Consider the following 277443-nt stretch of genomic DNA (forward strand, 5'->3'; position numbering starts at 1 on the left):
TTACGACCGATTTCTTGCTATCAATTTACAGTAGTAATAATTATCTCTGACTACATTGGACATTAAGACACTTCAGAGCTTTTTTACTGTCTGCATTATCTTTACATTACTTTTATTTTGAGGACACGAAATGTGTAGAAATTTTGTAGGGTCCCCCTTCCCCCAACAGCTGCATGAAAGTTAGAATTAGTTGTATTGAGCAGTGCATAATATCCATATTTTAAACTGAACTTAGTAGAAAGCACTTGAATTTATTTATTTTCTGTTTAAATTTACAATATGACAAAGGACATTAATAAACATCTACCATTTAGTAATTGAATATTTGTTTCCCATAGGAAACATCTCCCCCAACCACACTCACTTCTTTAAAGTAGTAGGATCTAGGAAGCACGATTATAATTTGATTTGAAGTGTGAGTTCTGAGTTGGTCTTTCACATATGCTTGTTTAAATAAATAACTGGAAATAAACTTGAGTAAGCATTTAGATTTTTATTAGGACATTAAGATGCTGAAAATAATACACATTAACAACAAAAGAACATTAAACTATTTTCTTGAAGTATACATGATATTACAAACAAAATGAATGTATTTTCTTCAAGTTTTATAATTAGTAAGTATCTCAAGTGGATGCAGAGAGTGATGACTTAAACTGTTCACTAACAGTACACAGTATTTTGCATACATTGACTTTATTTAAAGTTTTATTTCCAAAGCTAATGTTAAATGCTTGGTGCATACACTGTTAGCAAGCAATTACTCTCATTGTCTTCGCATATATTTTGCTAAATATAAATCTACAAGTATTGCAAATGCATATATTTTCAGGAGTGGTCAGGAACACGGGAGGATGCTGGAATGTTTGAATTCTCTCAAATCTTTATTCAAAACAGGAGGTTTTCATCTATGTCTTCTGTAAAAAACAAAAACAAAACAAAACACACTTTCAGAAAAATAGCCAGAGTAGTAATATAAACAAATAATGTCAGAGCTAGGGGATTAGAGAAACCATCTAATAAGACTGTAGGATGGTTCTTGACCCTGGTAGGGTGAAGCTTTTAAAAAGATACCATATGGGGACGCCTGGGTGGCTCAGTTGGTTAAGCAGCTGCCTTCGGCTCAGGTCATGATCCCAGCGTCCTGGGATCGAGTCCCACATCGGGCTCCTTGCTCATCAGGGAGCCTGCTTCTCCCTCTGCCTCTGCCTGCCATTCTGTCTGCCTGTGCTTGCTCTCTCTCCCTCTCTCTCTCTGACAAATAAATAAATAAAATCTTTAAAAAAAAAAAAGATACCATATGGTTTCAGTTGTATGTGGAATCTAAAAAACAAAACAAGTGACAAAACAAAAGGCAGAAATAGAGAACGAACTGATGGCTGCCAGAGGGGAGGGGTGGGGAGATGGGCAAAATGGGTGAAGGGGAGTGGGAGGTACAGGCCTCCAGTTACAGAAGTCACAGGGATAAAATAAAATAAGTCACAAGGATAAAAGGTACAGTGTAAGGAATACAGTCAATGGTACGGTAATAGCTTTGTATGAGGACAGAGGGTAGCTACACCTGCAGTGAGCATAATGGTAACATATAGACTTGTTGAATCCCTATACTGCACACCTGAAATTAATGTAACATGATGTGTCAACTCTACCTCAATTAAAAAAAAAAAAGATACACCCCCAAGCTGTTAGGGTACGGAGTCGACCACCCCTCAATTAGACAGAGAACACTCTCGATAACGCAAGTCGCACAGCGAGGTTTATTTCCAGCTCGCTGGGGTCCAAGTATCCGCCCGGCGCAGCGGGTTTCAACAAGGACCCTGAGCTCTCAAAGCCAAGGGTTTATATAGCATTTTCAAGGCACTTTTCCACAGCTACATACATATCTTGCGCCCCACTTGGACAGTTTAACTTTGTTTAACCTTTTGCCACCCCGGCGTCACCCTGGAGCCGTCCTGGCGGTTCAGTGAGATTTAGGTATAGAAGAAATTTAGCTTTATTTACGTTTCCTTCTGCCTCATCCTTCCTCAGTTTTATGGTGGGGAGGGCGACCTTAGGCCTCGAGGTACTGAGCCATTTGTCTCTGGAAATTGGGCCATTGAAAAGATGGCCTTTTTGTTGTAAATCACCAGGACATTTGCAAACCAAGGAAGACTCCTGTCTTGCAGGATTGTGATCTCTGCAAGTTAACTCTTTGTTTTCTTTAACATTTGGTCCCTGTGGCGCCACCACCTAACCGCCCTGGTGGTATATGATTAAGTTGTTTTTGCAGGTTTTAGCTACTTTCTCTAATCTCAAGTTCCGTGTGCTCTGTGGGCTGGTTAGGGACGCTCAGTAAAATGGCTTCCCGGCCCTCAGGTGGCCATTCTTCTGCTAACCCACTCCTATAGAGCAAGGTGCCGGCTTTTGCTTTGCCAAGATGGCTGTACTTATGTCAGGGCTAGACTCGAGGTGGGTACAGCCTTGTTTTTCTTGGCCTCCACACTTGAAGCTGGTTTCCAGGACTTGTTTTTAAGCAGGGACAGTAAAATAGGTCCTTACAAAGCCTTATCCCTGGCCTCCTGAATCAGAACTTCCAGGGATGGACCAATGGCATGTATACATTTAAAAAGCTCCATTGGTAGTTCTAATGTAGGGTTGGGAAGCATTGATAGAGGCCCAGCCAAGAAAGAGCTGAGTATACTAACCTCCAAGGATTGTTAAAACATAATAGGAATAAGTAGAAGTATAGCGCCAATTAAATCCAATTTCCAACCAAGTAATTACTACTTTTTGTGCATGCACGAGAGCGAGTTAGAGAAAGAATGCATGCACCAGAGTTGCGCCTGGGGCGGGGGCAGAGGAAGAGTGAGAGAGAATCTTAAGCAGCCCTCACAGCCAGTGTAGAGCCCAACACAGGGCTCGATCTCACAACCCTGAGGTCATGAACTGAGCTGAAATTGATAGTCAAATGCTTAATGGACTGAGCCACCCAGGTGCCCCTCCAACCAGGTAATTATAAAAGAACTTGTTGCCACACCTATGGAAGAAGACAGCATCCCTTAGGGGTTATGAGACCACTCCTACCTACGTGGCCCACCCTCACTCAATAATTGTTGAACAAATACTTAAGCAGATGATCTTGGAGTATATTAAACTAATACCCTGTCTGGAACACCAGGTAATTTTCCTGCCCAATACAAGTCTGTGCCTAAGAATAGGAAACATTACAAACTTTGGCATATTTCTTTTGAACAGTGGCTTCATTTTGTAAAATGGACATTTTAGGCTCACTACTTGTAAATTTACTTACTGTTGTGCTCATACTTCTTGTCTTCTTTCTGTTGTTTGGATGAGAGATATCCTTCCTGCTGACTTTAGGCTAATTCTCTGCCTGTGCCCAGGATCTCTTCTGACCTCTGAAATTCTCCCGTAATTTTCCTCTTTTGCTTCTTTTTCTTATATCTTCTACCTTTCCTTCCTCCCTGGGCCCTTCCTATTAGCATTTAAATATGCTGCATATCCAGCCTTGAGAACAGCACCTGGCTCCATGTGGACCATCAGGAAACATCTGTTGAATGAATGAATGGGCCAGTACTCAAGCTTATTTTATTCCCTGAAGTGCTTCTCTCAACTTTATATCCCTCTTTAGCTCTATCCTGCCTTCACACAGCCACTCTTTACCATTTCTCATCTATTCTTTCTCAGTCTGTAGAACCTGGCTTCCATCTCTACCATTCCTCCAAAATCGCTCATACTAGGGCCACCCAGGATATCCTTAGGTCTGTGTAAAAGGAATATTCTTCTTAGTCTTTTATCTTGACATCTCAGCAGAATCTGGCACTGTGATCTCTTCCTCCTCTTCAAAAACCTCCTTTGACAAGGCTCTATCCTGTTTTCTTTCTTCCTTTCAGGAGACTTTTCATTCTCTTTCATGAGCTCCTTCTTTCTCCTCTATCTATCATCCAGATGTTGTTCCTTGGTGTTCAACCCTAGAGCCTTCTCCATGTAACTCAACACATTTTTCTTGGGAAAGCAATTCCCTTCTATGGTGCTAATTACTTTCTGTATGCTCATAATCCTCAAATATGTACTTAAGTTCCAAAATCCCATCTTGAAAAGCTGACTCATGTATTTATCTATCAACTGTACATTGTCTCCCACGTACTTAAAAGTTCAACATGTCATAAATGGAAGTTATCTTCCCCAAATCTGCTTCTGTTCTTGTGTTTTCTATCTCTGTGTCTCTGTTTACCTGCCTGGCCTGAGCAGGGAACCTGAGTGTCATACTTCTCTTCCTCTCAATTTCTCTACTGTCTGCTCCCTGCCCCCAAATATTTCCTAGCAAACATTGTCTTAGATATATAGATATAGATATAAAAATATCTACAGATATAGATACAGAAATATCTATACATCTTGAATATGTTTATATTCTTGAATATACCTGGAATATGTTTATATTTTTAGATACATCTTGAATAGGTTTCCTTCTTTCCCCCCCACTGTAACTGCCCTAGTTCAAGTTCTCATCAACTGTGCCTGAACTTACCAAAAGTCCTATCAACTCTTCTTGGGCTTCTCCACAATGTAACCAAAAGAATTTTTCTTAAATACAGATCTAGTGAAATCACTCCCTTGTTTAAACACTTTCATGATCCTCCAGTACTCTTAGGATAATGTCTTTAACTGGTTTAGTTGGACCTGCATGATCTGACTCGTTTGCTCTGTTGGTCTCACTTGGAAGGTTCTTCTGAAGATTAAAGTGGATATATGGTATGTCATGGGCACTAAATAAGTAAGACTCCTTCACCTTTTAATTAAACCTCATTTTTACACATAAGGAAAATGAGACTTGCTGAGGTTAAGCGGTATGCCTTAATTCACATAGCTAGTGAATGACAGAGCAGGAATATTTGAGCACATCTAGCTCAGATAAAAGTCAGTTAAAATTCAGGAAAACACTGGCTAAAATTTATCTCGTCCTTCTGTGGATTTCTCAGCCATGAGGGAAGGAAGGACGTGCTTAGAAATATTTAGTTTTGTTTTCCCTAGCTACTTCCCAAAGCAGTAACTTGTTTACTTATTCTGACTGAGTATTAAATATCTGCTTTATTGGTTGACTATGTGATAATTCTTTCCCTTCTTCAAAATAATGTAATCATGGCCAAACCACAGTGAACAAACAAGATCATTAGGAGCTTTTCAAGTCACTGAAGTCTAAGTCCTTCCGGCTCCTCCCAGACAACCACCCTGCACAGAGCCTGAGTGAGACTACATGCTGAAGAGGTGCCAGAAGTTTCCGAACAGCGAAGCACAACTGGTTTCCTTAAATAAATGGCCTCTGTTGCAGTTCGATTATTCCGCTAAAATCAAGTGCAATATTAAAGGGCATACACAAATATGTCCTGTCCCAGCTAAGTTTTCCCCCTCTTGATAATGGTGGAGTAGAGGGAGTAGGGTGGGGTGGCTCTACTTGGGTATATTTTGTCCTTTTTTAAAAATTTAAACTCAATTAGCCAGCATATAGTACCTCATTAGTTTCAGATGTAGTGTTCAATAATTCATCAGTTGCGTATAACACCCAGTGTTCATCACTTCATGTGCCCTCCTTAATGCCCATCACCCAGTTACCCCATCCCCCACCTACCTCCCCTTCAGCAACCCTCAGTTTGTTTCCTAGAGTTAAGAGTCTCTCATGGTTCCTCTCCCTCTGATTTCTTCCCATTCAGTTTTCCCTCCCTTCCCCTATGATCCTCTGCACTATTTCTTATATTCCACATATGAGTGAAACCATATGATAATTGTCTTTCTCTGATTGACTTATTCCCCTCAGCATCATATCCTCCAGTTCTATCCACGTTGATGTAAATGGTAAGATTTCATCCTTTCGGATCGGTGAGTAATAATATTCTATTATATATATATACCGCATCTTCTTTGTCCATCCATTTGTCAATGGACATCTGGGCTCTTTCCACAGTTTGGCTATTGTGGACATTGCTGCTCTACACATTCAGGTGCAGGTGCCCCTTTGGATCACTACGTTTGTGTCTTTGGGGTAAATACCCAGTAGTGCAAATGTTAGGTCATAGGGTACCTCGATTTTTAACTTCTTGATGAACTACCATACTGTTTTCCAGAGTGGCTGTATGAAAAGCCCACAGCGAATACCATTCTCAATGGGAAAAAACTGAGAGTTTTTCCCTAAGGTCAGGAACACACCAGGGATGCCCACTGTCAGTAGCTGTTAACATAATACTAGAATTCCTAGCCTCAGCGATCAGACAACAAAAAGAAATAAAAGTGCTTGTGATGTCACATCCATATTGGCAAAGTGGAAGTCAAACTCTTGCTCTTCGCAGAAGACATGATACTTTATGTGGAAAACCCAAAGACTCCATCCCCAAATGGCTAGATTTCAAATTCTGTCCTTTTTAACATAGCAATTAGAAAAGGCAGTTTCAGCCATTTTTAGGAATATATTTGAATTTATAAGTACTGTGCTTATAGATGTTAGAAAGGAGTTGGTATTATTTATGCAGGTCTCAGTCTTACTAGCTTGTTAATTTCCTATCAGTGTTAACAGGATATAAACAGTATGTCATGGCCCACCTCCAAGAGCTCCTCCCGTATTATAGCAGGGTTGTCTGTCTGACCAACAGAATATAGAAGAAGTAATGTATGTTACTCATGCAGTTAGGTTATAAAAGACATTATAGCTTCAGTCTCTGTTTTCTCTCTGATCACCCCCTCTGGAGGAAACCAGATGTGGTGCTGTTAGCAATCCCATGGAGAAGACCACATGGTGAGGAAATGAAGCCTCCCAACATAGTGGCCTTGTGGGTGAGCTTAGAGCAGATCCCAAGCCAGAACTATCCAGGTAAACTAATCTTAGATTCCCGATCTTGGAAAGTGTGAGATTTTAAGCTTCTAAGTTTTAGAGTAATTGATTTTGCAGCAATAGGCAACCAATACACAACAGTTGGTGCTCACAGAAATACACATTCTTTGCTCATTACAGTTGTGTTTATTTCACAGAACAAAATTGCAGAGGAAAAGAGCTAAGCTTTTCTGCTTACCTATTTATCAATAAGTAAATTCTCCTACTCTCAGCTCTTTTCTTTAATATCAAGGCATTCTACATACCATGAAGAATATTTTTAAAGTGAAGGTCACAAAAGTTACCTCTTTTTGGGAAATTCTGACCTTTGATGAACTTACTTTTCTTTATTGATTGGCTGGACATTCATCTTACTCGTATGTTGTGAACATATGGATAAAAACCCTTGCTTTAGAGATTTGATGTTTACTGTTGATTTACATTGTGCAAGCGGTTCTGATTTTTCATTTTTTGAACATCTTTCAAATCTTGGTCATTAAAAACATGCTTGCTCATAAAAATCAGCCTTAACTTAGGAAAATAAAAGGAAATACATTAAGACATAACCTAGCAAAACGAATGTCTAAAATAAGTTCCTCCATCACAGGAGTAAAGAAAGAACCCTTTGATGATGATGATGATGATGATGATGATGATGATGATGATTTTATTATCATCATTTATATTATTATTATTACAACTACTATTATTTTTGTCATTGAAGATGCAGTCATGGATTAAAGGCATAATATCTGGACACATCCTGTTGTGATAGGAGGCCCAATCTTTAGTGTATCCATAATGAATTCTAAGATTTTTCTGACATCTCCCACTGGCAGAATCAGACTTGTTGTTTTACTCTTTACCTACGATTTTTAGAAGTTTGGACCAATACTCTGGCTAAGAAAGGATATAAAATCCTCCCTCCTTTCTCAGATGGGTGGCCTTCTGATATTTGGCACAGCTCTCGGGATTGATGTCATTTTCTTTGGTTTAGCCAACTGCTAAGACTTCGATGTATCATAAAAAGAGTATTGTAACGGAATAGGCAAGAACCTTGCCATGACAGTGTGTGCACTGAAGGAGTCCTACCTGTGGTGCTGCCACCTTTCTGTCTGGAGGTTTCCATCTGAGGATGCTGCAGGACCTCTCTAGGAGGGCTGCAGGGCTTAGGGCTCTGCTGGAGAAAAGGACACCCCTTCCCCCAGGCTGATGATGAATTTACCTTCTTTAATTCCAAAACAGTGGCCCCACTCCATCAGGGTGATGTGCTTATCCTTGTTGGGGTCACACTCCTCAAAGAAGCGAGTTATGCAGTGTTCCATGGGCACCAGAGATGCTCGCAAAGGAGCAAGCTCAGAATGAGTCAAGACTCTGCAATAAAGTGAATGACACTATGTTAAAGAGTAGCTTATATATTAAAGTTAATTTTTAGTATAACCAAGGCGTTTTTCTTCCACAAGGTTGATAAGCATGCCAAATAAATAGTATACTCATGAAAAACTGCAAATGAAATAAACTATTTAGGGGTAAGATAGACAGGGTTTGGGAGGTCACAAGGTTTCCTTCCTCACTGGGAAGTATCCTCCCACCATCTTAAATTTATAGGGATGCCCCCACCACATGTTTTTACAACCTGGCTCTTACCCACTGACCACAACTGATTGTTCTAGGTGTAGGCATTTGACCCAAGTTGGGCCAATCAGCTTATCTTGGGAATTTAGAATCAAGAATGAGAAAGAATTGAAGGAGTTTCTGTTGCAGGCTAGGTCTTAACACCTAAACTTGGGAACCGTGGTGTGGCCATATTCTGTTCTTTTCAAAACAGTTTTGTGTTTAGACACCTAACCACATATTTTTGGGATTGCAGTGTTCTAAATCAGAGCTGGGAAACTTCTAAATTTGTTTAGAATTATCTTTGTACAGATAACTAAGACATTATGTCAGGGCAATGACCTAGTAATGGAAAGGTAAAGAGTTTTTACCTGTCCATAGGATGTTGGTCGAGTTCACCAAACTGCCAGTGCACAGGATATACATACATGTGGTAGTTTTTCTTAAAGTCTCTTAAGAGAAGGTCAATGGAATGGTCCCCAGCCAAGAGCCTCTTTTCATCCAGGTAAATTTTCTTGACCTGGTATTGGAAGGGAGAAAATCATCAGGGAATCAGACAAGTGTAACTGAATTACCATTTGCTAAACTTTACTTAAAGAGTAATAGTGACACGACAGAGGAAAATAAGCCCAGACCATCATATGAGACCAAATAAAATACTTTTTCTTTTTTTTTTTTTTTAAAGATTTTATTTATTTATTCAACAGAGAGAGAGAGATCACAAGTAGGCAGAGAGGCAGGCAGAGAGAGAGAGAGAGAGGAGGGGAAGCAGGCTTCCTGCTGAGCAGAGAGCCCGATGTGGGGCTTGATCCCAGGACCCTGCGATCATGACCTGAGCCGAAGGCAGAGGCTTAACCCACTGAGCCACCCAGGCGCCCCTAAAATACTTTCTAATCAACACTATCGATTTTCTTAGTTCTACAGAGAATAACAGCTAACATTAAAAAAAAAAAAAAACCCAAAAACCCACAACCTGTGGTTTTCAGAAGAGATTTAAGTATTTTTTGATTTTTCTTTTAACCAGATACTATTCATCACAGTAGGAAAAGGTTTTAATGAAAGGGGCTGAACTGACTCACGCAAAAGCACTGGTTAGTAAAAAGTCTTCTTTTTCCCCTGGTGGCACACTCCATTCTTAGTTCTCTGTGTATTTTTGTCCAGTGTGTGCTTACAACCAGTCTAGCTGTTGTGTGACACCACTTAGCCATTCTCATTAGAATTTCTCTGTTTTGTATCTAATGCTCTCAAGGTTTTCATGGTGATATATTAAAGAGAGAGGACAGACATTATTTCCAGGCAATTCATGTAAAACTCTCAACTTGTGATGTTACTCATGAACTAACTGGAAGCAATTTGAATAGAACTACTTATTCCCAGGGCCTTCTCCACCAACCTCCCTCCTTGTTATCATGGATGAACTTCCTGTGCTCTGACTATAAGCTCGACCTTTCACAGGTGCTCAGGAGCCTGCCTACCCCTTTTCACCTCTTCAAGAACACTCAGTGGCAGCTGGGCAACTTTTCTACCCCTCATTAGTTTTTCCTTCTTCACTGGATTACTGGAGAGGCATACAAACGTTCTCTACCATCTCCCACTGGTAGATGGGACTCATATTCCCTTCCATCTGCCCCCCCATTTCACTTTTCACATTTATAGCAAATGCTGTGAAAATATTGTCTGTATTTGCTGCTTCCACATCTTTTCTCCTATTCTCTTTTGAACCCTGACCACTCAGGCTTTTCTCCTTTCCATTCTGCAAAAACAGCTTCTGTCAAGGTCAACTCTGGGACCACCACATGCCAAATCAGTGGCCCTCAGTCCTCATCTTAGAGCCTGTAAACAGCATTTGACACAGTTAATTCACAGCTTCCTTTTTGCTTAATTTTTTCTTCAGAGCATGTTTTATACCATCTGATTTTTCTTACACATATGTTTGCATATTTCTTTACATGTTTATATATGTGCATGTATGTTCATATTTGCAATATGTATATACATACATACATCTACACACACACACACACACTTATTTGTTCAGAGTCTCTTTGTCTAGAGTGTAAGGTCATGAAGGCAGAGATTTTGTTTGGTTTATTGCTGTATCTCCAGTACATAAATGAATTCCAGCTACCTAAGATGCACTCAATAGCTATTTGATGAAAGAATTTTCTCTGAGAACTTCTGGAATAAATATTCTAAACTTTAAAAACTTGCTATATTACTGACTTTGCAAGTAATATAGCATAGTAAGGAATTTCTCTTATACCATAAATCTGTATGGCCTAGGAAGGCAGAAAATATGTTTAAATTTAAATACTATGCCTGGCCCTGAATATAGAAATCCTGAATTGAAGTTTACTTTGCTCAACCAGGGCTTGCTCTGGGCGTGAGTTAAAGAGTCCTTGCTTGGGCCACCGCCCTTTGAGTAGGAATGAGGTGGTTTGGCCATGTCTCAAGCCTTGTGGCATGAATGGTGACCCCCTACTATTCTGTTAGTATGAATGAACTTACCAGGTGCAGGGGGAGGCAAAGTGGGCTCTTGCTGATATGCAGAGGATGGTAGGTCCCTCTTCCCCCCACCCATACATCTTTTTTCCTCAGGCCCTATAGGTAGACACTTAGGGATCTGACCCCCGGATGACTTTGGATAACTTACTTTATTTCTCTGCTTCTCGTTTAGATATCCAGTATGTTCAGGGTTTGCCTCATAGAGCTGCATGAGGATATTCTTGAGCCAGTCTCTCATCCTTAGGGGAAACTGAGTCACTTCAAAGTCTGTACAAATAGGAATGGCTGTTCCAAGAGGAAAGAAAAGGGATTTTTTTTAAAAAAGACTATTTATTTATTTGATAGAGAGACAGCGAGAGAGGGAACACAAGTAGGCGGAGTCAGAGAGGGGGAAGCAGGCTTCCCACCAAGCAGGGAGCCCGATGCAGGGCTCGATCCCAGGACCCTGGGACCATGACCTGAGCCGAAGGCAGACGCTTAACGACTGAGCCACCCAGGAGCCCCAAGAAAAGGGATTTTAACCTTTAGGTCCTACTCCTATCTTAAGGCAAGTCGTCACAACAGGAAGTCTAACAACATCCGGTGGCCGAGCACTCCCTCACTGTCTTACCACCACAACAGTGTGCTTAACCATGGCGGCCCAGCAGGACTGCCTAGCGTGCTTTATAAACACCTCAGACACGGCTTCCATTCAAGGAAATTCTGATGTGATTGCTTCGGAGTGGAGCTTGGGCATCAGGATGTTTTAAAAGATCCAAAGAACATTTTGATACACAGGCAAGGCTGAGAACCACTGTTCTAGAATCAGAAAGTGGGCATGTAGAGGTAGAGGACACAAGAACTCTTCATTAGTAGAAAAAAGACAAAAGTGGAACTTAGATTATTCTGTGGTAACAAATAATGTTCAATCTCAGTGGCTTAAAAGAACAAAGGGTTTGGTTCTTTTTCTTAGTTTTATTGAGATGTAAGTGAGTAAGTTCAAGCTTACTGTGTAAGTTCAAGGTGTACAGCCTAATGCCTGACATCCATATTTTGTGCTAGGTCTACTACAATAAGTTTAGTTAACTGTTATCATCTCATCCAATCACAAAAATTTTCACTTTTCCTTGCACGAGAACTCTCAGGATCTACTCTCTGAGCAACTTTCAGATGTACTACTTAGCAGTGTTAACTACCATCACTGTTTTGGACGTTTGAGTCCAATACAAGTTGGCAAGAGGGCTCTGCTCATGGCAGTCTCTCTGGGGCTCAGGATCATGAGGACACTACCATCTCCAGACAAGGTTGGGGCAACATAGACAACCACACACCAGCTCTTAAATACATCTGCCCAGAACTCACATGGAGGCTTTTGACTGAAATTTCATTGAGCAGCTCATATGGCCACATTTAACATCCAGAGGGCTGGGAAGTTTAATACTCCTGTGCATCAGGAAGGAGAAGAGAACTGGAAATATTAGTGAGCATGGTTAATGTGGAGAATTACTTAGTGATAAGGAGATCCAAACACACTTGAGAGTATCTTGGGGGAAGGAAGACAATTAAGAAAACTTCTGAAAGGATATATTGTTATAAAACTTCTTGGCGGAGACTTAGCATACATTGGAAAGAGGACAAGTAATTTAGCAAAATTCCAATGACTTGTCTCAGTTATTAAGTGGTAACATTACCATAGTGGTTCTGAACCCTGGCTGCACGTTAGAATTGTCTAGGTTACTTTAAAAACAAATGAAAAAACAATGCCAAAGCCCCAACCCCGTCCAACTCTATCAGTCTTATAATTAAAGCCTGGACATTTTTCTTTTTCTTTTCTTCTTTTTTTTTTTTTTAGATATTTTTTAAAATTTATTTTGACAGAGATCACAAGTAGGCAGAGAGGCAGGCAGAGAGAGAGGAGGAAGCAGGCTCCCCGCCAAGCAGAGAGCCCGATGTGGGGCTCGATCCCAGGACCCTGGGATCATGACCCGAGCTGAAGGCAGAAGCTTTAACCCAGTGAGCCACCCAGGAGCCCCTGGGCATTTTTCTTTCTCTTTTTCTTTTTTAAAGTCTCTCTAGTAGATTTTAGTGAGCATCCTAGGTTCAGAGCTACATTATTAGCCTTTTTCCGTTTGCATGTATGAGTATGTGTATATATTATTCAGATATGCAGAGATTCATCCCAATCCTCTCAGCAATGGTGGTTGGCAGAATAGTGATGGAATCTTACATTTGCAGGCTCCAAAATAATCCAGCTGTAGTTGGTGCCCTTTTTTGGTCCCTTCCAGTTTACATTTAGTAGCAAACAGATGACAGGAGCTAGGATAGGTCTGGTTGTCAGTGCCACAAACCTAGGACAGACAAGTGTGAGAAAAAGCTCATGTTTCTGAATGTACACTGGGGAAAGACCCTGCTCCTTAATGTTTATAGACTGACTGATCAACTGTGCCAACAATGTGGTCAGGTAAGTGAAGTTATTAGGATGATAACTGTCCCATTTGGTAAAAAAAAAAAAAAAAAAAGAAAAAGAAAAGAAAAGAAAAGAAAAATCAACTAAATTATACCAGGTGAAGAATTTAGTTTTAGATAAGCTCAGCAGAATGCAAACTGCAGATGTTCCGAGGATACAATGAATTTTAAAATGAGTTCTAAAGATCAATGCCATTATTACTTTTTTTTTTAAGATTTTTTTATTTGTTTATTGGACAGAGAGAGATCACAAGTAGGCAGAGAGGCAGGCAGAGAGAGAGAGAGGAGGAAGCAGGCTCCCCACCAAGGAAAGAGCCCGATGTGGGGCTCGATCCCAGGACCTGGGATCATGACCTGAGCCGAAGGCAGAGGCTTTAACCTAACCCTCTGAGCCACCCAGGCGCCCCTCCATTATTACTTTTTAGGGCACTGTAGAAACTCTTGGTTTTGCTGGTATTTGTTCCTGTTCAACATTATTTCAAGTATTAGATGATAAGCAGGACATCTGCCTTTTTTTTTTTTTTTTGCCAAATATTTCAATTGCAAACCACTTTCATTCAAATTGCTATTTGGGACCCTTTAGAGACCCTTTTGTAGAATACTTACCTGGTCAAGGAGTTTTGTAGGAGGACAAGTCACTGAATCTTGGCAAACACAGTGGGGATTTCCCTGTTGGTCAGCCTTACAGATGTGTCCTCTTTTACACTGGAAGTTCATGCAAGAATCTAACAGAAAATTTTGGACAAGAAGCATGAGCAAAGCTGAACTGAGTATGCAATCTCAAATTCATCCAGATGATTAGCTCTGTTTGCATTAAGGAGAAAAAATTTGAGAAAATATTAGAAGCCATTTTAATGGACATGTTAATGTCAAGATAGGGCCCTCTGGCATTAGACTGTTTTACACAATAGTTAAGATTTTCTGTGCAGTTTGAATTGGGAATTTAAAAACAACAACAACAACAAAACCAAACAAACAAAAATTAAAAAGAACAAACAGCTCTTCTTGGCCTGCCTACAATGGCCATAGTCTGGAGTCTATAATTCAAGGCTGTCCAAGTTGGTCAGAAGTTAAATAAGTCATGAAATTTTTATCATGTTGAAATTAAAAATGTTTGTGATTGGGGTATACAATTGGGAATTAGGTCTGAATTAAATAAGGTGTCTAAATTCACTAATAAGTTATGGATTTGAGATTAAATAAGGTAGAATTCATTCTTCTCAGAAGCAAAAGGATTTTGGAAAAATCAAGAATCTAGCTTTCATACTAGTATTACAATAAGACTTCCAGTTTGTAAACACATTTGCCCATAGTTGTATATCAGATGTGTGCAAGCGAATGTCAATAACTTATGAGAACATTTCCTTGGGGAGGATTTGGGAGAGGAAATTTCTGTGAAGCAGTGACAAATGATGGAATGGGGACAGCCTAAGTAACCATTCCATTTCTTCCTTGATACTGCCACAAGCTGCCTGCTTAGCCCGTACTCACCCCTACCATGCACCATTCTGTTGTCTTCATATGAACTTTCATCTTCTTTCGGTGAGCTCTCTGCTTTCTTGGCCTTTATAATAACAAGAGCAGAAGCTGAAGTCGATTTAGGGGAAAGCCATCATAATTTGTATTCCCACTGCATACCTTCACAAAGCTTTTCATACCCAAATCATTTCAGATCTCAAAAAGGTACCAGCTGTAATTGTGAAAATAGCAACACTTGGAGAACAGGAGCCATTTGTGTCTTCAATTGGATTCAGTGCTATATCTCTGGGGATGACTCAATCAAAGTTGGAACTAACATCTGGAGCAAAGTTGGAACCTTCCCTTTGGATTTGGGAAAACAGTAGAAATGTAGTATTATCGTGTGATTCCATAGTTAAGACACATTTACATTAGTAATCCCTATGAAGCTGTTGATAAAGTTTTCTTATCAGATTCCCTTTTTTTATTTTTTCAAGATTTACTTTTTTATTTTAAAGAGGGAGCGACCAAGTGGGAGGAGGAGGAGCAGGGGGAGAAGGAGAGAGAAACTCAAGCATGTTCCATGCTAAGCGTGGAGCCCTACATGGGGCTCAATCTCACGATCTTGAGATCAGGACCTGAATTGAAACCAAGAGTCGGATGCTTAACCAACGGAGCCACCCAGGGGCCCCAGGGTTCTGAAGGGTAATAAAACTCTTACCATAAAATGGCAGCAGAGGGCTCAGAAAGCAAGGTTACTGTTGACTTTGGCCACCAAAAGCTATGTCAAGTCCTACTGGGTGGCTGCTAGTGTTTTGCATGAAAGTTCGGAATGATTAAAACCCAGTAACAATATGGTTCTCCCCAACTCCCACTCTGCTGAGGTTTGCTTAATAAAGTTATAGCTGAAATCTTTATTCTTAATCCTTATCATTAAATCAACAGACATTCCTGGATCTCTTACTATGTTAGAGGCATTTTGCTAGACATTGGTGATTCAACTTGAATATTACATTGCATCTACTCTCAAGACATTGGAGCAATAGTTGTCAGTGTCTCCCAACCCTCAGATCTGTCAGAGTTTACCATTCTAGTTCACTCCAGCCACTTTCAATTGCCTGTATCTGTGCCTCTGTGCCCAAAATATCATGGCAATCTATCTGGCCTGCTCAAAGGAGAGACCAAAAGTGCTGGGGAATTAATACCTCTCCTAGCAATTCTCAGTCTGCATAAAGCCCTAGCTCCCTCGCTCTCCAGATGGGGTAATTCAGAGAAATGTGCTTTAATTATGTACCTTTGATTAGCTTCCTTTCCTTCCCTGTATCATGTTCCACTCCTATTTGTTCCCTGAACTTGTCAAACTGTACTAAAATCCAGGATCTGCTTCTAGGGGAACCCAAACAAAACAGGCACTTTCAGCCTAGTGATAAAGACACAGAGGGAAATAAGTAATCTTGATGTATTTTCATAATGTGCCGATAGAGATAGGCAAAGGAGACTGTGAGAGCACAGAGAAAGGTCATGGCTATGTCTTGATAAAGCTAACTTCTCTATCGGAAAAGCATTATTGTAAAGAGTCTCACCTCTTGGTATTCTCCAGGCTCACTGGCATCTACGTTCCCATTCTCATGTGCTCTCTCTCTCTCTTTTTCTTCTTCATATTTGAGGTTATAGGCAATGGATTGAGATCTTTCAGCCTCTACGAAGGTCTCACTTGGGATGAATTCGTAGTCATCACCTGCATCGTGTCTGGGGTCATCATCACCATCAGCATTAGCTCCGTGATTTCTGGGCATGATGTTACCAGCTTCAGTAGGCTCCACAGGCAGAGCTTCAGAAACAGACTTCTTATCTATCTCCTCATGGTTGCTGATAACATCAGGTTTTTCTTCTTGGCTCTGCCATTCAGCATCTTGATTGTGCTTGTTAATTTTTGATGCAGTTTCATCTTCCATTTCTGCATTGGAACTATCCTCTTCTTGTTCTTGGTTACCCTGATCAAATTCATCTTTCTGTATCTTGCTTACTTGAGTTGGCTGACTGGACTCTTCCAAAACATCATCAGATTGGGTACTGTCTTCTTCCTCCTTGCTGTTAGAATGCTCCTTGGGAAGTTCTCTCCCCCTTTCTTGGTTATCGTTGTGGGTACCAACTTCTCTGGGTTCTTCTTCCCCTTCCTCTTCTCCATTGGGAATATTTGGATCCTGCTCTTGGTTTCCTTGATCACTTACATCTTGGCTATCTTTGTTGCTCCTATTCAGCTGAGGATGTAAATCGTTTATTGGTTGTTCCTGTTCTTTTTCTGTTTTTGTAATGCTTTCTTGTTGGTTAGGATCTATAGTGGAACTAATATTAGGAGCAAGGGAATCAATGTTCTCTGGGACTTTTTTCTTTTGAGGCTCACCCCCATCTTCTTGTAGGTCCAATGTACCTTCAGACGGTATATACTCCAAATTCTCACTTAAGTCACTTTCACTTTCCTCTTCATCCTGTAATCTGAGCTCTGGACTGTAACTCTGGTCCTGATCTGCTGACTGGTCATGATTTTCCTCCTTTGACTTTAGTACTGAAGATTTTTCAGCCTTAAAAGAAAAGAAGTTTACTCTTGAAACAAATGATAATGGAATATCTATATTTTATTTATAATTCATAAGCCAACACTTAATATTATTACTCTTTATCATCGCATAATATCAAGTAAACTCATATATGATGTTCTCCACATTCTATAGCCAAGAGTTTAACTTGAATTCAAATTTTGTGATACGACATGATTATATATATATATTATATTGGCCGAAGGTATAAAACTTATTCTCACAGTTCTTCTGGTGATTGGAGACAGTTGATGTGATCACTGTCTTTTAAAAATTAAACTGAGATTAGTGAGAATGAGGTAATATCCTTGACTACGCTTTGAAATTGAGACCTTTGGAAAATTTTAAAATTGTAACAGTGTAACCATGTTACTTTTACCTTATGGTTTGGATGATCTACAGACACTGTAATTTCCTTTTCATTTTCTGCATCTTCAACCCTTAACATGGGGATTGCAGTGTTGTTAGGTGTTACTAGTATTTTAGTCTGTTGGATGGAACTCAAGGAATCAGCAGTTGGTTTGGAATGATCAGACAGGAACCTTGCACTTGTCTGAAAAAATTAGAAATTAGCTCATGTTATTCATGTCTAGATGTTAACATTTAAAATTTCCAGTTACTCTTTTATTGTCATCATTATTAGTAGCAATATGCTTCATACATAATAACACTTAAAAGATACTCTCGGGGCACCTGGGTGGCTCAGTGGGTTAAGCCTCTGGCTTCGGCTCAGGTCATGATCCCAGGGTCCTGGGATCGAGTCCCAAATCGGGCTCTCTGCTCAGCGGGGAACCTGCTTCCTCCTCTTTCTCTGCCTGCCTCTCTGCCTACTTGTGATCTCTCTCTATCAAATAAATAAATAAAATCTTAAAAAAAAGAGACTCTAGAATTTTTAAGAATATAAGCAAATGTCCATATTATAATGTTAAATGAAAACAGAATCACAAATATATTTAAGAAAATGTTATATATGCAGAGACTAGGTGAAAATGGAGCAAAAATTATTTCAATAACAGTCATCTTTGAGTTTTGCAAGTATTTTCTGTGCTTTTCAAACTTTTAAAAAAATATAATATTCATACTTTATAATTTTGAGAACTGTTGTTTAGCAGAAAGTCCAAGTGAAACTAAATTAACCAAAGGATGTAACACTACATTTCCTTAAGTTAACTTTTTTTTTCTTAAGTTAACTTTTAAGTAACTGCTGCTAGTTAGCAGAAAAGATATAAACTTTTTATTCAATATTTATTTTCTTAACACTATCAGCCTTATATCCAAAAAGAAATCTTACAGTAAAAAATAATTTAATGTGGAACTAATTCAAAAGTTGTGTGAAACAGTACTCTTCTTTCTAGTCAAGAAGAGGTATGGAGTATTATTTCAACTAGGGGGATGGTTCTATTTCTAGCAAGACTAAAGGCCTAGATGAAGAGCGGGCAGTGATTCAATGGAGAAGTTTAACAATGGACTTAGAAGAGATCTCCCTTCAAGTCTTGACTCTGTTATTAAGAATCTGTCACTTGACAAACTGTAAATCTCTACTCTGTCATCTATCAAGTTGAAATAAGCAGAAATATCAAGATAACTTTACACATATATTAAAGTCTGGAAATTGAAAAAAACTACCCAAGTGAAAAAATGACTGTTGTTAGCAGTGGTATGATACAGTGGTAACATTGTTAACTGTCTGATACTGTAAGCAGGCATTCACCACAAATCTTTATCGGAGAGATACTACGGATGCTCAGATGTCAGCAGATCTAGGTGTAAGTACAGAACTCAGATCCTATTTTCACTGACTTGTCTTTATGATTACATTCTGTTGTACTGATTATATAAGGAAAGACATGGCATACAAGATTCATTTTAGATGCTGTTTGCTCTCTTGCTTTCTTATCACCTTCTCAACTAAAAGGAGTAATGATATTTGAAAAAATTTCCAAAGAAGCCATTTATAAGAGAGAAAGGAGAAAGAACGGTGGCCAGTCTGGCAGATTGCCAGCAGAGACATCATGGAAGGCAATGGAAGGAGGAGATTTTAGCTTATTAGTGGGGAACCGCGCCCCACTCTCTGCACCCTTCTTCCTCTGCTCTGCCTCCTTAGGCTGGAAGAAATGCAAAAAAAGCACAGCAGCTTTTCTTCTTTCAGAAATTTTCTGAAATCAAATTCTATTTTATTATTATTCCCACAGCTATAACAACATAACATCTGGAAATTTGTGTGGAATCTCCTAACCACATAGAATCCACTTACTTGTGTAGAATTCAGGCAGGTGAGGAAAATGATACAAGATTTTTAATGGGTAAACCGTATGAGAAGATATTTAGCTTTTTAGCATCTGACTGGATCTGCACAAGGAACTGTCCTAAAGAAAAAACATCTAAAATGTGTCTACATGTAGATGTGTTATTCAAACATTTGGTTGAGAGACACTTTTGATGTCTGTTTACATAGTGGCAACAGCTGCAAGGGCAAAACACATTTTTAGGAGAAAACAATGGGTCTGTGGAAGCTTCTTTCTGTGCTGAACATAATTTATCCCACTTTTGTAATTTCAGAGGACAATGTATAATTTCAGCTGGAGTAGCTCCAGTTACTTAAGCATAAGCCCTAGCAGTGTTGTCATACACTCTGTTTTCTAAGAACTGCCTGGTCTGGGCGGCATGATGTTTGTCTTTGCTGACACATCTGTCAACCAAATGTTAGCCACCAGCTATCCAAAAACCAAGGACAGAAGCCTAGACAGAGTAGAGAATGAGGAAGAGAAGGGATGAGAGAAATTACTTTGTTTCTTTAGAGGAGACTGATTCCTCCATTTGGTGAAAAAGAAAAAAATGGCACAAATCCTTTGGTTTGATTATAGATTAAGTGGATGATGATCATCCAAGCCATGGTTCTGCTAACAACAGCAACAACAAACACTTTCAGGTAATTTTAAGGGGGCTGACATGGTCTCAAATGATTCTGATTTGTGTGTAGACAATTTATTGCTGTGTGAATGGTGGGGCCAGTGTATCTGAGCATGAAGAAAAAAAAAATGCTCTAGTTCTATTTTCAACAACATCCACACCACCCCCCACCTCCAAGGATGTGTTAGGAGCTGATTTATGATCACGATTCCACTTCCTGCCCCTAACCCATCGGTTCCTGTTTTATTACAGACTCAGAATTGATCAGCCAGTATATATTTGAACTCGAAGGAAATGCTGCTAAAGGGTATGGGTATGCACTCCCAAGACTTCTCATACTAATTTCTTGGGCTTCTCATGCTAAGTGATGAATTTTCGTAAGACAATTTATTTCTTCCCGTTCTCATTGGCATTTATGCCCTGGCATATCCCCTTTCTAAAAACTGATAATCGACATTTTCAGCTTTTGATTTATTCTATCTTGTGGAATCTGGTAGTTCTGAAAGAAGTATTCTTTTAGAAAGTATTTTATCTCAATTTTTCTAGTTGTTTGTTCCCTGCTTGGGAAAAAAATAACATTAAAATTAAAAAGAGAATTTCAAACCACTATATGCACACATTTTCTTTTTAAATGGAGGATGTCTAAATTAAATGTCAGGAAGGAGAGATGTAACAACAGAAAAAAAGGATATTTACCGGGATTGCAGCTGCAGTTCCCAAAATGTATAGGAAAAAAAGCACAGTCTTCATGTTTTCTAGGCCTGTGAACCAAGAAGATAATTAGCAGGGGTGGGTAAAATTTCCTTGTGAAAGATTAAAAGATAATCTCAGCAAATATTGAGCTTGATATTGATCCTTACATTTAAAGGTGATTATTGTCTTTGTGTACACTAACATATCTGGAAAAATGGATTAACGGGTTTTTACCCAATCGTGTCTCTGTGAGAATGACTCCTTGATTTTCTGGCCCAGCTGTGTTTGGCAGAACTTACCTCTCTTTATGCTTGTGTTTTCTTGAATAGAGGCGCTATGCAGATTTGGGTCTTAAGATTTGTGAGTGTTCACAGTGAAGATAAAAGGGACAAAGTGAAATAGTATAGTATGTCAGGTTGGGATAAAACAACCCGCCTCTTCGGTGGTGAAGAAACACATAAATTCAATGCAGAGTTTTAGGAATGAGACATTGTGCTGCCTAAAGCAGTCATCAGTGTTCCTCTAATTCAGAGGTCTCACACTGGCAGTCTGTGTGGATGGGTGGGGGCCTGCAGATGGGTTTGGTTTGGTAGGCACTGGGTATTTAAAACAGCATTTTAAAGTCCAAAGGTTTCAGGTAAAAACCCAGATCTGAACAACAATAACAAAAAAAAAAAAAAAACAAAAAAAAAACAAAAACTCCACCCTCCCCCACCCCCCACAACCCCCCAGATCTGCAGTTTCTCCTGAACCACTGGGCCTCTTAGCAACCACTGGTCTTCCTGGCAACAGGCAGCTGGATCTGAGCAGAGGCTCTCCTCCAAAAGAAGAGCTGGCATTTGCCCCTGGTCTGTTTCAGTTCTGCTATTTGTTTTGAATTGGAGTTTGTTCTAAATGAACTTTTTCAGTTGAGAGATGAGGCAAGAGAAGCTCAAAGAGGCGAAGTAAATTGGCCTCCAGGGGAATTGTCTTAAAAGGAGTGGGTGATGTACATTTCCCTGTGGAGTATTTCTAAACCTGGCAATCCAACTCCATCTGGGATTAGGAACAGAGTTTCTAGTCTTTAAAAGATATTCTCTGGGTCTCCTAGAAATAGTAGGTGACTCTTTTAAATTATTTTTGCAATCTTTTATACATAAATGTATCCATAGAGCTTTAAATAATATTTTGAGGTTTATAAAGAATGTAAACAGTTTCTTCTGCTGGTTACCTCAGTATTTCAAAACAGATGCTTAAATAGACATTTAAAATAAATACATATTTAAAAACATATTAATGTTAAAAATTATTCTATTGATTTAATACTATAATAGCTATCGCTTAACACACATGCCATATGCATGCACACACATGCACAAACATACTCTTCTCCTTCCCCATTTCTCTTCCTAAACTAATGACATCACAATTCTTACTTAAATCACTATATAACATTTACGAATAATGTGTATATTCCTTGCAGCTGAGCCAAGTAGTAATTTCCTGTGTTGAACCACACTTACATTTATTTCTTGAACAATATTTTGTTTTGTCTGGCCCTAGAAATTGCCTTCTCTTTTTTTTCTTTTTAAGATTTTATTTATTTATTTGACAGAGAGAGATCACAAGTAGGCAGAGAGGCAGGCAGAGTGAGAGAGAGAAACAGGCTCCTGGCCGAGCGGAGAGCCTGATTCGGGGCTCGATCCCAGGACCCTGAGATCATGATCTGAGCCGAAGGCAGAGTTTTTTTTTTTTTTTTTTTTAAAGATTTTTTATTTATTTATTTGACAGAGAGAGATCACAAGGAGGCAGAGAGGCAGGCAGAGAGAGAGAGGAGGAAGCAGGCTCCCTGCTGAGCAGAGATCCCTATGCGGGGCTTGATCCCAGGACCCTGAGATCATGACCCGAGCCGAAGGCAGAGGCTTTAACCCACTGAGCCACCCAGGCACCCCCGAAGGCAGAGTCTTAACCCACTGAGCCACCCAGGTGCCCTGAAATTGCCTCCTCTTTTAATATACTTTTCCATGTATACTTATTTTTTTTTAAAAGATTTTATTTATTTATTTGACAGAGATCACAAGTAGGCAGAGAGGCAGGCAGAGAGAGAGAGAGAGGAGGAAGCAGGCTCCCTGCAGAGCAGAGAGCCCGATGTGGGGCTCAATCCCAGTACCCTGGGATCATGACCTGAGCCGAAGGCAGAGGCTTAACTCACTGAGCCACCCAGGCGCCCCCATGTATACTTATTCTTCCCCAATTTTCCAACAACATTTAAAAACTCCTTTTAATATGGTAACAATGGCAACACTAGAACAACAACAAACCCCTAAGAAAATCCCCAAGGCTTATTTTCCCCTTGGAGTTGTGTCTCCCAGGTGTTGGCTGTCTTGCTCCACATGACTGACGCACCCCAGGCAGCCGGCCTGCTTTCCTCCTGGCGGGCTATTCACCACCTCCCTGGGAATCCCCTTTCCTTTGCTCTTTTCCTGGGTTTCAGTTTTTGCTTCCTGGGTCTCATATGTTTTTCTTTTTTTGGTGTTTTCCTTCATTTCATGGAGCATATCCTCCAGAAGCTTCCAAAAGAAACAATTTATACGGGACAGAAGTTTTGAGACTTCGCATATTAAGAAAACATGAGTATTTTATCCTTCCCTTGATACAGAATTTTAGATCAGAACATTGCTTTTCTCAGAATTTTAAAACATATTCCATTTTCTTTTAGTTTCCTGTATTGCTAGTGTAAGGACCTATTTAGCCAGAGCGACTCCATCTTGGTTAAAAGCCATTTTGTCGTTTGTGCAGTAAAACTTAAATTGACCCTGCCTCCCTCCCTGCAGAGAAACTTACTTAGAAGCAAGTCTGGGAAACCAGTAAAATATGGTCAGCCAGTTCCTAATAACAGAGCCCAGAATACAAGGCCAGGTCGGCCAGTTCTTGATAACAGAGCCCAGAATACAAGGACGAGTCGGGCCAGGTGGAGACATCCAATCAGTAAGAAACACACATACTTTTTCCCTAACCACCAAAGAATGTAAACCCCGACGTTTGGGCGCCAACCTTGAACACCAGTTCTGACCAGAGTAATAGGTTAGGTCAAACAGCTACTATAGGGTAAATTGTAATTCAATTGGCCACCTGCGTGTGACCTAGCATGACTACAATCTCATTGGCCACCTATGTGTGGCCAGACTTTTGCTCTATAAAAGGTAGTCTGTAAGATGGGGAGGGGTCGGCCTCCACAGAAGCGGCCCTGACCGGTCAGTCAGTCAATTCTTGAGCCTGTAAGCTGGGGGTGGTCGCTCTCTTCGGAGACAGCCCTGGCCGGTTAGTCTGACTTCTAATACTTAGCATAGAATAGAGCTTTGCATAACTTTCACCTTGTCTCAGTCTTGTTCCCCTGGCCGATCAGTCTAACTTCTAATACTTATCATAAAATAGAGCTTTAAATAACTTTCACCTTGTCTCAGTCTCGTTTCGTTTAATAACGTACCTAACACTAGTAAGAATACCATGTTGTTTTTCCTCCAGTTTTTTTTTTTAAATGAGAATTGGTTTTTTTCTTTCTTTATGTAAGCTTTTAAGTTTTTCCCCCAAGCTTCAATATTTGTTCTTAGTATCTTAGGGTATTACAATCTCTGCCTTAGTTTGGATCCTTTAAAAAAAAAAAAAAAACCTATTTTTTTTTTTTTTTAAGATTTTATTTATTTATTTGACAGACTGAGATCACAAGTAGACAGAGACACAGGCGGGGCTGGGAGGGGAGCAGGCTCCCCACTGAGCAGAGAGCCTGATGTGGGGCTCAATCCCAGGACCCCAAGATCATGACCTGAGCCAAAAGCAGAGGTTTAACCCACTGAGCCACCCAGGCACCCCTATTTTTTATTTTTGTAATCTCTACACCCAATGCAGGGCTCAAACTCATGACCCGAGATTAAAAGTTGCATACTAAGTCAGCCAGACACTCCAGTTTGGATCCTTTTTAATTTACGTTAGGCTCTCATTAGGCCTGTTTCATTTGGAAATTCATATATTTCAGTTCTGAGAAATTTTTAAAAAATATTTTATTTATTTATTTGACAGAGGGAGAGATCACAAGTAGACAGAGAGGCAGGCAGAGAGAGAGGGGGGAAGCAGGCTTCCCGCTGAGCAGAGAGCCCCATGTGGGGCTCGATCCCAGGACCCTGCGATCATGACCTGAGCCGAAGGCAGTGACTTAACCCACTGAGCCACCCAGGTGCCCCCTGAGAAATTTTCACATGTTAATTCTTTGATAATTTTTATTACTCTATTTTTTTGGTATTTTCTTTCTGGAATTCATAATAGTTAAATGTCAGAATTTTGGGGTTGGTTCTCTAATTTACTTACAATTTTTGCTCCTTTTTTCCATCTTGTTTATATTATTCTGGGAAACTGCCTCACTTTTATCTTTTTTCTCTACTATTAATTTTTTAAGTGTTTTGCTCACACACTTTAAATTTATTTCCTGATGTTCCCCCTTTTAGATGTTATCATCTTTTTTCTTTAGTGTGATATATACTCTTGTTTTTGAAGAAATTAATTCAATATTTAAAAAATTTTCTCTGAACCCTGTATTTTCTGTTTCCATATTATCCCTGTTTTTCTGGTTTACTTTGGTCTTTGATTTTTATGTCGAAAGCTTTTCTCGAATGTGTAATGTCTTGCTTGTATGGTAATATTTAGTAGCAAGTCACTAAAAAGCCAATTCGACATTTCACAGGCAGGGCTTGTCACTTTGGAGAGCTACCACGGAGGGGCTCAGACAGTAACCTAACACTTTTGACACGATGCCCTCGATGTCATTGTCAGGTTTTTTTCCTTGGGGAGTTCCCCCTGCCCCCCCAGGGAAGATCTTCATACTTCCTACCCCATAGGGCGGGGTAAAAGCCTGGTTGCTCCATGCTGTGAGATGGAGTGAAGGGACTGGAAATCTCTCAGGGCATACACAGACTCTCACTTAGTCCCCAGATTTCTGTATGGCATCATATCCCACCCTCCATGGTGCCTTTCTAAAACCCAGGGCCAGAGAATAACCTTCTCTTTCCTGTTTAGGGTGAAATGGAGAGTCCTCTGTCAATGCCAGCATGAGCAAGAATCTGGTATCAGTTTATCTGAGAGGCTTTCAACCAATCCCCCTGATTTCAGCCTCTACCCTTGCCTCAACTTCCAAATGACTTGGTACCCCCCAATTTTGAAACTTTTTTGAGTTCTGCAGTGGGAATTGGCTTCTTTGTTTATGGCACCCTTCTCTGAACATCCTTAGATTTAAGCTTTCCCTGTTCTTCCAATTGCTTGCTACGTTCCAAAAATTTGCCGTTATCTTTTATCTTGTCACCCTCTCTTTTTTCTTTTCATTGTGAGTTTATATTATTATTTTTCCTTTCCTATCATTATACTGGAATTTTAGCAGAGTTGCAATATATGCATATGTTTCATCTATACTATCTAATGAACAGATGATTTCTATTTCTTTATCTGATTTATATCTGTGTTACTACCACTGCTGCTGCTGCTGCTACTACTATTTCTAGGACAATAGGAATTACTAAGGTCTTGGTTCTAACTTCATTAGCAAATAAAGTTTTTATTAAAGAAAAGGAGCCTACAGGTGGTAGGACAGACTTCCTTATCATGTTAGAAAAAATAAGAACACACTTCTCACCTATCCCATTATTCTGACTAGGGGATAGTGTGTTGGAAGAATGGAGATTAAAGATTGAGTGTGGGGGAAAACATAAATCACTTGTAACCTTGTATCACCTCAAATAAACTAATCTGTTCCATTTTTAATAAGAATAACATGTATGTATTCAGCTTGGAGACTTAAATTCAATTCCTCTAAAGGACCCCTCTGAAAATGACTGTCCATAACTTCAGGAATTCAGAGTACTAACAGAGGAATGTGTGTTCTGTTTATATCCTTAAATAAACATTATTTAGAACTAGTAATGGTGTATAACAAATACTGAAAGTTTATATTATCAAAGTGCTCTGGGTTTACCAAACAGATCTACAGATGGGATAGTATCTTCTTCAACCTTTGCAATAACCTCATGATGTGGGAGATGACGAATGGGGCTAGAAAGGCTATGACAGGACATGCTGGAGGCCAGAGAGCTGTTAAGAAAGAAAACTGGCCTTGAACCCAGCTTTCCTGGCTCCTGTGCTGGTGCATTCCCAGCTCCTTTGCAAATCAAGATCTCCATTTACCTCTAATACAAAGATGCATGGAAGGAGGAAAAAAACCCTAAGCCAGTATGGGACCAAGTTGAGAATTCACTCTAAATTTTTAAATAAAGAGTTCCGATATTGTAAGGTTCAAGAGTTTGCATACACAGCAAATATATTTTTCTATGTTGAGGAAAAAGTCTTATCATAGAATGTTGGTTGGGTTATTTGATATCAAAAATCCCTTTCAATAATGCTTTTTATTGTCTAAACAAGGCAAAAACATAGAAATTCAATTTCCTTTGGATGAAGTACAATGTTTAAATGAAAATATGCAGCAACACCCCACACCCCAAATTCTAACACTTCAGAGATATTGAAAAAATACCTTGGAATGAAAAAAGCATGTAACTGTCAGGAGAGCTGAATTCTGGTTCCAACAATGTCCTTCACTGGCCAAGAGACCTTGGGTAACTCACTTACCCTTTCCTAGATACAATTTTCTTAAGTGATGAACAATGAAGCAGGTGACCTTGATGATCCTTCAGCTCTAATATTTTATACTGCTAAAACATGATAATTCTATGAATCTCATGAACCACAAACTGCTGTTATCTCTTTTCCTTAAACTACTAATACCATTGAAAATATACTGTATGATTTTATAGTATCAAAATGAAACATTTTATATTGTGGTATTTAATGCTTCAAGCACATAAGTGGTATCTATTTCCTATTTCTATTATTGATGATAATTTAAAATATTTTATGCTCTTAGTGAATGCTAATGTAAAAAGTCATTGAAAAATGCAGTTTCCTTCCCCTATATTCAAAATTTAACATTCATTCATTCATTCCTTTAGCCAGTATTTATTAGATTTATGGAACTACAGTCATTTATATTTTAGATCAGCATATTACTATTCTACTAGCAGTAGGAAATGGTAAAAATACAAAATAGTATAATTTAGTGCCAGCTTTCTTTATCTTGGCACTATGAACATTTCTGGGTGGGTGATTCTTTGTAGTATGTAGAATGTTTAGCATTCTTCTGTGTGTAGGATGTTTAGCAGCAACTGTGAGACTTCTACCCATTAGATTTCATAGCAAGTCCCTCATCCCCCACCAGTTATGACACCAAAAATGTCTCCAGATATTGCCAGGTATCCCCTGGAGGATAAAATTGCCCTGATGGAGAACTACCAGTTTAGTACAAGGAGAATGGTGCTTTGGGGTTAGAAGTATTAGTATTTGGGGGTGCCTGGGTGGCTCAGTGGGTTAAAGCCTCTGCCTTCGGCTCAGGTCATGATCTCAGAGTCCTGGGATCGAGCCCCACGTGGGGCTCTCTGGTCAGCAGGGAGCCTGCTTCCTCCTCTCTCTCTGCCTGCCTCTCTGCCTACTTGTAATCTCTGTCTGTCAAATAAATAAATAAAATCTTAAAAAGAAAAATTAAAAAAAAAAAAAAGAAAGATGTGTATTTGAATTTGGTCCCGCAGCTGCCATCTATGTCATCTTTAGCAAATTACTTAACCCTCTGAGCCTCAGAGTCCCTATCTAAAATGGGGATAACATGTGTGATGGTTAATTTTAGGTAACAGCTTAACAGGGCTGCAGGATGCAGGACTCTTGCCTACATTCATCACAAATAACAATGAAATGAGGCTAAGAGGCTGTTACCACATTTTCTTATAAATGGTAGCAACATAAAGAGCAAGGAAGAATCATCACAAGTATTGTGGGTTTCAAGACTAATTTCCCTTGATTTTAGTTCTTACAGCAATGTGTATAGCTCATTAAATTTGAGAAAAACAATTCCCTTTAACTTGATCATAGGATCTTACACAATTCCCTTTGTTTTCTTAAATGGAGCGCAGCTGAATGGATCAAGAAGAAACGTATCATGTTGGCCAGGGAGTACATCACTCTTTCACTCTTTTATCCATTTATTAAGTGCTTACTAGACACTACCTAAGCACAGGGCTATGGTTCCTGTCTGAAGAATGGAAAAGGAGGAGGTCAAGTAAATCAATGATTTGACTTAATATAATGTGATGTATACATAATGCAACAGAAATAGGGATAAATGGCATTTGAAATCAGATAATGCTACCCAACAACCCCAGTAGCCCCAAACCATCCTGTCCAAAGCTGATTGTTAAACATTTACCACTGGAGAGTTCTGAGAACTATTTAAAGTCAGAACATAGAAGAGTTAATGACCAATTGGATACTGTTGGAAGAAGAAAAGGAAGAGTCTTGGGTTATCACATTTCTAATTTGGGCAGCTGGGTAAATGGTGGCATTTATCACCAAGATAAGGGATTATAACAGGAAGATATGATTTTAGAAGAAAGATGATAAATTAGTTTTAAATTCATTGCATTTGAGTAGTGACATACTTGGATAAACAGGTCTAGGGATAAGCACAGAGTTCGGGGTTAAAGATAGTTTTGAATGCTATTAGCATGGGAAGCTATATAGTGAGTAGGGCAGAGAGCAGGAGCTACAACCCTGGTGAATGAAGACCATTTAATGACATTAGAGGATGAGAAAAGCTAAAGATACAAAGGATCAGAGAAAGGAGTCACATAAGAAAGTGTTAAATGTTACAGAAAGGTCAGAGTAAACGAGGCCAGTGAATTATCCACTGCCTTTGGAAATACAGAGGTTATTGGAGAATTGAAGGAGAGTAGGTTTGGTGAAATGGTGTTGGTGTGGGCCAGTCTGCAGTGACTGGGGAGTAGAAGAAGGAATGAAGACAATGAAAGTAGACCACTCACTTAAGGTAGTTGACTATGAAAGGAATGTAAGATGGTAGCTAAACGGGAATGTGTGGTCACTGGAAATTTTTATTTGTATTAAAATGTGGTCATTAAAGTATCTATGCTGAAGGGACAGCGTAAGTAATGAATGAGAAGATAAACAGGGAGGAGATGTGATAAACAAGGATAACCCTAGTGAACGACAACTTTTGGGCCTTATTCCCTGTGACTTTGGCCTTGGTCTTATGACTTGTTTTGGCTAATGGGACAATATCAGGCATGATGCCAGCAGAAGCTTAGTAGGCACTTACATATTGGGATTTGTCTTCCTATGAAAGCCATTCACCATGTTGTAAAAAAATTGGGCTAGAGACTAGCTGGGACCTCTGAATCAGGTGTGATTTTGTCACAGTCACTGATTTCTTTATCTACAAAACAGACAAAAATATAGTACCTCTCCTATTTATCTTCTAGGGTTATTTTGAGACTCAAATGTGATCATATAGTCATTTGGTGATTTCACCTCTACAAATGAAATGAAGGATATCATTTCTTTGAAACATTCATAAAGCAAAAATGGCTTAATAAGTTCAATCACTGGCCACATAGAAGTCTGGGAAATGAAAGACGATCTTGGATGGTTCAGCTTCAGCTGAGCTCCCAGCTTGCTGGAGCCACATGAGTGACTTTAGACAAAAATCACCAGAAGAACTACCCAGGTGAGTCCTGTTCAAATTGCAGAATCTAGTGCAAATAAGGGGGTTGGTTTTAAGCCATTTAATTTTGGGGTGGATTGTTATGCATCACTGTTATGCAACCACCCTAAATTTGGGGTAGATTTCAGTTATGCATAGATAACTGAAACAGGTGGAAGACAGAAGTGGCCTGAGTCATTGTGAAGGCAATATTGCATCCACAGTGATTAAAGACAAAGGCTCTGATTCAGAGCTCTACTACTTAATTTGCACAATCTTGGATAAAATATTTAGCTTTTTGATGCTCATTGTTTATCTGTACAATGATGATGAAGATGAAGGAAGATGATAGAATTTGTTAAATATTTGCTGGTCTATTATTAAAGCACAGGTGTTAGGTTTAACTCTGAAGAGAAGAGGAATTCTTTGTTCTTTCAGACAAAAGGAAAGAAAGCTTAACAATAAGGACATGTTGAGGCAAGGCCCCAGGAATTCATTAAGTTGCACTTAGCTATACCTCTTTTTACATTTATATAACATTTCACAGTTATAAAAAACTTTCTCGTATATGGTCTCATTTGATCCAATAAGGAAAGGAAGCAGACAACATTTGACTATAAAGATGGAAGCCTGAAGAATCTAAATTACTTGACTAAATGCGCAAGGCTAAGAAGTGAGCAAGGATTAGAATGCAGTACTTTCGACTCAGAATCCAACATTCTTCCATGGCTTCAGAACAAGCTGAAGACTAGAAATCAGAGATTCTGGCTTTGGGCCCTGGCTCTGTCAAGTACTAAATATTACCTTGAGCAAATTACTTCATCTCTCTAAACTTCATGTACAGAATGCGAATAACAATTCCTTGCATTGTCAGAGGGAGCCGCTGAGGTGGAGAAGCTCTTTGCGAACTCTGAAGTAACGTATACATGTAACTGATTGTTATTTCCATCATTCTGCCTGGTGCATCTCATCAATATTATCGTTGTAGTCATTTATGTCTTGTATAATAGTTGTGTTATAAAGAAAATGAATCTTTAATGTTCCTTTACTTTTTTCCCTCCATCCTTCCAGGTCTTCCTCCCCTTGGTGATCTTAAGCTTCCCGGGTGTCTTGGTTTTGGAACATTTCTACTTTTAGTTCACTCTTTAAAAATAAACTCAAACAGGGGCGCCTGGGTGGCTCAGTGGGTTAAAGCCACTGCCTTCAGCTCAGGAGTATGCCACCAGGGGAAAAAGAAGACTTTTTACTAACCAGTGCTTTTGCGTGAGTCAGTTCAGCCCCTTTCATTAAAACCTTTTCCTACTGTGATGAATAGTATCTGGTTAAAAGAAAAATCAAAAAATACTTAAATCTCTTCTGAAAACCACAGGTTGTGGGTTTTTGGGTTTTTTGTTGTTTTTTTTTTTAAAGATTTTATTTATTTATTTGACAGATCACAAGTAGACAGAGAGGCAGGCAGAGGGAGAGAGAGAGAGAGAGAGAGGGAAGCAGGCTCCCTGCTGAGCAGAGAGCCCGATGCGGGACTCGATCCCAGGACCCTGGGATCATGACCTGAGCTGAAGGCAGCGGCTTAACCCACTGAGCCACCCAGGCGCCCGGTTTTTTTTTTTTTTTTTTTTTTAATGTTAGCTGTTATTCTCTGTAGAACTAAGAAAATCGATAGTGTTGATTAGAAAGTATTTTAGGGGCGCCTGGGTGGCTCAGTGGGTTAAGCCTCTGCCTTCGGCTCAGGTCATGATCCCAGGGTCCTGGGATCGAGCCCCGCATCGGGTTCTCTGCTCAGCAGGGCGCCTGCCTCCTTTCCTCTCTCTCTCTGCCTGCCTCTCTGCCTACTTGTGATCTCTGTCTGTCAAATAAATAAAATCTTAAAAATTAAAAATAAAATAAAATAAACTCAAACAGACATGTCCTCTATTCCACACATTTAAATTCTAGTTTTCTACATGCATCTAATCCATACTTAGGAGATAAGGATATTCCTGAATTAATGTCTTTCTGGTCTCAGGTAAGAGGTATTTTCTCATTGTTCTTAGCCCAAAGGAGCTACTACAATGCTGAGAATCTTTGCATAGCTGTGGGAAGACGTACTAAGACATGAAATAAGTACAGGGTTTGTCACATGACCTATGGTGACTAGTCGTGCAGGCTTTTGGACAGTCAACCCAATATTTCCTATATGGTCCCTGATTATTTACTGTGTCTAGAATGGAACTATTTTTTAGTTCCATTTTTTAGTTCTATTTTTTAGTTCTCATGTTTATTTTCATCCTGAAATAAAAGACAAAATTTAAAGACAGAATATGACTGTGTCATTTAGAATGACCCTAGTAGGAAACCACCTCAAATTTTCACTTATAAAGCAGATGACTGTGTTATACTTTTAAAGACTAGACCTCGTGGAACAATCTAGTGTTCAGAATGTAGAAGGCCTTGAGTTCTTGTGCTTGTGTTCCATTTTGTCCTTCAGATCAGTCACTGGGCATTTTTCCTTACTGAGCTAATTGTATTTGCCACACACTGATCAAAGTAATTTCACAGCCTTTAGCTTATTTTAAGAACTGAACAAATGTGCTGATTTGTATAAAGAAGACAGAGTGGAGAACTTTCCTGGGAAATGAGAGATATTTTGAAAACAACTGTCATACTGAAGATGACAGGGAGGCTTAATTAGCTGATGCTTGCAAAGTACTTTGAAAATGAAACCATGATGTCCTTGCTAAGCATGACGAATACCATTTAATCTTGGATCAGTAAAAAGTCATATATTTTGAGACATTCAAATTTGGTGTGTGTGCTCTACGAAATGCAAATTGTTCTTTTTTGTAAAAAGAACAAATACAACTCTGGGTGAAAAGTGCAGTAATAAGACAAATTTTTGAATACAAAGTTATTAACCTAGGGACTTAAATATGGAGAGTTGACGTGAAATTAGATAATGTTATTTCGCCCAAATTTGTGTGTCTATTTAGAGGAATTGGCATAGCTGAGAGAACACTTGGTACTGAGTTGGAAGATCTGAGCTCCAGAACTGAGCTGCCTTTGCCAGCCAAGAGATTTTTTGTCAAGTCACTGATTTCTTTATCTACAAAACAGACAAAAATATCATACCTCTCTTATTTATCTTCTAGGGTTGTTTTGAGACTCAAATGTGATCATATAGTCATTTGGTGATTTCACCTCTACAAATGAAATGAAGGATATCATTTCTTTGAAACATTCATAAAGCAAAAATGGTTTAATAAGTCCAATCAATACTTTGCAGAGACTTTAATTCATCCCTTTTGAGTTCTTTCCTTTGTACCACTCTTTCTTTTTGTGGGTCTAGAGAGGTTAGGGATGAGAGATGGTGGAGAACTTTGAGGAGAATCTTTTCCTTCTGTTAGAAACAGAGTGTCTCATTATCAAACTTTCATGAGAACCTCATCTGGAATTTTAAAAGATGACAGCTAGACTGAATTTTATAGGAGTGGCCTTTTGGGGGAAACCTAGGATTTGAAATTTCAAATGCCTGAAATTCTTCTACTGGACAGCCCATGTTGCCTCAAAACAAACATCTAGATGAAATATTTGGTATGACAGAAACAGGTCTCCCCTTTAAGAACCAAACATCCACGAATGTCAACTCTATTCTAACTTGCACGGGTAGCTGTCTTGAGACAACTTCTAACATTTCTTATTTCGCACACATAAACATTACAGGACGGTAAAGATAGCTGTCAGTTGTCTGCTGTCCCTCCTATTGAGAGGTCTAATTCTCTGCCACTCGAATTGGACTGGCTGTAGTTACTTCACCAAATGACTGAGGTAGAAGTGATGTTCTAGGACTCTGAGTTTAGCTCATAAGAAGCTTTGGGATTTTGACTTATTCATCTAACTATAGCTTTATTGAAAATGTAGGTTTTTGTCATTAACTATTATACATAATAGGTAATATAATGTCCTGTATTTTTTGAGATTTTACTATATGCCAGCAACTATGCTAAGCACTTCACCTGTGAACCGTCTGTTATTCCTGTCACTTCACCTCCACTTCATAAAGAGTACCCATCCAGTGAGAGGTTCTGGAGTTCTGTGCCACTGTGCCCAGTCATGAATGACAAACATGCAAGATTTCAAGAGGAATTGTTTCTCAGGGACATTCTCAAAGATTTCTCTCTCTCTCTCTCTCCAGCTTGGAAGAAATTAGTACATTCTTCCTCTTCTACAACAAATAATTAAAGGGTTACTTTAATTATATTTAGAGGATCCCACAGGCTTATCTTAGGCAAGACTGTGCGACAGCTATGTTTCCACACCTCTTCATCATTCCTCCCAGAGCTCCTCATCTGATCATACCACTCGCCACTCACTAATCTCACTGGGTCTCATTTCACAACTATACATGATGGACCCATGAAGGCAGTTCTCTGTTCTAGCCCTCAGGCATTTGCCAGCCCTTCTGAAAGTTTCTACTGTGGCCTATGTTAAAAATGATTCCAGGGGCGCCTGGGTGGCTCAGTAGGTTAAAGCTTCTGCCTTTGGCTCAGGTCATGATCCCAGGGTCCTGGGATCAAGCCCCGAATTGGGCTCTCTGCTCAGCGGGGAGCCTGCTTCTCCCTCTCCCTCTGCCTGCCTCTCTGCCTACTTGTGATCTCTCTGTCAAATAAATAAATAAAATCCTTTAAAAAAATGATTCCAATGGGCTAAGAGAGCATGAAGACCTGAGCAAACATGGTATCTTTATTTATTTATTTAAAAAATTTTTATTTTTAGGTTACCCCTGCACCCAATGTGGGGCTCTAACTCACAACGCCGAGATCAAGAGTCACATGCTCCATTGCGTGAGCTAGCCAGGCACCCTGCAAACATGGTGTCTTAAAACCAGTTACAGGTTTTCACTGACATATAGACAAGGTCAATTCTTCTGACTTTTGTAAAATTCAGGCTGTGATACCACCGGCTCCTATAATATTAGATAGATGATTCTGTAACTGAAGTTGAATCAAGTATAGTAAAAATGCTTTGCCTTGGGAGCTATTTGAGAGTGGTGTACTGTGAAAAATTATTTTGGCCATATTTATTTTTATTTGCTGAATCATATTACGATATCTGGCCTTTTATTTCCTTTTTCTCTGTGCATGCAGGGCTTTCTCATATTTACATTTATTTTTTCCTCCCTCCATTTTTCACATATACTTAAGCTTAAGCTTTAAAGTTCCCCACTTGAATGTGCTCCTTACAAAGCCTCGTACCTAATTTTGATTTTTCTATTTTAAAAAAGAAGACCCAATACATACAGTAAACTTCTGGTTCACAAATTCTGAATCTACTCCCGAGTATGGCACCCCTGAAGGCCTGTGGCATTTGTCATGTTGCAGGACTTAATAATACCTGAATGATTTGCTCCATGTTGTTACTGGCATGACAATTCACCTTTGAAGCCTAGCCCATGATATGATCAGATATATTACTCCTATTCTTTCTTTGCCTTTAGCTCTTTTCTCTACAACCCACGCCCCTAACCCCAGCCCCATTTATTTCATTCCCTACTTCCCTGAAATTTCTTTCCCCTGAATGTCAGGTTCTTAGCTTTCTGCTCTATTCTTATTTGACTTTCCCTTATTAGTTAAACTCAACAAGCACAATAGAAAACCTCTTTGGATTCAATGGAAATTGTCTCCCTTTTGTTAATAGAGTAAATCGGTTGTTAAGCTCTGCTAGTTGGGAGAGGAATTTCAAGTGCTTTCAGCTCTGTGAATGCACCAAGAACTATTCACTGGGGTAGTTCTCTTCCAGGATTAAGAAAAACAGCAAATCATACCTAAGAACAGTTCCAAGTAGCCTCATTCTCATGGTGTTGGGATCTGCTGGGGAACAATGGTGGGCTTTGATGAGTAGTGTTTGTGAGAACTACTAATGAAAGGACTCACTCCAAGCAGAAGTCCCTCCAGGATTCAGCACATGGTTGAAGTCTCTCATGTGCCTTGGTGAGGGCCAACACATTAAACAGGGAGAACAATGGCTTTTCCCAGTGGTGCACCGCTACACACTGCCTTCTCTGAAAGAAGCAGATACAACAACCTTAATGAATCTTATGGCTGAGGTTTGAGAAGTTCTTTGAAAATAGGATGAAAAACCTGGGCACATTCATGCCTTCCAAAGGGAAGCTCCAGAAGATTCATTCTAGCAAGGAGAGGACACAGCTGGTCTACAGCTGTTAATTCTACCTCTCCCATCCTGGGAAAAGATTTTCCCCCAACTAAATATCTAGAAACCTTCCATCTGCTCCTCCAAATCCACTCTACATTCACTCTCTAAGCCTTCTCCAACCTGAGCTTTCCCAGAGCCTGTGTGAATTACATCTTCAGGTTCTCTTGCCTGATGGCTTCTGTTGGGTTCAGCAGGTGGGGTGCACTGCAGGAGAAATGTGAGGGAAGGAGGAGTGCAAAATCAGGGTATGCATTTTCTCAGCTCCCTCTCTTGTGACTATGTCCCTCTTTTGAAGGTCACAGCTCCCCTCAGTTACCCTCTCTATGCAGCATTTTCTGTCTGAGTTTAGAAAATGCTCCCTCCCCTGGCATGTACAAACTTAGTTCTTATTTGCCTGTTCTCAGAACCCCCGTGGCTTCTCTATACCCTGCTCACACTGATGAGGGCACAGAAGGTGGGTTGAGGACAAAGCAAAAGCTGACACCCTCCAACCTCCCCCACCCCCACTCCTAGGTGGGACATCTGTGACATTCTTAAGGAATCTTGCCACCCATCTTAATGTTAATACCTTGCTAGAGGGCAAAATGACCTTGGCAATGGCAAGCCCTCTGGTATCCCATATCTTGTAGGTCTTCTTTAGCATATGAAAGTTCTGTTGAAATCTCCCTTTTCCTTACTTCCCCCAGCCCCAGGGTAAATAACCTGCCACCCCTCATAACCCCGGGGCAGCAGCTCTTCCTGCCCACGGGTCCTGTTCCTGAGCTTTAAGAAACCACCATTTTGCACCAAAGATGTCTCAAGAATTCTTTCTTGGTCATTGGCTCTGGACCTCACCCCACCGAACTTCACGTATATTCTAGAACTTCATCAACACCTGATAAATAGTCCCTTAATACATTCTCTCAAATCCCCAAATCAATTTTTCTGCCTGGATCTATCATGTCCTTGCTGGAACCTTGACCAAACAACACTTGATTCAAAATTTAGGATTCACGGGTTTGAATATTTTCAGATCCTCTGCCAATGAAGCTGCCTCCTGCTCCCCCGTGCTGCCCTGTTTCAAGTCTGTCTAGTAGTTGCTGTGGGGACCCACTTGGAACCCTTGAGCTGGTATGAAGATTATTTTAAGTTGAGGGCATTTGAGATTCAACAGATGCAGAAAGAAGCCTTCTTGGAGCTTCCTTTATCTGACTAAAAGCAGAACCTTATGAGAAATGAGAAATGCCATAAATTCCTTCTTCAGGGTAGCTTCTACTCCTGGGAGAGAGACCAAGAGTAAACCTACCATAAATTCCTCTCCAGGAGAGTTTTATGGCTCTGAAGAAGAAAAACCACTTACATAATAAAACATTTTCACAAACTCTCTTATCTCCAGTTTGTTCTACAAACCATTTGTCTTTCCTAAAGAAATTTTTTGTCCTTTCATAGAAGCTGTTTCTTCCCTCACTCATTCCTTTCTCCTACTAAATAAGTATAAGCCTATACAAGCCTTAAACTTTAACTGTTTAAGGAGCCAGCTCCTGGTTGCATACGAATAAATCTTTTTCTCCTGTTAACCTGTCTTTTGTCAGTTTAATTTGCAGGCCCCAAACACTGAACATAAGAGGGTAGAGGAGAACATTTCTCCTCCTCTGTAGTGCCTTACCTGGGGGCACATTCTTCTTCTTCTTTTTTTTTTTAAAGATTTTATTTATTTATTTGACAGAGAGAGATCACAAGCAGGCAGAGAGGCAGTCAGAGAGAGAGGAGGAAGCAGGCTCCCTGCTGAGCAGAGAGCCCGATGCGGGGCTCGATCCCAGGACCCTGAGATCATGACCTGAGCCAAAGGCAGCGGCTTAACCCACTGAGCCACCCAGGCGCCCCGCACATTCTTCTTTTTAAATGGAACATAGCAGTCCTCATCTTTGGAAAGAATCTAAAGCTACAAGGTATTCAAATGTGATTAGCACTCAATAATGATGGTTCTGCTGATATAATCATAAGATTTGAAAGGTGGATTGAAGAGTTTTAGAAAGAAACATGTGCCGGTAGCTCTGGGAGTATTTTGTATTGGAACATGACCTTTTTTTCCACTTTAAAGTACTCTCCCATTTTGCTTTTCATGCAATCTCCAGAATGTTAGGACACCAGGATTAAACTGGAACCTTAGGAAGTAAATTAGTCTCTCTGTTCTTTCCTCCTCTATTTTGTAGTCCTTTCCTATACCAAAGGAAATCCAATTCATTAACTGAGGCTGACTAAACATTGTAAACATCTGTTCTAAAACCACTGTTTTGGGGTAGTTAGTCCAAACATGTAGAGAATTGCCTAATCGAGAGTAGTCTAGGGGCACCTGGGTGGCTCAGTGGGTTAAGCCTCTGCCTTCAGCTCAGGTCATGGTCTCAGGGTCCTGGGATCGAGCCCTGCCTGCATCAGGCTCTCTGCTTAGCGGGGAGCCTGCTTCCCTCCCTCTCTGCCTGCTTCTCTGCCTACTTGTGATATTCCTCTCTGTCAAATAAATAAATAAAATTTTAAAAAAAGGAGTAGTCTAATTAGCCACATTGAAACAAAGTTGTATTTTGGATGAATAACACTGTATAAGGGAATCTGCTGTTAATTCTTTTTGGACAATGACTATTTTCAATAGCTTCATGGCACTAAAATGTACATACTACATCAATAACTATGCTATGGATCTTTAGAGATGTTAGCCCTGTTATCAAGATGCTGGAAAGTGTGAGGTGACTCAGCCACCTCCAGCCAGGATTACAACCTCAGGCCTTATTTGGCCACCATCCAAATACCGAGGATTTGGGAAAGATAAAACAAAGAACCAAACGTAAAATAAGCATGGGCTAGATTTTTGTCTGTCACCTTGTGGGAAAAGAAAAGAAGTTAATCATATCCAGAGCTCAGACTATAGTAAACTTCTGCTCTCCTATCCACAGTATTTTCCAACCAAAAGAAACCATTTGCTTTTTTTAAAAAATCATTTATTTTTTTTAAAGATTTTATTAATTTGACAGAGATCACAAGTAGGCAGAGAGGCAGGCAGAGAGAGAGAGAGAGAGGAGGAAGTAGGCTCCCTGCCGAGCAGAGAGCCTGATGTAGGGCTCGATCCCAGGACCCTGGAATCATGACCCAAGCCGAAGGCGAGGCTTTAACCGACTGAGCCACCCAGGCGCCCCAAGAAACCATTTGCTTTTGAAATCAATCACTTTCAATTGCTTTCAGATTACAAGGAGGCACCAAGCAGCTGTTTTTATCAGTAAGCTAAAACCATACTCCTCCCTTGCCCCCATAGGTATCTAAGGAGCTATTAAACGCAAAATCATTGGGAGTTTAAATCAAAAGTTTTCCCAGTTTATGGGGTGCCCAGGTGGCTCAGTGGGTTAAAGCCTCTGCCTTCTGCTCAGGTCATGGTCCCAGGGTCCTGGGATCGAGCCCGCTTCCCCCTCTCTCTCTGCCTGCCTCTCTGCCTGCTTGTGATCTCTGTCAAATAAATAATAAAATCTTTAAAAAAAACAAACAAACAGTTTTCCCAGTTTAAAACAAAAGCTTCTAATAGCTACCTCTACTTATATTTTAGGAAGTTGCTGAAAAGTTTCCTGGGAAAAGCTTAACCTGCACTCCACTATGAGGTCCTCAAAGGTTACTCTTATGTGCTGACATTGGGGATCAGGGAAAGAAGAGAGGGAAAGAAGAGGGAAAGAAGAGGGTTCAGCATTCGTGTTTTGAGTCTACTGAACTCCAACAGAATGCTGCATGGATTTAGAGTTAGCTCCAAGTTGTTTGGTTCCCAATAACGCATTGAGGGGACCCTCTGAACTAATGGCTTGAGAGTTAAAAATGATTCCAGTGAGCTAAGAGAACATGAAGGTCTGAGCAAACATGGTGTCTTAAAACTAGTTACAGGTTTTCATTGACCTACAATCACCATCAATTATTCTGACTTTTGTAAACCTCAGTCATCCTTGCTACTGGCTCCCTATCATCTTATTTAGAGGATTAGGTAATTGAAGTTGAGTCAACTATAGTAAAAATGTTTTCCTGGGGGCACCTGGGTGGCTCAGTGGGTTAAGCCACTGCCTTCGGCTCAGGTCATGATCTCAGGGTACTGGGATTGAGCCCCACATCGGGTTCTCCACTCAGCAGGGAGCCTACTTCCCCCTCTCTCTCTGCCTGCCTCTCTGTCTACTTGTGATCTCTCTCTCTGTGTCAAATAAATAAATAAAACCTTTAAAAAAAATCTTTTCCTGTTGGAGGTATTTGAGAGTCATTAAATGGTGAATCTTATCTTTGTTTATATATTTATATTAACTTTACATATGTGGCACTTTTATGTGCGCCTATGGTAATTTTATCTTATTAAAAAAAAACCCATTGCTCCACTCATATCTAATTAAAAACCTAATAGATAACTGGATGCTCCTTCTAAAAATTTTGCCCATTTTTTGGGGTAAACTGCAAATCACTATGACTACAGTGATTTGTAGTAGTGATAGATACTTGATTAGAACGTGGTTAAAATTTTTATTGTTTCAGCAATTATAGACTTATGCCAGCCAGGTACTTGGAAAATATGTATTCCCACAAATGACTATTTTGAGAACCGTCTCTGTTTATCTTATTTAGGGTTCAGAATTTGGGATGACCCTTCTTCCAGCAGCACTGCAGTTTCTCATTATCCACAAGTGAACAGGTACCTGAAAGGGCAGCACAGGACACTGAAGATATCAGGAACAGATTATAGGAGGATACTGGGTTTAATAACTCACTTTTTTTCTTGCTTAACATATTCCAAATTCAATTAAAAAAGTCATCTTGCTGAATCAAAAATGTGTGTGTGCAGAGTGGCTCACAATTTGCTTTGCCCAACTTATGGATGCTTGAGAAAATCCTGAGAAACTCCAGCATCAGATATAAAAATATTTTTCCTTTTTATGAGGATGGGAGTCGTGATAGATTATGGCCACCATTCCTACTCAAGGCAAAAGAAGGTCACTGCAACCTTTCTGCATAGTTGCCTAAGAGAAGGCAGAACACAGGCACACCCCCAGCTTGAAGCCTCTTTGTTTGGCTTCCTCTTGTATCAAAAGGATTGGCTTTCACCCTGGGAGAGGTTGTAATTGGATTTTAGCATGAAAGGAGGTTGTAATTAGATTTCTCAGCAGGTCTACAAGCTCTGTCGCTGGAAAAACAAGGAAAAGGCCCTGGGTATCCTTTCCTCTGGCTGGGAAGGTAGCCCAGCTGAGCCCAAAGGGACTGGACTGAAAGGCACAGCAAAACAGGCCATGGGTGTGTCAGCCACCCCAGATTGATGGAGCTATGTCAGCTCTGGCCTCTACGACCAATGCCTGGTCCTTTAGATGGAGGGTGGAAAACTGTGCATGTGATAGCTAAATATGGCTTGGAATGCTGCTTTGTTAGGAAATACTTCTGAATGGAACTCTCCGACTCTTGGTCTCTCTAGCTCCTGATATCCAGAAATTTCTGTCTCTTAGAGAAGGGAAGGTAGCCCAAAGTTTGATACTCCCTAGAATGTCACTCTCCATCTAGATTTAGGAGTGAATTTACACAAACCAACAGAATATATTCTGGGTCCTCTGATTCATTTTGGGTTCTTATTTGTGACTGGTTGCATTTCAGTTTCTAGGATATTTTCTAGAGGTTTAAATTAGAATAAGATTGGGTCAGAGTAGATTTTTGTATTTCAGTTTCAGTTTCTATAGTTTGGTAGGACATTCGTTCCATTGATTCATTTGATAAACTAATTTAAATTAAAAGTTAAAAAGATAAATTGTATTTTTGAAGTTCTGCATGTTCTCTCTTGGCTTAAATCTACCTGTTTGAACCATCTCTCTCTACTGGGTACTCCTTGTGTCACTAGATACCTCTTCTCTCTCTTTATCTCCTTTCTCTTTTCTTTTCTCTTAAGCAGTAACAAGCTGTCTGACCACTGCACTAGGAAGGGGTACATAGCTATCCATTCCTCTAAGGGAGGAACAGGGTTGGAATCTATTCTTTTCTATCTCTTCTGTTGGCCATGTAAATTAACTCCTTGGAAATTTTAGTGCTGGTAGTTACTGTTTGAAGTGAATTTCCCTCATGTTCCCTGGAAGTCCCCAGGCAGCTGAGCTGCCCCCTCTCCCCCAGGATGTTGGTTCCTTCACAGGCAGCTTCAGCCAAACTTACAGTTCCTTCCCCTTACTTCTAGGCCAAGGAAACGAAAAAACCTTCCTTCAACATTTTTGGTTTTCAAGGCAGATTATGACTATTGATCTGTTCACCTTACCTTGTCTAAAGTCCAACAAACTGAGAAAGACACACCATATATACCCTAGAAAGAAAAGAGGTTTGCTTCGACTGTTTTCTCTATTTTGTTTTTCTTCTTACGCTTGGCATGTTGTTTCTTAGACCATGTACATCCACGCTTCTAGATAAGACCAGGTAGATCTTCTGCTGAATTCACTTATGTCAGAGGAAGACTGCAGGCTGCTATTTTTAGTAATTATTAAAACTATGGAAGGGGTGCCTGGGTGGCTCGGTGGGTTAAAGCCTCTGCCTTTGGCTTGGGTCATGATCCCAGAGTCCTGGGATCGAGCCCCGCGTCGGGCTCTCTGCTCCACAGGGAGCCTGCTTCCTCCCCTCTCTCTCTCTCTCTCTGCCTACTTTTGATCTCTCTCTCTGTGTCAAATAAATAAAAAAAAAAAAAACTATGTAAGAATTTCCTTTCAGGGAAACGTAGTAAACAAAATGATTATCCTAGGTATTTCATAATCAAACTTTTCCTTCACTCTGTCTTTATAAGATAGCCAAAGGCTTTGTTATTAGAGAGGAAACACTTCAGTCACCCTTCAGTTACCCTTCAGTTACCCTTCAGTCATTTTGGCTGACATGTGCATATGGTTACCTGATCCAGAGTTAACACTGATGTTTCAGGGCTTTTAAGGTATTAATGAGTCTCTTGGGAGAGCTCTGTAGCTTGACGTTACAGTTATCTGAAGGATTAAAAAAAAAGATTCTCTTCTATTTTGAGTTCTCTGCTGAGTCACCATCTACATCAAGGTGTCCCAGCTGTGAATGATACAGATTTTCTGGAGCTCTGACTTTCAACTGGCTGTCATTCTTCCTAACCCAACCTATACCCTGTGGGGCCAAGTGAGGGTTAAACATGGTTAATGCCAGTTGGGGCACTGAGTCTAACCAGAATTTGACAGAGATGGTAAAGATACACATTAAACATGAATCAAGCAGGGGGAAAACATTTAGTGCTCAGGGAAGAGGGCATCATGAGGAGAGTTGCTTAGGATTTGCATTTCCCATCGTTCTGCTCTTTGCTCTCACAGGAGCTGGCCTTCTCTCTTTTCCTCAAATAGCCCATGATCCTCCTTGCTACAGGGTCTTTGTCCAAGGTATCACAGAATTCTCTTGCCAGCTCCCACTCATCACAACACCACCACCCAACACACACACACACACACACACACACACAGGGGCATAAAAGCACACACAGGGACACCAGAGAGTAACACCCATTTAGCTTTAGATCAGGGAAAGCCATCACTGACCTTCCGCAGGGGTCAGGCTGCTTACATACTTTCTTAGAACAAAGGTGTTTTGTCCTCTTAACACTTATTTCAGCACATAATTTTTTTTTAAAAGATTTTATTTATTTATTTGACACAGAGAGAGAACACAAGTAGGCAAGAGGCAGGCAGAGAGAGAGAGGGGGAAGCAGGCTCCCTGCTGAGCAGAGAGCCCCATGTGGGGCTCTATCCCAGGACTCCAGGATCATGACCTGAGCCAAATGCAGAGGCTTAACCCACTGAGCCACTCAGGTGCCCCAGCATATAATTATATATAATACATATTCAAATATACTGTGAATTTTTCACCCCCAGAATTATGTTATGAAAAGGAGGGATTTGCCTTATATTCTAATGCTTCTGAGATCTCTCACATTAAAGACCACTGTCTCAATGACTTCATTTTGAACAGCAAAGTACCATTTCAGGAAAACAGCCTGAAATGATCTCAAGCAATGCTTATTTTTGTCATGTTTAAGGCGGTCATCTTCACAATAAAAAAAGGAGATAAAGGTATTTCAAGCAGATGTGGTAATTATTCTTGAGGTATGATTTCATTATTGCAAGTGTTAGAACTGCAGTTTTAGAAAACCACACCTTACAGACTCAAGTGGTTTCAAATAAGTCCTTCTGATGTGGGAAACAAAGGCAAAAGAGAAATTAAATTTCTTTACTTCTTACAGCCCATTGACAAGTCCTTGAAACAGGCAGAGTGACATTGCTGTAGGAACTCAGCTGCCTCAATGTAACACTTTGCTAAGGACAAAAGGCTATCTTAGCCTGACCGTCGCCCCCAGGATCCTGTAAGTCTACTTTAACATATAAAAATTCCTTTGGAAACTTCCTTTACCTCTCCTCCCCAAGATACATGTTGGCAATCATACCCAAAGCATATGGACCCACTGATATGCATCTGAAGGGTCTCATAACTGAGACTTTGTTTTTACTAAACAGTAATAAATGACCTTTTCCTAACAATAGCTGGCCCCCTCAAGGTCCTGGAAACCTTGTTTTCAAAATACCTTGGAGGCTTGTGTTATCCCTAAGCCCCTCCCAACCTGAAAGTATATAATAATCATCTACTAGTCATGAACCCAGTGCAGCTCTTTCTGCCTAAGGTCCTGTCCCCGTGCTTTAATAAAACCAGCTTTTTGCACTGAAGATGTCTCAAGAATTCTTTCTTGGCCCTTGGTTTTGAACCCTAAGATCTTTCCCACATCACTTGAAAGAGGACTGGGAAAAGCAATAAAGTGATTAATACATAGAGATCATTACCATAGAAAGAATTCATGCTTGGGGATCCAATTTGCAGCATTGGCAGATTTTTGAGAAGTGTGTTATAAACAACTTGCAGAGGACTGATGATGCACTAGTCTGTATTAGAAAATTACAGAGTGGGTTCAGTGAGTACATCTTAGGCATCTTAAGTATACATTACAACATACTCTCCATTTGTGCATTTAGATCCTTCGTGCATTTAGGCCTTTGGCTGAGGATCTTTTCATTAGAAAAATAAAGATGGCTTTGTATTTGAGGTCACTTTGTGCACAAGCACTTGGGCATAAACACTTTTTATTAATGTGATGATTTGTTGAATGACAGTCTCCCTACCTACACAGTTAAGAGCCACCAGAGCACAGCCCCTCTCTATATTCACTCCTGTAGCACCTCTGGCATTTCTCATGGTACAGAACATTGAATACATGAATTGTTTGAGACAAAAGATTACTTGTTTACATAATCGCATGGCATGGACAACACCGTAGAAACTAAAACAGAAATTTTAATATAAAGCATCTTAATAAAAGCTAAGATATTTTAATAACCTTTTATTCTACTGTTAATCAAAATGAGAATTTTCTTTATTCTTTATAAATGTAAGAACCCTTCTTTCTTTTTTTTCCTCTTCGGGCATTCAGTGGTTCACATTTATATGATGATAATTCTGAGGCCTGCGTTCATTACAGTTACTCATTGGGAAATTCCGAGTTGAAAGAAAGCTATTGCTATCAGAGTTAGACACAATGATGAAAAGTATTAAAAGAACTACGAGTTACTGAGCACTTACACCTATAAGGACCTATTTAGAAACTGTCCCTGCTCCCCTTCCCCCAGGGGATTTACTTGGAGACAAGTCCCAGAAACCAGCTTCAGGTAACAAAGCCCAGATACAAAGGTGGGTCAGGCCAGGTGGAGGCATCCGATCAGTGGGGGGGATGCATACTGTCTCCCTGGTTACCAAGGAGTATGGGCCCCGCCCTTTGGAAGCCTTTTGGGCGCCAATCCTAAACAAGGTGTGATAGGCTAAATCCAATGTCTACTAGGGTAAATTGTAACTCAATTGGTCACCTAGCATCACTGTGGAGTTACCCTGTGTGTGTTACAATCTCATTGGCCACCTGTGCGTGGCCAGGCCCGACCGCATGGCCTTTGCCCTTAAAAGATAGTCTGGGAAACAGAGAGGGGTCGCCCTCTCTTGTAAGAGGTGCGGCCCCAAATGTTCGGTTAGATTCTTGATGCTTGGCGTGAAATAAAGCTTTGCTTGACCTTCACTTCATATCGGTCTCGCTCCTTTAATCACGGACCCATTATTGGGGCATAACACACCCATTCTTTCAGTTAATCCTACAACAGTCTTATGAATTATTGTTACACTCATTTAACAAACAGGGGAAATTGAAGCCTGGAAGCTTAATAGTCAACCTTGACCACTGGTCAGACCCTGGAATAAGAGCCTTACACGCACAACCTCATTCGATTCCCACAACAGTTTTATGACTATTATTAGCTCTGTTTTACAGATGAGAAGACAGAGGCAAGGAGACAGAAGATGAGAGAGTGCCAGGCTGTGAGCCCAGGCAGGCTGCCCCAGGATTCTCCTGGATAACCATTCTGCTGTGGTGTGTCGTGAAGATGGGAGGAGCCAGTGGGAACTAGGAAAATGGATTTATTCTGGCTGTGCAGTGTGTGCTATGAAGGGAGATTATTTCTTTCTTCCTTTGCCTTCCCAGTTGTTTTTTCCCCTGCACTCCAGAGGAAACTGGTCACTGTTTCAGTAGCTTTCTTGTTCATTTTCTTAGCATTGATTCATTGACTCTCTAAAGGAAACATTTAGCTCCTGCAATTGGTGTACATAAGTGGGTTACATAATAGGAAGGAAACAAGCCAGGACTGGAGACTTCTTTTCTAAAGAAGGATTTTAGAGCCGACTAAGAGTTATTTCACAGAGTGGGTCATGAAACTCGAGTCTCTCTATACCCTTTCATTGCTATGACGACAGGCTGCTCCTGCTACATGTAGCCAGAAAAAGCAGCTGACATTTCAATGTGAGGAGCATAGGGGAGAGGTTTACAAAAACAAAAAACAAAACCCAAACCCTTTCGTTTGAATTTCAGTTAGAAAGGGGAAAAAATACCCCCAGAACAAGCCTAACCCCCTATTCTCGCCTTTAGAAAAGATAAGAAAGGAGAAATATTGGGGGCCTTCTCCCCTGTCCAACTAGGCCAACGAAACAGAATTGACTGCAAAGCAGCATTTCGTCTCTCTCTCTCTTAATGGCACTCTGAAACAGAAAACTCCCTTTGGTTTCGTTTGACTGGCCATTAAGAAGCAACTAATTGATGAAGGAGTAAAAGACGGTAATGAATACTTCGCATTGAGCCCCTCCACCCCAGGGGAGTACAACAGAGTCAGATTTATTTTTGAATTTCTTTGGGTAAAAAAAGACAATTCAAAGAATATTTCCTTCCTGATCCCCAATTTTGTTAGCAGAAAAATCACTTCAAGGGCATAACTGAACACTTTCTCCTGGCATGCCCTTCTGTCAAGTGCTGTACTTAGTATTTAAAAAATACCTCATTTAATTCCCACAACAACCACATTTGTGGGTATTATTATTACTACTTGCTTAATAGATGAGTAAATAAAAGACCTTGAGAGAAAACCTACAGTAAATTCCCTTCTTACAGAGTTCTCTTCGGGACTTATAGATAGGGTAGTGTGTTCATATTAGCTATGACTGACTGATTACTTCATATGCACCAGGCATAGCTATTTTTCTTGACTTAATGTCACCACACATCTCTGAGGTGGCAACTAATTTTATGACCCTCATTTCCACAAATGAGAAGCCTGAGGCTCAAAGATTCATTTGCCCGAAGTCACAGAGCCTAGCAAGACCCAGATGGAAACCAGGTCTGTATGTTTCCAGAGCCCAGATCTGACTCACTTTATTAAACCATGTCCCTACAATCAATCAAGACCACACACTCTGTTTCCCAGATTTCTGTCCATCTTTTGGTGCCCAAGACAAAAACCGGGCTGGCCCCAGCTGGTACTACCACTGCAAGCTGAGCCTTTGGTGGAAGATGCCCGGTGGGCCTGTATGAACCAGACACCCCAGCTTCACCAGGCATCTCTTGGACTGGCAGGCCAACTGCAGAAGTTCCTCTCATTTTAAGGGGCCCCTTTCTCCTTCACTGAAGGTTGTTCCAGAAGGATATGTGGAGGGAAAACTGTAGTCGTTTTTGTTCTTTTTGGTGGAAACTGATTCCTAACACATTCTGGACATTGTGCTAAACTTGAATAGCAATGCTTGTGTACTGTTACAAATTAATGGAATAAAAATGACAAGCTGTCAAGAGGAAACGAAATGAATAATGTTCGGGCATTGTCTAGAAACATCGCCCTTCATTTCTATCATCACTGTTTTTTTACGTAGTTGATAAGTGGAGCTGCACGTGAGAAAGACTGGGAACTGAATCCCAACAGACCTGGAAAAGAAGCCTCAGTAACTGCTGAATGGCTGTACAGAAATTCCATAAAAGAAAAAAAAAGGGCAAGATTCATTAATAACACGTACATATTCTTTTGGTTGACTGGATGATAAGTGACTGCTCTGCTTTGCTAGATCTTGTTGAATGAACAGAAATATAAACTTAAGTCTTTCCTAAGGAGAGTGTCTTTTTTTTTTAAATAGTCAAAGTTAACAGTAGTCATTACCATCAAAGTTTAGGTGAATAAGCTCTGAACTGAAAAAAAGTTGGCATCCAAGAGAAAGGGGAGATTAAAAAAAAAAAAAGATTTCTGCTGAGTTGGACTGAGTGAACATTTCTATTCCGTGTACTTAGGCTGTGGGCCAGAAGAAAGCTCAGATACAATGCCAAGGTGACATACTTAACCTCTTTGCAGATTAAAGGCAGTGCAAAAGAGATACTCTTTCCGCAGTACCTCTTGGTTAGAGTATCAGCAGCATCAATCTGCAGTTGAAAGCATGGTTTTCTCCTGCAGGGGGACTCTAATACCTGGGAGAATGAGTGAGCGTGACTTGCATTATTGCTTTTCATTTCAACAGAGCCAGAAATAACAGTACCTCACGCTAGAGGAGTTACCAGAATCTCCTTAGCTCTTCGGCTCCCCTCTCTCCCCTTTCCCTCCCCAAATAAGACATCATTACGAATTAGAAAAATTTTATGTGTGTGCATCTTAAAAACATGGTAGAAGAAGACAAGACATAATTAGTCGTAAAAGTATAAAAGGGAGTTAGGAAATGAATAATAGTCCTAATAATTAAAAAATAATCAAAGATCATAGTAGGATAGGAATTTTCCTACCTTTTGGAAAAGCAAAATGTTCCATTTCTACATTGCTGTTAGGTACAGACTAAGACAACGATGGTGATGAAATAATTCCAGGTAATTTAAACATGGAAAATGCTTTGATTTGGAAAGTTTAAAAGAAACCACATCCCTTATGAATTATTTAATATATTTAGCAAAATATTCTACAAAACCCATTCCCAGATTCAGACGTCATCAAGATCTGAATGCTAATGTGACCAGCAACGGTTCTACATTTGTGTTTGTGGGCGACATTAAAAACCATCATTTATTACAATTTACTATTTAATCTTGGAGAAGAAAAGGAAACATGAATATGAGAGTTAAACTTGCCTATTTAGCTCTTCTGTAAATCACACAAAAGGATTTTTGTTTTTTGTTTTTTTGTAAATAAATGGCTTTGTACTAGGAAAAAAATTTTAGACATCTTCATCAGATCATACAAATTAGTATAACAAATGCAATGAGATGATACAGTAAACTTATAAAAATTTACCTTCAGGGATGTGACTGGACCCAGAGCCTTGATACAAAATTGGAGTTGAATCTCCTCTTTGCACACAGCCAGGAAGTAAAAGTTGGATAAATAGCCAAACTCTTTAAAAAATCTCTTCTCTCGTTAGCTCTGCTTCTCTTCCCAGAAGCACACTGAGTCTGTTGGAGTTGAAATTCTGCTGCTCTGTCAACTCGTTGGGGCCTGAGGTGACAGACAAATGTGGAGGTTGGCAGCGGGTGTGTTTCAGGCTGTCACCGTTTTTGTTGCAGATTCCTGCAGTTCTCCAGCAGGCTGGCCTCTTTCGGAGGGCGTGAGGAGCTTTCCAGGCTGTGCAAGCCAACTGGGAACCAGCTCATCCTGCCTGAGACGATGGGGTTAACAGTCCTCTCCTCTAGCTCTTGTTCTCAGAGGCTAATAACTTGGCCAGAACAGAAGCACGTGGCTCTTTATGCATTTTTTTTCCCTTTTTCAAACAACTCTAAAAGCAAGCAGGATCCCTTTTTTGGGGATTTTTATTTTAAGACTTTGAAAAGAAACTCTGCTGTTGTTTCTTCTTAAAGGAAATTGGGGGGTGGGGGTAAGGGAAGGGGAGAAGAATAATTACAGCAGATGCATTTTTACACTGCTTAGTTGGAAACTGTTCTCACGAATACAGTCTCAGTTTTAATAGAAGCGGGATACCTCAGATACTTTCAATTTTCTTTAAACGACCTTCAGAAACTTCTGGATAGATGAAGCATCACTCATTCATATTATACATCACTTGGATGCCAATTCAGAAATGGTGCGGTTCATGCACCATTATTCCCCCAACACCACTCTTTACTAAAACCCTCTGTACAAGGACTGGTCTAGGAGAAGAAGTTTTCTCATGAAATAGACTAGTGTTACCCATTTATTTTTGACTTGGCTTTAGGGTTATTTATATAGGCGTCTATTCTGTTCTACTGCTACTTCTACCTTTATTGTACATTTATTACATGTCAGACACTGTGCTACCAGTTTTTTTATGCATGATTTCAGTTGATCCTCATAAGTCTATATGAGACGAGTCTAACTGTGATCCCATTTTGGGGTAGTGCTCTTTAAATGGTAAGGTCTGGGGCACCTGGGTGGCTCAGTGGGTTAAAGCTTCTGCCTTCGGCTCCGGTCATGATCCCAGGGTCCTGGGATCGAGCCCCACATTGGGCTCTCTGCTTGGCAGGGGGTCTGCTTCCTCCTCTCTCTGCCTACCTGTGATGTCTGTCTGTCAAATAAATAAATAAAATCTTAAAAAAAAAATGGTAAGGTCTGCATGCTTTGAGGCCATGCAGCTTGGGTTTGCATCCTGGCTTCCCCACTCCCTAACTGTATGAGCTGGGACAAATTACGAAACCTCTCTAAGCTTCAGTATCCTTATGTGTAAGATGGGGATACAAATATGGGATGATAATCCTCTCTATCTATCTCAGGCAGTCGTTCCGAGTTTCAGGTCAATGCAAGTGCCAAGAATACCTCCTGCCACCCAGCAGACACTCAAATGGTGGCTACTGTGGTTTGTGTGAGGAAACCAAGGTTTAATACAGCGGAGTGATTTTTCCAGGTCTCCAGCTCGTGAGTTAGAGTAGGAGTCCAACCCAGCGACCTTGTCCAATGGCTGTGCTTGCGTTAGCCAACCTCCAGGCATAAAATACCTCCTTGTGAGGGAGCTGTGAGTTCCTCGAGGGTAGGGATGTGCTCCTTCTGCCTGGCACAGCGCTTCGTTGACTCTTAGCGCTCCACTGACATCAGATGAATGGTTATAATTTAGATTTTTCTACACTTAATGCCAAAGTCGGGCCAAAAGCAAAATAACAACAACAAAAATAAACAAAAACCCCACTTATAGTTCTAGGCAAGTCTGTCCTTAGACAATTGTTTCCAACCACTTCAGAAACATTTGCCCTCTTTCTTTGTCAGAACTCCGCAAGAGAAAGGTAACAATAATTATATCTATTTTGCAGTTGGGGAAATTTGGAAGCAGAGGAAACTGGGCAATTTGCCTAGGAACCAAAAACAAGTCACGGTGCAGCTGGGAACTGTCTCACGTCTCTACAATCAGGATTACTTGTTCTGAACAGCCTTTGCAGGCACAGGATGAAATGACGTGATGTCCTTCTGCCTCAGACAATGGGATGTTTTTCCTTAGCCAAGGTCTAGGGTGTGAGCCATCTCCTCAGAGGTAGGATCAAAGGAGTGGGCTGTGTTTGACTTTGCTTCTCCTCTGCCTCTGTGCACATCGGGGTCTGCGAAGTGTAAGAGACACAGGCACCATTTTTTTCTGGCAGCTCCTGAGGGCCACGGGAATAGTGGTACTATTACAGGATATGGAGGACAAACATTTCTGAAGATTTTGCCTGGTTTGGCTATGGAAATTTTCTCTGGGACCTGAAAAATTGACTTCGTATTCTAACCACATTCCCCATTTATTTGAGATAGCTTGATGAGACTGATTTCAGGTAATTACATTAATCTAATGACAATGTGGAGAAAGTTGTAGCTGGAGAACTATGGAAAAAAGACGTGACCTATAAAAATATTCTAATACTGAAATTGATTTTTTATATTTTTACGAAATGATCAAAGTGAAATTTCTTATAGAAAGGTACATTAACACAGAAATAACTTGGGTAAAGCAAACTGGATTTATATCTTAAGTGAAGATATGTGACTTACCTCTTAAATGTAATTACGTAGCTACAGAGTTCATTTGTAGGTGGCAAAGCTTGGGAATTTTGATTCTGCTATATTAGATGTTTTCTCTAGATCTTATTAATCTATAAAATGATTAAAAAGATCCACTATATTTCTTCTAACTAGATAACTCATTATTTTTTTAAATAAAAAAACCTTGAATCTACAATGTCTTTTTTTAAAAAAGGTTATTTATTTATTTATTCGAGAGAGAGAGAGAGAGATTGATTAAAAGAACTAGTGGGAAGAGGGGCAGAGGGAGAAGCTGACTCCCCTTGCAGCAAGGAGCCCAACACGGCACTCGAACCCAGGACCCTGGGAACATGACCTGAGTCGAAGGCAGATGCTTAACTGACTGAGCCACCCAGGCACCCCCCTACAATGTCTTTTAAGTATAGCTTTACTTTGGGAAAGTTCATGGGCAGATATCCAAACTCTTATTGTTTCTAAGGCTGTCATTTCTAAAATAGTTACAGCTCATGAAGCTGAGGACAATAAACTACCCACTTAACAGATGGAGCTGGAGATTAGATTTAGAAACTTATCCAATGTCTAAATGTGATTGGAGAACTTTGACAAATCAAGTGATTACATTACTGCATAGGAACTGATCCACATAACATTGGCATTGGTCAAAAGGGTCTAACGAGGGGCACCTGGGTGGCTCAGTGGGTTAAAGCCTCTGCCTTCGGCTCAGGTCATGGTCCCAGTGTCCTGGGATCGAGCCCCACATCAGGCTCTGTGCTCTGCAGGGAGCCTGCTTCCACCTCTCTGTCTGCCTGCTTCTCTGCCTACTTGTGATCTCTGTCTGTCAAATAAATAAATAAAATCTTTTAAAAAAAAAAAGGGTCTAACGAAAGCCAGTATCAGAGTTGAAGTATTTTTTTTTAAACCCTTGAGGACTAGGATTTCTTTTGAGAACCTGACAAAAGCTGTGGGCCAGCTTCTAAATTCCATCTATGAATTACCCCCTTTCTCAGGGTTCCCATGAAGTTATGAACCTCTGATTTAGGAAACACAGAGAACATATGAATCAACCCTTAAGCACTGAATAAGCCTTTGTGATATACATAGCACAAATCTCTGGGTGGTACAAGAGAAATATTGTAGTTCCCGCCTAGGAGTCTAAGACACAAGACATAACTCGTTTTCAGAAGGGCCGTGATTCCTTTGGAGTAGTGGAGAGCTCCAGGTAGGAAGTGGTTATGGATGAAGGAAAGTTGTGGTGAGAGCAGAGTTTTGATAATTATCTTGTCCAGGGCTTGGCCTGTAGGACCTTCCTCCCTGCTATGCCATGTATTAGTTTGCTAGGACTATCATAACAAACTACCACAGAATAGGTGGTATTTCTACTTAATAGAAATTTATTTTCTCATAGTTCTGGAGGCTGAAAGTTCAAGATCAAGGTGTTAGCTGGATTGGTTTCTCCAGAGGCTTCTCTCTTTGGCTTATAGGTGGCTATCTTCTCCCTATGTCCTCACATGGACTTTTCTCTATGCTCACACATTCCTGGTGTCTCTTCCCTTTCTTAAAAGAGCACCAGTCATACTGGGTGATAGCTCCACCCTTATGACCTCATCTAACTCGAATTACCTCTTTAAAGGCTCTGTCTCCAAATTTAGTCACATTAGGTGTTAGGGCTTCAACATGTGAATTTGGGGAGGGGGGTGGAATACAATTCAGTCCATAACACCCCATCATCTTTCATATCTTGATATTTAATTCCCTGTGGGTCTTACTCCTGGGACCCACACTCATTTCTCAGTTCTGGCTTAGCTACTGACTTCTATTCGTGCAATCTCTCCCACCTCCGAGCACTACCAACATATTCTGGCCCTGATTTCAGATCTTTCATCTCTGTTTTGGTCATCAACCTACTGGGTCAATTTCTGACCACAGGTTCCTGCAGGACTTTACTCTAGCCATCCTTTCCTAGGCTGGATCTTCTGTGGCTTAGTCATACTCTCTAGTTGGTCTTAAGCAGGGCTTGACCTACAGAAACAATTAATAAGAGAGTGGAAAATATGCATAATATTCTGCTAAATATAATGTAGCTAATGTGATTAACTGCTCCTTTTCTAGTAATAACTTTCAAAGCAAAAAAATAAAAATAAAAGGATAAAAACTGGTTAGGGTCAGGTAAATTTTTTTTTTTTTTTTTTTAAAGGCTCCCTGCTGAGCAGAGAGCCCGATGCGGAGCTTGATCCCAGGACCCTGGGATCATGACCTGAGCCGAAGGCAGAGGCTTAAACCACTGAGCCACCCAGGCGCCCCAGGGTCAGGTAAATTTTATGTCAGTCTAAGTAGTTTGGCTTTTATTCATTAGGTAAAAGGGAGCTCTGGAAGGTTTTCCCAATGAAGGTTAGGAAGAAGAGGAAGAAATTAACATAAAATACTGTATTTAGGGGTGTCTGGCTGGCTTGGTCAGTGGAGCAAGCAATTCTTGATCTTGCGGTTGTGAATTTAAGCCCTATGTTGGGTGGAGAGATTACTCAAAAATAAAATCTTTGGGGCACCTGGGTGGCTCAGTGGGTTAAGCGTCTGCCTTCAGCTAGGGTCATGAACTCAGGGTCCCGGGATCGAGTCCCTCAAGGGTCATGAACTCAGGGTCCTGGGATCGAGTCCCTCATTGTGGTCTCTGCTCAGTGGGGAGCTTGCTTCACCCTCTCTCTCTGCCTGCCTCTCTGCTTACTTGTGATCTCTCTCTCTCTCTCTGTCAAATAAATAAAATCTTAAAAAAAGAAATCTTTAAAAAAACCTGTATCTATCAAGACAGGTTAAGCCATCATAACAAATATCTCCCAAACATTAGGGACTTACAACAAATGTTTATTTTTCATTCATGCTACATGTTTACTGTAGGTCTACTGTAATTGTGCTATTCCTTGTCTTCATTCTGGGATCCAGGCTGGCCATCCAGTTCCCATGGCCGAAGGAAAAGAAATATGGCCAACTATGCTTAGTTTTAAAGCTTTTGCCTAAGTGTGATACACATCACTTCCGACTACATTTGATTGACCAAAGCAGATCATGTGGTCACATCTTGAGTTCAGCAATGTGGGAATGTATATTCCTTCTCCAGAGAAGAAGAACCATAGGCAAGAAAACCAGAAAATAGATTTTAATCAGAATGGAAATACAAGATAGCCCACTGAAAAAAGTATTAGGAAAAAGGAAGAAAATAAAAAGGGCAGAAACAAAGTTAGAGAAAAGGGGGTAGAATAAAAAGGGGAATGGGGGTAGAAGAGCAAGGAAAAAATCAGAGGCAACTCTATTGAAGATACAAACAAATAACTGAGAAAACTGGGACAACAGAAATATAAAGGGTTAAATTAGGGTAGAGCAATACTGACCAGACGGTTCTATGCACTTGTAAGTTATGTAATAGATTCCTAGGGCTGTCATAACAAATTACCACAAACTGGGTGGCTTTCAACAACAGAACTTTCTTTTCTCCAAGTTCTGGAGGCTAAAAGTCTGAAATCAAGGTGTCAGCAGGTACATGCTTCGTAAGAAGGCCTTAGGGAAAAATCCTTCTTTGCCTCTTCCTAGCTTTTTTTTTTTTTTTTAAAGATTTTATTTATTTATTTAACACAGAGAGAGATCACAAGTAGGCAGAGAGGCAGGCAGAGAGAGAGGAGGAAGCAGGCTTCCCGCCGAACAGAAAGCCCGATGCGGGGCTTGATCCCAGGACCCCGAGATCATGACCTGAGCCGAAGGCAGAGGCTTAACCCACTGAGCCACCCAGGCGCCCCGCCTCTTCCTAGCTTTTAATGGCTCCCAGAAATCCTTGGCATTCCTTGGCTTGGAGCAGCATTATATCAATCTGTGCCTCCATCTTCACATGACCTTCTTCCCTTTGGGTCTCCTCTGAATCTCTGTGTCCTCTTTTCTTTCTTTCTTTCTTTTTTTTTTTTAAGATTTTATTTATTTATTTGAGAGAGAGAGTGAGAGAGAGCACGAGAGGGGAGAAGGTCAGAGGGAGAAGCAGACTCCCCATGGAGCTGGCAGCCTGATGTGGGACTCAATTCTGGGACTCTGGGGATCGTGACCTGAGCCAAAGGATATCACCCAACCAACTGAGCCACCCAGGCACCTCGTGTCCTCTTTTTTTTATAAGGATATCAGCCATTGGCTCTAAGGCCCACCCAAATCCAGTATGACTTCATCTTAACTACATCTGCAAAGACCCTATTTCCAAATAAGGTCCTGTTCATAGGCACCATATGTTGAGACTTGAACCTGTTTTTTAGAGGGACACAATTCAAGCCACTACCAGGTGAGCTGCACATTTGACTCTACACTGGGTAACCAAAGGAAGGAGGAAAATAAGATTAGTGGTAAAATTCATAATGTAAAATAATTTCAGAAAAAAACTAGGAGACACTATGTGAAGCAGCAAATGGTACCCTACAGTGTTCTTGCAATATCACATTTCTTTTTGCTGGTTCCTATAACACCCCTGGGTAGAAGGTAATGGGAAAGGGCTAAAGTCCAATTAAGTAAAATAAATTCTATAAGGCAGTAGCAAATGATCTGTGATAGTTTGGTTTTTATTCTTCAATGCTGACATTAATAAATCTACAGGAACAAGTGTAACCACTATTTATGATAAAATTCTAATCTCTGTTCTGTGGGTTCTGTTTAAACTTAGTTTCATGCCCCACTGAAAAAATTTGGACATGTACTGAGGGATGAGGGGGTGGATCCTTTAGGAGGAGCCAAGGATTTGGGGGAAAGACTCACTCTAAGGGAACAGGAAGCTAAGCAGATATGATTAGTTCAATTACCTAGCCAGTGAAGCAGTGGGACACAGGCATATCATGGAGACATTGGGGGTTTGGTTCCAGATCACTGTAATAAAGCAAATATTGCAGACTAAAGCAAGCCAAATAATTTTTTTTGTTTCTCAGTGCATAGAAAAGTTATATTTACCTTGTACTGTAGACTTAAGTGTGCAATACCATGTATCTTTAAAAACAATGTCTATATCTTAATAAATACCTTACTGCTAAAAAATGCTAACCATCATCTGAGCTTTCAGTGAGTTGTAATCTTTTTCTGGTGAAAGGTCTGCCTCCAGGTTGATGGCTGCTGACTGATTAGGGTGGTGGTTGCTGAGAGTTGGGATGGCTGTGGTAATTTCTTAAAATAAGATGACAAGGAAGTTTGCTGTGATTAACTCCTTCTTTGACGAACGATTTCTGTGTAGCATGTGATGCTATCTGATATCATTTTACCTACAGTAGAGCTTTTTTCAAAATTGGAATTAATCCTCTAAACTCTGCACTGATTTATTAACTAGGTTTATGTAATAATCTAAATCCTTTGTTGTCATTTCAATAATCCTCACAATATCTTCACCAGGACTATATTCCATCTCAAGAAACCTCTTTCTTTGTTCATCTGTAAGAAGCAACTCCTTATTCATGAGAGCTTTATCTTGAGATTGCAGCAACTCAAATAAAATAATAATGAAAATGTTCGAAATCTTATGAAGATTACCAAAATGTGACACAGAGACACAAAGTGAGCAGTGTGGGAAAAATGGTGTTGATGTAATAGATGGTAGCTTACCCTCGTGGTGAGCACGGTAATGTAGAGACTCGTGCAATTGCTATGATGTATGCCTGAAATTAATGCAACATTGTGTGTCAACTATACTTCAGTAAAAAAGAAAAAATGGTGCTGACAGATTTGCTCAAATCAGGGTTCCCACAAACCTTTAATTTGTAAAAAATGCAGTATCCACAAACACAGTAAAGTGGAGTGCAGTAAAACAAGATATGCTGGTATATTATTTCCCTTAGTTTTGACCTGAGCCCAGCTCTCAACGAATGCGAATGCAAGCGCATCCTGGAAAGGCGGGGGTGGGGAGGAGCTCTAGGTTTAAACAAGATAAGCCATTTCATCAAATCTCTTAAAAAACCAGGACATAAGCAGTTTTGAGCTCATACCCATGTGACTCGGTGCAATGAAAGCACAGCCGCCTGTCGTGTAAGGGGCTGACTCCAGAGCACAGTTACTAGGGCATCTCAGCAGCACCAGCCACAGGCGACAGTGCACAGTGTAGATCCTTGGGGTGTTGGTGGTAGTGACGCTGACTGGCATGATGGTGCTCTGCAGGGGCAAGGTGCCTGATGAGGTTGGTGGCGTTAGGCAATGAATGTGGTGCCCTCTAGAGGTAGTGGTGTCTGGCAAACACAGTGGAACCCAAAGAGGGTAAGGGGCGCTGCTGGTGAGAGGTGGCCCATTCATGGGCCTCAGAGCAGGGCTGCTGATCTCATGTAGCTTTCCAGGCAGTAAATAACCCCAGAGGAGCCATGGTAAGAGATTATGAAATGGGAGACATCATGTGATAACCAGGAATCTAGAATACATGAGAAATCCTTGAGGACATCAGGAAGATAATGATTGAGCATAACTTTGAGTTGGAGAGCTGAGTTTAAAGAGTAAAGTTGAAAGTAAAGAAGTAAAGCTGCTGTGGTCTGAGAAAGGAAATAGATTTCTTCTGAAATTAAGATCATTCTCAGTTCACTAAAAATCTATAACTGTTTTTTTTTTTTTTAAAGATTTTATTTATTTATTTGACAGACAGAGATCACAAGTAGGCAGAGAGAGAGAGAGGAGGAAGCAGGCTCCCTGCCAAGCAGGTTGTCCAATGTGAGGCTCGATCCCAGGACCCTGGGATCATGACCTGAGCCTAAGGCAGAGGCTTTAACCCACTGAGCCACCCAGGCGCCCTCTATAACTGTTTTTATGTGGTCATTTCATGATATTTTCATACCTGTGTGGAGCAGATTTTCATTTAGTAGTTATGAGTTCTTTTTGCATTCCTTTTTTCTTTTTTTTTTTAAGATTTTAAAATTTTATTTATTTGAGAGAGAGAGAGAGAGAGAGAGAGAATGAGTGGGAAGGAGGGACAGAGGGAGAAGGAGAAGCAGCCTTCCTGCTGAGCAAGGAGCCCAATGCAGGACTCCATCTCAGGACCCTGGGATCATGATGTGAGGTGAAGACAGACGCTTAACTGACTGAGCCACCCAGGCACCCTTGTTTTTTTGTATTCTTGAAGTCCTTCATCACAATAGCAAGAAATATTTCCTTCCTTCCTCCTTTCCTTTTTTTTTTTCTTTCCTCTGGGAAATTTTAACCAGCATTGAAAGCTTCCAAAAGAACCACTCTGGTAGGACTTGGCTATGAATGTGGACTGTCAAATCCATTACCAATGTGCAAGACACATATGTCTGAGTTCCAGCCCCAAAAGTTACATGTAAGTACATACATCCGTTGCTTTGACTCAGAATTGGTGAATTCTAAAATGCCTGCTGTTTTCTTGTACCGCCAATCTTTTGTGCCTACCTCCCTATCAGGTGCCAGATTACCAAAGGACATCAGAAAGGCTCAAAAGGATCTTGCTAATCACTGATGCCATTGAATACTACCAGAAATAAATTCTATTGCCTCTAATCTAAATTACACCAATCAAGCCTTCAGAGGATGGAACACATGTTCAAAATCCTTCTTCTCCCTGGAGGAAGTAGGAAGTAGCAGAGAGCTGATGAGTCAGACAGACCTGAATTCAAGCCCTAGCTCTGATGCGTCTGTCTTAGTTGTGTGACCTTGGGCAAGTTACTTAGCCTCTCTGTGTTTCCATGTCCTCATCTTTCAAATGAGGGTTATAATAATGCCTATCTCATAAGATAATTTGGAGGAAAAGAGAGGATGTTGACATAATGCTTTGTCCAATGTGTGACTGGACTAGGGCTCAATAAATAATAATAATAATAAAAAAGATAATGATGATGATGATGATGATGTAGGCCCTCAATAAGGAAGCTAGACATTGCTGGAGATTGTCCCGGAGCCTTCTGTAATAAGAATTAGCACGCCTCCTCTTTCCACATAAACTGTTAGTATCCTCTTGAGGGATGAAACACATCCTTTTAGTCAAGCTCTGCAAACACAGCAGCTGCTCACATCAATCCCTGGAGTCCCGTGTCGTCTTTTCTCAGACAGAACCTCATTGAGTTTGGGGGAGTTCGGGTTGGTTGTGTACCAGCAATGTGAGCTCTGCTAGCTGCTCTCTTATTCTGACCTCACCTTGGGACAGACACAGATCGCCTGCGTATGGATCTCTTGTCCAAGTGAGATGCAGCTGGACTTCATACTTCCATGCATTTGACTTGCAGGATGTGTCTTGTTCACCAACACTGGAGTTTGCACTCAGGCCATCTCACGGATGAGGTCACTTTGCTGTTATTCGCCAACAGCCGCCCTTCTCCAAATCTGTCTGATGTTTTCTTGGCTGTCGTGTTAAGTTCCCAAGGCAAGATGTTTCAGACTAAGAAGTACTGTTTGCGTAATGAAGTGATCTTATTCTGGAAATTTGTTCTGGTGCTTGTGTTTTTTCTTCTTGGTTTTGAGCAAGGGCATCTGTATTTTTGTCAATATTTCGGCTGTGAACAGTACTGGGTTTGTTCCAGAGCTTTCATGAGGTCTTTACAGAGGAGCATTGGTGATGCTATGACTGAGGCTTGATCTCTCACAAATGATAAGTAGATTTGATCTGGTTAGAGTCTACCCGGCATTAACTGGCAGGCAGTACAGATGGAGACAAAACAGATAATTTGCTCAAAGTCTGTTCTGTCTAGTATTTCTCAAATATTCTTTTCAATATTACTCTCCCAAGGGGCCCTTTGAACTTAGGCCCTCTCCTAAGTGTCCCCTCCCTATGCAACTGTAATACCACAAATAATTCTGTATATCCATTTATGTGCTATATCCATAGCTGTGTTTTATATATTTAAAAAAATAGGAAATGTAGTCAAACTATTCATAATTACAATTTTTTCCATCCAAGTCAGCAATTCTCACATTGTATGTTTTTTTTTTCCCCCCTCACATTGTATGTTAATAGCTGGTTCAGATTTAGAAAACACAGCAGGACAAGGATCTCTTGCAAATGCCCTTCTTCATTCCCTGTGATCGGATTCTTGATGAAAGCTCTGGTCACCTCACATCCAACTGCTGTGTCCCTCTGGACTCACATTCACAAATGCAAATTGCCCCAATGAGTCAGGAAGGTCTCATACATTAAGAAAGAAAGTCTGAAGTAGGAAGACAAAACGCTCAGGACAATGAGGACTGGCAGCTGACACCAAGTTTTTGTGTCCGAAGACAAGAGGCAGTGCTTGGGACTTGGAAGCCAGAAAATAATATGTGGTCCATGGAGAGATAGTAGCTGCTATTCAACTCTTGCAGTCTTACTGTCATGAGGAAATGACAGCTGGTGTCACCAGATCATTTTAGCATTTTAAAGAGAAGCCAGAGATCTGAAACTTTATGTGATAATTAAATACTGCTCAACAGAGGCAGAGCAGTGGGTTGTGGGGGGTAGGGAAGGGAAAAATGAAACAAGATGGGATCAGGAGGGAGACAAACCATAAGACACTCTTATTCTCACAAAACAAACTGAGGGTTGTGGGTGGGGGTGGAGGAGTAGGGGTAGGGTGGCCGGGTTATGGACGTTGGGGAGGGTATGTGCTATGGTGAGTGCTGTGAAATGTGTAAGACTAATGATTCACAGACCTGTACCCTTGGGGCAAATAATACATTATATGTTAATAAAAATAATTTTAAAAATAGTGCTCAACACTCTTTAAGTAAAATAAGATAGGTCTATGGGCTGGATTGAGCCACAGAACACTAATTTTCGACCTTGGTTCCAGATACTTCCTCCCTTTCCAATCCATTTCAACTTGAACAGTAGTTTAAAAATTTATTCCTCTCAAAGTGTAACTCACATCACATCCCTCTCCTGCTTAAAAGCTTTTAATACCTTCTCATTGCCTACTAAGCCGATTCTAAACTCATGAGCCAGGTGTTTAAAATGATCTGCCATGTTATGTCCTAACTTTCATGAGCACTAATATTTTCTTTTCCTTGCCTTGTAATTTTCTGCCTCTGTGCTTTCATTTAGGTGGCTCCCTCTGCCTGAAATTCCCATGCTTAAAGCCAACCAGTTTTTCAAGGTCCAACCTAGATGCTTCCTTTCTAAGAAGCTTTCCCTGCTACCTCTAATAGGAAGTTATTCTTTGAACTTCAATAGCATATTTTTTGAAAGAATTTTTTATTGTGGTGAAATACATATAAGATGAAATGTACCTAATTAACCATTTTAAATGTACAGTTCAGTGAATTTATATGCCTTTATAGCATGCAACCATCACTACCATCTGTCTTTAGAACCCTTCATGTAAAACTGAAACTCTGTACCCATTAAATAATAACTTTCATTCCTCCCTCCCTTTAGCCCTGGAAACCACCATTCTACTTTCTGTCGCTATGGCTTTGACTATTCTAAGTACCTCATATGAATGGCTCATATAGTAATTGTCTTTTGTGACTGGCTTATTTCACTTAGCATAATGTCCTCAAGCTTCATCCGTGTTGTAACATGTGTCAGAATTTCCTTCCTTTTTGAGGCTGAATAATATTCTGTTGTATGTATAGACCCCATTTTGCTTAGCCATTCATCTGTCAGTGGACTCTTGGGTTGCTTCTATATTTTAGCCATTATAAAAAATGTTGCAATGAACATGGGTGTACAAATATCTCTTTGAGATCTTGCTTTCAATTATTTTGGTATAAACCCAGAAGTAGAGTTGCTGGATCATATAGTAATTTTATTTAAAAATTTTTGAGGGACCTCCATACTGTTTTCTACATCAGCCGTACCGTTTTACATTTCCAATTTGGTGCACAAGGATTCTGATTTCCCCACATCTTTGGTAACATTTGTTATTTTCCTTTTTGCATGGTAGCCAGCCTAATGGGTAAGAAGTGAATACTATGTTACCTTTGATAAGGTGCTCAGAACACCTGATGCAGAATAAGTGCTGTATCCATATTTGTCCTGCACTGGAATATGTTGGTTCAGAAGGAGCAGTTCATCAACTGTCCCTCTTCACTTCCTGTCTCTGGCCTTGTCCTATGTCATAGCCAAAGAGCACATTAATTTTTCTCTTTGGCATTTATCATTTTCCATGTAATGAAGATATGCATACAGGTCCCTTCACCCTTCTGGGTAATATTTTAAGACAGGGAAAATTTTTTATATAACTATGATTCCCTACAGTGGCAAATACTCCATAAATATTTGTATTTGTATAATGAGCATGTGATGTTATCAATTGCTTCATCCACCAGATCATTCCTTCCCACACTCCCCCAAAGTTCCAAATTTACTAATGTGCTACTTGAAGAGGAACAAACTGAGATAAGGTGTATGTAATTAAGGAAAGGTAATTTGCAAGAAATGATCAGGCCTCTCAGGTATTTGCATCAAACCCTCCACTGACTTAAATGTTGAACTTTTAAAACATTTTAAAACTTCTATCATTAAAGATTTAACAGAAAGTCTACTGACCCTTGTTTGGAGATGCTGTGTAATGTCCCACAATTTTTAAAAATTGGTCTGACAATGAGAAGGGCTAAAGAATGAGTGATTCTCAGGTTCCTGACTTGAATAAAGGAATATGATTTCTCATTTACCTTCTACACTCCTATGTACATGCCGGTATCCTTGAAAGTGGCCACAAGAGGGGAGTATGAACCATAGTCATCTTTCGCAAAGGCATGAACTGATGAATCTTTCTTTCTCCAGCTGAATGCATGCTCAATCTGAACAACAGTCAATGGAATAGTCATATTCCTTCCGGCTGATTGTCAAAGAATGAATGTGGGCTTGCTCTTCATGTATTCACAGAAAATATAATCTTCAACTCTCAACTCCGAGCATATCACAATGCTGATTAGAAGAAAAATTTATGGGAAGGTACTGAAGGACATGCAATTCCTCTCCCTCAGTTCCACTAATGTCATTTTACCTTTGCATTAAACCAGAATCCTGAGAAAACTGTGTTCTTAGATTACCTTGTTTGCCCCATTTAGAGTCATTTATGATGAACTGTAATAGGCCTGGGACAACATGCCAAAATCACAATTTGATACAATCACTCAGATGAAAGTATGAACTACAAACTGAGAAGTGCTATGAAGGAAAGGAAGAGTCCCAGCAGGAAAGTGCACAACGGGAGGACTGGACTTAATTGGGAAGAAGTGCTCTTTGAACACAAGGATGAATATGTTACTTGAGTGACAGGGTTGGACCACAGACATTCCTGACCAGAAGGGGACAGCTCTGCGCATTCTGGGAACTGCAAGAATTCCAGCGAGGCTCAAGTACAGGTAAAGATAAGGAAGGTGTGGGGCAAGTCTTGAGAGGACTGTCAGGTTTTGGTGGTTCTGCCGAGGCTTCTGTTTTACCCTCTATCTTTTGTCTATTATCCTTTCATAATAAATACATTTTTGTGGAAAAGGATGGGATATAAATGTCAAGTTATTATTCCAAGTTGCACTACAAGCTGGCTCCATCAAACACTACGTGAAAACCATTTTACACATCCATCACCACCAAGGGTCGCCCATGTCCATGGGTTCACACTCAGACCCAGGTGTGCTGGCCCGCTGTGGGCAAGCCCGTGCACTTGAGAACACAGACTGGCTTTGCTCTCATGGCAACTGGAGGCTCACATTATTCTACCTTCACAGCACATCCAGATCAAGGGTTAGAGAGTTCTTCTCAGAAGTTAGGTTTTCTTCTCAGAAGTTAGGTTTATTGACAATTTAGAAATAATAGCTCTGTCTTCTGGTTCTGTAAATACTACCATCAGTTGCCTCTTAAAAACACTTCAGGGAGGGGCACCTGGGTGGCTCAGTGGGTTAAAGCCTCTGCCTTCGGCTCAGGTCATGATCCCAGGGTCCTGGGATCTAGACCAGCATCAGGCTCTCTGCTCAGCAGGGAGCCTGCTTCCCTTCCTATCTCTCTGACTACCTGTGATCTCTGTCAAATAAATAAATAAAATCTTTTTTTTTTTAAAGATTTTATTTATTTATTTGACAGAGAAATCACAAGTAGGCAGAGAGGCAGGCAGAGAGAGAGGAGGAAGCAGGCTCCCCGCCGAGCAGAGAGCCCGATGTGGGGCTCGATCCCAGGACCCTGAGATCATGACCTGAGCCGAAGGCAGCGGCTTAACCCACTGAGCCACCCAGGTGCCCCAATAAATAAAATCTTAAAAAGAAAAACCACTTCAGGGATAAACAGGCCAAGTGAATAAAAAGGCTGTATTTTATAGTGACTTTTTTTTTCAAGATTATTTATTTATTTATTTGACAGAGAGAGAGAGAGAGAGAGAGAGAGATCACAAGTAGGCAGAGAGACAGGCAGAGAGAGAGGAGGAAGCAGGCTCCCCGCCGAGCAGAGAGCCCGATGTGGGGCTCGATCCCAGGACCCTGAGATCATGACCTGAGCCGAAGGCAGAGGCTTTAACCCACTGAGCCACCCAGGCGCCCCTATGGTTGCTTTTTGATTATAAACTTTCATTCTGCTAGCTCTACTGAGGATGAGAATGTGTTGGTAAAAGATTCCTAAAGGAAACCTCTATGGTTAGGCATTCTTCCCTTCATCTGGTTGCCTTTGTTCTCACTATTAAGTTAAACCAAGGCCTCAGTGAGGACAACACAAAACACATCAATGTTGCTTATCTTTCCTATATCACAATGGCCTATTTGTTTATTTTTAAAGATTTTATTTATTTATTTGAGAGAGAGAGAAAGAACATGAGCAGAGGGAGAGGGAGAAGTAGACTCTCTGCTGAACGGAGAGCCTGATGTGGAACTTGATCCCAGGACTCTAGGATCACGACCTGAGCCGAAGGCAGACGCTTAACCGACTGAACCACCTCGATGCCCCAAAAAGGCCTATTTCTGAGGCCTTACTCACTATAGTGAAACATGTTTCATTTAGTGAGAGTGGTTACAAGTAGGGTAACTCACTCAACGTGCCCTAACCAGACAGAGCTCCTTCCTGATGCTTCAAAACACACCAGACACACTGCTGCTGCAGGACTTCAGAACTCACTGCTCCCTCTACCTGGAATGTTCTTCCTCCACATAAACTACAAGTCTGACTTGTTTACCTCCTAGTTTTCGAATGAATATTACCTTCTCAAGAAAGTTCACCTAGGTCATCCTATTTAGAAGTGGTGACCCCCATGAACTCCTGATTCCTTTTCCCCTATTTCAGAGGTTGACAAACTATGGCCCCCTTTTTGCAAACAAAAATTTTTATTGGAACACAACCATATTCATTTTTTAATGTCTTGACTGTGCCCAATTCTGCCCTATAACAGGAGAGTTGAGAGACAATGTGACCTGCAAAGGGCATGGTAGGTTTCTAATAACTGCTTGTTGAATGAATGAATGAATGGATAGAAAGTGTTCCTGGAAGATTAGACAGTTATGGTCAATATCATTATTTCAGTGTATCTACAACTTTTCAAGAGGGGAGGATAAATATTACACCAGCATATATTCCCAACCTAACATGCAGAAAGTTGTGACTAGCACAAGACTCCCTCACCTACAGTGGGAAGCATGTTCTTATGGGTTTGTCTCTAAGTCTTATACACCTGCTTACTTCTACTAAAACACCTACATGATCCCAAAATATACACTAGAGGAAAAGGCTTTTTTATAAAAGTAAACATCTTTTGCAGCTCTAAGACATTTGGCTTTTGTTGGGGAAGTACTATTTTCATGTTCAGACAGAAGAATGTCTATTTTTACACTATAGCCAGACAAGACTTAACTATCGAGCCAAATGGGTAGGTGCATTTTCAAACTCTGTCTTTATTTCACTTAAAAGAAGAGGGGAAGGGATAAGCTCACCTTTTGACCAAGGAAATTCAACCTTCCAGTTCTTTCAGCAGTTGACAAAATTTTTTTGTATAGCCTACATTTCTTGATCACATCAACAAACACCAATTTATAGAAAATAGTCTCTTGTCTATGCAAAATATTCACACAGTCACTGCAAAGGCATTAAGGTTGGATCCTATGTAACCAGGATTCTGAAATTTACTTTTGACATCTGTTGACTTTTTAATTGCTACTTCACTTGTAGATTCCAAAGGCACAGACATATCGGCCTCCTTATTATTTTTAGAGAGTATTTGAGGATGAGCATGAGCTACGAATTATGTATGGCACAACTGGATCACCCCATGACAGTCAGCCTCAACTGGGGATGATTCTGCGTTTAGCAAAACCTGGAGACATTTTTGATTGTCATGACTGGGAAGGTGCTACTGGCATCTCAGTGTTACTTAGCATCAGCCACGGATGCTTCTAAACATTCCACAATTGCCCAGAATAGGCACCCCTGACTTCCCAACAAAGAATAACTATCTTGTCCAAAATGTCAGTAGTTCTGAGGTTGAGAAACCCTGTCCTATAAGAGAGTTAACACTTTCCCTTTTCCTTTTGCTTTCTTGTTGCATTAGTGATGTCATCACACGCAACCCAGAATTAATAGGTGCCTATTTCCTCCATTACTGGGAGAAGATAATACAATACCATAAATCATTCAAGCATTAAAAACCTTAAGGAAGAGAGTTAGTGCTATTTATTATGATTAATTTGTGTCTCCAGATTTCATGGCTGTATTGATTCAGGGATGCTTCTTGAAAGTGTAAATAATTTAGAGAACCTAAATCCTCAAATTGTTATTGGAAGAAAGTGTTTTGTTTTTTAATTTCATAGAAGTCTTGGGTTCACGGTGGCAGAGGGCTGGTGTGGTGGTAGGGACTGCTACATAAATGAGGACCCAATAGAAAAGCTCCAAGTGTTGGAACCTCCTATGCTTGACACAGATCATCTTCTCACAAGAGCTTATGCAAACTAAAAGAATATGTTTTAGGCTGGAATTATGTGCACTTCTATATAAATGTCTAGTAGATTTTTAAGGGGAGGTTAATGATTGGGATATAGCACAAGGCTCTTCCACTCAGCAAGCTGGAAACACTTTAGATGTAGAAGAATGAGTTGAATAGGCCATTGGCCACCCTATTATGTTATTTCTTAAGTTTCCATATGTTTTCTTAAGAGGAGAATTTTTTTCTATATCAATTAAATTGAAGAGAAAAATGTAACATTTGTTCCAATTTAATATACAAAGTCCTTGCATTGGTCTATAAGGTCTAGAGGCTATGGCCACCTTGATCTTGTTAACCTCATCTCCTGCTACTCTCCCCTCACTCACTTACTCCACTCTAGAACTCTGCCTCTTTGCAGCTCCTCAAATCCTTCAGACACATTCTGGCCGGGGCCTTTGTACTTGTTCCTTCTTATGTCTAGAATGTTTTTTCCTAATTTATCCACTTGCTCATTCTCTCCAGAACTCAAGTCTCTGCTCCAATTTCTTCTTACTGAGACTTCTTCTGATCACACTATTGAGTATTTCAAACCACATCTTTGCTTTCTCCCCTCAGGTCTCTTGATCCTTCTTCCCTACTCAACTTTCTCTGGTTTTATACAGTATTAATAACAAACAAATAGGCTAAATAATGTACTCATTTATAATGTGGCATGTTTGTTTTCTGTCTGCCTTTGTTAGAATGTAAGCTTCTCAAGGGCAGGGATTTTTGTCTGTTTTGCTCACAAAGGATCTCAAGAGCCTAGAATAGGACCTGGCTCATAGTAGCCATTCCATACATATTTGTTGAATAAATGAATAGGTTGTTTAAACATAAGCAGGGGCAGAGAGCTGTAGTTAGGGCAGGGGTCTCTGTGAGGGATTTACAACTCTCAAGAGGGCAGTGTGTAGACACCACAAAACAAGGGCAGAAAGGAAGACAAACAAAGATGGTGGAGAAGGCGTGATATGTATTGTATTTTACATTTTTTCCTAGGATTGACCTTAGTGATACAGATCTGAGGAATAGGAAAGCGCTTGGTATAGGTGCAGATAGGCAGCTGTTTCTAGTGGATTTAAGTGAGAGGGAGAGAGAGAGAGAATGAGAGAGAAAGTGTGTGTGTGTGTGTGTGTGTGTGTGTGTGTGTATGTGTGTGTGTGTAGGGAAGGCATTACAATAGTATGGCTAAGAAACTTCCTGTCACTTACTTGACCTCTCCTACCTTCCACCTCCATACACTCAACCATCATGCTTATACCTGCAGCATGCCATCTGGTTTTTATTTTTGTAGTCAGACAAAGATGACAAACTCAAGATGTCTCTGGATATAACCTTAAATACCTCTCAGGGCCACAGTGAGACAAAACAACTTCATTTTTACCAGACACAAGACAAAGATGACTCATCAGACAAAACAAATCTAGTTTTACAAACCCACCTGTTCACTCCTGGGAAGCTGTTCTAACTTGATATTCCAGTGTGCTCCAGCTGAATTAGAAGGCAAAATGGAAAGTTTATTAGAAAACAATAAGGTTATATTAGTTTATGCTTTCTTCCCCAGTACGTGGATTTTGCTAGAGAGCACAGCTTTGAACATGAGCTCTGCATTAGTTTGGAGGATAGGAATCAGAGTGCCTGGATTTAAATCTTGCTCCATTACTTCAGGGCCGTGATTAAAGGAAAGCTATCTAATTTTTTCAATCCTTAGTTTTCCCATCTGTAAATAGTACTGTGAGATTATTGTGAGGATAAAATGAGCTGATATAGGGGCGCCTGGGTGGCTCGGTGGGTTAAAGCCTCTGCCTTCGGCTCAGGTCATGATCCCAGGGTCCTGGGATCGAGCCCCACATCGGGCTCTCTGCTCAGCAGGGAGCCTGCTTCTTCCTCTCTCTGCCTGTCTCTGTGTCTACTTGTGTTCTCCCTCTCTGTCAAATAAATAAATAAAATCTTAAAAAAAAATGAGCTGATATAAAGTGTCTAGCACAGTTCCCCATTTAAGGGTATCCAGGCAGTCACATTGACTGTATTAAAATTCTGGCTTTGCTACTCACTTGCTATACAACGAGGGGCAAGATACTTCATATCACTTTGCTTCAGCTTCATTTTCAAGAGACAAATACCACAAAGGATTGTTATGAGAATCCAACAAAATAGTTTAGAGAGATAACTTAGAAAAGACTGACACATAGCAAGTGTGCCACAAAAGTCACCTTCTCTGCCTCTTACTTCCCCCTACAATTACCACTAGCACCGTTAATATTACCGCACCCACTGTGCTGCTGCTGCTGCTACTACTATATTACTAGGCAATGGGAGGAGGTTGGAAAAAAACCCCACAAAATTTTACTCTCAAAGAGACTCTTTGAGATGTTTTTGAAAACATTTTCTCTCACCTTCCTATCCATAGTCCTTTGTTTACCACTGCAGTGCGATCATTTATCCACAGAAATTGGTCAATGATATCAAGATATTAGAGTAAGGGGAGACACTTCAGATTCGTGACTCTGGAGGTGGTCACAGAGTTCCTTGGGTTGTAATTTGAAAGGCATCTTTGAATGCAAACGTCCCTGTTTTCCAGTTCATTTCATTTGTACGTGGACTTCAGCATACTGAAAATAATGGCAAGGATGAGGAGCTGGCTGTAACTGAGGGATAACTGGTGACTCTGGGAGAGGCAGCGAGTTCTCTATGAATATCTATTTCATCTTTCTTCTCTAATATTAAAATTCCTGGGTCATAGTGGGGCACTCTGATTTTTAGTTGGAGACTCTTTTTCCCAGATTCACTTGCAGCCGGCTGTGCCCTTATGACTAAGTTCTTGACAACAGAGTGACAATAGAAGTGATATGTAGCACTTCTTCCAGGTTATACCCTTAAAAGAAATGGGCAATACACATTTCTTTTCCTTTCTTTCTTCTCACTACCTGGGATGTATATATGATGGAGGGTGTTGGAGCAGCCGTTTTAGACAAAGAGATGGAAGGTTCTTTCTCTTTCTTTCTTTTTAATTTTTTAAAAAAGATTTTATTTATTTATTTGACAGAGAGAGCACACACAAGTAGACAGAATGGCAAGCAGAGGAATAGGGAGAAGCAGGCTTCTCATTGAGCAGGGAGCCTGATGTGGGACTCGATCCCAGGACCCAGGGATCATGACCTGAGCTGAAGGCTGATGCTTAACCCACTGAGCCACCCAGGTGCCCTGAGATGGAAAGATGTGGAGATGTCCTACCAACCTTGGATTGTCTGTCTCTGGACTTTCACATGTGAGACAGTGATAAACTTCCATATTGTACTGGCTGCTAGACTTTAGGATCTCATAGCTTATAACTAATACAGCCAAAATAACTAAAAAATGTAGGACTCCACTCAACCACAATCATAAAGGAAGGCAATGTCAAACAGTTTGAATGTAATGAAGACATTTCAGAAAGGAAATACCATCCTTTGAGGTAGATCATTTTAAATCTAAGAGACTACATTAAGTTTTGAACTTCAAAGCATTTTCCAAGCCCTTTTCTCGTACTTAGTGCCCTGCTAAAGGTCCAGCTCTAGCGACCAGTAGTAACTCACAGTTATGTCTGCAACGGTATCAATTACCCTCTCTCTTCAGGTTTGTGGTTAGATACGATTTAATATGGCTAGAATTCAAACAAATACCAATGTTATTATCTACATAACCTAGATTTAGGGTTTTAACATATTCAGTCTATGGCTTACAGTGATGCAGACACCAAAGTAAAATTGACCCTAAAATTTAGGATAAAAGATAAGTATGTTAAAATGCCAGCAAGAGGTTGATACAATCACATCAGGGAATAACATGCTCAAGATTTGCAAATCTGAATTATTTACTGTGAGTATGTACTGCTTTTATATTTAAAAAAAATCTTAAAAAAAATTACATACCAAGGTTGCGATTGATTGTTTGCAAGTTTAGAATTATCCTACAATTTGGAGGTAGTTTACTGCTCTATGAGAGTGAGTTTAAGCATCCTTAGGAAGTCAGCATTTTATACACACACACACACACACACACACACACACACACACATTTATTGAAGTTTAGCTGACACGCAGTGCTACATTAATTTCAGGTGTACAAAACAGTGATTTGATAACTCTATACACTACGCTATGCTCACCACAAGTGTAGCTCCTATCTCTCACCAGACAGCACTTAACTATACCACTGACTTATAAGGAAGTCAGCATTATAAAATATTGCAAATTAGTACTTTTGGGAAGGAGCATGGTAATGGAATTGAAAGGAGCAGATTCGTGCTGCAGTATAAAATCCACCATAAGGTAAGTGACCCTGCTATAGAAAGGTTATTAAAAGTTGACCTCTCTCTTCAGCACAGCCATGGCCAAAGGATGATTTCATCCTATACATTTTGATTGTGATTCTTCCGGGAATATCTAAAGTGAAGGCAGCCTTTCATCAAGCTAGTACAGCCTTATAAAAATGCCTATAGGAACATTCATATTCTGTGCTTTCCTTCCGTAAACATACGCTCTGAGGTTTGGGGCTTTGAGATCACAGGTATTTGTATGCTAATTTTATGCTTGGGGAACACGATTCTTAATAATTAAACAGTTCTCAGTTTTAAATTGGACAAAGAAAAGAAAGGTAATATTGAGCTTAAAAATAAAGGATTACCCTACAAATACACCAAGTAGCCAGAGGGAAAATACTGATAGTACTAAATGCTGACAAGAATACAGGGAAACTGGATCTTTCATATATTGCTGGCTGAAATACAAAGTGGACAATTGGTCTAGAAAATGTTTTGCAGTTTATTATAGAGTTAAATATATACTTATCATATAACCTAGCAATTGCACCCTTGGACATTTATCTTAGAAAAAGGAAAATTTATTGAACAAAAATCTGTATACAAATGCTCTTAGCAATTTGTAAAAAAAATTTCAATTGTAAAAGACCTAACTGGAAACAACCAAAATGTTCTTACAAAGGTGAATGATTATAAAATTAAGGTAAATCTGTATAATGGAATACTATTTTGAAATACAAAGGAATTATTTATACATACATCAACCTGGATAAATCTCAAGCCATCATGCTAAATGAAAAAAGCCAACCTGAAATATTACCTACAGTATGATCCCAAGAAGATCATGTTCTTGAAATAGCAAAATGATAGGGATCAGGTCAGTGGAGAAGAGATTAATGGGGTTAGGGATGGAGGTGGAAGGAGGTAAGACTATAAAGGGGTATCATGAGGGAGTTCAGTGGTGATGAAATCTATATACTGATAACTTCATAGAACCATACCAAGGGAGTGTATGTGAAAACCAATGAAATTTGAGTGAAGTTCTATAGCCTAATTAATAGTATTCCTGGTTTTGATAATGTGGTGTAGTTAAGTGAGATGTTACTTTAGGAGAAGCTGGGTGAAGGGTTCACAGGACCTCCCTATACTATTTTTGCAACTTCTTGTAGAAGATTCTTGTTATAGATTCTTGGGAATATAACTTCTTGTTATAGATTCTTGTGAATCTATAACTATTTCAAAATAAAAAAATTTGAAATGATTATACTAACTCACCAACTATTATAGTCTATTTTTTTTTTATTTAAAGATTTTATTTATTTATTTGAAACAGAGAGAAAGAGATCACAAGTATGCAGAGAGGCAGGCATAGAGAGAGAGAGGAGAAAGCAGGCTCCCCGCCGAGCAGAGAGCCCGATGGGGGCCTCGATCCCAGGACCCTGAGATCATGACCTGAGCCGAAGGCAGCGGCTTAACCCACTGAGACACCCAGGCGCCCCTATAGTCTATTTTTTAATCACATTCTATTTTATTTTATGGGAGGTAATGTAAGGAGGGGTGAGAATGCCAAACCACTTAATCAGAATGTTCTGTTCTCACATGTTTATCCCTCTGGGAAGACTTCTTATGAAGACAGAGTTCCTGGGATACAGTCTGAAAATCACTTCTAAAAGGTTATAGAAATGTTTTGAGACAATAAAAAATCAAATCATATATAATAATTTAGTTGTTTTTTTTAATAATTTAGTTTTTTAATCAAGAAAAGTAGATACGCTATAGAAGGCAATTTGATTATTATTTATGGTAACAAAGGGTTATAGCTTCCAAGGGAAGTGATTACAAGTAGTCACATATTTTAGACATGGAACGAGGATTGGTTCATTATGAAATTACAGATGCTGATGTTGACCATAGCTGACATACTGCTTGTTGCACTGCAAGGAAATGAAATTGTTGGTGGACTTTTCCTAGAAGTCCTTTAAAACTAGCAGTTAGCTGGTAGAACAGTGATTTTTCAATCTGAGACCCAGTTAGGCAAGACAAGAACAGCTGCAAAACTATTCAGCTTGGCCTAGCACAGGATTTGTTGCCAATATAAACTGCATCTCTAAATATTCAAAAACAATCTGTATTTGCTCCCATGAAATTCTGCCCTCACGCAGATATTTTGGACAACAAAACAGTGCGAGGTGGTTGTCAGCTGCCTCATGCCGAGCTGTTTCTTGCAGTATCTGTAGAGGCAAAGCTTTCCTGGTAGGATCTGACCAGATGTGGTTTGGACCCTTCACTCTACGTGCCCAACATACCTACCCAGAGTCCCAGTCAGTCTCTTCTCCCTGTGACCAATGCCTGATTACGGCTGTGGTGCATAGACAGGGCCTCTGGGTAATTATAGAGCTGGCCTTGTGGTTGTCTTCCAGGAAATGGCAAATACCGCTTGCCTTAGTTTGTCCTGGCAGACTTCACTCGGGGACAACAGGAAACAAATGCCATGTAAGGGCATCCTGCAGCAGCTGCTGCTTTTTGGCAGCTGGAAGGTAGACATGTTCTCTTTCACCATCTCCGCTTCCCCTTCCTAAATCAATTTGAGACTTGTCATTAAGAAAAATTTGTACATATACGGTGATCCTCAAAAGGATCTACACTGGATAGTTGCTTTTGACCTTCCTCTACTTACAGGGACTCAGAGAATGTTTTTGCTGCGAACTTTTTCAACACTATTATCTTACTGCCAAGTCTCCTGGAAAGTTCTTCAAAGAGTTTCTCTGCTTTCATCATTTGAAAGAACAGTAGCTTTATTAGCTTGTGGCCAAAAATGGATTTAAAAAATAAGAGTTAGTTCCCAGAATTAAACTTACAGCTGCAGAAACTCAATTCTCTGAATTGTTAAATTTGGATGCGTACTGTGAAACTAGATCAGGAGCACATTGTTTGATGGGGCTGGAGGTGGGTGGGTCAGATAGGGTCTTCTCAGGTGTCCTCACCATCTATTGTCCTTGGGTACCTATCCCATTTTCCTACCATAAGAGAAAAATAATAGAGTGTTATAACATGAAAGGAAACCATGGCTGAAAAAGCTTTGGAATATCACAGAATATTGTGTGGCCATTAAAAATAATGAATCAGAGCTAATCCAAATGACTTTCAACAATTCCCACAAATTATGTTGAATGAGGAATATAAGATACAGAGCAGTGTGATACTTATATGGGGTACTCAGCATTGGTCTCTTTTGCTTGCAGGTTGTACATTAGGCAGGTGCAATAGTTAAATTAGCATTGGTGAATGGGACTATATGTTAGGCACATGTACAGTCTCTATCCCCGAGACAAAGCTATTTCATCCATTTCCCGTTGTGCTAGCAGCAGGTGGCTGTTGGCAGAGGATGAATAATGTCAACTGGCCAAGTCATTTTTGTCTACTTGGTTGTTTGGTGCCCTTTCCATGTTGGTGATCTTGGGTGGGTGTTAAGTGTTTTAAAGCTCTTCATACTTTACGCTCATTCTCTAATGTTCAACTACATGCCTATTTCCCAGACCTGTTTTCCTGATATTCCAGTCCTTCTCCTTTTAGACCCCCGTAGTGGTTTAGCAGTGTTTCCCCCAAGTTCATGCCTCCCTAGAACCTCAGATTGTAACCTTATTTGTAGTTAGTATTTTTGTGAATGTAATTAGTTAAAAATCTTGAGATAAAATTATCCTGGATTTAGGGTAGGCCCTATGTCCAATGACTGGGGCTCTTACAAGAAGAGGGGAAGACACTGATAGGTACACGGAGAAGAAGGCAGTGTTAATGATGAAGGCAGAGATTGGAATGATAAGTCCACAAGCCAAGGAATGCCAAGGATTGCTGGTGAACACTGGATGCTAGGAGAATGGCTTCTGATGATTCTTCCTTAGAGACTCCAAAAGAACTAACCCTACTAACATCTTGATTTCAGACTTCTGGCTTTCTTGATCTATGAGGGAATAAATTCAAGCTGCCTAATTTGTATGACAGTCCTAGGAAAAGAGCACAGTCCCTGACCAGCTGGCCAAGCATTTGCTACTATCTAAGAGTCTAACGTATACTTTAAGCTTAGGTCCCTTGTCTCTTCACACAAAATGGATGATTAGGTACATACCCTGAAGCTCTACCTATTGTGGTGACTTCCCTTATCACTGTCTTTCAAGGCTATTGATTTCACATTTATGATAGCTGATTTCTCTGATAATAAATTTGACATATTAAACTAAAAGCATTGCACATTAAAAGATATTTTTAAAAAAGTAAAAAAAAATAATTGAAGACAAAATATTTGCAACACCTTGGCAAAGAACTGATAGCAAGAATACATAAAAAACATTTATAAGCTAGTAAGAAGACCACAATGAGATACCATTTAAAACGCAGTTAGTTAACTAAAGAAGCCTATTATCATCAAATATTAGAGAAAATGTGGATAAACAGGCTAGCTTATACTTTGCTGTTAGGAGTAAAATTGATTCAACTACTTCAGAAAAATATTTAGCATTATCTTTTAAAATTGGAGATTCATATACCTTATATTTGTAATTCTACTTACATATGTATAACCTTAAAGAAAAGAGAATGCAAATGTATCCTAGAACTAGAATTTAAGTAAAAAGCAAGCCCCCAAAGATCAGATATCCTGTAATGCCCACACCCCTTTAAAAAAGTTACAAACAACTAAAACTGCCCAATATATTTTTAAGAAATATTTATATTGTGTAAAGCTATCATTCTAAAAAGTGAAGGGAATAATAGTAAAATTTGCAGGATAGTGGTTTCTTCTACTGGAGAGAGGCAGGGTATAAAATAGGGAGGAAAACATAGATAAATGTTAGAAATTTTGACTGTTCTCATTTGCATGCTGGGTGGCATGTATACAGATACTTATTATTTAATAAACAAATATGTAACTAAGTAAAAAAATAAAATAAAATAAAATAAAATAAAGGCCAGGCCTGGACCAAGGTTGAGACTGTTCATAGGCCAAAGATTATGATTAATCAAATTCTAGTATTGGAAACACAACAACTGGACTTCTGATTGTGTGCATACATTCCTGGTTGAATCAACACTGGAAGCAGGAAAAGCCCGGGACCTGAGACATGAGGAGAGATACGATAATGTCTGAAAGATAAAGGGAAAGAAGGCCCAATAGGGTCACAAACATGGCCTAAGGAGAAAGACTTGTGAGAAGTCCCTGTGGCAGATGGTCCAGGAGCTTGGAAAACAGAGATGTTCAAGGGTCCATTTTATTTTATTTTATTTTATTTTTTTTAAAGATTTTATTTATTTATTTGACAGAGAGATCACAAGTAGATGGAGAGGCAGGCAGAGAGAGAGAGAGAGGGAGGGAAGCAGGCTCCCTGCTGAGCAGAGAGCCCGATGCGGGACTCGATCCCAGGACCCTGAGATCATGACCTGAGCCAAAGGCAGCGGCTTAACCCACTGAGCCACCCAGGCGCCCTCAAGAGTCCATTTTAAATTGTTTCCCTGTTCTGAGCTGTGATCTAAGTAAATGCCATTATCCAAAGCTCACAGTAAAAGTCTGCTGCATTGATGAAATAAATAATAATCATAAAGTCTCCATTCGATCACTCATTCATCACGTGAATATTTACTGAGTTCTTACTGCATGTAGTATAGCACTAGGGGTATCGCAACAAACACAACAGACTGAGTCTCTGTCCTCATCAAATCAATGTATAATTATCCAGATGATGATAAATTCTAGGGCAAAAGATGAAAAAGAGTAAAGGGGAGGGAGAGCCAGAAATGGAGGTGAAATATATTAGTGGTATTTGGAGTGAATGAAGAGAAAGTAAACACAGAGAGGACCACTTACAAAGTGGGCTGAGAATGCAAAGGGCACAGTGAGTGGGGATGCAGAACTGGTGGAAGCAGGACTTTGCAGTGGCAGATGTCTAGGAGAACAAAAATCTCTTTCAGAGTAAATCGCAGGCACACTGGAAAAGGCTCTGGATTTCCCATTGTATGTGGAATGTGGTTTGCATCATTCGGTTTGTAAATAAAAGAAAAAGTTAATTCTTAAAGTTGGCGAACTTGTGACCGCTGACATTATACTTCCAACGTTTTAACTATTAAGTTGTTTCTCTACCTTCTTTTGTATCAGTGGTTCTTACTCTAGAGGAGCAGTAGAGGGGAGCATGGGCATTTGCTCTTTGAAAAAGTTTTCTAAGTAATTCTGCCTCTAGATAACCCCCTACTCCAACCTCTCCTACCTCCATTGGTGAATATTTCTTATATACAACAGTGATCCTAGTTTGGATATCTCAGGGTAGCTCAAATAATCTCAGGTTACAAAACTGTAACAAAGTAATAAATAAATTTTTTTTATTGATGACACATTTAATTAAAAAAACCCAACAGAGAGTTTGTTTAAAAACAATAGTACTGTTAAATGAAATGTGAGAATCCTCATTGCCTTAATTTGAGAATCACTCTGTTAGAGTCCATTTTAAAAATCAGTTTTTGATCCTCTTTAAAAATAGCTCTATTTGCCCTGACATTGTTTCTAATATATTAGAACTGAAACTGGACAAAATAATAAGATGAATGCTGAGTTAACATAAAAGTCTCTCTCTCTCTCTTTTTTTTTAAAAAGATTTTATTTATTTATTTGACAGACAGAGATCACAAGTAGGCAGAGAGGCAGGCAGAGAGGGGGAAGCAGGCTCCCTGTTGAGCAGAGAGCCTGATGTGCGGCTTGATGCCAGGACCCTGGAATCATGACCTGACCCTAAGGCAGAGGCTTAACCCACTGAGCCACCCAGGCACCCCAAAAGTCTCTTATTTGATCTTTCTGTGTGTGACTGTGTTTAAAATTAATTTATTGAATGCTTTCTACATGTCAGAAATATATTAAGCACATTGTATGTATTATTTTATTGAATGTTCACAATATCCCCATGAGTTATATTCATTAGTATCTCCACTTACAAATGGGGAGACTGGGGCGCCTGGGTGGCTCATTGGGTTAAGCCGCTGCCTTCGGCTCAGGTCATGATCCCAGGTCCTGGGTTCGAGCCCCACATTGGGCTTTCTGCTCAGCAGGGAGCCTGCTTCCTCCTCTCTCTCTGCCTGCCTCTCTGCTTACTTGTGATTTCTCTCTGTCAAATAAATAAATAAAATCTTTAAAAAAAACAAAAACAAAACCAAATGGGGAGACTAAGGCACAGGGCATGCAGGTAAATACAGTGATGTTTTCTCACTAAGAGGTCTGACTCCTGAGCTGTTGGCTTTAATCATTTGTAATATCATCTTCAGTAAATACCAACACATTTAATAGAACAATGTCTGAACATCACTCAACAGTAGTCAAACTAGAAAACATAAAACACTTTTTCCCATAGGAAACTGTAGTTCTTATTGACCCATCATTTTAAACTTTCTTGTTAAAGTGCTTTGAAAAACATGCTGCCTTGAATTTTCAAGGTCCTCCAAGTTCATGATTATCAGCTCATGAATGCTAGAAGAAAAGATGATTCATTGCTGACCAAATTAAGTGCAGCAGGTTCTTAGTGAAAACCTAAGTCCAGGATTAGTTAATGACTAAATCTAAATGCCACATAGAATATGTCCTTTTATTTTTAGGGCTCCAGGAAATAAAGATATCCAAGTACCAGAACATTACAAACTCTTAGTCGGTTTTGCCAGACAGCGTAACTTAAGCTTTTTATTTTTAGTAGGAAGAACTGTCTTCGTGCCCTACAAACGTCATACAGTTTGCTTCCATACCATGTTCTTTCGCCTGTGGTTATTACTCCTTAGGTACATAGACAGAAACTTTTGCTAGCATGGAATGAAACTTTTCCAAAGTCCTGTTTCCTTTCCTCACCACACTCCCTAGTAGAACAATAATTAAAAAAATGTATATATATCTCAAGTTGCTTTTCCTTTTTCTATAGATATTTTAGTATTTCCAGGATTTGAAAACATGCACACACACACACACACACCACAATCCCTATCTTTTTTTAAAAACAATTCTGTGAGCTTATAATTTCTCTATTCTGGAGTTTTCCCCGTAAGTCAGTAACAAAGTTATCCTTAAGAGCATAAGCCAGAGAGGCTGTTTACAATTAGTTAAATCCGGGTCATTCTTTTTTGTCATAAACATTTTCTAGAATCTCTGACATTAGAATTAGAATCAGAATCCCTAAAGCAATGTAGATAATGTAAATTTTGTTTTGTTTTGAAATAAAACAGAAATTTGACAAATACCACTAACACGATGTGACGCATGCTGACTTAAATTCCATTCTGTTAAAACAGTGCTGATTGCGGCCCACTAAATTGACTTCAGAACCCGTAATAAGTGATGGCCCACCTATATAAAGCAAGTTCTCTGGCATTGCAGGACAGTGGTTTTCAAAACCTGGGCCACACATCAGAACAACTTGCAGAAATCCGCAGAAGTACAAATGCCCGGGTTTCATATAAGATGTATTAAATCAGAAAAGCCAGGGAGTTAAGAGAAGTTGCTGAAAATTTTACTTCACAGATTTGGGAATACAGCTGAACTGGGGGAGTGACAAGAATGAGTTCACTTGTCACTGAGAAGTGAGATAAGTGAAGTGCAGGGATGGATCCAGGTTTTGTGGACCCTGAAGCTTGCACAATTCTGGAGTTCCTTTTAAGAAACATAATACAAATTAGATAAGAAATATTACTGTAGAGTGAGAAAATAAAGCACAACAAATTACAAATTTTATTTTATTTTATTTAGTTTTAAAATTTTTATTCAAATTCCAATTAGTTAACAAACAGGGTAATATTAGTTTCAGGTGTAGAATTTAGTGATTCGTCACTTACATATAACACCCAATGCTCATTACAACAAGTGCCCTTCTTAATCCCCATCACCTATTTAACTCATCCTCTACCCACCTCCCCTCTGGTAAGCATCAGTTTGTTCTCTATAGTCAAGAGTCTGTTTCTTGGTTTGCCTCTTCCCCCCTACCCCATGTTCATCCGTTTTGTTTCTTAAATTTCACATACGAGTGAAATCATGTGGTATTTGTCTTTTCTCTGACTGACTTATTTCACTTAGCATAATACTCTCCACCTCCATCCACATCATTACAAATGACAAGATTTCATTATTTTTTATGGCTGAGTACTATTCCATTGTGTGTGTGTGTTTGTGTGTGTGTGTGTGAGAGAGAGAGAGAGAGAGAGAGAGGGAGACAACCCACATCTTTTTTATCTATTCATAAGTCTATGGATATTTTAGGCTCTTTCCATAATTAATAAAATTGATAAACCACTAGCAAGACTTATCAAAAAGAAAAGAGAAAGGACCCAAATAAAATCACAAGCAAGAAAGGAGAAATAACCAACAGCACAGAAATACAATTTTAAGACAATATTATGAAAAATTTATATGTCAACAAATTGGATAATTTGGAAGAAACAGATAAATACCTAGAAACGTATCAACTATCAAAACTGGAATAGGAAGAAATAGAAAACTTGAATAGATTTATAACCAGTAAAGAAAATGAATTAGTAATAAAAAAATCTCCCAACAGGTGTACTTGGTTGGCTCAGTTGGTTAAGCATCTGCCTTTCGCCTGGGTGCTTGGGTCATAATCCTGGGGTCCTGGGATCCAAGCCCCGCATCGGGATCCTTGTTTGGCCTGCTTCTCCTTTTCCCTCTCCCTTTGCCCCCCACCCCCTGCCCACACACACACACTCTCTCAAAGAAATAATAAAATCTTAAAAAAAAAAAAATCTCCTAGCAAACAAAAGTCCATGGTCAGATGGCTTCATAGGGGAATTCTACCAAACATTTAAAGAAGAGCTAATACCTATTCTCTTCAAACTATTTAAAAAATAGAAACAGAAGGAAAACTTTCAAACTCAATCTATGAAGCCAGCATTACCCTGATTCCAAAACCAGACAAAGATTCCACTGAAAAAGAGAACCTCAGGCCAATATCCCTGATGAACATGGATGCAAAAATTCTCAACAAAATACTAGCAAACAAATCCAACAGTACATTAGAAGAATCACTCATCACAATCAAGTGGGATTTATTCAGTGTAATACTTCACATCAAGGATTAAAAACCATATGATATTTCAACAGACGCAGAAAAATTTGACAAAGTACAACATCTGTTTATAATAAAAACCCTCAACAAAGTAGGGAGGGGGGAACATACCCTAATATCATAAAAGCTATATATGAAAGACCCACAGCCAATATCATCCTCAATGGGGAAAAACAGAGCTTTTCCTCTATAGTCAGAAACAAGGCAAGGATGTCTACTCTCACCAGTTATTTAACACAATACTGGAAGTCTAACCTCAGCAATCAGACAACAAAAAGAAATAAAAGGCATCCAAATCAGCAAGGAAGAAGTCAAACTTTCCCTATTTGCAGATGACATGATACTCTATATAGAAAACTCAAAAGACTCCAATTAAAAATTGCTAGAACTGACACACAAATTCAGCAAAATCCCTTGATACGAAATCAACATACCAAAATCGGTTCCATATCTATACACCAATAATGAAGCAGAAGAAAGAGAAATCAAGGAATCAATACCATTTACAATTGCACCAAAACCCATAAGATACCTAGGAATAAACTTTTTTTTAAAAGATTTTATTTATTTGTCAGAGAGAGAGAGAAAGCATAACGAGAGGGAGTGGGAGACAGAGGGAGAAGGCTCCCTGCTGAGCAAGGAGTCCTAAGTTGGACTTGATCCTAGGACCTTAGGATCATGACCTGAGCCAAAGGCAGCCACTTAACAGACTGAACCACCCAGGCATCCTACCTAGGAATAAACTTAACCAAAGAGGTGAAATACCTGTACTCTGAAAGCTATAAAACACTGATAAAAGAAATTGAAGATGACACAAAGAAATGGAAAAACATTCTATGCTCATGGATTGGAAGAACAAATATTGTTAAAATGTCTGTACTACCCAAAGCAATCTACATATTTAATGCAATCCCCATTGAAATACCACCATTTTCCACAGAGCTACAATAAACAATCCTAAAATTTGTATGGAACTATAAAACACCCAAATAGCTAAAGCAATCTTGAAAAAGAAAAGCAAAGCTGGAGGCATCACAATTCCAAACTTCAAGTTATATTACAAGTTTTAAAAAGCTGACAAATCTCATGAACATAAATCCACAAAAATATTTTTATTAATTAACTGCCTTACATGGCTTCTTTAATACTTTCGTTATATTTATCAGATTCATACACTAACTTATGTTTAGAGAGAACACAACAATTCTTTGGCCTTTCCTTCAGTATACTTAATTGAAGTTTATTTTTTATTGATGATAGTTGAGAAAAGTTTTTTCTGACTTCATAAATTGTTAATGAAAAATGTTAGACTATTGTCTGTATTAATTTGTTAGGGCCGCCATAACAAAATACACAATTGTTTTCACACAACTCTGGAGTCTAGAAGTCTAAGATTAAGGTGTTAGTAGGTTTGGTTTCTTCTGAGACCTCTCTTGGCTCACACATGGCCTCTTTCTCTCTCTGTGCTCATGTGGTTGTCCCTCTTTGTTGTCTGTGTCCTATTGCCTTCTTATGAGGGCACTAGTCATACTGAATTAGGGCCCACTTTAATGACTCCATTTTAACTAAATAACCTCTACAAAGGCCCTATCTCCAAATTTAGTCATATTCTGAGGCACTGGGGATTAGAGACTCAATAAATGAATTTTGAGGGGACACAATTCTGCCTGCAACACTGTCAAATTTGGGGAAATGTCTCTCAATTTTCTTTCATTTATGAACTGAAAGATTTCAATACATTAAATTTTTTCCTCTGCAGTGATTGATTGTTAATACTCTGAATCGATATGTTAACTCTGAACTGATATATTAACTAATTTGGTGTCTATGTTCTCATTATACTGATTTGTTGCTGTATCTTTGTAGATGTCAAATCAGCAAAAAATAATGGGGCACCTGGGTGGCTCAGTGGGGTAAAGCCTCTGTCTTCGGCTCAGGTCATGATCCCAGGGTCCTGGTATCAAGCCCCATATCGGGCTCTCTGCTCAGCAGGGAACCCGCTTCCTCCTCTCTCTCTCTGCCTGCCTCGCTGCCTACCTGTGATCTCTATCTGAAAATAAAATTGAAAACATTTCCCAATGATTCACATCTTTTTATTATTTATATTTTCAAACAATCTGAGCATCTACATATCGTTACTGTTTGAAATTTATGAATTTTCCTTTATTAAGTATTGCTTTTGGGATGTTTTAAAAAAGATCTTACAGTTCCCTTTTCAACATTAATTTCAACTTATTTTACTCTCATCTTTACTGCTTTTGTTTTATAGTCCATTAACTTTAAAAAATTTATTAAATAAATTTAAATTATAAAAGAGGGTATGCTTTATATAAAACCAAACCAGGAGTTTGCAATTTCTTAATGTTTTTTAAAAAACAACCTTTTGCCAGATTGAAATTGAGCTTTATCAAGTATGACATTTTCACACACACGAAAAAGAAAAATGAAAAAATAAAGTATGATGTTTTAATAACTATATATGCTGAGTCATTGAGTACATAATCTTGACAGGAGAGAATTTCCATTTTGACAAGCTATAGATAAGAACCATTTTGCATGTCTGATGTTGGAAGCACTTTTACAAACTAAATTCTATCTCTGTATATTTCAACTCTGTTTCTCATTGACAACCCACATGCTTCCAGTGCCAACTGCAATATGAGAGGCTCATTTCTTAAACTGGCTCTGTCCTGAAGCTTCATGATGCCGTTAGTTGGCACAGAAGGTGGTGGGGGGTATTCCTGGAAGCCATTCCTACACTGGGACAACTAGCAATAACTTCACTATATATGGAAACGACTGTGAACCACATAAATATATCCCACTCAACTCAAACTGAATGCATCCCCATTCCACCTTTCACTTTGGACTGGAATAGTGCCTGCATCAGTGGACATAAAGAGAAGTTGGAGTAGAAAAAGAAGTCTACTGATTGTGGTTAAAATTTCTTACTTTTGTAGATTTTATAAAATCATATGACCATATAAATATGGTCGGAGTTCTGGAAGGAGTTGTACTGGTGAGAACTCTGAACCTTAAGCTTCATTGCCTTTGTGGAATTTTAACCCTGGTAAACTGTGCAGGAGGTTTGTGGTCCCTCATACTATGAATATCATTTGAGGTTTCCACTTAGTACAGGGTTTGCCTTCAGGTCGGTGCTAGTCCATGACAAAGGTTTCAATATTATAAAATGAAATGAGGGACACCTGGGTGGCTCAGTTGGTTAAGCACCTGCCCTTGGCTCAGATCATGATCCTAGGTCTTGGGATTGAGTCCTGCATTGGGCTCCTTATGTGGCAGGGAGTCTGCTTCTCCCTTTGCCTCATGCTCCCCCTGCTTGTGCTCTCTCTCTGGCAAATAAATAAATAAAATCTATTGAAAAATTTTAAAAAGAGTTAACCTATTCTCCTCAAACTATTCCAAAAATAGAAGTGAAGGAAAACCAAACATCTTCTATGAGGCCAGCATTACTCTGACACCAAAACCAGATGAAGACACCACACACCTCCCCCCCACCAACAGCTATAACCAATATCCTTGATGAACATAGATGCCAAAATTCTCAACAAAATATAAGCAAACTACACTTCAACAATACATCAAAAAGATCATTCACCATGATCAAGTGGGATTTATTCCTGGGATGCAAATGTTCAATATTCACAAATCAACTTCATACACCACATCAACAAAATAAAGGATAAAGATCATATGATCAACTCAATAGATGCAGAAAAAGCATTTGATGGGGTGCCTGAGTGGCTCAGTTGGTTAAGCGGCTGCCTTTGGCTTGGGTCATGGTTTCAGGGTTCTGGGATAGAGCCCTGCATTGGGCTCCCTGCTTAGCAAGGAGCCTGGTTCTCCCTCTGTCTCCCAGCTTGTGCTCTCATACTCTCTCTGTCAAATAAATAAGATCTAAAAAAAAACAAAAAAACAAAAAAACTTTTGACAAAAGTAAACATCTATTCATGATAAAAACCTTCAACAAAATGGGTTAGAAGGGATATATCTAAAGGCCATATATGAAAAACCCACAGCTAACATCATCCACAATGGTAAAAACTGAGAACATTTCCTATAAGGTCAGGAACAAGACAAGGATGTCCACTCTTGCCACTTTTATTCAATATAGTACTAGAACTCAGCACTAGCCACAGCAATCAGACAAGAAAAAGAAATAAGAGGCATCCGTGTTGGTAAAGAAGTTAAACTGTCACATCACTATTTGCAGACAACATAATAGTATACATATAAAATCCTAAAGGTTCCACCAAAAAACTAGTAGAAATAATAAATTTAGTAAAGTGGAAAGATACAAAATTAATATCCAGAAATCAGAAATCAGAAACGTTTCTATACACTAACAATGAAGTTGCAGAAAGAGAAAATAAAACAACACCATTTACCACCATACCAAAAAAATAAAATACCTAGGAATAAACCTAACCAAAGGGTTGAAACACTTGTACTCCAAAAACTATAAAATACCAATGAAAGAAATTGAAGTTGACACATACAAATGGGAAAATATTCCAAGCTTATGGATTAGAAGGATTATTGTTGTCAAAATGTCCATATTACTCAAAGCAATCTATAGATTCAATGCAATCTTTATAAAAAAACCCAATAACATTTTTACAAAGCTAGAACAGATAATATTAAAATCTGTATGGGGAACTGTAGAAGACCCCAAATAGCCAAAGGAGTCCTGGGAAAGAAGAACAAAGCTGGGGGTATCACAATTCCAGATTTCAAGATATAATACAAAGCTGCAGTAATCAAAACAGTATGGTACTGGCACAAAAACAGACACATAGATCAACAGAACAGGGTAGAGACCCCACATTATTATGATCAATTAATCTAGAGAAAAGAGGTAGGAATATACAATAGGGAAAAGACAGTATTTTCAATAAATAGTGCTGGGAAAATGGGACAGTTATATGTAAAAGAATGAAACAGGAGTACTTTCATATACTATATACAAAAACAAACTCAAAATGAATTAAAGACCCAAATGTGAGACCTGAAAGCACAAGAATCCTAGAGAAGAACACAGGCAGCAATTTCTCTGACATCAGTTAAAGCAACATTTTTCTAGATACATCTCCTAAGGCAAGGGAAACAAAAACAAAAATAAACAATTAGAACTATATCAAAATAAAAAGCTTTTGCACAGAAGCACCTGGGTGGCTCAGTGGGTTAAAGCCTCTACCTTCAGCTGCATCAGTCTCTCTGCTCAGCAGGGAGCCTGCTTCCTCCTCTCCCTGCCTCTCTGCCTACTTGTGATCTCCCTCTGTCAAATAAATAAATAAAATCTTAAAAAAAAAAAAAAGCTTTTGCACAGCAAATGAAACTATCAACAAACAAAAAGACAACCTACTGAATGGGAGATATTCGCAAATGATATAGCCAGTAAGGGGTTAATATCCAAAATATAAAAAGAACTCATGCAACTCAGGGTGCCTGGGTGGCTCTGTGGGTTAAGCCTCTGCCTTCGGCTCAGGTCATGGTCTCAGGGTCCTGGGATCGAGCCCCACATGGGGCTCTGTGCTCAGCGAGGAGCCTGCTTCCCCCTTTCTCTCTGCCGCCTCTTTGCTTACTTACGATCTCTCTCTTTGTCAAATAAATTAAAAAAAACCTCATACAACTCAATACCAAAAATACAAACAATCTGCTTTAAAAAATGTGCAGATGACCCAAACAGACATTTTTACAAAGAAGACATATTAATGGTCAACAGACATATGGAAAGATGCTCAATGTCACTAATCATCAGGTAAATAAAATAAAAACAATGAGATATCACCTCACACCTGTTAGAATAGCTAACATTAGAAAGACAAGAAACAAGTGTTAGGGAGAACGTGGAGAAAAAGAAATTGTTGTGCAGTGTTGGTGGGAATGTAAATTGGTATGGCTACTGTAAAAAACAGTATGGAGTTTCCTCAAAAAAGTAAAAATAAAAATACTATATGACCCAATAATCCTACTATTGGGTATGGCCCAGGAAAAATGGAAATGCTAGTTCAAAATAATATATGTACCCTTATGTTTATTGTAGCATTTTTTAAAAAGATTTTATTTATTTATTTGACAGACAGAGATCACAAGCAGGCAGAGAGGCAGGGGAAAGCAGGCTGAGCAGAGAGCCCAATGTGGGGCTCGATCCCAGGACCCTGGGATCATGACCGGAGCTGAAGGCAGAGGCTTTAATCCACTGAGCCACCCAGGCACCCCTATTGTAGCATTATTTACAATATGTAAGACATGGAAAAAATATGTAAGACATGGAAGCAACGTAAGTGTTCATCAGTAAACAAATAGATAAAGAAAATGCGGTATATATACACACGATGGAATATTACTCAGCCACAAGAAAGGATGAGATTGTGCCATTTGAGACAAAATGGATGCACCTAGAGGGTATTATGCTAAGTGAAATAATTCTGACTGAGAAAGACAAATGCCATATAATTATACCCATGAATGGAATGTAAAAAAATGAATAAACAAATAAAAAGTAGAATCAGAACTATAGATATAGAGAACAAAGTAATGGTTCCCAGAGGGGAGGGAGCTGGAGTGTTGGACAAAATGGGTAAAGGTTAGAGGGAGATATAGGCCTCTAGTTACGGAGTTAGTAAGTCACAGGAATAAAAAGCAGTGTATAAGGCATAGAGTCAATGATATTGTAATAGTGCTGTGATGGGATAGATAATAGCTCCATCTGTGGTGAACATAACATAATCTATAAACTTGTCAGTACAGCTGAAACTAATGTAACATTGTGTGTCAACAATACTTAAATAAATGAATAAATACACATTTAAAAAAGGACATCATATAATGTGGTTAATGTGCATTATAAAGATATCAATATCTGAAGAAATAGTAAGTTCACATCACATATTTTGATGGTAGTTATTCTTGTTATGTCTGAACTCCAGAATTACTTGTTGTAAAAGGGCCTTTTTTTTGTGTTTCATGCCACAAGTTTTTATGTTTATATGTTTCACATATACTGTTTCCCATAAAAACAGTATTTTCATAGAAAAACAGTGTTTTCATAGACAGATAATTACAATTTTTGCATTGTCTTTTAAAACTAGACATACCATTTGACTCAAAGTTAGAGATTTATGTCAAGAGGTAATCACAGAAAACTAAATCTAACCTGCTGTTACTTTCTGTAGCAGGGAGTAAGTAGCTATGCACTACTGATCATTTCAGTAGAAAAACATTTGTTACAACAATGTGATTGGCAAGATAACTGGCTGAATTTTTTGCTTTTCATAGAATTGTCTTAAGATTCTGTCAATATAATGAAGATACTTTTAAAATTTTAAGTATTTTATTGTGAAATAACCCCAATGTTATGTAAAAGTTGCCAGAACAGATAAAAGAACTGCAATATCTTTCTCCTATATTCTTCAAATGTTTCTATTTTACTGCATAATATTAGGTATGATTTTGCTGCATCATTCACACTCCATTATCATTAATCTATTTCTAAACATTTGGAAAGTAAGTTGCAGAAATGACATTCCACAATCTCCAGATACTCTGGTGTATATTCCCTAAAGTTAATGACACGCTTATATAAAAATAGCCCACCACTCTCCACATAAACATGTTGACATTGGTATAACACAACTGTCTAATTGAAAGACCCCACTCAAATTTTCCCAAGTGTCTCTTTTTCCTTTTTGATTCCAGATCTTCCTCAGAAAAATGAGTTACATTTAGCTGTCTTATCTTCAATTTGTTTCTACTTTTATCTCCCTTTCAAGTGCTTGACAGTTTTAGAGCAGAAGCCTTGCATTTATAGGATGATCTTCGGTGGGGTCCATGATAGACTTGGGCATTTTCATGACAGACTCAGGCCACACATTGTTGGCAGGGGTACCGCTGAAATGACTGTGCTTTTTCTAGTGCCTCACATCCAGGGGACATGATGTTAACTCATCCTACTGCTGGTGGTGTTAATCTTGATTACCTGCCATGTTGCTCTCCACCAGATTTCTTCACCTTAAAGCCATCATTTTCCATTTTGCAACTGATTAGTATTTGTAGTATATAAGCAGGGAATTATTCTGATATTTTGCTAATATCATGTACCTCACCCAATCTCTGCCCACCAGTTGCAGGACCCACTAATAGTTTCTGTTTCAATCAACCTTCTTTATAATGGTTGCAAAAATGGTTATTCCCTATTTTCTAGATTTAATAGATGATATTTTTTAAGAAAAATCTTTCTCTTCTACTCTATTTATTCCTTTATATCTGTGTGGACTCATGGATTCCTATTTTACTATTGATTGTAATATTATTTATTTTGATGTTCAAATTGTCCCTAAATTGGCCAGTGGGGGCCCCTTCAGGCTGGTTCCTCTGCTCCTTTGACTTGTCCTCATCATTCTTGTATTTACATATTCTCTGATATAAAAAGATACTCCAGGCTCATCTTGTATTTAATTTGCCTCAGTCTTATTGTCAGCCACTTTTCCAAAGTGTTCTGATTCCTTTCAGAGGAGAATGGTACTTAGAAACCAAAATACAGGTGTGTGGCGTACTCACTACTACTGGACTATCACTGCTTCTGGGCTTTCTTAGTAGAGAGAACTAGGGTATATAAGCAGGCATATAAATACACATATATACATCCATAACTATTTCTATTTCAATGCATATATACGTATTTTAAAATCATGAGTTCACATTGTTACCTAAGTTCCATATCTTAAGGTTCTTCCTAGCATTTCCCCCTGCTTATGGTTTAAATATCTTTTCTGGCACTAATAAACGTGGATCTCATTTTCCCCAACTTGTCCACTCAGTGTAACCAATTCCCAACTAAATGGGTCATCTCCTCCTATTGCTATCTTAGACTCCCTACTCCTTATTGTCTCATGTCCTTGGCCAATACACCGGCTGGCCTATTGTGCCCCAAACCCTTTGTTTCTGCACTAACACCTTCAGCTATCTTGCTGACTTCTCCACACTGGGAAAGGGAAAGGGAAGGTACGAGATACTGCCTTTTAAATTTCATTAAACAGGGGCACCTGGGTGGCTCAGTTGATTAAGTGTCCAATCTCAATTTTGGCTCAGGTCATGATCTCAGGGTTGTGAGACTGAGCCCCATATTGGGCTCTGCACTGAGCACGGACTCTGCTTAAGGTTCTCTCTCCCTCTCTTTCCACTCACACTCTCTATCTCTCTCTAGAAAAAAGAAAAAAAAATCATTTACAATACTTTCAGTTTTACATGGTACCAGTCTGGCCAAATCCCATTCAATTTCCACTGACTAAAGTTCAATATTTCTCAGTTAGAATCCAAGATGTTTTGAACAAATATACATGTTTCATACTGTTGATAATGATGGCTATGGTTAATCACAGATAATAATATTTTGGAATAAACGTCCTAATTGGCACTTTATTTATTACAAAAAACCTTCATTAAGGAGAAAAAAACTGAGGGAACATACAAAAATACACGCAATCAAGGTGTTAGAAATAGGGCGCCTGGGTGGCTCAGTTGTTAAGCATCTGCCTTCGGCTCAGGTCATGAGCCCAGGGTCCTGGGATGGAGGCCCAGGATGGAGGTCCTGGGATGGCTCCCTGCTTGGTGGGAGGCCTGCTTCTCCCTCTCCCATTCCCCCTGCTTGTGTTCCCTCTTTCTCTGTGTCTCTCTCTGTCAAATAAATAAATAAAAAATCTTAAAAAAAAAAGGTGTTACAAATAGGTGATGAAAGAGAAGAAAAACAAGAATAAGACCATAAAATTGAGCCAAAAAATAAGAGCGACAAAGTACTTCACAGACTTCTTTAGACTGAGCCAGAAATGTGACTCTAGGACTCTGTCAAATGTCTGGATCTTGACCCCACAATTCAGTAGCTCAGGTTCTGGGCAAGGCACTTAACCTCCTTGAGCCTCAGTTTCCTGTTTTGTGAAGTAAGGATAGAAATAATTATTACCTATACAAATAAATATTACCTATTGAATTGTTGTGAGAATTAAATAAACTAATCTATATAAAGCTCTTAGTGCTTAGCACATGTTTAAAACCTCAAAAAATCTAGCTAGTGTTATTAGTTGAGGTAAGGTTACTTTCTTCAGTTTGTAAAAGGATAAAACAATCCAGAGGCCTGGAAGTTTTGTTTTAAAGATTTTACTTATTATTTGAGAGAGAGAGAAACAGGGAACACTAGTGGTGGGAGGGGCAGAGGGAGAGGGACAGTCTCAGGACCCTGAGATCATGACCTGAACTGGTCAGATGCTTAGCCAACTGAGCCATCCACCTGGCCCCAGAGGTCTGGAAATTTAACATCGTTCTCAGGCTTTCTCAGTATCACTTCCTCAACCAGAGAACAGGTACTTGGTCATAGTTATTTCTAAATTTAGGCTTCCGTCCTCAGTTTTGAAGTGTAGCTACTGTGCATAGCGGATTAAAGATCTATACTGCTTAGTTATCAAGTAAAAGGGGGCAAAGGTAAGAAAATTGATGATCTAAACAATTCTCTTATCTATGTCAGCACATATAGCAGAAAGCCTCTTTTCTCAGAAAAGAATCTATGCATATGTATAAATGTCTGCCCAAAAACTTGCTGAAGATCTCAGAGTCCCATTCCAAATGTGACAAATCCGCGAGAGGGTCTGAAGGATAATTAACCAATTGCGTGTCTCATCCATGAAAGAAACAGTGGCTCAGAGTCTGAGGAGAAGAACATCTGAATGAAGGTCTGCTGGGATTTTCTACAGAATGTGACCTAAGCAGCTGAATGAAGTGACCTATTGGGTAGGATCTCTTGGGATCACTCATTTGCACTTTGGATGATGTCTATAAAAATTCTGTTTCACTTTTTCATCTAGACAGTGACTAATCAAGAAATCCAGTTATACCTTAAAACTTCTCTTATTTCAATATACAATATTGAACATATACATAATATATTTAGAAAAGTTAGTTTTCTTATTTTTATGAAGCTCTTTTAAAAAAAGATTTATTTAGGGGCGCCTGGGTGGCTCAGTGGGTTAAAGCCTCTGCCTTCGGCTCAGGTCAGGATCCCAGGGTCCTGGGATCGAGCCCTGCATTGGGCTCTCTGCTCAGCAGGGAGCCCGCTTCCTCCTCTCTCTCTCTGCCTGCCTCTCTGCCTACTTGTGATCTCTGTCTGTCAAATAAATAAATAAAATCTTTAAAAAAAGATTTATTTATTTTAGACAGGGAGAGCATGAGCTGGGGGAGGGGTACAGGGAGAGGAGGAGAAGTAGACTCCCCACTGAATGTGGAGCCTGATGCAGGGCTTAATCTCAGGATCCTGAGATCATGACCTGAGCAGAATCCAAGAGTCAGATGCTCAACTGACTGAGTTATACAGGTGTCCCTTATGAAGCTATTTTTTGTGATTAAAAATAAAACATGTAACTCAAACTTGAAGTTCAAAAAATTATTTATGAAGAATATTCTTTTCTATTCTGTAGCATGCCTTTTTAAAAATTTTTTTATTTGCCAGCATCAGTGTAAACCAGAATTATTTTAGAAATGCAATTTTATGTTGTGCTGATTAAGTCAAACTGCACGCTATGATCTTCTTGTGTCCTTTTACTATCTTTATCCTCTGACATGATTTTAGATACTGATGAAATATAGCCTTGCTGAAAACAGCATCAACATTTCTGAATAATGAATCAGTCCTGTCCTGATTTGCAACTTGGGCCTGTTGGTGACATTAATTATCATACAGCTTCAAACTCTGAAGATGACTGTGGTATAGCTTCCTGCCTTTTCAAACACAGCAGCCATCAATTTAGACAAAATACAAACATAATTATGGCCCTAAACCCCAGAAAGGATGGTAAATTTCTCTTATGAAATTTCTCTTATGAATGAGCACTTGGACAATACTCCAAGTGAAGACCTAGGCCTACCAAACTTAAATAGCTACCTCTTGTGGGGGCTGTTCCTTGCCCCATTCTGTACCCCACAGAGAATACATATTTTGACATCAGAGAGAGGGTATTCTATAGCAAAAGGTCCAATATTAGCTTAGTTTGTGTAAACTAATACCTTCCTTGACTACATGTTATCATTGAGATACTGATTTATGTTTTCTAACTTTGACAGGGTTTTAATTTTATTTTTTTAAGGTTTTATTTATTTATTTGACAGACAGAGATCACAAGTAGGCAAAGAGGCAGGCAGAGAGAGAGAGGAGAAGGCAGGTTCTCTGCTGAGCAGAGAGCCCAATGTGGGGCTCGATCCTGGGATCCCGGGATCATAACCCAAGCTGAAGGCAGAGGCTTTAACCCACTGAGCCACCCAGAAGCCCCGACAGTGTTTTAATTTTAAATGGGAATAATTTACTTTGCATTGTTCTTTGATATAGTATAGTCTATATATAGACTGTGCTTGTGATGTGAATTTGCTATATTTTTCCCTGTCCAGTGATTTGGTGTCTGCATCTTTCTTTGCCAACCTTCTCTTGTTACCACCCCCACATAAGAACAGAGGAAGGCTATAGTCCCAGCAGAGATGGACAACTCATTAATTCTTGGAAGGTGGTAACAGAAGGAGTAGCAGCAGAAGGGGCACCCAGGTGGCTCAGTCAGTTAAGCGTCCAACTCTTGATTTCAGCTTGGGTCCTGATCTCAGGGTGTCAGGAGATTGAGTGCTGCCTCAGGCTCTATGCTGGAGCCTGCTTGAGATTCTCTCTTCTTTTCTATCCTACCCCTCCCTCCCATCAGCTCTCTCTCTCTCTCTCTTAAAAACAAAAAAGGAATAACAGCAGGTGGCAGGAGTTGAAAGAAGAGCATGGAGTCAGCAGACTGGAAAATACTACCATGTGGATTCACTCAGCAGTATTTACCATGTGAATCATACCAGAACTAGGTTCTAGGATATTTAGGTATAATTACCTTTTCTGTAGGGAAAGGGAAAAATATTATAGCCATAATAATAACTAAAGCACTTACAGTTCTTTTTGGTTTACAAAGTATTTTCACAAGCATAATTTTGTTTGATTCTTACAATAACTCTGTGAGGTAGGCATAAAAGGCATTATTATATTCATCTCTTTGTCACAGAAATGACGGAGGTTCAGGAAAGTTAAATGAAGTTAGCATCAGATCTCATAAGTACAGGGCTCAGTTCCACAAGGCTGCTCCCATTTCAGATGCCAATTGCAAGTTCTGGGCCTCCCACACTTCTGGCTGACTGGCTATAAATCAGAGGTTTCCATGATCTCCTTCTCGGTTTTGATAATTTGCTAGAACTGTTCACAGAACTTTAGGAAGGCACTTTACTTATTGGCTTATTATAAAGAATAGAGCATAGTAATGGCCAAATGGAAGATGTGTAAGAGAAGGTATGGAGGGGAGGGATACTGGAGCTTCCATGTCCTCTCCGGGTATATCAACCTTCCAGTATATCAATTTGTTCACTAACCTGGAATGTCTTTGAACCCTGTCATTTAGTGCTATTTATGGAGGTTCCATTATGTAGGCATTATTAATTAAGTCATTGGCCATTGGTGATTGACTCAATCTCCATCCCACTCCCATTCTTAAAGGTCAGGGGCTAGGAATGGTTTATAATAAACTAGTGGATAAAGTGCCTTCCTAAAGTCCTGTGAACAGTTCTAGCAAATTATCAAGCCTGAGGAGAAGGTCAAGGGAAAGAACAGAAGAACACTAATTCAAAGGGATTATATGCACCCCTATGTTTATACTAGAATCATTTACAATAGCCAAGATATGGAAGCAGCCCAAGTGTCCATCAATTGATAAATGGATAAGAAGATGTGGTATAATATATAACAGAATATTATTCAGCCAGGAAAAAAAAAAGAAATCTTGACATTTGCAATGACACAGATGGAGCTACATATAATGCTAAGTGAAATTCAGAGAAAGACAAATGCCATATGATTTCACTGATATGTGGAATTTAAAAAACAAAACAAATGAGAACAGGAAAAACCTAAGAGAGAGAGAGAGAGAGATCAAGAAGCAGTTTCTTGGGGCGCCCGGGTGGCTCAGTGGGTTAAGCCGCTGCCTTCGGCTCAGGTCATGATCCCAGGTCCTGGGTTCGAGCCCCACATCGGGCTTTCTGCTCAGCAGGGAGCCTGCTTCCTCCTCTCTCTCTGCCTGCCTCTCTGCCTACTTGTGATTTCTCTCTGTCAAATAAATAAATAAAATCTTAAAAAAAAAAAAAAGAAGGAGTTTCTTAATTATAGAGAACAAACTGATGGTTACCAGACGGGAGGTGGATGGGAATAGGTGATGGGGATTAAGGAGTGCACAGGTTGTTATGAGCACCCAGTGATGTATGGAACTGTTCAATCACTATATTGTATACCTGAAACAAATGTAACATTGTATGTTAACTAACTGGAATTAAAATAAAAACTAAAAAAAAGTTTGTTCAAACCCTCTTAGCATGCTTTGGTCTTTCTGGTGACCAGCACCCATCCTGAAGGTGTCTAGGAGCCTCAGCCGTCTCATTAGCATACAAGAGGTACTCTTGTCCCTCTGGGGATACCAAAAGTTTTAGAAGCGGTGTGCCAGGAAACAAGGACAAAGACAAAATGAGTATTTCTTATTATCACAGGTATAAAAGATTTCTCTATTATCTCCTAGAACTGCATGTGAATCTACAATTATGTCCAAATGAAAAGCTTAAAAAAATCCATTTGTCACTTGGGATTTCAATGAGAATCACTGATGTAGGCTTTAATGAGGGAAGGAAGATGGCAGAGAGTAAGGGACCCATTTCTTCTGGGCCCTTGAATTCAGCTAGATATCTATCAAATCATTCTGAACACCTGTGAATTTAACCCGAGATTTAAGAAAAAAATTGCTGCAATTCTACACACAGAGAAGTGACTGCTTTGTGCAAGATAGGTGGTGCAGAGACATGAATCTGAAGCGATATGTGGGAAGAAAACCACAGATGGGGAGGGGGCCTCTGTCAGCTGGCTATCATAAAGTCATGTAACAGTGGAGCACAAAATCAACTTTTAGAAGTCTGGTCCTGTGAGGGACATCTCTGTCTGAAAGGTGCTCAGGTGCTGAAATGGGCCAGAATCTAGGTGGGACAGTGTGGTCTCAGGATCCCAGGGTCACGGAAGGAACGGGGGTGCATAAGTGCAGCAGAATTCCCAAGCATTCCAGACAGGAAGCCTGCTGCAATTAGTGAGCTTGGGGCTGGCCTCTCAGCTAGGTGTTGCTATAAACTGCAAACTATGGCAGGATCTGGCCACTGCTTTCCAAGCAGAGGCTCAGCAAGCAAGAAGATGTGGCTCCTTCTCCCATGAGGAGTGGTGTGGGTGCACACAGGATCATGCAAACACTCACTGAGCAGAGGCCCAGTGAGCCTTGGGGCTGCGGTAAGACTCTCCTCCTTCCCCTGAGAGGACTGACACAGGTGTGCACTGTAGGAGTCTGCAGAGTTTGGTACAGACAAAAGAGACTGACTACTTTTCCCCAAGGGTGCACTGAAGAGTGGAGGCCACCATCGTTCAGCTCTGGAGCTGGATATCAGGGTGCTGCCATTTTTTTTAACCTTTTTTTATCATCCTCTTAAGCAGTGTCAAAAGACTTCAGGGGGGAAAACCACATAGAGCAACCTGAAGCAGCTTACACTGAGCCCAGGCCCCTGCCAAGGGGTGGCGCAACCCTGCCCAGGCAAAGACACTAGAGAATCAGTGCAACAGGCCCCTCCCCCAGAAGACCAGAAGGATCCTCAAGGGAATACCAAGTTTATAGAGCACTCAGAACCAAAAAACTCCTGTGCTAGAGGTTTTTTTGCATGAGTCTTTAGTCTTCAGTTTAAAGTTTTCTTTTTCTTTTTTTTTTTTTCCTTTTCAACTAGTTTATTTTATCAACTCTTTGTTTTGAAGTCTTTTTAAAAATTTTTATTTTTACATTTAGGTTTTATAAATATATTCTGCACTTTTGGCTTCTTTTCACTGTGTTCAATTCAAAAATATGTATATGTTATACATGTAATATATAAATGTTATATATAATTATTATATATTATATTATATGTATATTATATTTAACATATATATAATACATTTAAGTTTTGCTTTCTTTACAATTTTGGGATTTAGTGTCTTCTAACAAACAAATCAAAACACACCTAGGACCAAGTGGATCACCTTGTTTTATCCACCTATGAGATTATATTCTCTCTTCCCCTTTTTCTTTTTCTTTTCATTTTTGGTTTCTGACCTTTTTGGATTTGTCTAGTGTGTATTTCACTTGGGTTGTAGTTGATATTTTTGGTTTTGTTCTCTTGTTCATCCACTCTCCTCTGGGCAAAATGACTAGACAGAAGAATTCACAACAAAACAAAGAACCAGAGGTAATACTCTGCCACAGATCTAACTGATATGGATAGAAGTAAATATTAGAGCTAGATTTCAGGATAGTGACTATAAAGTTACTAGCTGGGCTTGAAGAAAGCATAAAAGACACTAGAGAATCTCTTAGTACATAAAAAATCTAATCAGGACAAAATTTAAAATGTTTTAACTGAGAGGCACTCTAAAATGGATCAGGTAGGGTAATTGAGGCAGAAGAGAATCAGTGATAAAGAAGACAAGATGATGGAAAGGAAGGAAGCTGAGAAAAAGAGCAAGAAACAACTAGTGGGCCATGAGGGGAGGTTTTGAGAAATCAGTGATGCCATAAAGTGAAACAATATTAGAATTACTGGCATCCTAGAGGAAGAAGAGAGAGAGGGAGGAAGGTATATTTGAGCACATCATAGCTGAGAACTTCCCTAATCTGGGGAAGGAAACAGGCATTCAAGTCTAGGAGGTAGAGGGAACACTCCCCTCAAAATCAATAAAAATAGATCAACACCCCAACATACAATAGTGAAACTTGCAAATATCGGTGATAAAGAGAAAATCCTGAAAGCAGCACAAGACAAGAACTCCTTAACTTACAAGGGTAGGAACATTAAATGGCAGCAGAGCTATCCAGAGACCTGGCAAGCCAGAAATGGCTGGCAGGATTTATTCAGGGAACTAACTGAGAAAAACATGAAGTCAATAATACTTTATCCAGCAGGTCTGTCATTCAGAATGGATGGAGAGATAAAGAGCTTCCAGGACAAACAGAAACTAAAAGAATTTGTGATCACTAAACCAGCCCTGCAAGAAATAATAATACAGATCCTAAAAGTGAAGAGAGTGCGAAAAAGTAACACAGAACAGAAAGAAATGGACAATATACAGAAACAGGGACTTTACAGGTATACAATGGCACTAAAGTCATATCTTTCAATAGTTACTCTGAATGTAAATGGGCTAAGTGCTTTATTTAAAAGACATAGGGTATCACACTGGATAAACAAGCTAGAGCCATCCATATGCTATCTACAAGAGACTCATTTTAGACCCAAAGGCATTTCCAGATTGAAAGTGAGGAGTGGAGAACAATTTATCATGCTAATGGACATCAAAGGAAGCTGGGGTAGCAATCCTTATATCAGACAATTTAGACTTCAAACCACAGACTGTAGTAATGGATGAAGAGAGACACTATATAATACAAGATCTATCCAACAAGAAGATTTAACAATTATAAATGTTTATGCTCCTAACTTGGGAACAGCCAAATATATAAGCTAATTAATAATAAAATTAAAGAAGCACATTGATAATGCTACAATAATAGCAGGGTACTTGAACATCCCACTCACAGCAATGGACAGATCATTTAAGCAGAAGATCAATGAGGAAACAAGAGCTTTGAGTGACACCCTGGACCAGGAGGACTTCACAGATTAAATATGTAGAGCATCCCATAAAGCAAGAGAATACACATTTTTCTCGAGTGCATATGAAATATGCTCCAGAACAGATCACATACTAGATCACAAATCTGGTGTCAACCAGTAACAAAAGACTGGATTATTCCATGCGTATTTTTCAAACCATAATGCTTTGAAACTTGAACTCAATTACAAAAGGTAATTTGGAAGGAACTCAAATATTTGGAGGTTAATGAGCATCCTACTAACACACAGATCAATGGAACAGAATAGAGAGCCCAGAAATAGACCCTCAACTCTATGGTCAACTAATCTTCGACAAAGCAGGAAAGAATGTCCAATGGAAAAAAGACAATCTCTTCAACAAATAGTGTTGGGAAAATTGGACAGCCACATGCAGAAAAATCAAACTGGACCATTTCCTTACACCACACATGAAAATAGACTCAAAATGGATGAAAGACCTCAATGTGAGAAAGTAATCCATCAAAATCCTTGAGGAGAACACAGGCGGCTACCTCTTCAACCTCAGCCGCAGCAACTTCTTCCTAGGAACATTGCCAAAGGCAAGGGAAGCAAGGGCAAAAATGAACTATTGGGACTTCATCAAGATCAAAAGCTTTTGCACAGCAAGGGAAACAGTTAACAAAACCAAAAGACAACTGACAGAATGGGAGAAGATATTTGCAAATGACATATCAGATAAAGGGCTAGTATCCAAAATCTATAAAGAGCTTCGCAAACTCAACACCCAAAGAACAAATAATCCAATCGAGAAGTGGGCTGAAGACATGAACAGACATTTCTGCAAGGAAGACATCCAGATGGCCAATAGACACATGAAAAAGTGCTCCACATCACTCGGCATCAGGGAAATACAAATCAAAACCACAATGAGATACCACCTCACACCAGTCAGAATGGCTAAAATTAACAAGTCAGGAAATGACAGATGATGGCAAGGATGTGGAGAAAGGGGAACCCTCCTGCACTGTCGGTGGGAATGCAAGCTGGTGCAACCACTCTGGAAAACAGCATGGAGGTTCCTCAAAAAGTTGAAAATAGAGCTACCCTACGACCCAGCAATTACAGTACTGGTCCGAAGGGGCACATGCACCCAAATGTTTATAGCAGCAATGTCCACAATAGCCAAACTACGGAAAGAACCTAGATGTCCATCAACAGACAAATGGATAAAGAAGATGTGGTATATATATATACAATGGAATACTATGCAGCCATCAAAAGAAATGAAATCCTGCCATTTGTGACGATGTGGAACTAGAGGGTATTACGCTGAGTGAAGTAAGTCAATCGGAGAAAGACAACTATCATATGATCTCCCTGATATGAGGAAGTGGAGATGCAACGTGGGGGGTTTGGGGGGGTAGGAAAAGAATAAATGAAACAAGATGGGATCAGGAGGGAGACAAACCATAAGAGACTCTTAATCTCACAAAACAAACTGAGGGTGGCCAGGGGGAGGGGTTTAGAGAGAAGGTGGTGGGGTAATGGACATTGAAAAGGGTATGTGCTATGGTGAGTGCTGTGAAGTGTGTAAACCTGGCAATTCACAGACCTGTACCCCTGGGGCTAATAATACATTATATGTTTATAAAAAAATAAAAAAAAAAGGAGCATTCTACTAAGGAATAAATGGATCAACCATGAAATTAAAGAATTTTAAAAATTCATGGAAGCAAATGAAAATGAAAACACAACAGTTCAAGACCTTTGGGATGCAGCAAAGGCAGCCCTAAGAAGGAAGTACATAGCAATACAAGACTTTCTAAAAAAAATTACAAAAGCCTCATATACATGAGCTAACCATATACCTAAAGGAGCTGGAGAAAGAACAGCAAATAAAGTCAAAACCAAGCAGGAGAAGAGAAATAATGAGGATTACAGCAGAAGCCAATGGAAAGGAAACCAAAAGAACATTAAAACTATAAGCTGGTTCTTTGAAAGAATTGACAACATCAATAAACCCCTACCCAGACTTATCAAAAAGAAAAGAGAAAGGACTCAAATCAATAAGATCCTGAGTAAAAGAGGAGAGATCACATCCAACACCAAGGAAATATAAACAACTTTAAGAACATATTATGAGCAATTATATGCCAACAAAAAATTAGCCAATCTGGAAGAAATGGATGCATTTCTAGAGACATAGAAACTACCAAAGCTGAAACAGGAAGAAATAGAAAATCTGAATAGATCCCGAACCAGAAAGAAAATTTAAATAGTAATCAAAAATCTCCAACAAACAAGAGTCCAGGGTCAGATGGCTTCCCAGGGAATTCTACCAAACGTTTATTTTATTTTTTAAAGAGTTTATTTATTTATTTGAGAGACAGAGATCACAGGCAGGCAGAGAGTGAGAGGGAAAGAGGCTCCCTGCTGAGCAGAGAGCCCAATGCAGGGCTCCATCCCAGGACCCTGAGATCATGACCTGAGCCAAAGGTAGAGGCTTTAACCCACTGAGCCACCCAGGCGCCCCTCTACCAAACATTTAAAGGAGAATTAATACCTATTCTTCTGAAGGTGTTTCTAAAAAAGAATTGGAGGGAACACTTCAAAACTCTTTCTATGAGGCCAGCATTACCTTGATCTTAAAACCAGACAAAGACCCCACCAAAAAGGAGAATTACAGACCAATATCCCTAATGAGCTGGATGCAAAAATTCTTACCAAGATACTAGCCAATAGGCTCCAACAATACATTAGTAGGACTATTCACCAAGACCAAGTGGGATTTACTCCTGGGCTGCAAGGGTGGTTCAACTATTGCAAATCAGTCGATGTGATACAGCACATTAATAAAAGAAAGGACAAGAACCATATGATCTGCTCAACAGATGCAGAAAAAGCATTTGACAAAACACAGCATCCTTTCTTGATTAAAACTCTCCAAAGTGTAGGGATCAAGGGAACATACCTCAATATCATGAAAGTCATCTACAGAAAGCCTACAGTGTGTATCATTCTCAATGGGGAAAAACTGAAAGTTTTTTGCCTAAGACCAGGAACACAACAGTATTCCCACTCTCACCACCGTTGTTCAACACAGGATTAGAAGTCCTAGCCTCAGCAGTCAGACAACAAAAAAGAAATAAGAGGCATTCACATTGGCAAAGAAGAAGTTAAACTCTCACTCTTTACAGATAACATGACACTCTATGTGGAAAACCCAAACGACTCTACCCCCAAATTAACAGAACTCATACAGGAATTCAACAACATAGCAGGATATAAAATCAATGTACAGAAATCAGTTGCATTTCTATAACAATGAGACTGAAGAAAGAGAAATTAAGGAATAAATCCCATTTACAATTGCACCAAAATCCATAAGATACCTAGGAATAAAACCAAGGAGGTAACCAAAGAGGTAAAGGATCTAAAACTACAGAACACTTATGAAAGAAGCTGAGGAAGACACAGAGAAATGGAAAAATATTCCATACTCATGGATAGGAAGAACAAATATTGTTAAAATGTCTATGCTACCCAGAGCGATCTACATACACATTCAATGCAATCCCTACCAAAATACCATCAACATTTTTCACAGAGCTGGAACAAATAATCCTAAAATTTGTATGGATCCAGAAAAGACAATGAATACCAGAAGAATGTTGAAAAAGAAAACCAAAGCTGGTGGCATCACAATGCTGGACTTAAAGCTATATTACAAAGCTGTAATCATCAAGGCAGTATGGTACTAGCATAAAAACAGATACATAGATCAATGGAACAGAATGAAGAACCCAAATATGGAACCTCAACTCTACGGCAACTAGTCTTTGACAAAGCAGGAAAGAAAATCCAATGGAAAAAGGGCAGTCTCGTCAATAAATGGTGCTGGGAAAACTGGACAGTCACATGCAGAAGAATGAAACTGGACCATTTCCTTACACCATACACAAAGATAAACTCAAAATGGAGAAAAGACCTAAATGTGAGATAGGAATCAATCAAAATCCTAGAGGAGAACACAGGCAGCAACCCTCTTTGACATCAGCTGTAGCAACTTCTTGCTAGACATTATCTCCAAAGGCAAGGAAATAAAAGCAAAAGTGAACTATTGGGACTTCATCAAGATAAAAAGCTTTTGCACAGGAAAGGAAACAGTCAACAAAACTAAAAGGAAACCTACGGAATGGGAGAAGATATTTGCAAATGACATATCGGATGTCATACCAAAAAAAAAAAAATCCAGTCAAGAAATGGGCTGAAGACATGAAAAGACATTGCTCCAAAGAAGACATACAAATGACCAACAGACATATGGAAAAATTCTCCACATTATTTGGCATCAGAGAAATACAAATCAAAACCACAGTGAGATACTACCTCAAGCCGGTCAGAATGGCTAAAATTAACAAGTTAGTAAATGACAAATGGTGGTGAGGATGCGGAGAAAGGGGAGCCCTCTCACACTGTTGGTGGGAATGCAAGCTGTGCAGCCACTCTTGAAAACAGTGCAGTTTCCTCAAGAAGTTAAAAACAGAGCTACCTTATGACCTAGCAATTGCACTACTAGGTATTTACCCCAAAGACAGAAATGTAGTGATCTGAAGGTACACCTGCACCCAGTGTTTGTAGCAAAAATGTCCACAATAGCCAAACGGTGGAAAGAGCCCAAATGCTCATCGACAGATGAACGGATAAAGAAGATGTGGTATGTATATGTATGTATATGTGTATATAAATGTACGTATATACATACATACATGGAATGTATGTACAATGGAATATTACTCAGCCATCAGAAAGGATGAAATCTTACCATTCACATCGACATGGATGGAACAGGAGGGTAATATGTTGAGTGGAATAAGTCAATTAGAGAAAGACAATTATCATACAGTTTCACTCATATGTGGAATATAAGAAACAGCACAGAGGATCATAGAGAAAGGGAGGGAAAACTGAATGGGAAGTCATCAGAGAGGGAGAAAAACCACGATAGACTCTTAACTATAGAAACAAACTGAGATTTGCTGGAGGGGATGTGGGTGGGGGTATGGGGTAATTGGGTGATGGGCATTAAGGGGGGCACGTCAAATGATGACCATAGGGTGTCATACACAACTGATGAATTATTGAACACTACATCTGAAACTAATGATGTACTATACGTTGGCTAATTGAATTTAAATTTAAAAAAGAATCTCTCTGATGTAATAATAGAATGACCATTTTCATTAAATTGGACAATTATAGAGCAGGCACGACTATCTTATTTCAGGATAAAGAAACTGAGGTCAAGGGAAGAATCAAATGATTGTTGCTGTGGTACCTAAATCTACCTATATACAAAATATCTTAAGTAGAATGAAGGGAACTGATGTTTATTAGGTGACTATTTCGTAGCAGACACTGTGCTAAAGGGGTTTGTATATATGATCTCATTGACTTCCAAGAATTCTTATAGATATTATTCCTATTTTTCATCTGAGGAAATTGAGGCTTGTTATAAGCTATAAAATTAAAAAGTGAAGGAACCTGGATTCAAACTTTTCCCACTACACTCAATCCACTATTAATAGTGTTCTGATGAGCAGTGGGTGTTATACACAACTAATGAATAATTAAACACTACATCAAAAACTAATGGCATACTACCTGTTGGCTAATTGAATTTATTAATTTTTTTTAATTTAAAAAGATGTAACACTGTAACCCAAATACAGACACCACACATTGAAATAAAACTTTGTAAAAATATCCTTACTATCTGTCCTGTTCTATTCTATTCTATTTTTCCACTAAAAATGCACTAAAATTGATTTTATGATTCATAATGGGTTGTGACCTACAGTTCAAAAAACAAAGCATGCTATTTTCCCTTTTCTGTCACCATTCCATTAATATTTTGGAAGAATCTTTCTTTTCACTGCAAACTAACAGTCTTCTTTTCAGCTTTGCTTAGATCTTACATACCAAATTAAAGGAGATGTCTAAGCCTTTGCTTCTTTAAATTCATAATAGCTCATGCAAAACATTGTAGAATGGTTCTTCCTGTGGTCTTGGACACTTTAGATTCCCCTCCTCCTCCCCCTTCTCTCTCTTTCTCTTCCTGACCACATCCCTGTGAGGGGGCAGAGAGACCCATTAAAATCAAACCCTGTCATTTTCTGAACCGATGGGTGGTTTGTTGTTTGAGGAGACTCCAAGGCCATGTCTATAAGAGGCAAATGTAGGCAAGTTATCCACTGATTTACATTTGGCTCAAAACCTTCTCTGAGTGGGTAGGTTGGGTAGTGGTAGGGGTGGGGTTGGGCTAGTATCATTTACTCTGCAGTACTCCATTGGACAGGGTGTGCTTGGGTGGCCTGCCATTCCTCACTCACTTTCTGGTGGATGCCATGATGTACCAATGGGGTCATCTATGTCAACCATTCACAACTCTTCCTTGGGTAATGGTCTATCAGAACTTTCAGTGTGAAATATGAAATTTCTTGGGCCACCATGCGATAACTTTTAAAGTCCAGAAACACTGTCAGTCAATGGTTATGTTAGATTTTGAAAATTGCTGCCATCTGTTTAGCCTTCTCACACACGTTCTCAGAGTAGCCTTGTGATTATGACAACATTGTTTTTTTAAGATTTTATTTATTCATTTGAAAGACAGAGATCACAAGTAGGCAGAGAGGCAGGCAGAGAGAGAGAGAGGAGGAAGCAGGCTCCCCCCTGAGCGGAGAGCCCGACGCGGGGCTCGATCCCAGGACCCGGAGATCATGACCTGAGTCGAAGGCAGAGGCTTTAACCCAATGAGCCACCCAGGCGCCCCTACATTTTATATTAGCAAAAAGGCTAGGTTTGCAGGTGACATTTCTTCAGTAGACACTTAGAAGGCCAGGGGAGGGCTGAATTATAACATGTGACGAGAAAGGAAGTGGTAGAGATGAGGTTTACATGCACACAAATGCACGCATGCAGGAACACAACAAAAATAAACTTTTGAGAGCCACTGGTGTCCAAGTTAACTCTGACCTGCTTTATTCTTTGTCAGGCCTTGATTGTCTGGGCTCTGTTACCATCTGTTTCAGCCAAAATTATAACAGTTTAAATCCTAGAATTTTCTATCTTTGGCTTTCCTCATTTAGTAAAGATTGAAATTGGCTCTCAGATCTGAGTTTCTTTTATAATCACAGGCAGATTAAGCTTTTAAGTGGAAGAAAATTAGGTTCTTTTGTCGGGCAATGGTTTTAAAATACTGGTGTACAAAGGAATAATCTAAGAAGCAGCTTAAAATGCAGATTCCTGAACTTCATAAGATAGATTCTGATTTAATAGGTCAGAGGTAGTTCCCTGAAATCTACATTAAAAATATTTAGATTTGGGACACCTGGGTGGCTCAGTCAGTTAAGTGTCTGCCTTTGGCTCAGGTCATGATCCCAGGGTCCTAGGGTGGAGTCCTGCATCAGGTCCTTGCTTAGCAGGGAGCCTGCTTCTCCCTCTGCCTGCCCCTCCCCAATTGTGCTCTCTCTTTTGATGAATAAATAAAATCTTTAAAAAAATTTAGGTTTAACAATCTGAATCAAATTGATTCAGATTCAAGTCATCTAAGAGCCACATTATGAAAAATGCAAATTCCAGATACTATAAAATATACGTATGAGTAATGTACTTTGCAGGTCTGCCTCCTTTTTAGTCCCATCTTTACAACAGTAATAGAGGATCTCAAATGTTTTCATTAAAGGCAATAACAAAAATATTTATTAATAACAACCATAAACACAGACAGCTATCTAAAAGTGTCCTCAGTCATGTAATCAACCAAGATACAGGTTTCCTACACAAATATGAGGACCAACATGGAGGATGGAGAAACTGGTGCCTGCGGTAGAGACTATTAGAGCTCTCCCATATCTGAGTGCTCCTCCCCATTTCCCAGCTTGCCTTTGAGTTTGGTTGGCCCTGTGTCTGGGTCCTGGCCAATGGAATATGGACAAAAGTAAAGAATCACTTTTAGACTTGATCTCTAAAATACCCATAATAGTCTTTTATATTCTTTGTCTTCTTTTCTCCATCTTCAGCGAAGTAATGCCAGGGTGAACTTGAAGCTGCAGATTAGCAGAACAAAAAGGAAACAGCCTGGATTCCTGAGTTATTGTCCATAGGAGAGCTACCAGGCCTTCACTGAATTGTGACATGAACAAAAATAAGCCTCTACGTACCAAGCTGCTTATTTATTGGAACTTATTTATTTTGGTGGCATAGTTTAATATATCCTAATACCACTGTTATTAACAATTAATTAATAATCACAATGAAAATTCTTCCTTTATATCAGAACAGACTAATTTGAACTGAACTGGGCCAATAACCAAGCAGAACAAAGCCTGGGTAATCTTTCCATTGCCCCTTCAAACCAATATCCCACATAGAACAGTTCCAACCAAATATTTGCTGAAATGTATAAGCCAATCTTGTTTAGCATGCAAGGAATAAATAGCCACTAGTTCATAAATGGAAAGTTTCTGGACTTCTGCGTTAAATTTGATCACAAACCAACCTTTACTGCTTCATTTATAAAAGATTATGAACTTGTCAAATGTCAAAAAGAAATGGTGTTTATGAATTAAATGGTTCTTATATTCAACAGCTGTCATATATCCGATGGGAAAATAAAAACTAACATGGGATCTGAAAGGATGACCACTTTTCAAATTTCTTCAGAATGCAATCATTTAACTTGTCTCATTATCTTTTCCATAAATGTTGAATACTGACTTTATTTACTAATCTTAGAAAAACTGCTTTTCTGTGTTTAGATAGAAAGTGTTTCCAACTGCCAACCATGACCTATTAGTGGGTTATAATTCAGGGAGTTGAGACCATTATAAGCAGCATTAAAAGGAAATATAAGAGATTATCAAAGTGTGTCATACATAGTAAGAGTAAATAATATATTTCACAAAAATTGATTCTGATATAAACATATACATGCATATATACAGTTGATTCTTATCAAGGTAGTTATGTTCTATTCAGTTGCCTTGAACACCGAACCATTGTTCCTAGTGGAAATATTGTTTTCTGTATATTTCTGTTTAAAGGCACTATTTATATTGACTTATAAACATTGAACCCCTGGCCAACAGCACTATAACTCATGCCTTAGTGAAACTTACCAAACATGTGTTTTCTCCATGTTGACAACATCACATCCTTCTTGTATTTGGAACACTAGATACCATTTCAGTACTATGCTTCAGCATGACTTTAAACAGCAAAATCACCAATAAAAAGCATAAAATACAAAAGTATGGCACTAAATAGACCACTAAAAGACATTTATTTACAGTATGACAGCTGAAGCAAGAAGACTAAGGATTACCTTGTTTGGACTCAGGTAGCTGAGGTTGCATGTAAGACAACTCAGATATTCTGCTGCTCCATGCATGCTCATGTCCTCAACTGACCACAAAATAACTAATATTGATTTGAGGGTTACAGGTAAACATTAGTGAGTTGGCGAATTACCAAATATGGAGTCTTTCAATAATCAGGATTGTTATCAAAGCTGTTAGATATTGAGGCTTTTGCACAACAAGGGAAACCATCAACAAAACAAAAAGCCAACCTACTGATTAGGAGAAGATATTTGCAAATGATATTTAGGGTAAGGGGGTAGTATGCAGAATATATAAAGAACTTATATACTTAACACAAAAACCCCCAAACAATCTGATTAAAAAATAAGCAGAGGACCTGAACAGACACTTCTCCAAAGAAGACATACTTATGGTCAACAGACAAGTGAAAAGATGCTCAACATCACTAATCATTAGGGAAATACAAATCTAAACCACAATGAGATATTACCGCACACCAGTCAGAATGGCTAGTATCAAGAAGACAAGAAATAACAAGTGTTGGCAAGAGTGGAGAAAAGGAACCCTTGGGCACTATTGGTGGGAATGTACATTGGAACAACCACTGTGGGAAACAGTGTGGCAGTTCCTCAGAAAATTAAAAACAGCATTACCATATGCTCTAGTAATTCCACTACTGAGTATTTACCCAAAGAAAATGAAAACAGTATTTTAAAAAGATATATGCACCCCTATTTTACTGCAGCATTATTTACAATAGCTAAGATACAGAAGCAATCTAAGTATCCATCCATAGACGAATGGATAAAGAAGATGTGTGTGTGTGTGTGTGTGTGTGTGTGTGTCTATTGATACATACAATGGAATATATTAGCCAAAAAAAGAATGAAATCTGGCCATTTGTGACAACGTGGATGGACCTAGAGGGTACAATCCTAAGTAAATCAAATCAGACAGAGAAGGACAAATACTATATGATTTTTACTTAAATGTGGAATCTAAAAAAACAAAGCAAATGAACAACCAAAAAACACACTCTTAAATACAGAAAACAAATTGGTTGTTGCCAGAGGGGAGGTGGGTAAGGGGCTGGGCAAAATAGATAAAGAGGATTTAGAGGTACAAACTTTCAGTTATAAAATAATGATGAAAAAAAAAAGAATAAATAATTTAATCATGAAGATGAAAAGTATAGCATGCAGTATAATCAATAATATCATAAGGTAATTCTATTTTGTACTTTTTGAGGAATCTCCATACTGTTTTCCAGAGTGGCTGCACCAGTTTGCATTCCCACCAACAGAGGAGGGTTTCCCCTTTCTCCACAACCTTGCCAACACCTGTTTGTTTCTTGTGTTGTTGATTTTAGTTATTCTGACAGGTGTGAGGTGATATATCATTGTAGTTTTGATTTGCATTTCCCTGCTATCAGTGATGCTGAGTATTTTTTCATGTGTCTATTGGCCATCTGTATGTTTCCTTTGGAAAAATGTCTATTCATGTCTTCTGCCCATTTTTAATTGGATTATTAGTTTTCAGGGTGTTGAGTTTTATGATGTTTATATATTTTGGATACTAACACTTTACCAGATATATCAATTTGCAAATATCTTCTCCTATTCTGTAGGTTGCTTCATAGTTTTGTTGATTGTTTCCTTTGTTGTGCAGAATCTTTTTATCTTGATGAAGTCCCAATAGTTTATTTTTGCATTTGTTTCCCTTGCCTCAGGACACATATTTAGAAAGAAGTTGTTTGGCTGATGTCAAAGAGGTTACTGCCTGAATTTTCTTCTGGGATTGGTTTCACGTCTCACATTTAGGTCCTTAATCCATTTTGAATATATTTTTGTGTATGGTATAAGAAAGTGGTCCAGTTTCATTTTTCTGCATGTTGCTGTCCAGTTTTCCCAACATCATTTGTTGAAGAGACTATCTTTTTCCCATTGGATATTCTTCCTTGTTTGTCAAAGATTAATTGATCACTATTAGGTATTCACCCATAGAATACAGAAATACAAATTCAAAGGGATACGTGCATCCTGATGTTTATAGCAGCATATCTGCAATAGCCAAATTATGGAAACAGCCCATATAGCCACACACTGATGAATAGATAAAGAAGATAGGATATATATCTACAATGGAATATTACTCAGCCATCAAAAAGAATGAAATTTTGCCATTTGCAACATGGATGGACCTAAAGAGCATTATGTTAAGTAAAATAAATCAATCAGAGAAAGGTAAATACCATACGATTTCACTCATATGTGGAATGTAAGAAACAAAACAAAGGAGGAAAGCGAATAAAATGGAAACAGAGAAGCAAACCAAGAAACAGACTTTTAACTAGAGAACAAACTGATGGTTACCACAGGGGAGGGGGTTAAGGAAATGGGTTAAATAGGTGATGGGGGTGAAGGAGTGCACTTGTGATGAGCACCGGTGTTGTATGGAAGTGTTGATATTTGCTATATTGCACACCTGAGACCTGACACTCTATTGCACACCTGAGAATAATATTACCCTGTAGATTAACTAACTGGAATTTAAATAAAAACTTGAAAAAATAAAATGAAAACACTTATACCTTAAAAAAATAGTATCATAATAATGTTGTATGGTGACAGATGGTGACTACACTCATTGTGGTGAGCACTGAATAATGTATAGAACTGCTGAATCACTATGTTATACCCCTGAAACTAATATAACATTGTATGTCAATTATACCTCAATAAAAAAGCTGTAAGATATTGAGATTGCTTTAGTTAAAAGAATAATTTATAAACATTTTATTAATGAATTTATACTACAAAGTTTATGTATAAGTAATATGTTAATAAAATAAAAATACAGATATGCCAAGTCTGTTAACATAATAGGTAACTAGCAGAAAACCACTGATGGTTTGAGAAATGGAGGCTCCTTAAGAGCAAATTACCTGTGTTCTTCATGGAGCTGTAGCCCAATGCTTTTCTCTACAAATTTGCTGATATATGAATGGTGGCCAAAGGTGGTACAACCAATATTAGAAGAGCTCTATTACCTGTGCAGTAGCTGCTCAGATTCAGAGAAGTTCAGTTGTGGCAGCTTTATCTAAATAATTCTACAGTATAGTCCTAGTTTTTTTTCCCTCCTCTAAATTGGTCTGGGAGGCAGCAGAATATGAGATTGAAGATTACCTGTGCAACCTTAAGTATGGCTTAGTAATGCTTGTGCCAGACTGTGGACCACTGATTTTCTTCAGATTTCTGATTGACTTTCTTGCAAAGAAAAAAAAAAATCACAAAATGACCACCTAGAGAGCAGTCTTATATGTGCTTATCAAATCCAATCCAGGGTTGCCAGATGTAGCAAAGGAAAATACAGAATGCCCTGTTAAATTTGAGTGATTTCTAATTACTTATGTTAATGTACATTGAGAGAAAAGAAAAATGTTGAATGGGACCTACTTGTACTAAAATATTTGTTGTTTATTTGAAATAATTATAAAATATCTAAATTACATCTCTCTTTAATTATCTATTTCTCTCATGATTTGGCTTTCCTTAGCAGTTATTTATCTTGCAGAATTTACTTATAAAATTTTTTATTATAGTTTATGTTTAATTTACATTGTGAGACAGTTTCCACACAGTGGTCTGTAGAAAATTCTTTTCTTTCCTTTGTTGTTCACTGAACATTCATTAATGGAAAAACACACTCAATATTAGTATTATGAACTGGTATGTACTGGCATAAATCAGTTTTCAAATTTAGTTTATTGAAGCATATAATACCATCTTCTACTGTTACAGTATTGTTGATCAATGACTTTTAAAAATGTTCACAGACAAAAGCATTGCTGTCAATGTTCTTTTATTCCACACTGCACATGATGATTCCACTTGCTCCCATGCCAGAAGAGTATTTAGAAACAACCATGTAAAAGAATCAAATTGTTCAAGGGATTAAATAATATAGAAAATAGTAATGACAAGTGACATAATAATAATCCATTTCAAGTCAGAACTTACTTTTTTCTTCATAAGTAATATCCCTCTTAAGAGCAGTCTTGACTCTTAAAAGGATGAATTTTTCTGTAATTTTGTAACACATTCCAAAATTTTCTTTGAGAGTTGGGAGACCTCAATAACACTGTTTTCTCTTCTATTACTATCCATTACTAAAGAGATACCAAAAAGTACAATCAAGAAATAAGTAGGCTTCACTCAATGGATTATTTTAATTTGGGAGTCTTTTCTTCAGAATTAAAGTATGATTTAGGTGCTTCAAATAAACTGAGGATTTTCTCAAATGACTGTTTTAGAGAGCCAATGGATTCTGAATCCAACAGACCTGAAGACTACTGAATGCCAACGATATCACACAATTTTTTAAAAAGTCTTCCTAGAACTTTATTTTTTAAAGCAGTGTTACATACATAACAGCTCAGTAAAAAATTGGGCAAAATATTTGAACAATGGAAAGGAACTACTGCTATGTACAACAATATGGATAAATCTCAAATGTATTAAGCTAAGTAAAAGAAGCTGGAAAGGAGACTAAATAATGTATGATTTCATTCATACAACATTTTGAATAAGGTAAAACTATAAGGACCAAAAACACAGCAGTGACTATAGTTGTCTTTTTTCCTATTTATTTTTGATCTATCCATGTTGATAGGTAAAGTTTAAGTTCACTCCTTTTTAAGTGCCATATAGTTATTTAATCCTATATCATTCTTCATTCATCTAGTCTCTACTGATGGGCATTTAAGTTGTTTCTGGTTTTTTACTAATACAACAAACAGCAATGGCTATCACTGTACACATTTTTAAAAAATGAGAACTTTTAAGATCTACTCTCTCAGCAACTTTCAAATATGCAGTATTAACTATAGTCGCTATGCTATACATTACCTCCTCATTTCCTATGTATTTTATTACCATAATTTTGTACTTTTTGATCCCCTTCACTCATTTTGCCTATGCCCCTCCTGCCCCCTGACCCCTGCCTCTGACAACCACTAATCTTCTTTCTGCATTTATGAGTTTAGTTTTGTATGTTTGTTTTTGTTTTTCTAGTATTTTTGATACCACATATAAATAAGATAATACATTATTTGTCTTCCTCTGAATTATTTCTCTTATAATGCCCTCAAGGTCCATTCATGCTGTCACAAATGGCAAGACTTCTTTCTTTTTTATGGTTGTATAATATTCCATTATATATATATATACCACAATTTCTTTATCCATTAATCCATCAATTATCAGCATTACTATATTAGGACACTTAGGTTGTTTTCATAGCTTAACTAAGTAATGCTGCAATGAACATGGGAGTGCGTATATCTTTTTGAGTTGGTGTTTATGTTTTCTTTAGCTAACTACACAGAGAATTGCTGGATCATATGGTAGTTTACTTTAATTTTTTTGAGGAACCTCCATACTGTTTTCCATAGTGGCTTTACTAACTTATATTCCCAACAGTGCAAGAAGGTTCCTTTTCTCCACATCCTCAAAAACACTTTCTATTTCTTATCTTTTTGATACTAGCCATTCTGATAGGTGTGAGGTGATTATCTCACTGTGGTTTTTATTTATATTCCCTGATGATTAATGATGTTGAGCATCCATTCATGTACCTGTTGGCCATCCATATGTCTTTTCTGGAAAAATATCTATTAGATCTTCTGTTCATTTCTTAATCAATTATCTATCTATCTATCTATGTATTATCTATCTATCTATTTACTGTTGAGTAAACTGTTTTCTTTATATATCTTGGATATTAACACCTTATCAGACATATGATTTGCAAATAGTTTCTCCCATTCAGTAGGTTGCCTTTCATTTTGTTTGATAGTTCGCTGTGTAGAAGCTTTTTAGTTTGATGTGGTCCCACTTGTTTATTTTTGCTTTTATTTTTAGTGTCAGATCCAAAAGTCCCTGCCAAGACTTATATCAAGGAGCTTACTGCCTATGTTTTCTTCTAGGAGTATTATGGTTTCAGGTCTTACATTCAAGTCTTTAATCCATTTTGAGTTAATTTTGGTGTATGGTGTAAGACTAGTGGTCCGGCTTCATTCTTTTATATGTCACTGTCCAATTTCCCCAATGTTATTTATTGAAGAGACTGCCCTTTCCCACTGTGTATTTTTGGTTCTTTTCTCATAAATTAACTGACCATATAAGCATGGGTTTATTTCTGGGCTCTCTATTCTGTTCTATTGATCTAAGTGTTCGTATTAATGGCAACATCAACTGTTCTGATCACTTAGCTTTGTAACATAGCATGAAATTAGGGAGTGTGATGCCTTCATCTTAATTCTTTCTAAAGATTACTTTCTAAAGCTGTTTGAGGTCTTTTTTTGTTCCACAAAAATTTTAGGATTGCTTATTCCATTTCTGTGAAACATCCATTCGAATTTTGGTAGAGATGACATTGAATTTGTAGATTGCTTTGGGCAGAATGGATATTTTAACAGTATTAATTCTTCCAATCCATGAGAACAGAATATCTTTTCATTTATTTGTGTCTTCTTCAATTTCTTTCATTAATGTATTATAGTCTTCTAGGTACAGGTCTTTCATCTTGGTTAAATTTATTCCTTGGTATTTTATTCTTTTTGGTGCAATTGTATGTGGGGTTAATTTTTCTTTCTTATAGTTCTCACAAAAATCTTTTAATTGCTCAGTTTGAAAAGCATAAATGCTGAAATTGGAGAATAATTTCATAGCAATGACTTCAATGTCAATAGAAAGAACACTAGATGCTGTTTGAGCTACATTATGTAGAATGTAACAGGACACCCAACACCTTCCCTTTATGTTTGCGTCAACTTTGAATAAATTCTGTCTGCATTTTCATGCACATATCCACCCAAATTTGTATTTGTATTATCACCAAAAGCAGTGTAATTTTTCTCATTAAGTCTGACCTCTGTAATAGAGCCCCTATGAAATCTCATCTGGAAGAGATTTTACTAACAATAGCTTTATAAGTAATACTTTCTCATGAGACAAGTATTATACAAGCAAAAGGAACATGTTTTTCATATTATGATTACTTGCATCTGTAGTTATTATAAAAAAGTAAGGCTTCATATCTTTGATTAGCTCTCAAATAGTATATGGAACTATTTCATTTTTTATTACTGCAGTAGATTTTATCTTAATAATTTGCTTATGATTTTGGGATCAGAAAATACTTCTCATAGCAGCACACTCTCTTTTTTTAAAGGTAAACAATAAATTGAAACAATTAACATATAGTGTAATACTAGCTTCAGGAGCAGAATTTAGTGATTCATCACTTACATATAATATCCAGTGCTCATCGCAAGTGCCCTCCTTAATACCCATCACCTATTTAGTGTATACTTCCCCCCTCAGCAACCCTTAGTTTGTTCTCTATAGTTAAGGATCTGTTACAGTTTATCTCCCCTCTTTTTTTCCTTGCCCCTATGTTCATCTGTTCTGTTTCTTATTTATTTTTATTTTTTAAAAGACTTTATTTATTTGACAGAGAGAGAGCAAGAGCAAGCACAAGCAGGAGGGAGCAGCAGAGGTAGAAGCAGGCTCTTTGCTCACCGATGTGGGGTTCAAACCCAGGACCCTGGGATCATGACCTGAGCTGAAGGCAGATGCTTAACCAACTGAGCCACCCAGTTCCCCTCTTCTATTTCTTAAATTCCACATATGACTAAAATCTTATGGTATCTGTCTTTCTCTGACTGACTTGTTTCATTTAACATAATAACCTCTAGTTCCATCCATGTCACTGCAAGTGGCAAGATTTCATCCTTTTTTTTTTAAGATTTTATTTGTTTATTTGACAGAGAGAGATCACAAGTAGGTAGAAAGGCAGGCAGAGAGAGAGAGAGAGGGAAGCAGGCTCCCTGATGAGCAGAGAGCCCGATGCGGGACTCGATCCCAGGACGCTGAGATCATGACCTGAGCCGAAGGCAGAGGCCTAAACCACTGAGCCACCCAGGCGCCTGATTTCATCCTTTTTGATGGCTGAGTAATATTCACATATATCTATATATCCATATCTATGTGTATATATATATGTGTGTGTGTGTGTGTGTGTGTGTGTGTGTGTATGTCTCCACAAATTTTTTTTTATCCACTCATTAATCAATAGACATTTAGGTTCTTTATATAATGTTGCTGTTGTTGATAATGTTTCTATAAACATCAGGGTGCATGTGCCCCTTTGAATAAATATTTTTTTATCCTTTGGATAAATACCTGGTAGAGCAATTGCTGAAAGGTAGTTCTTTAAGTAATTGCTGAAAACTACATAAGGTAGTTCTATTTTTAACTTTTTCAGGAACCTATATACTGTTTTCCAGAGTGGCTGTAGCAGTTTGCACTCCCACCCAAAGTGTAAGAATGTTCCCCTTTCTCTACATCCTCACCAACATCTGTCATTTCCTGACTTATTGATTTTAGCCATTCTGACTGGTGTGAGGTGGTATCTCATTGTGGTTTTGATGTGTATTTCCCTGATGCTTAATGATGTGGAGCATTTTTTCATATGTCTATTGGCCATATGTATGTCTTCTTTGGAGAAATGTCTGTTCATGTCTTCAGCCCATTTCTTGTCTGGATTATTTGTTTTTTTGGGTGTTGAATTTGTTAAGTTCTTTATAGATTTTGGATACTAACCCTTTATCAGATACGTCATTTGCAAATGTCTTTTCCCATTCCAGAGGTTGCCTTTTAGTTTTGTTGGTTGTTTCCTTTGCTGTGCTTTTTATTTTAATGAAGGCCCAATAGTATGTGTTTGCTTTTGAAAGTTTCCTTTGCCTCTAGAAATGTATCTAGTAAGAAGTTGTTATGACTGATGTCAAAGAGTTGTTGCTTGTGTTCTCCTCTAGGATATTGATGGTTTCCTATCTCACATTTAGGTCTTTCATCTATTTTGAATTTAATTTTGTGTATGATGTAAGAAAGTGGTCCAGTTTCATTATGCTGCATGTTGCTGTCTGGTTTTTCCAACATCATTTGTTGAAGAGACTTTTCCATTGGGATATTCTTTCCAGTAGCAGGACATCCAGTCATTTGAACTGAAGATTAGTGATGATATCCAGTATGGAAAGCCATTACAACTTCTACTGTGATTATTTTATTTTCCTCATTTGAATGTTTCATAATTTTGGCATAGGTTGTTATTATTATATACTAGTTTATATCAGACTTTTCACCATTTTTTTTTTAGATTAAATCCACAACAGGGAACTGTACAGAGAGTTTCCAAAGGACTTTTTCCTCATTTAATAAATATTCACTGTTCAGAAAACTTATCACAAAGTTTACACTTATGTTTCAGCATTTTGGAGTTCAAATATACTCAAAGAGCAACCACAGCAAGAATCGAAAAACTGAATTTGATAATGTCACAGTCATGATAGTGTATTTGCCACTCAGCAGTTGGAATCCATAACTAACTGTAAATAGGAGCCAAACTGTTTAAAGTGCAGCAGACTTGTGAACAATAAGCTGAACTCAATATCTGACATAAAAAATATAAACTCCCGGGCACCTGGGTGGCTCAGTGGGTTAAGCTGCTGCCTTCGGCTCGGGTCATGATCTCGGAGTCCTGGGATTGAGTCCCGCATCGGGCTCTCTGCTCAGCGGGGAGCCTGCTTCCTCCTGTCTCTCTGCCTGCCTCTCTGCCTGCTTGTGATCTCTCTCTGTCAAATAAATAAATAAATAAATCTTTAAAAAAAAATATAAACTCCCCGCTTACAAGGAAGATTTGTACTTGTAAAGCATAGTATTATTCAATGTTATGGGAAGGTTGGCTTTTAGGCATTGGTGGACTTGCAGATGTGCTAGTGTGGTCACTGAAATGAGGCAGACTGGCTGTTGTCCAGAAGTGCAGGTTTGTCACTGGCCGACTTTGTGAAGTTTGGGTTATCAACGATTTAGTAACTTTCAGAAGTGTAATTACTGGAGTGAGGCTATTAATGATTGGCTGATTTTCAGAGCATGTGTAAAATTTGTTATCACTAATTAGTGATAGTTGCTTATTCATGATTTGGGGTTTTGGCCAAAGAGCAGTCTTTTCCTACATATAAAAAATACATATTTTAATTCCAAGTTCTCCTTTTTGGTCTTCTGTCAGCCAAGCCTGCAGTAAAGAACATAGATAGATCTTTATTTATGGAAAGGTGATTTTTGGCTAGTGTTGCCATTTAAAAGATTTAAGCACCAATTACTGTGGTAGAAAACTAGTGCAAGTTGCCAACTTTTTGCAATTATTGAGAGAACTGAATAGAGGACATTTGGATAATCTTCATAAAGTCAATACAGGAAGCTAGAAAAGTTATTAAATTACACAGAATGTCCTGTGTATTCACTTCTAGCAACCCAATACCAACCACATCTCTGGCCCTGGTTTTCTGTCATCTTTCCAACACGAGTTGTGCTCCAGGGTCTCAAGGGTTCTCAAAGGGTAGTGGCCCAAAGTAAGGTGAGATAGTTTGAGAAGTTCTAAGCCAAATTAAAGAGCCACTGAAAAGTTTGAATCAAGGCAGCAGCATGATTAGGTTAGCGTTTAGAAAGAGCATTATATAAGGTGAAAACAGAGAGGGAGACAAACCATAAGAGACTCTTAACTCTAGGAAACAAACTGAGGGTTGCTGGAGGGGAGGTGGGTGGGGGGATGGGGTAACTGGGTATTAAGGAGAGCACGTGATATAATGAGCACTGAATGTTATATGCAACTGATGAATCACTGGATTCTACCCCTGAAACTAATAATAGAGTGTATGTATATATATGTATATATATATATTTAAGATTTTATTTATTTATTTGACAGACAGAGAGACAGCAAGAGAGGGAACACAAACGGGGGAGTGGGAGAAGGAGAAGCAGGCCCCTCGCTGAGTAGGGAGCCTGACATGGGGCTCAATCCGAGGATCCTAGGATCATGACCTGAGCTAAAGACAGACGCCTGACGACTGAGCCACCCAGGTGCCCCAATTTAAAACTAAATTTTAAAAAACCAGATCATTACGGAATCAGTGTGAGAGATTTGGAAAAAGGACCCAGAGACTAGGAAGCAGGTGAGCCTGTTAAGACTCAGCACTAAGTAGGAGAGAAAGAATGAGAGCCATTAGACTTTTGTTTTCATTAAATATTACTAATTAACTTATAGTATTGAACAAAATAAGTGCCATAGTTTTGAGGTCTTATTTAAAGGGAATCACTTGGGGCGCCTGGGTGGCTCAGTGGATTAAGCCTTTGCCTTCAGCTCAGGTCATGGTCTCAGGGTCCTGGGATCGAGCCCCTGCATCGGGTTCCCTGCTCAGCGGGGAGCCTGCTTCCTCCTCTCTCTCTCTGCCTGTCTCTCTGCCTACTTGTGATCTCTCTCTCTCTGTCAAATAAATAAATAAAATCTTTTTAAAAAAATTTAAGGGAATCACTTTGCCAATAATATTTTGTCACCCTGCCCAAATCCTTTGGACCATGACAAGTAAAGGACTCAGACTTGATAAAGAATTGTGAACTTTGTAATAGCTTCTCTTAGGATTTATGTGTGTGTGTTGGACATTGAGCAGTTTTCCATACATTACTTCCATAATATCATCATGAAATAGGCAATTAATTTAGTGCAGTGGTTAAGAGTCAGGTTTGAAGGTCAGAATATGGGGTTCAAATCTTGGCACTATCATTTGTTGGTTGTGCCACAATAGGACCCACTTTTTTAATCCCTATTATGAATATAAAACAGTGTTACCATGCATGGTCATTAGGGTCATGGGGTATGTCCTGTTATAAGGCTCAGTAAGTGTTAGGTATTGTAACATAAGTTTATAGATGAAAAACTGAATATTAGAGAAAGTAGATTACTTTTCTATAGTCACACAGTAAGTGACAGGCAAGAGTTTGACTTGGACTTCAAAGTATTAATCGTTACTTTCTATTAGTTCTCAATATCTGAGATACAAGTCTGGAGATGATAAAATATATGCCTATGAAAAGCGATAAACTGGGGCACCTGGGTGGCTCAGTGGTTTAAAGCCTCTTCCTTCGGCTCAGGTCATGATCCCAGGGTCCTGGGATCGAGCCCCGCCTCAGGCGCTCTGTTCAGTGGGGAGCCTGCTTCCTCCTCTCTCTCTCTGCCTGCCTCTCTACCTACTTGTGATCTCTGTCAAATAAATAAATAAAATCTTTTAGAAAAACTGAAGTATTCTTTTTTTTTTTTTTTTCATAAGAAGAAAAGATGGGGTGCCTGGGTGGCTCAGTCAGTTAAGTGTCTGCTTTCAGCTCAGGTCATGATTCCAGGGTTCTGGGATCAAGCCCACATTGGGCCCCTGTTCAGGGGGGAGCCTGCTTCCCCCTCTCCCTCTGCTGCTCCCCGCTGCTTGTGCTTCTTGTTCTCTCTTTCTCTGTCAAATAAATAAATAAAATCTTAAAAAAAAAAAAAAAACTTCCTTTAAAAAAGAAAAAAAGGGGACGCGGGCGCCTGGGTGGCTCAGTGGGTTGGGCCGCTGCCTTCAGCTCGGGACATGATCCCAGGGTCATGGGATCGAGTCCCGCATCGGGCTCCTTGCTCGGCAGGGAGCCTGCTTCTCTCACTGCCTCTTCCTGCCTTTCTGCTTGCTTGTGTGTAATCGCTTGCTCTCTCTCTCTCTCTCTCTCTCTGGCAAATAAATAAAATCTTAAAAAAAAAAAAGAAAAAAAGAAGAAAAGTTAATGTGACCTAGCAGTTGTTCTGAGAACATTATGCCAACTGTGGACTTGTGGAAGTGGAATAAGGAATCCAAAAGAAATGGTTACCACTTTTTTAAAAAGTTTTTTTTTAATTGAAGTATAATTAACATACAGTGCTATGTTAGTTTCAAGTGTACAATATGATGACAATAATTCTATACATTAGTCAGTGGTCATCATGGTATCTTAATCCCCTTTATCTATTTCACCTATTTCTCCCCAACCTCTCTTCTGGCAACTACCAATTTGTTCTCTGTATTTAAGAATCTGTTCTTTTGTTTGTCTCTTTGTTTGCTGTTCATTTGTTTTGTTTATTAAATTCCAATTATGAATGAAATCATAATTCTTTCTCTGATTTGATTTACTTAGCACTGTAACCTCTAAGTCCATCCATGTTGTCACAAATGGCCAAATTTCATTCTTTTTTATGGCTGAGTAATATTCTGGTGTGTGTGTTTGTGTGTGTGTGTGTGTATAAATATACCACAGTTTCTTTATCCATTAGTCTATGGATGGATACTTGGATTGCTTCTGTATCTTGATTATTGTAAATAATGCTGCAATAAACATAGAGGTGCATATTATCTTTTGAATTACTGTTTTCATTTTCTTTGGGTAAATACCCAAGAGTAGAATTCTATCACATGGTAATTTATTTTTAATTTTTTGAGGAACCTCCATACTGTTTTTCCACAGCGGTTGCATCAATTTACATTTCCACCAACAGTGCCCAAGGATTCCTTTTCTCTACCTCTTGCTAACACTTGTTATTGTCTTCTTGATACTAGCTATTCTGACCGGTAGGCAGTAATATCTCATTGTGGTTTAAATTTGCATTTTTCCTGATGATTAGTGATGTGAAACATCTTTTCACGTGTCTGTTGACCATCTGGACGTTTTCTTTGGAAAACTGTCTATTCAGTTTCTCTGCCCATTTTAAAATTAGGTTCTTTGTGTTGTGTAAGATCTTTACATATTTTGGATATTAACCCCTTATCTAATATATGATTTGCAAATAGCTTCTCCTATTCTGTAGGTTTCCTTTTTGTTTTGTTGATGGTTTCCTTTGTGCAAAAGCTTTTTATTTTGTAGTAGTCCCAACAGTTCAGTTTTGCTTTTTTTCCCTTGCTGGGAGAGACATATCTAAAATATATATATATATATATATATATATATATATATATATATATATATATATATATATATTTCCACAGCTGAAAACTATAGCTGTTTCTTAAAGTTTAATATTATATCAGTCGCCAACTGCAATGGTCTGCCCACACAGAGAACCCCTACTCAAGTCCCTTTATGCTGGTTTCTGAACAGTTTGACTTAACTTAAAATAATCTGATTTGGAAGATTCTATGTCTATCTATACTTCTATTGCTATCCTTGACTTAATTTTTTTTAACTTCCACTTTTTTCCTTAATGTTCAATTAGCCAACAATAGTACTTATCTTAGTTTTGACATTTGCCTCAGCTACTGTTTATACAAATTTAAGAAAACAGGAAGGCAGATAGTTCAAAGTCATGGTTGTAGAGTACCACTAGGCTAAGACTTCCATTCCAAACTCTTGAGAATAGAATAATGATCCTAATTAATGGTTTTTAGATAACTTGCTTAGTTACTAAACTGATGCAGCTCTCTGAGCCCAGATCTTAACTTTTAATCAATTGGTTGGTTTTCACAGTAAATTGGGGTTTGTGTTTCATTTTAGGACGTCCTTTTTAAAGCCACAATTTTAACTTATCAATTTACAGGATTTGAGATGTGTTAATTACTTCCCCCCTAACAACTTTACTAAGGTATAATTACACCCAATAAACTATATATATTTAAAGTGCACATTTTGATAAGTTCTGACATATATGTATACCTATGAAACCAATACCACAATTAAGATAGTAAAAAGTATCCATCCAAATTTCCTTAAGACTCTTTATAATCCCTTCCTTCCACCTTACCCTGGCCCATGAAGCTACTGATTTATTTTCTTTTATTACAGATTAAAGTGTATGGTAGGCAGAATTTTAAGATTACTCCTAATGATCCTCATTGCCTATATAATCCCCTCTTCTTTGAGTGTGAGGAGAATGTATAAATAAGATGATAAATCACTGCCATGATTATGTCTTATTATGTGGCAAAAGGGATTTGGCAAATAAAATTAAGGTTACTAACCAGTTGACCTTAAGGTAAAGAGATTATTTGGATGAGGCTAACCTAGCCAAATGAGCCCTCTATAAGCAGAGGTATTTTTGGCACCTTGTTAGGCAGCAATACAAAACTAGTACAGATTTTGGTACATGGAAGTATGGGTGCTACCACAAGCAGTTCCTAAAATGTGGGATTGGCTTTAGAATTTGCCAGTGAGTAAAGGCTGGAAGACTGTTAGTAGAAATACAGATGTTAAAAATGTTGCTGGTATAGTCTTAGAAGGATGTGAGAAAAGCATTACTGGAATTTGGAGGAAAGAGAATTCTTGTTATCTCCATGGAGGAAAGCTTGACAGAAAGCTTAGCAGAATTGTGTCCCCCCAGTTATGCGGGAAGCAGAACTTGTAAGCAATGGACTTGGATAAACAGTTGAGATTTCTAAGCAAAGTGTTGAAGGTGTGGCCTGGCTTCTTCTTGCTGTATAAATGCAAGAGGAGAGAAATAAACTGAGAACTGTTATACAAAAAGGAACCAGCATCTGACAATAAGTGAAAATTATTTGCTTCCCCAATAGCAAAAGATGCTAAAAATTAAGAGATTCAATGCCAGGAAAGCATGATCTAAGAAAAAGGCTGAGGGTGTGACTCTACAGCTCTTTGCTGAAACCTGGGCAAGTTGTACATAAGAGACTAAGAGTGTTCCTCACAGATCATTTTACTCGTTTGAGTAAAAACTACTCTAAGTAGTTTCAGGGCATTGTCCTCCAGCCATCTTAGCAAAAGTCAAAGGTACAGAAAGGATTATTATGTGGTAAGATCTGGGGCTATGACTTTTGTATGACTGAGTGAACTCTTATGAATTTATAGGAAATATAAATTTTTCAAAAATTTCTATCAGTGGAGACACTGACAGCTTAGATTAAAAGTGGCAGAGAGAGTATGAAATGAAAAACAGCTGCTGGGGGAAGGTTTTTAACTATGAATTTAACTTCTTTAATAGATATGGGGCTATTCAAGTTATCTGTTTCTTCTTGAGTGAGCTTTGGTGTTTTCAAGGAGTCTATCCATTTCCAAAAGTTGTTGAATTTATTGGCAAAAGTTGTTCATGGTATTCCCTTTCTATCCTTTAATGTCTATAGAATCTGTAGTATTTTGATCTCTCTCATTTCTTATATTGATAATTATATCTTCTCTCATATTACTCTGATTAGTCTGACTAGAGTCCTAAAAATTTTATTGAACTTTTCAAAAATCAAGTTCTTGGTTTCATTGATTTTCGCTATTGTTTTTTCTATTTTGTTGATTTCAGTTCTGATTTTTATTATTTCCTTTCTTTTACTTAATTTGAACTTAATTAAAAAAATTTATAGTTACTGACAGTGGAAGCCATAATCATTGTTTTAAGAACTTTTTCTTTCCTAACGTGCATTTAGTGCTGTTCATTTTCCCATAAGAAGTGCTTCAGTGACATCCTGCAAATTTTGATAAATTGTTGTGTTTTCATTTTTAATTAATTCAATATATTTTGAATTTCTCTTTGGTTTCTTCTTTTACCCATTGCTTATTTAGAATTATGTAATTTAGCTTCCAAATTCTGGGGTTTTCCAGAGATCTTTCTGATATTGACTTCTTTTTTTAAAAATTTTCCTGTTATTGACTTCTAAGTTAATTATTTTGTGGTCAGTAAGCATACTCTGTATGACTCAAATCTTTAAGAGTTTATTGAGATTTTTTGGGGGGCCTAGAATATGGTCTATCTTGGTAAATATTCCAGACTGCATTAGAAAAGAATGTTTATTCTGCTGTAGTTGGATGAAGTGTTCAACAAATGTCAATTAGATCAAATTGGCTGATTTTCTGTTTAGTAGTCTATCAGTTATCGACATATTATTAATTCAAGTTAGATGAAAAGGAAGACGGGTTTAGTTCATCAATCTCTCCCGGTGTCTCTATGTGAGAGAAGGTGTAAAATTCCTCCCAGGAGTGACTTAGCATGCCTTAAAATTTGGTAAGACTCTTTAAGGCACTCACATAAACATGTTGTCTAAATAAAAACAAGGTGCTTGTTATGAAAACACAGCTTCCTGGCAAATTCTTTTTCCATTCCCTCCATTCCTCTTCAACCTTACTATATTCCCTGTAATAGTTCTATATCAATTCTGGAGTTTCCACTGTTGGGTAGTGGTATATTAGTTATTATGGGGTTCACATCCTTTGGTATTGTAATATTAAAAAAAAGATTGAAATATTCTTGAAAGTTCTGAAGAAGTACATGGAGAGACACTGACTGTCAAGTTTTTGAACACAAAAATTGGACAAATGGTTTAGGGAATACCTGCATTATGGCACACATCTGGAGTTCAGTAGAATGGTGAGTTCAGGGTAGCAAAACTTGCTGCTAAAAATACTGTCTAGTTTTCTATTTTGTCCCTCACAGTTGACACAAATAACTGAGAGATAATTGAGAGCTAAATCTATTGTCTTATGCACTTTTGCACATCTAGCTATCTTACAAGAACTTTTGGTATTTTGAATATCTATTTTTAAAATGTAATTTGAATACTATAAAATTGATACATTTTCAGCTTCACATGACTGTTTATTTAGGTCAGAGAGATTTCATATGAGTTACTATTTATATATGCTAAAGACCCCTCAGGCAATGTCAGGCTGTTGCATGTGGACAGCTTCTTGAATTATAGCACAGAAACTTTAATACCTACCTCAGGAATGATAGGAGTCTTAAATAGGCAGTCATATTTACTAAAGAAACCTAGAGTTTTCTTAGATTGCCAACCTTAGTAAGACAAGAAATGTCAGGGTGATAGAGTTTAAGTGGCTCTTTTCAGATATGTTACACTGATTCTCTATATTTAAGATGCAAAACAGCCTTCCAGGAGCTATTTAATTAAGTGAAAGTAAGTCTAGTCCCTTTGGAACCAAATGGTTCAGTGAACAAATACATGTCAGTATGTGAAGGAAGTGGGGGAAGTTATTATGTGCTTCATAGACATGGTGACACTTTATAACCCCATATCAGGGATCCTAAACAGTGATTGGTTGAGAAAATTATCAAACTGAGTTTAAATTTCAGCAGGTACAAAATTGTCAAGCAAATGTCCAGGACAGTGAGCCACTCTCAGTCTTCAATGCGAAAGATAAGAAATCCTGGATTTTCAAAGTCCCTTTGAAGGCTTTTAAGGTAAGATGAAACCTCGTCTTTACTCAGAACCAACTGATTCCTGTAGAAATTTTAATTTCAGAGAAGAAGCTGACTTGATTTTATGAAGTGAATAATCCTTATGCTTAGATTTTTTCCTTCCCCTTTGACTTGGCAAATCAAGACTACATGTTAAAAGATAACAGAAAATTATATGGTAAGGGATGCTAATTCCATCTAGCAAAATATTGGATCACTGAAAAATAAGAATTTTATTACAGCCACTATGTTAAAATATCAATTGCTAATAGGAAGAGAATACATAAGATGAAGCAAATATTATAAATCTAAAATATTAACAACGAAATAAGGAATTAGAATATTTTATACATAATTCATGATAGCTCCATTACTGTTATTTTTATCTAAAAAAACCATCTTTAAGAATCTTGAATCTAATTAAAGACATTTTTTAGCCTTACCATTGCAATATAAGATGTGATGGCATTTAATAAATAAGTAAAGACACAATCACTTCCAATCTCAAATAGTGACGATAGTGACATTTAAACGTTACTTGGGAAATAAACACGGATTTGGGAATTTCAGTCAACACATTATAGTACATTTACTTCAAAGCTTGGCTAATCCATTTAGTGGTAAGCTCCATGAGGGTAGGGCTCATATCTATTTCCAGGGCTCAGTTTCTGGTCCATGATAGTTCTTCAAATGTTGAATGAACGACTGCATCCCAGTTTACATTTATTTTTTGGTCCCTGAATCACCAAACTTCAGCCTAAAATATCAGGTATTTTTTGCCAATTGACATGAGGGTTTTTAAAGCTAGATTAAAATATGTCTACTTAAGATATCTGGAAATTCTGACCTCTATCCCATACATTTTCTGTTTCATGATATCATAACAGGTTTAGAAAATGAAAGAGGTTTTGGGCTGACAAAACTGGGGCCATTTCTTTAGCAGTCTTTTGAGCTATTTACCTACCTGAGAATATAGTGGCAAGCATCACGGTGCACTATGCAATTGTTCTGGAGTGGGTCTGAAAGAGAACCAAAGTAGTCAGATTGCAGGATTGTGGTTTAGCATGGACTGCACATAACCGTGACCTTCACCACAGGTACCTTTCTAGGACACCACGGTCCAAATAAGTGTACACCAGTCTTCAGCAGAGTCTATGTAGTAATTAGGCTTGGTACTGCAAAGTTCTGTATGGTACCTGCTTACTAAACAGCTATCCTTCAACATCTGTGCCCCAGAGTAAGCCCATTTTTTTTCCCTCTCGGAAATCATGTCCTCTCTCCTGTAAGGAAGTGCCAATAATTCTATGACACTTAATATTCACTAAAATTTTATTATGTTTCCATAATCAACATTAAATTCAATCAAAGCTATTTTATGACATGCATTATTTTAATCTATAAACTCAGTGGGAGTTCATGAAATAGGAGTAAAACTCTTTCTTCCTTTCTGTGGTAATAGTATCATTACACCAAGAAATCTAATTTTCAGTAATGGTAATTTAAATTTTTGATTCACATGGACTATACAATGTCTATTCCAATGTATCAAAATATATATTATACCATTTCTGAATGTGAACTCTAACAGGAATAAAGGATCATGTTTTTAGAAGCTCCATATAATAATTGCTATCATTTATAAAGGGATTGCTAAGTACCCAGAACACTGCTAAGTATGCTTATACTAATAAGTATTCACCAACAATATTCATAAAACAGCTCTTTCTGTGCTATGTATTAGAATATAGTGATTACAACACATTCTCCTAGGTTTCAGGAGTAGGTCAGAGAATATATAAATAACCAGGTTATGTTAAAATGGTAGAATATGTTACCAGCGAGGTTTGCAGAAGTTTCTGGGTGTAAAAAGGATAGAGACACCAAATGCCCTTTATTTTTTTTTTAAGATTTTATTATTTATTTATTTGACAGAGAGAGATCACAAGTAGGCAGAGAGGCAGGCAGAGAGAGAGGGGGAAGCAGGCTCCCTGCTGAGCAGAGAGCCTGATGTGGGGCTCGATTCCAGGACCCTGGAATCATGGCCTGAGCCGAAAGCAGAGGCTTTAACCCACTGAGCCACCCAGGGGCACCAAATGCCCTTTGGAAAGGAGTCAGAGAATGCTCCTCAGAGAAGACTCTTCTGCTAACATAATTGGTATAATCCCAAAGTGTAGGTATTATTATCCCAGATGGAGGGAACAAAGGCTTAATAAAACTACTTAAATTTCTCAAGTTCATGCAACAAGTAGCAGAGGTAGAACTTGAACCTAGGTCTCTAAATCCAAACTTCGTGTTCCTTCCACTAGCCAAGGCTATATGATGTTAGTAATTTCTTTCCTTCACAGTGTCCTATAGCCCACTTCTGTGGATTGTGATGGGGATGATAAATGATTCCTCTTTTAGTGTTAATCTTAGAATTAGTTAATACTTGATTAAAATTATTCAGAAAAAAATGTTATCACCATCAAAAATAGCAAAACAAAGTTATGGTTGTATCCTTTGTAACTACATGGCTGTGTCCCTTCATTGGCATAGGCAGAAAAAGTCTAGTTAGCTACCCCAGTGCTGAGCCTGATGATGCCTCCGTATGTCTCTGGGAGCACTCCAGCTATGTTCTGTAACACTGAGTCTTGATAGCCTTCTTCTCATGTTGGATATATACTCCCTGCCCAGGAAAAAGTCAAAATAATACCTTACCATGGTTATCATCTTTTTCTTTATAAGTAATTTTTGCTGTTCTTTTTTCATTAAAAACAGGTTGATTAACATTCCTAAAGAAAATGAAGATAATTATATATTTTTGCATTTGGGCAGCAGCATGGGCTATTCCAGTAAGTATGTATTCCTCAGAAAATCTCCTCACTTTGTTATCTCTTTTAACCTAACATTAAATAATATGTATTTCCTTAAGACTTTGAAGACAAACTGTGCCTAAACATTTAAATTTCCATGAAAGACTTTATGAGATATCTTTAGGGGTCTCAACAAAACCAAATATGCACTCCAATTCATGCTCCCATTCCTCTAAATGAAACTAATATCTTGTCAGATGGATTATTACTATTAAAATTTATTCCATTTGTGTTTGCTTTGGCAGCACATATACTAAAATTGGAATAATACAGAGAATATTAGCATGGCCCCCATACAAGGATAACACACAAATTTGTAAAATTCATTCAGATTTATATTCAATGCTCAAAAGTCATGGAGACTTAAGCCATCTTTGCTCATGCCCTGTTAATTTCATTATAATATCAATGAAGCCTACATATTTTTAAAGAAGATTTTATTTATTTATTTGATAGACAGAGATCACAAGTAGGCAGAGAGGCAGGCAGAGAAAGAGAGAGAGGAGGAAGCAGGCTCCCCGCTGAGCAGAGAGCCCGAAGCGTGACTTGATCCCAGGACCCTGACACCATGACCTGAGCCAAAGGCAGAGGCTCAACCCACTGAGCCACCCAGGCACCCTGAAGCCTACATTTTAAAGGAAGTCTTCAAGGAATTATTTGGAAAAAATAAGGATTTTTTCAATGTAGGAGAAAATTAATGTTTCACTCAGATAATTTTTTTTTAATGCTCATTGGGGAAAATTTGGAATATACAGATAAACACCAACCAAAAAAAATTAGGAAAATTAAACCATTTGTAATTTTGTTACCCTGCTATGGGTAACATTTTGGTATGCTTTCATACTATCAAACAACTTGGTATTTATGCAGTTCAGAATTTTCTCAACTATTTCAAATGTGCTCCTGAAGGAGCGAAGTAGCATATTACTTTATTTTGTTTCTCCACTGGCTCTGGTCATACCTTGTATTTTCTTAGGGGTTTGGTCAGGATTATACTTAAGGTGGGTCTTGCGCTAGTGTGGGAGGTTTGTACAGAAACATTAAAGGTCTATCTCCTCATTTTTATAAAAGACAATCCTCCTTGAGGTAAGTGTCCGGTTAATATCAATAAAATCAGTAATACCATTGTGAGAATTATCTGTATGCCCAGTTTAAATTCTACATAAGCTGTGTAACAAGCTTGATTAGATATTACTTTGGCCTTTGAATTATATATTTTTCTTCATTTAGAGAAAAATGTGTGTCTGTATGTATGTGTGCATGTGTGCATGCATGTATGTACACAAAGTTAGAATGTTTTCAATTTCCAACATTTTCATTTTGGTAGGTTCCTCAAATCAAGCCACTGGAGAGACATGCTGTTGACAAATCTACAAATTTAAATCTTCTGGAAAAAGCAAAAGTGCCAATACAGGTATAGGGTATAAAATGTGTTTCTAAGCTGTTTTTAAATTCTTTTTTTTATTATTATTTATTTATTTATTTGAGAGAGAGAGAGAGAGAGAGAGATCACAACAGAGAGCATGAGTCGGGGAGGGACAGAGGGAGAGGCAGACTCCTCACCTAGCAGAGAGCCTGACACGGGACTCCATCCCAGGACACTTAACCTACTGTGGCAGATGCTTAACTGACTGTGCCACCCAGATGCCCCTCAATTCTATTAACTTCCAGAAAACTGATGCTTACCTTTTCAGTCTGTTTTACTTCAAGATAAAATCTACAAATTATTTTGAATTGTTTCTCTTTTCCAGGATGAGTTAAATGCCAATGATACCACTGAAGAAAGTGGTGACCCCCATGAAAATGAAAGAGGAAGGCAACAATATACCAGAGATGGTTACAAAGAAGAAAGAAATGGCTCTGAGTGGGTGGAAATAGGAGGGAAAAGTTCTTCTACAGATTCCATGTTAGTAAATGATGAGGGGAATAGTGTGGACCAAAATGGGGTCACAGGAAAACCAGAAACATATGGTTATGATGGGATACCTGGAAAAGAAGGTAGCACCACAGCAAATGGCATCAGGGGACAAGTAAGCATCATTGGCAATGCTGGAATAGCAAATGAAAGCAATATTAATAGAAATGCTGATAAGAATTTAAACAATGGAGGAGTTGTTGGAGATGCAAGTCAGAGTGAGAATGTCACTGTTGTCCAAGAAGAAGACCATCAAATAGGTAGAAGCAATAACAGTACAGGCCATGAGGATCAAATAAATAGGAATGCCTGTAGAAATGAGGGTGATACAAGTGAAATAACACATCAGAGAGAAAGTGAGGGAAATGGGAATCAGGAGGCAGAAGTAACACCAGGAAGAAGTGGAGCTGGCAATGGAAAAGATGCTGGCCTGGATAATTCTGATGGGAGTCCTAGTGGAAATGGAGCAGAGGAGGATGAAGAAACAGGTTCTGGTGATGATGAAGGTGAAGAGACAGGGAATGGAAAAGAGGGTACTGATAACAGGAAGGGCCAAGAGGGTCAGCCTCATGGAAAAGATGACAATGATAACAGCTTAGGTCAAAATTCAATTAGTAGTGAAGATGATGACCCAGAAGACAAAGAAGATCCCCATGACATTGATGGAGACAACACCTCCAAGAGTGAGGAGGATTCTGATGATATTTCTAAAGACAAAGTTAGCCCAATAATAGAGGACATGCAAAAGCCCAATTATGAAGAAAACAATGCTGTGGAAAAGAAAATCACTGATGAATCAGAGCTAGGTGCTACTGGGAAGAGTCAAGATAAGGTTAGTTTGTAAAGCTGATTTCTTTCAAATGGCAGTTTAAATTCTCCCCCTCCATTCATTGATGGAAACACAAAAATAAATCACAATAAGCATTCATCTGTTTTTGCACAGAAATTACTTGAATATCTAATGGGAAATTCAGAGTCCCTATTAAACTCTGATACATAACAATTTTTTAAAAAGATTTTATTTACTTATTTATTTGAGAGTGAGAGAGCACAGTGGAGGGGGCATGGAGGAGCAGCAGAGGGAGAGAGAGAAGCAGACTCCTCACTGAGCAGGGAGTCTGATGTGGGTTTTGATATCAGGACTCTGGATCATGACCCGGGCCAAAGGCAGATGCTTAACTGACTAAACCACCTAGGTATCCCCAGAACAATTTTAAAAACAGATATTTCTGAAAATTTGGTTAGAATTCTGTAAGCCTAATCGTAATAACTGATGCACCTTGTAACTGTTCACACAAGTTCCTACTGTGTAAAAATGTGAATGGGTTGTTATATGATTTAAACACCAGAATTCTTGCAGGTGAATAAAGCATGTTTTTACAAACAGAAGTTTATGAAGTACTAGAAGCTGAACTTCTGTTTTTCTGGTCACATTCTGCAGTCTTGTCTTCCACAGACCAATGCAATTTTGCAGCATACCATCCATTAACTAATCATTCTTTTCTCCATCTTTCCCCAGGGAATAGAAATGGAAGGTCCCAGTAGTGGCAACAGAAACATTACCAAAGAAGCTGGGAAAGTCAGTGAAGATAAAGAGAGTAAAAGACAACAAGGAATGGTCATGGGGAAAGGAAATGTCAAGACACCAGGGGAGACTGACAACATACAAGGGCTTAGTCAGAAATCAGAACCTGGAAATAAGGTTACACGCAGCAAAACAGGTAGTGAAAGTAATAGTAATGGATATGACAGTTACGAGTTTGATGACAAATCTATGCAAGGAGATGATCCCAACAGTAGTGATGACTCTAACAGCAATGATGATGCTGATTCTGAAGGTGACAATGACAGCAATAGTCAAGGAGACACTGGTTATAACTCTGATGAATCAAAAGATAATGGCAATGACAGTGACTCAAATGGAGGAGGTGATAATGACAGTGATAGCACATCAGATGCTAATGATAGTGACAGTAATGGCAATGGTAACAACAGGAGTGATGCCAATGGCAAATCAGACAGCAGCAAAGATAAATCAGACAGTAGTGACAGCAGTGATAGCAGCGACAGCAGTGACAGCAGTGACAGTAGCAACAGCAGTGATAGCAGTGACAGCAGTGACAGTAGTAACAGCAGTGACAGCAGCGATAGCAGTGACAGCAGCGATAGCAGTGACAGCAGCGATAGCAGCAATAGCAGTGACAGCAGTGACAGCAGCGATAGCAGTGACAGCAGTGACAGTAGTGACAGCAGTGACAGCGGTGATAGTGACAGTAGTGACAGCAGTGACAGCAGTGATAGCAGTGACAGTAGTGACAGCAGCAACAGCAGTGACAGCAGTGATAGCAGTGACAGTAGTGACAGTAGCGACAGCAGTGACAGTAGCAACAGTAGTGATAGCAGTGATAGCAGTGATAGCAGTGACAGCAGTGACAGTAGTAACAGCAGTGACAGTAGCGATAGTAGTGACAGCAGCGACAGCAGTGACAGCAGTGACAGCAGTGACAGCAGTGATAGCAGTGACAGCAGTGATAGCAGTGACAGTAGTGACAGTAGTAACAGCAGTGACAGTAGCGATAGCAGTGACAGCAGCGACAGCAGTGACAGCAGCGACAGCAGTGACAGTAAGTCAGACAGTAGTGACAGTAGTAACAGCAGTGATAGTAGCGACAGCAGTGACAGCAAGTCAGAGAACAGTGACAGCAGTGACAGCAAGTCAGACAGTAGTGAAAGCAGTGATAGCAGTGACAGCAGTGATAGCAGCGACAGTAAATCAGACAGTAGTGACAGTAGTGATAGCAGTGACAGTAGTGACAGTAGTGATAGCAGTGACAGCAGTGACAGTGACAGTAAATCAGATAGCAGTGATAGCAGCAACAGCAAATCAGATAGTAGTGACAGCAGTGATAGTGACAGCAGTGATAGCAGCGAAAGTAAATCAGAAAGCAGTGACAGCAGCAATAGCAAATCAGATAGTGACAGCAGTGATAGCAGTGACAGTAGTGACAGTGACAGTAAATCAGACAGCAGTGACAGCAGCAATAGCAAATCAGATAGTAGTGACAGCAGTGACAGTGACAGCAGTGACAGCAGTGAAAGTGACAGCAGTGAAAGTGACAGCAGTGATAGTGATAGCAGTGACAGTAGTGACAGTGACAGTAAATCAGACAGCAGTGACAGCAGCAATAGCAAATCAGATAGTAGTGACAGCAGTGACAGTGACAGCAGTGACAGCAGTGAAAGTGACAGCAGTGAAAGTGACAGCAGTGATAGTGATAGCAGTGACAGTAGTGACAGTGACAGTAAATCAGACAGCAGTGACAGCAGCAATAGCAAATCAGATAGTAGTGACAGCAGTGACAGTGACAGCAGTGACAGCAGTGAAAGTGACAGCAGTGATAGTGATAGCAGTGATAGCAGCGACAGCAGTGACAGTGACAGCAGCGACAGCAGCAATGGTGACAGCAGTGACAGCAGTGACAGTGACAGCAGTGACAGCAGTGACAGCAGTGACAGCAGCGACAGCAGCAATGGTGACAGCAGTGACAGTGACAGCAGCAACAGCAGCGACAGTGACAGCAGTGACAGCAGCGACAGCAGTGACAGCAGCAACAGTGACAGCAATGGCAGTAGTACCGGTACATCTAACAGTAATAAGAGTCACAGCAAGACCAAAGATGGCAACAATGGAAGTGACAGTGAGAGTGACAGTGACAGTGAAGGCAGTGACAGCAATCACTCAACCAGTGATGATTAGATTTTTTTTGAAAAGTCTAGTGAGTAATTGATAGGAAATGAAGATTTTCAAGGAAGGAAAGAAAGAGGAGATATAAACAGAAGATGCCTACATTCATAGAAACAATGAGAGGAGTAGTCAAATTGCCAGATTTGGAACCAAGCCCCCACACTCACAGGAGATAATCTGAATGCAGGACCTTTGGTATGTGCGTATTAAAACACATTCTGAAAAGATGTTTAAAATGTGTACATCTAAACATAAAAAGGGACAATTAAAATATTCTTTAATACTTTACACAGAAACCTCAAGTAATAATGTACTACATGATAACTCTGATTTAAATCTTGAGTGCTTTAGGGAATGTAGCAAGTAAACACATCTTATAAACAACCTGTGGCATTGCCTTAATCTTTCAGTAATTACACATTCTGGATAGATGGTCTGCTTACTGCTGAGTAAAAGATGTTGTGACCATGATATCCAGGTTAGCTACTAATTCATTTGCTTGGTCTAAGGAAGAAATAAACTTGTAACATGAAAAAGAAACACAGCAACAATTGAACCTATCTGGACCATGGGAATAATCTTTGTAATTATTGAATAGAGTAATTACAAATCAGAAAAAATTTAAAGAGTGCTAGTCAGAAAATAAGACAGATGCTAATTTAAATAACAAAATCTCATATACAGTATACATTCCTACAAAGCACTGGAAATTCAGCATAATGTCCCTAAAACTATTGACAAATCTGATGCAGTGCTTAGAACAGTGTCTTGCCTCCAATAGTCACTTTCTAAATATTAATGAATAAACGATACATGAACGAAGGACTCTAAAGGGGGGTTTACTTTTGAACTCTATGTTCAGAGCTCTGTTAAATGGAATCGGTATTTGTTTCCCATCTTCTGTCAAATTTTGTTCGCATATCCCTTTTAAACCCTCACATGCCAAAACTTCCAAACCAGACCCTGAGACACCCTTCTCACTGTTAATTTGTTTCATAAAGCCAACAGGGCTGGTAGGTGATGATCTGGAAATTACTCTTTTTTGAGAGTCATATAATGCAACTAAAATCTGAGCATAGATTGTTCTGCTTTTGTATGAATGAGGGTAATTCTTAGTTTTGAGATGAAGCTCAAACCCTAGAACATGGGGATTTTAAAGGCATATGCAACTAGAGTGTGATAATTAATAGGGTGGAGGTAAAATATATTATCCAAACTAATATACTTTTGAGAGTGAAGAGGGTACTATCAATAATTACTTGGGGACAGGAAGTGTAAATTGGGATTGTTCAGGGATACCGGGAGATAACAACAGATATCACCATAAGCCTTTAAGGTATTTTTCAAGATTTAGTAGCGATGATTTGTCATTTCCCTCTTTTTCCATTTAGGCAGTTATTTTAGATTTGTTCTAATTCAAAGGTAAAAATCTATATAGTGAAGTTCTGAATGCAACTTCTTTGATGTTAATTTTCAACTAGTCATCAGTTGACCATTTATTTTCTAATATTAAGCATATTTTATATGGAGTTTGAGTAGGTTTTTTTTCCTACCTTCTTTCTTGTTTCATGCAAGTTTCTTAGTTGAGATCAACATTACAAGAAATATTGCTGAAAGCTTTAAAAATACTGCTATTTATAAATTATATGATAACTCCTAATACTGTAACATTTCAGGTTTCTACTATATCATAATCATGTAAATGACTCCAAAGTTCTTTCCTTAAAATATGCTCTAGATTTTTAACTCCTTTAGGCTTCAGGATTTTTTTTGTCTTTTTTTAATTTGTAAAGTGTGGCTTCTAGGACCTTTCTCACCTATTTTAAAAGGTTGTTATGAGTTTAAACCAGGCAATGGATGTGCAACTCTTTGTAAATTGTACAAGATATGTAAATTAAAGAGATAATGAATTTTGGTGTTGTAATAAACATCTACTTATGTGACTATTCACAAGGAAAACTCCCTTAATCTTAATGGGTTTGCAAGTACATATTCCTTCCACCACATTTTTAAAATTTAGCTGCTTTTAACTGAAGAAGTAACATATGTATATACACAAAAAAATCTCAAACACTGTGAAAAAGTTTAAAAAATATTAAATCTTCAACATCCCAGATACCTAGTCCTCTACTTCTCTACTTTAGAGACAGTTCCAATTACTAACATCTTGTGAAATTTTTCAGAAATAGTCTATGCGCATATAAGCACATATGTTCCCCTTTTAAAAACACATGGAAGTCTACTATACACTATGTGTTTTTCTTACTCTTTTTAACATAAGAATATACCTTGAATACTGGTTCATAGCACACAGATTGACATTCCGCCCTAACCCCCCCCCACAGTTGTGTTGTATTTCATTTTATGAACTGCCATTGATATTTAATCTGTCCCTTTTTTTCAATCACTTCCTAAGCCATTTCTGGTCCAATGAGTCTCTGCAGGTAAATAGCATGAATTGATAACCCAAACCGGATAAATTCCCAACCAGTACTTAAAAAGTCTTCACTTTAGGAAGTATTTGGGAGGATAAAAGGAGATGCTCAGAATCTAGGGCTGATGTCAGAAATAATGGAGGAAGACTATGATCCTGATTTTCGTATATAATATCTACACTGACCTCTGGATAATTGAGGGAAAAATAAAGATGACCTTTTAAAAGGACATCTCAAGAGTAGATCCTTCAAATACAAGAAATCTGGTATTAGAAAACAAATTCTGTTTTGTTATTTTCTGGAAAAGATTAGTAAACTATCTGATAATATTTCCCATGGGAGCAGTATTTTTTAAATTGTAGGTTGCCACTCATTTAATAGGTCATGAGATCAGTTTAGTGACTCATGCCTTACATTTTGTAAAATCACAGAACAAAAAGGAAAAATCTTAGTGCATCATAAAATGTAGCATTTTATGAAACCTGACAATATTTTCTTCTACATAATGCATGCATACATACATACACAATGTCTTAGTATGCATATTCTAAAATATGTAAAATATTGTTCTGACTCATTGTAGTAAAAAAAGATATGAAAGCCATTGGTTTAGAAAGCATTATAAAACATTATTCCTGCTAGTAATCATTTCATATTCATTTTCACATTCCCTTTTCTCTTTACAAACCTTTAAGTTTCTTTTCCACTTTTTTAAAATCATTTTTTAAAAATTTATTTTCAGCTTAACAGTATTCATTGCTTTTGTACCACACCCAGTGCTCCATGCAATCCATGCCCTCTCTAATACCCACCACCTGGTTCCTCCAACCTCCCACCCCCCCACCTCTTCAAACCCTTCAGATTGTTTTTCAGAGTCCATAGTCTCTCATTGTTCACCTCCCCTTCCAATTTCCCACTTTTGAAGAGGTAGTTTAAAGAAAAAAAGAAAGAAATAGTGGTGTATATATGGAGTTAGGGAGAAAAGAGTAGTGCTGGGGGATGGGTTCCTGGATTTATTTGTGCTACAGTAAAAGAGCCTAGGTAACACTGTCACTCTTAAACAAGAGGCTATCATGGTGGTGCTGGTGACTGTGCTGGGGGTTCAGGATTTCTTTTTGGTTGCATGGGTTACTCCACATCTGGCTGTTAAAACTGACTCTCATAAGCTGTCTTATCCTTTCCACTTAACCCAGGAATTCCTTCCCCACCTGCTCATACCACAAATCAGGAAATGTAGTAAGGGGTTTGTTTGTTTGTTTATAAAATATATTTCTAAAAAAGAGGTTATAAAAAGATAACCTTTAGAGAGTTATACCTAACCATATAAATACATTTTATATTATTAACTGAAATGGGATTTCCCAGAAGTCAAGATTGCTTTATGGTTTGTAATGGAAGTTTTGAAAAATTTTAGACCAAAATAGCTAGGAACAATTTTCCTCTCCCTAAAAGGAGCAGGAACAGAATAGAATAGTTCAGTCATAGATGAAAATATCATTGTGTTCTCACAGTAGTCCATTCACTGCTGCTAGTAAGCAAATCCTCTAGAGAATGAAACAAGTCAACAACACAATGTTCCCAATAGGGCTTTTGGGTTCATATGGTAAAAAATAAAAGTCAATTCCTACAGGGCTCTCATGTAGCTTTAAAAAATGGTATAAAGTCTAAACATCAAGAGTATGTTAGACGTTGTGTGTTTTCTATTAGTTTGCATAGTTCCAACTCTGCTGAGACACTGTATTTTACAGATAACTTTATCAGAAGATGCTTCTTTTCCTCCCAAGTCTGTTCTTTTGGCCTTTGCCCCTGGCTATAGCCCTCCCCTCCTTTACGCTTTCCTTCTTTTCCTCCCTAGTATTTTTCCCTTCAAAGAGATGAACTGTGGTGAGGCAATGCTTTGTGCTTTGCAGAACTTAATTCCTGGGTATCTCCCTGTGTGAGGCCCCAGGCAAACTCCAGAGTCAGGAACTGCTAGAGTTGAGCTTGTAACATCACTAGCCCTTTCTCCTGCTCCCAGATTTCAGTCAAAACCACCTGGGACCCAACTCCCACTCCCTAGTACTTTCCTTAGTTGAATCCATGGAATCTTTCCTTGCTATCCCAACTCCATCTCCCTATCTTCAGACCAATCTGAACTGAAGGCAGAAGATGCTTAGGTTGTAACACATGTGGCATATTTACTTTTTGTCTTACCCTGATTCCAGTCAGTAGACCTTTATGCTGTCCCCAAATGACAGCATTGATCTTTCTAGCTGGGCTTCTGCACAAAATTTCTCCTCACGTTCTAGTATACTGATTAGAACTATTCCAGCCCAGTCTAAGATCACCAGCAAACATACTGTCTGTCACAATTAGGCTTACTGACCCAATGAAAGAAGGAGACTGTATATAAGAGCAGCCTCAGGTATCTCAGCAAACAAAGAAAAAGAACTATTACAGAATTTTGGGAAAGGGTGAAATTTAGGTAATATTTAAATGAAGCAGTTTTCAAAAGGCTCAAAGCAAGGCAGGACTGTGGCTAATGGACTCATCATCAGGTTTGGACTGTGAAGTGGATCCAGGTTCCAGTGTTCTTGGAAAGTGCAAAGTTAAGATGGATGTGGACTACTGTATTCAGAAACCCCTTATCTGATGGAAAAATGTCCCAATCCAGGACTATGGCTAGAGCTTTGGCAACACTACTGGCAATTCTAACTTTTTAGAACTTTGAGATAATCTTAATCCATTTATAGGTGTTTACAGTATACATGTCAATGCTAGTCAAAATGTGGCCAGGGGTGTACTGACAGCCTGCAAACTGTTAGAGTTCAGAAGTATAGGAATTGAGAATAAACATTTATCACCTTTATAGCAACTTGACATTGCCATGAAATCTGAGTGTGATCATTTTTCTGGTAATTTTCATTGTATTTATATACGTATAAATCCAGAAAACGTGGGAATGGATACTAAGGATGGGGGAAAATGGTGGAAGGAATATAAAGTTGGATCAGGCTGAAGTTATTGATATGGGCTCACTAAGCAGAGATTCTGCATTTAATGTACTTCAAGGAGTCAGAAAGGGCTCTAAGAGTTTGGCTGGATGACTGACTGAAACAAGGACCAAAAAGTGGCTCACAGTGCGTGAAATGGAAATAAATGACCTTCTTTGATTTGATGTAGAGGGAGAGATTCAGAAATTCAGGGAGATTGGAATTTTGGAGTGGATTTGTCATTTAAGACCCACTCACCTATACTGAGAGGGTCTAGAAGAATATACCTTTCATCAATACTTTAAGAAATAAATTTGAGAGGGGAGCCCCAGCATCACTGAAAAGCTTGATCATTCTTCTCTGTAGGCCAGACCTTATAGTGGGAATCCCAGCCATTCCATTTAAAGCCTAAACGCAATGAAGATAATTATAGGATACCCGAGGTGGCAGGGGCCAAGTGGTGGCATTCAACTGCCAAAGCAATGGTTATTGTATTGGATAGAAAGTCAAAATAACAATTGAAATAGTCTGATTTGTGCAGACCTATGTCATTGACTGGTTAATCATGGTGCTCCTAGAAGTGAAATTGATGGTAAACCTAGTAAATTCTTTATTTGTATAATCATAAAAGTTCTATGTCAAAAGTCTAATTCAAATCATAAAAACAGAGATGGACAGTCCCTCAATCAATTCCCAGATCTGAAACAGTTTACAGACCCAAAAGCCCTTGAGGAAGGATACTACTGAAAATTTACAATTTTTTCCCTAGCCTTCTCCAAAGGGTCTATGGTCTTTTACTAGGGTAAGTGTACATCACTGTGAAAAATAAAACAATGAGACATTATGGGGACCACTGGACACTGACTCTGAAATAACACAAATTCTAGGATACCCAAAATGTCTCTGTGGCCTAACAGAGCAGGAGCTAATAGAGGTCAGGTGAATAAAGTTTTAGCTCAGGTCCATCTCACAGTCGGGTCCAGTGGGTCCTCAAACTCATCTTGTGGTTATTTTCTCAGTTGCAAAATGCATAATTGGAGTGAACATAGTAGCAGATGAGAATCTCCACACTGGTTTCGTCTTGTAGAGTGAAGGCTTTTATATTGAGAAAGGCCAGTGGAAGCATTAGAATTGACTCTTCCCAGGAAACTGGTAAATCAAAAGTGATACTACATTCCTGGAGGGTTTACAGAGGTTAGGATGACCATCACAGACTTGAAAGACGCAAGGGTAGGGATTCCCACTACATTCCCATTCAACTCTCCTTATTTGGCCTGTGCAAAAGACAGACGGATCTTGGAAAATGACAATGGGTTACTGTAACTTGACCAGGTGGTGACTCTAACTGCAGCTGCTATACAAGATATGGTTTCATTGCTTGAACAAATTACACATCCACTGGTACTTGGTATGCAGAACTGATTTGGCAAATGCCCTTTTCTCCATCTCTGTCTAAGAAAACCACCAGAAGCAGTTTACTTTCAGCTGGCAAAGCAGCAATATGCCTTCACTTTTTACTTTCACTATACCTATCAACTCTCTAGCCCTATGTCATAACTTACTTTGTAGGAATTTTGATTGCTTGTCCCTTCTGGAAGATTTCACACTGGTCCATTACATTGATGCACTGATGACAATATGCTGACTGGACCCAGGAAGTAGAAACTATGCTAGATTTATTGGTGGATATTTGCATGTCAAAAGGTGGGAAATAGGACTCCATTGGGCTGCTTGGCTCTTGCCCTTTCGGGGGTGACCCCCTTCATCCTGTCTTTCTCATACTTTTACACCTGGACGTCTTCCTATTCCTCTCGGCTCTTCCACCTGGATCCAGAAGCCTGGGCCTTCCTTACAATCATGCTCTTTCCCCCTCTCTACCCTCAACTCCCCAACATGAGTGCGGAACCAGCTCTGCCCCAGTGCCCGCCTGGCCCCAGAACGCCCGGGTCTAGGGACTCTTCTCCAATGCCTGAGGTTTGCAGGCCTGAAGGAAATTACGCGTCCCTACAAATGTCATCTGCTGAGACGCCCCCCGCGGAGACCGTCTCTCCTCTTCCTTCCTCCGTGGATCTGCTTGTTCAAGACAGCCCCGATTCCTCCACCAGTCCCAAGGTGAAACTACCGCCCACTTCTGCAGAGGAGAGAACGGGGAGGAAGGAAGACACGGCCCAGGGCAAGAAACAGAAGATCAGGACCGTGTTCTCTCAGACCCAACTCTATGTCCTCAATGATCGATTTCAGAGGCAGAAATACCTCAGCCTCCAGCAGATGCAAGAACTTTCCAACATTCTGAACCTTAGCTATAAGCAGGTGAAGACCTGGTTCCAGAACCAGAGAATGAAATGTAAGAGGTGGCAGAAAAACCACTGGCCAAAGGAGAGCAAGAGTGTGACTCAGAATAGCACAGCAGCCATGGAATACCCAGCCTTCTACTCCTACCACCAGGGACACCTGATGAACACTTCCGGAAACCTTCCAATATGGAGCAGCCAGACCTGGAATAACCCGAATTGGAGCAACCAGACCTGGAATAGCCAATCTTGGAGCAACCACTCCTGGAACAGCCAGTCTTGGAGCAACCACTCCTGGACCAGTCAGACCTGGTGCCCCCAAGCTTGGAACAGCCAGCTCCACAATTGTGGAGAGGAATCCCTGCAGCCCCAGATCCAGTTCCAGCAAAATTCTGTCAGCGATTTGGAGTCCCTCTTAGAAACTTCTGGGGAAAGCTATAGTGTAATACAGCAGTCCGCTAAGTATTTTAGTACCCAGCAAATCATGGATTTGTTCCCAAATTACTCTGTGAACATCCAGCCTGAAGATGTGTGACGACGAGTATTACTCGATCTTGGTTTGGGCGATGGCTGTGGCTGTTTCACGTCTCCTAGGCTTTGTTTTTTAGAGTCCTGTATCTTTGCCTTAATATTGTATTTCCCATTATTCTTACTGTATCTATTGAGGGGGTACGATTGGAGTCAAAGCTCTCAGTAGCGTTGGCTGTGCACAACATGGAACAGGTGTTTCTGGCTGTAGCTAACTGGATACAGTCCTACTGTGACTATCTTTAGGCTCTAGAATCTAACCTCAAGAATAGGAAGTAAAGATAGAAAGACATGTGATGAAGGATAATGGTATCTTCTGAGATTGTGAGGCTTTCTTGTTAACAACCTTAGTTTTTAATGGTGAAGGGTAAAACTACAATGTGCTTCATTGATTTCCTCTACCCCTTGTGAGGTTTTACTAGAACTGTTAATTCTGTAGAAAGATGTTTTGTATTTTAACGTATGATAATAGTACCAGTTTGGCTGGTTGGTGGATAGGTTTAAGTACAAATAAATAAAAATACCCACTTTAAAAAAAAAAAAAGGTGGGAAATAAATCTTACTAAAATTTAGAGGCGTTTTACTTCCATGGAATTTCTAGCATTTCAGTGTTATGGGGCATGTTGAGATACCACTTCTGCATCTGGCCCTTCCTACAACCAAGAAAGAGGCACAAGGCTAGTGGGCCTCTTTGTATTTTGGAGACAATATATTTCTCATTTTGGGTGTGTTATTCTAACCCATTTTACTGAGTTACCCCAAAAGCTACTAGTTTTGAGTGGGGGCCAAAAGAAGAGAAGGCTATGCAACAGGTCCAGGCTGGTGTGCAAGATGTTTTGCTACAAGGTCCATATGATCTGGCAGATCCAATGGTACTTGAAATATCACTGGCAGGGATGCTGTTTGGAGCCTTTGGGAGGCCCCTATAGGTGAACTGCAGCATAGGCCTTTAGGATTTGAGAGCAAAGCCCTGACATCATCTGCAGATAACTACCCATGTTGAGAAACAGCTCTTGGCCTGCTACTGGGCCTTTGTAGAGACTGAGCACTTGCCTATGGGTTACTGTGTTACCATGTGCCATTATTTTCCTATCATGAACTAGGTGTTATCTACGCCATGAAGCCATAAAGTTAGGCATGCACAGTGATACTCCATTATCAGTGGAAGTGGTGTATATGTGATTGTTTGATAGAATGGTGAAATGGCCTTTTGAAGACTCAGTCAATGCCAGCCAAGTGGCAATACTTGCACTGGGGCAAGGTTCCACAGAAAGCTGCATGTGCTCTCAGTGTCTAGTATATGGTGCCATTTCTATTGTAGGATTCCTGAGTCTAGAAATCATTCAAGTGGAAAGTGGAGTGGCACCATTTGATATTATCCCTAGTTACCTTCTGGCGAAACCTTTGCTTCTTGTTCCTATGACTCTATGCTTTGCTGGCCTACAGATCTTAGTGTCTTAGAGGGAGGAATGTTTTCACCAAGGAGACACAATTATTCCATTGAACTAGAAGTTAATACTGCTGCCTGGCTACTTGGAGCTTCTCAAGCCTCTGAAACAGCAGTTAAGAAGAGTTATGGTCTTGGCTAAGGTGACTAATCATGATCACCAAGGGGAAACTGAACTATTACTCCACAATGGAGATATGGAAGACTATGTTTGGAATATAGGAAATCTGTGATTAAAGTCAGTGGAAAACTAGAACCACCCAATCAAGACAGGACCACAAATGACAAGTACCGAATCTTTCTTTCTCTGATTTATCTAATTTGGCATAATGTGCTCCAAGTCTAGCCACGTTGTCACAAGTGGAAGGATACTTTCCTTTTCATGGCAGAAAAAATATTCCATTGTATATATGGAATCTTTTCCACATCTTTTTTATCCATTTATCCACTGATGGGCATTTGGGTTGTTTCCATATCTTAACTAATCATGAATAATGCTGTGATAAACATGGAAATGCACGTATCTTTTCAAAATCCTGCTTTGATTTTCTTTGGGTATATGCCCAGAAGTAGAACTGCTGGATAGTATAGTAGGTCTATTTTTAATTTTTTGAGGAACCTCCACATTGTTTTTCATAGTGGTTGGACCAGTTTATATTCTCACAAACAATGTATAAGTTCCCTTTTCACCACATTCTTGCCAGCATCTGTTGTCTCTTGTCTTATTAGATGGTGTCAATGAAGGTTTTCACACATTTCTATCATGATTGCCCGTGGTCTGTCACTGATAATAAGATGTTTTTTAAAAGACTCACTTTCAGATTCAGTTACTCTTTTCCAAGCCAACCTTTTTCCTTTTGCAAATTAAGAGTTGACTCTTTTGTAATTCTTTCATTGGCTCATAGAGAGTTGTAAAAAAGAAGTCCCAAGTAGGACAACTTGGAGAACTGATGCTGTGGTCTATTCTAAGCATTATTTAAGACTGGCAAAGAAAAAGGAAGGACATGATGTACTCAGTGCCATCCATTTTTATTCTACTAGCAATTTTCTCTAAGATCAGAGTATCTTGAGGTCTCCAGATTGGAAAAGAATCAATTTCTGTGGCAGACTAAAATCAACCTTTTTCAAATAACTAAGCTGTGGTATTGTAAATTCCCAAACAATCTCCAAATAGTAAGATACAATTTTCAAATGTACTCACAAACAGGAAAAATTTTAAAACATTTATCCATCCTCAAACCTCAAAACAAAGAATTAATTTAACTACCATTACAGAGATGAGAGAGAAAAATATTTTTAAAAACTCAAAAAATTCTGGTGTAAAAAAATTACAAGCCCTTGTAGATAAGAAGGGTGAAATTACATCATGAGCTCACAGAGGAGCTGATCTTAATGATCACACTCAATATTAATTTTCTGAAAACAGTATTTAAAGACTTTTTACTATTTTATATATATATACATATATATACACACTACTATTTATTTACTATCACATACTTTACTATTATATATACACATACACCTATATATGTATATGAATGTGTGTATGTGTGTGTGTGTGTGTGTGTGTGTGTATATATATATATATATATATATGTTTTTTTTAAACCTAAAGATATAAAACAAATGTACAACTTTAACAAAATTTACATGTAGCTACCAAGTTACAAAACAATACTGCTTAGCTCACCTGGCGCCACTCCCACACCTCTTCCTCACCTTTATCTCCTCCCTGATCCCAAAGGTTAGCTCTCAGCTTATGTAATTGCTTTCTAGTTTTTCTTTTTGCTTTTACCACTTAAATATCATTCTAAAATATTATCATTTTAGTCTACCTACATTTGAATTTTATATAAATGATATCATACAATATGGTTTCTTCTGTTTTTCTATTGATTAACTCAACATTTATGTTTTTGATCATAGCTATTGCTATATATCTTGTTCTTGTTTTTTAAATTTTCATTAATGTATAGTTTCTATTATATTAAATATATGACAATTTTTTATCCATCCTACTGCTGAAAGACATTATGTCTTTCCCATTTTTTGACTATTATGAAAAATACTGTTATGAACATTTATGTATATGTCTTTGCACAGAAGCATAAATTTCTCAAGGGTGTATGCCTAGAAATTAAATTGCTGAGTTACACATTTGCATACATTTAGCATTCTGTCTGACCACCATTTCTTTCTGGAAAGCTTCTTTGGTCCTACTTTTTTCTGTATCCAAGCTGATCTAAATACCTCTCCTCTGTGCTCCTGAAGCATCTGTGCATATCTGTATCACTGCTCTTATCAGAGACTCAAAGAATTGCCAACTCTTGCTCTAAATCTGTGCTGTCCCATATGGTAGCCACTAGCCATATGTTACCATTTAGGTTAAATTAATTAAAATTAAATATGATTAAACACTCAGTTCTACAGTTCCCTTGGCCATATTTTATGCTCAATAGCCATGTATGGCTTCTGGGTACCACACTGAACCATCCAAATATAGAACATTTCCATTATACCAGAAAGTTCTATTAAATATGTTGTTCTAGAATGCTAGTTGCTCCAGGGTCCAGGCTGTAACTTATTCATCTTATATCTCATGCCCACTACAGTGCTGGACACACTAGGTTTTTGACAAATGTTTGTTGAACTAGACTGCTCTCAAGGTTTACAGTCGGGTGGTAAAAGCAGAAAACACAACAGAATATTAAATGAAGCTCCAAAGACTGAGAACACTACAATAGGGACTGATACAATAGTTCCCTAATATCCTAAGATGTGAGGGGGTAGTTCATCTATGCAAGGCAGACAGACCTAGAGACTATGAAACAAGATGACCCACTTCCAGCTTATAAAAGAGAGAAGATGGGGGAGAGATTAATCTTTAATATATGTATCTTATCAATTCAAGATTGCTTTAGCTTATTATTGATGCTTATTATTGTATTATTTGCATTTTAATAAATATAATTCATATTCAATAAAGTGATTTATCTGTATTTCATATACTTAAGTTGTATAGATTCTACTTTAAAATCTTAAATAGTTTTTCTAATGATCACAATTTTATAATTTTTATAAAGTTACCCTTTAATTTTAAAGAATCTGAATTTCATATTAATATCATGAAATAAAGAAGTAGAATCTCTAGACAATATAACATTTTATGACCCTATGCATACTGAAGGCCTAGGTAATTATCAGACATAATTTTTTAATAACTTTTTATAATGGAACATTTAAAAATATATAAAATTAGAGAAAATAAAATAATCCAATTATTATCCATAGCTTTAGCAGTGATTAACTCATCACAAAATTGGTTTCATCTCTTTCCCTACCCATTTATCCTTTCCCATTTACTTTGAAGCAGATTCTAGACATTATAGTTTTTTAGTCTCTTTAAGAATGTTTATATTAATAACTACAATCCCATTATCATGCTAATAATAATAATTCTTTAAAATCATAAAATTTCAATTCAGTGTTCACATCTCCAATTGTTTAATAAATGTCATATTTTTCAGCATGTTTTTTGGAATTAGGATACAAATAAAATTCACATATTACTACACATGGTGGTTGTTATGTCTCTTAGAAGTCTATTTGAATCAATAGGTTTCTCTTACTATCTTACTTACGACTTACTTCTTGATGAAACCAGGTTGTTTGTCCTATACATTTTTCCAGTCTGGGTTCTGCTGAGTTTGTAGTTTGATTTGGGTTTGCAAAATAATGGTATTCTAATTATGTCATTTCTCTTCATTCATGTCTATAAAAAGAAACCTCCTCATCTGTTAGTGGTACAGATTATAAGGAAAGAGGGTAAGTGCTTTATTATTTTATTTTATGTAAAGTTTTAAAATAATGAGTTTTATAGTAAACTATTAGGAAGAGAAATTAAGGAAACAAAGCCACTCCCAACTGCATCAAAAAGAACAAAATACCAAGGAATAAATTAAAGCAAAAAGGTGAAAGAACTATACTCTGAAAACTACAGAACATTGATAAAAGAAATTGAAGATGACACAAATAAATGGAAAGATACACTATGCTCATGGGATGAAATGGAATAATTAATACTGCTAAGATGTCCATGGTGCTCAAAGCAACCTAGAGAGTCAATGCAAACCCTATCAAAATACCAATGGCATTTTTCACAGAACTAGCACACATGATCCTAAAATTTGTGTGGAACCAAAAAATATCCTGAATAGCTAAAACAATCTTGAAAAAGAAGAACAAAGCTGGAGTTACCATGTTCCCTGATTTCAAACTATATTACAAAGCTACAGTAATCAAAACATTGTGGTACTTGCATGAAACCAGACACACAGATCAATGGAACAAAACACAGTCTAGAAATAAACCTCATACTTATGCGGTCAATTAATCTTCAATTGGACATCTAAAATACAAAAGAATGAAACTTTCTTATACCATATAAAAAAATAAACTCAAAGTGGATTAAATACTTAAATGTAAGACTAGAAATCATAAAAATCCTAGAAAACATAGATAGTAGGCTCTTAGACATTAGTCTTAGAAATATATTTTTGATCTATCTCCCTAGGCAAACACAACAAAATAAAAAATAAACAAGTGAGACTACATCAAACTAAAAAAGCTTTTGCACAGAGAAGGAAACCAATATAACAAAAAGCTACCTACTGAATGGGAGAAGATATGGGCAAATAATATATCTATTAAGGAGTTAATATCCAAAATATGTAAAGAACTCACGTAACTCAATAAAAAAAAAAAGGGCAGATGTTCTAAATAGACATTTCTCCAAAGAAGACATACAAATGGCCAACAGACATATAAAAAGATGTTCAACATCTCTCATCATTGGGGAAATGCACATCAAAACCACAATGAGATATCATCTCATACCTGCCATAATGGCTAGTACCAAAAAAAAAAAAAAAAAAAAAAAAGCCAACCCAAAACAAAAACCCAAGAAACAGCAAGTGTTAGCAAGAATGTGGAATAGAAAGAGCACTAGTGCAGTGTTGGTGGGAACAAAACGATGCAGCCACTATGGAAAAAGTATGGAGGTTCTTCAAAAAATTAAAAATAGAAATGTCATACGATCCAGCAAACCACTTCGAGGCACTTACTGAAAGCAAATGAAAACACTGATTTGAAAACATATATGCACCATTATGCTCAGTGCAGCATTATTTACAATAGCCAAGTATGGAAGCAAACTTAGTGTCCATCAATACATGAATGGATTAAGATGTGGTGTGTATACACAACAGAATATTACTCATCAATGAAGTCTTGCCATTTCCAATAAAATGGATGCACCTAGACATTATTATGCTAAGTGAAATAAATCAAAGAAAGATAAATATATGATTTCACTTATACATGGAATCTAAAAAACAAAGCAAATAAAACAAAATGGAAATAGATACAGAGAACAATCTAGAGGTTGCTGGGGGAATGGGTTTTAGGGACGAAATAGAGGAAGGAGATTAAAAGGTACACACTTCCAGTTAGAAAATAAAATAAATAATAAGACATGGAGATACAATGTACAGGATAGGGAATATGGTTAATAATATGTAATAATTTTGTATGGGGACCAATGGTAGCTAAACTATGGTGATGACTTCATAATGTATATAAATGCTGAATTATGTTGTACACCTATGTTTGTATACTTCATGTTTGTACACACTATGTTTGTACACTAATATAATATTGTATGTTAACTATACTTCAGTTAAAAAAATAATGAATTGTTATCATCTTCCAATATTGGGTAATTAAGGATTCTTTTGATATTGTTTTGGTTTTGGTATTATTATGAATGCTTCCCTCTGCTTACTCTTGCATAGTATTATGTAGGTCTTGTGGCATTTGGCCGTTTGTCTTCAGCCACTTTGTTTGGAGTTTGTGGGTATAACCTGTCATGTAGTCTTGTAACCAGTCTCCAAAATGGCCTCACATTTCCTGTGTTTCCTGTATTCATTCTGATCCTCACATCAATAGGCGGAGACTTTTTTTTCTCCTTCTGAGTCTGGGATGGCCCTGTGACTGATCTGAACATAGAATGTAGACAGTAACATTTGGGGCAGTTCTTGGACACCAGCCAACATGTGAGAAGGCCAAGCCACAAAAAGAGGCCATATAGGGGCGCCTGGGTGGCTCAGTTGTTAGGGGTCTGCCTTCGGCTCAGGTCATGATCCCAGAGTTCTGGGACTGAGCCCAAGCCTTCTTCTCCCTCTCCCACTGCCCCCGCTTGTGTTCCCTCTCTGACTGTCTCCCTCTGTCAAATACGTAAATTAAAAAACAAAAAAAAGAGGCCGCAGCACTGAAGTTTTCAGAATAACAGTATCAGCTGAACTCCTAGACAACAACCACATAAGAGAGCTATCCTGAATATTCTATTCCAATTAAGTCCCCAGATTACTGCAGCCCCAACAACCATCATAAAATGGTTGTTTTTTTAAGACACAAAGTATTGGAATGGTTTTTAACAGAACAGTGGGTCACTACAACATTTATATTTGCTGTAAATGTTCATTGTTTTTTGTTGTATTATCTAGTTGCACTATTTTTAAAAGAGATTTATTTACTTGAGAGAGAGAGAGCACAGTTCATGTGCTATAGCAGGGGGAGGGACAAAAAGAGAGAGAGAGACAGAGAGTCTCAAGCAGACTACCCCATGTGGGCTCCACCTCAGGACCCGAAGATCATGACCTGAGCTGAAATCAAGAGTTGGATGCTTAAACGACTGAGACACCCAGGCACACCAAGTTGCACTATTTTTATGAAGGGATTTAGAGAGATTCTAAAATAATGTCCTGTAACATCCCCCATTAAAATCTTCCCAGAATCCACTCTGACATAAGATTAAAAGATTCTTTATGATAGACCTTTCAGTCAAGACCTATAAAACCACCTGGCAGGGCGCCTGGGTGGCTCAGTGGGTTAAGCCACTGCCTTCGGCTCAGGTCATGATCTCGGGGTCCTGGGATCGAGTCCCACATCGGGCTCTCTGCTCAGCAGGAAGCCTGCTTCCCTCTCTCTCTCTCTCCCTGCCTCTCCATCTACTTGTGATCTCTCTCTGTCAAATAAATAAATAAAATCTTTAAAAAAAAAAAAAAAAAAAAAAAAAAAAAAAAAAAAAAACCACCTGGCAGTGTAATTGAGAACCAGAGCAGAATATTGGGAATTTCTAGTTTCCTCATATGAACTCTGGTCTTCTCATCAGGCTTACATAAAAGTAGATTCCTTTCTTCTCATATTTTGCCCCTTCCCACCTCATTGAAGTTCACACTGAATAAGTTAAAAATCCATATATTTGATATTTGTTTTCTGGATGAAACTGGATATCCCAATCTTCTGGAACCAGGTAGGTAGGAGTATCAGTTAAAAATTCCAACAATTGGGGAGCCTGGGTGGCTCAGTGGGTTAAGCCGCTGCCTTCGGCTCAGGTCATGATCTCAGGGTCCTGGGATCGAGCCCTGCATCGGGCTCTCTGCTCAGCAGGGAGCCTGCTTCCTCCTCTCTCTCTGCCTGCCTCTCTGCCTGCTTGTGATCTCTCTCTGTCAAATGAATAAATAAAATCTTAAAAAAAAATTCCAACAATTATTAACACGTTCAGAAAAATTAGAGTGAGTCATACAGGTTCTGCAAAAACGAATAAATTTGGCCCATTTTGAAAAACCATTCTATTCAGTCATTCATAAAAGTATTTACTGAGTGCTTTTCATGACCCAGAAGATGGGGTACCAGGGCCCTGGGTATACACTAGTAAACAAAGCAAACATTCCCATTCTTGAGGAAGTTAAGTTCTGGTAACACATTCTTTTTTTCTTTCTTTCTTTTTATTTTTTTATTTTTTCAGAGTGGGAAGGGGTGAAGGGAGAGGGAGAGAGAGAGAATCTTCAGCATGGTTCCATGCTCAGTGTGGAGCCCAACAGGGGGCTTATATTTCATGACCCTGAGATCATGATCTGAGCCAAAATCAAGAGTTGGATACTTAACCAACTGAGCCACCCAATGCCCCTGGTAACATATTAGTGGCCATTCTATTGTTACTTGAGCAAGCTCCTTGGAAGGTGCCAACTCACTTCCAGCTCCCTACACCAATCTTCAGTACACACCCTGAAGAGCCCTGGTAAATACTATTTTATCTGTTTCATTACATTTTCAGTGACGGCAGAGAGTTTCTTGGAAATTGGTTTCTCTGTATGTCACCCAACTAGGCTTTCCCATAAACCAATTCTGATTTCAAAGAGAAGAGTTAAATCAAATCATGGCAAGCAGTTGGAGGAATAATGAAGTGTTAGATTTAAATTATTTTTGGTTAAAAACAAAAGTAGCTTGGGGTGTTGCTTTAATATTTCTAATCACCACAGAATTCTGTAATACTTCACTAGGTCACTAAGAATTTTGGACCTTTTTGTGTACATGGGGGAGATGAGAGGTAAAGGAGAGAAGTAGTAGTGGTTGTTAAAAGATGAGAAGGGAAATGATAAATGCTCATATTCTCAACACCAACAATTTAGGCAAATCTAGTATTTTAGGAAGTTCTTCATGTACAACCTGGAAATGTACATTAACAGGAAACTTGCTACCCACTCCTTGACTCTCCTTTTCCCATCCATGTGTCTACTGGGATCTATCAGTGGGTGGGGTGGAAGACACTGTCATTGTTTATAATGCTCATAAGCCTGCATGGATGTGAATGACATATATTTAGAAATCAAAATAAAGCTTTAGGAAGATCTTCAATTTAATGGAAACTAGTCTAGTCATTTGAGAACCACAAGAGCTTTTTAGGGAAAATCTGCCTCTGCAAGTTGGAGGAAGTGTGGGTGTATTGGAGTCCCGGTGACACCTTGTGATGTCAGTCACCCGCAGCCTGAGGTTGATTGGCTATGAAGAGCTGAGGTAGAGTTTAAATTCTTGTACCATCAGAGAAGTGAACAGCAGAACATCAACACAAGAGTGGCTTCATTGGGCATAAATTCCCTCTTTGAGAACTTCAGCCTCATTGTTAAGACTTTTGGGGAAAAATCTTTGTGAACTAAAAAGGGTAAGAAATTTTCTTTTTTATGAAAATTTTTAAAATTACTTCTGCTATGTTTCGAAAATATTAAATGTGTGCAAATGTTGAAGGGCATTATGCCACCCAGAGAAAGATGGAGAGAGCTGAGCCTTGGGTTAAAATGATTTCCATTTTTGTGCCTGTTGTTATGCCACAGCAAATAATGATATGAAAATGACATATTAAGTCAACAGAGCCAGATGTTTTTCTCTGTACTGCTTTAATTAGATCTCTGCACAGTAGTTCTAAAAGGGGAAGTTTACTGAACAGGAGGCAAATGGAAAATAATTTTGAAGGTTAGCTTTAATTACCAAAACAAATAAAACTTTTACATTTAGGTTTCGTGGATATAGTGATGTTCATGGCCTACAAAACATTATGAAAGAATTTAAACTAGACTGGCAGGACTTCCAAAATATGGTCTTTCAAATTAAAAACGGTTATGCTATTTATCTAGGTAGTATCCAATAATATTATGAACTGAGTAACTAAAAGAAGATGCTAAGACCACTGAAATAAACCAAGGATGGATAATTACAGTGCTTTTGTATTGGTTATGTAGGTATTGTTGTTAGCATGATGCCTTGTAAAGAGAATTCAATAAAATGTTGAATATAACTGTCTTTTTAAAAAAAATATAACTGTGTTTTAAAAACACTTTCCAGTGTAGAAGACTTAAGAATATATATATTCCAATCCTTATTTTTATTTGCTGCATTTATTTCACTTTATCTGTATCATAAGTATCTGTCTTCCATAACAGAAAATGGGAATTGTGGTCGTGTAATGCACTCTCTATGACATCTAGAAAATCCCAAGTGTAATAGCAATACTTGAAGCAACCAGTCTTCTTTAGGAGCAGTAACTTCTAGTGAACCATACTCTCCGTGCGCCTGAGGGTCAAATAGACTATCCTATTTTGATGTAGTTAGTTGAAATGTGTGAACAAACAATATTCTAAAGGCATCAGTCCACTTAGCTATGCCAAAATGGTAATGTGGACCTATGTGCCTCAGATGCTTAGAGGCCTTCCAAATCTATGTTTAATTTTAGGGCATCTTGGACTTGTTTTACTATGGTTTAAGGCATATGATGTGGAATCGATTATAACTGACTTAAGACAATTACAGTTGGAAGGACTGGATATTTTTATTGCATTATTTGTTTGGTGTTCTGAATTCCTGATAGAATTCATATCCTGGTCAAATTCTATTTTATTTTTAAAGAGTAGTAATGAAACAAGTTGTAGCTAATGGAGATTCTGGTTAGTTGGATTTGGATAACTTTACTTTTGTAGGACCAGCTAATTACATACTACCGTATTGTTATTACAGTTATTACTGTATCATTATTACATACTACTGCATACTCAGCACCTAGAACAGTGCCTGGTTCATAGGATATTCCTTTTTTTAAAAAATATTTTATTTATTTATTTGACAGACAGAGATCACAAGTAGGCAGAGAGGCAGGCAGAGAGGAGGAAGCAGGCTCCCTGCTGAGCAGAGAACCTGATGCGGGGACCCTGCGATCATGACCTGAGAGGAAGGCAGAGGCTTTAACCTGCTGAGCCGCCCAAGTGCCCCTCATAGGATATTCTTAAAAAGTATTTGTTGACTGCTAATGGATGGATATATCGTTCATTGTACTATTGAAGATTAACAACACTAAGTCAAAAATAAGCACATCAAACATAATAAATTGAGCCTATGATTTTTCAATCCTTTATTTCCTTCTTTTGGCTTATTGCTTTCATTTCAGTTTACATAAAAGAAGATATATACTTTACAGTGAATCTTAACTTGGAGGAAGTTTCAGAACAAATTTCCCTTCTTGGAAGCACAGAGAATTTCTGGTTATACTTGAGAGTATCCAGAGAGAGAATGAAGTTCCCTACTCCCGATCTTAAACATTTTGAGTGTTTTCAACTCTGGGGAAAAAATGAGAAAGTTTGAAAATCTTTTATATCCACTGCCCTTCAAGCCGGTGGAACACAAGTTGAGGTTATTGATTTTTTTTTTTTGTCACATGCTTTCACTGTAGAATGATAGCATATACAATGTAGAAATGATTTTTACCAATCACCAAAAAAGAACTTGGGATTCTGGACTCATCTCTTTCAAGAGGGTTTATAGCTATTTTGCCAAATAATTACTCAAAATAGGGCTACCACATACCTGCTTCTGCCCTTTATAGAATGGTAGCTGAAAAGTGTATAAACTTTGGCAGCTCTCATTTGGAATGTACTTCACAAAAGCATAATTATTCTTATAAAAATACTAATTGAAAGCCTAATATAGGGTTTAAGATCTGACTTCCTTTAATGCTTAATGGCAGACTATATTCTATGAGAGGCACCTTCCGCTCTCAGGACTTCTGGGTGCATTTTATTTTAGTTTGGGAAATTACTGTTGTAGGTCAGGGTGCTAAATGGTATTTGGAGAAGCACAAGGAAGTTACTGCATCTCTCTTGTGTTTCATAACATTCCAACCCTAAGAAACATGAATGCTGGAAGCACACACTTTGTTCGTAAAAAGTCAAACATTCATTAGTGTAGTGTATCACCTAATTTTTTTTTTTTAAAGAGAAGCAAAACAAATAAAACAAAACAAAACAAAAAAACGAGAACTCCGGGGCGCCTGGGTGGCTCAGTGGGTTAAGCCGCTGCCTTCGGCTCAGGTCATGATCTCGGAGTCCTGGGATCGAGCCCCGCATCGGGCTCTCTGCTCAGCAGGGAGCCTGCTTCCTCCTCTCTCTCTGCCTGCCTCTCTGCCTGCTTGTGATCTGTTAAATAAATAAATAAAATCTTAAAAAAAAAAAAAACAAAACGAGAACTCAGTATTTACTGGCCTTATATCAAGTCTGGAATATTGCTAGCTTCCAGAACCTCATGAGATTATCACCCTATTAAAATTTCAGTTTGAAAATTAAAATGGTGAATAGCCTAATTTTCATTTGACTTGTGACACCAAAACCACTTGGCATGCAGTTGAGAGTATCATATTTAGGGGAAACTTTCCTTTGCTTAAAAAATGAACCTAAGAACTTAAAAAAACAAAATGTTTTGATTGTGGGAGCTAAGGGGAAATAGAGAAGAGGAAAAATTTTCCTCTACTCTCGTAGGGTCTTCACTGGGCTAAGACTTAAACTGACCTAAGTGAGATTAACATGAGAAAAGCACGTCAGTTTTACTGAAATTTTTACATGTATATGGTAGCCCTCATAAGAGAATGAAGACCTGAAGGAGTGACCAGAGCAGAAAGCTTTTCTACCTTTTATTTTTTTAACTTATTTTTATTTGTAAAAGATTTCTATTGATTTGTCAGAGAGAGAGGGAGAGAGAGAGAGAGAGAGAGAGAGAGAGAGAGAGAGAAGCAGGGAGAACTGTAGGCAGAGGGAGAAGCAGGATCCCCACTGAGCAAGAGCCGGATGCTGGACTCTATCCAGGACCTTGAGATCATGACCTGAGCTGAAGACAGACACATAACTGACTGAGCCACCCACTTTTCTAACTTTTTTTTTTTTCAGGCATCCCACTTTTCTAACTTTTAGATAAAGAAACAATACTTATGTGATGAACTGACAAGACAAAAGTGTTTGGGCTGGAGCAGTAAATTGTAGGGAAGTGATTGGGAAGATAGGAGTAGTTTAACAAGGTTTGTTTGTACAGACTTTTCTCAGCCCTGAGCTCTCTTCTCTGAGGATGAGTACATCTTCCTTCTGGGTACAGGGAAGCCACCTTTCACATGGGAGTTTCCTGCTTTCAGGAAGAAAAAGGAGGATCACAGCATCTTTCTTACATCTGCTGTTTCTCATAAAAATAATTTTTATGTCAAAGAGGCATAATTTGGGGATATAAGATATTCTGGTTTCTTTCAGAAGTGATATCTTTTAAAATCAGGCTTTTTTAGATGCAGTTGAGCATTTTCATGTTTTCTCTATTACTATTAGGCAGAAGATTTGAAAAAGAAACAAAAATATCAAAATACAAGGACTAATATGAACGACGCTGAATCAGAATAAAGAAAATAATACAAATGAAGAATAACTATGTTGAAATGGGATAACATTCATACATAAAATGAGAATATCTATTGGGCTATTTGACCTGTATGAAAGTAGAAATGAGGAACATTCTCAGTCTTCTTAGGATTTCTACTATTTTCTTGAATAAATTTAAAAACAGATTAAATGCTTTCTGGAGACGTGTTACAGGTGCTGTTCAGCATATTCAGACATTAGTGAGCAATGTATTCTTATTTTCTAGATCAGAGGTTAAAATTATTTGCAGCACCTTAAAAACAAAAGTGAAGTCTGAAATAAACTTGCAGGATTTTTCACAAAATGTCTGGCAGTCCCTCTGACAAATTGGTTAGGGCAGCCACAGGGCTTACAAGTGCAGGGCAAATTATTTTCCCTTTAAGTCATTTCAGTAACTTTTTGTATTAGCATGTAGTACACCTATTTTTAGATATAGAACAGGCTGTTTCCCAAATCACCAGTTCTTGAAGTGTGAAATGAAGCCACCATCCAGGAAAATACAGTTCGATTTGATATGTTTCACTCAGCGTGATTCACAAGAATATTCCAAACCTCTCAACTTCCCGAGATCCTTCAGTAACATGATTGACATTTTAAAGAATTTAGCACAATCTATGTTTCAGGTATGATCAGTCGTAGCACAGCAGATATTAAGAGCTTTCCGGAGTTGTAATATGAAGGCTGCCAAGTACACTTCTTCAGATCAAGGAAAAAAGTGCAAAACCAACCTATTTTGTCTAAACATTATTATGAAGTTATAAATGTGACTGAGAAGCAATTTGTGTGTGTGTGTGTGTGTGTGTGTGTGTGTGTAGACAAATGTAGATGACCCATCAACGGTATCCCTAAATTTCGTGTTATGTGTATATTTGACAGGTTGCTATACCACACTAAGGTGCATAATTATCATAAAAGTGATTGGTCAGAAATCTCTCTATTCCTCTTTCTTTACTTGCTCCTCCATTTATCAAATTTTATGGGTTAGAGAAGTGTTTATAGACCTCTCCATTGAAATATTTTCAATTTATCTCTTCGAAGTAAGGTTTCTTTTTAACCTGTTTATTGAGATATAGTTCAATATATACTTTACACACTTGAAGTATACAGTTCAATAATTTTTAGCCATTGCACAGAATTGTGCAACCTTCACTGAAATCAAATTTGGAAAACTTTCCTCACCTCCAAAATTCACTCCTTAACTGTCTCAAACTCCCATCTCTTCCAGCCCTGGGCAAGCACTGACCTACTTTCTGTCTCTATAGATTTGCCTATTTTGGACAATGTATATAAATGGAATCATACAGTATGTGGTCTTTTGTGTCTAGCTTCTTTCCCTCAGTATAATGTTTTCGAGGTTCCTCTACTCTGTAGCATGTACCAGTACTTCATTCCTTTTTATGGCTGAATAATATTCCACTGTGTGAATATAGTACCTTTTATTTTTTCATCAGCTGACAGACATTTGGACAAGTTGTGTTTTTTAATAGGAAGAAACTGTTAAAAAATTAAAACTTCTATATTTCTTTAGCATAGAGAAAATATCTTCTGTCCTTCATCACAGGTAGAGGTGTCACACCCAGCTATGAAGACCAGTATCTTGCTTATGTTACTTTGGGGATTGTCCTGTGCTCTTCCAGTCCCGGTAAGTATCAGGGTAGGGATATATGAAATAAACCTTTTATACCTAAAATTCCACAATGTTCATTGGCTATAAGCAAGGTGGCTGTATATCTTCCAGTCAGATGAAAATAGTAGTTTCTTAGGAAGCTGTTTTCTTTAAAATATTATCTGAGTTAGTCCTTATTCTGTTGAGTCATATAGCTATGATTCTCATTTTTCTTCATCATCAGTGGTTCTCAAAGTGCTGTCCCCCAACCAACAGCATCAGCATCAACTAGGATTTTGTTAGAAATGAAAATTCTTGGATCCTACCTCAGACCTACTGAGCCAGACTCTCTAGGGATGGGGCAATCTGTGGTTTAAAAGGCCTCCAGCTGATTCTGATTCATACAAAATTTGACTATTACCCCCTACATATGCAAAGTGTTAATAGCTACTGCCTTGGAAAAGTTTCTGCGGGTTAACCATGTGCACTAAATTTTCTAGGTAGCCAGGTATCAAAATACTGAATCTGAGAGCTCTGAAGAATGGAAGGTGAGTAGAAATAAGGTTTTTAAAAATATTATTAATTTAATATATTATTAAATATATTGGCTCCACCACAGATGTTGAAACTGTTAATGATTTAAGGAACACCTTAATAACCTAAGGTATAGGTAGTAAGAGCTATAATTTCTAGTTCATGTGAAAAAATTTAGTTCATATAATGTTTCAACTTCAACTTAGTAGTATAATTCAGTGAGGAGGTACTTTTTTCCTTTAGCTTTATTTTCATAACGGATGTCCACAGTAGTGGAAGGGAATGGATGACAGTGAACCAAACTGCTCTTAAAGGATTAGGACTAGAAATCGGTTTTACCAGGAGATGTCTGGCAGGCAGGAGGTCAAGTCTTAGAAAGGGAGAAAAGATGGACGATGAGAGAATACTAGAGTCTCTGGAGTAATAGCTAATGTTGATTGAGTGTTAACTCTGAATAACCTAACAGTTACTAATTCTCAAGAACTCAAGAACCATTGCTAGGCTCTTCTATGTGCTTTACAAGAGAACACTGAGACACAGAGAGTAACCTAGTTTGTCTCAGTTACATGGTTAAGTGTTAGAGCCAGACTTTAAACCTAGGTCACTCTGGCTCCAGAATCCACATTCTCTATTAGGGTATTATATCCCTTTCAGGAAGGGGCCAAGTCTAGGAGAGCAACAGGTTCTCAAGACTGAAACTACAAGTAAGGCTTGAAATCTTACGCTAAGTCAGAGTATTCTGTTCATGACCTTGTCACCTGCTGGCTTTTGCATATAATGCAGCTTGGGCACAACATTATTAGTGGTTGCCACATAATGTCAGAGGCTTGGGATGGGGGTTCTGCCCCTGCCTGAGAATAGAATTGGCATTGCAGGATTTCTCATATGAACTTTCATCAGAGATGTCCTTTGGCTGATTAATTGAAAAGCAGCCACTGTAGATCCTCTCTCTCATTCAACCAAAGACTCTAAGAGTACCACAAACGTGTTAGGTTCTCAAGTTTAGCTTTGGCATTAGAAAAATACCAATGTCTTGCTCCCTTCTATCCTTTAATTCTAAATGCTAACCAACAGTTACTTCTGAGAATCTAGCATTGTGACTGCCTGTGGGGTCACAGGGCAAAGACTCCAAGTGATTATAGCTCCTTCCTCTGGGGAGATATCCCTGCTTAGCACGCTGAGAGGATTGTTGAAGACATGCTGATAGCAGCTCCTCCCTGTTTTTCTCTGCACCTCAGGTCTTCACACCCATGGCTCAGCAGCTTTAAACCACAAGGGATTTGGGGATCCTGCTGTGCTTAAGGGGAAGGGGGAGTGGAGATGCAGAGAAAGCAGAAGAGGTGGCTCAGGCAATCTTAAGAGTTCTTACAAGATCAAAAAAAGTGAAATACATCAGAACTATGCCTAATGAAGTTTCAGACTTAGTTTTTGTGTATGTGTGATCTTACGTAATTCAAGAAAGGTTTAATGGCTTTCTCAATTCAGTTTTATCTATCACTGAACTTTATAAAGTGATAGTCTCAAAATGGATTATTTCTTTAGTTTATATCATATTGAACAGTTCTCAAGATGCTTCCAATTTCTTCCTCATAACAACTCTGTGGAGTGTGCACAGTGGTTGCTAATATTCTTAATTTATGAATAAGAAATTGACATTGAAAAGGTGAATTAAATTGCCCAGATTCACACAGAGTGACCAAACATCACAATTTACCCAAGACTTAGGGGCTTCCTGGAACATGTGAATTTCAGCACTAAAACCAAGACAGTTGGTTTTCAGGGCTATAAACAAAAGCCAAGAAGCTAATTGAGACTTAAATCTGGGTTCTAAGTTCCAATGCTGTTTTTTTTTTTTTTCCCTATGTTACATTTTATCTAGGTTGTACAAACAACCACCTCCAAAGAAAGTATATTTTTCTCTAAGTGAAGTATCAGAAACACAAAAATCTTCTAGGTCTTTTAGCACACAAGAACTTTCTAGGCCATCAGGCCATCTCACATTCTCTTTTTCACATTCTCATTTCACCATAAAATGTCATTATTACTCATGTAAATGTAAACTATATATCAAGAAATGAAAAAAAATCAACTAAAATTATTTTATTTATTTATTTTAAAAGATTTTATTATTTATTTGACAGACAAGAGATCACAAGTAGGCAGAGAGGCAGGCAGAGAGAGAGGAGAAAGCAGGCTCCCCGTGGAGCAGAGAGCCCGATTCGAGGTTCCATCCCAGGACCCTGAGGCCATGACCTGAGCTGAAGGCAGTGGCTTAACCCACTGAGCCACCCAGGCGCTCCTCAACTAAAATTATTTTAAATATCTGCGAGACATGATCCACTGTAAAGGAGTAACTTGTTTTCCTTCCTGTTTTTATAGGGACAGTTGGCTCAGACACCAACACCACCTTTGGTAACTATCTCATTCATTTTTTTTTTCCCATAAACATCTCATACAGTAAATTTACTTTAATACTCTTCTTATCACCTTAAGCCATTTGGACAGCAGTAAATCCGAACTGCAAGCAATTTATATGTATCATATGTTTTTTTCCTTGGAAATTACTAAAAGGAAAATAAACAACTTTTTCTTTTCCTTTTAGGAGAGCAGTGAGTCATCAGAAGAAAGTAAAGTTAGCTCAGAGGAACAGGTAATTAAACAGACCTTTCCTAACTTTTCAGGCTGCTTAGGAATTGAAGGAAATGATGTTAGATTAAATTACCTGCAACCATTCTAAATGTAATATTTTCTAACCATTAGTTATGCTAGCTAAATCATCCCATAAAGAAGAGAAAAATGAGTGGGATAATTCAGATGTGGACATGATGTTCATTCTGTATTTATCACTGGGGCCAGACTGTAGACACTGTGGCCCCAGATGTCCTCTAATTAAAAAGAACACACACATGCACAAATGGTCCTAAACTATGTTAGACAAGTAATAGCTCATTTATCACTTTAAAATGTTGCTTTTACAATTGGAGCAGTTCAGATCAGGCAGAGAAAGCTTTCTGGCTAACATCAAGTACCTGCTGGGCCTAGACATCTCCTCCGTGTCAAGGATCTTATTGGAGGAGAGAACAGGAAGGCCCTGAAGAAACTTTACTGAAACAGCTTCTTTGGTAATGATTTGTCTTTAAAAAAAGTCTCAGTGGTGACCCTGGTAATGAGAAAAGCTGACTTAGCCTGTAATTATAACCCTTTAAGAAAAAACTGGCTTTTTTTCCTCTTACGTGTGCACTTTTTTTTTTTTTCTTCATTTTCTTAAGACTTAATGTCATTACTTTCTTGGTTGTCCTACCATTTGACCAAACTCAAACCTGTGGGGTTCCAGAGATTCCGGAAACCAGGTTTCTCCCTGAGGCTTTGATCCATGTTGTATTTTATACTCAACCAGTTGGAAGATGAATTATTAGTTTTTTACCACTATTACTAAAGGTAGTCTGAGGAACATTCTAGAAATTTATAAGCACATAATTGGGGATGTTTTCTGGAGATGTTATGATTTATTGCCTCAATATTCTCTGAACTCTCAAGAGTAATAGTATTTGTTTGAGAAGGGCGCAGTATGTACCTATTGAGGTATGGGGAGCTAAAAAGATGCTTAGTCCAGCATACCAATGTGAACCCTAACAGTGGGAAGAGATGTCATCATTCTGTACTCCCAACTGCAAAATCAGACATTGATCAGTAAGGACAAGTGGAAAAATAAAAACAAAGTCAGCAAGAATGCTCTGCTATGGGATATGGTAAAGAGAGCAGATTTTTCCAAAGCATAATGAATGAAGACCCACTATCCTTCTTTATCTGTATAGAGCTTCCAATTGTTTGACTTATGGGGATAATTTCTCTGAGCTCACACTTAGAACTAAGACTCCCTGGTGGTCCCACTAGTTGCACTCTTCTAGCTAAGCCTTCTATAGGCAACCCTCTGCCTGTCTGAATGAAGTATAAATATAGTATGGGTGAGATGTATATCTTACCATAACATTTTATTTTCATTTTAGCTAAAAGTTTCATTCTACTGCCCTAGTACATTCCCCCCGCTGCCCCCCACCCAGAGTTGGTTAGAAAAAAATTTGGGTCATTTTAAAATCACCCAATAATTTTGAAAAGTGTTTTAAGCCAAAAAATTTGATGAGTGTTTCAAACATCTCTTTAATGTATCAAAAACGAAAAATTCTCTGAGAATTTCTTCTAGGAATCAGACTTACAATAGGATTTAAGTTTCATGAATGTGATTTCTATAGAGCTTTTTAAGAAAGTTTCTGTAGCACTGAGTGAATTGTGCCTATATAAAATGGAATGACTTGAGTTTCAACTCCTCTTCTTTCCTCTTTAACCTTTAGTAGACATGTTATTGAGTAGTAAAACTGAGCATGCTTTAGAAGGAGGGACAAAAGAAGAAAGTAGGAAGAGCCTAGGTAACACCCTCTATATCAGCTCCTGGAGTACTGACCATGTTTGTTAACCCCAAACTCCAGGAAAATGAAGACCCCAGTGACAGCGCTGAATCAGAGGAGGGTTTTGATGATCATCAATATACACATAGACCAGCTGGTGGCCTTTCTAGGAATGGAGGAAAAGAAGGAGCCGATGATGATGAAGATGATAGTGGTGATGACACTTTTGGTGATGATGACAATGGCCCCGGACCTGAAGAGAGACAAGGAGGAAACTCCAGACTCAAAAGTAATGAGGACTCAGCTGACACCACACAATCTAGGGAAGACAGTGCCCTGCAAGGGGAAGACAGTGGCCAAGATACCACCAGTGAGAGCAGAGACCTTGACAATGAGGATGAGGTGAACAGCAGGTCTGAGAGAGGTGACTCTGCTCGAGAGAGTGAGAGTGAGGAGCACTGGGTGGGAGGTGACAGTGAAGGGGATAGTAGCCATGGGGATGGCTCCGAGTTTGGTGATGAAGAAATGCAGAATGATGATCCAGACGTTATCAGGAGTGACAGAAGTAACTCCAGAATGAACAGTGCTAGTGTCAAATCAGAAGAATCAAAAGGAAACAGTGATGAGCAAGCAAGCACTCAGGATTCAGGTGATAGCCAATCAGTAGAATATTCCAGGAGGAAAATTTTCAGAAAGTCCCGCATTTCTGAGGAAGACGATATAGGTGAGTTTGATGATAGCAACACAATGGAAGAAATCCAGAGTGACTCAACAGAAAACACCAACTCTAAAGAAGCTGGTCTCAGTCAATCCAGGGAAAACAGCGAGAGTGAATCTCTAGAAGAGAGTGAGGAAAATCAGTCCCAAGAAGACAGTCAAGATGTACAAGACCCCAGTAGTGAGTCTAGTCAAGAGGATGATCTGCCATCTCAGGAAAACAGTAGTGAATCTCAGGAAGAAGTAGTGAGTGAGTCCAGGGGTGACAACCCAGATAATACCACCAGTCACTCAGAAGATCAGGAAGATAGTGATTCCAGTGAAGAGAACAGCTTGAATAAACCCTCCAGTTCAGAAAGTGAATCCACAGAGGAGCAAGCTGACAGTGAATCCAATGAAAGCCTCAAAGACTCAGAGGAAAGCCCAGAGTCCACTGAAGAGGAGAATAGTTCTAGCCAGGAGAGCCAGTCTCACAGTGCCTCAGCAGAAAGCCAGAGTGAAGAAAGCCAGTCTGAGCAAGACAGTCAGTCTGAGGAAGATGATGCCAGTGATTCTCAGGACAGCAGCAAATCAAAAGAAGACAGCAACTCTACTGAGAGCAAATCAAGCAGTGAGGAAGATGGCCAGTCAAAAAACACTGAGATAGAAAGCAGAAAATTAACGGTTGATACTTATCACAACAAACCCATTGGGGATCAAGATGACAATGACTGCCAAGACGGCTACTAGCGTCAACTCTCCAAGAAGTGGCTCTCACCTATAGGGGTCTTGGGAGTTGGAGAATAGGGAAATCATTATAACTACAATTTATTGATTTTTTTAATGAGAAGGACAACCAGAGGCCATTTCTTTCTGAAAGGAAATGTTGTAGGGTGTCACCTAAATGTTCTAGGGTGTTACCAACTTATAGGGTTTAAATACTCTCAGGTGACACCAGAACACACTCAATGAGACTGGAAGAAAGGAAAGATGTACATTATAGCTTCACAACTGAAATAGTTACTAACTCATTAACATAACAGTTACTGAGGTTCTATTATGTACCAGGCACTGTGCTAGGTGCTGGGATATAAAGAAGCTTAAGGCTTGTTTCTTGCTCCTGAGGAGCTTATAGAGGGATAAATAAACTTAAAAAAGCTAAACAAGGATACATATGGGGGAAACAAGAATTATTACAATGCAGTGTGGTAAGTGCTGTAAGAGGTATGAACAAAATATATGGAAGCACAGAAGATGGGACCAACTTTGCCTTGGAAAATCAGGGTAGTCTTCACAGCAGAAAAGACTAGTGCTGGAGCTCTGCCTAAGATTTCTTTGTTGAAGACAAGGGAATTCTATTCATTCTTGGGATAAACAATAGTGAATCCTATATGATTAAATATTTAGTTTTTGAAAGCACTTTCAAATTACGGCACAGTGAGGTATTCTGGATAAAGGAAACATTGTTTTCAACTAATTTACCCTTTTTGATGCTTTTTGTGGAATTCCCATGAACACTGCCTCACCCACCACTGGTGATACGATATGGAAGACAGGGTGGGGGAGAGTAGTAGAAAGAAATCCCTCTTTAAATAGATAACTTTTAGCTTTATTTTTTTCTAAAATCAGTCTATGTGCAATGCTAGAAAAATTATTGAGTCCTTTACATATGTTGCACATAATGAAATTGTGTATATAGAATTCAATTGATTTTTGCCAAATATCCTTTGAAATGTTACCTCAACATAAAATATATTTTATAATAAAGATAATGATATCTAGAAGTAGTATGTGCTTATTTTTATAGTAATATTATTAGGGAATATCTGTATTAAATAACTCTTCCTTTAAAGCATTAAAGAATAGTTTCCTTTCTTCCATTAAAATAAAAGATTTTCTTAAATTATTTCATGAAAATTTTATAATTTAGGTAGCATTTTGAAAAAATTACTTTATACATCATGATATTTTATCAAATATACCTGTTATATATAAGGAAAAAAGAAAATGAAGCAAGCTCTCAACATTGCTTAAGGCAATCTCAAAAGTTCATGGTGGTTGAGTTTAACATTAGTTCCTTCTGGTCTCTTAGACTGTCATTTGTATAAACTCTGGAATCTACAGGGAAACATATTCTTCACATTTTTAAATTCTTTGTAAGAAACTATTGTACCTTGGCACTTTTACTTTGTGTTTTTAGCCACAATTCCATTAGAGTACATCAGAATTCCCCTACAAATTTATTAAGAGAATCAGGAAGACTTTCATTCATTTCATTTTTTTGAGAGAGTGTGCGTGTGTGTATGTGTGTATGTGTGAGATGGGGAAGGAGTAGAGGGAGAGAGAGAGAATCCCAAGCATGCCCCATGCCCAGTGCAGACCCCATTGTAGGGCTCTGTATCACAAACCTGAGATCATGACCTGAACTGAAATCAAGAGTCAGACACTTAACCAACTGAGCCACCCAGGTGCCCCAATAAAGACTTTCTAACCTTCAGTCTGATCCTTCCCATCCTTCCCATAATTCCAGTCCATCAATATGTTAGAGCTGTTGTCACTTGGAGAATAAATGTATATTCTCTAATCCTACTCCTTGAGATTTTAATTTAGTAGGTCTAAAGTGAAACCCAGAATTCTCTACTTTTAGAAGGATCCCAGGAGATTCTGATGTAGCCCATCCATACACTTACATTTGCGTTCTTTGTCTCAATTGATTAATTACTGACTTTATTAACCTGTAAGTTCCTGCCAACCCACAGCTTCTTATAAGGAGAACTGTCCCATGTTTGGACCTCCTGATTGCCTGAGGCATAGTCGATCAGGTTCTAACCATTCAACTGCCCGGTCTCACCACAGGGGATTGTTCTGATGAGAACCTGAACCCAGGGGACTTGCCTATAGACTGGTCAGCAGCCTCAGATAAGAATGTTGCAAAGGCTCTGCCTGAACATAAATGACAGTGGCTTGAGGTCTAATATGAATTTCCCTCTGTGGATATTTGAATATTTATGAAGACAGATGTCAACAAGTAATCAAAACGAAAACAGAGAGCCAGAAATAGCCATTAGAGAGAGTCTGTTAATAGTGAAGCACAAAACTGAAAACTATTGAGCTCTCAATGTGAAGAGACAAAATCAGAATTCTCTTGCTCTCATGCTTGGATCTTGACTCTCCTATTGTCCTCTAGGCCTTCTTAGATCCCTTTAATGCTCCTTCCTTTTAAGTGCCACTTGTACCCTTACAACACATTCACCTTTCTTGAGACAAACTGAGTCAGTCTTTGTGACTTGAGGACAAAATGCCTAATCAACTCAGACTCATAACCTTAGGTATTAAGTTTAGCAGTGCTCCCAGGTCATATAATCCTTTTACCAAGTTAACTAACAGGACTTTTTTTTTTTTAAAAGATTTTATTTATTTATTCGACAGAGATCAGAAGTAGGCAGAGAGGCAGGCAGAGAGAGAGGGGGAAGCAGGCTCCCCGCAGAGCAGAGAGCCCGATGTGGGGCTCGATCCCAGGACCCTGAGATCATGACCTGAGCCGAAGGCAGAGGCTTTAACCCACTGAGCCACCCAGGTGCCCCAACTAACAGGACTTTTTGAAGGAAGAATAATGATAAGAATTGTATCTATGTTGGTGTTAGAAATCATCTTAGGCAGATGTGGGAGAGTTTTAAGTTCTCATCACTAATTTTACGTACTAGGTATGGACATTGGTCTATTTTATAATCAAAAGTATAAAAATATTATCCAAAGGAAAGCTGACTGGACAGGGGCATTAGCTTTGAAGGTGTATAAATTTTCTCATGGAGTTCCTCACTGAAGTCTATAATGGATGAGTCCACTTGAGTAGCCAAATCACAATCAGAAATCAATTTTTAGTTTATAATGGGGAGAATAAGAATTAAAGGCTATGAGATGAGCACAAATGAGAACACAAATGAGAGCTATGTGGCATGCATGCTTAATGGCACTGGGCTAAAATAAGATGATCTATCTATGGTGTTCCATGAAAAACGTTACAGTTGGGACTCAAATTCTAGAAAGCTGACTCTTTCCTGAAAAGTACTCCAAAGAGCCATCATCAAGTCTTGCCACAGTGACCCTGATTTTCTAATATTACTAGGGTTAACCCACTCTTCTTTAAATGGCCCATTTTTTCTTTACATAAATTATTAATACAGTCGAGTTGGTTTCTGTGGAGTCCTGTTGGCCTGGAGCCATTCTGTATTCTCCAGATGATTTTGTGTATTTATGTAGATCTAAAAATTTAGTTCCTAAACTACAACCTTAATTTACTGCTCCTAGTTCCTGATGTGATGTGGGCACTCTCTGTGACTCCAAAATAAATACAAATTGATGGTTTCTAATCTTTCCCATTTACCCACTGACTCATTCAAACATTATGGAACACATCTTATGATCTATAGAATGATGAATGAGACCTGATTTCTGCCTTTAAAAAGCTCATAATCTATGGCAGAGACAAAAGTATATGCATGGTGATGGACGGTTAGAGCACTTATAGGGCTCTCATTAAATTTCCATGGGTGTACATGGAAGGGAGTCCTTAACCTGTTTGGAGAGCTGAAGAGGTAATAGGACATCTAATGTAAACCTTGGGAAGTGAATAAAAAACAGGCAAGAAGCAACTCTGAGCGTAGGGAACAGAGAAGTAAATGTACAAAATTATTTATGGCATGTTAATGTATGATAAAAAAAAATCTGGTGTTACCAAAGCACTGGGAAGACAGGAAGAGAAAGAGGAAGTGATACGTGAAGGTTTCTGAATGCCAGATTAAGAACAGCCTTCACTGTTAATGAGTACCTTTCTGGAGCCAGGTTTTCATATATGATATACATATCATAAACACCTTTTGTCATAGGTATTATGAATTCTCTACCCCCTTTAAAAACATATAACAAATAAAGATTGGCAAATGAAACACAGAAAAGCTAAGTTAAGCACCCTACTCATAATCCAAGAATTAGCACAGTCTGATTCCATTTCTGTTCAATGATAGGCCACTGAAAATTTGGTAACTTTCAAATGTGCACTACAATACTACTGACTAGTCACCTTGCTATTTATTACATCACAGGATTTATTTGTTTTAAAACTAAAAGTCTATATCTCTTGACCCCCTTCACCTATTTTGCCCACTCCACAAATCCACCCCACTCTGGTAACCACCATTCTATTCTCTGTATCTATGCATTTTGTTTTATTTTGTTTGGAGTCCACATATAGGTAGAATCATATAGTATTTGTCTTGCCCTTCCTGACTTACTTCATTTAACTTAATCCTCTAGGTCCATCTATGTTGTTGCAAATGGCAAGATTTCATTCTTTTCTTTATGTCTAAACAGTATTCTATTATATATATACACACACCTTATCTTCTTAATCCATGAATCCATTGATGGAGACTTGTTTCAATACCATAGCTAATATCAATAATGCTGTGATGAGCATAGGGATGCATATATCTTTTTGTGTTAGTGTTTTAATTTTCTTCAAATAAATAACCAGAAGTGGAATTTCTGGATGATATGGCAGTTATATTTTTAATTTTTTGAAGAAACTCTATACTGTTTTCCATAGTGGCTATACTAACCCACATTTCCACAGTGTATGATGGTTGCCTTTTCCTATATCCTTGTTGACACTTGTAATATCTTATCTTATTGATAACAGCCATTCTAAATGATATGAGATGATATCTCACTGTGGTTTTGATTTGCATCTTCATGTGACTGCTGGCCATATGTATGTCTTCCTTGGCAAGAGTATCTGTTCAGATCCTCTGCCCATTAATCAAATTATTTGTTTGCTATTGAGTTGAAGGGTTCTTTATGTGTTTTAGATATTAACCCTTACTAAATATATCACTTGGAAATATTTTCTCCCATTAAGTTGCCTTTTCATTTTCTTGTTGGTTTTCTTTGCTGTGCAGGAACTTTTTTAGTTTGATGTAGTCCCACCTGTTTATTTTTGCTTTTGTTGGCTTTGCTTTTGGAGCCAGATTAAAAAGCTCATTGTCTAGAACCATGTGAAGGAGCTTACTCGGATGTTTTCTTTTAGGAGTTTTATGGTATTAGGTTCTACCTTCAAGTCTTTAATTCATTTTGAGTTAATTTTGTGTACGGTATAACATAGTAGCCTACTTTCATTCTTTTGCATGTGGCTTTCTAGTTTCCCAACACGATTTTTGAACAGACTCTCCTTTCCCCACTGTATATTTTAGATTTTCTGTCATAAATTCACTGATAATCTATGCCTGGGTCTATTTCCAGGCTCTCTATTCTGTTTCACTGATCTATGTGTCTATTTTTTATGCCAATGCCATACTGTTTTGATTGCTATAGCTTTGTAATGTAGTTTGAAATCAGGATGCATGATGCACAGGATGCATTTCTCAAGGCTGCTTTGGTTATTCAAGATCTTTCATGGTTCCATACAAATTTTAGGATTCTTTTGCTCTATTTCTCTGAAAAATGCCACTGATATTTGAATAGAGATTGTCTGAATCTATAGATTGCTTGGGGTACTATGGACATCTTAACATTAATTCTTCAATCCATGAATACAGACTGTCTTTCCATTTATTTATATTTTAAAATTTCTTTTATCAGTGTCTTATAGTTTTCAGAGTACAGGTCTTTCACCTCTCTGATTAAATTTATTCCTAGGTATTTTATTCTTTTTGATGCAATTGTAAATGAAATTGTTTTCTTAATTTCTCTGATAGTTTGCTGTTAGCATATAAAAACACAACAGATTTTTGTATAGTGATTTTGTGACTTGAAATTTGACTAAATTCATTTATTCTAACAGTTTTTTTTTTTTGGTAGAGTCTTTAGGGTTTTCTGTACATAAAATTATGTCATCTATAAATAGTAGCAGTTTAATTTCTTCCTAATTTGTGTGATTTTTATTTATTTTTCATGCCAATTTCTCTGGCTAGGACTTCCAATTCTATGTTTAATAAAAGTGGTATGAGTGGACATCCTTGTCTAGTTCCTGATCTTAGAGGAAAAGCTTTTGGCTTTTCACCATTGAGTATGATGTTAGCTGTGGGCTTGTCATATATGGCCTTTATTATGCTGCAGTGCATTCCCTCTATACCTGCTTTGTTGTGGGTTTTTATCATAAATGGATGTTGAATTCTGACAAGTGCTTTTTCTGTATCCATTGGAAAGACCATATGATTTTTATCTTTCATTTGGTTAATGTGGTGTATCATGTTGATTTGCAGATGTTGAACCATCCTCACATCTTTGGAATAAATCCCACTTTATTATAGTGTATGATCCTTTTAGTGTACTGTTGAATTTGGTTTGCTAATACTTTGTTGAGGATTTTTGCATCTATGTTCATCATAGATGAAGGGACATTGGCATGTAATTTTCTTTTTTTGTGGTGCCCTTGTCTGGTTTTGTTATTAGGACAATGCTGGCTTCATGAAATGAGTTTGGAAGTATTCTCTTCTCTTCAATTACTTGAAGTTTGAGAAGGATAGGTATTACAGCTTCTTTGAGTGGTTAGTAGAATTTACCAGTGAAACCATCTGGTCCTGGACTTTTGTTTAATGGGAGGTTTTTGATTAGTGATTCAATTTCCTTACTAGTAATCAATATATTCAGATTTTCAGCTTCTTCATGATTCAGTCTTAGAAGACTGATGTTTCTATAGATTTATCCATTTCTTCTAGGTTGTCCAGTTTGTTGGTGTCTAATTATTCATAGTAGTCTCTTGTGATCCTGTGTATTTCTGTGGTATGTTATAACTTCTCTTTGATTTCTGATTTTGAGTCCTTGGTTTTCTTTTTTTTTTTTTCTTGATGAGTCTAGCTGAAGGTTCATCAATTTTTCAAATAACGAGCTCTAGTTTCATTGATCTTTTCTGCTGTCTTTTTAGTCCATATTTCTGCTCTGATCTTTATTATTTCCTTCCTTCCACTAACTGGGCAACCAGAGCCAGATGACTAAAGATTGTCCTCTGTGTGGAATGTGTGTGCCTTCCAGCTTTAGTGAGGAAGTGGAAGAGCAAAGGCTGGGGTGCTCTCCCTCTACTTTAGCAGAGAAGCAAGAGAATGCAGTGACTGTGCATGTCCACAAGTGCCAATAAGGTAGAAGAACAGTGCAAAAACCAGCAATTCTGTCCCTGGAAAAGTCCCAACAGGCCCCTGCCTGTCCATAGTCACTTTAAGATTAGCAAATGAATCTCCTTCATATATAGTCTAGGTGCTTTTCAAACAGAACTTCAAAGCTCCTTCGTCTAGGTAATTTTCAAATTGCTACTTTTGCACTGGACCCCAGGGCAAATGAATCTTCTTCAAGAACAGTATCTCAGTGCCCTAGAGTGCTCTGGGCCTCTTGGACATAAGCTTCATTGCTTTTCAAACCCATGTGTCTTTCTGGTGCAGGTCTCAAGGACTGGGGTGACTGATGTGAAGCATGAACCCCACATTCCTGAGCAAGAAGCTCTGGGTTTGTGCAATCCCTCCTAATTGTGATCAGAGATGGGATTTTTGGTGAGACTGCATCTTTGTCTCTCCTACCTAACTCAATATGAGCATCTTTGTCTTTCCTACCTATCTCAATATGATTCTTTTATTGTTTGTTGTGAAGGAGCTTTCAGCTACTTTTCAGGTCTTTTTCGGAGGGAACTGTTCCATATATAGCTGTAAATTTGGTGTGTCTGTGAGAAGTGTTTCAGGATCTTCCTATGCCACCATCTTGGGCTGCCTTCCCTCAAAGGAATACAAATTCTAAATTTCTCAAATGTTAATAGGATACATAATGAAATAAACTCAAAATAAAATTTTAAATCATAAGGTTCCTTTGTATTCCAAGTATATTTAGATTCTATGTTTTATGTAGATATTACAGAGATTGAGAAATATACCAGTGTCCATTCTCCTCTTCTTTCTGTTAGTAACAGAAATCCTTTGCTTTCATTTGGTTACGTAGCCACTCAGAAGAATCCATTGCTTTCTCAGCCTCCTTGCAGCTAGGCATGTGCTTGTGGCTAAGTTCTGGCCAGTGGAAAATAAACAGAAGTGGTATGTTCTGCCTCTTTCCTTTCCTCTCTTCCCACTGGCTGGAAACTGGCAACTACTGAAATAGCCTCCTTGTAACAAAAGGTGCCCTCATCTTGGTTGTTTCATGAGATAGAAATAAAGTTTAATCTTATTCAATCCACCGCATTTGGAGGTCTCCCCCTTACAGCAGCTTAATCCATATTCTAATACATGTATATATGTGTATATTCACACAATGTAAAATAGTTTTAATTGCATAATATTTTAGATTTCTTGCCAGAAACATTGGGTAACCTTCCCTTTACTTAATAACTAAAAAAAAAAAAAAGTGTTCTTCAGTTGTGCTCTCATAATATTTTTATGTGTACTCCACAGGCTTTAGTATTATTTAGACGAAATTAATTTTTAGCTATAAATTATTAATGTGGTATAGAAAAAATACACAATGGAGTCAGTTAAAATAAATGAAATATTTAGTCTTTGCTATTATCAGTAATGAAGAAAATTCTCCAGCATAGAACTATTCCTTATGAATAAATGGTAGTTATACCAATGTTTCATGAAACTGCAACACATTTGGTTTACAACAAGGACTGAAACTATTGTTCAAAATTTCATTTTGAGATATTGATTATTCAAGTACAATTTTCAAACCTGGCCATTATGGGTGAATGTAATGAAAATGAGGTAAGGATGTAGGCCTGCTACATTCCACTGTAAACTGTCTAATAGTCCTGGTTCTCAGCCCTGGCTGCACATCACCTGAGGAGTTAAAAAAAGAAATTCTTTGCCCAAGCTCTATCCTAGTCTATTATCTATTCTGACTTAACTGGTCTATTTTTGAGCTTTGGGACTGGTAGGTTTCTAAAGTCCAAGGTAATTCTAAAGCGTAGCCAACATTGAGAACTCCTGCAATAATACAATAGTTAATTCTGGAAACTTTGGGCTATTCTTGGGTCCCAGTTGTAGTCAAATTTTTGAAATAAAACACTAAATAAACTTCAACCCCATTTCATATAATGAGTTGAATTCTTTCATCAGCTACACAGGCTTCCCTGCTTCCTCTGTCAACACATAAATAGGCCCCACATTCGAGTAACTGGAGCACATAGTTATCATCAACCCCCGCCCGGATGGTACCTAGCTAAGACAACAAGTTATCATAAAATATGTAAGGATATTTTTGCTTTTTGGGCAACTGCCCTTCCCAAGGTCAGTCAGAATATAGTATCTCTTGAGTTTTACTCTCACTGGCTTTCTATCAGCATGTGTCTTGTCATTAAAATAAATCTTGCTTAATTAAGCTCATGAACAGTTTCCGTCTGTGCTTGCACTGCAATATAACAGATATAACAGATGGAAGAAATTACAGCAGGAGAAATATCTACAGACTGTAGATCTCATGGTGAGACACACAAAACAGAAATCCTGGCTTTCCCTTTTTGGCACAGATTATAACTATTATTTTAAGCAACTGTATATAAATGTAGTGTTTGGTCAAAGATTTTACTTTGTAACTGCTATGAAAGAGACCATTACTCTTCTTTTCTGTAACACAAGCCATCCTTTATAAATTATAGGTGTAGCAGACTGTCTGGAAGCCCCCCATGGGGAAGATGAGAACTAGCAAAAGGAAGGGTGCAGGAAGTCTGACTGGGATATTGTTAGGTCCTTATCCACGTCCACCTCAAACAACTTCAAGGCTCCTTCATCTCCTTCCTGGGTGGTTGTTTCCCACCACATCCTCTCTCTCCCCAAGTTGATACCAAGCTAGGGTAATAAATAAGGAGTTCACATAGGTAAAGGATAAACTTTGCTGTGCTTTAAAATGGTGAAAATATTGTAAAATATGTTTTGTTTCCCTTTAGATGTTTCACTCTAAGGATTAACCTCAAAGTATCATTTGCCTTTTATTCTGCCCTACACAGGACTTTAAGAATATGAAAAAGAATATAAAAAGAAAGTAATCTCCACTTATCTTAGCTCCAGCTTCACTAAAGGAAAAGCTTGAAGGAATCAAATGACCCCAAGTGATAAAAAAAAAAAAAAAACACAGCTAAAATAATGGAGGGGATAAAAGGAGAAGAGAAGAAAGAGGACAGAGAAAGGAGACCAGAAAGAAAGGACCCCCTTATGTCCCTGAGAATTGGATTCCATATGGGTTGATTATTGTCCAGAGCAAAGTAAAGAACTGTTTTCACCATCTCCTAGAAACTGTTTGTGTACTTGAAGAGTCAATATTCAGGTTTTCTTTCTGGGAGTAGACTATTTACCTTCCTGACTTTTCAAATATTAAGGAGAGGAGTAAGGGAACTGCAGCAAATCTGAGGGATTATGGCAAACTAAAGTCCAATCCATATAAGGTCATAGGCCAAGGAAATGTTGTATTCAAGGAAGTGGGACAGAATGCTTCACACCTTGGCCAAAACTATATTCATGTAGTTCAGAATCTGATACAGAATAGCAGTACCACAGAGAAAATGCAAACGTTTACTAGCTCTAGAAATGCACCTTAATATGACTTAGCATGATCAGTGGGTACATAGTCTGACCTCCTGGTCACCACTCTGTAAGCATGCATATTTTTCCATAGTTACAATTACAGTGAATTTTTAAAAAGATTTTATTTATTTGACAGAGAGAGAGAGAGAGAACACAAGCTGGCAGAGTGTCAGGCAGAAGGAGAGGGTGAAGCAGGTTCCCCCCCTGAGCAAGAGCCCGATGTGGGGGTCGATCCCAGGACCCGAGGATCATGACCCAAGCCAAAGGCAGCCACTGAACTGACTGAGCCACCCAGGGGTCCCACAGTTACAGTGAATTTTAATCTTCTTAATTAACTTACATATTTTTAATGTTTTACAGTTTTCAAGTTATCATAAATTACCTAAGTTACTTATACATCTTCCTTTATACTTTTTGTCTTTTACTAATGGAAATGAAGCACTGAACAAGTTTATGCAAATACCATTTTGCTACTTCTCAACCTTAAATTACCCACTCTCAATCTGCTACAGAAAAATCTTTCTTTTTGGCTAGATGCCTTTTATTTAACTACATATATTCTTTCACCTGCCTGAATGGAGAATCGCATGTGTCTTTTTAACCACCTTCAATTGCAAAATACATATAACTAGGTTACAAGCTGCTTGATTTAATGTTTTTAATTTAATAGAATCAACTAGAGTAAAAATGTAAATTACTCAACAAGAACAATTCCTGAATTGCAGCCTTTTCAGAGTTCAGATCTGAGAGTCATAACTGAACAACAGCTTTATGACCTAGACGATAAGAATTATAATTAAACACAACTGGAATTTATGTTTACATTTCTTTAAAACAACAACAACAACAACCAAAAACTCCCAGGGCTCTGTAAGATAGTTTCAAGGCCTGGAGTTGAAGTGTCTTTGAAGAGATAACCCAGCTCTGTAATTTCTCTAACTTCCAGCAGGTGGCAATGTTGCTTGTTGTTGTGGTCCCTGCGTAGCTGGAAGAGTGGAATTCAGAACATAGGTCAACCCCAGACAGAAACGTGGGCAGTTCTTGCATTACAGAGATGCACTCCCTTGTTTGCCACTAATAACTTTCCAAAGTATTTCTTATACTGCAGTTAGCTTTACTTCTGAAAAATGTAATTCCTCCCACCCCCGTCACCTCTCTCCTGCAACTGCACAATGGTTCCCTTTGTCTGTCCCCGGTATGTGGGATGGATAAGAACAGGGAGAGACAGGACACAGAGAAAATAATTAGGGGACTCCCACAGTTTTTAGTTAGGACTATTTAAATTATTGAATAATTTTTTTAAAAAGATTTTATTTATTTGACAGACAGAGATCACAAGTAGGCAGAGAGGAGGCATGGCGGCGGGGGGGGGGGGGGGGGGCGGGGGCCCGCAGGCAGGAAACAGGCTCCCCGATTTTTGTTTTAAGCCTCAGAGTCTTAGAGTCCTGGAGATCTCAGAGTCCTGGGATTGAGTCCCGCATCGGGCTCTCTGCTCAGCAGGGAGCCTGCTTCCTCCTCTCTCTCTGCCTGCCTCTCTGCCTGCTTGTGATCTCTCTGTCAAATAAATAAATAAAATCTTTAAAAAAAAAAAAGCACTGAGTACACAGCAAGTTGGGGAGGGTTTGGCCCCATCAATTCTTTTGATCAAAACCCTCCTATTTTTCTCTTTTACTCCCATGGGTTATTTTATATCCTATATTGGTTCCCATGGAGGTGAGATTACTGATTTATACCACTCACTTTTCCTTTAAACTACTCTTCCATTTTCCACCCTGCCCTTGACCATCCTAAACAATGTATTTATTTTGTTGTCACCACAGAAAATACTTGGGAACATGAGATAATTTTTTTTATTATTTGAAGGAGTCTTTAGACTTTGGAAACAGAAATTTAAAACTTCTGAGTGTTAGCTTTTGCTGAGTAACAAATCACCCCAAATGTAGAGGCTTAAAACAAAAATAGTTATAATCTCACAGTTTCTGTGGGTCAGGAACCTGGGCTTGGCTTAGCTGGGTTCTCTGCTTTGGCGCTCTCACATGCCATGATGAAGGTGTGCCACAGTCACCTCAGGTCTGAACTGGGGAAGGATCTGCTTCCAAGCTCACTCATACACTTATGGGTAGGATTCACAGGTTGTTGGTCTGAAGTGTTTACTTCCTTGCTGGCTGTTGGCAACTATCAGTCCCTATTATTTCCTTACCTGTCCTTGTACATCCTCTTTGCTAATTAGCTATTGCCCAAATCTGCCATGCATTTCTCAATTTGTGCCTTGCTGCCATATATTCTATGTTCACTGTATTCTCACTTTGTGCTTTTCCATGGGCTATTTTCTATACTCTGTACTTCTTCCTTTTCCTTCAGCGAAGTCTCAACCATCTTTCAAAATTCATCTTAGTCATCTCTTTTTCTATGAAGTTTTCCCTGAATTTCTTTTCAAGAAAGTATTGTTTTTGTTGACTTGTATAGTATCATAGACCATACTGGAAGGACTGTTTACATATATGTCTGTGTACTAGGCTCTTTGGGCACTAATTATGTCTTCTTCAACATTATACTCCCTCTACCCAAGACAGTGCTTAAGTTATAATAGGTGATTAATTAATGTCAGTGTAAAGAAAGAAGAAAGGAAATACTGCATACTTTGGATATCTATTGTGTCAGTTCAGCCTCTACTCAAAAAACTTCTTAAAAGAGTATAGATTGGAAATAAAGGAAAAGAGGAATAGAATATTTGTAGTAATTCTGTCATTACAAGGTTTCTTATATTAAATTTGGCTCTTCCTTGTAAATCTGCGTTTATCTCTTATAAAGCAGGACGGTCAATTGGTCAGCCACATGTCTTGGTTCACCTTAATGTTAACAGAAGTTGGAAAACCCATTTGCCACCATTTAATTGATAATCAAAGCATACAGTTCAGTTCAGCAATATCAAATGTCTACCCCCTAAGTTGTTAGAGATTAGATCTTAAGAATATCAACTTGAATTCTTTGCTTATTCTTAAGGGTGGATATGTATTATATTAATTTTCTCTAGGTATTCTAATTTTTCTCCCCTACTAAACAAGACCACACATATCCTATGAAAGTTGATTATATCATTTGATCTTCATAGAATAATTTTGAACACATATAAGAAAGTTACGTGAAATAGGGCGCCTGGGTGGCTCAGTGGGTTAAGCCTCTGCCTTCAGCTCAGGTTATGATCTCAGGGTCCTGGGATTGAGTCCCACGTCGGGCTCTCTGCTGGGCAGGGAGCCTGCTTCCCTATTTCTCTCTGCCTCTCTACCAACTTGTAATCACTCTCTGTGTCAAATAAATAAAATCTTTAAAAAAATTTTTTTAAATAAAAAATAAAAAAGAAAGTTACATGAAATAATTACTTGAAATGATACTCATATTTATTGTAAGTAATGTTATGAAAGATATAATTTTCTGTAGTCCTCCTTATGTTGATACATAGAGAAACTGCTCTTGGTTTTCATTACCAAGAAATGCTCTGTCTCCTGAGCAAGTCATTTATTTTAAACTTGTCCACTCTATGAATCCTGTAACCAGTAATGTTTCTCTCCCTTTACTGCTACCAGAAAGTTTAGAGAAATACTTAGGGCCCAATGTTAATAGGTGCATAGTAATTTATGACTTAGATTTTTAAAAAGATTTATTTTAGAGAGAGAGAGAAAGTGAGCGTGTTGGGGGGGTAGCAATAGGAGAAGGAGAGAGAATCTCAAGCAGACTCCCTGCTGAGTGCAGAGACTGATGCAGGGCTTGATCCCAAGACCATGAGATCATGACCCGAGCCAAAATGAAGAGTTGGCCACTTAACTGACTGAGCCACACGGGCATCCCATGACAGATTTTTTAATGCACTAACCACTTCCTTGGCTTTATTTTATTTTCCTACCTTCACTCAGATTCATTCTCTATTTAGTTTTTTCCCATTTGTATATTTTTATAAGCTGTCTCCAATCCTTTTATAGTATCAAGACAGAGCTAAATCAAATTAAATAAAAGTACAATTGTCTTATTGGGCATTTGTGGTTCTTTTAGAGGGAAAATAATCTGCTATATACTTTAAAGTGAGTATGGACTTAATCAACAGCCAGCCAATTGCAAAGCACATAAGCTTTCCAGCATGTGAAGGACCTAACATCTTCCCAGTTAGTTATTGCTAGAATTTTGATATTTTACCTCCTAGAAGAATGAGTATAAAATGACATAGTAAAACATGTAAAGGAACAACCATATTCTTTACAAACGCTCCCATAAGTCATGCTGTACCAGCCAGATAACCAAGATGTCACTGATTTCATCCACTGTGATTTCTACCATGCTGTGAGGGAAGTGTGAGTTGTAATACTGGATGGCCCTTTGCAGTCTGGCAGAAAATCACCATTACCATGTGAGATTACATAGCAACCTGTTCTTCAGTTATTAGACTGATGTGATTTTTTGAAAAGTGAGTGATCATAAAGGAAATGCTTTGACAAAGATTCTATCGTTTGAATGTTTATAGCGTTTAGATTCCTGGATAAATGATCCTCTACTGTCTTCTACGGCTAATGAAATAAAATTTATTACACACTTGGTATTCTGGTGCTCTATACATTAGCATACTTGGGGAACCTGGGTGGCTCAGTGGGTTAAAGCCTCTGCCTTCGGCTCAGGTCATGATCCCAGGGTCCTGGGATCGAGCCCCGCATTGGGCTCTCTGCTCAGCGGGGAGTCTGCTTCCCTACCTCTCTCTCTGCCTGCCTCTCTGCCTACTTGTGATCTCTGTCTGTCAAATAAATAGATAAAGTCTTTAAAAAACAAAACAAAACTTGTTAGGATACATTATCATACTTTTTTCATTAATTATCACAATGATTCAATGAGATACTGTTATTTTCTTCATTACAGATTAATAAATTGAGGTGTAGAGAGGAAAGGAACTTATTCAAAATCAGATAATGATTTATGTTTCAGATTATGTAATTCCAGAGATGATCTCTTTTCCACAACAGCACATTATTTCTCTCAACTCATCCAGGCTCCTTTCCTTCTTCGGGCATGAATAATCCTGGATAATGGGAATGCTCTGTGTGCATGTAGGTGTGTGTGTGCTCACATGCTCATGTGTGTGGGTGTATTTTATGTAGTGACTCAGTCAGAATCCCAGCAAGTAGCAGAAAGCTCACTCACTCAAAAGAATTTAACTGAAAAGAATGTAGTAAAGAAATTACCTACAGAGGTATGGGCAAGGTTAAGGATCCCAAAAGGATGGTGAGGTATCCAGGGACGAGCAACAGTGGGACACCATTGTCACTCTTAGGTCTGAAGGCTCCAAAGGAGAGAGTTTTGTTACCAGAGCCCAGTGAGATCTAGAGCCACCTGGTTATGTAATTTATTTGTTCTTTATGGATTTGCTTATACCTGGTCTCATACACCATTTCCATGTAATAATAGAATGATGCTCTACAAGTCCAACTTTATGATTTGTGGAACAACTAACGTCAGTTCATGACAGGAAAATCAGGTTACATAGTTGCTTGGTATGCCAGGCTCACATTTGCTCTCTTCTAGTCCTAGTGGCAAATCAGACCTACTCTTCAAAGACACTAGTGCTGCTGCCTTCACCAATGAATGTCTTGGTGAAGAAGGGTCTACCAGTCCTTCTGGAAAGTATCATTAGAGAGTGGGTGAGCAGATTGAATATAATAGGTACATTCCAATATTATCACATCTTTAAACCCTGAAATCCTTTCTCTAAAGTATGTTAGGGAAATTCTGGCATCTCAGCCATATTAGCTATACCCATTGAGACAAGGTTTCATTTAACAACAGAAAACTGCTGACATCATTACCAAATGCTTGAAGCAATACATTAAATTCCAAATCCCAAGAGATGTGTGCCCATACTGACAAATTTGGTCCAATCCAATGTATATTTCATTCTCCTTTTCTACAATCCTAGGAATCCACTCCCATGCAAGGTCTATAGAATCGCCACCATAAATTAGTAGACCCTAAAAACTTCTTATGGAAGGCCCTACAATGTTTTCAGTGTCTGTGCTATCTCCTCCTGGAGCAGATCTTCTCTCTTTGGACTACGCTTATTTCTACTATGGATCTGGAAGCAGGTGGGGTAGAGAGGGGATCCTGAAGAAAATTAGTACCTCTTCTTGAAAGAAAATGCCAGGTGTAAATGCTTTGAATTATTTTATGCAGGGGAATTCTGTTCCCTCACAGAAAGTGAAAGGCTGCTTCAGTTGCCAAGGAAGATTCAGAGAGATCTGGGATTTTTTGAGTTCTCAGCGTGCTCTGTTTCTGCCTAAATGTTCCCATTTATTCCAGAGATCCATTTCTTCCCACCCAAGGCCGTTACCTTGTATAACTTGATAAAATTGCTTATGTAACTGGTTTTACACCTCCGCAGCCTATACAATTAGACCTTGGGTAGATCCTTAGCCATGTTTTTCTTACAGCTACATGAGACAAGGATTAAAAAAGAAAAAAAAAGACATCATGGGGCATTCTGATTCTCCCCTCAAAACTTGATTGAACTTTGAGGGTCTCTTTCCTGGGGTCATGCCTAGTACTAATCACTGTGTCAGCTGGTGGTCAAAGAGGAAACAGCAACCTTAAAAAGATGCAACTGTTTGAAAAGAACTTAATGAAAAGATTTTTTACAGAGGTGTGGGCATGGGTAAAACACAAGGGATGGTGAGGCAGTCAGATTTTTCATGAACTTGAAGGGTCAAGAGGAGGAAATAGGGTTGCTAAGCTTGGTAAGAGACTGAAATGTCTGAGGCTCTCTGATAGGGGTTGCCTGGTAGGTTTTGGTAACCTCAGCAAGACAAGAAGGCTGTGTAAGCAGATTAATACCCTGACCTTTCTCTTCTCTCACCATCTGATCCCTGATACGCTGCTTCCCATTGGTGAAAACCAGACGATAATAGAGCAAGGATGATGCGGAGACTATCAGTTATTGGCAATTCATCTCTTTTCCATTTCCAGGTAAGATGAATTGGAGAATATGGCCACTTGAAATATTTTCCTAAGGCAAAAACTTCCATTATATATGTGGAACATATTTTAGGTACACTCTCAAATTACAAGACCTGATATATTTTCATCAAAGTCTATTACAATTCTTTAGTTAAAAATTTGCAATATTTATAGATTAATAAAACCTTGAAGAACAATATAGAATAGAGAGGTAGGAGAAAGGAAATACATACTCTAAAGCTCCAGGAAAAAATTTAGTTTAAAATGAGATTTGATCAAATTACAACTCTGAATTAAACAATCTGACTACAACTTTGACCTTTTTACTTTTACTTCCTTAAGGGGAAAAGCTTAGGAGAAAATTTGCATATAAGTAATTACTTGAAAATAACATTTGACAAGCATAAATGAACATAAAACAACTTGAAAGACTTTCATATTGCACTTAAAATGCTCAGATGTTTAAGGGAGTTAAGATATATCAGTTGGGAGAAAACATGTTTTGAATTTGATTCATGTTTGAAAAACACTTCAAGAAGCTCACCCTCTATAATCCAACAAAACCACTTGTAACAATAGTAATTATAATAGTTTATTGCAAGTACCTCTTTTAAGTCTCTCATCTAAATATAGACTTGTGCTGTTTTCCTTAACCCTGACTGACAGATACATTTTGATGAGGTAGAGAGAAAGACTGATTTGGAAAATGTATATCTGGGGTAGCCAAGGATCTCAGATAGATGAGGAAAGTATATTTCCACTTTGTACTTCCACTTCATAAATATAAAAATTTTACCTGTTAACAAAGTAATGTCTATTTTAGGGATAGATCATCGCTTCTCAGCCTTTTGGCTAAGAACAAGTGTATTAAAGGCACAGATTAATTGGGAAACCCATAAATTACATTTTATCATTCAATATTTTAATACTTGTGACATTACTTAAAATAGTAACATTGTCTTACCCAGTCATAAAATAAAAACACTGAGCATTAAAAAATGTGGTATTAGAAACTGGCAAATCTGTTCTCACTTTTTCCCCTTCTTTAGAGTAGCCAAACCCTAAAATTTCCAAATCAATTTAACATTTTCACATATTCCAACTGCCTAGTTACCACTTCTAACATCGAATCCAAAGCCAGTCCTTTATGTTTTCAGTATATTTACATTTTCACATATTATCTTACCAGCCATATTTTACTTTTTTTTTTTTTAAGATTTCCTTTATTTATTTGACAGAGAGAGATCACAAGTAGGCAGAGAGGCAGGCAGAGAGAGAGAGAGGAGGAAGCAGGCTCCGCAGCGAGCAGAGAGCCCGATGCGGGACTCGATCCCAGGGCCCTGAGATCATGACCTGAGCCGAAGGCAGAGGCTTAAGCCACTGAGCCACCCAGGCGTCCCCATATTTTACTTTTTTTTTAAATTTTTATTTTACTTTTTCAGTGTTCAAAGATTCATTGTTTATGCACCACACCCAGTGCTCCTCCTTAATACCCACCACCAGGCTCACCTAATCCCTCATCCCCCCTCCTCCAAAACCCTCTGATTGTTTCTCAGAGTCCACTGTCTCTCATGGTTCATCTCCCCCTCCAATTTCCCCCCAACTCACTTTTCTTTTCCTTCTCCTAATGCCTTCCATGTTATTCCTTATGCTCCACAAGTAACCGTAGGATAACTGACTCTCTCTGCTTGACTTCTTTCACTCAGCATAATCTTGGTTGAAAAAGAATAACAAAAGCAAAACTAAAGTTTAAGAAGATTTTTATTAAAGTGCACTTTACATACAGTAAACGCACATATCTTAAGTGTACAATTTGATGAAATTTGACAAATATATACACACATATAACCCATACTGCTATTAAGACAGAACATATTTGTTACCGCACAATCTATTTTGTGCTCCTTGCCAGCCAATTGTCAACCGTCGACCCCACCACAAGAGGTAACTGTTGTTCTGATTTCTATCATCATAAATTAGTTTCACCAAATTTAGAACTTCAAATTAGTGGAATCCTACAGTAAACTCTTCTATGTCTTTTTTCCTCAGTATAATGTTTTTGAAACTCACCTGTATTCTTACATACATAAGCAGTGCATAGTGCATATGGTACAAAATGGAGCTTTATATATTTTTAATTTTTATTAATTAATTTCTTTCAGAGCTGATGGCTAAACATTCACTAGTATTTTACTAAATATACTTCCCCCCCACCGGGGTAGATACCTAGGAGTGGAATTACTGAGTCACGTGTTCCAGTGTATAAGCTGATAGTTTTTCAAAGTAGTCATACCATTTTGCGCTTTCTCCAACAATGTATGAGAGTTATAGTTGTTCCATGTCATTGTCAACATTTGGTAGTGTCATTCTAGCAGGTGCTTAGTGGGATCTCACCATGGTTTTATTTGCACTTTATCAATGACTATTATTATGTTGAGCGCTTTTTTGTGCATATTGGCTAGCATATACCTTTCGGCAACTCTCTGTTCAAATCCTTTACTGATTAATTTTATTGGATGTTTTGTATCATTGAGTTATAAGATATACATATTCTGGATACAAATCATCATCAGGTATATGTTTTGTGAATGCTTATTTTTTTATATTCTAAAACTACCTTTTTTTCATTTAATCCTTTTAAAAAATTTTAATTCCAGTATAGTTAACATATAATGTTACATTAGTTTTGGGTATACGATATAGTGATACAACAATTTTATACGTTACACAGTGTTCATCATGATAAATGTACTTGTTAATCACATCACCTATTTCCCCCATCTCCCTACCTACCTCCTCTCCTAATCATCAGTTTGTTCTCTATAGTTAAGAGTCTGGTTTTTTTTTTTTTTTTTTAGTTTGTCTTTTTTGTTAGTTTGTTTCTAAATTCCACAGATGAATGAAATCATATGGTATTTGTCTTTCTTTGACTGACTTATTTCACTTAGCACTATACTCTCTAGATCCATCCATGTTGTTGCAAATGGCAAGATTTCATTTTTTTTTAAGACCAAGTGCTATTCCATTTTACACACACACACACACACCCCACAGCTTTATCCATTCATCTATTGTTGGACACATGGGCTGCTTACATAGTTTGGCTATTATAAATAATGCTGCACTGAACATAGGAATGCATACATTTTTTCAAATTAGTGTTTTCATATTCTTTGGGTAAATACCCAGTACCAGAATTCCTGGATAATATGGAAACTGGAAAATATTTTTAATATTTTTAATTTATTAATATTTTTTGAGAAACATTCATATTGTTTTCCAAAGTGGCCGCACCAGTTTGCATTCTTACCAACAGTGCATGAGAGTCCCTTTTTCTCCACACCTTTACCAAAACTGGTTGTTTTTTGAGGTTTTGATTTTAGCCATTCTGACAGGTGTGCAGTGATCTCACATTGTAGTTTCAGTATGCATTTCCCTGATGGTGAGTGATGTCGAGCATCTTTTCATGTATCTGTTGGCCATCTGTATGTCTTCTTTAGAGAATGTTCATGTCTTTTGCCTTTTTTTTTTAAAGATATATTTATTTATTTGAGTGAGAGAAAAAAAGAGAGAGAGTGAGCATATGTGGTGACGGGCAAGAGAAGGAGAGAGAGAGAAACCCAAGCAGGGATTCAGAATCACTGCGCAGGGAGCCTGATGCAGGACTTTATCTCACAGCCTTGTGATCATGACCTTAACTGAAATCAAGAGTCAGACACTTCACCGACTAAGTCACCCAAGTGCCCCTGCCCATTTTTAAATTAGAATGTTTGTGCTCTTTGGTGTTGAGTTCTATAAGTTCTTTATATATTTAAGATGCTAATCCTTTATCAGATATGTCATTTGCAAATATCTTCTCCCATTTAGTAGGCTGCCTTTTAGTTTTGTTGATTTTTTACTTTGTCGTACAGAAGGCTTTTATTTTGATTTGGTCCAGATTGTTTATTTTTGCTTTTGTTTCCCTTGCCTCAGGAGGCATTTCTAAAAAAATGTTTCTGAAGCCAGAGATATTGCAGCTTAAGGTCTCTTATAGGATTTTTATAGTTTTGAGTCTCACAGTTAGGTTCTTAATTCATTTGGAGTTTATTTTTGTGTACGGTGTGGTGTAAGAAAGTGGATCAGATTCATTCTTTTGCATGTAGCTGACCAGTTTTCACAACACCATTTGTTGAAGAGACTATCTTATTCCCATTGTATATTCTTTCTTCCTTTGTTGAAGATTAATTGACCATATTATTTGTCGGTTTATTTCTCGGCTCTCTATTCTGTTCTATTGATCTATGCGGCTGCTTTTATGCCTGTACCACACTGTTTTGATTACTATAGGTTTGTAGTATATCTTGAAATCTGGAATTGTAATGCCTCCAGTTTTGTTCTTCTTTTAAGATTGTTTTGGTATTTTGGTATTTTTTGTAGTTCCATACAAATTTTAGGATTATTTGTTCTTGTTCTGTGAAAAGTGCTGCTGGTATTTTTGAAAGGGATTGCATTAAATCTGTAGATGGCTTTGGATAGCATGGATGTTTTAACACTATTAGTTCTCCAATCCATGAGCATGAAATATCTTTCCATTTGTTTGTGTCATCTTCAATTTCTTTCACTAGTGTTTTATAGTGTTCAAAGTATTTGTCTTTCACCTTCTTGGTTAAGTTTATTCCTAGGGATTTTATTCTCTTTGGTGCAGTTGTGAATGTGATTGTACAGAAATGAAACAGAATTCTGTATGTTGATTTTGTATTCTGTGACATTGTAGTAGTTTTTTGGTGGAATATTTCAGGTTTTCTATATAGAGTATCATGTGATCTGCAAATAGTGATAATTTTATTTGTTCCTTACCAGTGTGGGTGCCTTTTAATTCTTTTTTCTAGTCTGATTGTTGTGGCTAGGATTTCCAGTACTAGGTTGAATAAAAGTAGTGAGAGTGGACATCCTTCTCTTATTCTTGATCTTACAGAAAAAGTGCTCAGGTTTTTAACCCTGAGTATAATATTAGCTGTAGGTTTTTCATATACAGATTTTATTATGTTGTGGTATGTTCTTGCTAAACCTGCTTTGTTGAGGGTTTTTATCATGAATGGATGTTGAATGTTGTCAAATGTTTTTTCATCATCTACTGAAATGGTTTTTATTCATTCTCTTATGGATGTGATGTATCACACTGATTTGCAAAGATTAAACCACTCTGGCATCCTAGAAATAAATCCCACTTTATTGTGATGAATAATTTTTTAAAAGTATTATTGGATTTGGTTTGCTCACATTTTGTTGAGGGTTTTTCATGTTCAACAGAGATAGTCACCTGTAGTTCTCTTTTTCTGTAGTATGTTTATCTGGTTTTGGTATCAGGATGATGCTGGTCTCATAGAATGAATTTGGAAGCTTTCCTTCCTCTTCTATTTTTTTGCAATAGTTTGAGAAAAATAGGTATTAATTCTTTAAATATTTGGTAGAATTCACCTGTGAAGCTTTCTGGTCTGGGACTTTTGCTTGATGGGATCTTTTAATCACTGAATCTATTTCTTTGCTGGTAATTTGTTCAAATTGTTTAGTTCTTGTGTCAGTTTGGGGAGGTTGTGTAATTATAGGAGTTTATCCATTTCTTCTAGGTTGTCCAATTTGTTGGCATAATTTTTCATAATATTCTCTTATAATACTTTGTCTTTCTGTGGTGTTGGTTGTTATTTCTCCTCTTTTGTTTCTGATGTTGTTTATTTGAGTCCTCCCCCCCTTTTTTTTTTTTTTTTGATGAGTGTGACTAAAAGTCTATCAATTTTGTTGATCTTTCCAAAGAATCAGCTCCTGATTTCATTAATATGTTTTTTTTAAAGTTTCTATTTCATTTATTTCTGGTCTAATCTTTATGATTTCCTTCCCTCTACTGGTTTTGGGTTTTGTTTGTTCTTCTTTTTCTAGCTCCCTTTGGTGTAAGTTTAGGTTGTTTGAGATTTTTCTTGCTTTTTGAGGTAGTCCTGTATTGCTATAAACTTTTTTCTTACAACAGCTTTGTTGTATCACCCAAATTTTGGACCATTGAGTTTTGTTTTCATTTGCCTCCACGTATCTTTTAATTTCCTCTTTGAATTCTTGGTTGACCCATTCATTGCTTAGTAGCATGTTATTTAACCTCCATGCATTTGTGTTCTTTCCAGATTTTTTCCTTGTGACTGATTTCTAGTTTCATGGCATTGTGATTGGAAAAGATACATTGTATGACTTCCATCTTTTGAAATTGTTTTGTGGCCTAATATGTGATTTATTTTGGAGAATGTTCCAAAAATGCTTGAAAAGAATGTGTATTCCACTGTTTTAGGATGGAATGTTCTGAATATATCCGTTAGATACATCTGGTCCAATGTGTCATTCAGAGCCACTGTTCCCTTGTGAGTTTTCTGTTTAGATGATCTAACCAGTGATTTAAGTGGGTGTGAAAGTCCCCTACTACTATTGTATTACTATTGATTACTTTCTTTATGTTTATTATTAGCTGTTTTATGTATTTGGGAGTTCCCATGTTAGATACATTAATATTTACAGTTGTTATATCTTCTTATTGGATTGTTCCCTTTATTAGTCGTCTTCTTTGTCTCGTTACAATCTTTGTTTTAAAGTCTGTTCTGTTCAATGTAAGTATTGCTACTCCAGCTTTCTTTTCACTTCAATTTGCATAATAAATACTTTTCCATTCCTTCACTTTCAATGTGTATGTATCTTTAGATTTGATAAGAGTCTGTTGTAGGCAGCATATAGAGGGGTCTTGCTTTTTATTTTTTTTAACAACCCTGAGATCAAGACCGGAGCTGAGATCAAGAGTTGGATGCTTAACGGACTAAGTCAACCAGGTGCTCCAAGGATCTTATTTTTTTATCCATCACACTTTGTCTTTTGATTGTGGAGCGTATAGTCCATTTACATTCAAAGTAATTACTGATAGATATATATATATTGCCTTTCTGTTACCTGTTTTTTGGTTGTTTTTGTAGTTCTCTGTTCCTTTCTTGCTTTCTTCTCTCATCTAACACTATCTTTTGATGAATGAACTTGAAATCAAGCAATAAAAGTCCTTAATTTTGTTCTTCTAAAAAAATTTTTTTTGTTCTTCTATTAGGAAATTTTTTTAAACTATTCTATATCATTTGTATTTTCCTATATAGTTTAGAATCAGCTGGGACTTTGGGAGTGCATTGAGTCTATAGGTTCATTTGGGGAGATTTGACACTAACATTGTGCATCTGCTTGACATCTGTATTTTGTAATCTATAAACATAGAATATCTCCCTGATTTTTAAGAATTTTAATTTCTTTAACAAAGTTTCATAGCTTTTAGCCAAAAAGTTTTATTTTTTTATGAAGTTTTAAACACTATCTTTATAAGTATTATTTTTTATTTTTTTATAATAAATGAAGTGAAAAATATAAATATTATTTTTCTTTAGTCTTCTTTTAATTAGTCATTTCAGTAACAGCATGTGGCCTTACTAATCCACCATGTATAAAATTATTTCTTCATCTACTGTTCTCAATATATTATCTGAAAGCTAAGATAATAGAAAATATTCACTTGTTGAATAAATAAAATAATGAATGAAGATGACTTAGACATAGACAGTATATTATAAATGTTGAATATATGTATTATATATTGAAAATATATATGTTCCTATAGAGAATTTATAAAGAAAATACAAGATCCAAAGGAATGGATTAGAGACGTAAATGTTCAGGTCTTACCTTTAAGTCTTTTAATCTATTCCAAGTTCATTTTTGTGAGTGGTGTGCGATAGAGGTAGAGTTTCTTTTTCTTTTTTTTTTTTTTTAATGTGGATATATAGTTTTCTCAACACCGTTTATTAAAGAGACTATATTTTTTCCATTGTGTGTTCTTGGTGACTTTCTTGAAAATTAGTTGACTGTATATGTGTGTGTGGGGGGTTCAGATTTCAGATTCCTGGGCTCTCTACTCTATTTCATTGATTTGTGTGTCTGTTTTTATGCCAATATGTGCTGTTCTGTTTGTTTGTTTGTTTGTTTTTAAAAATTTTATTTATTTATTTGACAGAGATCACAAGTAGGCAGAGAGGCAGGCAGAGAGAGAGGAGGAAGCAGGCTCCCGCTGAGCAGAGAGCCCGATGCGAGGCTCGATCCCAGGACCCTGGGATCCTGACCTGAGCCGAAGGCAGAGGCTTTAACCCACTGAGCCACCCAGGTGCCCCTACCGTGCTGTTTTTAATCACTGTATCTTTGTAATATAGTTTGAACTCAAGAAGCATGATGCCTTCAGCTTTATTCTTTCTGACAAAGATTGCTTTGGTTAATTGGGCTCTTTTGTGGTTCAATACAAATTTTAGAATTATTTGTTCTATTTCTGTGACAATTCCATTTGAATTTGATAGGAATTGCACTGAGTCTACATGTTTCTTTGAGTAGTATTGACACTTAATATTTTTTCGACATTTAATATTAATTCTAATCTGTAAGCACAGAATATCTTTCCATTTGTATTTTCTTCAATGTTTTAATCAGTTTCTTATAGGTTTTGGTGTTTAGATCTTTCATCTCCTTGATTAAATTTATTCTCAAGTGTTTTATTCTTTTTGATGCTATTGCAAATGATATACTTTGTCTAATATCAATACAGTTATTCCAGTCTTCTTATAATCAGTGTATCATGGTATATTGTTTTTCTTTCATTTTTAACTTACCTATGTCTATGTATCTTGAAAACAACATGTAAGTGGATCTTCTCTGCCTTTTAATTGGTTGTCTTGTACTTTTACATTTAACACAATTATTGATATGGTTAAGTTTAAGACTACTATCATATCATTCTATTGGTTTTCCATTTCTCCCATCTATCCTTTTTCTTTTTCCATCTTTTTGTGTTTCCTTTTAAATTAAGTATTTCTCAGTATTATATGTTATCTCCTCTCTTGGCTTGTTATCTCATTGTTCTGTTTCTTTACTGATTCCTTTGGTGGTCACAATATATATCTTTAACCTATCACCGTATACCTTCAATTGATAGTATAATGTTTCACATATAATGTAAAAACCATATATAAATATACTTCCATTTACCTCCTATGTGCTATTTGTCTTATATCTTCTATGTATTATAAATTCCATGCCACATTGTTACTTTTCCTTCAGTCAACTGCTTTTTAAAGAAATTAAGTAAGTAGAAAAATATGTCGTGTTCTTTATTCATTTATATTTGGGTTTTTCCCTTTAACCTGAATAAGATTTTTTTGTTGTTGTTTTTGTTTTTTTTTACATTTCTTGTAGTGAAAGTCACTTCTGTCATCTGAAGATATTTTTATTGGGTTTAAGTTTTGAAGAAAATTTTTGCTTGATTTTTTTTTAATTTTTTTTATTTTATTTATTTGACAGAGAGAGATCACAAGTAGGCAGAGAGGCAGGCATAGAGAGAGAGAGAGGGGGGAGGAAACAGGCTCCCCACGGAGCAGAGAGCCCGATGCGGGGCTCGATCCCAGGACCCTGGGATCATGACCTGAACTGAAGGCAGAGGCTTTAACCCACTGAGCCACCCAGGTGCCCCAATTTTTGCTTGATTTTAATTCTAAATTCACAGTTTATTTCTTAGCATTTTAAAACTGCCATTCTACACCATATAGGTGTATTGTGGGAAGTGTTTATTTACAGCCCAGACTCCAGTATTAAATGAACATAGTGTTAATGAAGAGGGTGGTGTTTTGAAGATGACATGGTTCTAAAGTGCAGGGAAAAAGTGCAAAGGAAATTTTATGCAACTTTTGGCAGCAACCAGTGTTAGCAAGACCTCAGCTATTCACAATAGCTAGATGGGCACTGGCTGTCTGGGTTGCCAGCTGTGAGTTAGAGTAGATGTCTCTGTTGTCAACTAAACATAAAGAGGTTCTCTTTGCCCCAGGTGGTGGGGCTGCACATGAGCAGTAGCTGCAGCTTTGGAAAGATGGAGCAAGAGCAAAGAAAAAAGACCTCTCAAATTCCAGAAAATCTCCTGAAAAATTGGAAGGCTTATTGGGCCCTCAAAGCCACTCAAGCAAAGTAGGCACTTTTGGATAAGAAGGAGCCAAAGAAAGGAAAATAGCTCACGTTTAAGCAACTGGAATGGTTCCTAAGCGATTCCTGGTGACAACAACATGACAGGGCCTACCTCAGACCACGAGAAAGAAGTGAAACCTCACAGCTAGAAGTGCCAGATAAACATTTCTTGGTCTTTATTTTATGCATCCAAAGGATTAATGGGGTAAGTTTACTGTTGACAGCCAGGCTTAATTGGACTCTCTCCTTGCACAGTCTAGACTCCAAAATTTATTACTCTCTACCCTGTTGGTAGTGATATACTATATCAACAGTAAGGCTCATGGAGACATTAGAGCTAAAAAGGGGATTTGATCCTGCCTATGTTTGTCATCAGTGTCCCCCATTCCTAGGTGGGCCTTCCTCTGCTCCTGTCACTTCGATGCCATCTGAGTAGTTGGGGAGGGTATGCCAGACATAGGTTAAGTCTAGAAAACATACTTAAGCATTGTGTCCCCTGGGCCCTTAAGATTAGCTCTGCTGCACTTTGGCTCATGTGGCCCTTGAACATAGTTGTGAGGTTGACTTAGAATTATAACAATGTCTTAAAATTTACCAGCGTATGCAGTGATTAATTAAGTTGGTTGGCTCGAGTTAATTTACCAGGAATAGATGTTAGAGCTTACTCCTATACTTTAAAACACTGTAAAATCATATTACTTTAAAATTATGTATAGAAAAAGAGGAGTTCTGAGTGTGAAAGCCCAGGGTTTTTCTTTTCTTTAAAAAAAAAAAAAGCTTTTTGACTATATTTATAATAGCTGCCTGAAGTATTTGCCTACAAATTCCAACACATCTGTCATCTCCTGAGTCTTTTTCTGTTGTTTCCCTCCTCCTATTTTGGTTATATTTTTCTGATTTTTCAAATGACTAGTAATTTTTATTTATTTATTTATTTTACTTTTTAAAAGATTTTATTTATTTATTTGACAGACAGAGATCACAAGCAGGCAGAGAGGCAGGCAGAGAGAGAGAGGAGGAAGCAGGCTCCCCGCAGAGCAGAGAGCCCGATGTGGGGCTCGATCCCAGAACCCTGGGATCATGACCTGAGCCAAAGGCAGAGGCTTTAACCCACTGAGCCACTCAGGCACCCCGACTAGTAATTTTTAAATTTTTATGATGGACAATGGAGTACTATTATTTAGATTCTGAATTTGTCTTCCTATAAAGAATGTTGGGCTTCATTCTGACAGAGAATTGATTTACTGATAGCTCCACATGTATTTCCTGAGGCTTGGTTTTAAACTTTGTTAGAGTGGGTCCAGAGTATCCTTTAAGCTAGGGCTGGAGTAATCCTCCTCCTAAATCTTGACTTTTCTGGTTGTTGGGAGAAGTGGACTGTCTCCCAGCACTATGTAATCTTTGGTACTTATATTCAGCTCACATTCCTGAAGTAGCTGCTCCTTACTAGGCTTCTCTGAGTTTGGCCATATGCATGCACAGGTACTATATCAAAGATTCAAGAGGACACCTATGTAGATTTCTGGGACTTCCTTTCTGCTAAGTTCTCTTATTTCTGGTACCCCGATATGCAAATTCCAGCTGCTTTAGTAGTCCCAAACTTCATACTCTGTTTCATATGGACAGCTATTTCATATGACTGTTCAGGCTCCATTTTCCTGCATCAACTAGGTAGAGACAGAAGTTGGGATTTTCAAAACTCAGTCCAATTTCTTGCTCAACAAATGATTGAATGTTCTCCAAGACAGTTATTTGGTTACTGGAAAATATCTTCCATCACAAAAATATATATTTATTGAGCAGTTTCTTATGCCAGGACTTCTACTACATGCTTTATAAACATTTTCTCACTTAATTTTGCAAATATGTCAATTAAGTATGGGTATTCTTATTAACTCCATTTTAAAAAGGAAGAAAATAAAATTTAGAGTATAACAAAGACTTGCCCAAGAATCTGTGTCTGATGATTGGTTGAGCCAGAGACTAAACCCAGAATTTTAACTCCAGAGCAAACTTAAAAACCATGCTAGCTTGATTGTTCTATTCCTAAACAAACTTCATGTATAACTAAAGCTGTTCTTCCAGTGAAAATTGTTTTCCATAATGGAAAACGCAGCAATCTGTATGGGCTCACTACCTCTGAAAAGCCTGGTGGATGTATGTAATGGTTCCAAAATCATATTTATTATACCCCCACATATCCAAGAATGGAGAAACTGGAAGTCTTGCATTAGATTTTTTTTCTGAAAGGAAAGTGAATTGATTTTCTTAAATAGGAATAGGAAGAAAGGAAGGTAAATGTAGTTTATTATTTGTCAAAAAAAGTGCAAATACATTTTTAAAAATTAATACTTGATTTTTTTAGAGCAGTTTTAGGTTCACAGCAAAATTGAGCATAAAATACAGAGAGTGCTCACATACCTCCTCCTAGCACACAGGCAGCCTCCCCCATCATCAACACCCTGCACCACTGTGGTAAATTTGTTAGAGTCAATGAACCAAAATCCACGCATCATTATTGACCAAAGTCCATAGTTTACATTTGGGTTCATTCTTTGTGCTGTATATTCTATGAGTTTTGACAAAATGTATAACAACATATATCTACCATTATAATATCATAATTTTCTAAATTAGTGAAAAAAATCAATAGTTCTATGCTTAAGCTCATAGAAGGCTCACTTCTACCTTTACATTGAAAGCATGTGGGAGCTCAATTATTGAGGAAAATGGGAAAGTGACTACAGTCTCTGGCAAAAGCTATCAGAAAACTAAAGAAATTGTGTGGAAACACCCACTTAATATTAAACAGGTTGTCAGAAAGGATGAATGCCACCATTTGCACTGACATGGATGGAACTGGAGGGGATTATGCTAAGGGAAATAAGTCAAGTAGGGAAAGACAATTATCAACGGTTTCACTTATCTGTGTAACATAAGGAATAGCAAGGAGGTCATTAGAAGATGGAAGGGAAAAATGAAGGGGAGGTGGTATCAGATGGGGGATGAACCATGAGAGACTATGGACTCCAGGAAACAAACTGAGGATGCCAGAGGGGAGGGAGATGGGGTGATGGGCTAGCTCAGTGACAGGTATTAAGGAGGGCATGGACTGAATGGAGCACTGGCGGTTATATGCAAACAATGAATCATGGAACACTACATCAAAAACTAATGAAGTACTGTACGGTGACTAATGTAACATAATAAAAAAATAAAATAATAATAAAACTCTTATCCTAGAAATTAAAAAAATATTAAATAGGTTGTCAGTGACTATTATTATTACTATGTACTCACTTTCACTCACTTTTTTCCTTAGTAGAAAGGAGCAAAGAGCAGAAAATAGGCTTTCTTCACTGCTGGGCCCCATGGCTTCTTGTTTTGTCTTGTGTTATGTATCTTCCTCTCAAGAATTACCCTTGTCAATATATGCCATCACCGTTAACCTCAACTCCCCATGATGAAATACTAGAATCACATTTTTTCTCCCTCTTCTCCCTCTTTTTTGCCCTCTGCACATAATTGAGTGCTCAAGTCCTATGAGCTCTGTCTTCAGTCCAGGCCTGTTCTTGTTCTCATATTGCCTAATTCAGGCCATTAAGTCTCTCATTGCTACAACTAAAAATTAACAATCTTCCCCACCAGCAATCTTGCCCCATTTCTGATCCTTTTCCAGACTAGTAGTGAGAATTCAGGTTCAGCTTATTTGATCAGGACATGAAAATTAGTGGTCTACAAGACAGAGGTTTATTTCTGTTTCACATAAATTCCTGGATTATATGAGAATACCATTCTGCAATGCTGGAAATCTGGAGTCCTTCTGTCCTGTGGATCTATAACTACTCTGATTATCCTTTCTGTACCTCGAAGTACTCGAAGAGGGCTTACTACCTTGCCCTGACTCAGATTTGTGGAAAGGACATGAGCCATAAGGAGAACACATTACCCTCCTCAAATCCCAGGACCCAGTCAGATGCCCACACTGGCCTACAATGGGGGCTGAAAAATGGACTTTTTTTCTGCATGCCCATGGACCTAGCTACACTCAAGAGTTCTTTAACAATAGGGGAAAACAAAAGAAGAGATATTAGATACAATTAGTAGTCTCTGCCATAACTCTGATGCCAATTACTGGAGGTAAATTTTAGTCTACAGACTCACTAAAATATCACATTTTACTTTTTATTTAAATTACATGCCAAGCCCCCACCTGGTTGGACCTGTGGAAAATTCAACCTTGTTCTTAGCATCCGCTTCTCTGGGTTTACACCAAGCATTTAGGGTCTTGTCTTATGTAATGCCAAAGCTTGAGGAGGTCCCTCAGACTGTCAGTTGTAAGACCATGCTGAGACTCTTGCCCCAGTTTGTAGGGTTCCTTCAACCTGATGCTCTACTGCCCTGCTCCTTGCTTCCCCTGGCAGGCAGTATACAGTGAAGCTGAAGCTATAGCCTCAAACCCAAGACCCAACACCGCAGGTGCAACATATATACCTTTATTCTGTACTGCTCTCAAATCATCAGTCTCATTCTAATTCTCCAAACTGGATGAAAATCTTTTTAGCCTGGAAAATCTGTCTACTTAGCTACTTATCAAAGAATCAATCAGTTATCTATCTTTATGTCTCATCTGCCAAGAGGCACCTTTCCCGAACCCCTTCTCTAAGTAGATTTAAGATTTTGAAAACAGTAGCCAGGAATCCCCAAGCCCCACACCTTCCTCAAGGCAAGGAAGATGCCTTGATCTATATGAATGGGGGGGGGGAGGGGAAAATATGGGTAAAAACATGTTAATACCTAAGAGAAAAACCCCGCTACAGTTATTTTTTCTAAAATTAACTTGGATTGTGTCCTTTTACTAATTATAATTCTCCACTGTCTCCTCATGCCATCTCCCCAACCCCTGACATTCCAGCAAACTTCTTAGTTCCTCTTCACTCAATGCCATAACTCCTTAATAGGAGGATACACTTCTTGCAAGTTGGATTCAACCAATGCGTTTATAGATTCACCTTACGCCAAGACGAAACTTCTCTAACCCTGACACATTTTTGTGCCTTTAAAACTTTCAGTTCCCTCAGCTTGATATCTTCTATAACAAACCTGCTTTCCAACTTTTCATCATGAAAATTCCTGCTTACTCTTCAAGACTAGATAGAATGCTGAGATATAGTATTTCCTAGGAAGCTTCCCCTAGGATCTCAGGTGTCTTGGTGTACTTTTTTAGGTAAACCTCTACAATGTGCTCTTACAAAACAGAAGGCTCTTAGTAACTGAGACCCGCCCTCCCTCCCCATTCCAGAACCATTCTTTGTTCTAAGCTTCATTTAAAATACATATAGTCGAGGCGCCTGAGTGGCTCAGCGGGTTAGGCCTCTGCCTTCGGCTCGGGTCATGATCTCGGGGTCCTGCGATCGAGCCCCGCATCGGGCTCTCTGCTCGGCGGGGAGGCTGCTTCCCCTCTCTCTATGCCTGTCTCTCTGCCTACTTGTGATCTCTCTCGGCCAAATAAATGAATAAAATCTTTAAAAAAATAAAAAAATAAAAAATAAATACATAGTTATTCCTATCACTAATTACTTTACATGTAAATGGACTAAATGCTCCAATAGAAAGACAAAGGGTGGCTGAATCAATAAAAAACAAGACCTATCTACACACTGCCTACAAGAGACTCACTTCAGATTTAAAAACACATAGAGACTGACAGTGAAAGGGTGGAAAAGATATCCCATGCAAATGGAAATGCAACCTAGAGTAACAACACTCATATCAGACTAAATAGACTTCAAAACAGACTATAACAAAAAATAAAGAAGAGTGGTACATAATGATAAAGGGGTCAATCCAAGAAGACTATATAACATTCATAGATATTTATGTACCCAACATAGGAGCACCTAAATATGTAAGGCAAATATTAACAGACATAAAGAGAAAAAATGCCAGCGAAAATCAGTTGCACTACTTCTATACATTAATGATATATCAAAAAGAGAAATTAAGAAACAATCCCACTTATAATTGTATCAAAAAGAATAAAATACCTAGAAATGCATTTAACAAAGCAAATGAAAGACCTGTACTCTGTGAAGATGACACAAATAAATAGAAAGATATTCCATGATCACAGACTGGAAGAATTAATTTGTTAAAATATCCATACTACCCAAAGAAATCTACAGATTCAGTGCAGTTTTGATCAAAACACTAAAGGCATTTTTCACAGATCTAGAACAAATAATCCTAAAATTTGTATGAAACTACAAGCCAAACCAATCTTGAAAAAGAAGAACAAATCTGGAGGTATCATGTTCCCTGATTTCAAACTACATTACAAAACTAGTACTCAAAACAGGTATGGCACTGGTACAAAAAAAAGACATATAGATCAATAGAATAGAATAAAAAGCCCAGAAATAAATCCACACATATATGGTCAATTAATCTGTGGCAAAGGAAGCAAGAATACACAATAGGAAAAGACAGTCTCTTCAATAAATTGTGTTAAGAGAACTGGATAGCTACATGCAAAAGAATGAAACTATCTTATACCATATATAAAAGTAAATTCAAAATGGATTAAAGACTTGACTGTAAAACCTGAAACCATAAAACTTTAGAAGAAAACATAGGCAGTAAGATCTTTTGACACTGGTCTCAGCAATACTTTTCTTTTTGTACCAGTCTCCTCAGACCAGAGCAACAAAACTAAAATAAATAAACGAGAATGATTATATCAAACTAAAAATCTTCTGCAGGCAAAGGAAACCATCAGCAAACAAAAGGCAACCTACTGAATGGGATATGATATTTATAAATTATACACCTAGTAAGAGGTTAATATCTAACATATATAAAGACCATATACAACTTAACATAAAAAAACCCCAATATATCATTCTGGGTGGATATATCTTTTGTGGGGGCAATCACAACCACTAAAAATGCATTTTAAAGTGAATGAGGAAACGAATGAAAGGGAAAAATGAACTCTATGTACACATGTGTTTGCATGCATTAAAAAATAGTTACAGGACCTGAATATACATTCTAAAGAAGACATATGGATGGCCATCAGACACATGAAAAGATGCTCAATTCACTAATTATCAAGAAAATGAAAATCAAAGCCACAATGAGATATCATCTCGAACTGTCAGACTGGCTATTATCAAAAAGACAAATAACAAGTGTTGGTGAGGATGTGGAGAAAAAAGGAACCCTCATACACTGTAAGTTTGTGCATCCACAATAGAAAACAATGCATAGAGGTGCCTAAAAAATAAAAAATAGAACTACCATATGATCTAGCATTTCCTCTGGGCATTTATCCAAAGAAAACAAAAATAACAAGTTAAATAGATATATGCACCCTTATGTTTACTGCAGCATTATTTACAATAGCCAAGATATGGAAGCAACTTAAGTGTCCATGGATAGATGAATGGATAAAGAAGTTGTGGTACATATATACAATGGAATTCTACCCAGCCATAAAGAAGAATGAAATTTTGCCATTTGCAACAATATAGATAAGACCTCAAGGGTATTATGCAAAGTGAAACCAGTCAGACAGAGAAAGACAAACACTATGTGATTTAACTTATATGTGGACTCTTAAAAACACAGCAAAACAAAAAACAGAAACAGATTTACAGACACAGGAGGCAACCTCTCGGTTACCAGAGTGAGGAGTTTGGGGTTTAGGCAAAATACATGAAGGGGATTAAGAGATAAAACTTCAAGTTATAAAAATCAGTAAGTTGTGGGGATGTAATGTACAACATGGGGGAATGTAGTCAATAAGATTATAATAACTTTGTATGGTGATAGATGCAGCTAGAATTACTGTCGGGAATCACTTCATAATGTATGAATACTGAATCACTATGAGACAAATAGGGCATTGTATGTCAACTATACTTCAATTAAAACAAAATTCTTCAGAGAGAAAAAAAGAATACACATTGTTAAATGGCTGTTCCATGCACCAGATATGATTATTTCCAGGACAAGATAGTATCTTTTTTTTTTTTTTTTAAAGATTTTATTTATTTATTTGTCATAGAGAGAGAAGCGAGAGTGAGCACAGGCAGACAGAGTGGCAGGCAGAGGCAGAGGGAGAAGCAGGCTCGCTGCCAAGCAAGGAGCCCGATGTGGGACTCGATCCCAGGACGCTGGGATCATGACCCGAGCCGAAGGCAGCTGCTCAACCAACTGAGCCACCCAGGGGTCCCAGGACAAGATAGTATCTTGTTCACAGATTATGTTTGCCTAACAATACACTTTGCGCAGGAAAGTTACTCAAAGATGCTGTGTTAGATTACTAGGGCTGCCATAACAAGTTACTACAAACTGGGTACAACAACAGAAATTATTTTTCGCAGTTCTAAAGGCCAGAAGCCGAAAATCAAGCCATTCTTTCTGAAAGCTCTAGGAGAGAATCCTTGTTTGCCTCTTTCAGCTTCTGGTGGTTCCTAGAGTTCCTTGGGTTGTGTTTGAGTAACTCTAATCTCTGCTTCCATGTTCACAAAGCCTTCTCCTCTGATCTCTCTCTCTCTCTTCTCTTTTGTGCCTTAAAAGAACACCTGTCATTGGATTTAGGGTTCACTCAGATAATCCAAGATGATCAGTAAAGACCTTTTAAGGTCATATCATAGGTTCTGGAGATATCTTTTGTGGAGGCCACAATTCCAATCACTAAAAATGCCTTTAAAATGAATGAGTAAATGAATACAAGGGAAAAAAATGAACTCTGTGAATACATGTATTTGCATGCACAAAAGATGAGGACAAGAAATATTGTTTTGTTTTTACTTCTTTGTTGTCTTCTATTTATAAGCTCACATTGTAGATAATGTATCTTGCTTGTTGCTTTTTGCACTTTGACAGAATTCTGTTATGTTAAATAATACAGCAGTTCAAACTTAAAGTTGTTAAATGAAAAGACACAATTAGGAAATCTATATAATCTCTATAACTACACTGCTTTCTTTTATGACATAATTTTTCCCAAAAAGTATGTTTTAAAATTTATTTTATGTATGGAACTACAAAAGACCTCAAACAACCAAGCAATCTTGAGAAAGAACAAAGCTGGAGGCATCACAACCCCGTATTTCAGGATATACTATAAAGCTGTAGTAATCAAAACACTATGGTACTGGCACAACAGATCAATGGACACACAGATCACTGAAACAGACTAGAAAGCCCAGAAAGAAACCCATGATTATGTGGTCAATTACTCTATGACAAAGGAGGCAAGAATATACAAAGGGGAGGAGCACCTGGGTGGCTCAGTCAGTTGAGCGTCTGCCTTTGGCTCAGGTCATGATCTCAGGGTCCTGGTATAAAGCACTGCATTGGACCTTGCTCAGCAAGGAGTCTGCTTCTCCCTCTCATTCTCCCTCTCCGTGCCGCCACCCCACCCCCTCTTGTGCTCTCTCTCTCAAATTAAAAAAATCTTAAAAAAAATAATATACAAAAAGGGAAAAAAGACTTTTTAATAAATGGTGCTGGGAAAACTGGACAGCTACATGCTAAAGGATAAAAACTGGATCACTTTCTAACACCATACACAAAAATAAACTCAAAATTATTGAGGACCTAAATGTGAGACCTGATACTATAATAAACTCCTAGAAGAAAACACAAGCAGTAATTTCTTTGACATCAACCATAGCAGCATTTTTCTAGATATGTCTCCTAAGGCAAGGGAAACAAAAGCAAAAATAAACCATTGTAATCACAACAAAATAAAAAAATTTTGCTCAGGAAAAGAAGCCATCAACAAAACAACGCAACCTCCTGAATGAGAGAACATATTTGCAAATTATATATCTGATAAGAGGTTAATATCCAAAATATATAAAGAACTTATATAACTCAATACCAAAACCAGAACACAATCCAATTAAAAAATGGACAGAAGACTTGAGAAGACATTTTTCCAAGAATACATGCAGATGGCCAATAGACACATGAAAAGATGCTCAAAGTCACTAATCATCAGGGAAATGCAAATCGAAAACACAATGAGATACCACCTCACACCTGTCAGAATGGCTAGAATCAAAAAGACAAGAAATAACAAGTGTTGGTGAGGATGTGGAGAAAAAGAAACTCTTGTGCACTGTTGGTGGGAATGTAAATTGTTTCACCACTGTGGAGAAAGTATGGATGTTCCTCAAAAAATTAAAATACCATATGATTTAATAATTCTGCAACTGGGTATTTTTACAAAGAGACTGAAGACACTAATTTGAAAAATACATGCACCCATATTGTTATTGCAGCATTATTTATAATAGCCAAGATATGGAAGCAACCAGAGTGTCCACAGATAGAAGTCTGGATAAAGAAGATGGCACATATTTGGTCATGGTCTCAGGGTCCTGGGATCGAGCCCCGCATCAGGCTCTCTGCTTGTCAGGGAGCCTGCTTCCCCCGCTCTGTCTGCCTGCTTCTCTGTCTGCTTGTGATCTCTCTCCCTCTGTCAAATAAATAAATAAAATCTTTAAAAAAAAACTATCAGCTACCAAGGATCAAAAGTTTTAGGATTTCTGCTTATGTGTTTTGTTATTAAGCCATGTTTAATTTTCTATTTAGTCCATTTATTGTATTTTGGATTGTGTATGTTTTCTTTTTATTTTGTTAAATCTGCATTACTCTTTGAAGCAACTGTTGCTTATCACCATGTTAATGTCATAAACCGGTTTTTAAAATGTGTCTAATAACCCCAATACCTGAAGAAAAAAAAAGAAGGCATATATATATATATATACATACACGATGGAATATTATGCAACCATAGAAAGGATGAGATCTTGTCATTTGTGACAAGACGGATGGACCTAGAGGGTATTATGCCAAGTGAAATAAGTCAGTGAGAAAGAAAAATACTGTATGTTTTCACTCATATGTGAAATCTAAGAAACGAATGAACAAGCAAAAACCAGAATCAGACCCATAAATACAGAGAAGAAACTGATGGACACCAGAGGACAGATGGGCAAAATGGGTAAATGAGAGTGGGAGATAAAGGCATCCAGTTATTGAATGAATGAGTCATAGGAATAAAAGGTACAGCACATGGAATATAATCAATGATATTATAACAGCATTGTATGATGACAGAGTGTAGCTATACTTGTGTTGGGCACAGTATAATATGCAGAGATGCTGAACCATTTAACATTATGTGTTAACTATACTCAAATTAAAAAAATAGAAAAACTAAAAGTCTATTTCATATGTGGCCCTCTTTCTCTCTCCTCAAGCAAGACATAAATCGAGAAGCTACCACACAAATAGAACAGGAGTTTTCAAATAGGCATGTCTACATATAGTCACCTTGCTCTCAGTCCCTCAAAATAAAGTCTAAGAAAACAGGACTTGTAAGACTGACAGCTATTTCTTCTTGTGGAGAGTTATATTTTTATATTTTCACAAACAGAACAGGTTGGGAAGTTAGAGACCTAGAAAAATATAATAAAAAGGTCCAGATTCATTTTCTGTTTGGTTTTAATATAGTCATTTTCTCTTTCCACTTTCAATGACTGAAAGATTTAATTTGAGTAATGCCACAGGAATGTGGTTTCAAGAAGGAAAAATGTTCAAATATCTACTTCCTTGTTCCTCACTTAAAAAAAGAATAATTTGCTATAATATATATTGAAATATTTTAAGATGTTTCCTTCTTTCTGATGGCATTTGTGTCCTTTCTTATTTAAATAAATAAATATAAAATATATTGAAACTTAAATACAGTTCTCAAAGAGGACTCTAAGCAAAATACAATTGTTCCTTTGATGTATTTCAAAACAAGAGCACCACCAAACTTTGTTATGAAATTATTAAAAAATATAGTATGTGTTTAACTTCTCCTTGCCCATCAATATTTATTTTTCAATATAATTGTCTCCTGAGAATGCATACTGACGTTTTTCTAAGAAGCTCATGGATCTTTATAGACAGCAAATTTTCAACATGAGGCACCTAACTTTAAGCCTTTACTCTGGGGAGACATGGGCAGTACGGGTGTTAGAATGCTACGGTCAGTTCCTAAGATGGCAGCAGAGTGGGGAAAGGAGATATGTATAATTACCATAGGTATACTTTTCTCTGTTTAGTTCTGAGCAGAACTGATGGGACCCAAATCACATTCTCCTAGAAGTCATGCATAGTCCCTTTATGTAATAGCTCCTCTTCTTTTTTCTTCAAGTGTGCCCTGGTTCTTCCATTAAACCCAAGAATCACAACCAGTCTGGCTGCCACTTCTTCCCTTAGTGCCCAGGAGAGACATCACTAATTATCACAATATTATTTATTGATAAGCCTAGATTTGGTCTAGGCACAAAGTTTCAGCAACCATTCACCCTTTCAGAAATTGTACAAGAGAAGTAAATGTTGCCATTCTTGCCATAATTCACGAGATGGGATCTGTATAACCTGCCCAGCTCTTGCCATACTCCTTCCTCAGGGTGGCTGTATCTTGCTTGCTTCCTGTATTTTCCTGCTACCAGTAAGGATCTTTCACAGTGCCATCACCTGTCTGGCTTTAAGTAGTACCCTCTGCCTGAAATTCCCCTTACCCTGTCCTATATTGCCAGGCTGGGGTTCTTAGAATATAGGTTTGCCTGGATCAGATCTTAGACTATTACACCTTTTAACTACTATATCCTGGATTCCACTGTCAGGACAAGCCTCAGCATCTGCATGCCTTTTTGCTGCCCCTGGCCACCCTGCCCTGACTTCTGATTCCCAGTGATTAGAACTCCTGAGATCCAGATACATTTTGTTTCAAGAATATTCCTGCTAAAACCCCCCAATATCAGTTCCAGTTGCTGTATTTACTGTATGCATTTTTTTGAAGAGTTTATTTATTTATTTGACAAAGAGATAGAACAAGTAATCAGAGTGGCAGGCAGAGGGAGAGGGAGAAGCTGGCTCTCCACCGAGCAGGGAGCCCTACACAAGATCCATCCCAGGACCCTGGGATCAGGACCTGAGCTGAAGGCAGATGCTTAACCAACTGAGTCATCCAGGCATCCCTACTGTACCCATTTCTGTTAGGACTAAATGCAGCAATTCTTATAAGGCAATTAGCATGGTTCTTAGCATATAATATATACTCAAAAAAAATTAGCTGCTGTAAGTTTTATTTTTATTATAAGCCTCATCACTTCTATTAAGATCTCTATCTCAATTCTAGAAAAAGTCCTTCTGAAGTAATTAGGAACAGGCTTCAAGTCTCAGAGACCCTCTGGCCACAAAAAAGCCTGGGGACAAACATACCTAACAAGTACAGATGGCCCCAGACTTAAGATGGTTCATCTTAGGATTTGTTGACTTTATGATAAGGCAAAAGTGATACACAGTCACTAGAAACCATACTTCAAATTTTGAATTTTCATCTCTTCCTGGACTAGCGATATGTGGTACAATACTCTCTTGGGATGCTGGGCAGTGGTCAGTGAGTCATAGCCCCCGGTCACAGCCCCCACTCAACCAGGCATCATGAGGGTAGACACCAATATGCTTTCAACCATTCTGTATCCAGCCATTCCGTTTTTTCATTTTCAGTATTTAATACATTAAATGAGATATTCAACACTTTATTATAAAATAGGCTTTGTGTTAGATCCTTCTGCCCAACTGCAAGCTACTGTAAGCATTCTGAACATGTTTAAGGCAGGCTAAGTGGCGCTCTGATGCCCAGCATGTTAAGTGTATTAAATGCATCTTTGACCTACTGTATTTTCTTTAAAAAAAAAAAAGGACTTATTTATTTATGAGAGAGAGAGAGAGAGGAAACGAGCAGGGTGGAGGGGGCAGAGGGTGGGGAGAGAGAATTAGTGAATCTCAAGCAGACTCCCCACTGAGCACAGAATATTTACTCAATCTCACAACCCTGAGATCATGACCTGAGCTGAAACCAAGAGTCTGCTGCTTAACTGACTGAGCCACCCAGGCACCGCTGACCTACCTTATTTTCAGTTTGCAGTGGGTTTATTGGGACATAACCCCATTGCAAGTTGAGGAAGAGTTATATAGTCTCTAGTAAATATATGCTCTTAACACCAAATTAGATTTTTTTATTTAACAAAATAATATTCCAGGCTATTATCATTTTTGTAAAAGTAATTCTATGAAGTTCTGTCACTTTTCTTTCCATGAGTCAACATACTGTACTAGACATAGAAAATGTCTAGTACTTTACTAAATTTAAAATCTGTCTCACACACCGGACAGTTTGTATGACCATAATATTCATAATATCTCCTAAGATATTGCCTAAGAAACCCATTATAAAAAGAAAGGTTTTTATGCTGTTTGGATCTGTTATGCTTTAACAATTTCCTAACCAAATCTAAGACCAAATCAATAGATATACATGTCCCTCCAAAATGGGTGAAACTGTGCCAGCCAAACAATAAATGAGCATTGCCATGAGAAGCTCAGACTAAAAGGCACACAGAGTTCAATCCCAGATGGACAGAATAAAGGCCTGTATAGAACTGCCTGGGGTCACTGAAAAGAGATTGCTGAATGAAGACATTAGAAGAAGTTTGCTGCATGTGTTTGGGTGCGCAACTAGGTAGGTATAGGCATGTCTATTTTCCAACTGATTTGAGAAAACAAGTACTGACGCACAATAATAGACCAGGAAAATTAACATTTACATAAAAGACAGAGTTCAGACTATATGAGGCAAGAGTTAGTACCATAAATATTGCACATAAAGCTATGATAGGGCATCTTTGCTTTAGATGTGCTTTACCTGAGGGGAAATTATAGCTAGCAAACATAGGACAGAAATTCACAGTATTATCATCAGTTGAAGATATTTTCAATTTATGATGGGTTTATCAGGATATAATCCCACTGTAAATCACGAAAGATCTGTATTCAAATTTGAGTCTGGTGCAAAATGATAGTTGCCATTTACTGAGCTCTTTCTATGTGTCAAGCACCTTGCAAATATTATCTTATTTAACCTCCACTGTGACCAATTTGGCTGAGAATTACAACTCCCATTTTACTGATGAGAGAAATGGAACAGTAGAGAATCCCATGCCCAACAAAAACAATAGACTGTGAACCTGAAATCAAACCCAGTCCTTCCTAACTCAAAATCCAATCTTTGTCCCTGAGCACGTTACTTTTAACATGTTACTTTCTAGCATGTTTACAGAAATAGCCAAGTGGCAAATAAGCAAATCTGTTTCCTGAAAACTTCTGGGATTCCAGCTAAAAAGTTCACATCTTATAGTCTATGTATTTCCTGCTCAGCCTGGAACTTTCTTGAAACTGTCCTCTTACAACCTTACCTTTTGATTCATTCTTTCTCCTCTTCTAATCTGTCAGTAAGGATCCTATTCCAAGTTGTTTTCAGCAACTCTGGTTCCATTATTTGACATGATCATCCCTAAAGGGGCAAATCAAGTTAATGAAGTTTAAATCTTCCATTTAACCTTCTTAGACTATTCCAGCTCACATTCAAACTATTTTATTGCCTCTTCCAAATTTCTTTTACTCTCCCATTACTCTGCATCCATTGCCACACAATTATTATTCTTAGTTATTCCCTAATTGTTTCAAGTACTCACTCATTCACTCATTTATTCAACTACTATTTACTTGAATACATATCATGAATTAAACACTGTGTTAGGCAATGTATATGGAAATACAAAGATAAACTACCTGAAATGACTTAAGGTAATTTTAGTAGGGCAAATAAATGTACACAAATATCTACAGTGTTGTGTTGAATAAAAAAAGCAGTGTGAGAAATAGAGCTAAAAGAATTCAGACAAGGGAAAAATTACTTCCATCTAAAAGGAAATGAGAAAAGATGGTTCCACTGAACTGAGGCAGAAGATTTTGGTAGAAGGTACTGACAGAGAGGGTATCCCAACTGGAAGGTACTGCCTGAGACAGTACTTAGTGCTTAGTGAGGGCACTGCCAAGGAGTAATAAGAAGCTATGGCTTGACTGGACTTCAGAGTGTGTTGAGAAGAGATGTGGGGGTAAAGGAGAGATGGTGGAGGCCCTTAAAACTGTGGAAGGGTGCAATGATGTAGGTAAGAGAGAGATCATAAGTTTTTGAAGTGAGAAAATCAGAAATGAGCTTTGCTTCCCTCCTCCAATTACACAACACAGCAAGTTCACTGAAGTTTTTGTACTTTTCATATTTCATAAAAACTCAGCATAAAAATGGACAAAAAGTATTTAATAAATAGTCAGGTGGACATTCACAGCAGCAATGTCCACAATAGCCAAACTGTGAAAGGAGCTGAGATGTCCTTTGACAGAATAATTGATAAAGATGTGATCCATATATACAATGAAATATTGGCCATCAGAAAGGATGAATATCTATCATTTACATTGAAATGGATGAAACTGGAGAGTATTATGCTAAGTGAAATAAGTCAATCAGAGAAACACAATTATCATATAACCATATGATAATCTGTGGAACTCATATGTGGAACATAAGGAATAGTGCAGAGGACAATAGGGGAAGGGAGCAAAACTGAATGGGAAGAAATCAGATAGGGAGACAAACCATGAGACTTTTGACTCCAGGAAACAAACTGAGGGTTGTGGTATTGAAGGTGGGTCGGGGGATAGGGCAACTGGGTGATGGGAATTAAAGAGGGCATGTGATATGATGAGCACTGGGTGTTATATTCAACTAATGGATCACTGAACATTATATCAAAAACTAATGATGTAGTATACCTTGGCTAATTGAATTTAAATAAATAAATAGCCGAGTGGCAAATAAGCAAATTATATATAATAGTTCTGTTACATGTTTTTCTACTTGTCAACTTTCATGTTTATTAGAATTAGAATTCTTTGTTTCAAATTGCAAAGTAGAGTCCAATTAGATGGCAGGATATTTAAGGAAAATAGTCCTTTCCTCTGAAGCAGTACTGGTCTAAAAATACTATTACAGATCTTAACTTCATCTCTAAAAATACCTATTATAAGAGAAGGCATAGATGAACTCAATATAAAATGTGACTTTAATATTTATTACATCAACCTCATTTTTTCATGATAGGTTTTAAAAATTTGTGTTTATAGAAATTTTTTCCTAAAGTTTTATCAAGTACCTAGAAAATCTTTTCTTAAAAAGTCATTTTTCCTTGCTTTAAAAAGTGTGATTCAGTCATTTCACACACTTGCTTTTAATGTTATGGAAAAAGGATATCTGAGGGAGATGATGTTTTCACAAGGCGAAATCATCAGAACTGGCAGTTTAGATATAACCAGAAAGTCCAGGAAAACCAGCATTTCACCCTCTGAATTCCTGGTATGAATGAATGTAGAAGCATCCAGGCTATTCAGACCCTGAAAACAAACAAAAAGTCCTCTTCTATTTCCTCCCAGGATTCCCTCATTGGAACTACGTACATCTTACTAAACCCAAGAATGAGGATCTGAAGGAAAAGATTTGGGTATTAGTTTCTTCAATCTCATTTCTTTGGGAAAGGCACTTTTGTTTGAGCAGGAAGGGTCCTTTAATTGCAGACTTTGTGGAGAAGTGAATGGTGTAGAGGGCACTTATTTGATTTGTAGGTCCTACGTGGTCCTACGTTTCAACCTCTGCTGGCTCTGATGAAGAAGTAGAACTCTGAGGGAAATGCTCCCCAACTTGAAGAAGGGGGTGGCATGTTTACAATTTTTTCTACATAAATTAAAATGTGCCTTTCTTGGATGAAATTCCTTACTACCAGTCAGTTATAGAATATGCTTTAGGTAAAAATGAATTTCTGCCCAGATAATACTTTAGAAGTAAGAAGTAATTATGGAGATGTTTGGAACATTTATTTATAAATATGAAACTTCATGAAAACTCAAAGTTCCCTCAGGAGAGGTTAATGGAATGTTTGGATCTACCCTATTTGCCAGCAAGAGTTAGCAAGCAGGTTGTGCTATTTGCAAATATATTCTTTTTTAGGGAGGAACTATGTGTTTATTTTTTGAATGTCATCAATACTTCGTGCTTATTTTCATTTGTCCGACTATCCTCGTTACTCCTACAGAAGAGTAATGTGTGTACAGAGAGTTTTCTCTACTTGAAAAATTGTTTGGCCTGCTCTTTTGGAAAAATAATTACATATGAGCATCTGACAGAGATATTAACATTGGTGACAACTACTCCTGTAGCAATGTGGGTCAGGAGAGATTTGTTTAAACTGAACTCACTGCATAAAAGACTATTTAGGTTTTTTTTTCCCCTATGCTCAGGAAGGATTATAGTTTTAAAGTGAGTCAACATCCTGCAGCATCCCACAATGTATCAGTCTGAGACATTATATTTTCTTTCTTGTATGTGGTACTGTCTATAGTGTCTCCCTTCTTTCTAAATCTGCTCTTCCCAGACAGAGTTGGTCTAGAAGTTGTTTGTACTGAGTGGTTTTGAGGGGGGTTTAAGAATAGCAAGTACGAGTACATTATTATTATTTTCAGCCCTCTCTTAAAAAAAAAAAAGTGCCACGCACTGTATGCATTTACTTTTATGAAGTAAAAATGGCAATTCCCGGTAGAGGCACACTGTGGAGGATGGGAAACAGATGCTTTGGTCAGACTTAGGGGCTGACTGTAACATAACATGGAAACGAAAGAATAAGAAAATAGTTGCACAGCATTCTAACTTTAATGAGCTGACTAGAAGGCACATCACACCTTGTTTTAACAATGTTTAAAAAAAATACAAGTTTGGCCTGATGTCAGAGAACATTTTAATATAACTGATTCATCCTGTCCATGTTTTGACTCTACACTTTGGTGGGGAAACTGGTGTTATGGGGAGGTACTCCTTCATTCAGATAGAGAAAACAAAGTTTTGAAAGAATGACTAAGTAATACCCAAATCATCAGATCATGAATTTGATGCAAACATAGCATCAAAGCTTTTATAGTGTAGGAATGACATGTGTCTTTTTTGTTTGTCTCAAATTTTTATTTAAATTCTAGTTAACATATAGTGTAATGTCAGTTTCAGGAGTAGAATTTAGCGATTTATTACTTACATATAACGCCAAGTGCTCATCATAACAAGTGCCCTCCTTAATGCCCATCACCCACTTAGCTCATCCCCCACTCACTTCCCCTCCCGCAACCCTCAGTTTGTTCTCTATAGTTAGGAGTCTCTTACGGCTTGTTTCCCCCATCCCTTTTTCTCCTTTCCATATGTTCATCTATTTTGTTTCTTATATTCCACATATGAGTGAAATAATTTCTCTTTCTCTGACTGACGTATTTCACTTAGCATAATATACTTATCACATGTCTTAGGATAAGCATCCTAGAAGCAGATCTTGAGAAAAGGATTTGAGTGAATGTAGCTTTTGAGGAGATGATCCCAGGCAGCAGAGGTAGGAGGGTAGGAAAGTCAGACAAGAAAAGAAAGGAGTCAATGATAAAGGGTATGTTACCCAGCAATGTACTGATATAGGTAACTAGGCTCAGTTCCTCTGAAAAACTCTGGGAGACAGTGTGGAACATTCTCAGAGTTAACTAACCTGTGGAGCAAGGAGGCTGGCAGAGGCTGTGACCAATGAGTTTTCATCCTTCACTGAATGAGAACTGCCCTCTGGAACATTACCTCCCCAGTACTACAGCTTGCCCTGAGAAAGGGTGGCACCATGCTCCTATAACCCAAAAGATCCCCAGAGAGAGAAAGAGATGCATTGCCTTTGGCTTGTATAGGAAATAGAAGAGTTAATGGGTTTTAAGCAGATAGTGTATGTCACCGAACGCAAATAACTTATTACCTAAAAAGACGATAAAAAAGCATATCACATCTAAATTGATTAAAAAAAAAAAGTTTAACTGTCACTATTTATAGATGACTTGATACCAGACAGAGATATCCCTAAGGATACCACCTAAAAACTATTAGAAGCAATAACTGATTTCAGAAAAAGTTGCAGGATACAAAATTAAAATACAGAAATCTGTTGCATTTCTATATACTACTAATGAAGTAGCAGAAAGCGAAATTAAGAAAACAGTCCCACAGTTGTGCCAAAAAGTATAAAATTCCTAGAAATAAACTTAACCAAGGAGGTGAAAGACTGGTACTCTGAAAACTATAAAAAAATTGATGAAAGAAATTGAAGACAACATGAATAAATGAAAAGATATTCCATGCTCATGGATTGGAAGACTAAATATTATTAAAATGTCCATACTACCTAGGGCACCTCGGTAGCTTAGATGGTTAAGCATTCAACTCTTGGTTTCAGCTCAGGTCACGATTTCATGGGCTCTGTGCTCAATGGGGAGTCTGCTTAGATACTCTCCCTCTGTCCCTCTCCCCTTAAATGAATAAATCTTTAAAAACTGTCCATACTATCCAAAGCAATCTACAGATTTCATGCAATTCCTATCAAAATTCCAACAACATTTTTCACAGAACTAGAACAAGTAATCCTAAAATATGTATGGAACCATGAAAAACCCCAAATAGCTAAAGCATCTGAGAAAGAACAAACCTAGAGATATCATAGTCCCAATTTCAAAATATACTACTACAAAGCTGTAGTAATCAAAACAATGTGGTACTGGCACAAAAACAGATACACAGATCAACAAAACAGAAAGGAGAGTCCAGAAACAAACCCCCACTTATATGGTCAATTAATCTATGACAAAGGAGGCAAGAATATACAATGGGGAAAACACAATCTTTTCAACAAATGGTTCTGGAAACTGGACAGATACATGAAACAGAATGAAACTGGACCTCATTCTAATGCCATATAAAGATAAACTCAAAATGGATGAAAGACCTAAATGTAAGACCTAAAACAATAAAATTCCTAGAAGAAAACATAGGCAGTGATTTCTTTGACATCGACCTTTGCAACCATTTCCTAGATATGTTTCCTAAGGAAAGAGAAAAAAAAAATTAACTAACTGGGGCTACATCAAAATTAAAAGTTTTATACAATGAAGGAAACCATTAACAAAATGAAAAGGCAACATACTGAATGGGAGAATATATTTGCAAGTGATATATCTGACAAGGGTTAATATCCAAAATATATAAGAAATCATGCAACATGAAAAAAAAAACCCCACAATTAAAAAGACCTAAATAGACATTTTTCCAAAGAAGATATACAGATGGCTAATAAGACACATGAAAATATGCTCAACACCACTCAACATCAGGAGAATGCAAATCAAAGCCACGGTGAGAAATCAGAATGGCTTGTATCAAAAGATAAGAAATAATAAGTGTTGACAAGGATGTGGAGAAAAAGGAACTCTCATGCACTCTTGGTGGAAACGTAAACTGCTGCAACCACTGTGGAAAACAGTATAGAGGTTCCTCAAAATATTAAAAATAGAATAACCATATGCTCCAGTAATTCTACTACTAGGTATTTACCCAAAGAAAATAAAAACAATAAAAGATACATGCACCCACTAGATATGGAAGCAATCCAAGTATCTATTTTTTTTTAAATTTCATTAACATATAATGAATTATTTGTTTCAGAGGTACAGGTCTGTGATTCATCAGTCTTACACAATTCACAGTGCTCACCATAGCACATACCCTCCCTAATGTCCATCACCCAGCCACCCCATCCCTCCCATTCCCCTCCACTCTAACAACCCTCAGTTTGTTTCCTGAGATTAAGAGTCTTTTATGGTCTGTCTCCTTCTCTGGTTTTGTCCCATTCCATTATTTCCTCTCTTCCCCCATGGGCCTCTGCCTTGTTTCTCAAATTCTGTGTATCAGCGAGATCATATGATAATTGTCTTTCTCTGATTGACTAATTTCCCTTAGCATAACACCCTTTAGTTCCATCCACACTGTTACAAATGGCAAGATGTCATTTTTGATGGCTGCATAGTATTCCATTGAATATATATATACCACATCTTCTTTATCCATTCATCTGTCAGTGGACATCTGGGCTCTTTCCAGAGTTTGGCTATTGTGGACCTTGCTGCTATAAACATTGGTATGCAGATGCCCCTTCGGATCATTATATTTGTATCCTTTGGATAAACACTTGTAGTGCAATTGCTGGGTTGTAGAGTAACTCTATTTTCAACCTTTTGGAGAAACTCCATGCTGTTTTCAGAGTGGCTACACCAACTTGCATTCCCACCAACAGTGTAGGAGGGTTCCTCTTTCTCTGCATCTTTACTAACATCTGTTGTTTCCTGACTTGTTAATTTTAGCTATTTTGACTGGTTGAGGTGGTATCTCATTGTGGTTTTGATTTGTATTTCCCTGATGCCAAGTGATGTTGAGCAGTTTTTCATGTGTGTTGGCCATTCGGATGTCTTTTTTTTTAATAATTAAAAAAAATTTTTTTAATAAACATATAATGTATTATTAGCCCCAGGGGTACAGGTCTGTGAATCACCAGGTTTACACACTTCACAGCACTCACCATAGCGCATACCCTCCCCAATGTCCATAACCCCTCCACCCTCTCCCTAGCACCCCCCCCCCCAAGCCACGCTCAGTTTGTTTTATGACATTAAGAGTCTCTTATGGTTTGTCTCCCTCCCGATCCCATCTTGTTTCATTCTTTTCCTAGCCCCCAAACCTCCCACGTTGCATGTCCAATTCCTCATATCAGGGAGATCATATGATAGTTGTCTTTCTCTGATTGACTTATTTCACTAAGCATAATATCCTCTAGTTCCATCCACGTCATCGCAAATGGCAAGACTTCATTTCTTTTGATGGCTGCATAGTATTCCATTGTATATATACACCACATCTTCTTTATCTATCATTTGGATGTCTTCTTTGCAGAAATGTCTGTTCATGTCTTCTGCCCATTTCTTGATTGGACTATTTATTCTTTAGATGTTGAATTTGATAAGTTCTTTATAGTTTTAATCCAAGTGTCTATTGATGGATGAATGGATAAAGAAACTGTAAAATATATGTATGCAACGGAGTATTACTCAGCCATGAAAAGAAATGACAACTTACCATTTGCAACAACACAGGTAGATGGTGTTATGCTAAGTGAAATAAGTCAAATTGAGAAAGATAAATACCATATGATTTCACTTACATGTGGAATCTAAAAAACCAACCAACCAAACAAAAAGCAGAAACATACCCATAAAGACAGAGAACAAACTGATGGCTGCCAGAGAGCAGGGGTGCAGGGAGATGGACAAAATGGGTGAAGGAGACTGGGAAATACAGGCTCCCAATTATAGAATGCATAAGTCACTAAGATAAAGGTACAGCATAGAGAATATAGTCAAAGATATTTTAATAGCATTGTATGGTGATGGATGGTAGCTACGCTTCTGGTGAGCATGGCATAACGTACAGAGTAGTGGTTTTACTATATTGTACACCTGAAACTGAGTATCACTGTGTGTCAACTATACTTCAATTAAAAAAACACTGGGGTGCCTGGGTGGCTCAGTGGGTTAAAGCCTCTGCCTTCGGCTCAGGTCATGATCCCAGTGTCCTGGGATCGAGCCCTGTGTTGGGCTCTCTGCTCAGCAGGGAGCCTGCTTCCCTTCCTCTCTCTCTGCCTGCCTCTCTGCCTAATTGTGATCTCTGTCTGTCAAATAAATAAATAAAATCTTAAAAAAACCAAACCAAAACAAAACAAAAACAAATAAAAAACCCCTACTAAAATACCATACCAGTTTTGTTGGAATTTCATACAGCAGAGATAAATTAAAACATATGCCACCTGATAGACAATGAGAACACACAGCATCACTTCTATGATCTGACTCTAATCCTGAAGGAACATGAGAGAAACTCACCTTGAAATACACTCTACAATAAGTAACTTGCTCTGTCACCTTTAAAAGTATCAAGGTAATGAAAATCAAGGAAAAACTAAAGAACTGTTCTAAATTAAAGGTATCTACACAGATGTGACAACTAAATGTAACATGAGACTTTGGCCTGGATACTTTCTTTATCTTTATAAAGACATTATTGGGACTACTGGAAAATTGTAATGACTCTGGAGATTAGACATTATAATATATCAATGCTAATTTCCTAATATCGATAGTATTTTATAGTTATATAGGAAAGTAATCTTGTTGGCAGGAATTACACACTAAAGTATTCAAGAGTGATGGGGACATTTTGGAAACTTACTCTCAAATGGTTCACCATAAAACAGTCTTTCCTGCACCATTTCTTAACTCATCTACAAGTTTGAGATTAAGATATAAGAGTTTCTTTAAAAAACTAAATGATTAAAAAATCAAGATACAATTATGTAAAATTTATCCACTCCACTTTCCTTTCAAAGAATCTCTCCTTGATGTTGGGTAGTCCCATATACAGCATCACTGCACCTTTAGTAAGGAGCATAGATCCAAAGCAGGCAAGAGCTCAGAATTCTAGCTGAGCTCCAATCTGAGCAGTATTTTCACTCTGAATAGCTATAGAAGAATTCCCTGATGTTACCAACCATGCTGAAAATGAATTTCCTTCCCATGTGTCTGTCTATAACTGGTGAGAATTTTCACACCCATTCTTAAAGGAGGGTGGAAGGAGGGGAGGTATGGAATATGAGAGATGCCATAGTAGATTCCTAAATTTACAGGTGCAAGAATTTTTGTCAATAACTTCTGTTAATAAATAACAACTGTCCTTTTATACTAACCACATTAGTATGTGAGAGGATTTCTTAATACAGTTTATGATACCTAAAACTTCCCTCAGTTTCTTACAGAAATACCAGTTGTATCAGTGCTTAGCAGGATTCTCCTTTGCATAGATGTTTTGAGACAGAGCAAGGTAGAGCAAAAAACAGCAAGTACATTGTATTCCATGAATATGATGAGAAATACCTATATACATGTTTCCCAAATGTTGGAATATAAATTTAGAACTGTGGTTTCTGGGGAGAATGAAATTCTGAGCAAATCCTAATAGGATCATTCTTATCTCTGCCAATTAAGTGGGATTTTAGTACACCTAATGTTCTAGGGCTTTAAAATTAATTTCTTCTTCTGAATTGAAAGAGACTTCTATTTGTTGTGGTTTTAAAAAAATTCATTAAGTAAGTCTCTGTGAATTACCACTTCTGCCTGATACCACTATTCTAAACACATTATTATAATAAGCAAGTTAAATAGAGGTGAATCTATATAAGATTTTTCTACCTGTTTTGACCGCACTGGTTAAAATATCACCACAGCAACTCAACAACTAGGGACATATTTTTATCTACTCAGTATCTCTTCTCTAAAAACCCATTCCCTACATGCCTTTCTCCATTTATGACTGCCGTCCCATTCCTGCACTGTGGCCCTTGGTCATAACTGACTGGCTTATTGCGTCATGCGACCTTTGCTGGGTAGCACCCGCAGGGCCAGAAGAGAGGTGGTCAGACTATAACTTTATAAAACTCAAAGCTGAATTTTTTCTTTTGAAATGTAGATTGGGAAGCAGAAAACTGGGATGCAGAGAGACAGAAAGGCAAATAAGGCTGACCTACAGAAATGGACAGAAAAGAGAGATGAAGAAAATTTTAACATTTTTGACAATTTTAAAATTTTAACAATTTTGAGTTAGACACTGGACAAACTACTACCAGGCTTTAGTTTGTTCCTGAAACCCAGAAGCATTTATGTTATTGGGTTTTATCAATTATACTAATATTCTCCAATAAATTTCTCATTTTTACTCAAGCTAGCTAGATTTGGTTCACTTACTTGTGAATAGACATTACTAATTAGAAACTAATGGAAGAAGTGGGGCGCTGCAAAAGATAGACCCTAGAAAGCAGAGCTTGGTAGCTCATGTGAGGAAAACTGAGGATTCTGCTCCCCCTTATGCCAGAGTGAGAAACTACAGACACTGTGTGGGGGCAAAACAGGCAGCTAAAACATGCTGCTGTCTCTTGGTTGGGACTCAGACTTCAGGCCCATGAAGCTGGAGCAGGAAGGCCTGATGGCAAGTTGGTAGGATGCCCATGTGTTTAGAAGCTGTAGGAAATGTCTTCAGCAAGAGCTACAAAGAAAGATTAGCTCCCTTTGGAGCTGAACCTGTTGGAAATCAGATATGAGACAAGAGATTAAGTGCACAACTTTGTGAAGAAAAGCTATTTTCTGTCTAAGGCTAGTTATAAGAGTCTGCAAAGCTTGAGAGGATCAAAGCCTTGCTGGATTGCAACCACCAAATTCACTCAGATCTGAAAAATCGTAAGTGCATTTATTGAAGAGAATAAGGGATTTTTTGGTATTTGAAGTAGAGATACTTGGGGGAAACCAGAAGAGTCAGGAAAGCACTAATCCTCCTTCAAAAGAGCCTCTGCTGAAAACCCACTGCCAGTCAAAAGACTCAATGCTTCCCATTGACCAGCCTGTGGACAGGAATACAGCCTGAGGATTGGCACAGAACTCCAGGACAGATCAGCTCCACATCAGCACTCGTTGCCACCCCAGTTGTCACCAAATCCTGAGGCTAATTCTGTAAAGCTCAAAAGACAGAGTATTCATTTACATTGTAAAGAAGTCATGAGTACAGAGCCCTGACTCAACTAGAGATCCTAAAAGTACAGATGAGAAACCTTTCTTACATTGATTTGTATCCTAAAAACAAGATAAATAAGCAGCTAACTACAGTTTATTGGAGTTGTATTGCAAAAAACCTCACACCTTGCACAGGGGAGACTAGGAGTTCTCATCCCAAAAGCAACCTCCAGGGACCAATGAGATGTGGACTGGTAAGGTGGAATGTACCTCCACAAAATAAATCCTTCTCTATTCTCAGAAATTACCTTGAAAGACTGGACAAGCTAACTCATCCTAGCAGGTAGAGCCTGAGGCAGCCAGACTGGCTCAGCAAAGAACATGCCAACTGAAACTTCTCTAAGATATTTTTAGAGATGGGAACACAGAAAGAAGAAAGTATCTTACCTAAGATATTGGGCTGTGAACACAGGTAATCTAGTTCCATAAACCCCCACCCATTGCATTTGCTGGTTCTATTTTGACCATCAAGATGAATCTAGAAGGTGTATTTTTGTTCTACTACTCAAGATGTGTAATACTGGACAAACTACTAAACCTCTCTGTGCCTGTGTCATCTCCTTTGACTAGGAAGGATAATAAAATGGTGACTATCTCCTGGGGATAATTTTGAGGACTACATGAATAAATACATGTAAATACCTTAAAATATAGCTGAGCACTGCTACTGTGTTATTGCTGTCATTATTTACCTGTTGTCAAATTTTACGTTCTGCGTTAAGGACAGAAAGTGTTATCACTGGGCCAAAGCTTCTGCATCCCTAACCAACCCTATTGTGTCTAGTGGATTTACATGTTGAGCCTCTTCAATGTTTTACAGCTAGGATCCAACAAATTATTATAAATTAGATCTCCAGGGATGCCTGGGTGGCTCAGTCAGTTAAGCATCTGACTTCAGCTCAGGTCATGGTCCCAGGGTCCTGGGATTGAGTCTCACATCAAGCTCCTTGCCTGGCAGGGAGCCTGCTCCTCCCTTTTACTCTGATCCTCCCTCTGTTTGTGCTCTCTAATAAATAAATAAAATCTTCAAAAATAAATAAATAAATAAGATCTCCACATCGGCCCAAACAGATCAACAGGCAATGACTAATTTACTTTTTTTTTTTTAATCTCATTGTAACTTTAAAGTTTATCATTATATAGCCTAGGAGTACAATATCAATTTCTAAGACTGTATTTTGTATAAAAAGCAAAGTGTGTCAAATAAACTTAATAAACAAAAGCATAAACAAAATTAATGAGCTCTTGACTATAGGGCTATTCATGGCATTTAATATGCTAATATTCATTGTGAAATCCCAAAAGGTAGTAGTTTTTAAAATTATGTGACAAATACTAACTTAATGGATGAGTTAGTAATATCTTTTTTTTTTTTAAGATTTTATTTATTTATTTGACAGACAGAGATCATAAGTAGGCAGAGAGGCAGAGAGAGAGGAGGAAGCAGGCCCCCTGCCAAGCAGAGAGCCCAATGGGAGCTTGATCCTAGGACCCTGAGATCATGACCTGAGCTGAAGGCAGAGGCTTAACCCACTGAGCCACCTAGGCGTCCCTAGTTAGTAACATCTTGAGGAAAATCAGCATCCTGTGTACCCCTGCATGAGCAAAACTGTTTGGAACCATTCAGGTTATCAGATGATTCAGGTCAAAAGTAGCTGTAGCAGTTAGCACACTGGCAGCCATATGCATAGCTGAATGGTAACAATGGATCCCGTTCATTGGAAACCCTCCTTTAAAATAGTCCACAGAACAATATTTAATTTTATTATAGCTTGGATTCTTCCTCTAAACCATTATTTTTCAATAAAATAAATACTGTCCACAGGTGCTTATTTTTATAATAACCACCTTTTTTATTTCCAGGTGTTTCTGAGCTTGACAATTACATGTTTCTCTTAAGTCACAAAAGTTCGTGACTACAAGGAAAATGGAAGGCATTTTCTGCCTTCAGCCATGCACCTCCAATTCAAGGAATACAATGAACCTTATTTTCTCATGTATGAAAAAAATGTAAAGTGTGCAACCTGAGGTGGTGAGGAGTGACAGTGTTAGGAAGAAGTTTCCAAAACTGGTAGAATGTTGGGTTTGGGAAGCTCTTAAAAATACCCCAGCCTCATGATACACTTCCTAAATCAAAATATACAGGCAAGGCAAGGGGCTTGAAATGTTTAAAAAGCTTCGCAGGTGATTATGGTGAGTTGGCTGGCAGACTGGCAGATTTTAGTGCTCAGAGAAGATTGGATAGCACCTCACACCTCTGTCTCATGACCTCCTTGAAATTCAGGTTTATATGGCACTTCAATTAGATTTATTTAGAGTATTTTATTTTTTATTTATTTATTTTAAAATATTTTATTTGTTTATTTGTCAGAGAGATAGAGAGAGGACAAGCAGACAGAGCGGCAGGCAGAGGCAGAGGGAGAAGCAGGCTCCCTGCCGAGCAAGAAGCCCGATGTGGGACTCCATCCCAGGACCCCAGGATCATGACCTGAGCTGAAGGCAGATGCTCAACTAACTGAGCCATCCAGGTGTATTTTAAATAGTTTTTCTTTTGAGAATAATATAATGATACTCCAAAAAGTATCTCTGATTTTTCTATGGGTTTCCTTAATCTGACCACGTTTCATATATCAAAGTTTCCTCAGAGTTTTGGTGAATTACATTTTTCACTCTTCATACTCTTTCAGCAAATCTCATTAAATCTCATGGTTTCAATGACCACGTATATGCAGATGACCTCTTCCCTAAACTTCAGATTTCCCTATCCAACTGCAACTAGACTTCACCTGGATGGTCTACAGACACATAAAATCCAACTCTCACTCCAGCTCTGCTCCTCATCCTGTGTTCCCTTCTCCACTGGCAGCATTGCCATCCACCTAATTATTGCAATTTGGATCATAGAAGCCATTATTTAATACTTCCATAAATTTCATCTTCTATATTCCAGATGGATATTAGAAGTCCTGATCATTTTCTCTCCTAAATATTTATTGTATCTCTACCTTGATTCTGAATTGCTTGGTCCTTAGGGAACGAATCTAGAATTCAGGCAAGTAATAAATTTTGGAATACTCTTGCTAAACAGTATTTGAATACTCATATTTTAGAATATTATTTTTATTTAAAAAATACCTGCTGAGATAGAAACATCTGATTTACAACTAAACTTGTGAACCACAACCCATTTGAAAACTGAATACCCACTATATTGGTTATTAATTCCCCAAATCAATAACTTTATAAAAATTTTATTATAGGGGTGCCTGGGTGGCTCAGTGGGTTAAAGCCTCTGCCTTCAGCTCAGGTCATGATCCCAGGGTCCTGGGATCAAGCCCCGCATCGGGCTCTCTGCTCAGCAGGGAGCCTGCTTCCTCCTCTCTCTCTGCCTGCCTCTCTGCCTACTTCTGATCTCTGTCTGCCAAATAAATAAATAAAATCTTTAAAAAAAATTTTTATTATAATTATTGCTGCTTGAAAAATATAGTTATAATCAGAGCAGGATAAATAGTTAGAGAGAGACCCTTCTTTGGGTATTCTAAACTGAACTTCGGATTTTTTCAAGAGCATTAGAACATTTGTTGCACTCTTGTTGTTGTTATTGTTATTTTATTTTTTTCTAATGTATTTTGTGTTTTCTGGATTAAATGACTGGTTTCCTTGTTGTTGTGGTACTTGGGCTGAGTTCTAGTTATTGGAGTTTAGAACTCACTGTGTGCAGAAGGTAACTAAAAATTGTTCATCAAATATTCATTACCTAGCCCAGGAATAGGGGAGGGGATTGACTGCAAAAGGGCTTGATGAAACTCTTCAGGGTGAAAAAATATTATACCTAGATTGAGGTGATGGTTCCAAGATGGAATGCATTTGCCAAAACATCCAGTTGCATGTTACTGGATCTAAGTTATATCTTAATAAGCCTGACATTTTAAAAAGCTTCAGGTGAGGGCACCTGGGTGGCTTATTTGAGTGTCTGACTATTGGTTTCAGATCAGGTCATGATCTCATGGATTATGAGACTGAGCCCCAGGTTGCCTCCACGCTCAGTGGGGATTGTGCTTGAAGAGTCTCTCTCCCTCTGCCCCTCCCTGACTCTCCCTCACTCCCTTTCTAAAATAAATAAACAAACATTTATAAAAATAACAAAGAAAATAAAAAGCTTCAAGTGCCTTGTAAGTGGGCCCCTTATGTGAGCAAGGCCTGATGACCAGGAGAGGAAAACCAAAGCACAAGAGTGTGGGAAAGCAGGGCAAGGCTGGCTGCTGTGGGTCTTGGATTTTTTTTTTTTTAAGATTTTATTTATTTATTTGTCAGAGAGAGAGGAGCGAGAGTGAGCACAGGCAGACAGAGTGGCAGGCAGAGGCAGAGGGAGAAGCAGGCTCCCTGCCAAGCAAGGAGCCCGATGTGGGACTCGATCCCAGGATACCGGGATCATGACCTGAGCTGAAGGCAGTTGCTCAACCAACTGAGCCACCCAGGCATCCCTGGGTCTTCTATCTTAATGCTGAGGTTCCATGGATGGAAACACTAGGCTCACAGCCATCCCAGCAGAGGTACTTGGCAGTGAGCCCAGGCCATCCAGGCTGGTGCCTGGATAGTAGAGCTTGCCTCTGAGAGCCTGCCACTGCCACAGACTGCTGGTGCTTAGTAGGATTTGAACCCATGATTCCTGATAGCTTGTCTCTTGCTTTTTACAGATATATTAATAAAAGTAGCCTGAAGCAGATCAGCCATGTTTGGGAGGTTTGAGGTTTAGGCATGGATTGAAAACAGGAAGAGATGGGGCAGGAAGAGAGTGAAAGAGAATATGTGAAAAAGATTCTTTGAAGAGAATATATTTTTCTCTGACAAATGTAAGAGAGTTAAGTGTTGGGAATCCTTAACAGGGGCTTATCTCACACCAGTCATTTTCCATATAGGAAATCCAAGAGGTAACAAATTATTTTCTTGACCACCCCACCTCCTGGAGGAGGTTTTCCTCAGAAGAAACACCAAGTTTTGTTTCTCCCTTCCTTACCCTAGCACTTTTCAGACATCTTCATAACAGCTCTCATCGAATTGTAGTGAATGATTTATTTCTGTCTTCATTTAGCTTACCAGACCTGGAGCACCTTGAGTGCAAGGGCCATCTCATTCTCCTTTATATTTCTTAATCGCTAGCACAAATTCTGGCACATGATAAGTGCTGAATATATATACCAATTAAACAAATGCATGGAGAATGTACATAATTCAATGAGAATTTAATGTATGCAAGATTTCCTTGGTCTTATAATTAATAGAATTTGGTATAGATTAAGTCCATTATTTGTCATGAAACAGGATGTCAGCAGCTGCCTGTCTTAGGTGGGCACAGTACCTCACTGTGGAATAGACTTTCAAGGTAGTGCAGGCTGGCTGTGGGAAGCATAGTCTCTGGGCCTTATGCCAGCCGTGTGAGGCTTGTGCCTGTTTCCCAATCTGAAAACCAGAGGTGATAATAGAACTACCCACCTCACAGGGTTGTTGTGGAAGTTAAATGAGCTAACACATGTAACAAATGCTTCTAATAGTGCCTGGCATAGAGTAAGCCAGAGTACCAACTGGTATTGTGGTGAAGGGCCACTTGAGAAGACTTCTAATATCATTCAATAATTTACTGAACGCCTACAATGTGTCCAGGTCACTGTGGATAAAGTGAGGGTACAGATTTCCTCCCACTGTTCATTAAACTGACAGCCTAATGCAGAAAGCAGAGGGTATTAAATAATCACAAAATAACTGAAGAGTTCAACCACAATCATTTCTATGAAGGAGAGATATCCAGTATTTTGAGACCATGAATGGGGGATTTAACTGGTTGGCAGGGTCAGGAATAAGGAACTAAAATCTGAAGTATCAGTAGACACTGGCTAATTTAGATGTGAAGAACAGCATTCTAGGCTGGAGGAGCACACATTCAAAGGCCCTGCGGCAATAAGGGTGTTGTACATTTAAGGAAGGAAAGAAGGCCAGTGTACCTGGGGTACACAAAGTAAGAGCAGCATGGTTTAGGATGAGGTTGTATAAAAACACAGCAGCCAACTCACACAGAACTTTGTTACCATGTTAGTTACTAGCACAATGGAAACTCTGTGAGGTGTTGGGAGCGAGTTGTGGAGTACAAAATGATCATTTTTATTTTGAAAATCATTCAGATTGCAGTGTGGAGAATGACTAATGGAGTACTGTGTGAATGCGGGTAGACTCCACTAGAGGAAGAGACAATAGCAGCATGGATTTGAGTAGAAATGGAGAGAACAGGCTGAAGATGGGTAGTGATGGAGGAGCTGTCAAGGATGAGGAATGGGTTGGTAACTTGTACTATGGTTAGAAAGGATCTCACTGATTGGGACTGGCCACACTGAAGAGAGCCTGGGGAAATATTATGAGGGTAATTTGAATATATTTTGTATTAGATTCTTTTGAGACAAGTGAAAATGTCCAAATGGTCTGTCTGGCATATGAGTATATGGTGCAGGAAAGTTATGTAACCATGAGGCCATCAGGCATCCATTGCACTGAGGGAAAGATGTAAGAGAATATTTTGTAGGCTGACAATACCTCTTGGATTTCAGAGCTTGTCCCTGGGAATGGCCTAATGCATCATACTTTCTTCCCTTACAATTTCTATTTTGATTTTCCAATCTACTGGGTGGCCCAAATTTAACCACAGTCAGAAACCTGGAAATTTCTCCAGAGCTGTGTTTAAATGGGAGGGCTAAGTGGTACCAGGTCCCGTTGTGGGGAGGCACGTGCTCTTGAATGTCATCTGTCTACACAACTGTCCACAGACACATTGCTTCTCTCCCTAGTCCTTAGTCCTCAGTCTGTCAGGTTACAATGAGATGTCACTCATGCTGGCCACATGATTTTTCAGGTATAACAACTCTTTTTGGCTTTGGCTCATCATACTTTAGACACAAAAATTATCCCATTGTTTCTGTCATGGTCTGTAGCACAGGAATCTAATTTTCTCTTTGCCTCACTGGACCCAGACTCAACATTCAACTCCTGTCACCTCATCAGGATTCTCCTATAGAAAGTAGGTAATACATGCCCTCTGCTCCCAGGTACCTCAAATTTCTGCAGTCTTCCCACCTTACCAGAACTTTAAACTAGGAATTGGGGAAACAGTTTCTCACACAGTCTCTCCAAAGCCTCTCAAGAATCCTGTATCACTCTCACCCATAAAATTCTAATTCCCATTCATAATTTCATTCTCCTGGATCTGACTCTGGATCTCTTCCTCCATGCAGCTTGTGGAATAGTCTTCAAACTATCTTTGTCTTTAACAGAAATACTCTTGTTTCTCCTTAGGGTTTTGGCTTTTGAAAACCAAAGCAAGGAAGACTTCTTTTTCTCCTTCCACCTCATTTGTTTCTATCTCTAAGGAAACAAGCTCAGAATAACTTAGCTCCTCAAACAGAAGTGGGGGAATATGAAAGGGAAGGTCAATATTTTAAAAATACCTTCATGCTATAGACAAGAGAAAATTCCCTTTCACCTCTTCTAGATGATTTTATGATCCAATTAAATTGTATATGTTATAAATGAAAATACCTCACATCATTAATTGTATAGTCAGAAAGAGACTGTGTGTACATATTCTATGACTGATTATCTGCCTAAATCTTGCTATAGGCTGAATTATGTCCTCTCAAAATTCTTATTGAAACCCTAACTCCCAATGAAAAGGTGTTTGGAGATGTGGTCTTTGGAGGTAATTAGGTTTCGATGAGGGCATAAGAATGGGGTTCTCATGATGGGATTAGTGCCTTATAAGAAAAAATGCGGGAGAGCTTACTTCCTTTCTCTCTTTACCCACATCCACTGAGGAAAGACCATATGAGGACACTGTGAGAAGGTAGCCATCTTCAACCCAAGAAGAGAACTCCTCCCAGACATCAACCCTGTTAGCACTGTGATCATGGTCTTCCAATCTACAGAACTATGATAAATAAATTCCTGTTGTTTAAGCCACTTCGTCGATGGTATTTTGTTATGGCAGTCCAGACTGACTAAACAAATATCAACTGATATAAAGATTCACTGCACATGTTATTTTACTTTTAGTTCCATCTCAACTAAATTTAATTGGAATTATATGTGGCAAAACTAACTGAAACTATCAAACTCCATAAAATTAGTGACATTAAGTCATTGTTTTCTTGCCCAGCAAGACCATAAGATAAGGTTCTATTCCTGTCATATTTTATAGCACATCATCTTCCAGTTTCCAAGAGCAACCAGGAGCTCTTTGTTTTTAGCACTAATATGGGAGGTAAGGTTTGAATGTAATACAGTGGAATTAAACGCATCAGCACAGATTTGTTATGATGTTAGAAGAATAAATATTCCATGGAAAAATAAAAGCTAGATTGAGTTTCATGACGTCAAGAAAGATTTGTCCCTTACACTATCTAACCTAATGAAAAATATATTTCTTTAAGTATGTAAGAAAAATAAACAATAGCACTAAGTTCATAAGGGTATAGTGACTGCACATCAGTAATTTCAGTTTAAGGTGGCATCTCTTGTTGAGTTATACTCAGAGCTTGAGATATAATTGGTTGTTAACAATGTGAAACTAAGTTGAAGGTATTTTAGTTAATCATATGATATGTAATGAAGAAGTCTGTAGGTAAGAGGGTTAAAATAATAATATAAGTGTTAGAATATAGCCTAATTTCTTTGGAATCCTTTAACTTAACTAGATTTGATAATCCACTGCACTGCTTACTATCCAGTGCTCTGATGCTAAACTTTAGTGGACAACTCTTTGGCTTTCAATGTCACCATATGCTAGTAAAGTGAAAATGAATTTGCTTTATTAAAAGAGGACACAAAAGTTAGGAAAAATATTTTCTATTATTATCTATAACATTTTCTTCCCCAAACATACTAGCTTTAATAGAAAGTACATGGTAACTGATATTTTAGTAGTCTATAAATTCTTTCCTAGAACTAGTAAGAAATACTAAGTAACATATCTTTAATTATTTGCTTTTGTAAAGGAACTCAATACAAGTGAACATAAATTTACAAAATCCCAAAACAATTAATTGAACAAGAGAAAATAGTCAGATCTTAATTTAGACTTCGCACCTTTACATTAGTATATTTACATTTCCTCCTTCAAAAGTCTTTGACTGATTTTTCTAAAATTCTCCCTAACATCCAAACATCTAGAATAGGGCTACTTACTTAATCTGTAAATCAAAATAATATCACTTATCTAATTTATATCAAGAAGGGATATGATGTCTCAAATATAATTAAGGTCTAGCTAAAAAATTTAGTGCCTCACCATGGAAAAGAAAATATTTTAACATGAGCTAACTAAGATCATAGACATAGGAGCTCTTGATTTTAAGGCTTGTCATCTTTTCCTTTGATTTTTTTACTCAATTAGAAAGACCATGTTTCATTCTTTTTTTTTAATTCAGAAATAACTTCCCACAAAGAGAAAGATAATTCATTAACCCTGTGACATTCCACGGAAAAGAAACTGTGGGCTACTCAAACATTCTCTTGAATCTCTGGGTAGCCACAAAACCAATCTTGGCAAATGAATAGAACATACATTTCCAAATTTGTGAAATAAACAAAGGAGCTGCCCAGAGTTTTAAAGGCCACTGTGGCTATATTTCTAAAGCAAAACAAAAACAAAAACAAAAACAAAAACCAATCTAACCTGAGCTTGGCAATGCTGGCAGTCAGATTCAAAGATGTAATTGGCATATTCTTTCCTTCAGTGCACTTACTATTTCAACCACTTTATTTAAGCCCTTTTATTAATTTTTTATCTCTTTAACTAGAATATAAGCTCCATGGGACAATGTCTATCTACTTCAATGTTTTATTACCAATATTAGCAAAGTAGCAGGTACATGACAAATGTAGAGCTACTACCACTACATTCTACTTTTATCCTCACCTTACTGGACTGCTATTTTAGAATGCTTCAAGAAAGTTAAAGTAAAAGGAATCTCAAATTAAACATATTGATATGAAATCAGCATCCCCCCCTCCTTTTTAGCCAAAACATCGTCCAAAAAACACAAAATGAACAGAAAACAGTATCACAAGGGAGGAAATTGTGAGATGATAACACAGTGAGAGAACTAATTGATGATAGAATCTAGTTGCTATAGATACCATTTAAAAAATGCAAACTTTATACTTTGTAAAATAGATATGGACACCTTAAAATGCAAAAACAGTATCCCCAGTTTGTAAGGATGCAGGAGGTTAGGGGTGGGCTAAAGTTAGAAGCCAGAGACCTCATCTACTTTACTTGACTCCAGAAGCAGACCAAATAGGGCTGAATGAAAGGTCACATAGATAAGCCATGTTTTAAGAAAGTAGTGTTTCTCTATAGCAGCAGGGAAGGATACAACATATGAACTGTGAAGGAAAAAACACTGCCCATCTCAAATGTTTGGGAAATAGTAAAGATTATATAAATATTCTCATAAATTGCTAAATCAAAAGACAAATCCCAAGTATCCTGGAACAAAGCCCTGCTCAGCGGGGAGCCTGCTTCTCTATCTCTCTCCCCCTGCCCTTGCTCCTGAGCTCTCTCTCACTCACTCTCTCTCTCAAATAAATAAATAAAATATTTTAAAAAAAATAATGAATAATTGAAAAGGATCAGTATGAACCTATACAAAAATTTTTCAAGGGAAAAATCCAAAAAAGCAAAGAAAATAACAGATGAAGAATACTCATCAGAAAGTGGCTGCCATGAAGCAGATCAATACTGTGAACACTATTTTACCATTAATTTAAAAAATGTAATGAGGTTACTGCCTTTATGAAGCAACAAAGAAAATACACATACAAAAACCTGTGGAAGAGACGGAAAGATTATGGGCTTGAAACATTATCTGGCAATGTCTAGGAAAAAAGTGAAAGAATAAAATAAAAATCATCACAAAAATATGGCAAAATTGAAAGGACGTTAAAGAAGATACTGTAAAAAAAACCATAATACAGTAAGTGACATAGAAGAAAAAAATGAGAAAACAGGCAAATTGAACCAGAAGTAGAAAATTTAAAAGGATTAGAGAGACTATGAGAGCTCTAGAAAATAAGCATTAGATGGTCAAGAGACATAACCATGAATATTGAAGAAAACAAATATGGAGCAGAAAAAAAGTTTTAAAGGAAGCATTTTTTTATATCAAAGGAAACTTGATCTAAATATTGGAAAGAGATATCATGAGTTATAAAAAGTTGATCAAATACGATCAACCCTAAAGAATATTAAGTTTACTAGACTTCTAAAGAATCTTTGGGTATCCAGGCAAACAACAAAAGTTAACTTATGAAGTGAAAAAAGATCAGAATGCTCTCAGATATCTTGACAACAAAATTGTGTCAGAAGATAACTATAAAATTCTTAAGAGAATATGATCCAAAGATTTCATACATAGTCAAAATGTATGTCATGTATAAAGGAAAAAGATGAACTGTTTTGAAAATACAAAGGTGCAGGAAAAACACAACCTTCAAGAAGGAGTTCCTTAAGGTCGCCTTGAAGAATTCATACATTACAAACTATAGCCAACCTAAAGAAAATAATTATCAAAAGCAAAAATCTGGTAAGTATTTTTTAAAAATACCTTCATGCTCCAGACAAGAGAGAATGTGCCTTTGAGGGCCAATGCTGCTTTCCCTTTCTTGCAACTATGCCCAATCTCCAAGTAATTCTATTTTAATCAGCACTTTTACTTAGCTTGGAGTTCCTCACAGGGCAGAATCTGAATATGAAACTTCAGGCAGCCAATTGTTGAAAGCTTGGCAGCAATAGAAAAAAAAAATGGGCCAAACTACAGAAAAAAGCCAAGAAATTGTTATCTTATTATGAGGAAAGAGACCTGTTCATTAACAGTGTTTGATCTCCTGGACTCTATGGGTTCCAACAGTGAACAAAAAGAATCATGTCCCTGCTCTTGTGGCGTTCACATGCTATTTTGGAGTGAAGCAGAAATCAACAAGCAAACAAATGTGTATGTGCATACACACACATGCATACATTATGGTATCAGGTGGTGGTAAATGCATGAAGAAAAATGAAGTGTGTGTGCAGGGGAGGGAGGTGTTGTTGAAGAATGAATGAGACAGAGGAATGCTCTTTTTCTAGGATGATCATGATCAGGAGAAGATATTCTGTCAGAGTGAATGGACACCTGAAGGAAATGATGGTTCAAGCCAAAGTATATCAAAGGATACAATGAAAGTAAGAGAACAATAGCAGTGAGTCTGAAGCAAGGGCATGTTTGACATTTGCAAGGAATGGCAAGAAGGCAATGTGACTGTATGAGAGTGAGCACACCCATAGAGATGAGAAGGTAGGGGAAATACAGAGGTAAACAACTTAGCAGCGTAGGTCAGTCAGGACTAGAGTGCTTTCTAAGAAAGGTGAAAAGCCTTCTCTGGAAAGTTTAGGCAAAGGACTGATATGTCCTGGCATTATTTCAATCTATCTATTATAGCATATAAACCTACCTGTCATTAACTATGAAAAGGCATTTAGCGAAAAGACTTTTTCTAACTCTTAAACTTCTCTGGCCTATAATAGTTTCTTAAGAATGGTGCCAGAGCTTCTTATACATATGCAAGTCTATTTCTATTGCTATTTTTATCCTTCAGTTTTACACAAATAGTGGTATCCTACCTGAGACTTCTGTCCCATGCTTTTTTATTGAAAAGAAATCTCGTTTTATACATATATGATAACTTGAAAATCAAGTTAAGGAACTATCCAAACACAGAGAGTTAAAGGTGACTTCTCAGGAAATGGATCACCTAACTTATTTAACTAGTATCCTACTGATGGGCATTTGCAGAAAGTTCTGCAATGACTAAATTAGTATGCACATCATTCCCAATGTGTGCAAGTATATCTGAAATATATCTGACAATATGTGCAAGTATATCATAGGAGTGAAAATGCTTAGTCAAGTATCATATTCATTTGTGATTTTGCTAGGTCTACCAAATAGCCCCTTCATAGGAGTTGTAGTAATTTAGACTTTGCCAACAATGGATGAAGTTGCCTATGATCTCACAGCCTCCCCCACCCCAAAATGCTGTTTTAGTGGTAAAAGTTTTCCGGAGTGCCAGGAGCTGCTGTAAGTATGTTACACAAATTTACACATGTAATCCTTAAAATAATCCCATTATGATATAGGGCAAATTATGATTCCCACTTTACATATTAGAAAACTGAGGATCAGAGAAGTTAAAAAATGTGCTCAAAGTCTCTCTATTTGGACTCAGATCCTTATAGTCTGGCTCCAGGTGCAGGCTCCTAGCCAATACTCCATACAGAATAAACAAATTTTACACTTTTGCCAATACGAGAGGTAAAAATTATACCTATATGCTTTTTGATTTCTCTGTTAAGTGGGGGGCAGTATCTGCTTATATGGTTAAGAGTCAAATTATAATTTACTTTTCTCTGTCCTTCATTTACCAATGCTGTGATGTGACTGTTTTTCTCATTAATTTACAGAAAATCTTTATAATGGAAATATCAGCCTTTTGTTTATGATATGAGTGATATGGGCAGCAAATACTTCCTAAAAATTGTCCCTTATTTTTCAATCCTCTTAATATAGTTTTTCCATCATGCATAAGCATTTGATTCGTATGTCATTGATATGGGGTCAGAGACAGGTTTTTTTCAGAGAGTATGGGGAAAACTGCACACTTATGTACTACTGGGAATGATTCGGGACAGCAGGAAAGTTCTTAATTAGGAGAAGGTAAGTACTGCTGGAGTGGTGCCTTGAGCAGGTAAGAGCTGGTAGATCTTAGTGCACATTAAGCACACATTATTACTCAAAATCACAGAAAGTTCATCTACAGTGACAAGAAACATAAGAGTACAAGGACACACATACTAGTATGTGGGCAGGAGGGGTACTGTAAGTCTATGCCAGTTTTCTTCTAAGTGCTTTGTTTTTTCTTAGCGAATTAACAAAGTGGGTCATCAGTAGAAAGTGTGAATCAAAGACAGGAAGAAATCATAGAGAATGAACAACTAGAAAAACTTAGAAAGTATGATTGGGAGACAGCATTAGCAGGCTACTTGAAATTCATGGTCATGACGATAAAGCAAGACCCATTAGCGTGGTCCTTCTCTGGCCACATTTAGTTCAAGGGACAAAGCAGGCAGAAGGTGGATAGAATCAAACCTGGGGTTTCACCTTGCCAAGTTCAGCCAGGTAAGAGGGGACAGGTATATAAATAATATGTTGGTTAAGATAAAAGGCCTTGGGATTTAAGCTGTGTAAGGAGGAACAGTATAAAAACAGATTTAAAGAACTACTGAGATTGGAGTATTGGATAAAATGAGCTGGAAACCTAAGGGGTGACAGCTCCCAGAATGGGATGCATAAAATAGGGTTTATGGAGGGACTATAGTTATTGAGGAATAATAATAAAGTTTGTGTAATGACCATGGGAACCTCAGGAAGGATGCAGGTCACAACCTTTAGATTTTTTTTCTCCAAGTCTCATGAGGAAGGGAAAGGCAAATCAAACAGGACAGATGGCATTACACGAAACATATCAACAAAAATTTGGTATATAGAAAGCATATGGGGGCGCCTGGATGGCTCAGTGGGTTAAAGACTCTGCCTTCAGCTCAGGTCATGATCCCAGGGTCCTGGGATCGAGCCCCGCATCGGGCTCTCTGCTAGGCAGGGAGCCTGCTTCCCGTTCTCTCTCTGCCTGCCTCTCTGCCTACTTGTGATCTCTGTCTGTCAAATAAATAAAAAACCTTAGAAAGCATATGGCTCAGAGGGAAAAAATGGACTACAGAACAATTAGCAAGAAAAGAAAGCAAAGTTAAAAAAAAAAAGAGTAGAAAAAAAAAAAGAGTAGAGACTTAAAAGAGGAATACCTAAAACATAGGAATACAAAAATGTTGGATGTAAAGGTTGAAAATATACACAATGCCAACCTAATCTGGAAAGAAAGTTGATACAGCAGTATTAATATCAAACAAAGTAGACTTTAAGTTGAAAACCATTTCTAGAGACAGAGAAGTCCTTAACAATAAAAAAATCAGTTTTTCAGGAAGATGTCACAATTCTAAACTTGTATGGACCAAATAACTTAACCTGAAATAATACAAATTTTAAAATGAAAGATCATAGAAATAAATGAATTCATATTCTTAGAAGATTTTAACACAATTCTCTTAACAACTGATAGAAGAAATAGACCAAAAAAAAAAAAAAAAAAAGGATTCTGAATATTTGAATAGCAGGCTTAACAAACTTGGCCTAATTGACATATATAAAACCCTACACCCAGTAACTCCAGAAGAGATGATCTTAACAAATACATATAGAACATTTATCAAAATTAAACAATGAATCTTGGAATACTGAAAAAATAAAATTAAATAAAAAAATAAACAGACTTGTTTCTCCCTTGAAAAAAAAATTAACCAAATGTGGAACATGCAGCATTCTCAATAAACTTCAAAGGACTGAAATCAGAGTATAATTTCTGATCATGGTGGAAATTAGTTAGAAATAAGAACAAAAAGAAAACTTAACATCCATATGTTTGAAAAAATTATGCAATATATTTTTAACTAATCCAAAGAAAAAAATCATAGTAAAGTTCAGAAAATATTAACTACAAAATAATGAAAATACTCTTTATCAGCTAAATCTGTATATGGAAAAAAATTTATAGCTTTATATACATATAATAGAAAACAAGAAGAGCTAAAAAATTAATGAATAAACAGAATGCCACTAGATCTTTGTTTGAGATGTCAATGGGTCACACTGAACCCTTTTATAGTTGCTATGTTAATGATCCTGAACATTACAGAAAAGTTGGGTATGTTAACTATTCCCTTCAATTTAAATTATTTTACTCCCAATTTTCAAATAAAGTTAATCTGAAACCTTCATTCAGCAGCTACACATCTACCTGAATATGTATTTCAGTGCATTTTTAAGATATGTAAATGTCTTCCTATCCACTAGCTAAAAATCATTAGCAGAATTTTTAATTCTTTCCTTTTCTCTTGACTTATTGGAGAATACAGCTCTTAATCTGATTAGATTGTGCAAATCTCAAGGCTGTGTCTGAATCTATTCACCGCAACTGCTACAAACAATTTGTTCGATGTGAGGAACTGGAATGCATCATGTGCAACTGGTGTATTACATACCTATTTTATCCTTTTGTATAACATGTTATATTACCAGCATGTCATGACCCTTATTTCTTTAGTTCTTATTCCTCTAGGATAGCAATGAATAAAAGGAATGAAACCACTGGGTGGATGTTTGAGCACTGACCTCAAAACTAGTCCCAGAAGTTGGGTGTCCACACCATGAAAAAATAAACACACCCATCACTGTTGACACTAATTGTGTCCTTCACTTGTGTCTTCTCAGAAGACAAGCCAAGAATGAAATTGCTATGAAGAACAAACTCCTCTTCATCACTGGGGGTGGCCTCTTCAATATAGGGGTGAAGTCTAGCCTGGTGTGGGATAAGAGTACAGGGCCAATGCCTGTAGTATTCCCAGTGTGTGGAGATGGAGGGCAAGATAATATTCTGGGACATCTAACATCCATGACTCAGCAGCAAATCTGTTTGCAAAAGTTAAAAGAAGGTAAAGTATGCCAAAAAAATAGGCAAGGGGAGACTCAATAACATTATTCAGAATTTTCTTTTATGACATACAATTATCAATATGTCATTTAATATAGCTTTAAAAACTATAGGATTTGTAAATTATTAACTTTTTGAGTATGTAGTCAGAGTTGGACTATTGATTAGCAAAATGTGGCACTAGTCAGTCACCAGCAGGATAAGTCTGAGTAGCACACCCCTTTAATTCTCACATGTTCTCCTATATCAGCTTCATTAGTAATAAAGTTGATATTTAAATTTCCAAACACCCAAGGTTAGCTTCATAGGTTTTTGACCTGAGCAGTCACATAGGACCCTTTGCTTAGAATGTCCTTATTCTTAGAGAAGTGCCTGGACTAAGTCTGATGCTCTGCTGTTCCTGTCTTAAAATTCTAATGATTATATAACAAGGGTGTTCACATTTTCATTTTGTACTGGGCCCTGCAATTATGAAGATTGTCCTGAATATACTGTCCTTTAGCTTTTATTTCTTAAACTTGTTCTTCTTAAAGAAAAGGGATGTTATTTATTGGGTAGCTCCTCAAAACCCCAATACATTAAAGCATATAAAGAGGGAAATTTTTTAATAATAAAAAGCAAAAAAAATTATGGAATTGCATGACTGCATCACACAATTTAGAAACTAAATATATCAAATTGTACTACTAGCAAAACTAAGAAAATGTGATAAATATATGATTATAGCTAAACTTTAACATACTACTTTAGGATGGTTACTATAGCCAAAAATTAAACAAAGACATAGATTGAGTATCCTTCCAATAGAGATTCCCATTTTTTTTAATATATCCATAGAACATTTATAAAAATAAATTGCTCTTATTAGTCACAAAGAAGATTTTAAAATCTAAAAACTTGGAGATGTTATAGTTTATATTTGATTAGCATAATTCAATAAAATATAAAGAAATAATGAAACACTCTCCCATCAAAAATTGAGGTGAATTAAAAAAATTAAATGGAGAAAAGGAATAATACAAATCCTACAGAAAAATAAAAATCCAGGAAAATAAAAATCCATAAAAATAAAAATTGGTAGTAAGTCTATCAATTCACAGATGTTGGAGTGCTTATATGCTAAGAATTGAAAAAGGAAAAAACCCACATTTTTTATAATAGTGAACAATGGATGTGAAGAGATAATTTTGGCACAGACTGAGATAAGGTGTTGATAACTATAACAAAAATGGACCACTAAAAGATGTTAAAAAGGGCAATATGTTCCCTTTAGCAAATCCAAGTATCCCATAAATATGAGAAAATGCTCAAATTTACTAGTGAAAGTAATGAATATTATTGCACACTATAAATATGCAATAAAAAGGGTTCTCTCAGAACTGCTGGTAGAAATCTACATGGGTACTTCTTTTCTGAAAAGCTATCTGGAAACAGCTATAAAAATTTTTACAATAATATATATTTCTAAATTTAATACTACTCCTGAGAATCTATATCATATAAATTAAGCCAGTGGCACATAATGACATGTGTGTAAGGAAGTCTATTATAGCTTCATTAATAGTAGGCAGAGAACAAATGGAAACAGTGAATGACTATCAACTATAGTATAAATTATGCCACATTCACACAATGCAGTATTTATTTAAAAAAAAGCAAATCAGAGGGGTTCCTGGGTAGCTTAGTTTGTTAAGCAACCAGCTCTTGATCTCAGCTCAAGTCTTGATCTCAGGGTCATGAACTCGGGCCCAGTCTTGATCTCAGGGTCATGAGCTCAAGCCCTGCACTGGGCTCCATGCTGGGTGTGGAGCCTACTTAAATAAAAAAAGGAGAAGTCAGAGCTAAACTGACTTAAAGTGTTATCTATGAGGTATTTGTTGTGTAAAATGGCTGGCTCAACAAGTATTCATTTTATAATAATTTTTGTAAAAGGTAAATAATAGGAAGAAATTATATGTATTCTATAGTAGATAAATGTCTGTATATGATTCTATGGCCATGGTGAAGAAGTAGAAGGATATATGCTAAGATGTTGTGAATAAAATAATGGTAGGTGTGGGAAAAGGGGAGCAGGTTATTCGTGTAAGGGGAAAAGGAGAACCAAAAATGAAAAATAAAAATTTTAAAAAGATTGTACTTAGGGGTGCCAGGGTGGCTCAGGCAGTTCGGCATCTAAGTCTTGGTTCCCCCTCTGGTTATGATCTCAGAGTCCTGGGATCAGCCCAGTGTTGGGTTCCTTGCTCAGTGCAGAGTCTGCCTGGGATTCTCTCTCTTCCTCTCCTCCTCCCACCACCTGCATGCTCTCTTTCCAAATAGATAGATAAATACAGCTTGAAATCCAGAATTGTGATGCCATCACCTTTGTTTTCTTTTTCAACATTCCTTTGGCTATTTGGAGTCTCTTTTAGTTCCATACCAATTTTAGGATTCTTTGTTTCAACTCTGTGAAAAAAGTTGATGGTATTTTGTTAGGGATTGCACTGAATGTATAGATTGCTCTAGATAGCATAGGCATTTTAACAATATTTGTTCTTCCAATTCATGAGCACATTTTCCTCAATTTCTTTCATGAGTGTTCTATAGTTTTCTGAGTACAGACCCTTTGCCTCTTTGGTTAGGTTTATTCCTAGATATCTTATGGTTTGGAGTGCAATTGTGAATGGGACTGACTCCTTAATTTCTCTTTCTTCTGTATCACTGTTAAAGAACTGCAACTGTTTTTTGTGCACTGATTTTTATATCCTGCTACTTTGCTGCATTCCTATATGAGTTCTAGCAATTTTGGGGTGGAATCATTTGGGTTTTCCACAGAGAGTATCATGTCATCTGTGAAGAGTTAGAGTTTGACTTCTTCTTAGCCAGTTTGAATGCCTTTTATTTCTTTTGTTGTCTGATTGCTGAAGCTAGGACTTCTAGTACTGTGTTGAACAACAGTGGTGAGAATGGGCATCCCTTGTGTGTTCTAAAAAGCTCTCAGTTTTTTCCCATTGAGAATGATATTTGCTGTGGGTTTTTCTTTTCTTTTCTTTCTTTTTCTTTAGATTTTATTTATGTATTTCAGAGAGAGTGAGAGAGTGAGCATACAAGCAGGGGAAGGAAAAGAGGGAAGCAAGCTCCCCTGCTGGGCAGGCAGCCTGATGCTGGCTGGATCCCAGGACTTTGCAATTATGACCGGAGCTGAAGGCAGACACTTAACCGACTGAGCCACCCATGCACACCCATGGTGTGCTTTTCATAGATCGTTTTGATGATACTGAAGTATGTACTCTCTATCCCTACACTGTGAATAGTTTCTATCAAGAAAGGATTATGTACTTTGTCAAATGTTTTTTTTCTGCATCTATTAAGAGGATCATATGGTTCTAGTCCTTTCTTTTATTAATGTAGTGTATCACATTGACTGCTTTGCAATTGTTGAACCACCCTTGCAACCCAGGAATAAATCCTACTTGGTCATGGTGAATAATCCTTTTAATGTACTGGTGGATCCTACTGGCTAGTATTTTGGTAAGAATTTTTGCACCCATGTTCATCAGGGATATTGGTCTGTAATTCTTTTTGGTGGGGTCTTTGGTTTTTGCGATCAAGGTAATGCTGGCTTCATATAAAGAGTCTGGAAGCTTCCTTCCATTTCTATTTTTTTGAAACAGCTTCAGAAGAATAGGTATAAATTCTTTAAGTGTTTGGTAGAATTCCCCTGGGAAGCTCTCTGGCCCTGGACTCTTGTTTGTTGGGAGGTTTTTGATTACTGTTCAATTTCCTTCCTGGCTATTGGTCTGTTCAGGTTTTCTATTTCTTCCTGTTTCAGTTTTGGTAGTTTATATGTCTCTAGGAACACATCTGTTTCTTCTAGATTGCCTAATTTGTTGGCATATAGTTGCTCATAGTATGTGTTTATAATCGTTTGTATTTCTTTGGTGTCAGTTGTGATCTCTCCTCTTTCATTCATGATTGTACTGATTTAGGTCCTTTCTCTTTTCTTTTTGATAAGTCTGGCCAGGGGTTTATTGATCTTATTAATTCTTTCAAAGAACCAGCTCCTAGTTTAGTTGACCTGTTCTACTGTTCTTTTGGTTTCCATTTCATTGATTTCTGCCCGAATCTTTACTAATTCTCTTCTCCTCTTGAGTTTAGGTTTTATTTGCTCTTCTTTTTCCAGCTCTCCTTTAGGTGTAAGGTTAACTTGTGTATTTGAGACTTTTCTTCTTTCTTGAGAAAGGCTTGTATTGCTATGTACTTCCCTCTTAGGACCACCTATGCTGCATCCAAATGGTTCTGAAAAGTTGTGTTTTTATTTTCATTTGCTTCCATAAATTCTTTTAATTCTTCTTTAATTTCCTGGTTGACCCATTCATTCTTCATTCAGTAGGATGCTTTTTAACCTCCATGTATTTGAATTCTTTCCAAATTTCCTCTTATGATTGAGTTCAAGTTTCAAAGCATTGTAGTCTGAAAATATGCAGGGAATGATCCCAGTCTTTGGATACTGCTTGAGACCTGATTTGTGACCCAGTGGGTGATCTATTCTGGAGAATATTCCATGTACACTCAAGAAGAATGTGTATTTTTTGCTTTAGTATGGAGTGCTCTGAATATATCTGTGAAGTCCATCTAGTCTAGTGTGTAATTCAACGCCCTTATTTCCTTGTTGATCTTCTGCTTAGATGATCTGTTCACTGTAGTGAGTGGGGTGTTAAAGTCTCCTACTATTATTGTATTATTATCAATTGTTTAATTTTGTTATTAATTGGTTTATATAATTGGTTGCTCCCATGTTAGGGGCATAAATATTTACAATTGTTAGCTCTTCTTGTTGGATAGACCCTTTAATTATGATATAGTGTTCTTCCTCATCTCTTATTACAGTCTTTGGTTTAAGATCTAACTTGTCTGATATAAGGATTGCTACCCCAGCTTTCCTTTGATGTCCACTGGCATGATAAATGGTTTTCCACCCCCTTACTTTTAATCTAAACATGTCTTTAGGTGGAAAATGAGTTTCTTGCAGACAGCATATCAATGTAATCATCAAAACAGTATGGTACTGGCCAAAAAACCAGACACATAGATCCAGAAAAGGACCCTCAACTCTATGGTTAACTAATCTTTGACAAAGCAGGAAAGAATGTCCAATGCAAAAAAGATAGTCTCTTCAACAAATGGCATTGGGAAAATTGGACAGCCACATGCAGAAGAGTGAAATTGGACCATTTTCTTATACCAAACACAAAGATAAACTCGAAATGGATGAAAGACCTAAATTTGAGACAGGAATCCACCAAAATCCTGGAGAAGACCACAGGCAGCAACCTCTATGACCTTGGCTGCAGCAACTTCCTGCTAGACACATCTCTAAAGGCGAGAAAACCAAAGGCAAAATGAACTACTGGGACTTCTTCAAGATAAAAATATTTTGCACAGCAAAGGAAACAGTCAACAAAACCAAAAGACAATAACAGAATGGGAGAAGATATTTGCAAATGACATATCAGATAAAAGGCTAGTATCTAAAATCTACAGAGAACTTATCAAACTCAACATCCAAGGAACAAATAATCCAATCAAGAAATGGGCAGAAGTCACTTTGGAGAACAGTGTGGAGACTGCTCAAGAAATTAAAAATACAGCTTCCCTATGACCCGGCCATTGCACTACTGGGTATTTATCCCAAAAATACAGATGTAGTGAAAAGAAGAGCCATCTGTACCCCAATGTCCATAGCAGCAATGACCACGGTCGCCAAACTGTGGAAAGAACCAAGATGCCCTTCAACGGACGAATGGATAAGGAAGATGTGGCCCATATACACTATGGAGTATTATGCCTCCATCAGAAAGGATGAATACCCAACTTTTGTAGCAACATGGACGGGACTAGAAAAGATTATGCTGAGTGAAATAAGTCAAGCAGAGAGAGTCAATTATCATATGGTTTCACTTATTTGTGGAGCATAACAAATAGCATGGAGGACAAGGGGAGTTAGAGAGGAGAAGGGAGTTGAGGGAAATTGGAAGGGGAGGTGAACCATGAGAGACTATGGACTCTGAAAAACAATCTGAGGGTTTTGAAGGGGCGGAGGGTGGGAGATTGGGGGAACCAGGTGCTGGGTATTGGAGAGGGCACGGATTGCATGGAGCACTGGGTGTGGTGCAAAAACAATGAATACTGTTACGCTGAAAATAAATTTAAAAATTTAAAAAAAAAAAAAGAAATGGGCAGAACTCATGAACAGACATTTCTCCAAAGAAGACATTTCTCCAAATAGCCAACAGACAAATGAAAAAATGCTCAACATCACTTGGCATAAGGGAAGTACAAAGTACAAAGTACAAAATCAGGGAAGTACAGTGAGATGTCACCTCACACCAATCAGAATGGCTAAAATTAACCAGTCAGTAAATGACAGGTGTTGGCAAGGATGGGGAGAAAGGGGAACTCTACTATACTGTTGGTGGGAATGGAAGCTGGAATAGCCACTCTGGAAAACAGTTTGGCGGTTCTTCAAAAAGTTGAAAATAGAGGTACCCTACAACCCAAGAATTGCACTACTGGGTATTTCCCCCAAAGACAGAAAGGCAGTGATCCAAAGGGGCATCTGCATCCCAATGTTTATAGCAGCATGTTGACAACAGTCAAACTATGGAAAGAGCCCAAATGTCCATCGACAGATGAGTAAAGATGTGGTATACATGTATACAATGGAATACTACTCAGCCATCAAAAACGATATCTTGCCACTTGCAATGACGTAGATGAACTAGAAGGTGTTACACTAACCAAAATATGTCAATCAGAGAAGGTCAATTATCATATGATCTTGCTGATATGTGGAATTTAAGAAACAAACACAGGATCATAGGGGAAGAGAGTAAAAAATAAAACAAGACAAAATCAGAGAGGGAGACAAACCATAAGAGACTCTCAAGCATAGGAAACAAATTGAGAGTTGCTAGAGGCAAAGGAGTGGGGGATGGGGTAACTGAGTCATGGACATTAAGCAGAGCACATGATATAATGATCACTGGCTATTATATAAGACTGATGAATCACTGAACTCTCCCTCTGAAACTAGTAATACACTATATGTTAATTAATTGAATAAAAAAGCAAAATGATCTTGAAGTGTCAAGGAAAACAGTGACAGTATTTGTTGCCAATGATAAAATTTAAGCTTTCAGATAAAATTAGAATATTGGAAAACTTGTATTTGCAACTGTGAGCCTGACAACCTCCCAGTACTCAAACACTTTTCTGATAAAATAAGTAGTAATATTAACAAAAATGATTCTTTAAAATTATATAATAAAATGTGTTAATAATTTAAAAAACAGATTAAAAAATCTTTAAAAAAGATTGCATTTAAAATAATCAGCACTTTGAGGCACCTGGGTGGCTCAGTGGGTTAAGCCTCTGCCTTCTGCTCAGGTCGTGATCTCAGGGTCCTGGGATCGAGCCCCACATCAGGCTCTGCTCAGCGGGGAGCCTGCTTCCCTCTCTCCCTGCCTGCCTTTCTGTTTACTTGTGATCTCTCTCTCTGTCAAATAAATAAATAAAATCTTAAAAAAAATAATAATCACCACTTATAATATATTCTATATGATGTATTTATGTAAAATCATTACCATGTTTAACAACAACCACCACCCCAGTGCTTACTGTCCATATACAGGTCTTGCAGGAGAAATTCCAGCTGTAGGCAAAACATGGCATTTGGTCCACCTGAGAATAATCCCAGCTCCTTGTTCTAGCCCTGGCCTCATTTCTGCCTCATTTCATTTTTCTGAGTTTTGAGTTCCAACACAATGTGGTTTAAATTTCCACAAATGGGTAGGAAATGGGAGTACCTCCAGGAGGGTAGTAATAGTGTGAATCCAAAAAGGCATTAAATGCTTAATGGTACGAAGTTTCCTGTTTGGGTTAAAGAAAATGTTCTGGAACTGTATAGAGGTGACGACTGAACAATACTGTAAATGTACTAAATGCCACTGAATTCTACACTTTAAAAAGGCTTATTTTATCTAAGGTAAATACTTATCTTAATAAAAAGGCATAAAGAATGTTATGGACAAATACATTTTGGGATACTATTTCTGAATTTAACTCAAAATTCACAGTCACTTGTAAGCTTATGCCAGATATATGTAGACAGGTATGAGATCATCTAATTTAATTATTTTCTAATTTACCTTTGAAATTTAGTTCTTGAATCTTTCAAAGATACTAGCTCAACTTCATGGCACAAAATGTAGCCGAGTGACTAGAAGACACATAATTATCCCTGCAATGTTAATGTATTTAGCTGACAGATCCCCAGTATTCAAGAATTCTATGTCTCTGCCCATATAAACTCCTCACTCATCTTTTTCTGAAAAGCATGCCTTAGCACAAGTGCCCTGAACCCACAAGCAGCTCTCCTGGTCCATGGGTCTTGCAGTTCAAGTCCTATGTCTTAGCACTCCTGAAAAGACACACAGAAAAACCTATGGGAATTAAGTACAGACTTTGGAGGTGGGAGGGTGGAAAGAGAGCTCATACCCAAGAAAGGGCTTATAGATGCTTGCTCAAAATGACCATGCTCCTACTTTATTAGGGAATAAACTGTGCAATAAAAAGCCTGTAGAAATTTATGTTCAGAACTGACATTCTTACATCTACATAGACTCCTCATTATTGTGTGTGTATGTGTTTACTGAAATATAGTACACATACAGTATTTTATTAGTTTCAGGTGTATAACATAGTGATTTGACAATTCTATACATTATGCTATGTTCATGATTAAGCATAGTTACCTTCTATCACCATATGATTCTATTACAGTATTATTGGCTATATTTCCTACGCTGTACTTTACCTCTCTGTGTCTTATTCTACAATTGCAAGTTTTTACCTCTTAATCCCATTCTCTTATTTTGCCCATCCCACCTCATCTCCCCTCCAAACCACCAGTTTTTTCTCTGTATTTACAAGTCTGTTTCTGTTTTGTTTTCTTAGGTTCTATCTAAATATGAAATCATATAGAATTTGTCTTTCTCTAATTTATTTCACCAAGCATAATACCATTTATGTCCATCCATGTTGTCACAAATTGCAAAATTTCATTCATTTTTATGACAGAATCATATTCCATTGTGTGTGTGTATATATATATATATATACACACATACATACATATACACATCACATCTTCATCCATTCTTGTATCAGTGACCTCTGGGTTGTTTCCATATCTTGGCTACTGTAATAATGCTGTGATGAACACAGGGGTGCATGTGTCTTTTTTATGTTTTATGTGAATTAGTGTTTTGTTTTCTTCAGGTAAATACCCAGAAGTGGAAATGCTGGATCATGCCGTATTTCTATTTTTAATTTTTTGAGAACCTCCATACTATTTTCCATAATGTCTGCACCTATTTACATTCCCACTACTAGTGCGTGAGGGTTCCTTTTTCTCCACATCCTTGCCAACACCTATTATTTGTCTTTTTGATACCAGCCATTCTGACAGGTATTAGGAGACATCTCATTGTGGTTTGGACTTGTATTTTCTTAATGATTAGTGATGCTGAGCATCTTTATAGTACCTGAAGGCCATCTGTATGTCTTCATTGGAGAAAAGGTCCATCCAGTTTCTTTGCCCATCTTTAAATTGGATTATTTGGGTTTTTTGGGTGTTCAGCTATAGAAGTTTTTTTTTTAATATACATTTTGGATATTAACCCTTTACTATATATATATATATATATATATATATATATATATATATATATATATAATTATATATATCATTTGTAAATGTGTCCTCCTATTCAGTAGGTTCCTTTTCATTTTGTTGAGAGTTTCTTTCTCTGTGCAAAAGCTTTTTAATTTGAGGTAGTTCCAATTGTTTATTTTTGCTTCTGTTGCCCTTGTCTGAGGAGACAGATCCAAAAGAAAAAAAAAATGTGTGTGTATATATATATATACACACACACACATATCGCTAAGACCAATATCCAAGAGTTTACTGCCTTTATTTTCTTTAAGGAGTTTAATGGTTTCATATCTTACATGTAGGCCTTTAATTCATTTTGTGTTCATTTCTGTATGGTGTTAAGAAAGTGGTCCTGTTTCATTCTTTTACGTGTATTGTCCAAAACTGGACACCTACTTTTATTTATTGAAAAGAACTGTCTTTTCGCCATTGTATATTTTTGCCTCCTTTGTTGTAAGTTAATTGACTACAGAAGTATAGGTTTATTTCTGGACTCTATTCTATTACACTGAGATCTGTGTCTATTTTTGTGCCAACACAAAATGGGATATCATCCCATTTGGATTACTATAGCTTTGCAGTATAGTTTGAGATCCGGGAGTGTGATACTTCCAGCTTAGTTTTTCTTTCTCAGGACTGGTTTGGCTATTTGAGGTCTTTTGTGGTTCCATGCAAACTTCAGAATTATTTGTTCTAGTACCATGAAAAATGCTATTTATTTTGACAGGGATTACACTGAATCTGTAGATTGCTTTGAGCAGTATGGACATTTTAACAATATTAATTATTCCAATCCATGAACACAGAATATCTTTCCATTTATTTGTGTCATGTTCAATTTCTTTCATCAGCGTCTTATGGTTTTCAGGGTATAGGTTTTTCACCTCCTTGGTTAAAATCATTTCAAGCTATTTTATTCTTTTGGATTCAACTATAAATGGAATTTTCTTCTTAATTTCTTTTTCTACTGGTTCATTATTATTGTATATGATTATAACAGATTTCTATATACTAATTTTATATCCTGCAGTTTTACCAAATTCATTTATTATTCAAATAATTATTTGCTAGAGGCTTCAGGGCTTTTATATATAGTATTATATCATCGGCAAATAGCAACGGTTTTACTTTTTCTTGTCTGACTCCAGTACTTTGTTGAATAAAAGTGGCAAGAGTGGGCATCCTTGTCTTGTTCCTGACATTAGAGGAAAAGGTTTTGGCTTTTCTTCATTGAGTATAATATTAGTCGTGGATTTGTCATATATGGCCTATATTATGTTGACGTATGCTTCCTCTGTATCCAGTTCGTTACTTAGCTGACCTTCTTAAACCAACAGCCAGATAAAATGAATAACTGCACCTCAGTCTCAGAATAGTCCCTTCAGGGGCACCTGCGTGGTTCAGTGGGTTAAAACCTCTGCCTTCGGCTCAGGTCATCATCTCAGGGTCCTGGGATCAAGCCCCAGCATCAGACTCTCTGCTCAGCGGGGAGCCTGCTTCCCCCTCTCTCTCTGCCTACTTGTGATCTCTCTCTCTCTCTTTGTCAAATAAATAAATAAAATATTTGAAAAAAAGAGAATAGTCCCTTCAGTGTTCCTCACCTCTATGCCAACTGGATATTGCTTCCTCCTACACTGCATTAACTTAAAATAAATCCACGTACTCCTACACAAACAATACAATAGCCATCATAATACTTCCTGGCTTTCACTCTACCCCACTGCCTTGAACACAGATGATTTTCCTGGGAAATATTTTTTACACATCAACTTACTACATGCAATAACTTTTTGCGGCAAGAAAATACAGCTTGTGTGAGCCAATTTAAAGGAAATTTTAGTGTAAAAGGAAAATTGATCCAAAAACTCCAATGTGGATTCTTAGACTTTTTTTTTTGTTATAGCACAACTTATATATTTCAAATGGACAAAAAATTAGTATCGTTTACAGTATCTTAAGATAAATTGCCTTTGAATGGGAGCTTCCTTTCCAGTACTTTGAGGTCTACAAGACGTATCTAGAAAATGTACTACTGTAGAAAATGACTGCTTAAATCGAATGGGGGAGGGGAGAGGGCCTGTGGTTTCTCTTTTTGATTAATTGCTGTAACACTGTCCTTCAGGCGGCTGAGGGAGTTTCATGTTTTCTTTAGACATCATTAGGCGCCGGAGCTCTTGCAGGACAACTTTGATGCTATATGAATTCTGCCATTTTGCTAGCACTGATATGGCTCTTGGGTCCACCACTCCATTAGAACTATTAACTCCATTCATATTAATTTTTGTTACAAATCTTACAAAGGGGGGGGTGCTTCTGGGTATTTAGGTCCACATTCTATTTTAAGGCTGTATATTCGGTTTTCATAAATTGTTCTTGGAGGCCCAATTATCATCCCTGTCCATCTTGTAAGTGTCATGTCTTCGTCATCTTCTAGACCCCAGCTAACTGTGCCATCTCCTACTCCTTTCTGGCCTTCTTCCAGTTCTTCCAACAGTCGAAAATTGCGAGGGACTTTTACTCCCGAGCCCGTGGTGGCTGCCATCTTGTGTCGCTGCCGCTCGAAGGCCGGCCTTCTTAGACTTTCTTTTTCCTGTTTTTATCCTTTTGAGCTTCCTAATACATTTTGATTCCATTAGCTAATATCCTTTCTTTGCATATTTGTAACATCCTAGTTTCTATTTCCTTTTATTCCATTCATTCTATTCCAGCCAATCCTAGATCTAATATATATTTGGCTTCCCTATTCTTTTATCTAGAGTGCTTCTGGAAAATGTAACACAAAAGCACAGGCTGGTATCATTATAATTCATGAGTCTATGTTAACCACCTGTTCATTGTTAGAACTGGAATTGGTTTCTTGGCAAATAAGGTACATTTAACCTGAGTTTAAGGAAAAGCAGAAACTAAGAATCTTGTGGAGGAAGCCTATCTGCAGAGAGGAGAACAGAAAGACAGGCAGGGGAGATCACATAGAAAGAGAGGTGTTGACTGAGTCAAAGGCAGAGGGGGCTGCCTGACATTTCAGTTTTACTATGTTGCCCTACATCTCCTGTTTTTTGAGGTACCTTGAGAAGATTTTTATCTGAGAAGACTTATCCTCAAAATATGACTCCTTGGGGCACCTGGGTGGCTCAGTGGTTAAAGCCTCTGCCTTCGGCTCAGGTCATGATCCCAGGGTCCTGGGATCGAGCCCCGCATGGGGCTCTCTGCTCAGCGGGAAGCCTGCTTCCTCCTCTCTCTCTCTGTCTGCCTCTCTGCCTACTTGTGATCTCTGCCTGTCAAATAAATAAACAAAATATATATATATATATATATATATGACTCCTTATAAAATATGGACCTAACTTTACAGATACTTTGGTTTCTATACCTGCCAGACTGATTGCACCCAAGTTCGTTCTGCTGGGCAATATGGTTTCCACTGGCCAACACTTTCTCAACTAGCCCATGTATTTGCATTATGATATAACTTTTTAAATGTGTCTGTTAGTATTTTCTCTTTAGGTTGCAAGTTCTAAATTGCATCTTTCATTTCTTTTTATGCCGGTAAATGTATAGTCTTGAGCTCTATGACCATATTTATAGTAGATGATCTTTAGACAGTTTCTGAATAAATAAATAAATAAATAAATAAATAAATAAATAACTGACTCACTCATTATTAGTCTTCAGAAAGATGATAATAGCAAAAAGCTCTAGAGTCTTAGTGCTCAGCAAGGGTAAGAAATGAGAGAGGAAGAAACACAAATGAATAAAAATGAAAGAATTTACTTCCACCAAGATTCCAAAGGAGGAATGAGAGGATAGGCCAAAAGACTGAGTCATTCCTGAGGCCAAAGCATGAGACAGGAAGGAATGGTCTTCTAGCACTCTAGGTCTCTGCATTTAATATCCCCTTCTGACCTGCCATTGACATTCAAAATGTACAAAAATAAGAGTGAGCAGAAATATCTAATTATATTTACATTTTAAAGGCAGGGGAAAATATATTTGCAGAACTGAACATTGTTTTACCAGTAACCTTACTACCTACAATCTAAAAGACATCATCACCTTAGTTTATTTTGTTTTGTTTGCTCTGCTTATTTCTAGAATTGTGGTTTCTCTCTAGAATAACTCCGGAGTGGAAACATGTGAATACTCCTGAGTTATTAAAATAACCACTAGTCTTCACATTCAAATGTGGCAAATATAAAAGGTAACTACTTTACTACACTATGAACATAATATTTGGGGCAGAAAATAAGAGGAAAGAAGCCTCTACACACTTGTAAGAAATGCCTAAAAGTGATCCAACCTTCTGCTCTTTAAAGTTTGGGCATCTAGGGGCGCCTGGGTGGCTCAGTGGGTTAAGCCGCTGCCTTCGGCTCAGGTCATGATCCCAGGTCCTGGGTTCAAGCCCCACATCGGGCTTACTGCTCAGTGGGGAGCCTGCTTCCTCCTCTCTCTCTGCCTGCCTCTCTGCTTACTTGTGATTTCTCTCTGTCAAATAAATAAAATCTTTAAAAAAAAAATAAAGTTTGGGCATCTGAAGAGAAACATCATGGGGTCACAACTTCATTTGGTTAAATATATGGTTTTAAAACACAAAGCTATTCATTTACAGTTTTCTGCTTAAATTTCCAACCACATTTTTAAGCACAAAACTGAGTGGTTCATGAGTTAACAAGATGCCACCAAAGAAAACATTGCTTCATGGGGTGTTGCTTCTGAGATCCTTGGAAACATCAGAATGTAGTGGTCCCCCTCTTCCCACAAAGTGACCCTTTAAATTTGAAAGTCATTGGTTTGCTAATGGTTGGTTTCAAGCCGCAGTGTTCCACAAACTGTTTTGTTCTTACTCTATGGTCTGGGAATGATATGCCTCAAGGAATGGTGGCTGATATTCTTTTCATTTTCCTCCATAATTTTCTCACTAAAATGTTTAATTAGTGAAAAGGCAACATATTTATAGATATAATAAAACAGTAGAGGAAGAACTATTTTAAATATATGCACAACATGTTATATTTAGATATACACACATATATTTAAAGGATACTTTAAGTCATACACACGTGATTCAGAAAACTGTACTATTACATTTCCCCAGTGCATGATGAAAGTGAAATGATACATGAACAACAAATTCTTTGAGATGTTCCAAGATAAAAGGAATATATTATGCAAAAATTATAAAAGATTTAAGATACCAGAAGTTAAATATAGTAAAGACTTATAATAACAGACACTATCCACTCATTTCTCATAAGGACTTTAAAATAGGTATCAAAATCCCATATTAAAAATATGGAGACTGAGGACCAAAGAAGCTAAAATGAATTTTAATTCTAATAAAAGACGTATGAAGAGTTATTTCATCAATTTCTAAATTAACTATTTTCTCTCACAATATTATTTAAAGATGACAATGTAGTGAATATCAGTAACATAGTATTTTGAATAAGAGTAATGCTCTGTAGTCAATTTTGGTTTCAAAATTCCTTAATAGGAAGTCCCAAACCAGGAGTTAATGCAGGCTGAAAAGAAAGAGCCTAGAATGAGGAGAACAAAGGAAGAGATACTCCAAAGGGGTATAAAACTATGAAAAATAAATATCACAAATTATGTGTGAGAATAAATGTTTTATAGAGTCATTCAGTAAATCATGTTCTAAGTAAAAGTAATTAAATAGAAAAGTTATTTAATTTAATTTAAGAATACTTTTTATATTTTTTAAAGATTTTATTTATTTGACAGAAAGAGAATGAGAGAGAGGGAGAGCACACACAAGCAGGGGGAGTAGTAGGCAGAGGGAGAAGGAGAAGCAAGCTCCCTGCTGAGCAGAGAGCCCAACGCAGGGCTTGAAACCAGGACCCTGGGATTATGACTCAAGCCAAAAGCAGACACTTAACTAAATGAGCCACCCAGGTACCCTAGAATAGTATTATTAGATTTAAAGATATATATATTTTTTTTCAAGATTTATTTATTTTAGAGAGAGAGAGAGCCCATGAGCATGAGTGGGAGGGACAGAGTGAGGAGAGAGAATTTCAAGCAGACTCCATGCTCAACATGGAACCTCAGGCTGGTGTAACTCTCACAATCTTGAGATCATGACCTGAGCTGAAATCAAGAGGATGCTTTATCAGCTGCACCACCTAGGAGCCCCGTATTATGTTTAATGCAAGAGACCAATTAACAAATGCTATCAGTAATAACTGGCCACCTAGATAAATGACAATGTAAGTTATTAGAGAAAAAAAATTCTTAGTTACATCTGAAATGCTTTATACATTTCCTATGCTAGCAAAGTTATTAGAGAACAAAAATTCTTAGTTACACCTGAAATGCTTTATAAATTTCCTATGCTAGCAAAATTTAAAAAAGTGAGATCTTCATTTTCATCCAAATTTGCAGCAGATATATTCCCAACTTCAAATTATAATTCCAGCAGTGTTTGTTAGATCTTTCATATTTCAACATTCACTGAGTAAAAATGAAAAATTCACTTGATTGAGTTTTAATGGAAGCAACTGAAGAGCTTCTATCTAACCTTCAATTGAATGTGATTAAACTATAATGTAATGGATTCTCTGAGCCACCTCTAACTCAGCACAAAAGAAAAGCCTGTTGGGTAAGTGAAAAAGCTAATCTAGTTTTTCCTGTTCCTACTGAACTTCAAGCAGAATGAGAGGACCAAGGCCAGCTTTTTCTCCACCTATCTGGAGTTAATAATTTGAGGACAAATTTGAATTACTCTTTGGAACCAATTAACAGAATTACTACCAACAGGAGAGGTAATCAATATTAGCAAGATGAAATCATCATCAGTGATGAATTCTAACCTCATCTATTTTTTAAGGTCTTTAAGTAAAGCATGACTCTTAGAGGACTGAAATGCAAAATAAAGAGAGAGTGAAAGAGAAGGAGATAGTCACTACCCTCAATTCTTTCATTAATTTGCTTACCATACAAAGAAATAAGTAGAAATGACTGACAAATGTTATCTGTGAATGCTTTAGATTTTGTTCTTGTTATATTGTTTTGTTTTTGTTTGCCCCTTAATGTTATGGCTTCATGTGACTATTAGCTGAATATCCGTGCATTCACAGCTTTGGGTCATAGAATCTTAATTAAGATTACTAGGGTAATATTGTTGCTTATGATTTTATATCTGTTGATGATTTAAAACAAAAACAAAAGAAAATAAACAGATTTGTCTGTTAATACCTGCTTTAAAAAAGCCTATAATGTAATGCAGGTTAAAAGGCAAATAACAAAGTTCTAATCTAATAGAATTCTATAAATGTCTTCCAAATGGACAAATATGCTCAATTAAAATAACATGCTAACAGGCTGATATCAGTATTAGGAGGACCTGTCTGTGTAAAAAGACATTTTCAAAGATAAAAAATGCAAAATCTCATTTCATTAACTGATGTATCTTTGCAATCAATTTCAATGAGAGAGAACACTAACACTGAACATTTTACAACATTTAAAGGAAATATGCATAATTTGTATTTCAATAAAGAAAAAAGTCTTAATTGACATCGATGTGGATTTCTAACTTCTTATCCAATTTGAAATATTTTTTAAAGATTTTATTTATTTATTTGACAGAGACCACAAGTAGGCAGAGAGGCAGGCAGAGAGAGAGGAGGAAGCAGGCACCCCACTGAGCAGAGAGCCCAATGTGGGGCTCGATCCCAGGACCCTGGGATCATGACCTGAGCCGAAGGCAGAGGCTTTAACCCACTGAGCCACCCAGGCGCCCCCAATTTGAAATTTTTGTTCTTTAATTATAGTATTTGGTGTAGCTCGAACTCTCAGCCAGTCAAGCTGGTGAGTAGCTCTACCCACCAGTGTGCCATTAGACAGTGGGCATTACAGCCAGCTGGGCTAGGGCCAGCCAATCACCAGCACACTCAAAACAGTAATAGCCAGTCACAACAGGAGGGTACATACAGCCTACACAGGGCATATCCCTGAATTGCCTGGTTCTGGTGATCAGAGGGATTGTACCTCTGGGCCCCATAGAATATCTTCTATATTAGGTCACTACCTTCAAAATCAGGAGATGTAGCTGAACCTACCTAATGTATAGAAACAAATATAGAAGAGTCACACAAAATGAGGAGACAGAGGAACATATACCAAGTAAAATAAGACAAAACTTCAGAAAAAGAACCAAACAAAATGGAGATAAGCAATCTACTTGACAGAGTTTGAAATAACAGTTATAAAGACACTCACTGAACTTGAAAAAAGAGTGGATGAACAGAGTGAGATCTTCAGCAAAGAGATAGAAAATATAAAAAAGAAACAATCAGAGCTGAAAAACACTGTAACTGAAATGAAAAATACACTAGAGAAAATCAACAACAGATTAAAAGATGCAGAAGAACAGATCAATGATTTGGAAGACAGAGTAATGGAAATCAAGCTGGACAGCAAAAAGAAAAAAGAATTTCTAAAAGTGAAGATAGGCTAAGGGACCTCTAGAACAACAAGAATACTAATATTTGCATTATAGAGTTCTCAGAAGGAAAAAAGATAAAGGGGCAGAAAACTTCTTTGAAGAAAGAAGTCCTGAAAACTTCCCTAACCTAAGGAGGGAAAAAGACATTCAGGTCCAGGAAGCATAGAAAGCCCCAAACAAGATGAATCCAAAGAAGCCCGCACCAAGACACATACTAATTAAAATGTCAAAAATTACAAATAGAGAATCTTACAAATAAGCAGCAAGATAAAAGCAAATATTTATGCAGAAGGAAACACCCATAAGACTATTGGCTTAATTTTCAGCAAAACTTTGCAGACCAGAACACAATAGCATGATATATTCAAACTGACAGAAGAAAAACAACAACAACAACAACAACAAAACAACCTAATTCCAAGAATACTCTACCCAGCAAGGTTATCATTCAGAATTGAAAGAGAGATAAATAGTTTCCTAGACAAACAAAAGTTAAAGGAGTTCATCACTATGAATTAGGCCTTACAAGAAATGTTAAAAGGTCTTTTTTAAGTGGAAAAGAAGAGGACATACCTATAAGTAAGAAAATTATGAAAGAAAACACTTCACTGGTAAAAGCAAACATAGTGAAGGTAGCAGATCAGTCACTTGTGAAACTAGTATGAAGGTTAAAAGACAAAAGTAGTAAAATCAACTCTACCTACAATAAGTTTAGGATTCACAAAATGAAAAGACAGAAAACACGACATCAAATACATAAAACATGGGGGGAAGTAAAAATACAGTGCTTTTGGCGGGGAGGAGTCAAGATGGTGGAGAAGTAGCAGGCTGAGACTACTTCAGGTAGCGGGAGATCAGCTAGATAGCTTATCTAAAGATTGCAAACACCTACAAATCCAACGGGAGATTGAAGAGAAGAAAAACAACAACTCTAGAAACAGAAAACCAACCACTTTCTGAAAGATAGGACTGGCGGAGAAGTGAATCCAAAGCGATGGGAAGATAGACAGCGGGGGGAGGGGCCAGCTCCCGGCAAGCGGCGGAGCAACGGAGCACAAAATCAGGACTTTTAAAAGTCTGTTCCACTGAGGGACATCGCTCCAGAGGCTTAACCGGGGTGAAGCCCACGCAGGGTCACAGAAGGATCGGGGGTGTCTGAGTGTCGCAGAGCTTACAGGTATTAGAACGGGGAAGCCGGCTACAGAGACAGAGCCGAGGAGTGAGCTCTAAATTCGGGGTTACCTTGAACCGGTCGCAGGCTCGGTCAGCTCGGAGCGCGGCCAGAGGCCAGGGTGAGGGGCGTAATTGGGCACTGTTCTCTGAGGGCACACTGAGGAGTGGGGCCCCGGACTCTCGGCTCCTCCAGGCCGGAGACCGGGAGGCCGCTATCTTCATTCCCGCCCTCCGGAACCCTACGGAAAGCGGAAAGCGCTCAGGGAACAAAAGCTCCCGAAAGCAAACCTGATCAGATTACTCAGACCGGCCCCGGGTAAGGGCAGTGCAATTCCGCCTGGGGCAAAGACACTTGAGAATCACTACAACAGGCCCCTCCCCCAGAAGATCAACAAGAAACCCAGCCAGGACCAAGTTCACCTACCAAGGAGTGCAGTTTCAATACCAAGGAGAGCGGCAGAATTCCAGAGGAGGAGAAAGCAAAGTACGGAACTCATGGCTTTTTCCCCATGATTCTTTAGCCTTGCAGTTAATTTAATTTTTTTTTTCTTTTTCAATTTTTTTTTCTCTTCTTCTGCTAAATTTTTTTTAACTTTTACCGTTTTATTTTTTAACGTTTTTTAAATAGTTTATCTAATATATATATTTTTTTCCTTTTTATATTTTTTCTTTACAGTTTTCTTTTTTTAACTGTTTTTTTTTTTTTTTTCTTTCTGAACCTCTTTTTATCCCCTTTCTCCCCCCTCACGATTTGGGATCTCTTCTGATTTGGCTAAAGCATATTTTCCTGGGGTTGTTGCCACCCTTTTACTTGCTCCTTTATTTTACTTGCTCCTTCATATACTCTTATCTGGACAAAATGACAAGGTGGAAAAATTCACCACAAAAAAAAAGAACAAGAGGCAGTACCAAAGGCTAGGGACCTAATCAATACAGACATTGGTAATATGTCAGATCCAGAGTTCAGAATGACGATTCTCAAGGTTCTAGCCGGGCTCGAAAAAGCCATGGAAGATATTAGAGAAACCCTCTCGGGAGATATAAAAGCCCTTTCTGGAGAAATAAAAGAACTAAAATCTAACCAAGTTGAAATCAAAAAAGCTATTAATGAGGTGCAATCAAAAATGGAGGCTCTCACTGCTAGGATAAATGAGGCAGAAGAAAGAATTAGCGATATAGAAGACCAAATGACAGAGAATAAAGAAGCTGAGCAAAAGAGGGACAAACAGCTACTGGACCACGAGGGGAGAATTCGAGAGATAAGTGACACCATAAGACAAAACAACATTAGAATAATTGGGATTCCAGAAGAAGAGGAAACAGAGAGGGGAGCAGAAGGTATATTGAAGAGAATTATTGGAGAGAATTTCCCCAATATGGCAAAGGAAACAAGCATCAAAATCCAGGAGGTTCAGAGAACCCCCCTCAAAATCAATAAGAATAGGTCCATACCCCGTCACCTAATAGTAAAATTTACAAGTCTTAGTGACAAAGAAAAGATCCTGAAAGCAGCCCGGGAAAAGAAGTCTGTAACGTACAATGGTAAAAATATTAGATTGGCAGCAGACTTATCCACAGAGACCTGGAAGGCCAGAAAGAGCTGGCACGATATATTCAGAGTACTAAACGAGAAAAACATGCAGCCAAGAATACTATATCCAGCTAGGCTATCATTGAAAATAGAAGGAGAGATTAAAAGCTTCCAGGACAAACAAAAACTGAAAGAATTTGCAAATACCAAACCAGCTCTACAGGAAATATTGAAAGGGGTCCTCTAAGCAAAGAGAGACCCTAAAAGTAGTAGATCAGAAAGAAACAGAGACAATATACAATAACAGTCACCTTACAGGCAATACAATGGCACTAAATTCATATCTCTCAATACTTACCCTGAATGTTAATGGGCTAAATGTCCCAATCAAAAGACACAGGGTATCAGAATGAATAAAAAAACAAAACCCATCTATATGTTGCCTACAAGAAACTCATCTTAAACGCGAAGACACCTCCAGGTTTAAAGTGAGGGGGTGGAAAAGAATTTACCATGCTAATGGACATCAGAAGAAAGCAGGAGTGGCAATGCTTATATGAGATCAATTAGATTTTAAGCCAAAGACTATAATGAGAGATGAGGAAGGACACTATATCATACTCAAAGGAACTGTCCAACAAGAAGATCTAACAATTTCAGATCATTTTTCAGAGTCCATAGTCTCTCATGGTTCACCTCCCCTTCCAATTTCCCTCAACTCCCTTCTCCTCTCCATCAATAAAAAAAAAAAAAAAAAAAAAAGAAGATCTAACAATTTTAAATATCTATGCCCCTAACGTGGGAGCAGCCAACTATATAAACCAATTAATAACAAAATCAAAGAAACACGTTGACAATAATACAATAATAGTAAGGGATTTTAACACTCCCCTCACTGAAATGGACAGATCATCCAAGCAAAAGATCAACAAGGAAATAAAGGCCTTAAATGACACACTGGACCAGATGGACATCACAGATATATTCAGAACATTTCATTTGAAAGCAACAGAATATACATTCTTCTCTAGTGCACATGGAACATTCTCCAGAATAGATCGCATTCTTGGTCCTAAATCAGGTCTCAACTGGTATCAAAAGATTGGGATCATTCCTTGCATATTTTCAGACCACAATGCTCTGAAGCTAGAACTCAATCACAAGAGGAAATTTGGAAAGAACCCAAATACATGGAGACTAAACAGCATCCTTCTAAAGAATGAATGGGTCAACCAGGAAATTAAAGAAGAATTGAAAAAATTCATGGAAACAAATGATAATGAAAACACAACAGTTCAGAATCTGTGGGACACAACAAAGGCAGTCCTGAGAGGAAAATATATAGCGGTACAAGCCTTTCTCAAGAAACAAGAAAGGTCTCAGGTATACAACCTAACCCTACACCTAAAGGAGCTGGAGAAAGAACAAGAAAGAAACCCTAAACCCAGCAGGAGAAGAGAAATCATAAAGATCAGAGCAGAAATCAATGAAATAGAAACCAAAAAAACAATAGAACAAATCAACGAAACTAGGAGCTGGTTCTTTGAAAGAATTAGTAAGATTGATAAACCCCTGGCCAGACTTATCAAAAAGAAAAGAGAAAGGACCCAAATAAATAAAATCATGAATGAAAGGGGAGAGGTCACAACAAACACCAAAGAAATACAGACAATTATAAGAACATACTATGAGCAACTCTATGCCAACAAATTTGACAATCTGGAAGAAATGGATGCATTCCTAGAGACATATAAACTACCACAACTGAACCAGGAAGAAAGAGAAAGCCTGAACAGACCCATAACCAGTAAGGAGATTGGAACAGTCATCAAAAATCTCCAAACAGGGGCGCCTGGGTGGCTCAGTGGGTTAAAGCCTCTGCCTTCGGCTCAGGTCATGATCCCAGGATCCTGGGATCGAGCCCCGCATCGGGCTCTCTGCTTAGCGGGAAGCCTGCCTCCTCCTCCTCCCTCTCTCTCTCTGCCTACTTGTGATCTCTGTCTGTCAAATAAATAAATAAAATCTTTAAAAAAAAAATCTCCAAACAAACAAAAGCCCAGGGCCAGATGGCTTCCCGGGGGAATTTACCAAACATTTAAAGAAGAACTAATTCCTATTCTCCTGAAACTGTTCCAAAAAATAGAAATAGAAGGAAAACTTCCAAACTCATTTTATGAGGCCAGCATCACCTTGTTCCCAAAACCAGACAAGGATCCCATCAAAAAAGAGAACTACAGACCAATATCCTTGATGAACAGATGCAAAAATTCTCGCCAAAATACTAGCCAATAGGATTCAACAGTACATTAAAAGGATTATTCACCACGACCAAGTGGGATTTATTCCAGGGCTGCAAGGCTGGTTCAACATCCGCAAATCAATCAATGTGATACAACACATTAATAAAAGAAAGAACAAGAACCATATGATACTCTCCATAGATGCTGAAAAAGCATTTGACAAAGTACAGCATCCCTTCCTGATCAAAACTCTTCAAAGTGTAGGGATAGACAGCACATACCTCAATATTATCAAAGCCATCTATGAAAAACCCACCACAAATATCATTCTCAATGGAGAAAAACTGAAAGCTTTTCCGCTAAGGTCAGGAACACGGCAGGGATGTCCGTTATCACCACTGCTATTCAACATAGTACTAGAAGTCCTAGCCTCAGCAATCAGACAACAAAAAGAAATTAAAGGCATCCAAATCGGCAAAGAAGAAGTCAAACTATCACTCTTTGCAGATGATATGATACTATACGTGGAAAACCCAAAAGACTCCACTGCAAAACTGCTAGAACTTGTACAGGAATTCAGTCAAGTGTCAGGATATAAAATCAATGCACAGAAATCAGTTGCATTTCTCTACACCAACAACAAGACAGAAGAAAGAGAAATTAAGGAGTCCATCCCATTTACAATTGCACCCAAAACTGTAAGATACCTAGGAATAAACCTAACCAAAGAGACTAAGAATCTATACACAGAAAACTATAAAGTACTCATGAAAGAAATTGAGGAAGACACAAAGAAATGGAAAAATGTTCCATGCTCCTGGATTGGAAGAATAAATATTATGGAAATGTCTATGCTACCTAAAGCAATCTACACATTTAATGCAATTCCTATCAAAGTACCATCCATTTTTTTCAAAGAAATGGAACAAATAATCCTAAAATTTATATGGAACCAGAAAAGACCTCGAATAGCCAAAGGAATATTGAAAAAGAAAGCCAAAGTTGGTGGCATCACAATTCTGGACTTCAAGCTCTATTACAAAGCTGTCATCATCAAGACAGCATGGTACTGGCACAAAAGCAGACACATAGATCAATGGAACAGAACAGAGAGCCCAGAAATAGACCCTCAACTCTATGGTCAACTCATCTTCGACAAAGCAGGAAAGAATGTCCAATGGAAAAAAGACAGTCTTCAACAAATGGTGTTGGGAAAATTGGACAGCCACATGCAGAAAAATGAAATTGGATCATTTCCTTACACCACACACGAAAATAGACTCAAAATGGATGAAGGATCTCAATGTGAGAAAGGAATCCATCAAAATCCTTGAGGAGAACACAGGCAGCAACCTCTTCGACCTCAGCTGCAGCAACATCTTCCTAGGAACATCACCAAAGGCAAGGGAAGCAAGGGCAAAAATGAACTATTGGGATTTTATCAATATCAAACGCTTTTGCACAGCAAAGGAAACAGTTAACAAAACCAAAAGACAACTGACAGAATGGGAGAAGATATTTGCAAATGACATATCAGATAAAGGGCTAGTGTCCAAAATCTATAAAGAACTTAGCAAACTCAACACCCAAAGAACAAATAATCCAATCAAGAAATGGGCAGAGGACATGAACAGACATTTCTGCAAAGAAGACATCCAGATGGCCAACAGACACATGAAAAAGTGCTCCATATCACTCGGCATCAGGGAAATACAAATCAAAACCACCATGAGATATCACCTCACACCAGTCAGAATGGCTAAAATTAACAAGTCAGGAAATGACAGATGCTGGCGAGGATGCGGAGAAAGGGGAACCCTCCTACACTGTTGGTGGGAATGCAAGCTGGTGCAACCACTCTGGAAAACAGCATGGAGGTTCCTCAAAATGTTGAAAATAGAACTACCCTATGACCCAGCAATTGCACTGCTGGGTATTTACCCTAAAGATACAAACGTAGTGATCCGAAGGGGCACGTGCACCCGAATGTTTATAGCAGCAATGTCTACAATAGCCAAACTATGGAAAGAACCTAGATGTCCATCAACAGACAAATGGATAAAGAAGATATGGTATATATACACAATGGAATACTATGCAGCCATCAAAAGAAATGAAATCTTGCCATTTGCGACGACGTGGATGGAACTAGAGGGTATCATGCTTAGCGAAATAAGTCAATCGGAGAAAGACAACTATCATATGATTTCCCTGATATGAGGGAGAGGAGATGCAACATGGGGGGTTAAGGGGGTAGGAGAAGAGTAAATGAAACAAGATGGGATTGGGAGGGAGACAAACCATAAGTGACTCTCAATCTCACAAAACAAACTGAGGGTTGATGGGGGGAGGGGGGTGGGGAGAGGGGGCGTGGGGTTATGGACATTGGGGAGGGTATGTGCTATGGTGAGTGCTGTGAAGTGTGTAAACCTGGCGATTCACAGACCTGTACCCCTGGGGATAAAATATATGTTTATAAAAAATAAAATTAAAAAAACAATACAGTGCTTTTACAGTGTGCTCAAACTTAAGTGACCATGGACTTAAAATGGAGTGCTATATATATAGAATGTTATAAACAAACCTTATGGTAACCAGAACCAAAAATCTGTAACAGGTACATAAAAAGTAAAGAAAAAGGAATCCATGCATAACACTAAGAAAGTCATCAATCGCGGGGAGAGAACAAGAGAAGAAAATAGAAAAGAGCTATAAAAACAACCAGAAAACAATTAACAAAATGACAAATAATACATACCTAGAAATAATTACTTTAAATGTAAAGAGACTAAATGCTATAATCAAAAAATATTCAATACAAGCAGAAATAAAAAAAAAACTAGTGTAACAATACTCATATAAGACAAAATATATTTTAAAACAGAGACTGGAAAGAAAACAAAGAAGGACATTATATAATAATAAAGGGATCAATCCACCAAGATCAACATAACAATTGCCTCTGCACAACACAGAAGCACCTAAGTATATAAAGTGTTAACAGATAGTGAGAAACATTGGCAGTAATACAATAATAGCAGACTTTAATACCCCACTTACATCAATGAATAGATCATCCAGACAGAAAATCAATAAAGAAACAGTGGCTCTGAACAACACATTAGACCAGGTATATTAACAGATACATATTACAGAATTTTCTTTAAAAACCAGCAGAATAGGGGCGCCTGGGTGGCTCAGCGGGTTAAAGCCTCTGCCTTCGGCTCAGGTCATGATCCCAGGGTCCTGGGATCAAGCCCCGCGTTGGGCTCTCTGCTCCACAGGGAGCCTGCTTCTCTTCCTCTCTCTCTCTGACTGCCTCTCTGCCTGCTTGTGATCTCTGTCTGTCAGATAAGTAAATAAAATCTTAAAAAAAAAAAAACAAACAGCAGAATACACATTCTTTTGAAGTACACATGAACATTCTCCAGGACTGATCACACGAGGCTACAAAACAAGTCTCGATTAAAAGATTGAAATCATAACAGATAGGAGCGTGAGAAGATGATGGAATAGAAGGATGCCAAGCTCACCTCATCCCATGGAAACACCTAGGCAATATCCACATCACTGTAACTAACCCAGAAAATGAACCACAAAGACTGAACAGAATAGACTCTCTATGGTTAATCATAGAGAGGAAGCCACACCAAAAGAACAATAGTAAGGGCAGGGAGATGGAGGGTAACCAAATTAACTTGTGAGACTAACCACAAAAAGGAGAATCACCACAAGCATGGAAAATGGAGAGGAATAGACTCCACACAAGGCACCCCAGCCATGACGACCTGCACTGGGAAGACAAGTCCCCATAACATTCAGCTTTGAAAAACCAGAGGGCATTAACTTTGAGAGTCTTTATAGTCAGTGGGGCTTAACACCCAGAATTTTAAAAAATCAGTGGGCTTGACTCTAGGAGAGCCAGCGGGCTGTAGAAAATAGTCCCTGCCCTTAAAAAGGCAGCATAACTAACAACCTCCCCAAGATACAACATAGAAGCAGCAATTTAAAAAGCACCTGGGGGGGTGCCCGGGTGGCTCAGTTGGTTAAGCGGCTGCCTTCGGCTCGGGTCATGATTCCAGGGTCCTGGGATCAAGCCCCGCATTGGGCACCCTGCTCAGAGGAGAGCCTGCTTCTCTCTCTCCCCCTCTCCCTGCCGCTCTGCTTACTTGTGCTCTCTCTCTAGCTCTCTGTCAAATAAACAAATAAAAAAAATTAAAAAGAAACTTTTAAAAAGCACCTGGGATAAGCAGGAAGGAGGTTAATTTCCTAATCTCAGAAACTGCAATGGAGGGGCAGAAATCTTTAGGACACTTCTTTAAGAATAAAAGAGCTGATGGGTGTCATTTCTTCACCCTACCCCACCCCAGCCTAGATACTCGGACACCTGTGGGAACCAGAGCAAACACTCACTACCTAGCATACGGACACCATGCACCCTACCCCTTGTTCTCCTGCAGACCCACCCCACCCAACCCAACCCACTCAGGAAGAGTCCATCTAAAGTGGCACCTGATAGTGCAAGAAGTCCAGACAGTGGCCAGAATCACTCCAAAGTGACTCTTGCCTTGGGGAGAGGGGAAGATAACCATACACACCAATGTAACTGCAGCCCCAGCAGTGGGCTGGGGATGGACATCTGAGATTACTGCCGACCCTGCTCACTGACAAAAACCTTACCAGGGGGCATCACAAAGATAGATCCCTATAGTTTAGAGTCACTGTAAACCCAAAAGACACTGAGGCAAACATCTGGCCCAACTGCAGACTGTACCCACCAACAAATGACTCTCAGGGGACAATGTAGGGAAGGCATCCTGCAGTTTGGTGTAACCACAGTTATAGCAAAGAGGCCAAGGGCAGGTATGTGGTCTGACCCAACAACAAGCTAAAGGTGGCCCCAGACTGGCCCTTTAATATCAAAGAGACTAAACACTGCCTACAACAGACAAAAAGGACTACTTCAACAGACTGTACTGAAGGCAAAATTTACTCAACCACAACTGCAGGGTGCACAAAACACACATGAGAGACACCCTTGAACAGCATGGCTCTAATGGACAGAAGACACTGTACTGCAGGGTACCACAGGACCTCTTCTTCATAAGGCATTACTTTCAAGATCAAGAGACACAGTGGACTTCCCTAATACTTAGAAAAAAGAGAGTTAGACAAAAGAGGAATATGTCCCAAATGAAAGAACAGAACAAAATCACAGCAAAAGAGCTAAATGAAATAGAGACAAGCAACATGTCTGATAGAGAATTCAAAGTAATGGTCATAAAGATATTTACAGGACTTGAGAAAAGAGTGGAGGATCTCAACGAGACCTTCAACAAAGAGAAAATATAAAAAAGAATCAATTAGAAATGAAAAACTCAATAAATGAAATTCAAAATATATTGGAGGGAATAAATAGTAGAATAGGAGAATCAGAAGAATGAATCAGGAGGTTGGAAGACAGAGTAATGGAAAAACCCAAGCTGAACAGGAAAAAAAATAAATAAAAGTTGAGAATAGGTTAAGGGAACTCAGCAACACCATCAAGTGTAGTAACATTTGAATTATAGGGATCCCAAGAGAAAAGAGAGAAAATGGGGGCAGAAAATTGATTTGAAGAGATATTGCCTAAAAATTTCCCATGCCTAGGGAAGAAAACAGAAATACAAATGTAGGAGGCACAGGAAACCCCCAACAAAATCAACCCAAGGAGGTTCACATCAAAACACAATTACTAAAATGGCAAAAAGTAGTGATAAAGAGAGGATTTCAAAAGCATGAAGGGCAAAGAAAACAGTTAAATACAAGGGAAACCCCATAAGACTATCAGCTGAGCTTTCAGCAGGAAAGAAGGGTGTGAAATGATATATTCAAAGTGCTGAAAGGAAAAAACCTGCAACCAAGAATACTGTATCCAGAAAGGCTATCATTCAGAATAGAAAAACAGAGTTTCCCAGACAAAAAAAAAAGTTAAAAGAAAGTATCACTACAAACCAGCTTTACAAGAAACATTAAAGGAAATTCTTTGAGTGAAAAGGCCATAGTCAGGGGCAAGAAAACTAAGAAAGGAAAAAAATTTCACGACTATATATAAACATAGCAAAAGTAGTAGATTAATCACTTATAAAAGCAGTACACAGGTTAAAGTACAAAAGTAGTAAAATAAATTATATTTATAAAAATCACTCAAGTGATTCACAAAAGGATGTAAAGAATAACTTCATATACATAAAATTTAATGTTTCTAAAGTGGGTTTAAACTTAAGCAATCATCAACTTAATATAGACTGCTGGATGCATAAGATGTTATATACATGAACTTAATGGTAACCACAAATCAAAAAAACAGATCATAAAAATAAAGTGGAAAAATTCAAGCATATCACTAAAGAAAGCCATCAAACCACAAGGGAAGAGAACAAGAGAAAAAAGGAATGGAAAAGAAATATAAAAACAATTGTAAAATAAGTAACAAATGGCAATAAACATACCTATCAATAATTACTTTGAATATAAACAGACTAAATGCTCCAACAAAAAACACAGAATAACTGAATGGAAAAAAAAAAAGCAAGGCCCATCTATATGCTGCCTACAAGAGACTCACTTCACACCTAAAGACACATACAGACTGAAAATGAAGGAATGGGAAAACATTTACCATGGAAATTGGAATAGCAATACTCATGCTAGACAAAATAGACTTTATTTTTTTATTTTTATTTTTTTAGAGACTTAGAAATAAAGATTTATTTTATAATTTAAATATATTCAAGCAGTGTACATTTCCTTTGGTAAAATACTGTATGTCCTTGTTGATTAGCCAATATTAAGAATGTGATATGGAGAGATGAAAGAAAAAAAATCCCTCTTTTCAAAGTACTTTTAAAATAGAATATTTTGTTGGACTCATGCCTTCACAATCAATTTTTCCAAGATATCCTTGTGAAACATATCTAAAGCTATAATTTGTTTTTAATAGAAAAATATTTTTATATGAAGACATGCATATTATTTGTGACTAACACATTTCCCTTCAACTGATAAAGCAATGGTTTCTTTTGCTCTCAGAGAAAGTGTCAAAAAGTAATTCATAGATTTTTTAAGTTTTTTTTCATAACTCTCTTCACTTTAATATTTTAAGGGAATATTTTCAATATTTTCCAACCATATCCTACATTTGACTAGAATAAGTAACAATACTACTTGAGAGATCAATGTGTGTGGCTGGAATGGTAGTGTTAAAAATTAGTAACATGAAACGCAAATCTCTTTTTTTAGGTTTGAAGACAAAATTTGTGTTAGTTTGAGTCTGGCATATAGGCTTTGCAAAACCAATCTTTTTTTTTTTTTTTGAAATTTTTATTTATTTATTTTTTATTTTTAATTTTTTATTAACATATAATGTATTATTAGCCCCAGAAGTACAGGTCTGTGAATTGCCAGGTTTACACACTTCACAGCACTGACCATAGCACATACCCTCCCCCAAAGTCCATAAACCCACCACCCTATCCCTACGCCCCCCAAACAACCCTCAGTTTGTTTTGTGAGATTAAGAGTCTCTTATGGTTTGTCTCCCTCCTAATCCCATTTTGTTTCATTTTTTCCTTCCCTACACCCCAAATCCCCCACATTGCCTCTCAAATTCTTCATATCAGGAAGATCATATGATAACTGTCTTTCTCTGATTGACTTATTTCACTCAGCATAATACCCTCTAGTTCCATCCACATTGTTGCAAATAGCAAGATTTCATTTCCTTTGATGGCTGCATAGTAATCCATTATATATATACCACATCTTCTTTATCCATTCATCTGTTGATGGATATCTAGGTTCTTTCCATAGTTTGGCTATTGTGGACATTGCTGCTATACACATTTGGGTGCACATTCCCCTTCAGATCACTACATTTGTATCTTTAGGGTAAATACCCAGTACTACGATTGCTGGGTCACAGAGTAGCTCTATTTTTAACTTTTTGAGGAACATTCATGCTATTTTCCAGAGAGGTTTCCAGCTTTCATTCCCACCAACAGTGTAGGAGGGTTCCCCTTTCTCCCCATCCTTGCCAGCATCTGTTGTTATCTGACTTGTCAATTTCAGCCACTCTGACTGGTGTGAGGTGGTATCTCATTGTGGTTTTGATTTGTATTTCCCTGAGGCTGAGTGATGTGGAGCACTTTTTCATGTGTCTATTGGCCATCTGGATGTCTTCCTTGCAGAAATTTCCATTCATGACTTCTTCCCATTTCTTGATCGGATTATTTGTTCTTTGGGTGCTGAGTTTTATAAGTTCTTTATAGATTTTGGATACTAGCCCTTTATCTCATATGTCATTTGCAAATATCTTCTCCCATTCTGTCAGTTGTCTTTTGGTTCTGTTGACTATTTGCTGTGCAAAAGCTTCTGATCTGGATGAAGTCCCAGTAGTTCATTTTTGCCCTTGCTTCCCTTGCCTTTGGCAATGTTTCTAGGAAGAAGCTGCTGCGGCTGAGGTTGAAGAGGTTGCTGCCTGTGTTCTCCTCAAGGATTTTGATGGATTCCTTTCTCACACTGAGGTCCTTCATACATTTTGAGTCTATTTTCATGTGTGGTGTAAGGAAATGGTCCAGTTTGATTTTTCTGCATGTGGCTGTCCAATTTTCCCAACACCATTTGTTGAAGAGGCTGTCTTTTTTCCATTGGACATTCTTTCCTGCTTTGTCGAAGATGAGTTGACCATAGAGTTGAGGGTCTATTTCTGGGCTCTCTATTCTGTTCCATTGATCTATGTGTCTGTTTTTGTGCTGGTACCATACTGCCTTGATGATGACAGCTTTGTAATAGAGCTTAAAGTCTGGAATTGTGATGCCTCCAACTTTGACTTTATTTTTCAACATTCCTCTAGCTATTCAAGGTCTTTTTTGGTTCCATATAAATTTTAGGATTATTTGTTCTATTTATTCAAAAAAATTGATGGTATTTTGATAGTGATTGCATTAAACGTGTAGATTGCTTTAGGTAGCATAGACATTTTCACAATATTTGTTCTTCCAATCCATGAGCATAGAACATTTTTCCATTTCTTTGTGTCTTCCTCAATTTCTCTTATGGGTACTTCATAGTTTTCTGAGTACAGATTCTTTGCCTCTTTGGTTAGGTTTATTCCTAGGTATCTTACAGTTTTGGGTGCAATTATAAATAGGATTAACTCCTTAATTTCTCTTTCTTCTGTCTTGTTGTTGGTGTAGAGAAATGCAACTGATTTCTGTGCATTGATTTTATATCCTGACACTTTACTGAATTCCTGTACAAGTTCTAGCAGATTTGGAGTGGAGTCTTTTGGGTTTTCCACATAGAGTATCATATCATCTGCAAAGAGTGATAGTTTGACTTCTTCTTTGCTGATTTGGATGCATTTAATATCTTTTTGTTGTCTGACTGCTGAGGCTCGAACTTCTGGTACTATGTTGAATAGCGGTGGTGATAATGGACATCCCTGCTGTGTTTCTGACCTTAGTAGAAAAGCTCTCAGTTTTTCTCCATTGAGAATGATATTCGCTGTGGGTTTTTCATAAATGGCTTTGATGATATTGAGGTACGTGCCCTCTATTCCTACACCTTAAAGAGTTTTGATCAAGAAAGGATGCTGTTGGGACGCCTGGGTGGCTCAGTTGGTTGGACAACTGCCTTCGGCTCAGGTCATGATCCTGGGAGTCCCGGGATCAAGTCCCGCATCGGGCTCCCAGCTCCATGGGGAGTCTGCTTCTCTCTCTGACCTTCTCCTCGCTCATGCTCTCTCTCACTGTCTCTCTCTCAAATAAATAAATAAAATCTTTAAAAAAAAAAAAAAAGAAAGGATGCTGTACTTTGTCAAATGCTTTTTCAGCATCTATTGAGAGTATCATATGGTTCTTATTCTAACTTTTATTAATGTATGTATCACACTGATTGATTTACAGATGTTGAATCAACCTTGCAGCCCTGGAATAAATCCCACTTGGTAGGGGTGAATAATCCTTTTAATGTACTGGTGGATCCTACTGGCTAGTATTTTGGTTAAGAATTTTTGCACCCATGTTCGTCAGGGATATTGGTCTGTAATTCTCCTTTTTGGTGGGGTCTTTGGTTTGGGGATCAAGGTAATGCTGGCCTCATAAAATGAGTTTGGAAGTTTTTCTTCCATTTCTATTTTTTGGAACAGTTTCAGGAGAATAGGAATTAAATCTTCTTTAAATGTTTGGTAGGATTCCCCTGGGAAGATTCTGGCCCTGGGCTCTTGTTTGTTGGGAGATTTTTGATGACTGCTTCAAACTCCTTACTGGTTATGGGTCTGTTCAGGTTTTCTATGTCTTCCTAGTTCAGTTTTGGTAGTTTATACATCTCTAGGAATGCAACCATTTCTTCCATACTGTCAAATTTGCTGGCATACAGTTGCTCATAATATTTTTTATAATTGTTTGTATTTCTTTGGTGTTGGTTGTGATCTCTCCTCTTTCATCCATTATTTTATTTATTTGGGTCCTTTCTCTTTTCTTTTGGATAAGTCTGGCCAGGGGGTTACCAATCTTATTAATTCGTTCAAAGAATCAGCTCCTAGTTTCGTTGATTTGTTCTACTGTTCTTTTGGTTTCTATTTCATTAATTTCTGCTCTGATCTTTATTATTTCTCTTCTCCCGCTGGGTTTAGGCTTTCTTTGCTGTTCTTTCTCCAGCTCCATTAGGTGCAGGGTTAGGTTGTGTATTTGAGACCTTTCTTGTTTCTTGAGAAAGGCTTGTATAGCTATATATTTTCCTCTCAGGACTGCCTTTGCAGTGTCCCACAGATTTTGAACAGTTGTGTTTTCACTATCATTTGTTTCCATGAACTTTTTCAATTCTTCTTTAATTTCCTGGTTGACCCATTCATTTTTTAGTAGGATGCTCTTTAGCCTCCATGTATTTAGGTTTTTTCCAAATTTCCTCTTGTGATTGCATTAGAGTTTTAAAACACTGTGGTCCAAAAATATACGGGGAATGATCCCAATCTTTTGGTACCAGTTGAGACCTGATTTGTGACCCAGGATGGGTCTATTCTGGAGAATGTTCCATGTGCACTCAAGAAGAATGTGTATTCTGTTGCTTTGGGATAGAATGTTCTGAATATATCTGTGATGTCCATCTGGTTCAGTGTGTCATTTAAGGCCTTTATTTCCTTGTTGATCTTTTGCTTGGATGATCTGTCCATTTCGGTGAGGGGAGTGTTAAAGTCCCTTACTATTATTGTATTATTGTCGATGTGTTTCTTTGATTTTGTTATTAATTGGTTTATATAGTTGGCTGTTCCCATGTTAGGGGCATAGATATTTAAGTTTGTGAGATCTTCTTGTTGGGCAGATCCTTTGAGTATGATATAGTGTCTTTCCTCATCTCTCATTATAGTCTTTGGCTTAAAATCTAATTGATCTGATATAAGGATTGCCACCCCAGCTTTCTTCTGATGTTCATTAGCATGGTAAATTGTTTTCCACCCCCTCACTTTAAATCTGGAGGTGTCTTCGGGTCTAAAATGAGTTTCTTGTAGGCAGCATATTAATGGGTTTTGTTTTTTTATCCATTCTGATACCCTGTGTCTTTTGATTGGGGCATTTAGCCCATTTACATTCAGGGTTAACTATTGAGAAATATGAATTTAGTGCCATTGTATTGCCTGTAAGGTGACTGTTACTGTATATTGTCTCTGTTCCTTTCTGGTCTACTACTTTTAGGCTCTCTCTTTGCTTAGAGGACCCCTTTCAATATTTCCTGTAGAGCTGGGCTGGTGTTTACAAATTCTTTTAGTTTTTGTTTGTCCTGGAAGCTTTTTATCTCTCCTTCTTTTTATTTTTTTTTAATCATTTTTTTTTCTTTTTTCTTTTTTTTTTTAAGATTTTTTTTTTTTATTTATTCATTTGACAGAGAGAGATCACAAGTAGGTAGAGAGACAGGCAGAAAGAGAGGAGGAAGCAGGCTCCCCGATGAGCAGAGAGCCCGATGCGGGGCTTGATCCCAGGACCCTGGGATCATGACCTGAGCCGAAGGCAGAGGCTTTAACCCACTGAGCCACCCAGGTGCCCCTTAATCATTTTTTTTAATTTATTTTCAGCATAACAGTATTCATTGTTTTTGTACCACACCCAGTGCTCCATGCAGTCTGTGCCCTCTCTAATACCCACCATCTGGTTCCCCCACCTCCCACCCCCCCACACCTCTTCAAACACTTCAGATTGTTTTTCAGAGTCCATAGTCTCTCATTGTTCACCTCCCCTTCAGAAAGGATGAAAAGCCAACTTTTGTAGCAACATGGACGGGACTGGAAGAGATTATGCTGAGTGAAATAAGTCAAGCAGAGAGAGTCAATTATCATATGGTCTCCGTCTATTTTCAATGATAGCCTAGCTGGATATGGTATTCTTGGCTGCATGATTTTATCATTTACTGCTCTAAATGTATCATGCCAGTTCTTTCTGGCCTTCCAGGTCTCTGTGGATAAGTCTGCTGCCATTGCCCCGGGCTGCTTTCAGGATTTTCTCTTTGTTACTAAGACTTGTAAGTTTTACCATTAGATGTGGACCTATTCTTACTGATTTTGACGGGGGTTCTCTGTGCCTCCTGGATTTTGATGTTTGTTCCCTTTGCCATATTAGGGAAATTCTCTACAATAATTTGCTCCAATATACCTTCTGCCCCCCTTTCTTCTTCTTCTGGAATCCCAATTACTCTAATATTGTTTCATTTTATGGTATGATTTATCTCTCGAATTGTCCCCTCGTCGTCCTGTAGTTGTCTCTCTTTTGCTCAGCTTCTTTTTTCTCCATCATTTGGTCTTCTATGTCACTAATTCTTTCTTCTGCCTCATTTATCCTAGCAGTAAGAGCCTTCATTTTTGATTGCACCTCATTAATAGCTTTTTAGATTTCAGCTTGGGGTTAGATTTTAGTTCTTTTATTTCTCCAGAAGGGTTTCCCTAATATCTTCCGTGCCTTTTTCGCATCCAGCTAGCACCTTGAGAATCATCATTCTGAACTCTAAATCTGACATGTTACCCAGGTCCATATTGATTAGTCCCTAGTCTTTGATACTGCCTCTTTTTCTTTTTTTTTGTGGTGAGTTTTTCCGCCTTGTCATTTTATCCAGATAAGAACATATGAACAAGAGAATAAAATACTAAGAGGGTGGCAAAGACATCAGAAAAATGTGTGTTAACCAAATCAGAAGAGACTCCAAATCGTGGGGAGAAGAAAGGGGGTAAAAAGAAATTCAAAAAAATTTTTTTAATTAAAAAAAAATATATATATATTAGACTGGTGAATAACAGAGCCACCCACTTGATTTTGGGTGTATTTTGGTCTCTTAGAAGAAATTACCTCCCCAAATTTTAAAGAGGCAACTCATATATATATATATATATATATATATATACACAAAAATAAAGTTAAACACGATGAAGGGATGGAATATAACTGTAAAGATGAAAATTTTTAAGAAATCCTTAAAAAGGAGTTGATAAGATAAGTTGGTTGAGAAAAGATAGAAAAAGAAAGTGGAGAGAATTTGCTCAGGCTAGAGACTAGAACAAAGCCTTGTGCTAGATTTAGGGTATATTTTGATCTATTAGAAGAAGTTGTATCCCAAAATTTTTTAGAAGGAGAAAGCCCTATATGTATACAAGAAATAAAGTTAGAAACAATAAAGGATAAAATATGACTATAATAATGAAGTTTCAAAAAGATTTTTTTTAAGAAAGGTATTAAGATAAACTAGTTAAAAGAGGAAAGAGTAAAAGTCAAAAATATTAGAATGAGAAAAAAACAAAATTAAAAAAATTTAACTTTGCAAGACTAAAGACCCATGGGGAGAAAGCCATGAATTCCATGCTTTGCTTTCCCCTCCTCTGGAATTCTGCTATTCTCCTTGATCAGTGAGCTTGGTCTTGTCTGGGTGCTCTTGCTGATCTTCTGGGGGAGGGGCCTGTTATAGTGATTATCAAATGTCTTTGCCCAAGGCAGAACTGCTCCACTCTTGCCAGGGACCAGGCTAAGTAAGCTGCTTGGTTCACTCTTGGGAGCTTTTGTTCCCTGAACGCTTTCCATAGAACTCTGGAGGACAGGAATGAAAATGGCGGCCTCCCAATCTCTGGCCTAGAGGAGCCGAGAGCTCGAGGCCCCACACCTCAGTGCGCCCTCAGAGAAAAGTATTCAATCACTCCTGTCTCCCTGGTCTCCGGCCACACTCCGAGCTCACCCGGCCTGTGACAGAGCGTTTCTGTCTCTGGCACACAGCCCCGTTTGGAGTCTCCAAACCCAGCAGATTCCTGCCTCCAGAGAAGGAAGGTGAATCTCCCCAGATTTGTCACTTGTGGGGTCCCTGCTCAAAGAGCAGTGGTCTGATTGTGCCACGGATCACAGTTTAAGGTAATCCAGAGCTGAGAGCTCACTCCTCAGCTCCATCTCTATAGACACCCCCAATCCTTCTGTAACCCCGTGGGACCAGAGACCATGCTGTCCCTGCGAGGGCTCCACCCCAGCTTAGCCTCTGGAGTGATGTCCCTCAGTGGAGCAGACTTTTAAAAGTTCTGTTTTTGTGCTCCATTGCTCTGCCACTTGCCTGGAGCCAGCCCCTCCCCCCCACAGTCTATCTTCCTGTTGCTTTGGATTCACTTCTCCACTGTCCTACCTTGCAAAAGGTGGTTGAATTTCTGTTTCTAGAATTGCTGTTCTTCTCTTCAATCTCCTATTGGATTTGTAGGTGTCCAGAATGTTTTGATAACCATCTAACTGAACTCCTGTGACCTGATGTCATCTCAGCCTGTTACTCCTCCACCATCTTGACTCTTCCCCCAAAAAACAGACTTTAAAACAAAGACTATAATGAGAGACAAGGAAGGACACTACATAATGATAAAACAGTCCAACAAGAGGAAGTAATAATTTTAAATACTTATGTACCCAGCATAGGAGCACCTAAATACATAACTATTAACAGACATAAGGAAATAAATTTACAGTAATACGATAATAGTAGGGGACTTTAACATCCCACTTACATCAATGGATAAATCATCCAGACAGAAAAGCAACAGGTAAACAGTGGCTTTGAATAACACATTGAACCAGACGGACATAACAGATAAATTCAGAACATTCCATCATAAATAACTGAATATACATTCTTTCCAAATGCACATGGAACATTCCCCAGAATAAATCGCATACTAGACCACAAACAAGTCTC

At 38.0% G+C, this 277443-nt stretch overlaps 5 protein-coding genes, 1 long non-coding RNA gene and 1 other non-coding gene across 7 annotated transcripts; 4 read left to right on the top strand and 3 right to left on the bottom strand.

Moving 5' to 3' along the window:
* Window positions 1-473: 473 nt before the first annotated feature.
* Window positions 474-50951, bottom strand: SPARCL1 (SPARC like 1). Its single transcript, XM_047717936.1, has 11 exons — window positions 50572-50951; window positions 21085-21149; window positions 17858-18031; window positions 16465-17463; window positions 14915-14987; window positions 14030-14148; window positions 13185-13305; window positions 11127-11263; window positions 8845-8993; window positions 8085-8233; window positions 474-917 (listed from the first exon to the last, which is right to left on the bottom strand). The coding sequence occupies exons 2-11, from the start codon at window positions 21136-21138 to the stop codon at window positions 889-891; spliced, it is 2004 nt and encodes a 667-aa protein (XP_047573892.1). The 5' UTR covers window positions 21139-21149; window positions 50572-50951; the 3' UTR covers window positions 474-888.
* Window positions 50952-76263: 25312 nt separating this feature from the next.
* Window positions 76264-211261, bottom strand: LOC125094256 (uncharacterized). The gene is made up of 3 exons (XR_007125430.1): window positions 211162-211261; window positions 129669-129723; window positions 76264-76412 (listed from the first exon to the last, which is right to left on the bottom strand). It is a non-coding gene; the product is annotated as an uncharacterized LOC125094256 (long non-coding RNA).
* On the top strand, window positions 131485-137228 carry DSPP (dentin sialophosphoprotein). Its single transcript, XM_047719912.1, has 4 exons — window positions 131485-131535; window positions 132884-132970; window positions 133308-134303; window positions 134991-137228. The coding sequence occupies exons 1-4, from the start codon at window positions 131485-131487 to the stop codon at window positions 137226-137228; spliced, it is 3372 nt and encodes a 1123-aa protein (XP_047575868.1).
* On the top strand, window positions 131786-131892 carry LOC125094543 (U6 spliceosomal RNA). Its single transcript, XR_007125565.1, has one exon. It is a non-coding gene; the product is annotated as a U6 spliceosomal RNA (small nuclear RNA).
* On the top strand, window positions 144517-145639 carry LOC125094255 (homeobox protein NANOG-like). Its single transcript, XM_047719914.1, has one exon. It carries the CDS (start codon window positions 144517-144519, stop codon window positions 145447-145449), a length of 933 nt encoding a protein of 310 aa, XP_047575870.1. The 3' UTR covers window positions 145450-145639.
* Window positions 155859-168521, top strand: DMP1 (dentin matrix acidic phosphoprotein 1). The gene is made up of 6 exons (XM_047719913.1): window positions 155859-155953; window positions 161569-161643; window positions 162114-162161; window positions 164527-164559; window positions 164750-164797; window positions 166632-168521. Exons 2-6 carry the CDS (start codon window positions 161590-161592, stop codon window positions 167994-167996), a joined length of 1548 nt encoding a protein of 515 aa, XP_047575869.1. The 5' UTR covers window positions 155859-155953; window positions 161569-161589; the 3' UTR covers window positions 167997-168521.
* Window positions 211262-250684: 39423 nt separating the features above from the next.
* On the bottom strand, window positions 250685-251363 carry LOC125094258 (ubiquitin-conjugating enzyme E2 variant 1-like). The gene is given in 2 exon segments (XM_047719915.1): window positions 250685-251095; window positions 251098-251363. Coding segments are annotated over 2 exon segments (444 nt in total). The 5' UTR covers window positions 251341-251363; the 3' UTR covers window positions 250685-250894.
* Between the last annotated feature and the right edge of the window lie 26080 nt (window positions 251364-277443).

The sequence above is a fragment of the Lutra lutra genome, chromosome 2 (genome assembly GCF_902655055.1).
Source record: "Lutra lutra chromosome 2, mLutLut1.2, whole genome shotgun sequence".
In the NCBI taxonomy this organism is placed as follows: domain Eukaryota; kingdom Metazoa; phylum Chordata; class Mammalia; order Carnivora; family Mustelidae; genus Lutra; species Lutra lutra.

Coding starts and splice junctions, on each gene's coding strand:
- SPARCL1 (XM_047717936.1), bottom strand. CDS start 21,138: ATGAAGACTGTGCTTTTTTTCCTATACATTTTGGGAACTGCAGCTGCA. Junction 13,306..14,029: donor CTACAAAACTCCTTGACCAG/GTAAGTATTCTA, acceptor TGTCTGTCCTAG/GTTTGTGGCACTGACAACCA. Junction 918..8,084: donor CTGTTTTGGAATTAAAGAAG/GTAAATTCATCA, acceptor TGTTTTTTACAG/AAGACATAGATGAAAACCTC.
- DSPP (XM_047719912.1), top strand. CDS start 131,485: ATGAAGATAATTATATATTTTTGCATTTGGGCAGCAGCATGGGCTATT. Junction 131,536..132,883: donor CAGCAGCATGGGCTATTCCA/GTAAGTATGTAT, acceptor TCATTTTGGTAG/GTTCCTCAAATCAAGCCACT. Junction 132,971..133,307: donor AAGCAAAAGTGCCAATACAG/GTATAGGGTATA, acceptor TCTCTTTTCCAG/GATGAGTTAAATGCCAATGA.
- LOC125094255 (XM_047719914.1), top strand. CDS start 144,517: ATGAGTGCGGAACCAGCTCTGCCCCAGTGCCCGCCTGGCCCCAGAACG.
- DMP1 (XM_047719913.1), top strand. CDS start 161,590: ATGAAGACCAGTATCTTGCTTATGTTACTTTGGGGATTGTCCTGTGCT. Junction 161,644..162,113: donor GATTGTCCTGTGCTCTTCCA/GTCCCGGTAAGT, acceptor TAAATTTTCTAG/GTAGCCAGGTATCAAAATAC. Junction 164,798..166,631: donor AAGTTAGCTCAGAGGAACAG/GTAATTAAACAG, acceptor CCCAAACTCCAG/GAAAATGAAGACCCCAGTGA.